The sequence below is a fragment of the Ambystoma mexicanum genome, chromosome 8 (assembly GCF_040938575.1).
Source record: "Ambystoma mexicanum isolate Mex_15411 chromosome 8, UKY_AmexF1_1, whole genome shotgun sequence".
Classification (NCBI taxonomy): domain Eukaryota; kingdom Metazoa; phylum Chordata; class Amphibia; order Caudata; family Ambystomatidae; genus Ambystoma; species Ambystoma mexicanum.
The window spans coordinates 1,133,002,900-1,133,291,257 of record NC_090929.1 but is presented as its reverse complement, the minus strand read 5'-3'; the positions used below and the strand labels follow the sequence as shown (position 1 = coordinate 1,133,291,257).

The 288,358-nt window shown below is 45.2% G+C and overlaps 1 protein-coding gene across 1 annotated transcript; it reads right to left on the bottom strand.

The window, feature by feature from the left end:
* Positions 1–108,903: 108,903 nt before the first annotated feature.
* GDF2 (growth differentiation factor 2) lies at positions 108,904–275,384 on the bottom strand. Its single transcript, XM_069611186.1, has 2 exons — positions 274,518–275,384; positions 108,904–115,103 (listed from the first exon to the last, which is right to left on the bottom strand). Exons 1-2 carry the CDS (start codon positions 274,843–274,845, stop codon positions 114,151–114,153), a joined length of 1,281 nt encoding a protein of 426 aa, XP_069467287.1. The 5' UTR covers positions 274,846–275,384; the 3' UTR covers positions 108,904–114,150.
* Positions 275,385–288,358: the final 12,974 nt, after the last annotated feature.

Here is a 288,358-nt window from a genome sequence, read left to right as displayed (position 1 = left end):
TCACACCTCCATATTGGACCCACTGGGAAAATCAGGGACTTGCCAAGGTTTATATTAAAGCCGGAGAGTCTTCTGTATGTCTGACGTCCCAAAGGGAGACAGGGATGTACTCCCTCGAGTCGGTCACTTACAGCAAGGCATCATCACAAATAACGTCATCATGTAGGACTGTACCTGAGACATTATACCCTTAATGGTCCCATATTTCCTTACACTGTGTGCCCATGGCTCTATCACTAGGGCATATAACAAAGGAGATAAGGGGCAGCTGGGAAGAACCGGATTCCATTCCATTAACTAACACCTTAGCCGAGGAAGATGAATAAAATGGCCCAATCCCCCCCACCCACATCTCCCCATACCAACCTTCTTCAGTACCACCTTCATGAATGACCAGTTAACCCAGTCAATCGCCTTTTTGGCATCCAGAGAAAACACCAATGCCCCGCATTTATTGCATAGTATTTCTGTTGTGTGTAGTACATCTTCCCATGCGTGTCCCCCAAAAATAAGGAGTGCAGCTCTTGTCTTTTTCTGCGAATTGTTTGAAGACTAAATCTGCTGCCCCCTGGCCACTGTTCAAGCTTGCACGCAGCTGACAAACATCACCTTTTAGCCTCGTCTCCAGCAACACTCTCTCCCCCTTTTTCATCACCCCTTCAGCTATGAGAAACCTCCTGAAGGTGGTCTTTGCCACCTCCCACACATGTTGCTGCGAAATTTCTCTTGTATCTTTTGTCTAAAAAAACAACCCGTTTCCCTTTCCATACATTCCCTAAACACAACATTGCTCAGAAGAGAGTCATTACAACGCTATGTGGTCGCTGTTGTATTGCCTGGTTCCAACTGCAATGTCATAATAACTATGTCCTGATCAGAGCATGCAATGGTTTCCAATATCGGAGTGCCTAGATCTCCACCATGCTCCATTGAGATCAAAAGGAGGTCAATTCTGGTGCAGGTATCATGAGCGGAGGGATAAAAAGTGTACACACCCAATTGGCCATGTCGAGATCTCCATACATCCATCCAAACAAAAGTAGTCTGCAATGAGATCCCCTCCTACCATTGTAAACCCCTGAGACCATTGCTCAAATATGGCAAACACAGGTCAAACGAAAGGTAGCTGGTCCTTGTTAGGGGCATAGAAAGAAGCCATTGTGATTCTCTCACCCAGAAAACCCTTAGCCATAAGCATCCCCCCTTCTAGTGCCCTCATAGTCTGTAACTCCTTTAACAACAATGATTTTGCCAAGAGGATACCCATTCCACCCTGTATTTGTTTTGTATAATCATAATGCCTCATGTTAGCTAAAATGGTATTTCGTTTTTATCTTTCTTTTGTTTATTACTAGTTTCCTACTTTTTCATATCTTCATAATTGCTTTACATTTGATAACTTTTAATTTTGTATTAATATTATATTTTTTCTTTATGACTTTTAAAATTAATGGCTTCATTTTTTCTACTGAATGGATGCATTAAAAGTAAACACAAGGGAGGATGGCAGAGGAGAACAGCAGTTAAATATGGCATTTACAATCAAACGTGTGTATGAAAAAAAAATCCTGAGACTGTAATAGATTTAAAAAATGTAAAGTGGTACACACTTTCACAAAATTGGCTGCATCATTAATTAGTCAATTTACTGAATCTTTGGTGTGTTTCAGTCATGTTCAACAGCTCAGTAAGATACACGTGTATGTAAAATACACTTTGAAACACATTTACAATATGAATACATCTTCCTACAAATCTTTTTTGTTTCTCTTCTGTCCTGGTAGACCATACAAACAAGATTACATTTCCTGAGGACCTGATTTTTTTTTTTAAATGTTTATTGTAATTTTTAGTTTAGTTTACAAAAAAACAAACTTTTTATGTCCTTTACTTGACAGTCCATCATGTTGCTGCTTGCTAGGTCTGGCCAAAACCTCATCAGATTTCTGGCAGTATGGAGTCCATATAATTTATCACTGCACACGTCAGCCGTGTATTTATTCCAGAGATTAAATAGCTCCATCACTGTTCTAAGTTGTTGTCTATTGGAGCATAGCTTGCAAGATGTAATGTCCTTTGGACTTTGGTAGCTGGGCATTCAATTATCAGATGTTTGGCCGACTCCGCTGCATTATTGCAGTATCTGCATTAATTGTCAGTGGTGTCAGAGTCGCGCCTCATCATTAAAACTGCTTTGGTCTTGTAGAGGTTGAAGCGCAGTCTCATGAATTGATTACGATGATGTTGTGAAGGGAATTTACATAAGTACTTAGGGGTTTCGTCAAGGCCATGCGACGACGTACCCAGATCTTGAATAGATGTCAACTTTTTTTGCCTTTCATCATTCTGTATCCAATTCCAGCGTCTCAATTTTATTTTGGCATTTTTATGACGAGCTCTTCCGTCAGATCTGCAGATCGCATGATCACAAGCAGTTTTTTTCCCCACACGCTTATTAGATCCGACGTGTTAGTGTTGGAGCTTTTTTGTAGGATTTCGTAAGGGCCAGCTACTGGAACCATTCTCATTTTCCGCCATGCCGAGAAAGACTTCCACAGCACTGTGCCGTATAATGACTCTACGCCGAGTTCGTAGCGGATCACTGTTGTTGAGGTTCTGTGGTAATCGTTGCACTTTCCGCCAAAATTTGCCCTCCAACTTACACCAGATGTCTGTAGGTATGTTCCAACCACCTTCACTGCCAAACGTTATGGCCGGTATGACTTTTTGTAAGTAGAAGGAGAGTAATGGTTTTAACGTGAATTTGCCATATGCAGCCTGAACTGTCAAGTGTCACCAAACCTGCAATTTAGAGCAAGCAAGAACGCACCTACCTCCTAGAAAACCAGTAATGTGGTTCAGTCTCGGATGAAACTGCCCCAATGCTTTGGAAAAAGTATACTGCAGCAGTCAGCAAAAGGTGAAAATGCTTCAGAGGCCAAGGTGTCATCCAACGTAAATCATATGGGAAAGAAGGATGCTCTTCTAAATTGATCTGTTGTCTGGGGAAACAATCTTAAGTAGTGAGGTCCAGCCACAGGAGGAGGGGCAAGCACGTGAAATAAGCAAGAGGGTCCAGCCAGGGTTGCCAACAAGGCAAGTTCTTCAGATGAAGGTGAGCATCATGAAAACGCCAAAGGTGGCCATTCCTCAAATTGCCCCTTTCAGATGATGATAACTGTGACCCTTTATAGACCTCTGGTAAAAGGAGGATGCAAGACTCAACAAGATGCTTTATTGATGATTCCGAAAATGAAAATGCTGCTGTTGTTAGCCTTGCACTTTTGAGTACAAGCGTAACTAAGCACTAGAATCAAACCACAAAACAAACAGCACTTATGTTATCCACCAGTGCCCTATTTACTCAAGAAAACAAAATTATGCCATAACAGGGTATGCGGTACAACATGAAAGCACAGTGGCAGCAACCGATAGCTCTCTAACATCGCTACAGTTCCTTCTGTGCCCACTTCTGAAGCTGCCAGCACCAAAACCAAAATAGGAAGCTCTTTCACTAAATGTGCAAGTATTAAAAAGACCAGTTGGATTTTTCACCATAAATAAGAACAGCAACCACATTTTAATCTGCACACTTGCTACACAAATCCTGTGTGTTGTGGGAAGGCAGGGGCCAGAGGCATAGACAGGATTAGGGCCTGAGCTGGCAAGTCCCACCTAAAATATGTCAATGCCCAGTCATCAGCACTGTGTGGGCTTTTACAGATGATAATGTCACTGTGGTGGGCCCAACTACATTGGCTTTAGGTCCAACTTGTTAGACAATCCCGGCTATGCCTCTGCCAGGCACATATTGTGACAGCACTGGGAGACTGCAGAGTCTCTTAGAAACCAATCATCAAGTGGAATTGCATGGACATTAGAAAAGCAGTAGAAGTGGGTTGGTTGCTGGGACATATTCTGAAGGTCAGGTTACATCAAGACCAAAGCCCCCTTCACTAGCTTCCAGGCGTCACAGAGCTGCCACTCCTGCTTGTTTGTGGTCACCATCACTTAATGAGCCAGGAACTCCTCTAGCCACAACATGTTCATGATCACAGTCGCATAAACAAGCCAGAACCAAGACTCTTTTTACCCAGTCAACAAATTACTTCAAAAACCATACTTTGGTGTGTTGTTTACAGTGGAGTGTGGGCAGAAATGCTGGCAGTTCTTATCCTGCCATATACTTTGATGGACACTGAAGGATTCCACACATTTCTCAGTGCTGTGGGTCCAGAATATCAGGAACACAGCCACACAATATTTGTTACACAGTTTCAATGCCTGTAAATCACTGAACACTTTTGCGATACTTAAAAAGGCACTCAGAGAGTGCACTGTGCACACACTTCTTGTGAAAATTGACACATATTCAGGCAACAGACTATATGTGCATCAATTGAAATTGTGTTTTTAAGGAACTGCAGACAGAGTGGACAACCAGCAATTCATCAAATGCCACAGCTGAATACACTCACCAGCAAGTAACACTTTCAATGCTTGGCATTGGTAGGGTGCACAAAGCAGCAAGAAACCGGACAGTAATCGATGCCAGGCTTAAGGGATATCTCAGACCAAAAGCACTGACACTTGATTTTGCTGTGATTGACATTTGTAGCAACATTGCGCAAGCAATGCTGCCAAATGGCAATTACTACTGTGTGACCTGCTGTTTGCACTGCTTGAAACTCTTAGAACAGTACTCGCTGAAAGAAAACATAGATTGCCAATTTAGTGGTCATATGTCACACATTTTGTAGCCATTTCAGCCAGTCTGTCAAAGCCCAGAAGACACTGAAAAGACTGAAAATGGCCAATGGTCCTACCCAATTCATCCTCAAGCTTAAAGTTTCCAACCAATAGAATTTAACACTGCATATCTTTCAACATCTACTTGAACAGCTACATTCTCTCAACAAGGATGTGATGCAACAGAAAGGTGATGCAGGGTCATTTATTTCTTTGTTTCCAAGGCAATAGGGTATCATAAAATGGCTCTTCCAGCTTCTTGCGCCATTTGAATATGCTGCATGAAATATCAACAATGATAACACTATAATAGGTGCTCTCCATTTTTGCTAAGTGATTTAATCCCTATAGTTTTGGTGTACGAAAATCAAATCATGACAATAAAGTCGGAGATTGGTGAAGAGCATCTTGTGGATGTATGTCTGGCCAACAGCTTTTACGAGCACTTTGAAACAATACACTTAGATCACTACAGATATGGTTGGTTCTGAGGCGTTCATCTGTTCCACAATCCTAAACCCTTGCGTCGTTTTGCAATTGTCTGTTTTTTTGCCTTTCGGAAGATCATATACGAAAATACAAGATGTGGATCCTGGAGTGAATCACGGCACATGGGATAAAAAGGTCTCCCTTGCACCTTCCCTAGAAGAGAACTGGAGAAATGCCTATGCGCCCGTAAAGAGAAATATCAGTGGAAGCACAACCACCCCCACCAGTGCAGCACACTCCCTTCACAGTGGAAGTCACTATCATCGTCACGGTATCACTCTGTTAACAGTTAGCACAGCAGCACACATCCAAGTACGTCTTCTCTTTGCTGGTATGTCCCAAGTTCAGACACAAGCACACACCACAATTTGGAAAGGCTTAGTTAAAGTTGGAGTCAAGACACAGCAAACACAACAGAAGAGGAAATGTCCAAGTAATGTCTCGGAGATGACGTGCAGCTCACAATACGCCTAATGCAGTTGGGCAATCACAGGGGACAGAAGGACAAGTCTGCAAGCCAAAAGTATAGATATCCTAATAGTGTTGAAGTTGAATCAGCACTTTCTACATATTCAGTTACAGATGATAAGGATTTTGAGCAAGCACATCTGGGAGTCTTTGCATATGATCCTTCTGCTACTGAGTAACATGATGATGATGTAGAGGAGAGAACCCTCATCCACTAGTGCTGTCTGGGGCTGTTGCAGCACTCTGTGCTCGAGAGACGGGGGTCTGGATGGACATGGTAGGAAGTTTGTAACCCAAAACTAAAAGATTTTTACAAAGTTTAAAGTTTCTGTCTTTTGGTCTGTTGTGAAAAAACGGAAAATAAGAAAAGAAAACGGCTCTCTAAAAATGTGCCTTTGTTGGCCAGTTTATAGTTTCCAGGATTTTGTAGGTGGCTATTTGCCATAGCGTTTTGTCGCCGCCAATCAGACGCAACCAACATAGTTCTTCGTCCGCGATGGTAAAGTCTGTTAACGTTGATTGTAAGTATCGCTTTCTTATATGTTGGTTTGAGGCACATTTTAGGAGCAAATGGCGGATGGTTTCCTTTTCTTTTGTTGCACAGAATCGGCAAAGGTTGCTCTCCGAATTGCCTCTTATTGACAAAATCTCGTTTGTCGGCAATAAGTTCAGACAAGCCCTCATCAACATATCTCTCCCCTTCCTGGACGAGAACTTCTTTATGTACTCTTGTAGTTCATTGATTTTTTTTCCTGTTTGGTGGCAGGTGTAGAGTTAATTTGTTCTTTCCTGCCGTCTCCAAAGTATTTATCCAATCAAGTTCTTTAATTTTAGTGAAAATTCTTTTTGGGTTCTTTATTAGTTGTTCTTCGTCCCCCTGTACCTGTTCTAGCAAACTAATGTTTTCTTCTTTCCATTTGTTGAGAGTATTACTTGTGTTCCTTTCTATTTCCAGGTTGATGAGGTAGTATATGGACGGAACAGCCTTAAAGACAATTGTGAAACTTAACTTCTAAGAGATGATAGGCTGAGCTCTCGTCGGATTGAGGCAATTGGGGTCGAGTTAGGGAGTGTAAGAACTTTGCGCCAAAACTTTGCCTCAATTTTTGTCCAAATGGGTGGTGGTAGGTTCATCATTGCATCTCCCCCATAAGTTAGAGTCAGTATCACCTTTTTCTTGTAGTGTTCTAACACTGGGATCAGCGAGAATCTCCCGAACTTTTTATCTATGGCTCTAGCTTGGGCTGCCAAGTTGTTGACTTTGGTCAGCAGGGCCAGTTGCATAGCTTTGTCTTGTGAAGAGGAGTCCAGAGTTACTCCTAGGTATTTAAAATCGAACACTCTCTCAATCAATGATCCTTCCAGTTTTAGTCTCAGTTTTTCTGTTTTCCTGGTCGATTTTTCTAATACTAGGAATTTTGTTTTCTTTACATTTATTTCCAGTTTGTTTTCTTGCATGTACCCTTGAAGCTTTGTCAATTGGCGCTGCAGGCCTATTGGTGTATGGTCCAATAGGACCAGGTCATCTGCGTAAAGAAGTCGCGTTATAGGGGTTTTGCAGATTTTCGGAGGAAATGCTCGAATTTCTGTGTCCTCGTCTTGGATGTCTCCGATAAATGCCAGAAATAAGGCCGGAGCCAGTGGGCACCCCTGCTTCACTCCCCGCGCTGTTGGAATGGGTGATGACAAAAGGCCATTTTGGTCAAGTCGAATACGTATAGAGGTGTCGGTATACAGTGCCTTGATCGGGTTTAGTATGGAAGGTGGGCAATCCCAGGCTTCAAGTTTGGACCATAGACTGACCCGGTCTATACGATCAAACGCTTGGGTCAGATCGATGAACGCAACAAAGATTCTCGTTCCCCCTTCCAATACTCTGTTTTTCAGCATGTTTAGCATTAGGATGTTAGCTGTCGTGCCCAAGATTTTTTTTAATCCCGTTTGGAATGGGTCATTGCAAGGTGATTCCTCTGCCCAGATCTTGAAGCGGTCGAGGAGCATTGAGCCAAACACTTTACCTATAACATCCAGGAGAGCAATAGGTCTGTAGTTTGCCGGATCCTTTTTATCTCCTTTCTTGAATATAGGTACCATCGTTGCTGATTTCCATGAGGGTGGTATCGTTTTCAAGTTCGAGCATCTGCCGAAGATTTTGCTTAGCAGACTGGCCCACTCGTTTTGATTCGTTTTTAAATCGACGTTCGTAATCCCATCAGGTCCTGGTGCATGAGAATTTTTTAAGCCCATGATCTTTAGTCGGATTTCCTCTGGGTTGTCTATGCTTTCCCATGGCTCTGAATGCTTTTCGCCTTGTGGCTTTGAGTGGATAGTTGGTGCCAGGTACATGGAAGTGTAATGTTTCGTCCACGTTGTTTCTCCAATCTCGCTTATGATAGTGTTTTCTTGCGTTTCGTTAACCACTCTCAAAGTTCTCCAGAATTCTTTAGTATTTTTGCCGCTTATCAGTTTTAGGATGTTTTCAGCGTCTTGTTGATAGAGGGACAGTCTGTAGCCTTTTACCCAGGCTTTGTAGAGTTTAGTTTCTGATTCCGCTGCTCTCGCAGCCGCTGGAGATCCTGAAGATTTTGCTTTGCGTTGTATTTTACGCAGCGCCCAGCGTTTCTCAACCAGTATTAAATCATACACATGTCTTGGTGGGTTTCCCCGCTTCGTTTTTGTTATGTAACTCTTCTTGAACTTCATCAAAAGTGATGTGTAGTCCGTTTTATTTATGCCCAAGTGGTTTGGCATTGAACAGAATCCATTTTCTATTTCCGCAATGGAGTCGCTTGAAAGGTGTAGGCGATTTCCCTTCGTGTTAGTGACGACGTGGTGCTCATCGTAGTCGTTCCAGGGGCTTGTTGACATCCAGGTTGTTGACAGGGGGTTATGGTCACTTGCTGTTACTCGTGTAATTTCAAAGGCTTTCGTTATTGCCAGTATTGGTTCGGTGACAAAGATGTAGTCTATGGTAGCCTTCGATTCCTTTCTTTCCCACGATGGCGGGCGCTTCACGTCTGGGAACGCTTCGTGCAAGTTGTGAAGGTTTCTTGAATTCATCAATTTGACCCATAGTTTGCCACGTTGTTTGCCTGTTAAGCTTTGACCTTGATTCAACTCCCTTTCATCCAAGCCCATGCACGTGGCGTTCAAGTCACCACAAATGAGGAAGTATTTTACCAAGTGGTCAGCTAGCGCCTCGTCTATTGCGGCCTCGATTTTTACTATATAGGTGGGAGGCTCAATGCTTGCTGGATTCCAGTAGGTGTTTGCAATGATTAGGGTGTCTTTTTCGTAGGCTTTTTTATCGGTTTTCTGACGGGTCCACGACGCCTTGACCATCAGAATCGCTTGGTTACTGATCAATGTTTCAAAGTTTGATTCCGCAGTCTTTTTTAGATGCAATCAATAAACCAGATGAGGGTCTTCCTCGACACCCTTGTTTAGCTGGTGCAAGGATGACTTCGAACCCCCTTATTGCGGGGGATTCGGTCAGCCAGGTCTCCTGGAGGCATATTAAATCGTATGACCCCAGGTCCATGTCGCCAGGAGACAGTAGGTGGATATGTCCTCTCGTATTCCACGAGCACATTTTTAATTCCTGCTTTTGGAGGGTCGAACGATGTCTGGCTTGAAAAATGTGCTCATCGCTCACGGGTTGCTATTTTTGCTTTTTTTCCCTCAGAGTTTTGGGCAACCAGGACCATATACCTTTCATGGGTTCACATCTTTTTTATGAAACTCTTATTATTGAGAGTTCTTTGGCTATTTCCGGAGTTGTCCTGGCACTGTTAGGTTTTTTGTTTCTTTTGTCTTTGTGGAGTTTTCGTGGTTTTTGTTTTCTTTGGGGGCTGATTGATTTTCCCCCAGTTTCTTTTCAGGTTCCAGGTGTCTTACTCTTTCCTTATTGTTTACGGGAGATTTCCCTCGACCAGTAGTTGTTGTGGCACTTTTTAGTTGTTTGATTGTTTGTTTTTCCCTGTGCATATTGCGCCCTTTTTTTCCCGCCTCCTTTTTGTTGTCTTCTGTGCTTATTGCTGATTGCACTTTAACCTCGTAGCCCATTTCATCCAGCTCTTCACTACAGTCGAAGATCCCATTTTTTAACGTTGTTGATGTTAAGTGGAGCACCGTTTTTGCCTTGGAATTTACGTGGCTGGGCTCTACCACAAGCAAGTCTTCTGATTTTATATGTTTCAACTTTTTAATGTATTTAAAAAGTTTAAACACCGAACTTCGATTCAGTGTTATCTCATCTCTATTTTTTTTCACTTGTGTCAGCTTTATGCGCCATTTTGCTTTGTCTACTTTTCTCGGTTTTTGGTTGTATTTCTGCGTTCTGGATCTGTAACGGAAAGTCGTTTCCCCTTTGTCCTGTGGTGAGCTAAGTCGCCTTTCTGCGTTGTTTTTGTTGTAGTTGTTCCTGGATTGAGTACGAGGTCTCCTTGGTGATACACTCCTGTAAGCTTTTCTTTTGTGTTTTTGCTCCACCCGTCTGCCTTCTGATCGCCTTCTTGATTTACCGTGTTCACCATCTTTCTGTTTGAAGGAATTATGTCTTTGTTCTTTTTTCCGATGTCTAGGGGTCTGGTTGTCTCTAGTTCTGGACTTTGACCTTTCTTTTTCTTTTTTTGTTTCTTTCATCGTCCTTTTTGAATTTATTTGTCTTTCTGTATTAGTTAATCTGACGCCCTTGATCTTTATACTTTTCTCATTTTCCCTGGAATCTTTTACTGCTTTTTCTCCAGTCACTTCTTCGTGTCTTCCTACGGTTACTGTTTTTTCTTTTTCTGTATGTAATTGTGAGATTGGAGCTTCACTGGGGCTGTGTGCCTTTGAACTCGTAGGAGAGTTTTCTGGCGGATATTGGCTCAGGTTCATCAGTTCTTCATTGTCAATGCGGTCAATTGTTGTTGGAGATAGACTGGAGTTTCTTTTTTCTGAAGATTCTAGGTTTTTTGTTTGCCACAAATCTGGTTCTCTGGCTTTCCTTTGTGGTGTTTCCTTTTGATTTACTGGGCGTGTGAAAAATTGGAAGATTCCTTCTGCATTTTGGTTTCCAATTGTGGGTTGTCTAGGGGATGGCCTCTTTTTCGACTTTGAGTTTGTAGGAGCTTGGCTTACAGTTGATGTTGATTTCACCCCTTTATTTGCACACTCTTTTGGTAATTTGTTTGTTGTAAAATCAATTGTAGCGATAGTTTGGGTCCCCGTTGTTTTGCCCACCACTCTTTGTTCTTTTTCTCCATGATGCTCTTTTTGTCGAGAGGACGAGCCATCATCGTTTGTTTTGGCTGTGTTTGTTTTTCTGGCTTCCAAAGCCATTACATATGCTTCTAGAAAGATGACTTTGCTGTAGATCATCGCTTGGATGCTTGTATGGTCTTTCAAAGAATCAGCAATGGTTTCGTAAAGCTTCATGAATGGTGTCAATGCAATGTTCACTGATGACATGATTGACAATAAGTCCATTACTTTTTTTGTTTTTTTTGTTTGGGGGGTCCGTCGGGCTAGTCAGTTGGTGTGCAGAAGCTCTTCTTGTGGGTGAGTGAGTTGCATTATAGTCTGATTTGCCCAGTGGCCTCGGGGTGATTTTGCTGTTTCTGATGGGGCTCGTCCTTTTCTGTTTCTATCAATTTGGGGGCTGTGGTTGTCGTTTCCCCCCATGTTCAGGTTTAGATTGATTTGAGATCTCAATGATTTGTGTCGGTTTAGTTTGTCTGTGCCTTCTATGGATGGCCTTTCTGTTATCGTGCTCTCTCTTCGGGGTTTATTAAGCCCTGTTTGATTACGTTTTTCAGGCAACAGCGTTTTGTTTGGAGTTTTTTTAACTTTATCTGTATTTGTTCCTTTGGCAGTTTCTAGATTCAGGGCTGGACCCTCTGGGGGTGAAGGTATTGCAAGGTTTGACTTACAAGAGCCTTCGTCGTTTGCTGTTGCTGATCCATTGGAGCCATCAATTTCGATTATTATAAGGCTCTCGTTTTGGGGGGTGTGGGACTTTCTTTGGCTCTCAGGCGTATCGGCCACCGTTTCAGGCTCTTTGTCCGAGTTTATCTTGTCTTCCTAATTTCCGGAGTCATTTAGCGGGTCCAGATTTAACTGACCGTTTGGTAAATTCATAGTACTTTTTTGGGGAGGCGTCGAAGTCGGTGTCTCCCCCTCCGCCCTCTCTTGATCGCTTGATTTTCCTTGTGCCTTCTTCCTGCCTTCTAGCGCTGATCTTTTGCTAAGTGTCAGATTTTCGCTTACATAGTGCTCAACTCTGCGTAGTTTGGCTACCGGTAAGCAATCATTTAAAGCTTCCAGTATTTCCAAGTCTGTAAGTTCCTTATGATAGGGCTCATTTGCTACTTTTTTCCTTTTGTTTCCCTGGAAGTAGTCTTTTATGGAATTTTTAAATGATCCTCCTTGCCCTCTCTGTGGCCCGTTTTCATTTGTTTTGTCCATCGTTAGCCGAGGTGTTTTTTGTGGTTGTTCGGGCTTCTGGGACATGTTTTTTGTTCTGAGGCTAGTCTTTTATTTCGCTGTTTTGCAGCTCTTGTGTTTCCTAAAAGTCAATGATCTTGTTCTCTGTCTTTTCTTTTTGTGGGAGTTTAATTTCAGTTGTTCATCATTTGTTTCTGAGACCGGGCTGATCTCTGCAGCCTCTTCTGCCATTTCCTCCGCCTCTTTGTGGATGAGTGCCATCGTTTTCACCCAAGCCCACAGAGCCGGCGGTTGTGGTCCAGGGGTATACAGCTCTCTATCGGGCTCCCCCTGCCCGCTCTCCTCAGGTTGGGGGCCCGCCGCTCCCCTAGCTCTGCTTCTCCAGAGGCCGTTGTTGCATCCTCCTCCTTTCCCCTCCCGCCCTCGGCATCGTCCACACCCGGAAGCCCTCCTCCGAGAGCTGCCGTTGTGGGGCCGGGAACGCCCTGCAGCGCTCCGAGGGGGGAGGGAAGAACGGAGGACTGAGTCGGGTCGGCGAGCCTGTCTCCTGCTCCGGGGCTCGCCCTCTCGTGGCTCCTCCGCCGAAGGCTCCAACCTCCTTCACTGTGCCCTCCCGCTCCGTCAGCCCATCTTCGCCGTCCCACGCGGGGGGCGGCCCCCATTCAAGGGCCGTCTCCGCGGGATCCTGCGTTGCCGCAGCGGTTCAGAGTGGCGACAGGGCAGATTTCCGGCGGGCGGGGGCCTCGGCTGGACCGGCTTCCAGGTTCTTCGCCCGCAGCACTTCGACCGCTCCTCCAGGTAAGGATGGTCGACGCTGGGGGACGAGTTGGACTGTGTTGTAGTCTTCCTGGGCCTCTTGCAGCTGGTAGTTTTTGCTTTTGGTGGATTTTATCATTCTGATAGTCGCTTGATCTTGCCGCGTCGACTGCTTAAGGGGGCCCGCTTGTGGCAATCCTGTGTTTGCCACAGGGTGTTCCTTGCAGGTTGTCGCTTGATGTTTCTGTCCCAGCTGTTTCTGGCTATGTTTGGCGCTTCTCAGGCATCTACCTTCTTCTTCCATCTCTTCCTCTCTCGAGGAGTCGTTTTGATCAGTGTCAATGTCAGTTTCACGCATTTCTCGGTTTGCCCTTGCAGCCCTGACAGTCATGACTGCAGGACTGCCACTCTCCGTCCACTCCGCATCTGCTCTGCGGATGTATGGGGGTTATGTAAGGGCCCTCCCCACAGCAGAACAGTAGAAATGGGTGACAGACTCTCCAGACTCTCCTGCAGGACTGCCACTCTCCGTCCACTCCGCGTCCGCTCCGCGGATGTATGGGGGTTATGTAGGGCCCTCCCCACAGCAGAACAGTAGAAATGGGTGTCAGACTCTCCTGCAGGACTGCCACTCTCCGTCCACTCCGCGTCCGCTCCGCGGATGTATGGGGGTTATGTAAGGGTCCTCCCCACAGCAGAACAGTAGAAATGGGTGACAGACTCTCCACACTCTGCTGCAGGACTGCCACTCTCCGTCCACTCCACATCCGCTGCGCGGATGTATGGGGGTTATGTAAGGGCCCTCCCCACAGCAGAACAGTAGAAATGGGTGACAGACTCTCCAGACTCTCCTGCAGGACTGCCACTCTCCGTCCACTCCGCCTAATCACCTTTTTAGGAAATGGGGAATTCATCCACACAAACAGCCACACAGAATGACTTTATACATAACAACACAACAACAAAAGAAGACTACCTACATTAGGTTCATTATATGTCTTCCTCCACTATGCCATTTCCCAGGACTCTCAGACTCTCTTCGAAGACATATTTTCTACATATTAACCTCACTAATTGTTCTTGCTTTCAATGTAAGTATGACGTTTGCTTTGCTTAATATACTCAGTGATGTTGTGTGTAAATGGAAAATGGAAACCCTTTAAGTGACATAGAAGAAGAGACCCACATGTCCAACTACTACACCCCACCTACCTTAGGCCCTCGGGCACCCTTGCATCCTGCTTTCCACTCTCATAGACAGTGTTGCGCTGGCCTAGCTGATCCAGTGAACCAAACAATACTTGCTTGTGGAGATACATTTTATTTTTGTTTTAAAAAACTGTTACCCAACAGCAATACAAAAGTAAAAGCAAATGGAAAAAAGCTTGTCTAGCCACACATAAATATCCTTAGAAAATAAGTGTAAAAGTAAATAAAAGCAGCTATGCAATGATACTCCTTCGGAAGGTCCAGTTTAGTGTCTAATCAGCCAGTCATGGCCTCCATGTTGTCGAGCTGGGCCTGTATTGCTCACTACTTCCCATTTAGGTTGTTTTCATGTAAGTGAATGGGATGTTGTTGGTGGCAGATGGGCTTCTTTTTCTGCTTCTCCTTCTCTTGTGTCACTGAAGGCTGATGTCTTGTCTGGTACAATCCCCGCACCTGTGGATCCTTCCCCTGCTGTTAAGGCATACCCATGCTGCTGGAAGTCACCGACTGCAGCTCTTGCTGATTACCACCTGAAAAAAGCAGCAGGCATAATCTAATATAATACTAAGCAATGTAGGTCTTAGTATAAATAGAGAATATAGCATACTATATCATAATATACCTTAGTAAAGTGCAGTATAGTTTAACGTTTTAAGTTTGTAGGGTATGGTTTAGAATTTAGGGCTTTCAGTTGACAGTTTACATTTTGTATTTAATACTTATGTGTGTCTTTTTAAAGTATGTTAACATTTAAATAATGCAAACAATTGACAATGAACCTCTCTTACCATTTGCTACCTGGGTTGCACAGCCTGCCGTACCGGCACGGCCAGGATTGCAAGCAGGTCTCATGGCACTACACATTGTCCATGCGATGACAAGGCTGGTTTGGGGGTGCATTTTATGCCAGACATCATCTGTCTTTTTGGACCACCTTCTCCCACGTGGCCTTTCTATCTTGGAGAGGCTACACCCTCCCACCCCATTCCAGCATTCTGCTGGGCATGTAATGGGTCCAAATAGCACATCTGGCAAGTTACCTCCAGTACACTAAACATATCCCCCTCAGCCCCCACAAAGACCAACAGCAAAATAAGAAATAGGGCACTCCCAGGGACAGCCACCAAGAGAGTGGAAGCAGGATTACCCAGGTGTATCTCACACTGGCATGTAGTGTGTTTGTGTGTGTGCAGCGACTCTTTTATGGGAGGGCAAAAGGGGCACTTGCCCATAGCCCCCACCTTGGAGGGGGGCCCACAAGGCTAGCTGATCTGAAGAAGTAAGATTCCATTGTTCACCAGTCTTAACTGGCACACGTCAGGATATGCTATGGGGTGCTGCTGAGGCTCCAAACCCATTGCCTTTCTGTTTTGGCAAGTGTATTCTACCTTGATCAATTCATCATGTATTCCTTTCTGTGTTCACTGTGGTATACATAGTTTGGGTGTTCCTTATGGCAAAACTCTGTAGCATTCTTACCTTCCTGTGGGAATTATGTTCATCATGTGCAATAGGCAATGGTGAAATGCATATTGATAAATTGAGTGCAACAATGGTTCAGAAGTTAGCTCAGTGTGTGAAGCACCCCTTGGAGAGTTGTGTTGGTATGCAAAATTAGAATATCACATTCCTGCAAGGCTGGCTGAGCCTTTCCTATGGCTGAAGTTTATAAACCTGCCTGCATATGTACTTGGTTTTGCAGAACAACATCTGCTATTATCAGTAATGTACCCCTACCAGATAGGGGTTGCTATACAAATTAACATATCATCCATATGGTGAAGGTCTAGAAATGGGTTTGTTCAGATGGTGTGTTGTAAAACCTAGGCAATCGCTTCCAACGATGGCATAAACTGTTACTCCAAGAGGTGAATAAGTATCCTAATTCAAGACTATACAACAACAGCGTTCATGTTTGTATCCTGGATTTGCCAGCAGATGAAACAGTGATCCTGGTCAAATCATCTAATATATCTTAAATTACTGTGGTGTGTTCTGTGAGGTTTGCCTTCTTGCAGGCTGCTGGTATCGTTTAGCCCATTACATGATCTTTCTTATTATGTAGGCCATTTGGGTGGAACGGTTGGTATACAGAAGAGAGCGGACCATATGTTGCAGGCCTCAGCCAAGCATATTTTAAGGTCTGCTTGTTTGACACAAAAAACACTTTTTATTGGTAAAAGTCAAAGGTTTTTATGCACGTTTATAAATGAAAATGTCACAAGCCACTGTTTTGGAAGTATTTAAAGCTTAAAATACAAAATGCAAACCCAGATTAAATGTGTCAAATCACATTGATTGGTATGCTGGTTTTAATACACTTCCCTTGATGATGGAGAGAATGAAGCTAGAATCATTCCCATTTTGCATAACACCCTTCTATAATATTTTGTTTAAAAATGGTTGTGTTTGGTAATGTGATTTGTGTACTTTCCAAGTCTGTTTTTTTTTAAATAAATTGAGATTGTTTTAGTTCATGGTAAGAACTGGAAAAGAAAGTGTTTAAATCCAGAAATTGCAGAGTTGGCACAAATCCCAGCTTCCCCCCTTGACCCTTTAACCAATGTGTGATCCTGGCCATGTCATTTAATCTTGTACTGCCTAACATCTCAATATTGCCAGCCCTTAAAGCTTTCAAAATTGTCAGCCCTTCCAAGTGATTTCCTTCTCATGATATGATCTTCATAAAAGCCTTATTCATGGTTTCACTGTGTTAATAGGGTTTATAGTCAAAAAGTCGAATCCAATAATGTCGAAAGTCAAAAGGTCGAAAACAAGTCGAAAATAAAAATTTTGATTTTTTTTTTGGTTGCTTTTTTTTCGAAATGGGGGGTTTCCCACCCCCAACCCCTCTTTTTAATTTTTTTTTTGTTTTACACCTTTTTTTACCCCCAGCGCCCAAAAAAAATATATAAATAAAAAATAAAAAATTCGACATTTTTGTTTTCGACTTTTTTGATTCAACATTTTTGTAATTTGACATTATTGGTTCGACATTATGACTGGACACCTGTTAATAGTGAGCATATTTATGTCACACATCACAGGAATTTGTTCCTTTGATATCTAATGGCAACACTATTTGAAAACCATATCCCACTTCTAACCTCAGTCTGTCTGGATAAAGACACCTTCCTGGTAGTTTCTAATCTGCCTCCACTATCCATGCTATTGTATGTGTAGCTTTCTCCTGCCTTCCAATTGGTGGTCGCTATCCATGCATGAGCACTTTTGCATTCTGTGAGGCAGCTGATGTGAGTTCTCTGTCTATTATGGGTTACATGTACCTTTTATATATGGTCCCGCATTAATACTACATCTACCTTCATGGATGTTATTGATAAAAAGTATCCTGCATGTACTAGAACGGTTTATAGTGACTTTTTCGAATGTCATATCTTTTAAATGCCATTTTTTCGGCACCAAAATGCCTAAAAAAGAAAATTCGAATATACTTTTTGTTTATTGACACTTTTTTTAATAACGAAACAAAAATAAAACATAAAATAAAGAAAAACATTCAGCATTTTTTTCAGAATTTTCTTTTCAACCAAATGGCATTTCGAAAATGTGTTTTCCAAAATTTGACTAGAACAGTAACCCCTTTGTAGACTAATAGTGTTGATTTTCAAAAGCTACTTGTTTATCATTCTGATTAGAGCAAGAATGAAGAGGGCACGGGGACTTAAAGGGAGTAAACGTGCTTTTTATGCTGCGAGACAGCATATCAACCTATAGATTGTGAGCGCGACGGGTCGGCGGAGGCGGTGAGGGGCGTGACCGGTATTCTTGATCCCATAATTCCTTTGATTTGGTGGAGGGGGCGCCAAAGAGGTCCGTGCCCGGGGCCCCAAAATTGCTTAAGATGGCCCTGCGTGTGTGCATGTACATGCACTTCTGTTTTCACCTAAATCATATGAACAAAGCCTAAGTAAACTTTTGTAAATGTTGTTATGCATGTTTTATTTTCAGCAGAATGTACTTTATGAATTGATACATTTCACAAATGGGATTATGCTTCTTAGGTCTTCCTCACACCTGTACTTTTGGGAACAACTTCATGCATATACATGTGTGTGATGATTTTTAGCAGCAACAAGATTTGGCAGGAAATGGCAATAGCAGCAAACGTTGAAACTTACTATACTGCAAAGCTGGGAACCTCGCAAAATCCAGCTTGTGGAAAAAACGTGTGCACATCCCTATCAATAACATAATGTCACTTGAGATGAAGTGCTTTTTAAGGAATATATGCAAAGGCTTTGGTTGAAAAGGCATTAAGGTTATTGGTTAATGCAACAAAACCTCAGAAATGTGCCAGCTAACCTTAACCGTAGAACCCTCGTTGCACAGTCCATTGCCTATTTGATGATGACATTATAAATAATATTACATGTGCCATCAAAAATGATATCCAAAGTGGTAGCAAAGGAAAGAAGGACAATGCAGCGTGCCCATCCGCAGACTGAGAGTTTTTGGTTTGGGTTATTAGGACGCTTGTGCCACCTAGGAGCTGAAACTATTGCATTAGAGGTCAGATAGGGTGAAATGGTATATGAGGAGGGACATGAAGCTTGTAAGTGTTGTTTGGCTATATGCCCACCCTTTTGACTACCCATGGTCATGCTAATCCCTATGGTCATTCTCACCCAGTTCCTGTCCTTTTCCACCCAAAACACCTCTCATGGGAACTCTTTAAGCTTGCTTTATTCAATCCTTACCATCAAACTTTGCGCTCAAAGGGCCTCATCACGAGTTTGGCGGTAACCCTTAAATACGGCAGTAACGCTATTACTGCCAGATTTAAGGGTCCGCCAAATCACGGGCTTGGCAGATTTTCTCCCAGCTCTGAGCTGGGGGCAAATCTGCCGTGATTTTGCCGCTTTTCGGCGCTATTACTGTAATAGCGCCGAACATTCCCCATTGGGCCCAATGGGGAATGGGAATTTCCTGAATGGACCCAATGGGGAATGGGGACTTACCATTCCGCCAAACCCCTGATCCGGCGCTAATAGTGCCGGGGGGTTTGGTGGTAGGTCTAGCCCCGGCGGTATTAGTCCCGGCGGCAGCACCCAACTCGTGATGAGGCCCAAAGTGCCTGCCAGTATTTTTTCAAAGCCGTCTTGTGAGAGTTAATGACTTAATTGGATTTGTAAATGTGCTACTGGTGTAATAAAATTGTCTTAACCAGGTCTGCCTTCAGCCACTTGAGTTATAAGTACTATGGTGTCCTTCACTGAAGTACTGTGAAAAACAAGCATTGGCAAAGACAACAGTTTTGGCTTGGGTAGTCTATAAATATTAGGCATTTGAAAGGCACTGCTATTGGACGCCTAGGTACTCATACCATTTTGCACCTGCTACCATCAATGGGCAGTTAATTCCACTACGTCAGTTCCTAACAAGTGACTTTCCTATGATTACTCAAAAGCCCAAACTTTTGGCATTGCCAATGCTTGTCTATAAAGCATGAGATTCAGTAAGGTGCGCCCGCCTTCAGTCTCACAATTGTCCATGCAAGGGGAGAGCAGCAGAGAGCCCATTGCCACTGAGCAGACACCTCCAATCGGGTGCAGTGCACTGGAGAGGGCCTTGAAATGGGCGTATGGATTGAACAGGGACAAGTGTCAAGTCACATATCTTGACTGCATGCCACGGACCGCCCAAAGGAGGGGGGTGCATTAAAGGGCACTGGGACCGATCTTTAACAATGAGCTCAAATGAAATCAGCAAAGAGGGTGCTCTTTTTTCATTTGTGCTTATTTCTGAAATGCGCAGGTCACTGTCTTCTTAATGGTGATGTTCACATTTCAGGAGCGGTTGAACAGTGCAGCAAGGATGCCTTGCAAATCCCCCCCTCCAAGCAACCACGTGATTTCTGGGCGTACATTTCACAGAGACGGCCCATAAAGTGCCTGTCCTTATCAAATGATCAGTGATCGGAAAAAGAAAAAATAATCCCATTGAAAATGCAGGTGTTACAACACAGTACTTCAAAAAAGATTCATGAAACGGTCAGAAATGACCCTGCCATGAGTTGCGCCTTCTGCTGCGACTGTTCACTACAGGCACAGGGGGAATAACCCTCTTTTCTGTGCATTTCAAAGTGCATCCCATTTGTGAATGTGGGATATGCTTTTAAATGCGCAGACACCAACCCCACCCCCTCTTATTTGTGCAGATGCTCACAGTTTGGAAAGGGACATCTGAATGAGCGAATCAAACGTCCTTTGTGAATTGTCTGCTCCCTTTTTTGGCGCAAGTGAGGTGTTTGGCTCAAGTGAGGAGAAAAGCATCTTCTCACTCGCGCCAGAAAACGTTTTGAGAATGCGGCCCAGCTAGTTTCAGGGTAGGAAAGCACCAGGCTCTTGCCAGGCACTCTTCACATGTGCTGACATGAATTGGACGGTACCTATAGAAGTGTGAGGTGGGTTGCAGAATGACCAGATGCTTGCTGGGTGCTCCTCTCCAAAGAAATGCAGGGCATTACAGAGCCTTTAGCCACAAGGCAGACACTCTCCAAATGGGCGAGATGCCGGTGGTTGCAGGTGTCCTGTTCCACATTATAAGATAAACAACATTCGTCCAGTTTATTCCACTGATGAGATTATTAGGTGATGTAATTAGTGAAATCATTCATGGATTTATTTCTGATGTTATATACAATGTCATTAATGATGTCCTCTGTGTTGTCATTTATGTCATCACTAATGAGGTCATGAGCTACACAATGGGACGCCTGAAGCTGGAGCTGCGCGTTCACCTGCAGTGGTGACGCTCTGGGGGTTTATTCCGTTAACTGGTAAAATGAATGCCATTTCAACTGACGTTTTGTCCAGTGAATTTCCGGGGTTCTGTAAAATGTCCCTTTCCAAACATATTTTTTACTGTATTCCAATTTGTTTTTAATGAGAATGTTTAGCCAAGCTGGGTATTTTTTTTAAAAACTCAAATCTAGGCGACTGACCTTCCCAAAATGTAATCCACCGTATGATTGCAATGCTATTGAAAATGGACTTTTGACAGATCCAGATTGCAAAATAAAATTCGAGTAAAAGGTCAATGGATGCACACATTTGAGATAAACTATGTTATGCACCCACTTTTCTTTTTTAAACAACTACAAATACGTTGCCTTTCTTTCTTAAGGAAACACGAGGTGGGCCTTGAGATGGCCAAGATCCCCCCACCTTCCCCAGAGAGAGCGAGACCCTTGGGATGCACCCGATTCTGGCTATTATCACAGGGCAGCTGCAGGAGCCGGCATCGCTGCTGCTATGATCTCGGATGTCCAAGCCTTCCTGGGAGGTCAACGGATTTTCTATAAAACTGCTTCTGGGCGAATCTTTATGCTAGAATGTAACCCCCTGCCCCACGCCCCCCCCCCCCCCAAATGTTTCAGTCAGGAAAATCCAGCGGAAGACGGAGCAAACCCTGATTCACATCTGGTCTGACACGGCTATATCTTTTAAGCTACCATCGATAATGCGCTGCATTCATTTTTGGCATAATGCCCGCCCTTTTCCGCTTAAGCAAAATTCGATCAGTCAACAGTGGGAGGAAAAAGTGGCATTCGTGTTATTAATGATATATGTCAATTTGATGAAATCCTTTTACTTCTGGGGTTTTGCAGCATGTGTCTTTTTCCTTTCCACAAAGGGCCTTTTTTTAGTTCTTACCATTTAGATTCTGCGTTCAGACCTTAGAGGAAAGAACTCTTCATTCAAGGAATATGACTGGGTTCCTGCATTTCCAGACACTCCTTTCAAATGCATTAGCCAACATTCAAGGGACCCATTGCTGCTGTGTTTGAGGTGGGAAAATGGATGAAAGGTCTAGGCTAGGGGGTGAGGTTATGGGTAACTCCCCGCAAAAGTGAAGAACCCACATGTGCTAAAAACTCCCCATTTTCATAAGATGGATGTTCTTGCAGCCCTTCTGGCAGAGTAAACCAACAAGCAATACTTCTGACCATAGCCCGTGGCCAGCCCCAGTAGCAACTGTGCCCAAGGAAAGGCCTTTACCCATGCCCTAGGCACAATTACCCTATGTGTAGGGTCTGGGACGTGGCCTTCACCCAGACCCCAGGCACAATGCCAGCCGGAAATTACCCGTTTGCATGCCCTTGGCATGGCAACCTTTAGCTACTGGGGTTATGCTCAGCAGTTACAGGGCCCCCTACCCGTAGTTTCTTCTGGGCATGCACTGCGGACATGCAGAGTGGGTACAGACCAGGGCATGGTAACAGCATGACCCTGAGGGAGGTACAGTGATCCTACCTGTATTGACTGCTGGACTTGACCTGCAGCTATGTCCCAGGCACAGCAACCCTACTCATTAAGCATGCCCTGTAACCACTTTCAACAATGGCGCACACAACAGTCAGAGTTTCCCTACCTACACATCTTGCTTGGTTTGACTTATGGCCATGTTCAGCAGACCTTCTGCCTGGGACTCAGCCTTTGTATTCAGTGTTTTGGGCCATGTTCTCATCCATGTTCTTTGTCATTCCCTACAGTGTTCTGTCTTTGTCTGCACTTCATCTAATAATTTGAATGGGAAATGTTTTTAGAGCTCCCTATATAAGGTTTATCACTCCCCCTTGTCATGAAACCTAACTGTGAAGAATGATTTTGGGTGGAGAAATTCCCCCCAATATCTTTTCTCCCGGGAAAAATTTCCGTCCCGGTACAGAGTACCATAAAACCTTTCAAAAACATTTCTATTGTGCTTCTACTTGGAATGGTTCATGCAGTTTTATCCATGGCGGCCCAGGTTACATGGACAATGGGCCTCATTACGAGTCCGGCGGTAACCGAGGCAGTAAAACCACCTGGTTACCGCCGGACTCGTATTACCATTCCGCCTCTGTGATTCCCAGAATTACCGGGGCATTGACCCGGGAATACCGGAGGCAGAATGGTGTAAATCCCCATTCCCATTGAGTCCCGTAGGACTCAGTGGGAATGGGGACCATGGAAATACCGACACCATCTCGTGATAGTGCCGGTGCTTCCACGTCCGCCTGCAGGCGGGCGGTGGTAAACCCGCCAGGTCAGACCTGGCAGGAACGCCACCTCCCGCTTGCAGGACTTGAGATCGGGTGGTCCGGAATTAACAGTGGCGGCGGGTTTACCGCCACTGTTATTTCCGGACAGCCCGACCTGTAATAAGGCCCAATGTGTTTATTTGAGATCCCCAATAACATTCCCCCCGAATTAAACTTTACAAAATTGTCCACAAATGTTCTCAGTGAGATGAAAATTTTGTTTACAGAAAGATTTGTGTGGTTCATTCTACAAGAGCCAAAGTTATAAACTCTATGTAGGACTAAGTTACATTTAATGACATTATATCCCAAGATGCCACTGGCTTTTCCTAGATCTGTGGATCCAAGGTGGTGTACCGAAATCCACTTCAAGCCCCAGGATTCAGACAGGATGAAAACATCCCAGTTTATATGATGAATATCAATCTAGGTTTTTGAAGTAAACGATTAACAGATTTACACCAAGCCTCCAAAAGACACTGCCCGGCTAGTTTATCTTTCAAACACAAGCAGTCTGATGTAAATGTGTTCAGCCCCCCCCCATCCTGTAACAGTCAGCAGAAAATCAACATCAAAACCTGTATGGTAACTATACAACAATATCTCAGGGAAACCCCGTTTAGACTTTATTAAACATGTCTATTATGGTTGTGACCTTAGGTCCTCATGGTGACCTGCAGTGTCAGGGGAAGCCTTGGGGCAGTTTATTGTGAGTTCAGGAGAATGTTGATTGTGGTCTCAGTGGCCTTCTTTCCGCTCGGCCCTGTGTCTCTGTATTTCACAGGTTACCACAGTGGATGGCAAGATTGCTAGATATCGGTTCCCATTCAGAGATGTCTACTGTTTTATGCGTTGCTTCCTTGTATGTGGTGAGATGGTTTTGATGCTTCCCAAGGCATCATGGCTTCCGTGTACTTCTTTCCCACCTGAGGGTTAGATGCATTTAAGAGATGTGGTCATGAAGGAAATGTCATGTATACCGTTCCTTTGACCTCACCTTCATGGCCACTTTGATTTCGCTTCTTTATTGCACCCTGGAAATGCGAACTGAAGAACGTCATCGACTTGATTTTGTTTCTGTGGGGTGATTTTTCATCCACGTAGATAGCTCATTTCTGTGATCACTTATACACCCTGGCGCTTGTTCCAATATTAGCAGAGTGACACTGAGTAACTGCTGAACCCATATGCATGCATACTTATAAAATGCCGATCCCATACCCTCATCCAGAATAATTTGTCTCACACATTGTTTGTCAAGTGTTGGCAATAAAAGGCCGTAGGTTTTATTGTACAGATATGGTTATGCAGATAACACTAATCACATATGATGCTGTAACATACTTTTGGGCACCTGGTTTTGGGGTTACCCCCTCTAGCCCGTGCCCGCCTTCTCATGTCCCACGACTTGTTGTGGGCACCGTGCAGTGCCCTGTACTTCTTTTACTTTGTTCTTCTCTCTTATTTGTAGGGTGGGAGGGTTTTGTGGTAAAGAAGCAACAGTTTTGAAAGGCACTGAGTAAACAGTGCCCCTCCTGTGTGTTTGGGTCCCCGTTCAGGGTCCATAAACTGTTTGTGTTTTCTCAGAGCCTGCTTCTCTGTATTTATAAGACCCAGGGGAGCGCTGGGTCTTTAATATGCATAGTAGTGGGGGCTGTTAGGTTTCAGTCCCCGGCCGGATAGCCGACTATCTGGCCCCCCGGGGGGGGCAGGTCTTTGAACCTGATCCCTGCCTGCCTGTTGGTTTCCTTAGGTGCTTAGCACCTTGCTGCATGAAGGAAGGGTGAGGTGATTGCTCACACTTCACCCTTCCTCAGCATTATGTTGTCCAGACTGCGTGTCTCTTCGACTTGGGGGGAGGAGAGGAGCAGGGAGGGGGAGAGGTTTGGCTGCCCCTCTCTGGGCCTGCTGATGGCCCAGAGAGGGGCAGCAGTTACCCTGCCTCGCTTTGTGCAGCACTGCAGCATTGCCCATAACTGCTGAACCCATATGCATGAATACTTATAAAATGCCGATCCCATACACTGACCCAGAATAATTTGTCTCACACATTGTTTGTCAAGTGTTGGAAATAAAAGGCTGTAGGTTTTATTGTACAGATATGGTTATGCAGATAACAATAATCACATATCATGCTGTAACATACTTTTGGGCACCGGGTCTTGGGGTTACCCCCTCTGGCCCATGCTGCTACACGTGGGCAGGTTGACAGCTGACCGCATTCCCCCAAAAGTATCTCCTATTGACAACCCCTGGATCTAGAGTTGCTGTGATTTCTCGAAAGAAATGTTCCATGCCCTTGATTGATAGGTGGGTGCCGTCTTTGTGAAAAAGGTCTGGGTCACCCAGTGTAATGGCTGGGTGCTTTATGAAGCCCAGTCCTCTTGCTGTACACAATTTTCTACCCCCCTTTTGAGTTTTCATCTAGAAATGTCTCCAGATTTGTAGCAGTTGGCCCCTTGACATTTCTTTCTGGGTAGGATGGCCGAGAAGTATATTTCTGTTCCTTTCCAATTATGTGAGATACCTGCAAGGGAGGAGCACATGTCTTCAAGTAACTTTCTCCTCCCAAAGGATACTAGGTCATTGCCCCCTAGGTGTATGATCAGAAATTCTGGCGGGTCTCTGCATGCGACCAGTTCTGCTAATGTTTCGTGGATTTCTGCACATCGTAGGCCTCTGTAACCCCACCATGAGGAAATGGTGTTCCTGAACGGTGGCCTTTCTTTGGTCTCCTCTGCCCATCGGCCCGTCCTGAAGATAAAAGAGTGGCCGACTATCCTTGCTGATTGAAGCATGGTCCTCCCTTTGCCTGGTGTTTCTGTATGAAGGGGGGGGAGAGAGAAAGGGTGAGGGTGGCTGGCTATATTAGTTGCGGTCTGATGTACCTTTTGTAACAATCTGATTTCCAGCCCCCTATATTTTTTAGTTGTTGGGGAGCTAAACCTCCTTACCATGCTGAGGTGACAGCACTTATCCTGAAGGAATGGGTGCCAAAACCCCTGGAGTCCCACCCCACATTGTAGATTGCTTTCACCAGCACCCCTTTGAATTGGTAGCTGCTTAGTTCGAGGCATCCTTGTGGATCAAAAACCTCCCCCCAACCTTGGGTCTTTGTGCATAGTAGAAGTTGGTAATACATACCGGGCAGTTAACTGCCTCATCGATGCAACAAATGTTGATGGTTCTTTTTGCCCCAGTTTTTGATTGTTGGATTTCTATGGTGACGCTCTCCTGTCTGACCCTCACTTCCATGACTCCCAGCCCGTTGGTGACCTTGGTGCTTGAAGCAATGAGTTCTCCCACTCGGAAAGCCCTGAAATATGCCAGGAAGAAAGCTGTTCTGAACAATAAGATCTCGTATGGATACCACCATATGGCTTCCAGCTGGTTTGCAATTTGTACCAGTTAGCTGAAATCAAGGGGGCGGCGGGTGTCTACCTGAGGGCCTTCTATTCTGCCCCAACCTTTTACTGCATAAGCAATGAGGGCACTTAGTGTGGGGTCTGAAACACCCCGTATTTTTGAGAAATATGAGACTGCAACTAGGTGTCTTTTAGCCCAATCTCTCTTAAAGCCTTGTTCATGTGCCCATTTGAAAAATATTTCTATGTCTTTGTTTGTTATTAACTCTACGTGTTTTATCGCTGTGGCTTTAAAAACTGTTTGCAAGCACTCTGTCCCTAAGCTGCGGCGGTGCTTGGCAGTGCTTTCCCTGCCATCTCCGTGAGGAAGCCTAGGGAATTGTTGGCACCCGTCTTTGAGGTGCCTGGTTCTTGTTGGACATCCCAGCCTTGGCTCTCTGGCACTGGCGTTGATGCCGTTATTTTATTGACACCCGTTTTTGAGGTGCCTGGTGCTTGTTGGGCATCCCGGCCTGGGCTCCCTGGCGCTGGCGTTGATGCCGTTATTTTGTTGGCACCCGTTTTTGAGGTGCCTGGTTCTTGTTGGGCATCCCGGCCTGGGCTCTCTGGCAGTGGCGTTGATGCCGTTATTTTTGATTTCCCATTATTTCCCAGCATTCTGCCGGTATTGGGTTCATCTGTTACTGACCGCGCGGCGCTAGCTCCCGGAATCTTGGCCACTGAAAGCGAGATAAAGCATCTGCAATGTTATTATCCATCCCAGCTGTGTGCTTTGCTTTGACTGCAATGTTTTCTTGTAGTGTGATTGCTGTGATGGCTCGTAGGACTTTTAGCACTAAAGGGCATTTGGTAGACCTTCTGTTTATGGAGCCTACTACTGCCATGTTGTCGAACCAGACCAAGAGTTCCGTGTTAGCTAGCTGCCTGTCCCAGAGGTATAATGTTAGCTAGATGGGAAATATTTCTAGGAGGGTGATGTTTTTGTCCACCCTGTCTGTTACCATGAGTTGGGCCAGTGTCCTGCCACCCATTCTGAGTCTAGTATGGCTCCAAAACCCTTGCTCCCAGCTCCATTGGTGAAAAGGACGCTTTTTGTCCATGTATTCAAAGGCGTTCGCCAAAGTGAGATCCCGTTGACATTTTTGAGGAAATTCTCCAAAATTTCCAGATCTTTTTCACCTCTGCGCCTAGTCGGATGTGTAGGTGGGGTTTGGTGAGTGATTTGGTTTTAATGTCCAGACTTCTGGAAAATACCCTCCCTTGAGGGATTATTCTGGCAGCAAAATTAAGACTGCCTGCTAATGATTGAATTTCTTTAACTGTGCCCTTGTCTTTTATTGTCAGGGCTTGTATTTTCTCCAGGAGTTCTGCAATTTTTGATTTCGTAATCTTGCATATTCCTTGTGCAGAGTCAATCTCAATGCCTACTAAAATTATATTAGTGGCTGGTTTGGTTGTTTTTTCTATTGCTAGGGGTGTGTCCCACTGTGCGGCCATTCTTTCTAGTTTCAGCAGAGCCCCATGGCATTCTTCTAAGTTTGCTGGGCCCATAACCATAAAATCATCTAGGTAGTGTACCACTTTGGTCCCTGGTCTCTCTTTCTGAAAGGCCCATTGGAAAAATGAGCTGAATTGCTCGAATAGGGCGCAGGATACTGCGCACCCCATAGGGAGGCATCTGTCTACATAAAATTTGTTGTTAAAAGTAAAACCTAACCATTGCTGTGAATCTGTATGGACTGGTAAAAGTCTGAAAGCGGATTCGATGTCCAGTTTGGCCATCAGGGCGTTCCTGCCACATTCCTGTATGAGTCTTACCGCCTCCTGGAAGTGTGTGTAGGATACTGCGGATTCCGTGTGTGGAATGCCGTCATTCAGTGATTGAGCTTTGCGGTAGGATAGGTGGTGAATTAGCCTCATTTTACCTGGTTCTTTTTTAGGGACAAAACCTAGAGGTGATATTAAATAATCCTTGAGGGGCATGTGGTCCCAGGGTCCTGCTATCCTGCCTAAAAGCAGTTCTTTCTTGATTTTGTTCTCCACTATTTGGGGGTTGTCCCTGGCCGACTTTAAGTTCAGTGGGATGTTCTGTGACCCTGTAACCTTAAAGGGGATGCTAAAGCCTTTGGTAAAGCCCAGCCAGATTGCCTTGCTGGTTTGCCTGTCTGGGTAGTTGGTGAGTGCTTTTCTAAAATTGTTTGGGTTGATGGGGGTTCTGCCTGGTGCCAGTCTTGGGTTTGTAGAGGAATGGTTGCTGCTAATCTTTTGAATTTTTGGCTGGCAGTCTGGTGCAGTTGCTTGCTGCGTGTTCGCCGATGCTGGCTTTTGCAGAGTGTTTTTTGTTCTGCTTGTGGGTATTAGACCTCGCCACCCATGGCTAGTTCTTCCGAAAAGACTGTTCAACCTTTTTGTGCTTGTCATTATCGTTATTTCTGGGACCTTGAGTATTTTTATCATATTTGGAGGAGTTCTGTGGTGCCTCTTCTTCTGCTGGAGGCTCAGTGTTTAACAGATATAAATCATTTTGGACCTCGTCCCATTCTATGGCTGGCCTCTCTGACATGCTTCTTCTAAATCTGATATCATATGCTAGCCAGGTCTTCCCTTTCGGAGCGATTTTCACTTCTCTTATTTTATCCATGTAAGCCCATAGTTTTCTGCCATCATTGGGGAATTTCTCCTCATATATTGTCGCCAAGATGGCGAAAGCCTGCAGCCAGTTGTGCCAGTTCTGTTCTACCTGGGCATTTCTGGCTATGGCTTTGTCCTCTATCTTTTTAGGATCCCTGAAGGCATCTTTCCCTTTGTGTTGGGCTTCAATCAGTGAAAATATTTCCATGAATTATTTGGCCCATATGGCTTCTTTGATTGTGGTATCAATATTCCATGCTAGGCATCTTTTATATCTATTCAGTATTTCAGTCTAAAAGGATTTCAATTTTAATTCTAATTGGGCATAGCAGATCTTTGCTATGTCTGGGTTGCTGTTAGTTTGCCCAGATTGCCGCACTGTTTCTGTACTGGGGGTTGCCCATGCTTTTAAAACACCTGTTGGGTCTGTCGTGGCTGCTGCTGGAGCAGTTTCGCTAGCTGCTGCTGGCGCTGTTGGCGCTTGTGCCACTGGTATTGCTGAGGCTGTTATTTGGGTTGTTGCTGGTGCAGGGGGGGTCACCAATATGGTAGGTTCAAGGGTTCGATAGTGATTTTTGGGCCCCTGATCCCCTGTTTGGGGAACTTGTTTTTCCCTAATTTCCCACAATATCTGTTGCATTTCTGACATATTATCACACAATTTTTGCCAGTTTTTTGTTACCTTTTCTAGGGCCATCTGTCAATTTCTGTCTCTTTGATGGAGGTATGACGTCATCTTGACTGTGTGGTGAGGGGGTCCCATCCTTTGGTAGGCCGTACATAATTTCCCTTACCCAAGCCCAACCGTAGGTTCTGCTGCCTCGATGGCTGCCGGCAGGTGGGGCAATTTTGGCTTCTGTGCTGGTGTCTTGGGTTCCCGTGATTTTCGTTTGGGACCCATGCTTTCCTTTCAGCCTTTTTTGGTTAAAAAGGGGGGAAAATGTTGAAAAGGCTATGTTTGACCCTGTATGGATTTGCACCTGTGTCAGCACTCTCGGTATAGATGTCAAAATTAGGCCTTCTAATTTCTGTGCAATTGTAACGGCTGTCATGTGCTTGTTTGTGTATAATTCTGCATTTAAATATTGCTAGGAGTCAAAAAAGGCTGAGTTTTTCCCAGCCGGGATTCGAACTTGGGTCAGAAGGTTCTGCACAGGTGTAAAGACGCAAGCTCTGCTCGCTGTGCTATGTGACCCAATGAAATTGGGAATGGCGTTACCCATGTTGGGTAACTGCTTAATGTTGTCCACAAAGGATTTATTCTGTCTTATTTCCCATCAAATGTCATGCCTGTATTCTTGGGAACAGTTAGCTGTAATAATTCGTGCTTGCCCGCTTTTGACCTGGGTTTTCAAGATCACCCAATCGTTGTATGACAGAAACAATTAATTAACACGGGACAAAGTCTATGCTTGTGAATCAAGCAGGAGCCTGTTCCAGGCTTTTGGTATATACTAAAAATAATGTCCCCCGGCCCGGGGTTTCCTCGCAGCTTCTGTGTTTTCAAATTTGCTGCTTTATAGTAAATAAAACACGCTGTGCCTGATCGAGAGCTGCCGGGGAACGCGGCTGTCTCGCGGATGTTTATTTTGTTTGTTCGCGATTGGAAACAGTGTTCCAATCGCGTGTTCTTTGCCCGGCGAGGCAACTTACCTTGGAAATTGACACGCTTTCTTGAAGAGGCCACCTCTGCTGGGCTTCGCTGCAAGTTTCTTCGTTCGCGCTGGTAAGTGGAAACTCCCCGCTTCTTTGTTTGTTTGTTTAAAAAGCACCGCTCATTTCCCGGCCGTGCAAATTCATGAGCAGCACAATGCTCACAGGAAATAAAGACGCTGCGAATACAGCGAACTTCAGAGTTTGTTAAAGAAGCAAAGGTTTTGAAAGGCACTGAGTAAACAGTGCACCTCCTGTGTTTTTGGGTCCCCGTTCAGGGTCCACAAACTGTTTGTGTTTTCTCAGAGCCTGCTGCTCTGTATTTATAAGACCCAGAGGAGCCCTGGGTCTTTGATATGCATAGTAGTGGGGGCTGTTATGTTTCAGCCCCCGGCCGGATAGCCGACTATCTGGCCCCCGGGGGGGGGCAGGTCTTTGAACCTGATCCCTGCTGCCTGTTGGTTTCCTTAGGTGCTTAGCACCTTGCTACATTAAGGAATGGTGAGGTGATTGCTCACACTTCACCCTTCCTCAGCATTGTGTTGTCCAGACTGCGTGTCTCTTCAACTTGGGGGGAGGAGAGGAGCAGGGAGTGGGAGAGGGTTGTCTGCCCCTCTCCGGGCCTGATGATGGTAACAGAAGTTACCCTGCCTCGCTTTGTGTGGCACTGCTGCAATGCCCAGAAGGGTCCCCTATTTCTCCACATTAAAAGGAATCACAGAGCAAGATGGCTCTCATATCCTGAAACCCGGGAATACTGTGTAGAACCCAGAAGCAGAAAGCAGGGTGGACCTGCCAATTAGAGGATCGTTTGACGGCCCATGGAACTTCCTATTTTAATAGAGCTGACACCTATAGACCCACCAATGCCTGACTTATGATGTCTGCCTAAACAAGCACACCTGTTAATGGAATGATGTCAGTTCAAAGGAGAACTTTGCAAAGTACTCCATGATTTTAATGCTCTGGTGTGACCACAGCAGCTTGTCCAGAGTCAGGAGACAGCTAGCACCTCCAAGTCCAATTAAAGCGTATTGGAAAGCTGGGCTTATGTAGAGACAATGAGCCTGGAATCAGCAAGACGCTGGTTGTGTCCCTGAGTTTCAGGTCCTTCCTGCTACAGTATCACACGACTCTGGACCCCTTATGGATACAACTAACCAGTGCGCACAACTACAACCCCACTATAAACTCAGACGAGCCACCCAACACAAACACTATCACATATTGGAGGCACTGAGTCCTACCCATACGGTTACAACAAGCAGGGCCTCTCGAATCGAATCAACTCCCACATGCAAGACAAGGCACACAGATGCCAGTTCCTCCTGGTTCTGAACCTTTCCTATCATCCTTCCCTCACTAACATACCCGACCCTCTTCTCTTGCAGAGCCACGTGAGCACCTGGAAACTGCCCTTGGGTGGTAGTGGTGCACGGTATAAATCAAAATAACATCAGACACTGTGCCTTTGCTGGACACCTCTGTGACCAGAAAGCAGTGTGAAAGCTGTCTTTACTTATTTGAACATGTGAAGGAATAGCAGTGTCACCACCAGCTACCCACCTTCCCACTATGCAGGATGTAGGTAAATCACTCCCCTAGTAATAGTTATGGGCTATCAACCAGCTGTGTGTATAGCCATAGACCAGATATAACATGAAGTATTTTAATTAGTATACATGTGCAAAAAATAACAAATCATTAAAAGACAAAGTCAAATAAAAGCCATTTGTAATAGATCTGGTCAATTGCGTTTTGAAGGATAAAGTGTATTACAACGTGAACAGGTAATACATATGTACCCACTCAATATAACTGTTCATTCAGTCAAGTGTGATGTTAGTAAAAAAAGTGATTATTTTAGATCCATGGTAAAATTTCTATGAAACATGGAGCGCCAACACTTATTCGTGTTTCTAGGTACAGAGGATTACACCGAATTGAAACAGTTCTTGATATTGGTGTATCTTCGCAGTTTACAATTGGTGATGAGGTGTATTTGGCTTTGTGCACAGGGCCCTGTGCGTCGCCATTACAACCTTTAAATGTGACAATAAAATGCATTGTTTTACCATCTGGTCGCCCAACATTTATGCGTGGGTCTATTTTGTTCTACACATGAACACCAAGGGGAGTATTTTTACCCAACTGACCTTTATATCCTGATTGCTATAGGTGTGGGAGGTATCCTGTCTCAAGAATAATTGTACTCCTTAGTTATTTTTCGGCATCGGGCTGAGTCTGTGACTAAAGGGGAGAAAAAAGGGGGGTGGGGATTTGTTTTTATCTATCACTTAGGCGTTTCTCTAAGTACACAACATTCCCTAAGATCGTATTTTTGTGCCCATTCATGGAATTTACGTATTTGAAGGCTGAGGTTGGAAGTCATTGTTAAGGTACACTGCATGGCAGTCTTCATAAACCACTGTACTGGGAAGTCAGGAAAAAGTCCCCTAGAGCTACTGCCAATGATGAGAGTACCTTTCGTAGAAGGTAGAGATGGACACATCATTCCCTTTGCAGTCTCATCTTTAGGTTGTTAGTTTATACCTGTAGTGGTATATACCTGTATGCAATTCAATATCCTAAAGCAGTTCCCCTCAGTGGCATGATTACCCCAAAGGTAGTAAAGTCCATGCTGAGTACTTTTGACCTGGTTAAAACTCCATCGAGAACATTGCGCCTGCAAACCTACCCTCAGAGATAAGGTCTAGCCTGCAGAATTGCCAAACATTTACAATCGCACCTGGAGCAGGGATTCCCTCAAAGTAACTGTAGCCTTAATCATGGTTTTGAGGATCAGGCATGGTAGATGATGTCCTTGTAGTGAATAAAGGCAGTGTCATATTACAGAACCTGTGTAGTGGTGCAAGTGTAATTTTGATTGGTGTTCGCCAGTGGCAGCTAAATATTTCCCCCAAATATGCTAGAGCATCGAGCAGAGGGAGTCAAGTAGGATTCAGGGGTTCTCCTCCGAGTATATATTTTGAATAATGGGAAGAAATGGTGCATTTTACACCACACTTTAAGTGAAAAATTGGGTAAAAGGTCAGACAGTTTGCAATTGGTTTTCTATAGAAATTTATGAAAGAATCCCATAGGTGCAAGTCACCAAGAGTGCACAGGAGCATTTCCAATGCATTTTCATTTTGCCTTTGCCCGCAATATATGACGGTATAAAAACATTTGTCACTCTGGCTGTGCCATCAATATATGCCAGTATTCTGTCATGAGAACACACTCATGTTTGCTTTGTGTATAGTGCCAGCAATGATACAATAATAAAACATGTCCACACTAGTTCTACCAAAATATGGCAGTACCCCTCCTAAAAACATACTCCAGTTGATGCTGCCATTAAAAATGCCATGCGACAATATGAAAACATGGCCAAACTGGCTGCACAAAATTGCCAGTCTAGCCAGATAATAACACTTACCATGCTTGCTTTATCAAAGGTGCCCAATAAAAATGTCATGCCACAGTAAGAAATGGCCAGACTGCCTGAACCAAAATGGCAGACATGTAATAACATGTCATGCTTGCGTTATCATAGATGCTCAGTAAAAATGCCATGCCATAGAAATAGCTAGACTAGCTGCACCAAAATCCCATTCTAGATCAGTGATTACACGTACCATGCTTTCCTTTACAAAGATGCCCAATACAAAAAAGGGTATGCCACAGTAAGAAATGGCCAAACTGGCTGCATCAAAATGTTAGTAGAGCTACGTAATACCACACAGCATGCTTACATTATCATAGATGCCAAGTAAAATATATCTTATCAAAGTGAGAACTAGCTAAATTAGCTGCACCAAAATGGCAGTTTAGCCACATGGTAAAACTTATCATGCTTGCTTTATTAGAGATGCCAAATCCGAACTGCCATGCCAAAGAAATAGCTAGTCTGGCTGCACCAAATGGCCAATGGCTAAATTGACTGAACCAAAAAGGCAGGCAATCCAGGTAATAACACGTATCCTGGCAGCTTTATCAAAGATGCCCATTAAAAAAGAATGCCATCACTGCATCATGTTGTACTGGGTATCACATGAGTATGCCGACATCTCTGTCCCCCCTCCATCTCCCTCAAAATCAGCAACCTATCCTGTACCAAAACACAATATCACACACATCCACACAGCATTCACTCACTCATTCACTCTCACACCCATACACAAACACCTGCTCATTCATATATGCACCCAGCACCCGCCCATTCATCATATATATAATCATTACATCATTCACACATGCATGCATACATTGCACATTTCTCATACCCTTTTCCCCCAGTCCTGACTCCACTCCTCTTGATGCGCTGGCAGCAACACTGACGTCCTCAGGCACCTGTTGAACAAGAACAGAAACCTGGAAGAGTCCTACTTCCTGGGTCCTGCATATGCACGCACAGGAGCCGGAGAGCTGCCATTATGACGGCCCAGAACCTTTAAATATGCAGGGTGGCATGGGAGCTCCCCCACACACATTGAAAGGTGCAGTTCCTAAATGGCCATGGAAGCTGCGGAAGCAAAATGCCCCCGGCCTTTAATGGCTTATTGAGCATGTTTGCTGGGGAACTAAACGGTCAAGGGAAACCATGTTTGCCTTTGACAGTTTAAGCCAGTCCAGGAATGCTACCGCAGCTGCAGAAAGCAACTGGGGGAGTGCTGTGTGTTTACACCGGGCTGACTCGGTTCCTCCATAGTGGGCAAGGGTTCTAGTAGGTTGGCGTCCCTCACCCATTATGGAGAAGCCACCACTTGTGTAAGCAGTAGGAAAAAATATATTTGGCAGTATTACTGACAAGTTGTACCAGCCCAAGTCCATTTAGCAGTAGGGAAAAAGTTACTATATGTTAAAAACATTTACTTTTAATGCTGTGTTTCAATGATGTAAATAAATATTTTTTGCGGCAAACTATGTTTGCAGCAGTGCTAATTGCACTTGCATCAGGGCTCATTCTCTTTAAAATCATCCATTGTTTGAGTGCATTTTTGCAGCAGGGTGATGTTTGCCCTGGTGCTGATATGGGAGTTGATATGATATGATAGGTTATTTATAACGCGCTTAATACCCAGAGGTTTCTAAGTGCAGACCCGAGGATCAAACCTGTGTTGCTCTGTGTCGTCTTGCTTCCAAGGCAAGCACGTTACCCCTGAGCTATCCTCCCGAGACTGCATGAGATATTGCACGAGGGCAGGACCTGACCGTGTGGAATTCTATTAGGATGAGAGGACAGTTGGTAGAAGGTCCCCTTATAGGCTTAGGCTGCCCGCTGCCATTGACTTGTGACTTTAGAAAGGCAGGAGCCAGAATTGAACCTCTGCCTATGTTGCGCCTTACCCCTCCTGAGTCCAAGCCTGGCATCTTCAATGCATATCATACCCACTCTTCCAGATTGGCCACACAAATCCCAAAACTACCCATAGCCCTGGTCCAGAGTGACCTACCCATCGTGCCATCTACTGCCACACCAGTGAGTAGGTTATGTGGGCTATGGGAGGTTTCAGGGGCAAACAGGAGTCTAAAAGAGAAAGAGAGACATGAACTCTTAATTTCATTAAAACTCAGTGGTGTGGTCTCCCATTGTGCAATTGTATAAAGTGGTATCCTTATTAGGGCGCCATATGTTCTAGTTGGGCAATACAAGTGAGGAATCTTTTAGGGTTCTGGGCATTGTGTAATCTTGGATTAAATCTAGGTTGGCGCTACCTGTGTAGTGGCACAGGATAATGGTTATGGGCAAATCCCACCTGAGTGTCAGTAATATCTCACACCACTTTGCAGGTTTAAACATAATTTAAATCGCTACTTGGCAAATTAAGGGGACAAGGGCTCCCAACAAATTGTGCAACGATATAGGCAACTGCCCCTCAGTGTGTAGCAAACCACTATATTAAATATGTAGGTGACTCAATTAAGCTTTCTCTCTCGTTTCCTCTCTGTCTGTCTCTCTCTCGCTCTCTCTCTCTCTCACACACACACACACTCCTTCACTGTGGTAAGAGTGATGGTTATGCATTAGACTAAGCATTATAAGCCTTGCCTCGGGTTTTCTTTTAACTTTGGGCATGAAGCAGCACTCTGAAGGAGAACCATTTTATACAATATGTAATTGCACCATCTGTCCCTTTATTTCCATTTTGCCCTCATGTAATATTCACATGGGGGCAGAGGAGGCAGCAAAACCGCTGTCAATTGATTACCTTCATTGGATAGGATCTAAAGGATAGGACCTAATTTAGGAATTGGGTCAGTAGGCACTTCTTCGGGGACTCATTTCTTCATGTAAGACAGCTATTTTTTAGGGAGATCTGATATAAGTAGGAAATCTAGGATGCCAGGCTGGCAGGAGCTATCACTCTCAGGGCCAAGGCAGCATTATGTAAAAATGAAATACAAAAGAGAACGTTCTTCAGAATCCAGTCTGCATGGAACGAACCAAGTGCTGCAAAGGCTGTGTGGCTTCGGTGTAGATGGTGTGAGGCACTCGCTGTGCTTTAAAAAATGTTGTAATTGTGCCTTGGTGTGCCCACACATGCGCCTTCACAGTGAGTGAGTGAGAGTGAGAAGAACGTTGGTGGTAGGTGCATGTTCATACCACCCACAGGCAATGTAATCGTTTGAATGACAACCAAAAAAGTGACGGGTGGAAAGTTATGAAGAAATCTGTACCACTGGCAATGCTCTGGGCAACCTTCCACACCACCGTTTCTTTGTGTGTGCCATTGCAAAGGGGGTATAGCCATATGCAAATCAGTCAGGTTCTGCCACTGATGTTCACAGCCCAGCCCGAACTGCTAGGCCAGGTCCCCTCTGCATGGAAACACAAGCAACCACAGGCATTTTCTGGCCTTGTTTTGCTTCCTCAGTGAGGTGCAGCTTGGTTCCCTATGTCATCTATGACCCTGAATGGTAGTGTTGGCATTACTGCAGTACTTATAGCAATGGTCTGTTATGATCCTCAGCAGCTTTTCACAGATCCTTGTGGTTGAGGAAGTGTCCACATCCTCAGTTGGTGACTTTGGGGGTCATTAAAGGTGGGCGGTAAGGGATACCGGGCACCGGTAAGGAGACCGGTGCCAGTAATCCCCTACCGCCCTATTCCGAGGTCCCTTGGCGGGGACCGTAAGGTACGTGTGGTCAGAACACATGTCCCTTACGGGTCCCACTAAGGGACCAGCGAGCAAATAACGGGCTTGCACGTCGCAAGCCCGTTATTAGCGCCCTCCCCATTCCCATTGAGCCCTATGGAGGCTCAAATGGGAATGGGGAATGGCATGTTCAATGGGGACTTACCGGGCCAGGGTCGGACTAGACGGTAAGTCCCCATTGAACTACACCGGTGCTGGACCCGTTATTGGTGGCAGTCATGGGGCAAATAGCGCCATGACTACCACCAATCTCGGAATGAGGCCCTTTGTCTTGCAATCCTGCTGCCAATCAAGTATCACGTAGACGGAGGGGATTAGATTTGTTACACCAAAGATCGTACTTTGAAGCACAAAAAGTGAATGCATTCCCATTGATCAGAGTGTATGTTATGTTATGTTATGTTATGTAAGCGAAATTTGTAAAGCGCACGTTCGCCCGAGGGCATCATGGCGCTAGAGAGCCCAGAACAGTTTAATGCCATCATGAGAGTGCTATCTAAAATAATAGAGTTTTCAATTTTCGCCGAAAGGCAAGGTGATCAGTATATTAAAAAGGTGTATATTTTGCTCAATTGTTTATGACTGGTTGTATCCCAATTGTCTCTATTTGTAAATAATGTTTAATTCGTTAGATTTTGTGTGTTTGTGATTTATTTCCACATGTAATTGCTTCATGTTTAACACCCTTCACTTTTGCCATTTTTTGGGAAATGTGTTTCATTAGTTTTGAAAGAAGAATAAGCATTTATCACATGTAAATAACTTTCCGTATATAGGCATATCCTCGGTTTCACCGTGTAAGAATGCTACGCCTGTGTTGTGAATTTCTTGATCACTGGTGAATTCCCTACAAAAAGAGTTTAAAAGCAACTAGAATAACACCTGTGGATATGGTGTATAGTAGTTATACTAATGTCTGTTTGACTTTGGTGCTGCTCTCCTGTGGGTACGGTTTGCAAAAACGCAAAGAAAGATATAACACTGATTTGCGTATTAGTGAACTGCAAAGTGAGTATAAGACCGTTTTTCATGAATCTTTCTAGAACACATTTATGTGACCAACAAAAGACACACATACAAATCAATAGCATATAAATATACACAATTGCATGAACACACTGATAAATCCTTGCACATATACTTTGCACTGTCACAAAGGCACTCAACAAATAACCACAGTCACACAGATCAAAGTACGAACAAACACATTAACATCCTTTTAAACCCAAATAAATATAATAGGTGATGTGAGTCAGGAATAAAACTTAGACACACGTCAGCCACGATTGTGGTTAAAGACTTTTTTTGAAAATAAAAGGGATTTTGAAAATGCTTCTCTGATCCTGTTGTAAGAGGACTCTCCCTACCTAAACCAAAAACGAAGGATAGTATCCGTCTGTGTCAGAATGTCCAAACATAAACTGTCCCGTGGCCACAGTTCTGTTCTGACCCTCACTCTAAAAACTAACTATAAGGTGAAAAGGAAAATGTCTTTAACCTTGGGTGGTTTAGAAAACGGATTCCTAAAAAGGAAAACTAAATGTCTCCAACAAAGGTTCTTCAAGGATAAAGGTCCTGGTCCCAGGTAGTTCCCTTCCCCTTTATTCCTCTTTACTTTGCTTTAGGCCTTTCTTGGCCAATTACAAGATTTATACAGAAAACTGTGTGGCTTAATAATCTTGGTTTTCTTTTGGTTGCTTTCAGGACACATGATATATTTCTCTGAATTGCTCCTTTTCTCCTGTTCAACACAAATTGCTTGGTATACTTCCCTTTCAGGACTTTCAATTCACACGCTTGAATTTGCCTGGTATTCTCCCCTGCCAGGGCTCCTGATTCACACACTTGAATTTGCCTGGTATACTCTCCTGCCAGGGCTTCTGGTATTCACTCACTTGTGACTGCCTGTTATACTCTCCTGCCAGGACTTTTGTTCATACAGGGTCTTTGCCAACTCCCAAAGTTGCTTATATATCATGTTGGATAATAAACTCTCCTGGTATATTATCCTCTCTCTCTTTCTTGTATGGTTGCACTCTGTACATTCACACATTAGAAAAGGGGTTGTTTGTAACTTAATTTCCCCCTTTTCAATATGTCCATTCTTTTCCTTTCTCTTAGTTAAGCTATTCACAATTGTTTGCACTCACCATGCTTGCTGATATGCCCCGGTGTCCCTGCTGCTTCTGGGTGAACTCACCGGCTTTTGTTGGCATGTTTGGATTCTCTCTGAGTCAGCCGATGAAGGATTCCCATCTGCTTCCTTCTCGTGGCCTTCGCCTGTCTCCCACGGCTTCCATTTAACACGTTTGCTTTCCTCATGGCTCTGGTAAGTGAAGCGCTGCCTTGGTTCACCTGTGAATGCTCAGGAGTCCCTCACCAGCTCTTGGCATTCCCGCAGCCTGTCCTGGTGCAGCAGCTTCTTTCTCCTCTGTCGGTGAACCACCTGACTCCAACACACCAGTCCCAGCCTTTCCATTCTCTATTTCTCGCAAAGAGATGCTTCTCTCTCTCGCCATCGCCGCAGCAGCTGTCCCTGATTTGCTGCTCAGGCTACCTAAATTTCCCAGGCACAGGTGTGTGCCAGAATACAATAGAGTGCACGCTGAGCTTGTAGTATCTCTTGTTCTACATTGCTCGGTCTCTCTTCCTCATTCCAGTATATCGAGAATTCTGGGAACAGTAGTCCATTGTTGACAAAAAAGATGAATTTCATCAGATTGCCAAGGCAGACCAATGTTGGAAGGTTGATCCATAGGTTTGGAAAAAAGGGTTTCCCTATTCTTCATAGGAAAGGGAGTAGATGTATGCAATAGGCCTTGAGGGATTCTGATATGGGAATGTCATTTTCAAAGGGATATGGGCGATACCATGTCTCACCTGATGAAGCCATGACATCTCCCTGGAGGCTGTCTTCTCCCGTGTGATCTTCCCTCATGTAGCCGCTCCCAGTGTCAAGATCAGGTAGAGGCTGCTGTCCCCTGACCACATGGGAGGAGGATACTGCTGGAAAATCAGTGATGACTCCACCAGATTCTTCGCAGTCACCATTAAACCCTCCCATCACCAGTTCCTAGGTAGACTCCTCCAGTGTCTCCTGTGCATACATGAATTACACAGCCAACTTTCCAATAAAGAGTAATTTCGGAGCACAATGAATGCCAAGTTACAAGGGTGTCATTTTCTCTACAATGTGTCATAATCAATGCTAAGACCCTGGCAACAGTCTTCTAGTCATGTCTGACAAAAGCTGAACGGTACACCTAGCTGGTCTACCATCTGCATGTTAGCCAGGGCAGCAGACAGTGGTGAGGCGCAACGATGGTGCTTGGTGTGGTGTGCAATTAAAAGCAGATGAGTGGCAAGGAATTGGTGATTGACCAAGATGTGCAATGAGGAGGTGAATGTGGAGTAAAGGAAGGGTATCCAATTTAGGGTTAAGGGATGGAGATAAAGGAAAACAGAGGTCTGAAAGTTAATTGTAAGAGGAGTGGAGGGCATTGAGGATAAGGAACGATAGGAGAGCACCAGAGGGTGATGGGTAAGGAAGTACATTCATCAATAAGTTGTGGTGAGCGAATATTATGGATTGTTAGAGTCATGGACATTATTTGAGATTAACAAGATGTGTTTTAATCAAGAGTGTCTATTTATATTCCCTATGATACCTAGATATTGGAGACACCATTTGTTATGGTATAAACTGTTCCAATCACGAGATCAATGATGTTTTAGGGTGAGTTTATACCATACTGACTATTATATCATACTGAAGAGTACAATATGTAGCAAGAGAACAAGGGGAACGCACAATTTGAAAGTGGACAAACCCAATGAAAAATAGTGAGCATGCAATAGTACTTATCATTCACAAACCACTTGCATGATTCACTTGGAAGTGTGGTTGTTTAGCTGCTCTCACAGTAGTAGCAATAAATATTGCAATGGTCAGCTAATCCAATGTAATTTAAAGTAATACGATTTGTAAAGCAAAAAAAAAAGAAAACACAGCCCAGAGGCATCATGGCACCAGCAGAACCAGTAAGGAGGAGGAAGAATCCTAACAGAAAACAGACCCTACTGAGCAATGATGGGAAATTAATGTGACACTGAAACAGTTATGTCACTCAATACTGTTGGATAACATTATGAAAATAATATATCATTAATTTCTTTTGACTAATCAGACATTTTTATATATCTTTTTATCTCGTTTTTTTCACTTGATGTCTGTCTAACCCTCCAAAAACCTCTCTATCTCCCGTTTATTCATATTTTTTCTTATTTCTTTGTTTGTTAATTTTGTCTATATATGTGCATACTTGATCTTAATTGGTTTGCTTATGGTTACCAATCTATTTAGGAAATTATTGTTTATTATGAATATGTTGCATGCCCATATTAAACCTTGATAAGGACCGGAATGGTCGAAACATGTGTCGGCTGGGGGATTTCTGATATATAATCCATTTCATGTATATTATAAAGGTTTGATCTGATTTCGGCTGGGACATATCTGATAGGAACCACAGAATGTACATTGTAAAGTTTTGATCTGAGTTCAAGGTCAATAGCTGTTTCTTTTCTTTATTAAACCCTATGTTTAGGATCTGTTTACAATTCAGTATCCCAATTCTTATGTTAAAATTGAACAATAGATGTACACATTTCTATGGACAAGTGCAATTTTCTGGTGTACAATACATTATCTCATGTTTGATAAATAGGCTGGGGCAGGGCCTTAGTACACCAGGAACTGCAGCTATCCTATACAAATTCAGTACAGACTCTAATATAATTGAAACACATTCCAACCTAAGCGCACTATTAACCCTGGATAGCCTAATTTCACATATCATTATTTAGTCCACAACAGAACTCCCTTCCAGTGGAGAGTGGTAAAACTACTATATACAAACTGGTAAATCCTACCAGACTCTCGGTAAACTCAAGTGACAACATTTAATGGAAACATTTATAATTAAATTCTGAACAGCGTAATTCTGATGTGGTGAAGACATCCAACTTTACAAAGTTTGTTCTCTTGAAATTATCCTTTAATCATTGACACAGGCATTGATGTAAATCCATTGCATTTCGGAATGACTTCCTTCGTCAGTTAAAATGTTTGAAAATAGCCACACAATACCGTTAGAAACCATAAATTAGAGACTATATCACTTCCATGTACTTAACAATTTTTTACTCATATGTGCCTCAAGCATGTCTTCACTAAAACCATTGGAATGTGATAAATAACCCGACAAATACTGAAACCTGAGGCAGTTGTATAGGTATAGACCTAAATTCATGGCAGACGCTGGGTTGTACCCAGCGGAGGGTCTAACTCCATCTTATGGTTGCGGTTGTTTAATTCAATTCGGATCAAATGGAGCTCTCTTCCATAAACACATTATTTTGCCTTTCCCCTGAGCTAATTGCTGCATTCTTTGAATCACCTGATTTGTCAACACATATGCGTATTGTACACCCACTGCCCTTCTTAGGCACGTCCACAATTGTCTACACTGACAGGGATGGAGCACTGATTCAGACGACATATATCTCCAACTCATTCTATCTTTGTACCTTAAACGGCAAGTTTCTGCAAGGCTTTGTAGCATGTTGCATTGATTCCTCAATGTGCAGTCTAAACTGATAGAATCTCAGCTTCCAAGGACCATGGATCAATCCTGGAAACAGTTTCTCCATGAATGCCTGGCATTCTCCAGCTCTTCAGATGATGAAACATTAGATGTGTAATGGTCCCATTTGAAAGATTGGCTTGAAATTAAGCATGCACTTGCTTCCCACTTCTGTGCTTACAAAAGCAAATCGATATCACCCACAACATCATTATATCTCAAAGAGACAGAGAATGTCCCTTTATATGGGAGTGTCTTGTCTGAACCATACAGACATATACTAGTCTGAGCCAGGTGCAAGGTAGGGCGGTCTGTAAGATTATCATAGTCTATATCTTCTATCGCATTCATAGTATTACCAGTATCAATCAAGAAGTTCATGGATTGGCCCATAACTTGAAGTAACAGAGTTAGGCTGTTCTTCGTTCCAGTCTTTTTTTTCTTATGCAAACACACACCCACTGGAAGCGAAAAAAGAGACACTGAGAGCATGTGATGTTTCATCCAGCCAGCTCACTCCCTGCCATGGCCCTGCAACTCAATTGGGCACAGGGCACCTGACCTGAATATGTCTGTTTGGCTGAGTCATACAACATACAGCCTGAAAATGGTTGCTTTTTCCACGAGGTCTAAATGACTCTGCCACTGGGAGGCACTTGCGCTCATAAGGAGTGTCCAGTCCACTCATGTGACACAATATCTCACAGATATGTGGGGCTTGGCAGTGACACACAGCTTACAAAGGGCCTTAGACTCCACACATACGTGCAGACAATGATTCATGACCTCAGAAAGCATGTCAGACTTTGAAAACGCAGGTGCCATCGCCTCTGAGTGCAGCAGATATGCAGCCAATGTCACACTCAGAAAATATTCTCAATATCTCAGACCGTCAGTCAAAAGCCCACATCTCCCTGCTGCAATAGTGAAGCTGCTGAACTCAGTTCTGCGATGGCTTGTTGCTCCTTCTTTCGCTCCTCCTCATGTCGTTCACATACATCCAGTAGTTCCTCGCAGTAGATTGAAAGATTGTTACAAAATCTTTGTTTCAATAATTTGGTGGGTAACCTTATTACAATGATTCAAGGCCTTGTTCCTCTCTGTTATATATAATGAGAGATTAATATTATTAACAATATTTTTGTGCCATGGAACAAGCTTCCACTGACTCATCAGGACATCGTTTTTCCTAAGCCTCATATATCTGACTGTGTGGCCTGTTCCTGTCAGTCAGAAATCAAAGAATGTGACCTTTCTCTGAAGAACAGTTAACTAATATGGAACAACGTATAACTACTTGTTTTCATTTGGTTGTCAATAAAGACACTTGAAACACGAACGTCAAAATCCTGTATGCCTTAAGGTCACCTAATAAAAGAAGCTCCCAGATTGGTTTCTGCTGAAGATTCAGACCCTAGCTTTCCCCAGGTTCATTGGAAATGCTCTAGAAATTGCAAACATATTCAAAAGTGACCAAGGCTCTCTCTCTGCCAACACTATCTCACAGTCATTCTCTCCCAAAGCATCGTTTGCAATGTGTTGAATCCTTTAGGGTAATATGCACGACTGCCTGTACGTGGGAGCGATGGTTGGGGGACAAAACGTATGCTCGCTAAGCAATGCCCTTCCATCCATATAAAAAGCTATTAGATGTGGGCACCTTGAATAGTCCCAAAAACCTTCAGAACAAGGAGTCTGACAATTTTATTTTAATATATCGACAACCACATCATTTGGGCCTCATTAGAGGTTTCCCGGTATCCTGCCGGTAATTCAGGCAGGCTACAGCGAAACTGCCCTACTCTTACCACCGCCTGATATCCCGGTATTTCTGGGATATTGCAGGTGCCAGCAAATTTGGGAAATCTCCATTCCATGGAGTCCCACAGGACTCCATTGAGGGGATTATCGGAATTCACGGCACCGGTAATTCCGTTGCTGGGGATTCCGGCATGTATTTGCCGGTGGGGGCCTGATTTACCTCCACCTCCTGGATGGAGGTAAAGCAGTGCAACCACCGGAAAACCGTAGTTTTGCAGGTGAAGTAAAAGTGGCGATGCCCGAATTACCAGAGGTTTTAAAGGAACTTTTACTGCACCAGCAAAACTGTAATGACCCCCAATGACTCTTACTTTATTTAGTTTATTGGGCATTCCATATAGCAATCTCCAGCCCTAGATTCTGTGTCATGGGGAATTATAATTATTGGATGGTGATCACGCCAGACACAACAACTGCTGATATGATCAACTCCTTTTCATCCTTCAACCTCTCACAAAAATCATTGGTGTGAACTATACTTTAGGCCATGCCTAAAATACTGCATACCTGCAACTTTGCCATTACTATGGAGCTTCCTACCTATTGATTTGGAATGAGCATCCTTAATTCCAAAAAGAATTCCTATTCCTAAAAAACAGACTGACTTTGGCAATCCTGAATCTGCCACTGATTACTTCTTTAACCATTTGTTAGGTTGGGCCATTGTACTCACTCCCAATACTGAAGAAAATGGGTCTTTCTCAGCAAAGCAGAGGCTACCGTTACTTTCACTAATGCATTGGATGAAATGGTTTGAGGTTGTTTGTTCGTCTGAAAATTGTTTGCGCCAAACTGTTCGAAATAAATCTGCTCGCATTCGAACAATTACCAGACGAAGAAACAACCCCAATCCCTGCTCACATTCAAACAAAACGTGACCGCCCCCACCAACACCCCATCCCCTACTTACCTGTTTGCGCGCACCTCTGCAGCATCAGATCCGTCCCTCTAAAGCGGGTCATTAAAGGGACGGTCGCTGAGAAACAGAAAGTTGAGGCAATGTAGCCCAGCTTTTAATTCATCAGATTTTGGTTGGGCTTTAATGCAATTGCTCAGAGGGACACTGATATTCTGGGTGACAAAATAACAAGAAATGCCCATATTTATGGTGAAGCATTTCTTCTTTGTGATTGTACAAAGGAGGATTTTAGCCTGCATGGTTTTATGACATAAGCTATTTATAGTACACACGTTATGCTTTGTATTTGCAACTTTGGAGAAATCTTGTGTTTTTATAAATGTTTGAGGTTTCATGGCAATTTTTTTTTACATTACGTACTTGCACATCTGGATTTTAAAAATTGCATTGTTTTTAAATTGTGATGATTGTTTTCTTTTTTGCATAAATTGCTCCCTTGGCCTGCAACTGTGGGCTCCCAACTTTACCAGGGACATCAGTTTGCAACCAGGGTGTTACCTTAAATGATCAATTGTTAATTAACAAAGTTTCAAAATTGGCACAATCCTGCTGTGCTCCGATTAAATCTTTACGCAAACTTCTTCCCTTCTTCTGCTGTTCTTACCGGGTTGCTGCGGTGAATGCCTATATTTTGGCTGGAGGTGACGACTGAAACATGTTGTACCTGGGGCTTCCAAGAATGCACTCAAAACTCCCCAAAGGATTAGATCCTTCTGTAACGCTCACTTGACTCCCACGGAGGCGCTGGCCTGGTTTGGACTGCTGTGGCCTCTTCTAGGGTGATGCGCAGGACTCGGAAGATGGAATGGACCGGACCCCCAAATCTGGCTTGTCTGGCTCGTAGAAATATCCTTCTGTGTGTGAAAAGGGAGTATTAACAATCTGCGGGATAATGCGTAGGCCTCCCACTCCCCTTCTCACCCTCCACGAAACCCTTCTGCGATTCCCCGTGAAGTCTCACCTTAGGGTCTGAAAGGACGAGCTCTCCATCCTGCTTCTGATGCAGGGGCGCGTTGTTATCCAGTTACTTCACTGGATCTCGGATTGGTGAGAGTTCAAGTTCGCTTGACTTTTCCGGTAAGGTATCGTAAGAATTCTCTTGCAAGTTCAAGCTTTAAATAACCATTGTCTGTTTTCTCTATTTCAGGTGCTGAATGAAGATTCCGAGTTAGGGAATGGAACCATCGAAGGAAAATTCTGGTGAGTTTTTGATGAGTGGTTCCTATAGTGTTCTTGCATTAATGCACTAATGCTTGTGTCTTTTTCCCCTTAGGGGCCGGGGTTCGGAAATGCCGAAGATACGGCGCCGACCCGAAGTGAGAAGAGATGTCCCAATAAATATCAGGTAAGTCTTAGATGAGCGTTTCGCTAATGTCCATGCATTCACTCACTAATGCTAATGTCTTTTTCCCCTTAGCGGCCGGGGTTCGGAAATGCCGAAGAAACGGCGCCGACCCGAAGTGAAGAGGGATTGACCCAACAGGTAAGTCTTATGGTGGAAATTAAGCCTTTCTTATTCTCTTCCCTAGCTCACCTTTGTTCTTGTCTTTTTCTCCTTTAGGCGCTGAAATGCGGCGGAAGATCCAGATGGTCGCTGATGGGCAAGAAGGCGCCTAGTAAAGGTGAGTGGAATGCTGCGCTGCAGCGAGCTATGCGATGTGCTTTTAAAAATGAATGTCTTCCCTTTAGGATCATCGACGAGATGACTCTGGAATGCGGATTAAGCAGGTTATGTCTCTTCTTTCTCCTGTTATCCTCTCTTCTCCCTTTACAGGTGTTCCAGGATGCTGTCAGGCTTGGCTGGAGTCTGGATGCAGGAGCAGACACGGTGAGCGTCCAGCTGCTAGGTGCAGAACAACGCGAAGTGTGAGTTGCTGCTTGGGCGTGGCTTAAATAGCCTTCAAAGTAGTTCCAGGTATGTATTCTTCCTCTAAGGTATGTATTCTTCCTCCGGCCACACCCGTGTGGTAAAGTAGTCCCATAGGTAAAATAGTCCCATTCAGGCCTCTAGGTGGCCTGGATGTTGCAGCACGGTCTGCATCAGGTAAGTTCACACCAAGCACTTCTTAACACAAAGTCATCCTTTATGAGCGTGGCGCCTATGGCGCCAGGACTGTTGTCCAACATGACCCTGGCGCCAAAGGCGCCAGGACTGAGTCCAAAGGGCCCCTACCTGGGGCCGCTGGGACTTCCCTCGGGAACATGATGTCTGCCTCTGGGGTTGCTGGGCCCGGTCTGGCTCCTTGGGGGTAGGCATCATGACACCTACCCACTCGGATCTTCCTGTGCGTACCTAGAAAAAAGACATCACCCCAGGATTGCACCAATTGCACTGGCTGCCTATGGCTGAGAGGTTTGCTATTAAAAGCCATGTGTAGGGCCCAATGAAATTACCAATAAAAAGGCCAGTTTTGTGGTCAGAGACACATTTCAATAATATGGTCCTCCCAGTAACCTTAGATCGTCCAATCAGCATCTCATTATTATTCCATCATTGTGAAGAGTCGGCAGGAGTATAGGGAAGAGCAGTGGCTAAACTGCCTATCCAGCTCCACACTAATACTAAACCACCAGTGATCCCAAACATAAAGAAGACTCAGACGCAGCCCGACAGGTTCCCCTCCTTGACCTCTTTTGGTAATGTGGAACGAGGGCAGGATACACTCTTCAGGATGGCTACGAGCAACAAAAGCAACGATAGCATGTTGGCACCAAAATATCGGAATTTCAAACCAAGCTTCCACAGAAAAATAGGAAATTTCATTTAACGAACAAAAATGCACCCGACTAACATCAATACTACTGGCCCTCCCTTAAGCAAAAACACAGGGAAAACACAGAGAAAGCAGAAATAAAGGATAAAGGGGCAGTCTGGCTTGTGTGTAGACAGGGCGCTTAGCCAAAGATTTCAGCAGCCAGAATATTGCACAGAAAATGGTATGGAAGGGAGCTTCACAGTCACTAGGCCCTTCCAATAGGACCAGGGGAGCAGGACTACTTTAGATACCTTCAGTTTCTTGCTTTAGGCGACCCATAGAGTCAAGGCAATCTTTTCAGTGTCAACCTGATGTTTGGGCGCTTTCAGCACTGAGCTAAGGGTCGAGTCAGGGAGAGCGTGAATGGGTTCGATGATGCAGTGCTGTTTGGCAGTGGTGGAAGCTTTGGATTGAAGACACTGGCGATAGCACAGTATGTTGGGTTGGCCGCACTGAAAGACTTCGCAGCATTGGCGATGGAGAAGCAGTGACTGGCTTTTGGCAGCGAGGAGTCTCGGCTTGCTGAACACGATGATGGTGTACTGCAGCAATGATGGTTTGGAGCTCGAAGAACCTGGCAACCAGTCGCTGGTGGGCAGGGTAAGCTAGAAGGCTATGCGGTTTGATATGGGGAGATGGCGCAGCTCTGGAATTGGTGTCAATGAAACTCGAGATGTCGAGGCGGTCTAGTGCTGAAATCAAAGATGATTCCCCAGTTCCCTTGCAGCTATTTGGAGGGCATAGAGGGACCCACACCACTGTTAAGGGGGTGCAGAGATGCAGTGAGAGACCAGTGTTGCTTGCTGGATTCATTGGTTGCATGGAGACCCTGTGCAGATTGTCAGGGGAAAGGTGAATCCAGGAAGGATTTTAAAGAGCACTTGCAGGGTTCTGTCACCTTCAGTAAGCAGGGTTCTAGGTGATAGTGTCATAGTTGGAGTCTGTCTTTCCCAGCCAGTGTATCATCCCACAGATGCCTTGTGGAGAGACGGTTTGGGACAAGAGTTTGCCTCATGCCTGTAAATCTCGGATCTTCACCTCTCTGGCAGAGGACTTTGCAGTACACTGTCCTCCCAATCAGGGTCCAGTGACTACTTCATCAAAAGTGGTCCAAAGATCAATCAACTTAGGGGAGGATCCCCCCATTATATAGGCACAATTTTAGAGTGTTTTACTCCACAGCAAGCAGCAAGCCTGTTGTTAAGGGTCCTATCCTGGCTGCTGTAACACATGTCCTTTGCCGGTTGATATCATAGCCAGAGTGAAATGTTTGCAGGAAGTGGGGAGGGAGAGGGGATTTTGAAAAGCCTTAGCAAAATTCCCATCCAAAATGATGAGACCCTTATTCTGTCTGAAAGTCTCCTCTGGGCTGGTCTGACTCTGTCCCCTTCCTCTCTATGCTTACTTTAAAAGGACTCCAGTAATAAGAACCCTGGTGTGAGAGGATCATTGTCATATCGGGACCTGTTCTCGGGGGACCTACCAGGAAGAGTTCTGGTAGAAAGGTGTTGACTCTCCTAAGGAGACTCAAAGAAAGATTCCTGGGCTGTGTCCCATGTTGTTGCTGTGGGTACAGCCATGGCAAACAGCTAATATACACTCAGCCCTGTCATGAATGAGACACTACCCAAAAAGCTGTCAATAATATGGCATTGCAATGACAATAGTTGTATAAGCGTGTAACCTCAGTAGCCACCATGTCATAAACAGACATTGCATATATTTAGATTTTAATAACGCCAGCCATGATGATAGGGCACACAATCATAATATTTTGAATCAGAAGTGTAGGCAGTTAATAGGCAAACTCTGCCTTTTGGAACGTTGTGCTCCAGTAGCTGTGTTCTGGAATGAACATGTCACCTTTGAATCTGGCCTGTTGACACTCCAGGGCATCTGCTGGAGATGTCAGTAGACTGTCATAGATAAGTACATGGTTGAATTATGCTTTTTGGCATGGAGCATTGTGAAGGTGGGATCTGATTAGCAGATCTTACATTCAGAAACAGAATTGCCATCATCTTTTAATTATTGAAAATTAAAAAAGCTCTGGCTATCCTGCCCTCACCAGGTGGCATTCTATCACAATCATTCTGCTATAAAAGACATAACAGGTATAAGTAAAATAAATCAACTTCTTTTACGTAGACATTTAAAACATATCTCTATAAATAGTCCTCTCGATGCTGCCCTCTGTTCTTTGCACCACCCTTTCCTCTCATCTCCGTTTGCAGCATCCTCTAGTAGATGCACTGAACAGCCAGCTCCTAGGTGTCCCATCCGGGCAAATATTCATGCTTTAACAATCATTGTACCGCAACATAACATAATACACAAGACGTTTGTAGGGACTCTCAAGGTGGAAGGTTCTATGTAAGCTGTAAGGCTTGCGGTGCCGGCTGGTGCCGGCTGTAACAGTCCAGGGCCCAAGTTGTAGGCCAGAGTGAAGGGGCCCTTTACAATGGGCCACAGTGCAGTTACCGCCCATCCAGCCCGCAGGTGAGGGTATTATAGCTATAAGCACCCTGGATTTTTAATCCGAGGTGCTGATAGAAGTCTCTGTTGTTTGAACGAATGGGTTACCTCCTCGGTTTATATCCTGATCACATTTGCAGCTCCGGTGTACCTAATTTTGGCAGATGATTTCTGTGATCCTTAGTGGGAGATGGAAAGTCCCCCTAAAATAAAATAGCAGGCGGAAATACCCCAACATAATGCAATACTAGATAATATAGAGCAGTCTTTCGTTTGTCCATTTTATACCATACATCCAAGATCCTCAGAGTGCATTTCTTCTACTACCTGGCGGTCCGGGAACTACGGTACCGGTAAGCATGCTCGTACCGTAGTTCCTAGACCACCATAATATGAGCTGTGCTCGTGGGCACCTGTCAGCCCGCCAGGTCTGACCTGGCGGGTAGAGTGGCACCCTCGAGCACAGCATGTCGAATGCACCGGTGCATCCGACGTCACCATCCCCATTGAGCCCTATGAGGCTCAATGGGAATGGGGACTGACAGGCACCGGCCCCCGGCAATGCATGAATTACTGTGTCTGGCAATGTAGGAATTACACACACACACACACACTCACACCCTCTATTCACTCATGTGCAGTAGGGTAGAAGGAACCAAGCCAAATAAAAGATTTGGTGTGAAGCACAATGGCCCTCATTACGACCCTTGCGGAAAGGGGAAAACGATGGCGGAAATGCAATACCGCCATCGAAAAGCGCTCGGTGCGACTATGACCCGTCACCGCAAAGTACGAAGCCATTAGCGACACCGTAGTGAACGCCAACGCTAACTGCACTAAGCACGCGCGCGCGCACCATGCCAAACCGCAAACACCACCATGGTGCAACGGTACGCCAATTCCGACCCTAGCGGACATGTACCTAACGCCATCAGGCATGGCGGAATGGACCATTCCGCCATGGCGAGAAATACGGCATCGTGAACCAACCGTAAATGGCCCACTGAGTGCCTGTACTCCACTCCCTGGCCACATTGCACAACTCCTGGCAGGCGCAATGTACTCACACCATGCAACCAGTGAAATCTACAATTCACCCATGCATGCCAACGTAGAAATGCATGCAGGTGTTCAAAGCGCCCCGTGAGTGGGCATCCATGTACGGCATGTCACCATAGCCGTACTGATGCAGCACAGGCATGTGAAGGTACAAGACATCAAAATGGAAATCAAGAACACATGACACAAAACAACAGTAGTCCCCCATCGCTTGCCACCAGCGCAAGGCAACATCCAAAACAGCATCCTGAGGGGGATTGCACCAGCCCTGTACTCTTGCCAGTAAACAAACCAACCATCAGCAGAAGCATGTACCACACAAGTTGGCAGGGTGACTGAGCAGCCAGGCACATCCCAAGAGGGGCCGATGGGAGCTGCAGGGCACAGATGGCATGAATACAGAAGCTATTCCAATGGACATGACCCCAGTCCCCCTCCAACAAACGCACGCAAACACAGGCACCTGTGACCAGCCACATTCTGAACATCCCATCATACCATCAATCGACCTGGCTGACAGGCACCAGTCGGCCAAAAGCCAATCCCCCGCCCCTGAACAGCACATCATGTAAACAGTCACAATGGCAGCCCCTATCCGTGACCACACTGTGCTACGTAGGCAAAAGCGGCCAGTACTGTACCACACAACTCAACTCAGAAGGCGGAACACAATGCAGATCATCTCGCAATACATACCGCCACAAATCGAAAATCGCCACATCACCTGCAAAGAATAACGCAACACGCCAAATATCGGAATACAATTTAAATGCACATCCAAATGACAAAGGCCTCACAGCAATTTGTAAAATAACACCAAAACATCCATCATCTCCGAGGGCTGCATCTGCAATAATTGACCAGCTTCCACTTGTGTGACGCCCTGTACCATCATGGCACACAGGGCCAACATCAACGTTCCAAAAGGCAACATGGAAGCGGCAAGAACCGCAGGTCCGTCCCATGAGGCAGGCACTAGTCCAGCTGAAAGGCCGAAATGTTGCACCTAGCCACCAGAACAGCGTAAGGGCATGTGGCCCATTGGCGATCGTCCCATAAGATCGTAATGGTGCTCCACTGATTCACCCGAAGCTGGAGGTGTCGAGAGTAAAATCCATCTGGAGGAGTGGCGTACAGATGGCATCTGCAATAGGGCAGGAGATACCTGTCACCAAAATGAAACACAAATTAACCGATTGCACTACAGGACACATGATGCATCACTATCTTCATTCAACACACCAAATCCACACCCATATGCATGCTAGCCCACTCCAAAGGAATATACACACCCCTAAATCAGTATCGATACATAACGAAACCAATCGAGGTCAATACACCATTGGCAACGTCGGTTACTGTGCATGCGTCCGTCAAGATAGAACCCATGACATGGGATTAGTAACGTGCCTAGACACAAGTGTATGAAGGCGCGTCGAGACAGGGAGGATCCGACAAGGGCAGATAGACGTAAGTCCCACTATGGCAGCCTTGCATCACATAGCGCAGGGGAAGGGGATTGAATCAAAAAACACATGTACATGGCAGACCCTAAATGGAATCATCTGTCCATGCATCCATTCATCATTCCCTCATCCCGCAATGAAAACGCATGAACATTCACTCACATAATATGTGAAACTTCCATCGCGTCTGTGCGTAATGCAGTCTGCAAAAACCACTGTGCTCCTGGCCGGATCTGTAGTGTCGTGAAGCTAGATGGACTTGGGAACGTCCTGCCTTATCGTCCACTACGCTATTGCGCATCCCATTCAATTCATGTCATTCATTGCTTGCTCGTTATGGGCCCTGTCCCAAGGACATTCAACAATAGAACGTTACATTTCCAGCCAGACCTGTGGGCGTCTCCTCACCGCTACTTCGCAACCAAAAATGCTGGCCTTCGAATTCCTCACTTGCAACATTACGTCGAAAAGGCTTCTGTGAACGCTTGCATTCACAATTACATCAATGTAGTGCGGCTGTGTGTCATAATGCTAACTGGCTGCAATCACAAATGGGACGCCACGCCCGTCGGTGAAGTACGATACTGTGCTGCATGAGGGTCGGCCATCGATCGAGCCCTACATACCACTGACTCTTCACAGGTATGTAAGCGGCTGCAATCATAGCATGTGTAACAATGGGAGCATAGCATGAAAATCAGTCAAAGTACATCACACTGCCATCGGGATTCGATACATGATTCCAATCCCAAGATGCCATGCGGCCAAATGCAGCCTTACGTGCGGGACGTGCTCGGCCAGAAGGGATTGCATCTGCCACAGATTCATTCAATCAGCACAGGTGGAGGCCATACAGGCCGACAGCACATATATAGCAGACCCAAACCCCGCCCACAACCACTCCCACTCCAAAATGCTACCGGCAGGACTAGCGATGTTGGGCCTGGGGCACCAGATAGCACTGCAAGTGCTACAACTACAAGAAGACGACGAACAACAACAGGTACAACAACCGGGCGCACAGGGGAGACGGAGGAGAAGGAGGAGGAGGAGGGCAAGGCAGGGTCAGCAAGGCCCACAAGCACTGCCACTACCACCACGCAGGCGGCCCGCAATCCCACGCCTCCGAGCTGATCCGTTCAACCTCACTGCTGAGCAGATCCACACCCTCTACCGTTTGGACCGGGACACCATAATCGCCATTGTGGACATGACACATGCTGACCTCGTGAGCATGATAGATAGCCCAACCGCCATCCCACCCCTACTGAAGGTGGTGTCTGTACTCCACTTCCTGGCCACAGGCACCTACCAGCACACAGTGGGACAGTTGCATGGCATTTCACAGCCACTGTTCTCACGGACACTCTCCCAAGTGCACGATGCCCTCCTGAAGCACGCCGACGACCACATCACACTACCACGCACGTACCAGGAAATTACCAACGCAAAGGTGGGATTCCATGCACTTGGCGGCATCCCGGGTTGCATTGGTGCCATCGACTGCACCCATGTTGAATTGGTTGTCCCACATGCCATGGAGGTCCAGTACCGCAACCGGAAACAATTTCATTCAATCAATGTGCAAATGGTGTGTGACTCCAACAAGATCTTTACGCATTGTTGTGCCAGATTTCCAGGATCTACCCATGATTCTATGGTCCTGAGGAACTCAAGAATACCACGCTACATGGAGCGACACGCAGGGCACAGATCCTGGCTACTCGGTGAGTCTCATTCCATGCATGACATCGTGGCCCATTTGATGCGTCAATGACCTTGCAGGAGGGGGGGGGGCTACTTAGCACTATCATTCCACTGACACCCTTTATTCGTCCCATACAGGTGATGCCGGGTATCCACTGAAGAGATGGCTCCTTACACCAATCCGGAACCCACAGAACCAGCATGAGGAGGACTACAACCATGCCCACTCACGTAGCCGTGTGGTCATTGAACAGGCATTCGGCCTACTGAAGGCTCGTTTCCGCAGCCTCAGCAGGTCTGGCGGGGCACTCATGTACAGCCATGAGAGGGTTTCTAAGATGGTCATGGCATGTGTCATGCTGCACAACATGTGCATACGTAGGAATGTGCCCATGCCCCCTGACGCTGTACTGCATGCACCTGAGGATGATGATGATGAGGGTGGGGATGTGGAGGCACCCCAAGGAGTCCATGAGGCACAGGATGCACGTGCAATCCGACAGAGCATCATAGATGCATGCTTCTAGCAACCACGCATGGTGCCTATTACACGGAAAGGGGACCTGTGGCACTGTGTGTGTGTAGTACAGGCACATAGTGGACTGTACGCCTATGAAGGCCTCGTACGCAAATATCAATGTCCACACATGTCATTGGATGATAATGAAGTGCTGTATTGTTAATGTGATTTGATTCATACACCCTATGGACCCGCCACCCAGTGAAGCCCAACACACCCCCTCCACCCTACTTCCTCCCCCCCCAACACCAGTGTCCAAATATGCATGCTGCCCGTGGGTAGACGCTATTGCAAGCCCCCTCTACGGGTATCAGGGGCACCCCTGCCCGTGGAGCGCAGGTTCCTGCCAGATCTGCGTTGGGGGCTGCCCTGGACGGAACTTGCCACGGATGACGTCTCTGCCTGCTCGCGTCCATGCATGTCTCTGAGGGTTTGTGAGAGCTCCGAGAGCACACGGCGCACAGCAGCAAGTTCAGCACAAACGTCTTTGGACGTCGCATTCAGTTCCCCCCTCAGGCTCTCGGTGCTTTTCTCCATTTGTGCTCTCAGGCTCTCGGTGCTTATCTCCATTTGTGCTCTCAGGCTCTCGGTGCTTCTCTCCATTTCTCCCCTGAGGCTCTCACTACTTTTCTCTATTTGTGCCCTGAGTGTCTCGGTGGATGTTTCCATGGCTGCCCTGGAACCCCCGCATTCATTCGCATGGTCCTTGAGTAGCGTGGACACTTCCTGCTGTTGCTCGATCAGCAGGTCGAGGGACTGTTGCCTCTGCTGGGCCATGGACATTTGCGGTGGTGTGACAGGGGGGCTGCTCAACACATGTTGCCTTGGCACAGGACTTGTGGGGGTTGGCCAGTCGTCGTCTTCTGGGTGCCCCTGCGTGGTTTCGTCATGGTGTAGGGGATGGGACATGCAGGGGGATTGGGAAAGGTCATGGATGGTACCTACGTCGCCAGCACTGTTTTCCGTGTCGGAGCATGCTGGCATGACAGCTGTGTCACCTATGGTGCTGCTACCACCAGAGGCAGTGCCATCAGATACGTTCTTTGGGGGGACCTGTGGTGCTGGGGTTGTGGACTTGCTGGCTGCTGGGGTGCCTGTTGCAGTCCCCTCCAGTGTGCTGGCACTTGATTCCTGCTGCTGCCGTGTCTTGATCCTTGCACCTGAGGTGGAGGCTCTTGGGACGTTGGTCCTGGCCCTCTTTGCAGGCGTGCTGGTAGGGGTGTCCTGCAGCTCGTCGTTGGTATCGGACCCTGTGGTGGAGTAAAGAGGGGCGAGCGTTAGTTATGGGTCTGTGGGATTTGGAATGGCAACGTATCAAATGCATTGGGGTGGTACATGAGGGTGATTTGGGACTGGGCCTTGGAGGTGGTCTCATTTTCGTGTGGGTTGAGGATGCATTCATTTGGCTGCCTGCAGTTAGGGGGTGCATGCTGCACATGTAGGGGTTGTTTATGGCATCTTGATTGATTTGTTTATTCATTCTGACTTTTAGAGGGCGCTGTCAGGGCAAAGTATGTATTGCACTATGGGGTCACATGGTACTGCACATGTTCGTGGTTTGTGGATTTCGCATTGTTTCTCTTGGCCAACCTACCTGATTCTCCGGATGTCGGCACTCCTTTCTCCATCCCTCCGACTCCCTCTATGCTCTCCATTCCTATGGTGGAGGCGCAGATCTCCTCCCAGGGGGTCAACTTGATGGGCGACTCTGATCCCCCCCCGGTAGCTGTGGCGATGTTCCTGTTCGCAGAAAGTATGCTGCGTACGCGGATCCGCAGGTCGTCCCACCGCTTGCGACATTGCTGTGGCGTGCGGGGTGTTGTCCCCACCGCACTTACGCGCTGTGCCACAAGGGCCCATATGGCCTTCTTGTTGGCAAGGGCCGTCCTGGTCATTTGACTGGAGAAGACGACGGCGGCATTTTCCTGCAGGGTCTCGGTCAGCACGGTCAGTTCCTCTCGGGAGAAGTGGACCTGCCGCTTGCGATCACACGCTTTCTTGGCTACCTTTCCCATATTTATTTTTTTAACTGGGGTTGCGAACGGGTTGGGATGTGTGTCAGGGTCGGATTTTTTATGGTTGTGTTGGGATTCGGATTTTATAGTTGTGCGGCGTGCTGTTTCCCGTTCCGGCCACATGCTTTTACTTCCGTTTCCGTATATTTACGGTGCCCGTAATTTGCGGTGGCCGCTCATTACGGTGCCCGCTCATTACGGTGACCGCTAAGATGGGTGGCGGTATTGCACCTGGTGCAGCGTACGGCGGCGGTAAGGGCCGTTTTGGGGTCATTTCCGCCATCGCAGCCTTTCGGATTCCGCCATGGCGTAATGCTCGTGCCCGATGGGTCGTAATTAGCCGCACTTTGCTCCTTCGTGCAATGGCGGAAACGCTATTTACGCTGTTGCGGTCCGGTCAGTCAATTTCCGCAAGGGTCGTAATGAGGGCCAATGTCTGTAACAGCCAATGCAAATTTGTCAATAAAATTCATAAAAAATCATACAATACTAACATAAAACAAAGCAATCAGTGGTATAAAGAAACGTTTAAATCACTAGCTATAAAAAGTTCTAAACTTAAGTGTTGGGAATGCCAATAGTAATGTTTAACGTATTATTAAACACTGAAAGAAAAATAAAACCCACATTGAAACCATAATTTGGTTTTGGATCAATCACTCAATATGAAATCTTATGTGGCCAGTGCTGTATCTTCTGCCACCTATTATATTAAACTTCTTTCCCACCTGCGACCTTTCATCTCTCAATCCAACGCAGAGACCATCGCTAGAGCCATTATTGGCTCTAAATTGGATTACTGTTGTAGCTTATTAGCAGGCTCCAGTAAAAAAAACATAAATCGTCTTCAGGTGGTCCAAAACGGAGAAGTCAGAGTGGTATCCGATCTTACACTCAGGCCACATGTGTCTGAGGCACGGAGAGCGCTACACTGGCTGCCTGTAGACTCAAGAATCTCCTTTAGACACATGGTCATCACATTCAATTGCCTTAAGGGCAAGATGCCCGCCTATCATCAAAGGTAAATTGGAATTAAATCCTCAGTTAGAAATCTTCGGTCTAACAACCAGAACTTGCTCCACCAGCCCAAAGTTAAAAGTAAAAAAGCACAATGTGGTGCCTTCGCCTTTGCAGCACTGGCGCTCTGGAACACTTTGCCAGACCAACTGAGAAACTCAGCAGCTCTGGGCTCCTTTAAGAAGGGCCTTAAAACGTTCCTCTTCAAATAGTCGCACTCAGTCTGCGGTTCCTTTCCTTAGATTTCCCGGCTGACTCTCTCATTATTTTTTTGTATCTTGTCTGCGCCCTCACACCTATGGGTCTATGGTTGTGCTCTACAAATGTAATAAAGTAAAGTAAAGTAAATAATTGTTGGAACCTTAATCTCACAAATGATAAGGGAAAAAGTGACATGACCACAAAGGTAGTCTTTACAAACTACACCAACAGCAACACATACATAGCAAATACACAATACATTATAAAAAACAAACAAACATAACCGTTGTAATTCAAAGGAATAATATACCTCTAACATTAAATAATGCAAAGCATCCACCCACAATAACCTCATTATGTGTTTGGAGGTGTTGTTTGTGTTAATACCGCCAAAATTGTTTCTATTACCACAACAGTCTGGTTGATTACCCCCAAGATTAGGTTAATGTAGGCGTTGACCCCCATTCTTTCAGTCCACATGGCTACATGAGGGATTTAGAAAAAATAGAGCAAGCAGTAATTCAGCCAGTGGAAATTCCTCTATATTTTTGCTGGAAAAGTGGTGTAAGGACCTCCTGAAAACTCTGGATGTATCGCCTACACTTCCCTACAATCAGAATTTAGTGGTGCAGGAAAGTGTCTTCAATGTGGTGGTTAAAGATTTTTTAAATTTGTATAGATGGTAAACTTGCCTGTTCTACATTCTTATACTAATAATAAATATTATTATTATTGATAATAATAATATGATTATTATTATTATTATTATTATTATTATTACATATCATCTTACATGCAGACTTCTCAAAGGATGTCTCTTCATTGTGAGTCAATAAGTGAAGCCCTCCTTATCAGTGCAAATTGTCCACTCAGCATCTCCTTTTCTAAAGGTTTGTGCTGAAGGAGGAAACATTACCTCCAGAAACAAGAATCAATATGTCCATCCGACCCCAATGGAGTGGCAGATACCACAAACATGTTATCCTTGCATGCTTGTCCATGTCATTGTTACAAAATCTTGAATGTTAAAGTGAGTATTGTGAACACTTAAATGAGTGTCAAGGCAAGTGTGCGTAAGCCTCATCATGAGTTGGGCGGTATTTGGGTGGTAAATCCAATGGAATACCACCAAATACAATTAATGTTACCGTCACTTGGTCTGGCGCTATTACTGCTGGATTACAAGTGGCGGGGGGGCAGTGTAAGTCCCCATTTATATTGAGTCCATAGGAGTCAAAGGGGTATTTTTAGTGGAATTACTGCAGCAGTAATTGTTGCGAAAATGGTCAGAAAGTCAGCAGATTTACCTCCATTCATAGCTGGAGGTGAATCCTCCAACTTTATACCTAACTCGTAGTTGGGCGGTGCGCTAATGCAACAGTAACCCTATTACTGCCGCATTTTTACCACACCACCCAACTCGTGATGAGGCGCACTGTACCAAGTGATTCAAGCATACACATTTTCTTTCATCACAGGCATATTTGTCAAGTATAAAAGCCTGTGCACACTCTTATTATGTTCCCAAAAACGCTCTTTCATAATTATTCAGGACTTATCATTGGTACTATTTTCCTCCTTTCTCTTAGGGATATTTTGTAAGAGTACATGTACCAGATTATCCATTTTTGAATGGTAACCTTATATCAGAAAAATTATTCCAATGCATATTCTAGTTTTTGATATTGGGCTTTGCTCAGTAAGAAAAGTATAACATTCTTATATTGATTATAATATGTACTGGAAGCGATCATTAGACATTAACATTATCACATTTTAAAACAATCCAGTTCAAATGTTCATATGAATAAATCACTTCGTATTTTCTGTTGTTATCCTTATCCTATTGACCTTCTTTATTGATATTACCATAATGCTAGTCTTTTACAGGTTTATGGCCAGGTCGTGCTGTTTAGCATAGACTGCAAGTTCGTTCATCATGTTCCTCATGCCTGTAAGGGTGCGGTCCAACAAGACCAGGTCGTCACCATACAGCACTCCTACCATTGGTTGCTCGCCTATCTTTCGGGGGACAATTTGCTTTACTGAGCAGGCGTGAGAGAAAGTCGGCTAGGTATAAGTTAAACAGCAGGGGAGCCAATACACATCCTTGTTTGACTCCCCTGTTTATACGTATAGCTGTTGTAACCGTTCCTTCGTTGTCTAGCCTCATCCTTGCACGATTGTCACTGTGAAGGAGTGTCAAGATGTGCACGAACCAACCAGGGCATCACTCATATCCCTATTCACTTGGTCAAATGCACTTCCTAAGTTCACAAATGCCACCTACAGTGTGGTATCAGTCTTACTACGAGTAGTCTGTGTCAGGGAGTCTAGTATTCTGATGTTATAGGTAGTCCCCGATCCTGGCTAAAAGCCAGTCTGAAATGGGTGGAGAATGTTAGCGTCCACCCATTTCTGTAGCCCTTTGAATACTCGTGTAGCAAAGAGTTTACCTGTAACGTCCAGCATGGACAGCAGTCTATAGTTGTTAATGTGTGTCTGCTCTCCTTTCTTATAAATAGGTGTAAGGACAGACTGCTGCCATGAGATCAGTACCCTTCACACTCAGGAAAACAAAATGAGCAAGACCTGTGCCCAATTTTCAGGGTTGCTTTTAAGAACTGGACACATTTCCGATACTATGAATTATGCTCAGTCTTATCCTTACCTGGGACTAGAAATAAACGCAACGCCTGATTATAGTGACATAATCAGCAATAAAAGCAGAAGAGAAAAACAACTAACTTTTCAGGCATGCAAGTTAGCACAAAACTATGTTGGATATTCAATTGCTGGCATTATCATGCTGTATAAGCAGTGCTTTGTACCGGCAACTCTCGCTCATAAAGAAAGATACAGAGATATAAAGTGGGACAGACTAGACAGAGATAGAGAGACAGCGAGAGAACGCAAGAGAGAGAGACAGCAAGAGAGAGAGAGAGAGAGAGAGGGAGAGAGAGAGAGAGAGCTAGTTTGGTGTATGATACACTAGGTACATCTAGTTATCAATACTATTATACTATTATTATATGTATTAGTATTACTATTATTAATAATAGTAATAGTAATATATTATTTATTATTATTGTTAGTCTCACCTATGAAAGGCTTGAGGGGCTGGGATAGAGTTAGGGTTATTAGGGCTTGGACAGAGCCAGTCGCAGACCATGCTGATGCTCATGGAAAGCCAAACGTGTTTCAAAGGGTCCAGTACAATGGCTGTAAATGGGTTCTGCCTGTGGATCTATGGGAGTCTGTGATGAGGAGTCGGATGAGAGACTAAGAAGAAGAGCCCACATGAGGGGCTAAAAGGAGATGCCTGGATGAGGGGGTGATCAATGTTGGCAGGAGAAGTAGTTGAGCAGATAGCTGTCCTGGAGTTATTTCCACCCCCTGAGCTCACTCAGAGGTGCTTCGGCAGCCTTATTCCAGAGGTTTCACTGAGGCCCCTAATGGTGTTCAGTCTTCCAAAGCATTCTAGAAGTACACGGAAGTACAAAAAGTACAAGGAAGTACTGTTGGCTGTGGAAGGCGACCTCTCTGGACATTTTCTGTCTTCGAAATTAGAAAAGCATTCTAGAAGTACACGGAAGTACAAAAAGTACAAGGAAGTACTGTTGGCTGTGGAAGGCGACCTCTCTGGACATTTTCTGTCTTCGAAATTAGCGGATTTCCTTCTACCGCCCAGCGAGCCGGCAGGAGAGCGGACGTCTTCGCCGAGCCCACGGCGTTTGCCTGACCTTCAATTTTGAATCTACTCTCTGATTGGGTTTCCCCGTTCTACCACGCCCCAGGCTCCGCCCCCTTCCCTCTTTCAAATACACCGTGTGCAGCGCACTCGCGCGCACACGGAAGTACAAAGAAGTACTGTTGGCTGTGGAAGGTGACCTCTCTGGACATTTTCTGTCTTCGAAATTAGCGGATTTCCTTCTACCGCCCAGCGAGCCGGCAGGAGAGCGGACGTCTTCGCTGAGCCCACGGCGTTTGCCTGACCTTCAATTTTGAAGTAATTACTGCTTACTGTGGACTTTTGGGACATTTACGTGTAGCACAGCACTAGCGCGTTTGCGTCTAGCGCGAACGCTTGTAGTTAATCCTAAAACACCTGATAGTAATAGTGTTTCCTTTCATTTTTTTGCAGTCTACTCTCTGATTGGGTTTCCCCGTTCTACCACGCCCCAGGCTCCGCCCCCCTCCCTCTTTCAAATACACCGTGTGCAGCGCACTCGTGCGCGCACACGGAAGTACAAAGAAGTACTGTTGGCTGTTTGCTGTTTTGCTATTTTGCCAAAAATTGACAAAATGAATCTGATTGATGTTCAGTCACTCTGAGCCGGATCTAAATTACGGCACCTGGTAAGATTAAATTTTAACAAGCTTACATATAACATCTGCATTACATAACGCCCGATTAGGACCTTCTTTTTTAATCTTGCCACACCGGTGTTTCAACATAAGTCTAAACGTGGCCCCTAGCTGATTAATTAACAATTGCTTACCACTAATCATTTGTCTCTTAGTGATTTAGCCTTATCATAAAAGTTGCTCTGTGCTTCGACTTGTAGAACCTGATACGACATCCACCCATACTAGTGATGGCTGCAGGTTTACAGAGCAAATGCAATGACTTAGGTTCCACGACACTTACATCTTCTAGCATTGATTTACTGGTTTGTCCTGGCCGCACGGCATATATCGAACCTGCTGCTTTAGATGCATTGCCTTCAGGAGCCATTAGGGTTGTTAAAAATTGCTCAAATTTGTCTCCACTTGCAGTCATGATACACACTAGTGATACGAGTTCTTCACCTATCCTTTGCCCCACTCATATTCACGACATAAGCAATATTAAGAATTCCCAATCTATGACCTCTCAGGAACTCTTAGAGAGGTCTCTTCCTATTCATACTACTAATGCACAACATGGCCTCCTTATCAAAAACATGGCTGCCCTTGATGATCAAGTCTCTCGTGCCATAGGCACATTAACTCCTCTCTTATATGGTCCTCCCAAACTGTCTCAGAGGACCTCCGCACAATTATTCGGTGATCTGGATCCCATACTTTATCCTGAAAGTGGGATTCTTCCTAATAGGAAAGCTGAATTACCACCCCCACGCATGTCATATTCACCTGACATTGCAAATACCCCTATAAGACCTTTTCAACTTGATCCATTGGATGGTCCAACTGATGCTGATGAGAACAAAACGCGCTCTCCACATACCTTTCCTGTAATTATCAAAATACTTGATTTATTAGATAAGGGGCATGATCTCACCCATCTTGAATTGAAAGACATAAAAGGCACTTTACATCACCTATGTTCCAGAATGAACAAGATAGAAGGCTTTATTTTTGCTGCAGACACCTTACGTGCCATTAATAACAACCAACTCCAACCTGCTCGGGACCTCTTTGAAAAAACTACTCAAAGTGGGCATGGGGCAATTAGTGTCCCCCCATTACCTTTAAACAGCTCCTCCCTTCCCCCATCCTGTAATTGTACATCTGAATTAAAAGAACTTAAAATCTTAATTGAAGCAATGAATTTTTCTATCTCTTCCCAACTGACCAAATTAGTCCCGATCGCCGAATGCCCAGACAGTCCCTCTACTTTGTTGAGAGCTCTGGACGAGCAACAGTTGAAAGAACCTGAATCCCCTAGCTCTACAAAGAAATTCATGTTTATGTCTCGCCGTGCAAAAAAATTGCACCTCAGAGCAATGAAAAGGAATGTTAAGAGGAGAAAAGAATTTATGGAGAAAAACGCTGACATAGATTCTGCTAATAATACTATTCAACCGAGATCTGAATCTTCTCAGACTGCTGAACATGAAATGGTGATAGCAATCTCTGATGAAGAGAGTATTGATCTACAACAACTTTCAAAAGAAAGCCAGGAAGCATTCATCCCAACTCCTTCCATTAAGTCCAAACTTCCATCTAAAAAAAGAGCGATCGAACAAATTCTGAAAAAAAGATCTACTCTCAATATGACTGAAGCAACACCACTTTCACATCTGAAATCCAATTTAAACAGCTTCTTCCCAATTTCTGGAAGAAGCTGTACAACCAGAAAGGATATTATAATTGAACAACAGACTCCCAACGATGATTCAATCAGTAATAATACTAGACAATCAGATCTAAGAAAATCCTATAGTGCTGTTTGCTCTGAGCCCCCAAGCCATGCAGAGATCCCGGTTGTGAAAAACACAACTAATATTAATAGGTTTTCAAATATGATCAATGGCAAAGGAAAGGTTTCAGTGTTAGAGTCAGTTCTAACCAACAAAGGGATAAACTGACAGAGCGTATCATTAAGAACGATAAATTGATGGTATCTGACAAGGTGTTGGATATTGTACAACTTATTCCATCAAAAAGTGATACTTTCACCCACAAAGTGGGAGAAAAAAACCATCTTTGCTCCCGCTCGTATATATCCATACATGGTCCCGCTTTGAGCAGAGAAGCTCCTAAAACCCACTCCAATGATCTGATGACTAGTCGTCAGGACTCTCTTGACACCTTTAAAAAAGCTATAGAGGAAGGTACACTTAACATTGAAACACTTATGAAGTTGCTTCAGACAGAGGTGTCGATGAAGCCCCAGGAAGAAGTTGTACTTCCTCCTTGCATCGAACCAAAAAGCTCAGTGAAAGTCCCTCATGAAATCCTAGACATCTTGAGAAAAGCCATACATACCAACGACTTGTACGATGAAACCTCGAGTAAAACAACATCCTCATCTGCATTCCAGACCTTGAATAATGAACCACCTCCTTTTTTCCAAAGCAAATTGAAATACCACGAGAGCTCACCTGAAGTCGTGAATAAACTCCATCTCGTGGGCCTCGAAGGCAATAGGGAGTCGACTGCAGGGAAGAGGATAAATCGATCTTTTATCTTGTCACTCTTCTCTTGCATACCTCAACTCAGAATGGTTAAATCCGAGGACATCCTTAGAGTCTCGATTTCACAGAATGACAACTGTAGAGCAGTATGCTACCTGAGCTCTGAAACAATATTGAAATTTATATGGTTTAATCGGGAAGAGATTAAAAACTATGGGCTAAATCTAACCACCCATGAACTAGAATCGCAAGCCAATGATTTCCTTGCCTATAATGACCCTGCTACCTCTGCAAAAGCAGCAACCGTAATTAGTGCTCAACAAACCAAGGGTAGCATTGATGGCGACTTACACACACTCCTAGCGCACATAGCCACAACAAAGAATATCCCTTGGCTCGAACCAATGCTCACTGCTATTCTAGGATCTAAAATGTCGTCAACCACCTCATAGCTTGCACAACACAGTTCACATAAAATACTTTCATGGAATACCTGTGGTTATGCTAACTTCATTGGATGGAATGCTTCTCTTACTCCCGAAAAACAACCAACTATTCTCATATTACAGGAGACCATGAAACTGACCAAATTTACCATCCCAGGGTTTACCACGTATTGCAAGGTTGCAACGAGACCTCTGTTAGGCCGGCCTAGTGGTGGTTTGGTAATTGCTATAAATAACTCGATCAATCTCCAGTCAAAGTGGGTATGGGAATCTACAAACCTATTGGGTGTACTTGTACAGAATGTTTTGTCAAAAATGATTCCTTCAATTTTAATTATCTCCCTATACTGGAACCCTGCCACATCTTTGATTGAAACGATGCTTGATGAACTAGACAAATGCTTAGAGTACATATCCAGCAAATACCAACCACTAGAAATTATCATTGGCAGTGACTTCAATTGCGATTGTAGAGAACTGAGTGAATGTGGACAAGATAAGCCCTCTTATCTTTCCCGGGGAAGGGGCTCACAATTCAGGGAGCTGCTGGAAAATTGGGATATGGACATAGTTGCAAGTGATGAAGTGAAGTCACAGATTACATGGTCCTGTGGATCTAAATCTTCGACAATTGACTTCATCTTTGTTACTCGAACTCTATCGACTATTACACTATCTACGCATTGTAGCCGTATCCTAACCAGTGACCATGCACGCTTAAATTGCATTTTGAAATGGGAAAGTAGGCCTTGGTTGTAGATCCCACACTCTCCTTAGTAGAGATTGACCGTCCCTTAACTTCCATAAGATGGAATCAAACCCTATGTCAGCAATTTGTTAACTATGTATTCCAACAAATCCAGTCATCTCAACTTTTTGACAAAACGCCTGAATTGGTAAGGAGAAATGGTTATTCTGTAAAAAGTATACAGAGAGTGCTCATCCTCATCCATTTGACTCCACCTGTAAGATCCTGAAACGTGAAAAAAATAAAGCAATAAGACAACTTAAAATATCGGCTTGGGAGTAACCGACTTCAGGTTCATTCAGGCACAAATTCTTAAAAAATACAAGAGGAACCTGAAACAAGCTCGCATATTGAAATACAACAGAGAGAATTGTGATCTAATAAGAGCCATATCTATTCATGACACCAGAACTATATGGCACACGATCAAAAAGGATGATAAAAGAACCCCCCTGATTACCCTCTCTTGTATATCTGAACGGGGATGGTTTGACTACATATCAGCTAAATTTCGCATCCCTGTAAGATTTGAATCTGTGCCTAATGTGCAATTGTGTTATAGCAGGATCCCCCGATTGAAATGGACTCATGATGATTTCAAATGGGCTATCGCGAAAACATCTTACTCTAAATCAGCAGGCCCCGATGGGATTCCTCCCTGCCTCTATAAAGCTGATCCTGAGTTTTGGATAGAAATCTTTAAACCCAAATTTGATTCAATTATCAATACTGGTCAAATTCCTTCCTCATGGACTACAGCGAACATTGTCCCTCTATTCAAAAAGGGCGATCCTGCTCTTCCACAGAACTATAGACCTATCTCATTGATTGTCACAGATGCAAAACTTTTTGCCATTCTTCTCCTACATGACATTGAAAAACATATTGAAGAGAACAACCTTTATTCTAAATACCAAACAGGTTTTAGGAAAGGAATGAGTACCTCGCTTAATGCTGCCGTCATGTCCCATCTTGTCGCGAGCACAAAAGGCAAGAACGCTCAAGCAGTATATATGGCTATGATAGACATGACATCTGCTTTTGATAACTTGGTACGAAACCTATTATGGAATAAATTGAGATCAATGGGAATTCCTACAGTATTGCTATACTGGTTTATTCAATTACATACTAACACCTCGTACAAAATAAAAATTTCGGCAGACGGTAGAACAACTGATCCCATCACCACATCGATTGGTCTGAAACAAGGGTGCAATTTAGCTGCAACTTTCTTTAATCTTTACCTTTCTGATCTTGATAATGAATGGGATCACAGTAATTTATTCTCAGTTAAAGTTGGTGCTCTAAGACTTAAATGGATTGCGTTTGCAGACGACATCATAGTCTTTGATCCTACGCCTGCTGGATTGCAAACTAAGCTTTTGCTTTTTCAAGATTTTGCAGTTGCTCATAATCTCACTCCAAACTCTGCAAAAACGGCTATTTTAAAATTTGGTACCAAACAAAATAGTAAGGGATACAAATGGGAAATTATGAAAACTCAAATTACATGCACCTGTAGTGCGATATACCTCGGCTATAACCTGACAGATCAAACCTCATTAAAAGCTTGGACTGACTTAATCAAAAATAAGTCACGCCCTTTACTATCTCAACTAAAAATGATCTATGCAAAATACTGCAAATTTTCACTAACCCCATTGATTGACTTTCTGACATTAAAAATGGAATCAGTCATCCTATATTCCATTGACATGTGCTTAAAAGATGTTACTGCAATTTTGAACACCACGCAAGGATCACTGATAAAATCTGCCATGCACCTGCCCTTAAATATACCAAACGCAGTGATACGTCACAAGCTCGGGTTGGTTGCAGTATCAACACGCTGGAAATGGCGTCAAATATCAGGCTACTTTAAGATTCATTTTGCACCCAAAAACTCCTTGTACGGTGATTTGAATAGCATGCTGAAATCTTCCTCTTCTGCCTCCTTTAATGAATACAATAGTAACATGCAACATATTTTGAACTCTTTAGGTATAACCATAGAAGACGTATATCAACGTCCCGCTTTTGCCAAAAAGAAACTCTTTGAACAAGATTGGAGGAACACAATTGATAAGATATCAACATATCACATGTACAGGGAGTATGGCGCGTTCTTAAAACGACGTATACCCCGATATGACCACGTGGTTCTATTTCCATGCAACTATACCCGAGAAGCCTATATTAGGTACAGGTTAAATCTATACTACACAAGAGAACGTATTACAAATTGGGCTAAAACTGGGAAACCTACGGTAATGAAGTGTCGCTTTCCATCGTGCAAAGAACCGATTGAGACAATTAAACATCTTATACTAGAATGTCCACATTTTAGTGTAATGCGGACTAATCGGTTCTCGAAATTTGTGAACACAGATTTTGAAGATTGCTTGCAATTTCTATGGACACGCATGATGCAAGGCACCCACAAACCAATCATATTTGAATTAGTCTGTGTAAGCATATCGAAAAAGAATTGCTTAAATTTTAATACTTGGAGGATATATAGTGTATGACACAATACCCTCCATTTTTTTGTGTAATCTGTGTACAATATGACGTAAAGTTTAATGCTGTAATATCAATGTAATTGATAATTGAAATGTAAATATTTTATCCTTTTTTTGTAATTGATTTTGTAAAGGTTCTACAAAGTAACTTTTCTTTGTAATTGAACTAAATACAAATATAAAAAAAAGCACTCTAGGCTGGCCACTTAGGGCTTGTTTTCTGGACTTGTCTTGAGGCCCTGCCTGACACTCAAAATACAACTGATTCTTGACAAGTTTCTTCCTTCCAGAAACAATCTGCCTTCCTTTATTGGGACACAACCGTAGTGCACTCTGGTGTTATATAAGCCAGCCATTAGTGCTGAGTACAGTAAAGGCTCATCTCCCAGGCTCAGTCTGTATCCTCCACTTCATCAATACACCGCCTTGAGGTGGCATCAAAATACACCTTTAGTCACCACTCAAAGAAACATACTTCCCAGCCCAATTCTGCATCTATGGTTGAGGATCGTAACCACTCCTTGGGTGACAGTGCTGAAGCACAGTAGTCTCAAAATCACAGGAGGCCTACAACAGACAAGAAGCTTCACCTGTATCCTTATCCGTGGGATGACTCAGACACAGTTTGTACTCTGCATGTTAAATATATCAAGACATTCCAAGGTATGCAACAGGATGGGCTGTGATTACTGACAAGAGGAATCATCTGGATCTGTGGTCAGAGACCAAAGAGAGACTTCCTGATATAGACAAGCGGGAGGTTCCTCAAAGTACGATCGGCTCACCTGAATTACCTGTTGGCAAGAAGCCAATGCAGAACACTTCAGAGTGGCTGTGCACTGACATAAATGCAGTATAACAATGTATTACGTTGAATAAACTGAATGTCCACACAATCTAGGTAACCTAAATAATGAATCTACTGTTTCAGAGGATAAAAAGGCAAATGCACACATAGTAGGTAGGAAAAGGTACTTTTTAAATTCTCTGGTCGGGAAGGGGAAGCCTGTTAAACTTTAAGGGAATATACGGGAGGGAAAGCCCTAACTGTGCTCAGGACTAAGGGCTATCATTAGCGAGAAAACACAAGGGGGGTTGTCCTGGCTGAAACAGTCAAAGCTGATTGCAAGTTATTGGAATGCAAATAAAATTTAATATGTATCTAATCCTTTGTTATAGTACTTATTCGTATAAATCCAAAGGAAAGATGGGAAGGTACCAGGGAGAAAGGATATATACCACAAACACTTAATTGATATAAGACTGGGAGTCTTTTTTATTTTCTCTCCTCAGTCAAATGTTCATTATTCAACAAACAAAGGTTGCATAGACCTGTAGATGGTACACACATTACATTATATAATATATTTATTACTTCACATATTCAGACATGTAAAAAGCAAAAACACATTGATGCATAGATCAACAGAACATTTTTGTTGCTCTAACGCAGAACCTTGGATGGGTCTGACAAAAGCCAGGCTAGAGGGTGACCAAAATAGATCGACGTCACTGACATAAATCAAAACCAATTGGAGAACAGGGACCGGTTAACCCCAAGGGGGGAAGGGTCCCAGGACGTTTCGGCTAGACAGTGGATCACAGCCTTCTTCATGGAGCCAAGGATTTGGAAACCCCTGTGGAAGAGGAAGAGGTGCTATGGTTAACGCACCTAATGTCATGTCAGGACATGGTATACAAAAGAACTCCACATCCAGAATTTAATAAAATTCATACAAAAAGGACACACTGATTAAAACGGGAAAGCTCTGGTAGACTCATATTGTTGGTCAAGTACTGACCTTAGCCAGGACAAAGTCCTGGGTGGTGGCCAGATGGCTAAAATTGCAAGTTCCAATGGATAACTCTGGTGGAAAAAGTAGAAGCTGCTTCTAACATGGAGGAGCTGGAAAACAAATGTAAGAGAAATTGGGGCTCTTGCATCAGTGGGACCCCTGTGGTATAACTAGGGGCAAGAATGTTGGTAAATGGGGGGTGTACCAGGAAAATTACCTGGAGTTGCAAAGTGATGGCCTCGGCGCCCAAGCAATACAGCTGGCGAGGAGCCCAAATTGCCGGCTTGGGAAACTGGAGAACAACGGTGAGCAGGGACAGCTAAAGTCTGTAAAAAAGAGAGAGGACCGGGATCAGTTTGAGTCTGGCACATGGATTGCAAATGCAGGGCTCAAGGGCTAGGCCTCCCGAGAGTAAGGGGGAGAGCGCTATTCGCCTGGAAAGGTACAGTGACAATAGGGAGGGAACTTAAAGTACCTGAACCGTGTGGGCTGCGGCGTCCGCGTGCGATCGTAAGCTCGGTGGAACACAGAGTGAAGCTGTGTGCACCGTGCTATACGACGCTTGCCCAGAAGTACCAGGTGCTGGTTTCCTGCGCATGCGTGGCAAACGCTGGTTGCCTGCGCATGCGCGTGAAGAGTACGATGCATGCCTAAAAGTAACAGACGCTGGTTTTCTGCGCATCCGCGGCAGACGCTGGTTGCCTGCGCATGCGCGAGGGAAATAGTGTCCCAGGGCCCGAGTGCTCGCAAAGTCGTGAAAGGGCAGAGTGAGCAAAACACGGGGGGGAAACATTTAAACTTTAAGGGTCATGTGATGGTAACCAGTAGGGTTTTACTCAAATTGGAGCTATGTTGGTATATTCTTATACCCTTGTGAGCCTGACCGCCGACTGTTACTGCTGATTGGTCAAGTGGAACACTGGTCCTGATGCAGTAGTCCCACTACTGCTCTTGGAAGCCAGTGGTTTTTCAAGACGAGCCATTCACAGGAATTCTGAAATTGGAAAGGGCTGAGAGTGGAATATGAAGACAGAACCTGCACATTTGGTGTTATTCCATGACTTCATACACTCCAGGTTTTGCACAAACCCCCTGGGATGTCAGGCTCTCCTCCAGGTCCCATGAGAAGTGCATAAAAACTAGAGACTTCTTCACAGGCAGACACCTTCTCCTTATACTGCCTGCATGCATCCTAGCTAGAGAAGGAAGTGCACATATAGCCTTGTGAATGTTAGAATAGGGCTTTGTAGAGAACACATCTGGAACATTATGAAACCCATAGAGATCAATCTGGCAGTAACAACAATTTCTGTCCCAGAATATTCTGTGAGCAATAGTGCTCATATACTACTCTTGTCCCAGATAATGCAACACCAATTTAGGAAGAAAAACACTCTACATGCTGGTAGAGGTTGGTGACAAAAAGTACCCTAACCCAGAAGATGCTTGGAAAGTTTGGAAACGAAACCCCCTTTGCCAAGAGTCTGTTTATCCCAGGTACTCACTAGCTCTGTTTTGCTGCTTACCTGTACCTCTACTTGTACCTTCCTTGTATTGGATTCGCTGATCTTTTACCTCTCCACTCTGAGTACATTTGTTCATTATAGTTGCTAAACTGCACAAGAAATTGAGCATAAGATGCACCTTAATATTTTCATTCTGTTCTTCTTCTTCTGGTTTTTCATTTGCTAATTGGGCTGTTTTGACCCTACTTTCTCCCATCATTTGCTGGTTCAGAAGCAATTTTAAGTCCAATCCACTTCCACTCTCTGTGGGGTATAGGTGTGTTTTGTTTGCAATCTATCAAGGCAAATAATCTCCTGGGATAGACCCACTAGGACAGAACTGATTTCTGGTTCCAGTCTATCCCATAAAACATCTGCTGGGACAGAAGTACTTTTGTTCCCAAAATCTTGCAGCATCTTCTGGATCACAACTGCTTTTTGCTCGCAATCATTCACAGTCAAACCTCTGCTGTGCCAAAAGTGTTTTTTGTTCTCGACATCTCCCAGCATATGCTGGGACAAGGGTACCCTTTGGGCACAAATGACCCTGTATCTGTGGGGACCGTATTCTCAGTCATTGGGTAATGCACATATTGCCCTCTACAAAGAGATTAGAATTGACCATCTGCTTATGAACGTTATCCCAAGATGGGTCGCAGGCTCAGGAAATGCTTTTCATGAAAGGTCCTTAAAGAATCTACTTCCTACATTTGAACCTTCAGTGATATTCATAAAGCCCAGCAAAATATAAGAAAGTTCTTTCAGTCCAAAGTTTTGCTCAATGCTGGATGAGGCTAACGATCGGCCAGCTGTTAGAACCATATTAACTTTCATCCATCAAAATTCTCCATCCCCATGCCAGAGGTCGTCATGTATGTATGAAATTTATAAAGCGCACACCTAGCTTAGAATCTCTTGTCCACAGCAGAGTATTCAAAACAACTTTCCCCCGATAGTGACATATTTTAACAGAAGAGTGGACACACGTAGGGTCAAATAAGACCAAAACAAGAAATTAAACTCCTCCCCGTTGCACATCGTTTGTGCAACAAGTTTTTTTGGGTGGAGCCCGGCAAGGTTTCTGCCAGTTTACCAAACCTTAACCTTAAATCTTAATCTTAAATTTACAGGCTGCCAGCGGTTTAAACTGGCATTTTACTCAATGCCAACAATACTTCACGCTTCTTCTGCATTAGCATTCTCCCTACAAGACAAGTCCATCATAGATTCAGAGGTTCAGATTCATGCCACAAAAAAAGTGCAATTGTTCAATCACTGCTCCATTCTCCAAGTTTCACTCTCAATATATTTCTGACTACAGACAAATGCTTCAGGCATGTGACCCACTTGGAAAAACCTAAACACTTTAATAGTTTATCATTATTTCAAAAAGGTGGACATTCCTTTGATTTTAGATATCATCCTTCCACATAAACAAACAGAAGAAACAGACTGAATAGAGACCTTCATGACAGCCTCTATATGAACTCCTCTCCAATCATAACTTTAATTCAAAATACCAATGTATCATTCTTCCTTTCGGTCTATGTTTGCAACCACAGGGCTTCACCAAGCATCTTAAACCTTTTCTTTGCTTTCGAAAGTCTTGAACAGTAAGAATTATAGCATACTGTGCGGTGCAGGAATGAGACACGGACACAGTGAGCTCATAGTTTCGGCTATACATATCTATTCAAAATAAAAGGGGGTTGGAAAAGGCCTCACTATCCCTACTCTAGGAGGTGCTTCACTACCAGAACAAAAACTAAAGGTCTGTCCAGTGTCAAGATGTCCAAAGCAAAATGTCCTGTGTCCAAAATCCTATCTTCGTCCTCACATTCTAGTAAAAAACTCTAATATGTGAAGGGTAATGTCTTTGGCCTTGTAAGTGCCCAAACATTCAATTTCAAAAGAAATATATGACTCCAACACAAAAGTTCCAAATGGATAAAGGTCACAGTTCCAGGAGACAACTCCCTTGCCCAGATTTCCCTTAAAGATAAAATTCACAGTTCCAGGTGACAAATTCCTTTTCCCCAGGTTTCTTTTCAAGACACCTCAAAACTCCCGAGGGCATATATCCTCGTTCGGGCTCTTTGTCCAACAAAATACTTGTATACAATAACAAACCAACTTGGATGTAAGTCACAACCTCGTAGGATACCGGGTGTACTCTCCTGACAGGTTATTTTCCACAAAGTTTAAATTTGTTTTCAGACTTGACTTTGCCTGGTGTACCTCGTTGCCAGGGTTTTTCATATGATTTACATTGTAGACTTGCAAACTTGACTTTGCCTGATATGTTCCAAGCCAGGACTTTTCGTGTGATTTACTCCAACTTGCTTTTGCCTGGTTTACTCTCCTGCCAGGGCTTTTCATCTGATTTTGACTTTAATTGTTTTCATCTGGTTGTATCTGATTTACTTTATACAATTGCAAACTTGACTTCATACAATTGAAAACTTGCTTTCACCTGGTTTACTTTCTTGCCAGGGCTTTTCATCTGATTTTGACTTTAATTGTTTACACCTGGTTTTATCTGATTTACTTTATACAATTACAAACTTGACTTCATACAATTGAAAACTTGCTTTCACCTGGTTTACTCTGTTGCCTGGGCTTTTCATCTGATTTAATGTATACAATTGCAAACGTGACTTTTTAAAATTGAAAACTTGCTTTCGCCTGGTTTATTCTCTTGCCATGGCTTTTCATCTGATATACTTTATATAATTGCAAACTTGGATATTTGCCTGTTTTACTCTGCTGCCAGGGCCTTTCATCTGATTACCTTTAAACAATTGCAAATTTGATTTTTATAAAGAGAAAACTTTCTTTTCTCTCACATTCATCTGTAAAACCTTTTCGGACAATATTGGATTTGATATTCCTTCTCATTTGCTTCATACATTTTTGTTTATCTTTGACATTGTTACTGAAGCACCTCAGTGTCCATTCTCTCTTGCTAGGACTCACTGGTTTCCTGTGGCGTCCTTCAGTTCCCCGTGGTAGATGACAGGGAGCAATTCGCTGTCCCACCTCCAGCTCGTGGGTTCCACAGCTTCACAAAACAGCTTCCATGTTCTTCTCAGCTCTGAATTTCTGCCTGGCACTCTGCATTGTCCGTGTGGCGTGAGGCTGTCTCCAGTGTCCTGTGGCCACTAGCAGGTTTCTTCTAATCTACCCTCTCACATTTGTGAGCCGGCCTCTGCAGTCCTCTTTCTCCTGCCTTCCTCCTGTGTCTGCCGGTTCCACAGTCTCCTAGACATCCTCTTGGGCCAAAAACGGAGAGGGCTCGGCTTTCCCAGGTAGCGTTCTCCCACATCATGCTGGCTAAAGGTTTTAAATGTCCCTGAAACTATACACACTCACAAGCACTAGAGCGTATCTGATGCTTCTTGTCCTAGGTGATCTGCATTACTCCATTCAGCCTCCTTGTACCAGTGTTTCTAGATGTGTCACAGTTGTAGGCAGTTCTTAGTGTTTTATGTGTAGAGTATTGGAAGGTGTTACCAGTAGGTCTTGTGTTTGGTTGAAGGGAATCAGCACCATATGGCATCAAGGTCTGCAGAATGGAGTGAGCATCCCTAAAAGGGAAAGGGGGATATCATGTCTTATCCAATGAGGTATCACCCCTCTAAGGGCTGCCTCCCCATGTGGTCCTCCCACACGTAACTTTCCCCTTGGTGAAGATCAGGTAGCAGCTATCATCCCCTGGCCACAGGGGGAGAGGCTACCGCCGGGAAAGGAGTGACGACATCATCAGATTCATCACATATCCTTTCCCTAATTGTGCTGGTTCCCGCAGTCTCTATTGGGAAACAGGAAAGGATTTATATGTTCCCTTGTTCTCTTCCTTTTCGGTGTTTCACTGTGAAGCAAAAGGGCTGCATATCTAAGAACCAGCGCATGACTCACACATTGGTATCCTAAAAGAGGCTCATCCATGTTAATGGGGAATGATCGGTGAACAGTCTAAATTTCCTACTGGTGAGATAATATTTCAAGCATGACATAGCCCACTTTATGGCAAGGGTCTCAAGCTCAATTGTGGCATGGTTCTTTTCCCTGGGATATAACTTCCTACTGAGATAAAGAATCAGGGGTTCAATGCTGTCATGATCTTGGGAAAGAACAGCCCCCAACCCAATATGTGAAGCATCCGTCTGCAGGATACATTCCATGTTAAAATCAGCAACTTTTAACATGGGCTCACTCCAGAGAATACTCTTGAGTACATCAAAACGGATTTGGTCTTCAATACTCCACTTTATCTTTTGTGGTTCAGCGTTTTTAAGCTTATCAATGAGGCCATCGATGATTGAAGAATAACTAGGGATGACTCATCTATTGTACCCCACTAATCCAAAACGTCCCACAAGTCTTTCTTAGTTTTATGTAGTGGGATTTCCTGAACAGCTTATACCTTTTCACTTTGGGGTTGGACAAGCCCATTTCCCATGAAAAACCCCAGATACTTGACTGTATACCGTGCCAAGTGAAATTTTCTGGGGTTTGTGGTGAGGCTGGCCTTCCTCACGGCTTTGACAACTAGATATGAGTGATGGAGGTGTTCTTTACATGTCCTACTGTGAATCATTATTTCATCAATATAAGTTCCACAGAAACAGGAGTAAGGTTAGAGGACTTGGTCCATTAACTTTTGAAATGTAGCTGAGGCCTCATGATGTCCAAAAGATAATTCTTTGAAATGCAATAGTCCAGTAGGGGTGGAGAAGGCTGTTTTCTCCTTGTCCTTCGAATTAACAGGTACTTGCCAATATCCTTTCATCAGATCAATCGTGGAGAGGAAAATGGCAGTTCCCAATCGATCATTTAGATCATCTATATGTGGTATAGGATAACTTCCAAATTGGGACACCGCGTTCACCTTTCTGAAATCAATACAGAACCTCCACGATTGATCTGGTTTGGCAATGACTACAATCAGAAAAGACCAAGGACTTAGGGATGGCTAAAAAATATCAGAGTTCAACATCTTCTCCACTTCTTCGATGACTATTCCTTCCCATCTTAAGGGATTCTGTAGTGCTTAATATGGACAACCTTCGCAGGGGTGTTATGGATGTAATAAAAAAAACCTTTTACTCTCTCTGGTTCGGTTTTAAATACATTGGGAAATTGTTCCTGAGTCTGTGCTAGGTGAGAAGGGATCAAGGTGTTTGGTTCTGACTCTTCTGTTAAGAGACTGGTCAGTACCGCTATTATGTTTGTAACAGGATCCTCTCTCCACTCCTTGAGGAGGTTTATACAACAAATGTGGGTCTTTATTCTTCTTCTTGGATGGGAGACGTGATAGTTGTATGGCCTTGTTTGTTCTATTCCCTCAAAGGCACCATGCCATTTAGATAACATCCTGATGTCAGATGTTGGCAAGAGATCAATGACCTTTTGTCCAATGGAAAAAGACCTTAGCAAAGCCTTCCCGTCATGAAGGTATGACACTTGTGTACAGGCACATTATAAATGACTTATCATATCATATCATAGCATATCATGAGAGGTCTTTTGGCCTTCCTGTGCATTAAGCATGTGGGCCTGAACAATTGCCCTCACCGTAGTCATACATTCTTTGAAGCGCTGGCCTGTCTGTGAGAGGGGATAAAAGGGCCTCTTCTCTTTGCTTCCAGGTTTCCCTTATCATGTCAAGGACATCCCATGGTTCCTGGCCATGTAATAACTCAAATGGTGAAACCCTTGTTGAGGACTGCAGTGTTTTCCGGATGGCAAAAAGGGCCCAAGGTATCATAAAATCACAATTTTTAGCATCAGCTTCACCCAATTTCCAGATAACATTTTCCATGGTTTTATTGAAGCGTTCCAGTGACCAAACCGTTTGTGGGAAGTAGACAGAGGTCCTGAGAGTTATAATATGTCAGATCTCCTTCACCTCAGCCATTAAGTGACTCATTAAGGTTGTTTCTTGATCCATGAGGATTACCTTCAGAATACCAACCCATGAAAAAAATGGGATCAGGTGTTTCAGGATTTGTTGAGTTGCGTTATTACATAATGGGAAGGCCTCTGGGTATCAAGTGGCATAGTCCACCACGATTACCAATATATATTGATTCCTCAGCTTGGATGCTCAATGGGTCCAACTAAATCCACCTCAATGATGGGTAAAGATTGGAGTGGGCCTGGAGGAGGTATCTGGGATCTAGTCTTCTGACACAGGGTGCAAGTAAGCACAACATGTCTCACATCAGCATAGCCTCCAGGCCAATGGACGTGACATATTACTTGTGCCTGGGTCTTGTTTGTTCCTAAGTGACCCCTAGTTTAATAAGAGTGTGCTATATCCACTACCATCCGAGTTCTAGTTGAACAATCAGGCCTAAGATCTCCTCTATAAAGCAACCCACACTTTAGAAACAAGAATGATCCCCCTTTCAATCCGCCTTCCTCCTAAGACACCACCTGTTGAAGAGCCTGTGCTAGTGATTGCAAAGGCTAATTGAGTAATGATTTCAGCTTTCTGGCCCAGGGCTGTGGGTGCTACGGTCTCAGATGGTGGTTGGGAATCTCTGTCAGCCTTCCCAAAGCCTTTTCCCCTCTCTCAGTCTTGTTGACTTTATGAACTCCTTTCATTCTGGGAAACACAGCTCCTTCAAGGATTCCCTGAGCTATTTTCTCTCCAATCTTTATCTGGTATGCCTCTTTCCCATTTTTCTAAATTAGGACCTTTACATTGTCTAGGTAGTGGGGGTCTATGACGCCAGTTAGGGCATCTAGGCCATCATGCCAAGCTGGACCTCACGTCGAGGCTAGTCTAATGTAGGTACCTCTGGGAGGTATTAGGACTAGGTCAGTAGGGATTAGCTTTCTGTCTCTGGGTTACACTAATTCTCCCCTGCTAGTACACAAGTCAAAACCAGTAGAGCTTTCTGTAGCAAGCTCGGTTGCTTAGTTTTTCAAACCTGAGGGTTCCCCAGTTTGTGTCAACTGAGCATGATCCCATGGCTGACACCATATGTGAGGAGCCAGGAACGAGACGCGGACACAGTGAGCTCATAGTTTTGGCTATACATTTTATTCAAAATAAAAGGGGTTGGAAAAAGGCCTCACTCTCCCTACTCTAGGAGGTGTTTCTCTACCTCAACCAAAACTAAAGTTCTGTCCAGTGTCAAGATGTCCAAAGCAAAATGTCCTGTGTCCGAAATTCTATCCTCACCCTCACATTCTACAAAACAACGCTAATATGTGAAGGGTAATGTCTTTGGACTTGCAAGTGGCCAAACGTTCAAGTTCAAAAGAAATGTATATCTCAACACAAAAGTTCCGAATGGATAAAGGTCACAGTTCCAGGAGACAACTTCCTTGCCCAGATTTCCCTTAAAGATAAAATTCACAGTTCCAGGTGACAACTCCTTTTCCCCATGTTTCTCTTCAAGGCACCTCAAACCTCTGAAGGGCATGAATCCTCCTTAGGGCTCTTTGTTCAACAAGATACTTGTATACAAAAACAAACCAACCTGGCTGGAAGTCGCAAACTCATAGGATATCTGGTGTACTCTCCTTACAGGCTCTTTTGCACTAAACTTGCAAATTTCACTTTTCCGAGTATGTTTCCCAGCAAGGGCTTTTTGTGTGATTTACTCCACATACTTGTAGACTTGTTTTTCGCCTGGTGTACTCTCCTACTAGGGTTTTTCATCTGGTTTCAGTTCATACAATTACAAACTTGCTTTTGCCTGGTTTACTCTCCTTCCAGGGCTTTTCATCTGATATACTGTATACAATTGAAAACTTGCTTTTGCTTGGTTTACTCTCTTGCCAGGGCATTTCATTTGATTTACTTTATACAATTGCAAACTTGACTTTATACAACATAAAATGTCATTTTGCCTGGTTTAATCTATAAAAATGGAAACTTGCTTGTGCCTTTTTTACTCTACTGCCAGGGCTTTTAATCTGATTACTTTCATACAATTGCAAACTTGATTTTTATCAATAGAAAACTTAATTTTCTCTCACATTCATCTGTAAACCCCTTTTCTGGTAATATTGGATTTCATATTCCTTCTCATTAGTTTCATACACTTTTTTCTTTCTTTGACAGCATTGCCAAAGCGCAGAGTGTCCCATTCGCTCTCGTTTGGACTCACTGGTTTCTTGTCGTGTCCTTCGGTTCCCTCACAGTAGACGGGAGGGAGCACTTCGAAGTCCCTCCTCCAGATCCCACGCTCTGCGCTTTCACTGAACAGCTTCCACGTCATTCTTGGCTCCCGCTTTCCTCTGGTCACTCGCACCATGTTCGGGAGGCAGTGAGGCTTTTTTCAGGGTCCCATGGGCTTTCAGAAGTTCCTTCTTCCTTCTCTTTCATGTTCGCTGCTCAATGACCGAGCCTCTGGAATCCTCTGTCTCCTGCCTTTCTCCCAAGCATGCCCACTCCACAGTCATCTTGACACCCTCACAGTCGCTCGTTCAACACCGAGAGGGCTCGGCTTTCCGAGGTAGCGTTTTCCAACTCCATGCTGGTTGAATTTTTTACATGTCCGAGCACCTATCATACACTCACCACTAGAGCACATCTGGTGCTTCTCGTTCCTGGTGATCTGCATTACTAAATTCAACTTCCTCGTCACAGTATTTCTAGATGCATGGGAGTTGTAGGCAGTACTTAGTGTTTCATGTGTAGAGTATTGAGAGGTTTTACCAGTAGGTCTTGTGCATGGTTGAAGGGAATCAGCAGAATGTGCCATCAAGGTCTGCAGAATTGAAGGGGTATCCCGAAAATGGAAAGGGGGATACCATGTCTCAACCATTGTTGTATCACCCCTCCGAGTGCCGCCTCTCCCATGTGTTCCTCCCTCATGTAACCACCCCCAGGGCTAGGATGAGGTGGTGGCTCTCATCCCCTGGCGACATGGGGAGAGGCTACTGCCTGAAGACGAGTGATGACATCACCAGATTCATCACAATACACTGATTGTAGATTGTTGCTAGCTCATAGCCCTTCTATTATTAATCTATTATTAACTATCCCGTCCACTGGCGCAGCATTTCTGGAGCAGGCAGTCATGCAGGAGGCTGAGCAGAACTTTCAGAGCTGAATCATGCCAAAGACATCAAAGGAGAGAGAGAGAGAGAGAGAGAGAGAGGGAGAGAGAGAGAGAGAAATGGAGGGATCGACACTGTCGGCAGGCAGGAGCACAATGTGCACCAGGAGAGTGTAGCGAGATGTGGCTCATGGCTGACCAGAGCAGCCGAAGAGGCTGAGAAAATGAGAGAGAGCATAAGCAATTCTGCACCCACCGAGCTGTGAGAGCAGGAAAAAGGAGTATTGGATGGCTGATGCAGAGCCCAGATGAAAAGTCGCATAAGCAACTCCGCAACGACAGAGCTGCGGGAACAAGAAGGTAGAGACACTGAAGACAGATGCAAAGCCCAGTGGAAAAATTGCATGTGCGACTTTGTGCCGACTGCGTGGCCACGCAAGCAAGTCGACAGGAGAACCAGCAAGATTTACCAGCCCACCTGAGGAAAACGGCTCAAGACACTCAGTTACGCTGCGGCTCCAGTAAAGAGGAAGGTGGGCGAAGGACAGAGGAAGAGGAAAAAAAGCCTAGATTGAGGAAAGACGAAGAACAACTCTGAGGAGGGGACAGAGAAGGAGAAGAGCCCGGAGCGGGGAGGAAGAAAAAGAACAGCCCCAGTGGAGAGAGAAACTGGGAGAAGCCCAGATTGAGGAGAAAGGGGGAAAAGAACCCAGAGTGGTGAAAGATGAAGCATAATGTTAAATGATGACCGATGTCAATGTAATGTTAAAGAAGTATTTATTTTAAATAAAAGTGACCGCAGGCAGCAGACGCACCTCAAGCTTTCAATGCTCAAATCAACTGCCTGTATTTTCAAACATCACAATGTACGTACACATTCTGAAGGAATCCTGCTGTTCGGGGATTCTCAGAATGTATACGCGTCAATGGAACCCAGTAATACCATAACTTACTAACAATGCAAACTAACAAACCTAACACACCTCTCTCCTTCCATATGGGAAAAAATGTTACTAAACTATTCAAGATAATAATCCTTAAATTGATAAGGCAATTTCTTTGCTCTTTTACAGTGTTCTCCACCATTAGATTCACCATCCTCTTGGTTACCAAAGCTAATTTGTGATTTTGATGTTACTCTTTCTCCCTCCTGTTCTTCGTGGTTTTCATCATTGAGATTGTCTCTCATTATGTTTTCTCTATTAACATTTGATGTGCACTTGACCAGTCTAGACTTCGACCAACACTCGCTCCCTTCAAGAATGACCACACTACCTCTTATAGCTTCCACTCTTAGGGCCTAAAAACTTGCTTTCTGTACACTTTACCCCAAAACGTGGATTCTTTTTTAACACTGAATCCCCTACCAACAACATCAAATATTTAACTTTAAAATTAGAGTTTAATCTTTGTTTGTACACATTCTGAGCATCATGAATAAAGTTCATTATTATTTGTCTGTTTACTTCCACACAACCAGATGCCTCTAGCCATCCTGGACACAGTCTGGTAGCTGGCTGCCTACCTTTTAAAGAAACAAATGGTGACACTTTGGTTATGGAATGTGGAGTGATTTGATAATTCCATACCATTTCCTTCAAGATCTCTGACCATTCGAGACCTGAATTGAGTGCCAGTTGAATACCCCCCTTGATAAATCTATTAGCCCTCTCCACTAATCCATTCGCCCTGGGATGGTACAGAGCAGTTCTCAAGTTTTTGATCCCATATCGGGCCAATAATTCTTTCATCTTTTGCGAGCAGAACTGCACCGGATTGTCTGTTATTATCTCTGTGGGAAAACCTTCTCTATGGAACACTTTCTCATAAAATGTGACCATTTCATTTGTGGTGGCCTCTCTTAGAGTTTTCCACTCTAACCACTTAGTGTGATAATCCCCCCAATCCCTGTATAGGGCCAATTACAGGGTTCACATGGAACCTGAACAGGGCTGAGAGGTACCTCTCTGACAACTTTCCCCTTGTCTGCTCTTTCACATTCATTGCAATCACGGACCTTCTTCTCCACCATACTGTCCATGCATGGCCACCAATATGATTGTCTTAACAATCTTTTGGTAGCATTCATCCCTAGATGACCTTGATGGGCTAGCTCTATCAAACGGGCCCTGATGTTTAAGGGAGGAATACATTTGGACCCCCTTCTGAGTTTCATTCCATCTTCAGACAAACTTAACTCTTGTTTGACCTCATATATATGATCGTAATTTCTATCCAATGCGTTCCATCTAGGCCAGCCATTAATTGTCCACTCTTTCACCCTGGTAAGAGAGGTGTCACACGCATCTGCCTCAAGCCATTCCTCTTTTCCCACTGCAACTGCTGTCATATCTGAAATGGTCATGTCTTCTTCCATGACTAATCCTGATGTGTCCTCATTGTGTTCAATTGGCATTCTAGACAGGCAATCAGCCACCACATTTTCTTTCCCTGGAATTTATATGATTTTAAAATTATAACCTTGCAATCCCACCATCCATCTAGCAATCCTGGGAGAATCCTTTGTCCAGTCACAGCTTCTCAAAAGCTGTACTAACCAGAAACTCTTGCCCCGACAGAAAAAACTTGAAGTGTACAATGGCCCAGTATACCGCCAAAGCTTGCCTATCTATTACTGAGTAATTACATTCAGCTCAGCTTAGGAGCCTGGAAGTGAAAGTGATCACATGATATTCTTTCCCTGAGTCTACTTGATGCAGTGAGGCTCCTATACCAATTAAGCTGGCATCAACAGTGAGAATTGTCTTCCTACCGCCCACAAAACCTCCCAGTGATGGTGCGCCAGAGATGCCTTCTTTTATCGCAGAAAATGCTTCCTGGCACTCAGGAGACCATTTGAAACTTACTCCCTTTTTCAACAAATTCCTTAGGGGTGCTGAGATAGTGGCAAACTTTTCTACAAACTTATGGTAGAACTCTGCCATACCCATAAAGGATCTGAGTTGATCTTTATCGGTAGGCGGTGGTACTCCACAAATACTTTTTACTAGATTGGTTTTAGGTGTTATCCCATGACCTGGCACCTTGTGTCCTAAGTACTCAACTTCTCTGAGGCCAATGCAACACTTCTCTCTTTGCACAGTAAGCCCTGACAATTTCAACCTCTGCAATACATTCCTCAATGCTACATCGTGTTCACACTCTGAGCTTGCATAAATCAAAATATCGTCCTGAAATACAGTGACATTCTTAAGATCCTTGAGTACTTCCTCCATGACTCGCTGAAACACTGAGGCAGCTGATGCCAACCCAAAAGGCATGCGCACATACTTAAAGGTGCCTTCTGGGGTGACAAATGTAGTAACATGTTGACACTCATTCGATAGTGGCACTTGGCGGTAAGCTGCAGAGAGGTCTATTACTGAGAACCAACTGGGTTCCCATAGCCTAGCCAGCATCTCTGAAATTATGGGTAGCGGGTGCCTTTCGATGAAAATGTTCTTATTGAGGTCCCTAAGGTCGACACACAGTCTCAAACTGCCATTGCTTTTTGTGACCAGAACAACAGGGGAGAGCCATTCAGTTCCATCAACGTGCTCAATTACTCCTTTTTGAATTATACTCTCAAGTTCCTCACGTAGCTGTTGGCGAAGTTTAAGTGGAACAGGTCTCACTTTGTACACAACCGGTTGTGCATTCGGCTACAGTTTTATGTTATGCTCAAAACTATTCAACTTCCCCAGATTGGAAGTGAAGACCGCAAGAAACTCCTTAGACCACTTGTCTTCATTGTCTGCAATTGTTACCGTTACAGCCGCAGTGGCTTGAATATGGACACCTAATTCTCTTTGTTCCTCCCAACCCAGGAGTGATGTGCCCCTCTTCGCAACCTATATTTTTGCAGAACATTCTCTTCCTTTGTATGATACTGTGCCATGGAATTCACCAGTCAAGGCAATGGTCGAATCCCCATAGCCACAGGGTTGTACTCCAGAGGGAACAAGCAGATCAGAAGTCTTGCCCAGGACATTTCTGAAGGTGTCTTCCGATATTATAGTCCAAGGTGAACACAAATCAACTTTCATTTTGATCTGACACCCATCAATCATGAAATGATCAATCGGTCCTTTGGACTCACCGGACACAGCATCGATTTGAAAGACATGTCTCACGTTTTTCTCCTGAACAGGCGGCTCATCCGGCATCCTTTGAAAAGGCTGTGTGATAACTTGGTATTCGGTATCCCTCTGTTCCACCGAGTTTACAGACGAGTCTTTACACATATTCGTAAAATGGCCCTTGCGTTTGCATCTGTAACATTCTGCGACTCTTGCGGGGCAGGTGGGAAAGTTTGCTGAGTGCCTGGAGTTCCCACATCTAGAGCACTTCTGATTCCACCACTCCTTTCTGGTCGTCGTCCTCCTTTTTGGCATCACTGCACACACACCCTGTGCTGCGCTGTGCGATGACTGTTTATCAGTCTTCATTGCTTTCATGTACTGAGTAGTTTGCTCAATACTGCGTGTCAATTCTACTGCCTGCTCCAATGTTACATCCTTGGCGAGTAACTTTTCCTGCACCCTGGGACTGTTGGTGCAGCGCACTAACTGATCCCTAATAAGGGAATCAGTGAGATTTCCAAGTCACATGTGTGGCTCAGTGTCCTCAGAGATGCCACATATGATTCTACAGACTCTGCGCTGTCTTGTGCTCGTTGAAAAAACGTGTGCCTCTCAAATGTCACGTTCTTTCTGAGTTCAAAATGATCCTCAATCTTTTTCAAGGCTACCATATATTCATCGGAATCTCCAGATCCTTCCTCCTCATCATGCGTAAGACCGTCGAAGACTATGCGCCCTTCAGATCCCAAATTGTGTAAAAGAAGTGCCTTTTTCCTGGCAGAACTATTCCTGTCGCCCCCAATGGCTATAATGTAGTTCTCAAACATTTTGACCCATCTGTCCCATCTTACACGAGGCCTGCCAGGCTCAGAAAGGAATGGCGCAGGTGGAGGGCTTGAAGCTGCCATAATGTCAAAGTCAGAAGAAGGCTCCTTGTTATGCAGAGTTTCACAGAACTATGGTAATTATGGATAGATTAGAGGGCTTAGTAATGTACCATCAACACAATGTGAGAGCCCTTAAAACTCTCTTGACATCACAAAGAACATGTACTATGACATCATAATGGGTTTCCAGCGCTGAAGACAGTTTCCCTGCAGGTTCTGAATGGAACGTGTTGCTAGAAGTTATTCTGTTGCATCACAATGGCCTGCAGAGCTAGTCTTGGCTTAGTCTTAGTCAAGCCGGCAGCATGCGTTGCTAGGCAACCAATAGCAGCTTTTGAAGCTTGGCTACAATGTTCCAAAGGCAACGGGCGGGGCTTGCCCTTTGTCGCGTCCGAAAAATATTTCCTTGAACTTTCCCAAAACACGTACGTTTCTGCTCAGATAAGCGCAGTACACATGAGCATGGTGTGGCCTCCACCTCCCCCAATATCAGCACACAGTTCTGACCTGAGAGGCGGGGCACAGCGCCTGCTGCCTGGTATGCCGACGGGGCTGGCTGGAACAGCTGAAAGTGCACCGCTCTTAACTCCACAGGCAAGGAGGAGCGGCGCTTGTAAGGCGCAGAGGGATGTCACTAGCCTCGGTGATGAACAGCTGACGGGAAACCGTTCAGTCCTGGCAGCCGGCGATCGTCCTGAGATGAGAGCAGGCACACATATCAGCTGGGCAGACGTGCGGCTCGTCCTCGTCGCCAATGTTAAATGATGTCCGACATCAATGTAATGTTAAAGAAGTATTTATTTTAAATAAAAGTGACCGCAGGCAGCAGACGCACCTCAAGCTTTCAATGCTCAAGTCAACTGCCTGTATTTTCAAACATCGCAATGTACGTGCACATTCTGAAGCAATCCTGCTATTCGGGGATTCTCAGAATGTGTACGCGTCAATGGAACACAGTAATACCGTAGCTTAATAACAATGTAAACTAACAAACCTAACACATAACCCCAAGGGGAGAGGGGCCAGGTAACATAACCGAAGGGTCTTTCACCTGGCCCCGGACCACTTGACATGCTACAGTGGTCACGTGATCTCCACATGGCCACATTTCAGGTAGTGTTCTCCTGTGCTTGGCGCTCATTGATATATAAGTGCATTCATCTGCCAGTGTGCCTGGCGCTGCCTACCTGCCTGCTGGTTTCCATCTGCTGCCTGACGCTGGCGTCCTGGGCCCCTGAGATTAATTCCTCACAGGCCGTGGCTCCACCACAGCCGCAGGCTCTGTTACCTGGCCCACGCCTCTTGATGTGCTACATCGATTACGTGATCTGCACATGACTGTATTTCAGGAAGTGTTCTCCTGAACTTGACGCTCATTGAGACATTAGCGCTTTAATCTACCAGTGTTCATGGCCATGCCTACCTGTCTCCTGGTCTTGTTGCAGAGTTGGACAGACCGCACAGGCAACTCGGTTGTGGGTCGAATGAAAAACAAGTTACAATGGGACCGTCTGAACACCTTAGAAATGGGCAGTTTCTGTCCAGTTTGTTTATTTTAACACTAGAGTTTCCTTCTGTGTGTGCTTAATAAGTGCCAAGGACGAGTATACTCGTCCTTTTTACATAGACTTCAATAATAGCCTGGCACTTAAGGGGTTAATAGAGGTCAGGATGGGGTGACATCTCTGCTCTGTGTAGCCACAGCAAGTTACTGGCAACTGAGCAGAGCAGAAACTCCAGGTCCCAGACATCTCATCTGCACGTGTTTATGTTCACGCCTTACAAACTTTATTCAGGCACTTTTCTCCGAGTCTCTGCCCTTGGAGTTTGACTATGCAAAATGTAAGTTAGAAAAGGAGATGGGCTCTGCCCCCCTCTGTCACCCTGGCTGCTGCTGGCTCGAGATACCCATTCTTAGGGCTGGCACAGGCCATCAAGTGGAAACTAAAGTTGATTTAAAAATAATATAGTGTTTCTATATATGTTTCGAATTAGTGTACAGTTTGAGTGTGAATGATTCTGTGTCAATCCTTTTACAAACTTCGAGCGAGACAACATTATCTAAATAGCCTGCTCTGCACTGAAACTTAGACTCAGTGTGCATTGTGGCGAGCTAAAACTTCCTTCATTGTAGGCTATTTTGCTTTTACTTCCTTGTATTATTATGTGGACTGACTAACACTAAGGACGCTGGTATGACTGGCCCACCTTGTGCGACTTTCCTGTGCTGTCACTGATCAGAGGGGCCTATTCATGCAACACTGTGCACACACACACAAACACACACACACACTAACTTACAGGAGAACACATGATTTGCTCCACGGTTTTTCTTTTTGGGCTGAGGTATATATTAGGAAGAAAAAGTAGTCTGACATCAGCAATAGGAGAGCATGGACGTGTATTTCTGAAAGCCCCTGGACCAGCATAAACATTCCTGCAACATGATCAGCAGCCAACTTTGTCACCGATTTTAATATTTCAGACTAGGTATTTTGTGTTGAGGTAATCAGTCCCACAAATTGATTGCTTGTTTTTCACTGAGCAGTGAGAAGTACATTGTACCTGTGCAGGGCTTTAAGTGGGGTAAGAAATCGAGGGGGGGCCCTCATCTGGGTGCGTGGCTTGTGGGAGGGACGTGGCCTAAAAAGTACGCAAATCGTAGGGTATACACACAAATATATATAAATGTTATATATTTGTGTGCGTACCTTACTATGGTTTGTGTACTATGCAAGCCATCTTTTGTAAACATAGAAATATGTAACATATTTCTACGTTTATAAACGATGGCTTGCAAAGTACACAAACCATAGTAAGGTACGCACACAAATATATAACATTTATCTATATTTGTGTGCATACCCTACGGTTTGCCTAGTTTTCAGGCCATCTTTTTTAAACATTTCAGGTTTATAAAAGATGGCTTTGAAAGTACACAATTCAAGCCATCTTTTATAAAGCTTTGATTACGGACAAAATTGTCCGTTGGCAAAGCTTTATAAAAGATGGCTTGAAATGTGTACTTTTCAAGCCATCTTTTACAAACCTCGAAATATGTCGAGGAATCCCCAGGTTCGCCGAGAGTTAAAGACACCTCGGGGACCTGGGGAAACAAAGGGACAGCAACTGCCTCTGGTGACCTCTCGCGCGAGGGTTCACCAGATGCAGTTACTATGACTGACGGAAGTGGCAGCCAGTCACAGCGTCGCTGTGGCTGGCTGCCACTTCTGTAAGCTAGCCTGACTTCATTGCAGGCGCATCTCCCGTCGCGGCTGCGGCCGCGACGGGTTAATGCATCCCGCCAATGTTGCGTAGGACCGGGGCCCCGGCAGGGCCCCGGCTCAGTCCCACATTTTGGAGACTGCCGGGGCACAGCCCCGGCAGACCCAGGCCCACTTTAAGCACTGTACCTGTGTATGTCATAGCTCAAGAGGGATTAAAGGCTAGTTTTGTACTGCAGGGTTACATGTGGCCATGAGAGTGATTACAGAGCTTAGTAGCAAGTGGTTAACACACTAAGCTATCTCACTGAATGGTATAAAGTAGACATAGGCAAAGAGATGGATACTTGTGTACAGGCGAGTTATAAATGGCATATCATATTTCATCATATCATATGTGCAACACTAATCCACTTTAGTGAACCGTCTATTGGTGGCAAAGTGGTCCACATGTCAAGGCAAGTAGGCTCACTGTTTGGCCTCTATGAAGAATGGGACGTTACTTGACAAACCAGTGGCCTCAAAGGCCTATCAGGGTGTGGAAGAGAGTGTTGCTGGAATTGAGTTGGGTTCTGCCCCTTGTAGCCTATTGAGCGATCCATCAACTTCACTATAGATCAGTCCACATCTCAGTAGAGGGACTGTCGGGTTAGATGGCTGTCTAGCTTACAATCCTAAATATCTCCATGATAATTATCTGTAATGGATTTGTAGGTCATAACACATTGAATCATGTGGTGTTGAAAAACGGTATCCATTCCCCTTGGCTCGTTGAAAGGTAAACAGGTGTATCATATGGACTTAAAAATGCTGTAGAACTTTCTAGGACGCTCTGTTTTGTGTCCACAAAAGCTCGCATTTACTAAACGACCTACTTTAGAAATGTATGTGAAGGACCTGACGTCAAAGTTTCCAATCCCAGCACAGCCTGCATATCCCATTCCTCCTTCAAAGCTTGATAAAATGAGAGGTGATAATTTGGTTAATTTCAACTATTTTAGTACTTAGAAGAGGGAGGAATCTTCCATTTATCTGAAGCCTTCCCACAGTCGCTGGCCTGAGTAATACTGGAAGGCCGAACTGCTGATAACATTAACCTAAGCAGTCTGCAGCTCTGTAGTCATTTGCCCCAGTGTTCTCATTCTTCTAATTTTACACCGAAATGAACATATCGCTGATATGATTAAGTCGTTTTTGTTAATATAACATGTACCAAGCCCTCAAACATTTATGGTAAATCCATGTTTAACCTCCTGATTGTTACATGCACACAGTTGTTTCGCTTGTTTAAGTTTGACATTGAATTTCAGTATGGAGCACACCAGACATGTTTTATCTGTCCCCTTTACTGAACTGCCTTTTATTAATTTTATGTATATATATTTTCTTTTGCGCTCTATCCTCCTTTCAGTGTGCATCATGCGTGTTTTGCACTACATGTTTCTGTAGATATTATGTGTTGTGTGATTGACACTGTTTTGTAAATTAGTTTTAATAAACACTCATTTCTAGACAAGGTCTGAAAAGATAAACAAGTAAAAACCAGTAAATGTTGCTTTAAATGAGAAGATATGCAGCAGGAGTTGTAATCTATAATGAAATTGCAAAGGGTGAAACCAGGAAAGCTGGGCTCAAATCCCAGCTCCACAACTTTCACCAAATGAAATGATCCTGGTGAAATTACGTTACCTCACTGTGGGCCAAGAACGTAATTTGGGATTCACCAGAGGTCGCAACTGCGACCCCTGATGTCTCTCTTGCTAACCCTATATTTGAAAAAAAAGTCATTATTTTTAAACACAAGCTACGGGCAGTGGCGTAGCAGGGCCCAGGGGCCCTCCTACCCCAGTGGATGGCAGACACAGCAACAGCAGTGAGGTGAGGCAAGGCCGTGAGGGTCAGGCAAGGCTGCCTGCCTTCCGCCTGCCTTGCGCATTGCTGCATGAATGCACAGTTTAGGCGGGAAGGCAAGCCCTGCCTGAGAATGATGAGCCTAGCTGCACACCTGACACACACCACCAATGATTTACTCTAGACGTGACGTTTAAGGGCTGCGATTTCCCCAGCAGAGGTCTCTGGGATGGTCCCTGGTTCTGATTGGACTCTTGAATCTATCCCACAAGTTCAAGTGTGTTTTTTGGCGGCCAGCACACCCTGCATGGACTTGCCAAATCGCTGAATCCCAAACAGGATATTCAACTCGTCACATGCAATCGGAAAGGTGAGATTTTGCCATGCCTTTATTAACACTTACTCGATATCAAAATACGGCAACCCTTCCCTGGAAAACCTCCAAGTAGGGGGGCACTCAGCCTACTTTACTGAGTTTCTGTTCGAAATGTCATATATTGTTGTCAGTTAATATGATTAATATTATTTCTCCTTGCTTCAATAGGCATTGCTTAAAAAAGTGTAAATGCCAAACAAGGCTTTTAAATTCGGAAGTCCTACATTAGCATGGGTTTAGTCTAAATTGTGGATGTTGAAAGTTCTGTTTTACAAATTCAGATTGAGCGGTGTGTTGAGTCTCTTTGTGCGTTTGCTGAGAATCACAGCCTTGAAACACAATCATTAGTGTCCTGACCTTGTGGCCTCCTCCAGGGGCCTCCTGAGGAGTCAGTGTTTAGAAGCGATGGACCCGGTGTGTCCCTCACTATGCTCCACCTCCACCCACTCACCTATCAGAAAATGACATGAAAAGTGCTGTTATCCCTTTGGACAACAGGGCTGTAATCAGATGATTATTCCATTTGAAAATTATAATTTAAAATGAAAGTTAATGTCCCAAATATATCAGAAAGATTATCTCGTGACTAGAATTCGCTTAAGAATGAATACAAATGAAACCATCTTGTTATACTTTTTAGAAGAATGGCAAACGTGTCCACTGATGGGAGTGCAAAAAACATTGTACACACAAATTACAATTGCATGGAATATTATTAAGGGTTTCTGGTTAATTATAGGGGTGTGGACAAGGAGGGACATGACAGCCCTGCGTCCCTTTTTATTATATAGGACAGGTTTAAATAGACTTGCAAAATATTAGGAGACCATGGGGGTCATTCCGAGTACGGCGGGAGGGGGTTAACGGCACCGGTAAGGATGCCAGTGCCGTTAACCCCCTACCGCCGCATTCCGAGGTCCCTTAGCGGGTCCCACTAGGGCCGGCTGGTTTTACCAGCTGGCCTTAGCGGGACCCGTTAAGGGACCATGGAGCTAATAACGGGCCCGCTATTTGCCCATGGGGGCTCGAATGGGAGTGGGGAATGGTTTTTGAAATGGGGACTTACCGGGTCCACATAGGTCGGAATGTCCCGGTAAGTCCCCATTCCGACACCACAGACCCGGACACGGGTTTGGAGGCAGCCATGGTGCTATTTGCACCATGGCTGCCTCCAAACTCGTAATGACCCCCCATGTCTGAAAACAGAGAAAGAGAGAGAGAGAGAGAGAGAGAGAGAGAGAAAGAGAGAGAGAGAGAGAGACAGAGAGAGAGAGAGAGAGAGAGAGAGAGAGAGAGAGAGAGAGAGAGAGAAAGTACTGAGGCGAAGTTTATGAACTGTTCTTTATCATCCACAGGGACTTTAAAGGTTTCCACTGGTATTTCTTTCTCGCTGTGCTGGCTGAGCCTTTTCTGCCCAATCCTGGGGAAAGCCAAAAGCCTGATATTTTTTTTTTGTCAGATTGTGAATTTTATCGGGTAAGATTGTCCTATGAGGCACGCCTGCCTGTCATACAGATGTACTTGGGAAGCTGTATAGACCGTCCTGCACCCTGGAGCTGCTGCTGTTTGTTTGACTATGCCTTATCTGGAACCACAAAAGACAGGGACCTGATCCTCAGAGGAGTCAGTTTGGACCCGGAAGTGAATGTGAAATCATGAACTTCAAAGAGAAACCAGTTCTCCCTCTACAGAAGTATGGATGGTTCCCAAACTCCCTCAGTCTCAGCCTATGTGGGTCTGCGAATCAGCAGAACGTTCTGACTCAGAGTTTCTTTAAATTGGTATACTGGCTAATACTAATGAGGCAAACAATTTAAATGAGCAAAAGATACAACCTTGTATTTGATTAAAAAGGTCCATTGGCTAAATTCAATAATGAATAGTCACTTAAACATAACGGGAATCAGAGATTCTCATTGCAAATCTGGGGCCCTTTAACTTTTCTCATTTTCTTTACAATGTTTTTTCTCTTCCTCTGAAAATGGTGGTATGCAACTGTTACTCAAATTATTTGATCTTTGATCTGATAATCCAGGAAAATGTGTCTGTAATTATTTAGAAAAAGAGGGCCTGTGAAAGTCAAGCTGATGGGAGCAAGCCAGACGTATGCAAGTCCTGAGTGGTGGTATGGATCTTTTGCAGTTTGTGGGCAGTGACACTTGTATGAATTATTTACCCGAAGGAGGAGAATCAAGACCTATTACAGGACAGCGCTGGTTCACTGGGAGAGCAGCTGGCATGGCGTGGGCTGGGGTTCCATAGAGATGAGGATGTGCTGGACCGTCAGATAAGACCGGAACTACTCACCCTACTGTATTGTGATGGGCATTGTGGTAGAATGCAGAAACCTGTTTGTGTGTACTTCAAGGATGGGGGTAACATGAGAAATGTGACAGTTGCGAAAAGAAGAAGTGGTTCCGGCTCTGAAGAAGTCCTGTTATTGGATTTTAGGGCTGGACTGAAGCGTTCACGTTACAGTCTGTTGCTGAGCTGAGAGCCAGTGTTTGCATATCATTTGGCATGAGGTGATTTTACTGGACCACAATCCCTTTTATGATGAGTTTTAGATTAGTGATTTTGTCTTATATTTGATATGATATGATATGATAGGGGAGACAGACAACGATCCTACTAGGCCAGGTGTCATTCAGATCGTGCAAGTGCATGGGTAGAGGGGAAGGGACAAGTGCAAGGGTGAAAAGGAGAGGGGAAAGTGCTGTACAGTGTTAGTAAAATACAAGATAAATAATAAGGGCCAGCTGGTGGCAAGTGCAAGATAAGTGCAGACAAGTGCCGCGAAGGGGGGCTGTAGGGATACAGAGACAGTGCCGATGGCCTGTGTTCCTAGCAAAGCTCTCTTGCTTTTTAGTTTTAGCTCATAGAGCTAGCCTCCTGTATGAGAACTCGTGGCATAGAAAGTATATGGGGCTTGGAACTTTTTTCCCCAGGATTATAACTTGGATAGGCTCCCTGGCTTCTTTTTTTAAATGCAGTTGGATGCTTTGAAAGGCATGCTAAAGTGAGGTTATTTCCATAGAGTTGCAGTAAGGGGAGACTTTGAGTCACCCTGCTCATATGGTACTTTTTCTAGGTAACAGTTGCCACTCACTTAAAGACCATTATTTCTTTTTCAAGTTTCTCCCTCCACCCTCACACACCCTCTCAGCCAGGTGTGTGGGAGCTCTAATCTCAGTGAACCCTCTGCATCATCCCCTTTTCCATGGTTATTGTATACACTACATGTTCAAACAGTGCTACAGTTACTCTCCTCCTGCTCCCTTATTGACAGCAGTGCTTCCTCATTGGCAGCTGCCAAAAGCTGCGCTGCAGGTTCGTCTCCAGTTGAACACTGTTTACATTGTGCAGCTGGGTAGTTGCTGAGATGTGTTGGAGGGCATACACCCAATCATATAGTGGCTCCTACCAGAGATACCGACTTTGAGCCAGACTGGTGTGAGAGACTAATGACGTTTAACTGCAGTAGCAAAGTCGACACGTTCTAAGGAAGGGGAACACCATTCACCTGCTCTGAGAGGGAATAATTGCAACAAAAAATATGCTTTCGCTCTAATGCTGGGGAATTAAACACAACGTTTTTTCCGCACCCAATTTACCAATGCAGTGCTTGTATAACCAGATGTTGCTTCCCATCTAAATTGGGGCACCTTTTGTATTTGAAAGGAGCATTGTGTCCCTTCCTTCAAAGTATTACATTCAGAGAAGTACCACTGATGGGAAGCAGCCCTGTGAACTGAAGAGGAAAATTAGGTTGTTATGAGGGGGGCCCTTGCTGCAGTGTTGCAGGCACTGACAAATCTCACCTGAGTAAATTCTGCTGATGGACTAAACCAGGAACTCTGGGAGAGCGGCAGCATCACTAGCACTCGTGGGTCCAGCACCACTGAAGATGTACTCTCCTCCTCTCCCTCATCTCCTTCCTATATTGGCCACAGATCTCCCTCTTTCCCAATTCTCTTTTGCTTCTCCCTCTCCTCTTCCAAACCTCTTATGTCTTCACAGCTTCATTATTCCACCTTCAGGTACATTTTCTTCTCCAGCTCTCCTCCATCAATCCCTCCTCCCCAGGTACCAATGCCTCGCTGTGCACCCATACCCTGGGGTTAGTTAGTCCATGCCCCATCGTAGTCCTTCCTATGTTGTTACACAGTGGCCATTCTCACAAGGGGTACCTTCTCAGTTTAATATGTCCTTGGAGTATGTGAGTAGACTTGTAAGGTGCTAGTCTAACTGCTCCAGCGTTCTGCCTCAGTTTGGTAACGCACTGACCCGCTGTGGTTCTGCGGTGAGATTGTATCAAAGGCTGCACAAAGAATGCAGGTCCACTCCCTCTGCCCCCAGGTCCAAGTGTGAGCCGATACCTCAATGGCTTCCTCCGACTCAGTGCAGCATTTGTCTACAAGGACCTCCTTTGGGATAACCATCTCCCACATTGCCTCGAATTTCCCATTAACCTGGGGCTTGAACATCTGCTTAGATTCACAGTAATTTGGTAATATGGGTCTATAGACACTGATATTAACGCTACATATGTTGATATATTCCTGCATGAAATGTATGTAGCCATATGTTTCTTAGTGTCCTGACGAACAATGCTATGTATTGCCACTTCCTGTTTTGTCAAGGGGTGAAAGGTCATGAGCTATCAATTCCTGTGTTGTCACTCGGGGTGGAGTCAAATTACATCACTTCCTGGGATGTCATCAGAGGTCAAGGGTCATGTGATCTCACTTCTGCTACACTTGACATTTTGGTGAAATGACATGCTTGCTGTGAGCACTGCGCTTTATTATCGATAGCTGCTAAAATTGGTAGCATCTAGCGGTGGTTTTCGTTAGGTGGAGATACACAATTTAAGACCAGGTAACCTGGCTTACAATGATGACTTCCCAACATGAGTAAAGTTGTGTCACCTTGGGCAAATTATCATACACTTCTGTGTTTAGGTCCACTTATCTGGCAAAATTGAGAGTGCCTACAAGAATAAATACAATAGGGCCTCATTATACGTTTGGTGGTACCTCAGTAATAAATCTGCTGAGATACCACCAAATGGATTTAACGTTACCACCACTTGGTCTGGTGGAATTACCGCCGGATTACGAGTGGTCGCAGGCGGTGTTAGTCCCCATTTATTGGAGTCCATATGACTCCATGGGAATTTCGGCAGAATTACCAACGGCGGTGGTTCCGTCGGCAGCTAATTCCACTGATTTGGCCTTTTTTTGGCTGTAAAGTGAAGGAATTACCTCCAGCATTACCACCGTTTTCGGCCACACCACCAAACTCATGCTTTAATAAATACTTTAAAAACAGGACTATTCAACTTTACCTTGTGTTTTAGGTTGATTGAAATATCAGTGCTGAGCTATGGACAAGTCTCCTCATTTAATTGTATGATCGCTGATACAGACCAAGTATTCTAAGTGCAACAGTGGCCTAACTTAATGTTCATTGACAAGGGCCCCAAACGCAAAATAAAAGCAGATAGCAAGCCAGAGAGAGGAGCACTTAAAGATGCTTCCAGTCCAGGATGCCATTTGGTCTAAGACCAGCGCTGATTATAGTCATGGCATATATGCAGTACGCAAATTCACATTTCAAGGGACTCTGATCCACTCTTGAGCACATGATGTACTCAGTTACTGCATAATTCACTCATAACGTGAAAACTCATAATTTTTATTTGGTCTCAGATACACTTTATTCCAGGATAAAATGCTCAGTGATGTACAACCAAAAGTGTTCAAGTGTGTACTGCTTGCAGAGTATCCAAAAATATGAATATGTGACAGATAGCTTTGCCCAAATCAATGCATGATGGATTATTTCACAGAAGGTGAGACATTACACCCATTCTGCAGGTGAGCAACTTGCATGACATCCCTAATCACTATCACACTGTTTGCAATCAGCAGTCAGAGCCTTGGTTGTTCTGCTCATCATACAGATATCATGATAATCAGCATTAACACAGTTTTTGTGTTTTGGTGTTGGAGCTAGTCCTTCGCTTGGTAGCTACCAGTAAATTGGAGGGCTCGACCAAACACATAAATGCACACAATGTATGATTCTGTAGCTGGAAAGTTTGCAAAAAGCATAATAAAGTAAAAACTTAAAGCCCATCACAATCAACACAAAAGTGCAAAAGGCCACAAATCACTGGCATTTGCAGAAATGGGCCACTTTGTATCTGGGGCCCACTTTTTGTTGTTGAAGGCCATTTTTTTGCTGCCCAGGCGTATTTTTTTCCAAGTCTGACCCGATTTCCATCTTCTGCCTGACACGACCGTCCTGGGACCTGAGGTTAATTCCTCACAGGCCTTGTCACCGCCACAGCTGAGGGCTCTGTTACCTGTCCCCACTACATTCGATGTGCTACAGCGGTCACGTGATCTCCACATGAGCACATATCAGCAAGTTTTTCTAGGTTGTCCTGAGCCCTGGCGTCCCCTCAAAGGGCACTGTTGTGGCCTGTTTGCCCCTGTTCGCAGCTGGACCACCTATTATGCTTCTCTGTCTTTGTTCATTTCTGAGGTGATTGATAACCTACCTTCATCATGCTTTGTGTTTCAATACTCGCACTGATTGCATTTTTTCTTTTTCTAGTACTCTCTCCATTCTTAATGGATTTTAATAATCTAGTACATACTGTGACGATCCTTTATATAGCATCACTTTTCCCCAGGGGGGAGACCCTTTCCATAAGGCTAGAGAGGTGCAGCCACTAACCAATGATCTCGCTGGGGTGGTAATCTTCGGGAGGGCCTCATGGAGAGGAACTCTCCTCCTAGGGACAAGGATGCGAATTGGGCACATAGCCCCTTTGATAATCAATCCCTTAAGGTAGTAACATCGCCCAAACCTCTTTTTTCTAGACGCATTTCGGGAACCATGTGTTATTGTACTGGGTCAGACAATCTTAACGTGATAAGTACAGGGATGAGAAAGAATTTCAAAACGCTACCATTAAGCGGGAAAAATGCACAACCAGCTGTTGCCAAGGGAACTGAAGTTACGCTGTGTGGACCCTGCTATGTCAAGATGCCAGAATCAAATGACGAGGAAAGAGAGATGGAGAAAGAGAAAGAGAGAGACAGAGAGGAAGATAGAGTTGGAAACTGAGATCAAGGTCAAGGTGGAGGTAGAAGCAGACGGAAGACTCGAGAGGCTAGATGGAGAGACGTGGAGGATGTGGTTCAAGAGAATGCACATGAACGTCTCGCATGCCTATTGGGTGTTGGCAGTAGTAGATGCAGAAGCAGAAAGTAAAGTCATAGAAGTGAAACATGGTGGACGGTGGGCGAGAGTAAGAGTGAGAAAGAGAAGAATCAGCATAACACCCTGGTGTAACAAACGTATGTTATATGTGAGACGCCTGGGAATCAATGTACCAGCCGGCTGGGAACCAGCCCACCGGAATGACAGAGATTGGGTCGTGGTGGCGTGAACTGTAGTGGGTGAACTGTGCGGTCCGACTACTACACCAAAACTGCTAACTTTGTGAAAGGTCGGTCTTTCACAAAGTTAGCAATCTCGGTGTAGTTGTTGGACCACATGGTCCACCCACTACAGGTCACGCCACCACAACCCAATCTCTGTCATTCCAATGCATAGGCAGACTTGAGAATCATCCAGAGTGGTGGTGGCTGAACGACCCATAAGGAAGGAACGGTAAAGTCCATTACCAACAACAGAATAACCAGTAGCACATGGCCAAGGAAACAAGCACCCAATGAGAGAAAAAATATATATTGTCACAAGATCTCAGGCAGAACCAGTGAAGCATACAGACTCCAAAAGCAGGTAACAGGAGTTGTTAAAAGTCTAGGAGGGAGCCGAGGGAATGCTAAGAGAGCTGTGGAAAACAAGCAACAACACACTAGTATGAAGACCTGTTTACTAAGCAAACAAGTATAAATAACGGTTAACTAACAGAGTGGTAGCACTCACCTAAGCAGTTGTGAATTGTGTCTGTTTTTAATACTCCAACCCCAACTCCCCGAAACTTTATTTGTGAGGTTATTCGAGAGGTTATCTTCTCAAACTCCACTGAAGGAACCAATACCTTTCCAGGGGCATCATTGGCAAGAACAGAGATCGTAAGGGAATTTTGAAGGACAACCATTGGCAATGACATAAAATCCTAAAACACGTGGGAAATAGAAGTCCTCCTGCGCCCCCCCCAGAATCATCTACGGCTGGTCTTCAGAGCAAAAACCAAACACCCTCTATCACAATGCTACTCCAAACTTATGATTGGTCGACACCAGATTCTGTCAAGAGTCTAGTCCTTTCAATCAACGGGGTCAACACTCCCTTTTGAAATAAAAAGAAAACCATTGTCTTTGTCTTTGTTTTTGTCTTCTCTTTTGAAAATCAGAGAGTCAGGCCCTTCATATTAGAAAGTGACCTGGTAACATCTGGAGAATGGAGAATACTTGAGATTGTAAATGTGAAGAAACCAAAAAAGTAGAGAATCACTTTTTACCACAATTCCCAGGCCAGCTCCTCAAAGGAGGGGCACTGGAGAGTCAACAGGAACTCAAGGAGCCTCGTTATCGTCCCAGTGCGGACAAGTTAAAATGTACAAAGAAAGCTGAATGTGTGTAAACCTCTGTAAAGGAATTGCAAGTTTTGCTGAAAACAATAAGGAACCTTGGGAAACTAGCTAGAAGAAGGGAGTCATTCTCCTAGCTCCACAAGGATCCTGCATAGCTGTTTTGTTTTGTTTGTGGGTTACTGAACAGTGCAGGACTTTTATGGAGCTTTTACTTTGAGAAAACTCGGTGTCCTTGGGACACTTTACATCCAGGAGAAGGGAGTCCTTCTCATGGGCCACTAGTAGGGCCCAAACTTTATTATTGTTTATTGTAGTGACAGGGAGAGCGTAGGAGCCTTTTCATTGGGACAGTGTCTTTTGGTATGGACTTCCTCAGACTTCCTGACGAGCACCCAAAGTTTATTTGGTTTAGGCAGGGAAATTCCATTAGAGTTAAGAACAGAAAGGTTTATCTTTCTTTTCAATAAAAGTGTATAGCAATAATCACAGCACCACTTGGTCTGTCTTGTCATTCCGTGCCAAAATATTTCATACTGGTCTCCTTTCACCATCAGTCCTGTTCATGGCATAGATCTAACCTTACCTCTCCTCCTGTCGACCCATACCCATCCGCCCCAATTTCTAGTGATATCTGTAATGCTAGATCTGTGTGCAATAAATCTAATTCTACCCTTGATCTACTCCCACGTCTCAACCTTCAATTCCTATGTCTTACTGAAACCTGGATCTCTTCTACGAACACTGCTACTCCTGCATCTCAATTTTCTACTTCTGCTAACTTCTTATGAACCCCTTGTCCTTTTGGTCATGGAGGGGTGTAGGTACCATCTCTCATTCCTTCCTCTTGGTCCCATCAGTCTCCTTTCTCTCCTATTCCTCTTTTTCCATCCTTTGAATACCAGTTTTCTTCTTTCTCTAAACCCTTCCCTATTTCTTTCCTTATTTATCGTCCCCAGGGCCCGCTCTCATCCTTTATTCCCTATTGTGATGCTCCCATCTCCTCTATATTGGCCTCCGGCTCCCCTCTTTTCAAACATGGTGATTTTAGTTCCATCTTGATTCTACTCATTCTACTTCTGCTTTTCTTCTTCTTATTGATTCTTATCACCTTTTCCATCTTGATTGTCCCCATTACATACCTCGGGATCTTCCCTTGATCTCATATTTTCTCCTTTTCCTATCAAAGCTTTAGTCTCCTCCCTTCCCATCTATTCATCCTATAATTTTCTGCTCTCCTTTACTGCCATCATTACCCCACTTCCTGCCCCCTCTTCAACATCCTTCCTATGTCTTTTCTCTTTTGATACTTCTACTTTTCTGTCTTACCTCACTACTTCTCTTCTCTCTCTCCCCCTGTTCTCTCAACTATCCATTCATTCTGCACTCATTTCCTTTCAATCTTCTCTTACTGATACTCTAGACTCTTTACACCCTGCTCGTCCCTTTGCTCCTTCTCGTAAGCCACCTGGACCATGGCTTACTCCTTCTCTTATTGCCCTTTGCTCCTCTCTCTGGAAACGTGTTACTCCATCCTTCCTTGATCTGTAATAGCTTTCTTCGGCACACTCCTCTTATGATTTTCTTATTCTAGCTTCCAAAAAGCAATATTTGTCTTCACTCACCATGTCTCTATCTCACCACCCACATCATCTCTTCCAACTTCTTAATAATATTCTCTCTCCTCACCCACGCATTCCCTCCCAGTCTTCTTCTCTTTCTGATGCTGACCTTGCTATTTCACCACCAAGGTTTCTATTCTTCCTGCAATCTTTGTCTCTCCACCCTTGTCCCCTCTCCCTCCCTCATCCCTTCCCTCCACTCCCCTTTCTTTCCTGCCTTTTACACCCTTATGAACACTGATACTGCTAATTTTCTTTCTCATGCTCATCCCACTGCTTCTCCAACTAACCCTATTCCCTCTACACTGATCCCTTGCTATCTTACTAGACTCCTCAATCTCACTCTCTCCTCCTTGGTTTGTCCTGCCTCTTTCAAACATGCTACTGTAAACCCATTCTCGAAAAACCTTCTCTCGATCCCTCCCTTCCTGTCAATTTCCAAATTATTTCCCTACTTCCTTTCCTATCTAAGATCCTGGAACGAATCATCCATTCTCAAATCTCTTCCTATCTGCATCTTCACTTCCTTCTCCCCCCACTTGAATTGGTTCCATGTCATTTCATCACAGGATGTTTTTTCGCAGAGTTTTTTGCCGCAATTTTTTTTTACAAAAAAAACATTGAATTTATTTTTAATTCTTTTTGGTGGGGGTACCCCCACCAACCCAACCCATTTTCTTTCATTTGTATTTATTCCCAAACACACACACCCCATATATTTAATTTACTTACCCCCCTAAAAGATTTGATGTGTTTTTTCGAGAAGTAAATTCACAGCAAAAAAACCCATGAAAAAACATCCCACGATGAAAGGACGTTGTACCCTCTAATCCAGCTTTAGGCCATCACACTCTACAGAAACTGGCATTCTGCATGTTTCTGACTTTCTTATTTTTCCGTGTCACAGCAAGCTCTCTTCTATTCTGATTTTACTTAATCATTCAGTGGCTTTTGACACCATGGACCACCCTCTCTTACTTTCCTCTCTCTCTTGTTTAGGCATTTCTGGCTCTCCACTCACTTGGTCTAAATCTTATCTGTCTGGTTGTTCCTACTCTGTATCCTGGGTCAGCCAGCTCTCTCCTCTCCCACTTTTATATGTCGTTCCTCAAGGTTCTGTTCTTGGTCCACTCTTGTCCACTGTACACCATCCCTCTCTCCACGCCTATTTCATCCTTCAATCTTTCCTGTCACTTTATGCTGATGATTCCCAATTCTTCTTTTCTTTTTTCTGGGTTCTCTGATACCGTTCACTCTCAAGTCTCTGCCTGCCTTTCTTCCATCCAATCATGGATGAGCTCCTGTTTTCATCATCTAAACCCCACTAAAATGGAAGTCCTGTTATTCCCTTCTTCTTCTCACTCCCCTTGCCTCTCCTCCTTTTCTTTCTTTCCCCTCTCTCAGCTATCCCTTACTTCCTCTGCTCAGAATCGTAGCGTTCTCTTTGGCTCTCTCCCTGCGACTCAATCTCCTCCTCACTTCAATCTGCTTCTATCTTATCATTTGAATTGCGTCTTCTGTTTCATTTCCTTTCCATCATCTTCAAATGACTTCATGGTCTCGCTCCATCCTATCTTGCATCCGTAGTCTCCTTCTATTGTCCCTTTCGCGCTCTTCACTCTCGGTCTATCTATCGTCTTGCTGTTCCCAAGCTTCCTTGTGCTTCTTCGAGCTTTTGCTCAATTTCTATTCTTGCTCCATTCCACTGGAATCCTCTTCCTCTTACCATCCACTCTTCTTCCACATACCACCTCTTTCGTACCAACTTAAAGGCTCACCTCCTGTCTCTTCTGTCTCTTCCATAAACTCTTGATTTGTACTGCCAATTCCGCATTTGCTGTTTGTACTGTTCGTAGTGCTTGTTAAAGCACTTTGGTGAAAGTGCAGTATAAATTCAAATGAATTAAATTAAATTAAATGAAAACCCAGTGGAGGGGAGTGTGAAGGGGAGAAGCCCTGGGGCACAGAGAGGTTGCAGGAACCCCAGAGTGGGGAGAGACTGTGAACACCCCAGAGTGGAGAGTGAGAAGGAGGAGATCCCCAGAGTGGTTAAAGAATAAGGAAACCCCAAAGATGAGAGGAAGAAAGGCTGAAAAAATCCCAACGTGGGACGAGACCGAGAGAGGCCTGGACTGGAACACCTGGATAGCATTCCAATACACCAGTACACTATCTTGAACTTGAACTGTGGGAAAGGGCCTTTACTAAAAAGAAACATGGTTGGGGTTATAAACCAGTAGCCATCCCTTCCAGAGTAATAATTATACACAGACTTTCTTTGTGTCTGTTGTCAGGTAAGGAAAGTGGTTAAGTTAGAGTATGAATCTGTACAGCGGACTTTGTTAATTTACAGACATCCAGACAAACACCTTTTGTGTTTTCTTTAATAGAATAGGGCTGGAGCTTGTAGATTTAGGGAAATATTAGGTGAACTTGACAAAAATAAAACCTTTCAAATATAACCTGAGTGTCTGAGTCCTGATTCTGACTTACCACTTCCAGATACAGTGATATAATCATGTTTATGTCTTATGGATTGGGAGCAAGACGAAGCCTCTTGTTAACAGGAGGGTAATGGTCTTTATCAAATCTTCACATAAGTAACTAGAACATTAGGGAGGGTCCTTCCCTATGAATAGCTCCACTAATAACAGAATGTACTGCTGTGTTCCCCTGAAAATGCTAAACATATCAGTGGTTTGCTTGATAAACTGCTGGGGAGAAACAAGGTCAATGCAACTGGTGGACCTTGCAGAAGACTTCTGGCACATTTGTCTGGACAAACACTTTGCCATTAAAGAAAATCCTCTTCAGGCTATTTACAAAGTAATAGTGGACTGGACCCCTTCTCACCTCCAAGTCAGTAACAACCGGAGGAATCACAGAAATAGATGTACATCCCTGCTTTCACTGTGGGGTAACTTATATAGAGAGCTATTTTCATCCGGTCTACCTTGCCAACTTCCGCAGTTCATTCTGAGAGGCTCTGCCTTTGTTCATTCCCATGATTCATGTGCCATCATCACTATTGATAATCAAAATGAAGTGCTAGGCCTAGGAACCCCCTTTGGCTCTTTCAAATGGTGTGTTTATTTTAATGTCCTTTAGAATGTCGATAGAATGATTTTCCAGTATTATTCCTCATCATCACAGCCTCTCAATAAACATCCCAGGCAATTCCCAAATGTCCATGAGTGTTTCAACCAAGAACAGCTAGCGTTTATGGCTTGACTGCTTTCTTTCATGACATGTAGTCTCTCTCAGGCATTTAGGCAGACTCCCTCTCTCCTCTCTGATGAAAGATTCAATGGCATCTTCGACCCAATCAACACTAAATGACATGTTGGTTGGTTTGGATCAGCCGGTAAAGTGGTGGGAATAAAAACATGTTACCTACCTCTCCAATTCAAGCAGTCGACCTTCTACTTCATCTTCTGCTGATCAGAAAGAAAGCATATTGAACCATAAATCCTTGCTGAACAGCAATATCTGCCACTCATTGTCTAAGCCAGGGACAATCTATCAGACAACATGTCTTTGTCAGGAGGGCTTCACAAGTAATTTGATGAAAGATCCCACCGGAAAAAACAAATATTCCTCATTATCATATCAATTTCATATCATTCCAGCATTAACATGATACTGAATTTAATGTATTCACTATCAGTTAATGATAGTCAATCTCGCAAGTTCCTTTCTGCCAACCAAGCTATTCCCCTATGACAAGTTTCCTTCAGAAGTGTTTCAGATATCAGAGACCTGGATTATGATAGGGAACAACATTTATTTTTTAATAGCACTCCTAAAAGTATATCATCATATATTTTCTAACCTGCTTTTCTTCTCTATGAAAACTGTTGTGTTGCCCAATGTTTAAAGTGTTATGAGCTGCCGTTTACACCTCTTACACCCTTACAACTGTTTACATATTTTGAAAGCAAAAAATGAAGCAGGATACTGAACTAAAATCTCCAGATGGGTACAGAATGAAGCAGGCATAGATGTTTCTACATAAGGATTCCATTCAGCTAGAGGTGTGGGCCCTAAATCAACACTTTGTGGCAGCATGTGGATGTATGTTATGATAGCAACTGATTGGTCATTTGAATCTAAGTTTAAGATTGTTTACCACAAGCCAATTTAACAATTAGCTTATTGATATGCTTTAAATTTCGATTATAAGAAGGAACAGTGTCGATAATAGAAGGAAGAATCTCCCCCACCAGTTTTCAAAGAGGATAGGATTTTATTTCATTTGTGGTCATGAGTATTATCCCTCCCTGGCATTGTCTTATTCTCTCTCTGTTTCCTCACAGTGCAGTAAGGGGACACATTTCTTCTCAATTTCTTCACGACAAGTGTAAACCGATTGCAGACTGTTGGGTTCAGGCCAGTGGCACTATGTTTAGTTTATATCAGTGTGAGAATTTTTTGAAGAGGATGAGTGATATCACTGCTCACCTTTACATGTGCAGATGCTCATTATGTTATCAAATGGTCATGCACTTCAGTTTGGTAATGGGCTTATTTGGGAAAGGTTTGTCTTATGTGAAAACTGTTGTGGGAGGCTAGCAAGTTCAATAAAGGAGCCAATGCATACAGTAATTCTTACCTGCTTGTCTCTCGCACAAAGATGGTAAGGGATATTCTGCATTGAGGTGCCACAGTAAAGATCATTGGAGACAATATTTGAGGTCATTCCCATGGTCCTTTACTAAGGAGTTCTCAAGTGGTGCCTAAAAACTGCGACCATGTAATGCTACATGATTGATAATGATTAGGGGATTACTGCTTTATTAACTCTGTGGAATTTAACAGGAGTGTGTTCTCACAATATGTAACACATGTGTCTCTGTGATATAGTCTGCATTGTAGGCAAGTCCTCATCTGACAAGAAACCACTGGACAAGGTGTTCCATGTTTTCTTCAGGTAAATACAAAGGCCAAGGCTAGTTTCAATGTTGAATTATTGAGCTGAGTACTTAATACTGTTCTTCTATCACGCTCTCCAAATTGTAATCATTCCATTCCCTCCAATCCCCTCCCTGTTTTATCTGCAGCCAGCACTCCAGTGTATATGCACAGGGCCAGCCAGCTAGTCTATTTAGGAATTGCGGGCCATTCTACCTCTGTTGCAGCAGGCTAGAACTGGCCATCCCTTTAAAGTGAACAGCCTGGAAGAGAATGGGAAAAGTTTCTTATGCGCGCTACAAGAGATGGGGAATTAGAGAGGCCTCTCGCAAGGGCGACAGTGGCGGGTGGGAATGAGAGGCCCCTGGTGAAAGTGTTGAAACTGGATTGAAATAAGAAATGACTCTCATAAAAGTGATAACGTTGAATGGGGGTGACGAGGCCTCTGTAGAGAGGGGTCAGGCTCTCTTGGGATGGCACACATTCATTAGGAGAGTACTAAATGTGGTTTGGTAGCTGAGGGATCTCTCCAGAGAGTATTGAATCTGGGTGGAATGGGGTTGGCCTCTCACTCATATGAGGTTGATAGAGATCTGGAGGTGAGGGAGAGTGGCCTCCGTATGGTAAGAGGAATGCACTTTGATTGTGATGAGAGTGATGGAGCTGTTTAGGTTTGAGAGGGAAATCATTCTGCAGGGGAACAGACAAGACCACTTTTGAGAGTGATGGGCTTGAATGGGAATAAGAGAGAGCCTTCATGCATGCAAACAAGGGAGGATTTATGTGCGACTGATACACCAGCATGGGAATGAAAGTTGACTCACTGGGGCTAATGGAGTTAGGTACATAGGAGGAGAAAAGGCCTGCCAGAGGAAGTAGTGATGTGAAAACAGGTGAGTGACTATGTCCCAGCATAGGCATCCTATGGAGGAGGGGAGGTCAATAAGAGCCAAAAGAACGCACATATTCCTTCTCTAAAATCTATGTTATCCTGTTGCAATATGTGGAATAAATGATATTCAACCCAAAGGAAGTATGCATCGTTAGACCTTGCCACATGTATATAAAAGTAAATATGCAGCTTAATAACTCTTTTGTACAGGGAATATGGGTCTCTTTATTATTTCTTCATATATACTTTGCGAGAAACAGTCATCAAATGAGCAATGAATCAAAAGACCAGGGCTAAAGTGGCATTACACATATGCCTCATGAGTTCAACATTCCCAGCCAACATTGTCCAATCGTGGTACTGGATCTGGAGGCAAACACAGCTGTTCCACACCGAGGATGAGTAGACATTTCGCCCCTTGTGATCTGATGTGTCTTTAAAGGTGCCAATGGCGATGCAGATCTGTGACCTACAATGTTAAATGGCTCTTCCGTTTGGAGGTCGCTGGCATTTTTTAGATTAGGTACCTGTTGTCTGAAGGATGACAGGGCTGAATGACTGCAAGTGCACGACCCCCAAGTTAGCATCCAATACACTGAAGTGGGAGTACTGGGAAACGATGTCGTCTGCGCTCTGAGAAGAAGCCTGCTGTATGGCTAGGCTCGAGCCCCTCCTGGTAATCACAGCTGTTTGATAAAGATGCTTGGTTTGGGAGGACCGCGTAGCCATCAGGTTCAACAGACCTTGCCGGCAGACTGTGGCAGAGTGTGACTCTGTATAGGGGAGAAATCAAATGACAGAACAAGATAATGGCAAATCGGGAATCCTTACATGAGAATAACTGCCCCAGGAATGTTCTAGGGCTGTGTAGGAGAATTTGCTGACGAAGCCACCCTAAATACAGTGCATCATTTCTGGAATGTCATGGTGCACACTGCACAGTAGCTTTAATATCTAGCTGCAGTCATCCGCCCCAAAGCACTGGTGGGTGGAACCAAGGACGCAGCATGATGGTCGTGTTACCTGATGTTATGGTGAGGGTGGCTGCCAGGGCATCATGCAGTGCCCTGGACTTTTGAGTGCTAATGAATTCGTGGACTGTGGGGGCAGCAGGAGAGTGCTGACCATTTCGGTGGACAGAGCAGGCAGGCAGAAGTGCAGGTGCAAACAGTGTGCAGTTTGCGTCAAAGCTGGCCATGGATCCTTAGATTCAGAGTAGATTTTGAGCAAACTGATTGGCTGCTGTGCTGGCCCAGGGTGCTAACGTCAGGGGTACTAAAATATAAAGTGGAGGGAGTCATTAACGTACCAACTGAATGTGGCGTCACCAGAAATCAGCATATCAAGTACCCTCTGAAAAAAAGAGGGGGGACGCCTGAAAAAAGTGGGGGGACTCCGTCCACCTGTATGTGCCCTCGACTTGAGCCTGGGCTAACGTTAGCTATTATCGTGTGCACGGGAAGGTCCCTGCAATACATGCAGAGTACCACATGTTAAGAGGCTGGTGACTATGTGGGGTAAAGGTGGATCCAATCTCTGTATAGAGCACTAATGAGCAGGTTTTCTGCTGCTTTAGCCACCCTCCCCCACCCCCGTCCCGTGCTCAGGGTAATGATATCTGAATGGTCTGGAGCTATATTCTCCTGTAATGGCTGGTTTGGTCAACTTCCCTTAGGTGTAATGTTCTCCTGGACGTTTGGTGATGCAGGTGGCTCCCTGTACTTGTGCAGTGCTAATGTAAGTGGTGATTCTGTTGTATGGAAGAACTGGCTATGTTAGGGCATGGGCTTCTCTTGTATTTAAAGTGGTGTTGTCTGGCTTGACTGCTCTTCGGGCCCCATGTTTTGATGCCATACTGGTGACATTGGTGACAATTTGGGCTTCTGGTTTGCTATGTGTGTCTGTGTGTCCTTGGGTGTCACTGCTGTTGGTGACACCCCTACATTTTTATGGTACAGATGGATAATGAATTCAGGTGATTTCCCCTTCGTGGTCTTTGGGCTGTTGGCTGGTTCCTTTTTCATGGTGAAAATGACTATTAGGGCTGCATGTGTTGCCTGTGTCTGTGTAACTGGTGGCGCTCCATAGTGGGGCGGTGGATGACTGGAGTCTAGGTGGCTTCTACTGTGTGCCTGACTAGCTGTTCTGGGGGCAGTGCCCCCTGTCTTTGTGTCACTAACTGGGCTGAATGTGGGCTGAATGTGGTAGCCTCAACTGCAGTGCTTCTGGCAGCTGCTCCATCTATTTCTTTTTTATTTTGCTCTTTGTAGTGCACAAACCATTCCTTAAGTTAGTTGTAATTGTGCTAATTCTGCTCGATATGGAATGCCGTGTGCTTTAATATAGCATTATTGCCTAGAACCCCAGGCAATGAAGATTGTTAAGAACCTGGAAGCCTAATTCATGGGTCCATGTGAAGCAAGGGCCCATATGGAGGGTTAAGGCCTTTTACGAGTCGGCATTGCCTGGAGCTCAAGGCAACCAGAGGTGTCCTTGAGGGTTTGGTCCAATAATGCTATAGGCACTTGGCCATCAAGCCAGGTGAACGTTGCAGGCTGTGATCACGGATTAAAAAAACAAAAAAAAAACAGGGTGATTCAAAACAAAACAGGACGGAGTAGCCATTGTGACATGGTCGCCAACCAAAAGACACTAATCAGTCTGGCTGCAGGAGTCCTTTGTTTGTTTTGTTGATATGGGACAGGCAACGAGAAAAGAGACACAGATAAATTATTCTGGACAGAACTGTAGTACATGCCCAGGAGGAGAGCACTGAAGAAAGGCAGGGGACATGAAGTGAAGGACACAGGTAACAGGGGAGTGTGGAAAGCACAGCATGGGAGCACAGCAGACCGCCGCAGGATCTGGCGTAGTACCTTGTAGGCCATCCATGGCCATCTCTACACCACTGAATATTGCTCAGAAAACTGAATCCTCATTGGCTCTAGGGATTCCATGATTCCACCCAGGTTGCCAAGACTGGTTGCAAACCAGGCTGGTTAAAACACTTGACAGGTGGAATTAGCTATGGATGAACTGATGGCAGTGGGCTCTGTTTTACAAGGTTGGCTTCTTGCTTGTCATGTGTGTGTTCACCAAGACATATGTATTCTGATTGGTCTCCTTTTGCTTCATGTTAAGAGCTAGTTGAATGAGGGGTGAGTTGATGTATAGTCCTCCCTGTATATTTGAGATAGATAAAAGGCGATACATGGAGATTCTACAATGCAAAGATGGGAAACGCAAACCCTTTTGGAAGGCTCTTTATTTTATAGTTAGCAGCAGGATGAATTGTTCGGGGTCTCGCTGTTGCTGTCCTGTTAGCCGGAGGATGGCCTTTTGGCCTAGATCCTATGTTGCAAAGCTGCTTGACAGATGAAACATGTGCAATCTCTCTATGGTGTGGTAAAACCAGATGATTACTTTCTTTTCCGCATGGTATAGGCCTAGCTTAGGGCTGAACAAATCAATAGACACAAACTCCCCACCTTATAGAGATTGGTGAAGACTTTGGTCATGGGAGGTTTTGACTGTAGTACAAAGACACCTTAAAAACAAGATGGCAGGGGTTCTCTGTGTATTAGAGCTCTTGTGGAAGGATTTTTGAATGGGAGGTAAGCCATGTATCAATGACCTCGCTGTATATGAGTTAGTGTGAGGTGATCATTATGGTATATAGATGGCTGATGAGCTGGAAGGAGTTCCATCAGTGATGCAGGTGTACTCAATGGATACGACGGCGGATGGCAGTGATATGTTTATACAGGCAGCTTAGTGATATGCTCCAGTGATGCGCTGTCCATGTTTTCTAGGTAGCAAAGGATTTACAGGTGACTTTCTCCCCTTGTGATAGTCGCCCCCAAATGATGAGTTGCGAGTCGGGGTTCCCTATAAGACAGTGATCAAGGAGGAGCCAGCAGAGCACTTCTTATGGGAGGAAGCTCGCACGTGGATGTGAGCATTGTCCCTTGGCTCATGGCACATGGAGGCACCGATAATGGGACAGCAGTTGATTTGCTTTGGAGAAGGACAGACACGCTGGGTTGCTATGAGGGGTGCTTGCTATGGTAAACATCTAGCTGGGGGATGTGGCCTCGGAGAGTGGTCCTGAGCTCTTATAATTGACTGGAGGATGGGCACAACAGAAGGATACATGGCCGAAAAAGTAGCTCCCTCTGGTATAGGTATGAGTTGGTGTTAGACAGAATTAGAGGAAGAGTTGATGGGGGAGTGCTTTGAATGCCACTCAGCTGAGGGATGTGTGTGTTTGGGGGGGCTCAATTTGCTTAAGAAATAGCTGAAGGATGGCTTGCTAGGAGGGTTGCTCTCTATAGTACCCAGATCGCTTATGGATGTATTTGTGAAGGGTGCAATTGATGTTTTAAAGGTACACCCTCCTAGATCTTTCATGTAACACTGAGGTAGCCTACGGATGTGTTAGTGGGCATGATACATCTGCTCTCCATTCTGTTACATTTACCATCGTGGCATACTCCCTGTGTCGGGGTGCTAGCTGGAAAAGTATATGTTTAAGTAGTCATTATATCACAGAGCAACCTGAATAAGGGAGTGTTTGGGTGTTCTCTCTTTGACAGGAGCAGCTGTCTCGCGTATTGCTGTGTTTGCTCCTCTTGGGTTTTCACAGCTCCTGGACTGTCTGGTGAGGGTTTCTATTACTCCACTATGCCGGCACCGGATGTTACTTCTGGTGTTCAGGTTCTTGAACCTTGGAGTGCTTATTCCCAAATTAGTTTAAAAAAAGATTTCCAAAGTTCCTATCGGCAAATTCCAGTGACAGATGTTGTTATCAACAGATATAATACTCTCCTGCTTGCCAACTCACATACTACAACTAGACATTGAAACCCTAGGGGTAGATGTACTTTTGTTGATGGTATTGGTTGTGTGACATCGCCTAAAGAGTAGAGCCTTGATTTCTCTCCTGCTGGCCTCATTTTCTATCAAGTATCCTCACACCGGCCACGCGGAGGTAGTGCCTGTTGCTTGGTAAATACTCAGGCATATAAATATAGATTCACATAAATATGGGCAAGGTGGATGTTTTTAACACAACATGTCATCATGACTCTGATGTCTTTCAGGAAAAATTTCTATTTCTTCTGTCTTCAACAGGGTTTAGCTTTCAATGATTTATTCTGCGAAAATCAAGTTGTATGCACGTCAATAATGCTTTGCAGTTTACAAGTTGGCAGGACATCCTTGAAGTTGGTAGGGTGGTGCCCTTTTGCTGCACTGACACTACCTGCAGCCGCACTCTGCCACCCTCATTCCGTCATAGTGGTATTTTAAAGTAGCAACGCCAGCATCGTCCTTGTACATGATGGATATAGATTCCAGCTTGGTTGGGACACAGCAAGCCTTGGAGGCTTTCTTGGGATTTTTGAGGTGCATTAGAGTCTGAACGATGGCATGTTTTGTTGGTGTGACATCATCGGTCAGAGGGAAGTAGCACATTCCCTTACATTCAAATGCATCGTAATCCTTTGGAAAGATGATCCACGAATCCCAACCTATGTCTTTAAAGTTCACACGCAGGGATGTCTTCCTACATATGTTGCTCGCAGTGCTTCGTTTGCTTCGGGATGAAGCCGGTTGGGGTCCAACTGCAGAGAAGGCTTTATCTTCTATCCCATCATCATCATCCTCTTCTTCTTCATCCCCTGTGTTATTTCTAGATGCTTTCTTCATGACGCTCTCCTGCTCATGGCCTATCATCTCCTTGATCTCCAGTTTCGTCTCTTTCACCCCATTGCTATGGTCATCAGAAAACACTGCCAAAATCGGCACATTTTTTGAGTCAGTGCTTAGGTGGAACATGCGACGTCTATGGCTGCCCTGCTCGCCATCATCATTGCCCTCCAGCACCACTTCAAGTCTATTCTTTAGTTTATCAGTTCTCACCCATCTCTTGACTGCAGCTGTGACTTCAAACATCTCCCACCCAGTTGTTCGGATTTCCTTCAAGGCCAAGAAGGATTTGGAAGCTTTGGAGGTTTCCATCGACTCTCCATCCAGAACATCGTAAATTGACATGTGTCCTTTGAAGCCAAGAAACACTCCTGCATTTAGGTGAGATGAAATATGGAGCCTGAGCTCGGCTCGGGTCACCTCCTCGTGTCTTGGGACAGAAACATTGAAGAACAGCAGCTGTCGCTCTATTGGATCTTCTGGTAAAGTCACATGAGCAGCATCTGGAATTAGAAAAAAAACAACAGTATCATCTCTCCTACCAATTGTTTCTGTTTTCACATAATTAATTGGATACAAAGAAGCTGTATGTGCAGAATGTGTGAAGGTGGAATAGTTAAGCAAGTTGGGCCATATACATGACAATGACCGACTGGCAATAGACAGAGTTTCTCTGTCCCAATTGGGAATGGGCAGACCAGGTAAGCAGACTGTGAAAGGGCCCAATAGATGGTGAGACTGTGCCCGAGCAGACAACAGAACGACTGGGAATTTTGTAAAATTAGAAATTTCGTACCATATAAGCAGACAAGGAAACGGTAAACAGAGAATCTTTAAGATGGGTTAGTAGACTGAATATGCCGGCGGTATGAGCAGAACCATAATGGTAGAGGCAGACTGAAATATCATGTTGGCAATGGTTGAATTGGATGAGCAAACTTGAATTAAAAGAGCAGAGTGGATAAGCACAATTGGATTGCCAGGTAAGAACTAGGCAGATATAAAGAACAGGATATGAATATCAGACTCAAAGGGCAGACTGCAAAATGACTGACTGTTGTGGTGAAATTGGACAAAGACACTTTGAAAAGTCAGATTGAGGCAGAGTAACATGCAGACTGGGCAGTTTTAGAATAGGCAGCTTCGATGAGCAGGCTGCAAATGGTAGTATTAGAATAGGTAGACTTGATGAGCAGACTGTAAATGGTAGTCTGGTTGAAGGTTCAGGGGAGGGCTATTATGTACATTTAGGAGTTGCTTTGGTATAATTCAGGGAAGGGGTTGTCCGAAAATGAGTGAACTATGATGGGTTCCTGGTCCATGAATGGTGTGGTGTGCAGTTTACCGACGACAATGTTGGAGTTGATCTTTATCATGCAATCATATTTAAGCCTGCAGCTCTATAAGAGGTGGGTGGCAGGGCACCAGACAAAATGTGACACTGTACACAAACACACAATATTGCACAATACAGCAAAAGAGAATTGAAATATTAATACTATTTACATGTTATGATATTAAACCATTACATTCTTAAAATGAACATTGACATTCTCAATCAAAACAAGTACATCACCATTGAATGCTTGCAGGGACCCAAGAACAAAGTCATTCTCTGGAGTAAGGGTCAAGCAGTCCCAAAATACACTGAGAAATATTTTCCTTCCATTATTTTGAATAAGAAAAAAACATCTTTTTCTTTCTGATATTTTTCTACTCCAGTCTTAGAAGTATCCAGATATTTATTTTGTCTACTAACATTTTACTCCTTATGAGAAGAATGTTTCTTGAATGTCTTGTGTAGGACAATTCTTTTTCCCGCAAACTGTCTGTCATGCTCTAGTACATAGGTGTTATGTGTGGGTTGACATTTTCCTTGTTGCCTGGGAAACCCCACAGATCCAGGGGTTTTCTCAGCATGTGCACCTTAGCGAATTAAAAGTCTCATTGAATTAATTACCAAGATAAACATTTAGTTTGCCCTAAAAGAAGTGTGCTAGGGACTAGATCCAATTGTCTGTCACCCAACTCTGGAGGAGGTCTAAGTTGATAAGTCTTGAACTGGCAAATGCATCTGGAGAAATTGGATGATCCAGTGCTGCTGCTAGACACAGGAGTGAGAATGCACCAGGTAGCTCCATTATTGGTCTACCTTTCTAAACATTAGGCAACCTCTGGCTGAAAGAATGTGGTTTTCTTATCCATGCATGTGCCTAGGGAGTGGCTGAAGGGAATTTGGGTTGTTTAACCGTGACGGATATGTTCGCAGCTGAAAAGATCGTCAGCATTTTGACCAAAAATATGCATTTTTTAACTGTAATTTCTGCCGCAAACATATCCGTCACGATACCCCCCAAACCACATCGCCCGCCTCACCCTCCTGCCACTTACACTGTTTAATGCGCAACACTTGCGCAAGTCGCCCTCTGTCTCCTTTCCTGCAACACCGGTTCTCCGATGTGAACCGGCAATGCAGGGTCAATTTTTTTCTTTTTTAAATTTTTTTTAACTTTATTAATGGGTATGTGGGGGACACTCCCACAAACCACAATGCCATTGTAGTGAATAATGGTGCAGGGGACACCCCCCCAACCACTGCTGCCCTTATTTGTTACAATGGCACCATATGGTGAATATGTTCGTATTTGCTGGCTGTACGTGATTTTCGTACAGCCGAAATTCGAACATATTTACCATAAGGGATTTTTTATACAGTCTTTTTGGCCAAACCAGCTAAAGGTGCACATGTTGCCTACTCTTTGAGATCATACATGACATTTCATTATAAGGAGTCCCTCAAGGGAAGGATACTTCAAACATATTCTACTCCACTCATTCTCAGCTCTCATATGTACTCAAAGGGCTGAGTGACTCTGAACTCTGGGTGAAGTGATGGCACATGACAACTAAGGGGGCAGGGTACAACAGGATTGTATGCCCTGTGATTGCTGGCATAGAAGCTGAACTGACCAGTGTGCAGTCAAAAAGTCGAAAACATTATGTCGAAAGACATAATGTCAAAAAAAAAAAGTCTACAAAAAAAATCGAATGTTTTATTTTTTTAATTGTATGTTTATTTTGGGTTCCGGGAGTTAAAAAAAAGGGTAAAACACAAAAAAAAATAAAAAAGGGGGTTTGGGGGAAGCCCCCCATTTCGAACAAAAATCAATTAAAAAAAAAAAATGCACATTTTTTTTTTCCGACTTTTTTTTCTTCGACATTATGACTTTCGACATAATGTCATTCGATTTTATGACTATAAACGGAACTGACCTACTATCTTGGGAATCTGCAGTTCCTGTTCCATGCATCGACTGTTCAGACCTTATCTCGGTCCGGTTTCAATTCAGATGCCATTAGCTTCGGAGCGATCAACACTTGTCATATGTTCTTCCATCATGGCCACACTTTGGTGCTATGTGTTCCACCTGAAATGTTAGGACTTCTCTCCTTTCATAAATAAACATGAGACGTTTATCCAGAAATGGGGACTGAGAAGCATAGGGTGGGGATGGTTGTGTTTGTGTGTGGGAGTGTGTGGCAGTAGGGGAATGTGTGTGTGTGTGTGCTTATGAACTTAGGGCGCCTGGCGGGTAGCGTGTCATGCAGTTGGATGGGAAGCAGAGTAACACTTTACACCAAATAATCAAACCAACTCAGGAACATGGCAAAGTCCTTTTACTGTTTTATTATCAATTGTCTAAAACAGGCAGTTACAACGGAAATCAACGTCGCACAGCATTCTCTCGAAGCATTTCATAAAAAACAACACTTTCATGGTAAAAACTCATCATACATGATGTCATACTATGTAAGAGGCGGGACTTCCTGCAGTGGCAGTTGGCTGCTCCTCTACACTTAGTATGGAATATTGACTTTGCGCGACTGTTTCTGCTGAGTTGCATCATTATTTGTTTGGGATGCGTCACTATGACAGGTTTTGCTATGTTCTGTACTATGCTATATTAAATATGCTCTGCCTTGCTGTGAAATTCAGTTTTGGCTCAGGTTTGGTATGCTGCACTGTGTTTTGCTTTGCTATGCCATGTCATGTTTTTAAGTTTTTATGTTTTTATGTTGGGTAATGTTTTGTAATGCCAGGATGAACTTGGTTTTGTCCCCACGGCTAAATGCAAGTTGACTGGGATTACCTGAGTGTTGCTTGTTCTTCCCTTACTTTTTTATGTACTTATTCACCCTTTTTTGCAGAGGAGGGTTCCGGCTTCCTTTTGCACTAGCTGGTTAGATCACGTCAGGTCAGGAATATATTAGGTGATGTTTCATTATGTTGTTTCACTTTAAATGTTCAATTTGTTTTGCTCACTTTTGGGAAATTTGCAAACATGGCACGTTTGCATTTCTGACATACAACCTCTCTCAAATGTTGTTCAGGGCCTGAGGGGAGTAAATAGAAGAGCTTTGCACATGCCTGACCTTTGCTTACATGCTGCAAGCATGGATAGTGATGCACTTTGAGAGATCTGGTGCTATCCCAACACTGTATTTGCACTGTATTTCTGCTCCTGGATCCTATAGCCAAGGGCAGAAAGCCTAGGCGATGTAAGGCCAGTTTGGTGGAAACTGGTGCAGACAAAACATAAATATATGTATATGTGTATTATTTGTATGTTTGTGTGTGTATGTTTGTGTGTGTTTGTGTGTGTATGTACATGTGTGCACGCACATGTTTGTGTGTGTATATATACTTGCATATGTTAATACACTGGGCAGAGTAGATCAAAGGAGCTCTTACAAGAAGCATTCTGCAAGCCTAGAACAAGCTTTCACAGTAGCTCAGGCATTTAGAAAATGGCTGATCCTAGCCATATGTCACTTTGCTCAATTTTCAGGGTGTTACAAGGTTCCTCTTTGTATTGCAATTCCCCTGTTTTAATAGCATGAGACAAGAGGCAGGGCAAAGTGGCATTGCTTTTTGGTCACAGAGGGTGCACAGACCAACTTCAGAGTTTAGGGCGAGCATGGGGTATCTGTGCTGCCTTCTCTGACATTTTCTTCAGATATCAGATATATATATATATATATATATTTTCAGTGAAAAAACTTTGTTAAAGGGACGTTATGGTTAAGTTGCTCTACTAAAAACCTATGAAATTCAGTGAAAAAACGTTGTCAAAGGGACATTATGGTTCCAAGTAAAACCGAAAAACCCTTGAAATTCACCAGTTATGGTAAGCTAAGCAACCATAACTCGCGCCACCACCGTGCACTGCTAACACTAACACCCAGGACACCAAAGATGACATCACAAATGTTATTGATGACATCACTGATGACATCACATGTGTATGTATTTTTCATGAAATATGTGTACAAGGGATTCTTATTATATTGTTGCGAAACAAGTGTCAAGGATCATTGCAATAAATATCATACCCTAATTAGTGCATTGAATGATGCATTGATATAAATAGCATTCTATTATGGGGTTTTATCTAGTATACTAAGCTACTCATACAGAAACATAACATTGTGTGCAGTGTACAAGATGAAGGTATAATATTCGTAATGTTAATATGTTGAATAATGAAATGATAATTGTTTTCTTAATAGATTTTTTGTGTACTGTGAAATATGTAATAAGTAGCTAATAAAACACATGTATTAAATAATTGCATTACTATAGACAAAACCCAAAGACACAAGAACACATACCAATATGGGTATATACAGGGAAAGTGAAGTTAGCAAAAAAGCACAAGTAGTAGCAGAAACAATTCATAATTTAACTGATTATTTTCATGCAAATAAATGATTGCTCTGTTTCAAAGCAGCTATTTACCCTAGGTATATGTATCACTTGATGTGATTGGACCCTAAGGGAAGTGGTGTGAGTACAATGTATACAAATATGACCATATACAGGGAAAGTACAGCAATAAAAAAAACAATAGAACTATCAGAAAGTGCTCATAAGTCTATTGATTATCTTAATGCACAAAAAGGATTGCTGTCTTTCAAGCTTGTGTCTTCCCGTATGTATATGTTTCATATGATGTGACTGGACTCTAAGGGAATTACTGTAAGAACCTACTTGAAGGATACGTATACAAATAAACATTTTTTTTTAGTTTCTGTTACTGAAGAAAACCATGTGGCCTCGATATGTCAGCAAAAGAAAAAAGAGTGAGCCAGACATGTGATGTCATCAGTGATGTCATCAATGACATTTGTGATGTCATCTTTGATGTCCTGGGTGTTAGTCTTAGCAGTGCACAGTGGTGGCGCGAGTAATGGTTGCTTAGCTTACCATAACTGGTGAATTTCAAGGGTTTTTCGGTTTTACTTGGAACCATAACGTCCCTTTGACAACGTTTTTTCACTGAATTTCATAGGTTTTTAGTAGTGCAACTTAACCATAACGTCCCTTTAAAAAAGGGAGGGGGTGAAAGGAGAGAGACAAGGGGCATGAGCGGGGGGTGGGGGGAACACGAGGGAGACACGGGGCATGAGCGGGTGGGTGGGGGTAACACGAGGGAAACACGGGCATGAGCGCGGAGTGGGGGGGTACAGGAGACAGACACGGGGCATGAGCGGGGGTGGGGGGCAACAGGAGACAGACACGGGGCATGAGCGGGGAGGTGGGGGCAACAGGAGAGAGACACGGGGCATGAGCGCAGAGTGGGGGGTACAGGAGACAGACACGGGGCATGAGCGGGGGGTGGGGGGAACAGGAAACAGACACGGGGCATGAGCGAGGGGTGGGGGGAACAGACACGGGTCATGAGCGGGGGGTGGGGGGCAACAAGAGACAGACACGGGGCATGAGCGGGTGGTGGGAACAGGAGACAGACACGGGGCATGAGCGGGTGGGGGGAACAGGAGACAGACACGGGGCATGAGCGGGGGGCTGGGGGGCAACAGGAGATAGACACGGGACATGAGCGGGGGGTGGGGAGAACAGGAGACAGACACGGGGCATGAGCGGGGGGTGTGGGGGGCAACAGTAGACAGACACGGCACATGAGGGGAACAGGAGACAGATACGGGGCATGAGCGGGGGGTGGGGAAAACAGGAGACAGACACGGGGCATGAGCGGGGGGAAGGGGAGAGAGACACACGGGGCATGAGCGGGGGTGGGGGGAGGGAGAGAGACACACAGGGCATGAGCGGGGGGTGGCGGGAGGGAGAGAGACACACGGGGCATGAGCGGGGGGTGGGCGTTAGGGAGAGAGACACACGGGGCATGAGCGGGGGGGTGGGCGGGAGGGAGAGAGACACACGGGGCATGAGCGGGGGGTGGCCGGGAGGGAGAGAGACACACGGGGCATGAGCGGGGGGTGGGCGGGAGGGAGAGAGACACACGGGGCGTGAGCGGGGGGTGGGCGGGAGGGAGAGAGACACACGAGGCAGGAGCGGGGGTGGGCGGGAGGGGAAGAGACACATGGGGCAGGAGCAGGGGTGGGGGGAAGGGGAGAGACACGGGGCATGAGCGGGGGTGGAGGGGGAGGGAGAGAGACACACGGGGCATGAGCGGGGGTGGGCGGGAGGGGGAGAGACACACGGGGCGTGAGCGGGGGGTGGGCAGGAGGGGGAGAGACACACGGGGCATGAGCGGGGGTGGGAGGGGGAAACACACACGGGGCAAGAGTGGGGGTGGGTGGGTGGGAGGGGGAGAGACACACGGGGCATGAGCGGCGGTGGGAGGGAGGGAGAGAGACACACGAGGCATGAGCGGGGGGTGGGGGGAAGGGGAGAGAGACACAGAGCATGAGCAGGGGTGGAGGGGAGGGAGAGAGACACGGGGCATGAGAGGGGGTGGGGGGAGGGAGAGAGACACACGGTGCATGAGCGGGGGGTGGGCGGGAGGGAAAGAAACACATGGGGCATGAGCGGGGGGTGGGCGGGAGGGGGAGAGAGACACGGGGCATGAGCGGGGGTGGGGGGAGGGAGAGTGAGACATGGGGCAACAGGAGAGGGACACGGGGCATGAGCGGGTGGGGGGAACAGGAGACAGACACGGGGCATGAGTGGGGGGTGGGGGCAACATGAGAGACACGGGGCATGAGCAGGGGGTGGGGGGAACAGGAAACAGACACGGGGCATGAGCGAGGGGTGGGGGGAACAGACACGGGTCATGAGCGGGGGGTGGGGGGCAACAAGAGACAGACACAGGGAATGAGCGGGGGGTGGGAGGAACAGGAGACAGACACGGGGCATGAGCAGGGGGTGGGGAGAACAGGAGACAGACACGGGGCATGAGCGGGGGGTGAGGGGCAACAAGAGAGAGACACAGGGCATGAGCGGGTGGGGGGAACAGGAGACAGACACGGGGCATGAGCGGGTGGGGGGAACAGGAGACAGACACGGGGCATGAGTGGGGGGCTGGGGCGCAACAGGAGATAAACACGGGACATGAGCGGGGGTGGGGAGAACAGGAGACAGACACAGGGCATGAGCGGGGGTGTGGGGGGCAACAGTAGACAGACACGGCACATGAGGAGAACAGGAGACAGACACGGGGCATGAGCGGGGGAAGGGGAGAGAGACACACAGGGCATGAGCGGGGGTGGGGGGATGGAGAGAGACACACAGGGCATGAGCGGGGGTTGGGGGGAGGGAGAGAGACACACGGGGCATGAGCGGGGGGTGGGCGTTAGGGAGAGAGACACACGGGGCATGAGCGGGGGGTGGGCGGGAGGGAGAGAGACACACGGGGCATGAGCGGGGGGTGGGCTGGAGGGAGAGAGACACAAGGGGCATGAGCGGGGGGTGGGCGGGAGGGAGAGAGACACATGGGGCATGAGCGGGGGGTGGGCGGGAGGGAGAGAGACACACGGGGCATGAGCAGAGGTGGGCGGGATGGGGAGAGACACACGGGCATGAGCGGGGGGTGGGGGGAGGGAGAGAGACACACGGGGCATGAGCGGGGGGGGAAGGGGAGAGAGACACACGGGACATGAGCAGGGGGTGGGGGGAGGGAGAGAGACACATGGGGCATGAGCGGGGGGTGGGGGGAGGGAGAGAGACACACGGGGCATGAGCAGGGGGTGGGGGAGGGAGAGAGACACACAGGGCATGAGCGGGGGGTGGGCGGGAGGGGGAGAGACACACGGGGCATGAGCAGGGGGTGGGCGGGAGGGGGAGAGACACACGGGGCATGAGCGGGGGTGGGCGGGAGGGGGAGAGACACACGGGGCATGAGCGGGGGGTGGGCGGGAGGGGTAGAGACCCACGGGGCATGAGCGGGGGGTGGGCGGGAGGGAGAGAGACACACGGGGCAGGAGCGGGGTTGGGCGGGAGGGGGAGAGACAAACGGGGCAGAAGCGGGGGTGGGCGGGAGGGGGAGAGACACACGAGGCAGGAGCGGGGGTGGGCGGGAGGGGAAGAGACACACGGGGCATGAGCGGGGGTGGGGGGAGGGAGAGAGACACACAGGGCATGAGCGGGGGGTGGCGGGAGGGAGAGAGACACACGGGGCATGAGCCTGGGGTGGGCGTTAGGGAGAGAGACACACGGGGCATGAGCGGGGGGTGGGCAAGAGGGAGAGAGACACACGGGGCATGAGCGGGGGGTGGCCGGGAGGTTGAGAGACACACGGGGCATGAGCGGGGGGTTGGTGGGAGGGAGAGAGACACACGGGGCATGAGCGGGGGGTGGGCGGGAGGGAGAGAGACACACGAGGCAGGAGCGGGGGTGGGCGGGAGGGGAAGAGACACATGGGGCAGGAGCAGGGGTGGGGGGAAGGGGAGAGACACGGGGCATGAGCGGGGGTGGAGGGGGAGGGAGAGAGACACACGGGGCATGAGCGGGGGGTGGGCGGGAGGGAAAGAAACACATGGGGCATGAGCGGGGGGTGGGTGGGAGGGGGAGAGAGACACGGGGCATGAGCGGGGGTGGGGGGAGGGAGAGTGAGACATGGGGCAACAGGAGAGAGACACGGGGCATGAGCGGGTGGGGGGAACAGGAGACAGACACGGGGCATGAGTGGGGGTGGGGGCAACATGAGAGACACGGGGCATGAGCAGGGGGTGGGGGGAACAGGAAACAGACACGGGGCATGAGCGAGGGGTGGGGGGAACAGACACGGGTCATGAGCGGGGGGTGGGGGGCAACAAGAGACAGACACAGGGAATGAGCGGGGGGTGGGAGGAACAGGAGACAGACACGGGGCATGAGCAGGGGGTGGGGAGAACAGGAGACAGACACGGGGCATGAGCGGGGGGTGAGGGGCAACAAGAGAGAGACACAGGGCATGAGCGGGTGGGGGGAACAGGAGACAGACACGGGGCATGAGCGGGTGGGGGGAACAGGAGACAGACACGGGGCATGAGTGGGGGGCTGGGGCGCAACAGGAGATAGACACGGGACATGAGCGCGGGTGGGGAGAACAGGAGACAGACACAGGGCATGAGCGGGGGTGTGGGGGGTAACAGTAGACAGACACGGCACATGAGGAGAACAGGAGACAGACACGGGGCATGAGCGGGGGAAGGGGAGAGAGACACACGGGGCATGAGCGGGGGTGGGGGGATGGAGAGAGACACACAGGGCATGAGCGGGGGTTGGGCGAGGGAGAGAGACACACGGGGCATGAGCGGGGGGTGGGCGTTAGGGAGAGAGACACACGGGGCATGAGCGGGGGGTGGGCGGGAGGGAGAGAGACACACGGGGCATGAGCGGGGGGTGGGCTGGAGGGAGAGAGACACAAGGGGCTTGAGCGGGGGGTGGGCGGGAGGGAGAGAGACACATGGGGCATGAGCGGGGGGTGGGCGGGAGGGAGAGAGACACACGGGGCATGAGCGGAGGTGGGCGGGATGGGGAGAGACACACGGGCATGAGCGGGGGGTGGGGGGAGGGAGAGAGACACACGGGGCATGAGCGGGGGGTGGGGGAAGGGGAGAGAGACACACGGGACATGAGCAGGGGGTGGGGGGAGGGAGAGAGACACATGGGGCATGAGCGGGGGGTGGGGGGAGGGAGAGAGACACACGGGGCATGAGCAGGGGGTGGGGGGAGGGAGAGAGACACACAGGGCATGAGCGGGGGGTGGGCGGGAGGGGGAGAGACACACGGGGCATGAGCAGGGGGTGGGCGGGAGGGGGAGAGACACACGGGGCATGAGCGGGGCTGGGCGGGAGGGGGAGAGACACACGGGGCATGAGCGGGGGGTGGGCGGGAGGGGTAGAGACCCACGGGGCATGAGCGGGGGGTGGGCGGGAGGGAGAGAGACACACGGGGCAGGAGCGGGGTTGGGCGGGAGGGGGAGAGACAAACGGGGCAGAAGCGGGGGTGGGCGGGAGGGGGAGAGAGAGACGAGGCAGGAGCGGGGGTGGGCGGGAGTGGAAGAGACACACGGGGCATGAGCGGGGGTGGGGGGAGGGAGAGAGACACACAGGGCATGAGCGGGGGGTGGCGGGAGGGAGAGAGACACACGGGGCATGAGCGGGGGGTGGGCGTTAGGGAGAGAGACACACGGGGCATGAGCGGGGGGTGGGCAAGAGGGAGAGAGACACACGGGGCATGAGCGGGGGGTGGCCGGGAGGTTGAGAGACACACGGGGCATGAGCGGGGGGTTGGTGGGAGGGAGAGAGACACACGGGGCATGAGCGGGGGGTGGGCGGGAGGGAGAGAGACACACGAGGCAGGAGCGGGGGTGGGCGGGAGGGGAAGAGACACATGGGGCAGGAGCAGGGGTGGGGGGAAGGGGAGAGACACGGGGCATGAGCGGGGGTGGAGGGGGAGGGAGAGAGACACACGGGGCATGAGCGGGGGGTGGGCGGGAGGGGGAGAGACACACGGGGCGTGATGAGCGGGGGGTGGGCGGGAGGGGGAGAGACACACGGGGCATGAGCGGGGGGTGGGCAGGAAGGGGAGAGACACACGGGGCATGAGCGGGGGTGGGAGGGGGAAAGACACACGGGGCAAGAGTGGGGGTGGGCGGGAGGGGGAGAGACACACGGGGCATGATCAGGGGTGGGAGGGAGGGTGAGAGACACACGGGGCATGAGCGGCGGTGGGGGGGAGGGAGAGAGACACACGAGGCATGAGCGGGGGGTGGGGGGAAGGGGAGAGAGACACGGGGCATGAGCGGGGGTGGAGGGGAGGGAGAGAGACACAGGGCATGAGAGGGGGTGGGGGGAGGGAGAGAGACACACGGTGCATGAGCGGGGGTGGGCGGGAGGGTTAAGAAACACATGGGGCATGAGCGGGGGGTGGGCGGGAGGGGGAGAGACACACGGGGCGTGAGCGGGGGTGGGGGGGAGGGAGAGAGACACACGTGGCATGAGCGGGGGTGGGCGGGAGGGGGAGAGAGACACGGGGCATGAGTAGGGGTGGGGGGAGGGAGAGTGAGACACGGGGCAACAGGAGAGAGACACGGGGCATGAGCGGGTGGGGGGAACAGGAGACAGACACGGACACGGGGCATGAGTGGGGGGTGGGGGCAACAGGAGAGACACGGGGCATGAGCGGGGGGTGGGGGGAACAGGAAACAGACACGGGGCATGAGCGGGGGGTGAGGGGCAACAAGAGAGAGACACGGGGCATGAGCGGGTGGGGGGAACAGGAGACAGACACGGGGCATGAGCGGGGGGTGGGCGGGAGGGAGAGAGACACACGGGGCATGAGCGGGGGGTGGGCGGGAGGGAGAGAGACACACGTGGCATGAGCGGGGGCGGGCGGGAGGGAGAGAGACACATGGGGCATGAGCGGGGGGTGGGTGGGAGGGAGAGAGACACACACGGGGTGTGAGCGGGGGGCGGGCGGGAGGGAGAGATACACACGGGGCAAGAGCGGGGGTGGGGGAAGGGGAGAGAGACACACGGGACATGAGCAGGGGGTGGGGGGAGGGAGAGAGACACATGGGGCATGAGCAGGGGGTGGGGGGAGGGAGAGAGACACACGGGGCATGAGCAGGGGGTGGGGGGAGGGAGAGAGACACACAGGGCATGAGCGGGGGGTGGGCGGGAGGGGGAGAGACACACGGGGCATGAGCAGGGGGTGGGCGGGAGGGGGAGAGACACACGGGGCATGAGCGGGGGTGGGCGGGAGGGGGAGAGACACACGGGGCATGAGCGGGGGGTGGGCGGGAGGGGTAGAGACCCACGGGGCATGAGCGGGGGGTGGGCGGGAGGGAGAAAGACACACGGGGCAGGAGCGGGGTTGGGCGGGAGGGGGAGAGACAAACGGGGCAGAAGCGGGGGTGGGCGGGAGGGGGAGAGACACACGAGGCAGGAGCGGGGGTGGGCGGGAGGGGAAGAGACACACGGGGCATGAGCGGGGGTGGGGGGAGGGAGAGAGACACACAGGGCATGAGCGGGGGGTGGCGGGAGGGAGAGAGACACACGGGGCATGAGCGGGGGGTGGGCGTTAGGGAGAGAGACACACGGGGCATGAGCGGGGGGTGGGCAAGAGGGAGAGAGACACACGAGGCATGAGCGGGGGGTGGCCGGGAGGTTGAGAGACACACGGGGCATGAGCGGGGGGTTGGTGGGAGGGAGAGAGACACACGAGGCAGGAGCGGGGGTGGGCGGGAGGGGAAGAGACACATGGGGCAGGAGCAGGGGTGGGGGGAAGGGGAGAGACACGGGGCATGAGCGGGGGTGGAGGGGGAGGGAGAGAGACACACGGGGCATGAGCGGGGGTGGGCGGGAGGGGGAGAGACACACGGGGCGTGATGAGCGGGGGGTGGGCGGGAGGGGGAGAGACACACGGGGCATGAGCGGGGGGTGGGCAGGAGGGGGAGAGACACACGGGGCATGAGCGGGGGTGGGAGGGGGAAAGACACACGGGGCAAGAGTGGGGGTGGGCGGGAGGGGAAGAGACACACGGGGCATGATCAGGGGTGGGAGGGAGGGTGAGAGACACACGGGGCATGAGCGGCGGTGGGGGGAGGGAGAGAGACACACGAGGCATGAGTGGGGGGTGGGGGGAAGGGGAGAGAGACACGGGGCATGAGCGGGGGTGGAGGGGAGGGAGAGAGACACGGGGCATGAGAGGGGGTGGGGGGAGGGAGAGAGACACACGGTGCATGAGCGGGGGTGGGCGGGAGGGTTAAGAGACACATGGGGCATGAGCGGGGGGTGGGCGGGAGGGGGAGAGACACACGGGGCATGAGCGGGGGTGGGGGGAGGGAGAGAGACACACGGGGCATGAGCGGGGGTGGGCGGGAGGGGGAGAGAGACACGGGGCATGAGTAGGGGTGGGGGGAGGGAGAGTGAGACACGGGGCAACAGGAGAGAGACACGGGGCATGAGCGGGTGGGGGGAACAGGAGACAGACACGGACACGGGGCATGAGTGGGGGGTGGGGGGCAACAGGCGAGACACGGGGCATGAGCGGGGGGTGGGGGGAACAGGAAACAGACACGGGGCATGAGCGGGGGGTGAGGGGCTACAAGAGAGAGACACGGGGCATGAGCGGGTGGGGGGAACAGGAGACAGACACGGGGCATGAGCGGGTGGGGGGAACAGGAGACAGACACGGGGCATGAGCGGGGGGTGGGCGGGAGGGAGAGAGACACACGGGGCATGAGCGGGGGGTGGGCGGGAGGGAGAGAGACACACGTGGCATGAGCGGGGGTGGGCGGGAGGGAGAGAGACACATGGGGCATGAGCGGGGGGTGGGTGGGAGGGTGAGAGACACACACGGGGTGTGAGCGGGGGGCGGGTGGGAGGGAGAGATACACACGGGGCAAGAGCGGGGGTGGGCGGGAGGGGGAGAGACACACGAGGCATGAGCGGGGGGTGAGGGGAGGGAGAGAGACATACGGGGCATGAGCGGGGGTTGGCGGGAAGTGGAGAGAGACACACGGGACATGAGCAGGGGGTGGGGGGAGGGAGAGAGACACACGGGGCATGAGCGGGGGGTGGGGGGAGGGAGAGAGACACACGGCGGGGCATGAGCAGGGGGTGGGGAGAGGGAGAGAGACACACAGGGCATGAGCGGGGGGTGGGCGGGAGGGGGAGAGACACACGGGGCATGAGCAGGGGGTGGGCGGGAGGGGGAGAGACACACGGGGCATGAGCGGGGGTGGGGGGGAGGGAGAGAGACACACGGGGCATGAGCGGGGGTGGGCGGGAGGGGGAGAGAGACACGGGGCATGAGCGGGGGTGGGGGGAGGGAGAGTGAGACACGGGGCAACAGGAGAGAGACACGGGGCATGAGCGGGTGGGGGAACAGGAGACAGACACGGGGCATGAGTGGGGGGTGGGGGGCAACAGGAGAGACACGGGGCATGAGCAGGGGGTGGGGGGAACAGGAAACAGACACGGGGCATGAGCGAGGGGTGGGGGGAACAGACACGGGTCATGAGCGGGGGGTGGGGGGCAACAAGAGACAGACACAGGGAATGAGCGGGGGGTGGGAGGAACAGGAGACAGACACGGGGCATGAGCAGGGGGTGGGGAGAACAGGAGACAGACACGGGGCATGAGCGGGGGGTGAGGGGCAACAAGAGAGAGACACGGGGCATGAGCGGGTGGGGGGGACAGGAGACAGACACGGAGCATGAGCGGGTGGGGGGAACAGGAGACAGACACAGGGCATGAGTGGGGGGCTGGGGCGCAACAGGAGATAGACACGGGACATGAGCGGGGGGTGGGGAGAACAGGAGACAGACACAGGGCATGAGCGGGGGGCGTGGGGGGCAACAGTAGACAGACAAGAGCGGGGGTGGGCGGGATGGGGAGAGACACACGGGCATGAGCGGGGGGTGGGGGGAGGGAGAGAGACACACGGGGCAGGAGCGGGGGTGGGCGGGAGGGGGAGAGACAAACGGGGCAGGGGTGGGGGGAAGGGGAGAGACACGGGGCATGAGCGGGGGTGGAGGGGGAGGGAGAGAGACACACGGGGCATGAGCGAGGGGTGGGTGGGAGGGGGAGAGACACACGGGGCATGAGCGGGGGGTGGGCGGGAGGGGGAGAGACACACAGGGCATGAGCGGGGGGTGGGCGGGAGAGGGAGAGACACACGGGGCATGAGCAGGGGTGGGAGGGGGAAAGACACATGGGGCAAGAGTGGGGGTGGGCGGGAGGGGGAGAGACACTCGGGGCATGAGCAGGGGTGGGGGGAGAGAGACACACGGGGCATGAGCAGCGGTGGGGGGAGGGAGAGAGACACACGAGGCATGAGCGGGGGGTGGGGGAAGGGGAGAGAGACACGGGGCATGAGCGGGGGTGGAGGGGAGGGAGAGAGACACGGGGCATGAGAGGGGGTGGGGGGAGGGAGAGAGACACACGGGGCATGAGCGGGGGGTGGGGGAGGGAAAGAAACACATGGGGCATGAGCGGGGGGTGGGCGGGAGGGGGAGAGACACACGGGGCATGAGCGGGGGTGGGGGGGAGGGAGAGAGACACACGGGGCATGAGCGGGGGTGGACGGGAGGGGGAGAGACACACGGGGCATGAGCGGGGGTGGGGGGAGGGAGAGTGACACACGGGGCATGAGCGGGGGTTGGGGGGAAGGGGAGAGAGACAAACGGGGCATGAGCGGGGGGTGGGCGGGAGGGGGAGAGGCACACAGGGCTTGAGCGGTGGGTGGGCGGGAGGGGGAGAGACACACGGGGCGTGAGCGGGGGTGGAGGGAGGTCGAGAGACACACGGGGCATGAGCGGGGGTGGGGGGAGGGAGAGAGACACGCGGGGCATGAGCGGGGGTGGGGGGGAGGGAGAGAGACACACGGGGCATGAGCAGGGGGTGGGCGGGAGGGCGAGAGACACATGGGGCATGAGCGGGGGTGGGGGGGATGCAGAGACACACACAGGGCATGAGCGGGGGTGGGGGGGAGGGAGAGAGACACGGGGCATGAGCGGGGGGTGGGCGGGAGGGGGAGAGACACACGGGGCATGAACGGGGGGTGGGTGGGAGGGGGAGAGACACATGGGGCATGAGCGGGGGTGGGGGGGAGGGTGGAGAGACACACGGGAAATGAGCGGGGGGTGGGCGGGAGGGGGAGAGACAACCGGGGCATGAGCGGGGGTGGGGGGAGGGAGAGAGACACACTAGGCATGAGCGGGGGTGGGGGGGAGGGAGAGAGACACACGGGGCATGAGCGGGGGTGGAGGGGAGGGAGAGAGACACACGGGGCATGAGAGGAGGTGGGGGGAGGGAGAGATACACACGGGGCATGAGCGGGGGGTGGGGGGAAGGGGAGAGAGACACAGGGCATGTGCGGGGGGTGGGCGGGGGGTAGAGACACACGGGGCATGAGCGGGGGTGGGGGGGAGGGAGAGAGACACACGGGTCATGAGCGGGGGTGGGGGAGAGGGAGAGAGACACACGGGGCATGAGCGGGGGGTGGGGGGGAGGGGGAGAGACACACGGGGCATGAGCGGGGGTGGGGGGGAGGGAGAGAGACACACGGGTCATGAGCGGGGGTGGGGGAGAGGGAGAGAGACACACGGGGCATGAGCGGGGGGTGAGGGAGAGAGACACACGGGTCATGAGCGGGGGTGGAGGGGAGGGAGAGACACACACGGGGCATGAGCGGGGGTGGGGGGGAGGGAGAGAGACACACGGGGCATGAGCGGGGGTGGGGGGGATGGAGAGAGACACACAGGGCATGAGCGGGGGTGGGGGGAGGGAGAGAGACACACGGGGCATGAGCGGGGGGTGGGGGGAAGGGGAGAGAGACACGGGGCATGAGCGGGGGGTGGGCGGGAGGTCGAGAGACACACGGGGCATGAGCTGCGGTAGGAGGGAGGAAGAGAGACACACGGGGCATGAGCGGGGGTGGTGGGGAGAGAGACACACGGGGCATGAGCGGGGGTGGAGGGGAGGGAGAGAGGCACACGGGGCATGAGCGGGGGTGAGGGGAGGGAGAGAGACACACAGGGCATGAGCGGGGGTGGGTGGAAGGGGAGAGAGACACGCGGGGCATGAGCGGGGGGTGGGGGGAGGGAGAGAGACACACAGGGCATGAGCGGGGGGTGGGGGGGAGGGAGAGAGACACACGGCGTTCGTGTGCAGGCAGCAGATCCCGCTCCTCGGCCCTCCGCTGGCCACCGTGTGCCGATGGCATGAGCGGGGGGCTGGAGGAACAGGGGAGACACGGAGCATGAGTGGGGGTGGGGGGACAAGAAGGACACACGGGGCATGAGTGGGGGTGGGAGGAACAGGAGACAGACACAAGACTTACTGTGCAGGTGGCGAGGACAAAGATGGTGGGCGTCTCTGAAGCCAGACGCACTGCACGTTTTCACCGCATCCAATGAGAGAGCACGTCAGATGTCCGCGGATATCACGCAAGCTGCTTGCCCAATCACCGTCCTGTCCGCGGAGCGAACAGGGAAGTGTGTCCGCGAAGCGAACACAGATATCACTAATTTTTTTCACTTACATTTTTGTCATTTTTTAAACAACTACTGGACGGATTTACACCAAATAAAGCAAAGCACACTTTCGGGACCAAGCCGCTGCTCCTGCCGCAAATTTTGTGTAAATCCGTCCAGCGGTTTGGGCTGTAGGCGTGAGCAAAGTTTTTTCCCATTATGTCTATGGGAAAAAAAACAGTTTTGGGACCCCCCTATAACTTTGCCCCCCTAGACAAATCCTCACCAAACTTTGCAGAACAATTTAGAGTGACCCAAATACATTTTTTGCAAAGTTTGGTGAGGATTCGTCCAGGGAGAGCGAAGTTATAAGCCGCCCAAAAAGTGCTCTTCCTATGGCAACACCAACTTAACCATAACTACATGGCCACTACCATGGCCAAGTAATATATATATATATATATATATATATATATATATATATATATATATATATATATATATATATATATATATATGTATATATATATATATATATATATATATATATATATATATATTCTAAATTATTTGTTTAGATATGTTACCAATGTTTGCTAAAGTTGTAAATGCAATAGCACAATTCAGTTAAAACCCTTCCAGGCGTGGCCTCTCTATTCCTTCCTCTCCTCTGTATTGGAAACAGCTGTTAATGGGGGTGGTGGTACTCCCCCACCCAGCTTCAGGATACTGGGTAACAGCTTACCTCTTGTGCATATGCTATGACAGTCCCTCCCTGACTTTGGAAGGACAGCACTAAAATTCTGGATGAATAAAGCATGGTTGTTTTGCCCTGGATCCATCATTAGGTGTTACACACAGCTTTATTAGGCTATCCCCTGAGGTCATTACCTAGCAAGACCTCAGAGAGACTGCAAACCTGAGCTTGCCTTGTTATTTAAGCAATATGCCCCGAGCCGCGCGGGCATTTCCGAGTCAGGTAATGCCTCGGGGCCCATAGTTAAAGGCCTGAGAGTAGCGAGCGTAGTGGTACTAATTGCTATTAGTACCCTAGCCCACAAGACCGGGATGGTAATAGCATAATAATAGTATGTTTTCTGTTCCGAAATGCTAAAGCGCTTCGGGAAAAAAAAAAAAGATGTCAAGAAAAAATTGCTGCGGGAAAGGGAAAACTGAGCCCGTTTTCCCTTTCCATGCCAGCCATCGGGAGCGGACACGCTGGGGACAAAGGTGTTCCCAGCGCATTCGCTCCCGAAAAAGGAGAAAAAAGAAGGTAAGTGGGGTTGGGAGGGCAGGGAGGGGATAGTTTGTAGGGGATGGGAGTGGAAGTAAGAAAATACTTAGCTGAATCCCCGGCGCGGGACGATGGGAGCCTCCAGCCGTGTGGAGACTCAGACCGGGGATTGCCCCGTTTCAAGCCTCTTCATTGGCTGAGGGGCTGCCACGGCCACTGCCAGGAACAATGGATGGGAATCCCGGCCAAAGGATTCCCAGTCGGGTAAAGCTCCTGAACTGGATATACCCCAGCCCTTTAAGGTGAGTAGCAATTACCCTGGAGATGAACGGGGATGCAGATTTTATTCATACATCAATAATAGAGACAACTCAGGAAGTTGGCAAAAGGAAGAGTGTTTTAATATCAAGTACCTAAAACAGAGAGCATAAGGAACATCAACAAACTCGCTCAATCTTCTTACTCACATTCTTAGTAAAAACTGAGATTTTATAAGGAAAACTCATCAAATGACATTCACCTACATATGTACTAACGTCATCCTATGCGGCAAACTCCAAAAACCTACGAGTATGGATGATTGGCTCTGAGTGAACATCTGAGTTTACGATCCATACTAGTCTAAAAAAGTGTGAATATGTGATTGGCTACTTAACATCAAGTGGGGCAACTAAGCCCTGCCCTAAAAATGACCACTATGAACGTCACTAAACACACAAAGTCCCATTGGTTTACACAAATATAGGACCCCTAATTACACGGTCCTCTACAATTGGTTGGCACTCTAACCTCCATCAGTACTTTTCCACCTACGTCTAGCACCATGCAGGCAGGCCATGCAGGTGCTGGTGAGGTCGCCTTAACCATTGCTTCCCACCAATTAGCATATCAATCTATCATCACCTCAGTGGTCTACTGTCTATTAGGCCTTTGATGCTCGGCCTTGAGAGTGTTCTTAGCTCTGAGAAATTTAGGAAGTGAGAAGCACGGTCTGCCTTCGTGCGTAGGTGTGACCATCTCGTTCATCCAACTTCATGCTTCCATGTGACTGGAGACCATGGAATCTAGCCTTTTTGTGCATTTAATATTATTTTTTAATAAACCTATGATGTCTTCCTTGTTATGTTCATGCCTTCTGAACAGGAGTTTTGTTCTTTCACACGATTTGTATCCAATGTCAGTTCACTCCAGTTTGGCTTCTTGGCTCACCCAGCCTCGTCTGCTGAGATTCACTTTGTAATTCAATCTGCTTTTTAACTGTGACACACAAGAAATGAGGCCTTCTTGCTTCTGTCCAGCAGTGGAAACATCCATCCTTCACTTGTCCATATGCATATATATATATATATATATATATATATATATATATATATATATATATATATATATATATATATGTATTGGTGCTTGCCGCAATCTATTCACTATAAACTAGCCTCAAGATGACTTCATCTGCTTGCGTTTCTTTTGCATCTGTACACGTGTAAAATGACTTGATATCTTCATCTGTTTCTGTGGCATAAGCTTCTTCACCTTGATCCCAAGATGTCACTTATCCTTGATACTTTCTTGAAGCCATATAGAATATCTATATTCTCTGGCCTCTGCATCTCTTCTAGGTATGTCATCTCAGCTCTGCATGGCGTATACTGGCAATGGTTGGTGTCTATACCATTCAGTAAAGGTAGGGGTACTTCGCTCCTCCTCTACACCCCGGCGAGGACCAATCAGAATGTTTGTTACATTCTGATTGACCCTCGCCGGGTACTAATGTAAAGTACATCCTATCCTCTGACCCAAAATTCCTTTCTTCAGTTTGATACATTTTATTGAGATTATAAGAAGTAATAACAGTACAAATTAGTAACAATGCAGAAATTAATGAAAGCAAGAACAAAAAAAACATTAATCTGAATATAGTCCCGGGCAATTTGAATATATCATCACCAAATGTATAGTTAAATGGGTAGGGCAACAAGAATTATTAATGAGGGAGCTTCCACAAAATCAAGGAGATCTGCAATGAAATTAAAGATCATGTGCTAAGTCTTACATGGGGGAACAGACGAGGGGACAGACAGAACACAAACATGAGAACATAGGGAAGGAGGGGGGTATGAGAGGCAGTATAGTATTTGATACAATTCATATGTAGCAATGAAAAAAAATCTGATAAACAAATAGACTGAATCAGGTATTTCTCAGGATTCAAATAAAAAACACAGTAGCTCAGGTGCCATGTGAAGATACATTGAAACAGTCTAAATAACGAATAAAAAAAGACCATTTGGTATTATATATGGGAATAGTGTCCAGAAAGGAAGCCATACATAGCTCGATTCTTTGTATGTGACCTATGTTGTTCCACCAGCCCCTAGTAGAAAGGTTGCACGAGTCCTTCGAATTGGCAGTGATTAGCTTCAGAGCAAGGGCAATAAATAGATCATACAACCTGGCTGAGGTACACAAGTCAATGTTCGTGACTGCTAGGCTACCCAAAAAGATATTCAAAAACGATAGTGGGACATCTACTGTAAAGATGAATTTGAGGTATTTCCAAATATCATGCCAAAACCTTAGTACAAAAGGCAATCAAAAAACATGTGTTTGTATGAGGCAGGGGAACCACCACATGTTCAACATTTATCATCAGCATCATTCTTGGATTTGGATAATTTTAAGGGAGTAATAAACACTCTATGAGTGAAGAAAAACAGATGCTGTGTTGTGTTGGCTGACGCAGATATGCCCCTCATCCTAGAGTATAGTTGAGACCACGTGTGGTCATTAGTAGCGCAGCCAAAGTCATTTTCCCATAATTAGCGTACAGGCCATACACCAATCACAGAGGTCAGATCATTGTAAAATTTAGAGGCCTTGACATCGGAAACCATGGTTAACTGTAATAGTCTAGAAGCATCAGACAAGAAGATGATATTTGAGAAATGATGCAGTTCATCCAGGCAAGAATTAACCAACTTATTATAAAAAATGAAGTGTGAAATAGGGGTGGAAAAAAGATGTACCAATTGTTGGAAGGAGAGAATAGAGGGGCCATTGACAATTTGCTGAATAAATCTGATGCCACTTTTTAACCAAGATTTGCGATAAAAGGCTCTGTTTTTAATAATAATATTTTTATTATGCCAAAGCAACGGGGAGAGGTTTGTGGAAGGGGTTTTGGTATGAGGGAAACCAAAATCCCTTTCTGTCACGGCAAACATACTGCTCTTCGCCATCCTGCCGCCGCTTTACACCCACTCCCTTTTTTTGGCGAAGGTGCTGCACATTGTTTATGCATCCACATTCCCAACTTTTAGCTTTTCTGCTTCTCGTTTTCATCGTGAAGAACCCCCGGCATATTTGCAGCATCACTGTCATACCGAAGTCCTTGTGCCACAAAACATGGTAAGTTGGGACCATTGGGTGCAACGGGAGCTTTCATTTTGGACTGCGTGAAAAGACTTTGTGGTTTGTAGAAGACACCAGGGTAGACCTCTGGGATAAACAAGCAGGGATTCTGGTACCCACCCATACCAATGCCTGGCGAATGACTGACAAACGCCTGCCTTAATTGACCCAGCCCTTGATGGGAAAAAGTCTCAAAAGCCCACTGAGCACAGCACCTGCGTAGGTTAGGGTGAGGTTTAAGGCATTGCTCAGCTTTCTAATACACACACTAATGAAGGGGACATGGGAGACTGCAGCCCTCAAATTTCATGCAGCCCCTCCTAAAAACCAAAGGATCTTACCATCCATAACCTTAGCAGATAGCTCATAGTAATGTCTGGAGTTTCCAGGCTGCCTCTTTACCTCACCTGCCAACACCCAGATTCCTGTCTTTGTTCCTCAAGGGCTGCAATGTATGTATTTGAGACAGACACTGAGAGCGAGAGCAGGGATTGACAGCTGGCATTGTTAGCTAGAGAAATTGGACCTGCCTGCAAATGGAACCAACTGACAGAGAGTCGAGGCTACCCCTCTCTTTGACGCACAGGAGGTGCAGGAAACCTACAGAAGGCTAGGAATGATTATAACCCAGCCATTTGGTCACGCAATTCGAGTGAGAATAATACTGATCAAACAAAATGTATCCACATAGAGGCAACATATTGGAAACACATTGAAAAAACATATTAAAAGGCATTCGCCATTCACTGAGCATAAAACATACAATTCTGTCCACAGTGTGGTAAGTAGCACAGTGGGTGATAATTCATGCACTGTCAGACATTAGCAGTACATTTCTTCTGTCGACACATAATAGGTGTTTCTGGTTCGGAAGGAGTTTGGCATCATGTTCTATGAGTGACAAAAATAAACAATGCTCCAAACTGTCTTCAGGACACTGTGGAGTACTATTAGCAAGAGACTTGTAGAGGCAGGTGTGTCTATTTATCTAAAAAGGTGAAAATAAAATGTTGTTTAAAAAGAGAGTGGAGTGGGGTGATCAAAACAAACTATTCAATAGGATTAGCAGAGGACTGTAGGTTAGCACCTACCTACACAAGTTGGGTGGCATCTTGAGATAGGATTACTGGACAGCTGTCTCATGTACAGGTGAAATTTTATTTTTGAGGGCTCTAGTGGTTACTCTAGAGAAAAAGAGGCTATAATTAGACCTGCTTGTAAAACTCTCTGGGCAACAGACATCAGCTAACGAAGGCCATTGCTTGGTTTTACACAAAATCAATAATCTTGCAGAACACTAATCCTGTTCTCTAATTGGACACACCCGTATAAACTATACATTTCTGACTTAAGTTGGAGTTCTTAGGGTAGGAGGTGTGTGGATGGCTTTCATAATGGTGTAAACATATGTCCAGAACTCTGCAACTTGTGGCTCTCCAGATGTTTCGGACTACGATTCCCATGACTGACTGACCATCATTAACTATGCTGACTAGGGTTGATGGGAATTGTGTTTTCTGGGGAGATCAATGTAATAAAATGTACTCTAATTTTAGTTCACAATTTGCAGCCCATTTAATTAAAGACCCATTGGAGGTATATCAATCTGTGGCCATACCTGCAGCTACTTATCAGTCAAAAATTGCTCATTCGCAAAAGCTTGTCCTACAGACCAAAACGTTTTGAGGCACTCCTTGGCTTACAATGTTTTTACTCGGCTATATCCAGACTCTCTAAGTGGTAGCGTGGCTTAGCAGTCAAAGCAAGCTCTTTGGAAGGAAAATGATAATTACATGTTAAACATGTTCATAATACCATTAAGGAAATCGCCACATAATATATTTGTTTCATTTATACGGGTGTGTTTCATATCTGGGTGTCCCAGAGAGAGTGTATTGGTACTTACTGTGCTCTGCACTGTGCACACCTAGATATCCTGAACATAGGCCTTTCATTGTTTTACAGACTGTGATAATTATCATCTGGAGGGTCTGCTGCATTTCTTCCAGTTGGTGCTCTGCTGTGTTTACATATGCATTCATGGGTGGTGCACTGCATAGCTCTATATTTTTGGTCAATGTGTTTGAATTGTTTCATTTAATGTACTATTATATTGCATATCCGAGTGTCCTAGTGAAAGTGTATTGGGCCTCATTACGACCCGGGCGGTAAGTGAACAACGATGGCGGTAAAGGATTACCGGCATCGCTTACCGCTCCGGCCGATCATGACACGAGTATCCGCTATTAGCGGCACCGTAATTAACAGTGTTGTAAATAGCGCCCGGAGCGCGGGCACGCAACCATCCATGCAGCTAATTCCGGCATGGCGCAAACAGGGGAACATCACAAGTCTGGCAGACATGCAAACAACACCCTACTGAAGCCCGAAAAGTACCTTACCGGCATGGAGCTAATTCCGGCATCGCGGACCAGCCATAAACGGCCATGTGCAATGTTACCAACTGCCACAGGTGCACACAATCAGCACAGGTGGAGGCAATACAGACTGGGCCAGCACAAAAGGAGCACACCCCACCCCTTCCCACACCCAGTCACACTCCACAATGATTCTAATACTACTAGCAACAACTACTGGCAGCACAGAGGAGACGCAGAAGGAGAAGGAGGGCGAGGCAGGGCCAGCATGCCCCACCAGTGCAGCCAGTGCCACCACGCAGGCAGCCCCCAATCCCTCGCATCCGAGCCAGTCCATTCAACCTAACCCCTGAGCAGATCTACACCCTGTAACGTCTGGACCGGGACACCATCACCACCATTGTGGATATGATACATGACAACATTGTCAGCCTGATTGAATCACGCACTGCCATCCCACCCCAACTGAAGGTAGTGTCTGTGCTCCACTTCCTGGCCACAGGCACCTACCAGCACACAGTGGGGCACATTCATGGCATATCACAACCATTATTCTCACATACGCTGAACCAAGTGCTTGATGCCCTCCTGAAGCACACAGGCGACCACATTTACTTACTACGGTCTGCCGAGGAGATCTCAAACACAAAAGTTGGTTTCCATTCACTGGCTGGCATCCCTGGTTGCATTGGCACCATCGACTGCACCCATATGGAATTGGTGGTCCCACATGCCATGGAGGTAGCGTACCGCAACCATAAGCTATACCACTCAATCAACGTGCAAATGGTATGTGACTCAAACAAGATCATCACACATTGCTGTGCCCGATACCCTGGATCAACCCATGATTCAATGGTCTTGCGGAACTCCACGATACCACGCTACATGGAGCGACATGCAGGGCAGAGATCCTGGCTTCTTGGTGAGTCGCATGTTAGGCCCATGGAAATGTGATGTGGGTAGGTGATTGGGGTAGAGATGCACACTTCACCTGGCTGAGATGGGGGGGTAGAGATGCATACTTCACCTGGCTGAGATGGGTGGTAGAGATGCATACTCCACCTGGCTGAGATGGGGGGGTAGAGATGCATATTTCAACTGGCTGAGATGGGGGGGTAGAGATGCATCCTTCACCTGGCTGAGATGGGGGGGTAGAGATGCATACTTCACCTGGCTGCAAGTGCCTGAGAGGATGGACCATGCTCATACCCCAAAGCAGCCAAGACTGGACCTGACACCTGACCACATAATGAAAGATGAAAGCTGCCCTAACATGTAAATGATGCAGTGTCACAACCATTCCATAGCCACCTACATGTGCACTGTACCTAATCAGACCGTAACCCCCTCAACACAATGCAGCTACAAGCAACTACTGTGGCCAATACACAGCACCAAATAACATCAACTGAAAGGACAGTCCCCCATTACTGCGTACATAGGAGTCAAATGAGGCCCAAATACATTCATGCACCACTACACTGACACAGAGGTCCAACAAAAGTGCATTACACCATTTGTTTTGCATAGTGACATCATCATGAGGCTGACATCAACGGTGCCAGGATGAAAGCATACAAATTACTGCACATCAGCCAGATCATGGAAACAACAGGCGGGGACTAACACAGTGCATGAGCACTTAAAATGAACTGGACCCCCCAGCGCCCACTAGTCAATGGCACGCCCACCAGTCCATAAGAGGAATACACACAAAGCAGTCACATCGTGTGTCTCCATTCATGCATGGGAATGTGGTTGCAATCAGGAAATCAATGCATGCTATGGTTTCATTGATCAAGGTCACATATGATGTGATGACTTAGGGCCTCATTTCACGGAAGGCGGTAAACCATGGTGCAATTAGCACCATGGTTGCCGCCGGTACCTTACCGGTACCACCATGGAGAAAAGGGGAATTACCACCCCATTCCAAGGTTGGCGGGGCGGTAAGTCCCCCTTTTTCCATGTTAACCCTTACCGCCTTCCGTGTAATGAGGCCCTTACACTTATGCATTGTTGCCCACATGCAGGTGATGCAGGCTATCCCTTGAGGAGGTGGCTCCTTACCCCAGTCCGGAACTCACAGAACAGGCACGAGGAGGACTACAATTCGTGCACATACACGTACCCATGTGGTGATTGAGCAGACATTTGGCCTCTTGAAGGCACGGTTTCGCTGCCTCAGCAGGTCTGGTGGGGCACTCCTGTACCGCCATGAGAAGGTGGCCAAGATCGTCATGGCATGTGTCATGCTACACAATATATGCATCAGATGGAATGTGCCCCTGCCCCCTGATGCAGAACTGCAACCACCTTATGATGAGGATGAGGAGGGTGGGGTTGGGGCAGCACCTTAGGGAGGCAGCGATGCACAGGAGGGACGTGACATGCGTCAGACACTGATCAACCAATGTTTCTAGCACACATGGACGTGGAGTGTGACATGGATGTGGCACTCGGGGCACTGGGTGCGTCAGGGACATGGACACTGTAGACTGTTCACCAATAAAGGACACATACGCAATAAGCATATGTCCACACATGAAATCATGAGTCACCAAAATGTATATTAAACAACCATAACAAAGTGAACAAGCCCTCCACCCCACATACCCTCTCCCCCCTGCCCCCTCAACTCCCCCACACACCCTCTCCCCCCTGCCCCCTCAATTCCCCCACACACCCTCTCCCCCTCTCCCCTCAACTCCCCCACACACCCTGTCCTCCCTCCCCCTCAACTCCTCCACACACCCTCTTCCCCCTGCCCCCTCAACTCTCCCACACACCCTCTCCCCCTTCAACTCCCCCACGCACCCTCTCCCCCCTGCCCCCTCAACTCCCCCACACACCCTCTCCCCCCTCCCCCTTGACTTCCCAACACATGGTGTGCAGTAGCGCGCACCAGTAGTCCACATGGCACCAGTATGCATGGCTGTGCCTACTGCACTCCCCCTCCTCCAGCACCAGGTGCCCCTTTGTCCAATCTGCGCAGGTTCCTGCTAGACTGACGCACAGGGCTGGTCCTAGTAGAGCTGGCATTTGATGATGGTCCAGATTGTCCTGGGAAGTGTGGTGGATGCATTTCCCGCATTGCTGCCACCATTTCCGAGAGGACCTGGCGCACTGCTGCAAGTTCCGCACCAATGTCCTTTGAGGTGGACTCGATGGCTGTTTTTAGGGATGCAGCACAATCCCTGATGTCATCCCTTGCACGGGTGCATTCGGTAATATGCTGCGTCAACAGCCCTGTGAGTTCCTCCTGGCGCCTCTGTATGGTCATGATCCCCTCTTGGGTGGTTGTCACTGGGGTGGAAGTGTGAGGCGTTTCCGCCATGATTTGGTCATCAGGGACAGTTGGCGTGGGGCTGAAACTTGCTGGCCATGAATCTCCAGGTGACGGCCCGTGCATGCAGCCTTCCACCACGCTGTATGGGGATAGGTGTGGAGAGTGGAGGGGGCCTGTGGCGGGTGTTGCACCATGCAGCTGTACCTCGCCCTCGTCGTCTGATATGGCTGCTGTGGCAGCTGTCTCACCAACTGTGCTGCCAGCCGATGGTGTGCCCTCTGCCAATGCCTCCTGGGTGATGGTGGCTGGTGTGGGTGTTGTTGTGGGGGCCGTGGTGCACATTGGTGCTGTGGCCTCTGTGGTTTTCAAGGCCTTCCGAGGTGGTGCATGTTGGCCTCTGCCCCTTGAGGTTGAGGGGCGGTGTTCACCCTCCTCTGCCCTGGCCAGGTGTGGCACTGGTGTCCTCATCACCGCTGTCAGTATGTGTGCCTGTGGGGGACCAAAGGAGGGAGAGGGTTAGTGATGGGTCTGTCATCGGGCATGCATTGCGGTGGCTGCATTGATATGGAATGGTAGACGATTTACATTGGGGGGAGTGACATACGGGTTGCCCCACTCTTGGGTGGGTGATACATGGAGGCGTCTGGGTTGCAACACATATGGGGTGCAATATGCATGTGTACAAGGTGATGCTCTGCACTCCCTGTAGGCAGTCTTGTACTTATGTGTCTGGTGGACCCTGCTCTACATCATTGCACTGTCAGTTCAGGTGGACATCATCGTGTTGGTATTAGCATTGTTTCATTTGAGACATCTACCTGCATCGGCTGATGGCGGGGCTCCTCGCTCCATGTCCCCGACTCCCTCTATTGCCTCGGTGCCTATGGTGGAGGCGCATATCTCCTCCCAAGGTTGCAGTTTTATTGGGGAATCCGCACCTCCGCCTGTCGCCATCCCAAGGTTGTGGTTGGCAGACAGTATGCTCCGCACAGGTAGACGTGGGTCATCCCAGCGCTTACGGCATTGTTTGGGTGTGCACGGTGTGGTGCCAACGGCACTGACTCTCTGGGCAACCTCTACCCAAATCTGCTTTTTGCGCTGCAGTGCTGGACGGGACATGTCATTTGAGAACACCACATCTGCATGTTCTTGCAGTGTCTCAGCTAACATGGTGAGCTCCTCTCTGGAGAAGCGCTCCTTGCACAGGCGATCTCCCATTTTTTTCACTGCTTTTGGCATTTTAAATTGCAACAGATAGTGGTGGAGGTGTGTTGAAGTTCTGGGGGTCAGATGACTCCTGGTTGTGGTGGATGGCAATGGATTGTGTTTTTAAAGATGGCCGCCGTGCTCTTTCCCGTTCCTGTGCGATGACGCAACTTCCGGTTTCACGTATTTACAGTCACCGCTAATAGCGGTTACCGCTATTAGAGGTGACCGCTAATGCCGATGGCTTGGATGCCGGAGGTGCTATTTCCACTACAGACGGTGGCGCAAAGGGGGATTTTTTGGACTTTAGCGCCATGGCGGTGAGGTCATTACCGGTATGGCGCAAAGCTCGTGCCCGCAAACTCGAAATGGCCCGCTTTTAGCGGTCTATTGCCAGCATGGACACGGTAATTGCGCCATGCCAGTAATGACCAGTACTTAGCGCCCGGGTCGTAATGAGGCCCATTGTGTTCTACTCACATCTAGGTTTCCCTAAAATGGCACATTGAGTTGTTTCACCTTGTATATTTTTGTGTATTGCATTGCAGCCTATTGTGCCCCAGGTTGTTCACATCTAGGTAGCCCTAACAAAAAAAACCTAGCCCTTTTTTACATACTATCTCACACCTATCTATCCCTAAGAAGGTGTACTGCATTGTTTTTAAATAGTTTATTTATTTATTTACATATAAGATAGCCTATTAGGCTTTTTATACATTGCAATCCAAATGCAACAATATACAAAACAATAGCAAACAAGAACTATCTATTTACAATGTGCTAGATCCAACAAAACACAACACTCCATCATTAATTATTGAACATTGTAAGATCAGAAGAATATCGTCCAAGCAGTTCCAAAACGTAGTAATATGATAAATAAGACAATAGTTGTCTCCATCAAAGTAGGTCTGCCACACCACATCAGGAGCCACCTCAAGTGGATTTAACCCAGCTGCCAAGAGTACCGTATTGTGGATACTTCACAAAGCCTCGCATTCCAACAATAAGTGCCTCAGGTTTACCACCATAATGTCCCCACAGAAGCAGCAATTGGTATAGCTTGAACAAATACCCTTATACCATAAAAAACATGTTTCAGATTAAACTTTAATCGCACGCAGGTACATATGCTTTGGTTATACGGATAAGCTACCAAGTAACTAGAACTGCCAGAGCAGGACAGATGATGAGTAACATATTCGGCTGAGCTGGCCTTCGTAGCAAGGTCAGTAAGAATTTGGTTAGAGTCAGTAGCAATTAAATCCTTCTTAGTGGCCCAGTTTATTTTGCCCATCTCCAAGCCGGCAGTATGACATAACTTACTAGCCATCGAAGTGGTCAGCTCCTCAGATGTTTGACAAAAGGGTAACCTCTTACATTCCAGGAGATCCCACGGTTCAATCAGTCTGTTATAATAAAGGAGAGATCCTTCAACAGCATCAACAATCTTGCAGTGTAAATTAGCACTAGCTATCCTGCATGCACAAGTCTGTGAGAATGATTTTGTTTCCATCAGTATGTACTCAATTGGAGTAGAATTAGGCAGCATAAGCAGAGAACGTATACTGGTACGATCCAGCAAATTAAGTGTTGCCATAATCAGTGGAGCCCAAATAACAGTGCCGTACAATAGCATAGGGCGAAGCTTCGCTTTGTATAGTCAGATTAAATTTATCAGGGAATACCTGGCATTCTGAAAAAAGCTTTAGCCCTGTAATCACAGATTTAACTCTGACCTGCAACCCCTCCAAATGAGAATCCCACCTCAACAGATTATCAATTGTTAGACCAAGGTATTCGAATGTGCTCATTTGTTGTACTGGGCTAGAACCCAATTTAATATAAGAGCGCAACTGGAGCACTGATTTTTTTGTGACAAAAGGTCATAGATTTGGTTTGCGTCAGATTGATCCTCAGCACGTTGATTACACAATACTGGACAAAATAATCAAAGGTGCTCTGTATACCCCACTGAGTCACGTCAAGAAGAGTAAGGTCATCTGTGTAACCCAGTCAGGGGATTTTGTGCATCCTCAGTCTGGGTGGCATGGCCGACCGACTATTTTGAGCATCCAAAAGGACACTGAGATATAAATTAAATAACAGGGATGCTAGAATGCACTCCTGCTTAAGCCCAAAATAGGTATTGACTGGATTGCTTACATTCCTAAGGCTGTCCAGTCTTACCCAAACAGTAGTATTCGAGTAAAGAGCCACCAGCATTCCTAAAAGGCCCTGTGGGATTCGCCAGTCAAATAATTTCCTCCATAGCCTTGCTCCTGGGACCATGTCAAAAACGGCACTTAAATCCATGTAAACCACAAAAATTTGGCATTTCCGCACTTCCCACGTGTAACGTACCACATTCGTCAAGGTCAACAGATTGGTAAGTGTTCCAGTTCCACGTGTGAACCCTGTCTGAAATGTAGGGACAATATTGTTTTCTGTGGCCTGTCAAGTTCCAAGAGCAGGACCCGCACAAATAGCTTAAATGTAATGTCCAACATAGCTAGTAGACGATAGTTTCCAGGATCAGATCTACTGTCCTTTTTGTGGATTGGTGCTTTGATGCTAGCCCTGCCATGTACTGGGAAGGGTGTTACTGTCAGAGATGTGCTTAACGAGTTTATGAATTAAGTGACCCCACCAGTTTGGATTTAACCTCTGCACAGCATTGCTGAGGCCATCTGGTCTGGGTGCTCGAGAAGGCTTGTTACTAAGTGAAACGATAGCTTTTTTTTTATTCGATAAAAAAGATCGATTTAGAAAAGCCACTCTGTGACCACGCAGAGCCGTCTTTCTAAATCGAACTGTCATGCCCCTGCCACACACAAGTGCATGCCGGAGCTGTCGGGCCCCGGAAGAGCCGTAGCAGGAGAAGAGATAAGTGTTTCTGTATGTGTGCCTGTGTTTGTACGTGTGTGTGTGTGTGTTTTGCCTGTTTGTGTGATTATGGGTTCGGGAATTTATGGGGTGGGGAGGGAGGCGGCAGCAGCTGAGAATAGGGGTTTTGGGTGGGGGGGTAAAACCCCTTGATTTTGAAGATATCACGCCAGAGAAGGTGGGGGGCAAGTCAATTGGATATTTTCACTTTTGCAGGCCGAGTAAAATCGGTTGAAAAAAATCAGTCTTTTTGTAAGGCGACCTGCAAAAAGCAAACATATGACACAGAACTGAAGGCTTAAGGGAGGAAATAATGTTACTAATCCTATAAGATGGCAAATTAAACTCCCAGGTAGCAGATTCCAAGATAACCCTATCAAGGTGATTTGATATCTTTCCAATGTTAGTGCACAGAAAACCCTGCCAATCTTTCTTACTAACATCAGAAATGATACACTTGGTTTGTGTTTTGTCACAGGCAAGATCCCAAAGAGTTTGTTATTGTTCATAAGAATGACACTGTTTAAATGTCCCCAAAGTTTCTGCCTAATTTGTTGCTGGTATGCCCTTAGCCAAATACGGTTGACGCTTTTCCGAGAGTGCAGCATTTCTGCCAACCCCATGGAATCGCTTACCTTGTTGCCAATGGATCTCAGATCTTGACGCAGAAGTCTTTCAGTGTTTCTAATAGTAACATCAAACCGTTTAGGTAAGTTATTCACCCCAAGCCTATGAGAGCTAGCATTAGTGACCGATTTTATAATCTCTGCCACTAACAGGGGATATGCTGTGGTGACAATGTGAGTTGCAAAAGCAGACCTCATCCCTTGCAGAAACTCACTATCAGTAATCAATAAACTATTTACAGGACAAGATAGGGAACAGCTATTTGCTTTGATCAATTTCCTATCATTCCAGATGAGCCAGTTGTTAGCATGGCTCAACTGCAGACGAGGAGCGTCTTAAGTGACATGCAGTAGGCAGGGAGAATTGATGTTTAGCATTCCCAGCAGTGGAAAGTGAACGCTCTCATCGTGGGGAATGATCCAAAGATCAACCTCCTTAGCTAGTAGTGTTAGATTCATGAAAATATAGTCTATGGTACTTGCAGCATTAGTTGTGACCTGTTCCTGGGCAGTCAGACGATCACCTGCCATTTAACATGTGAATATTTAGACCAGTAAGGCACTATGACCAGTTCCTACCCTTCTTGTCATGGTTAGTTTGCCTCAGTATCGCCAGAGGCAGTGCATCAGTGTCAAATTCATTGGGTGGTATCCTAGGGTTACAGTCGCCTAAAAGGAACATTTGGGCTCAAGCCATCAAAACTAGTTAAAATATTTGCCAAAAATGTGTTTGTTGTGCATCGAGCCCGGAGGGTTGACAATGTTTATAATCAACCACCTCACACTCGTCAACTCTTGCGAGTCCCACCCCAGCACTCAGGCCAGAATGAATTCGGAGTCCACGCTTAGGTTGATCAAAGTGCAAGCCGAAGTGCAGCTAATTAACCATCCCCTTTTCGGGTGTCCAATCGGTCCCTTAGTGATCCGTGTTTGTATCGTAACCCTACCCTCTAAAATAATCTAATCAGTACTCCAAGTCTCCTGTAGTGCTATTATTGTAAAGGGAGTGATATTATTGAATAGGCCATTCTCCATGCCGAGGTGAGAGTGGCCTCTGGTGTTCCATGATAGGATCTTGCCGGGATAATTAGGGATACCTATTGGACTTGCTGTAGAGGAAAGAGGACAAACAAGACCAATCCTCCACCAAGCTGGTCTGCCCTATGCTAGAATGATTACAGAAGGTGACAGTCCTATATCCCTTGCTATTGGTGGCTATCCTTGTGGCCTGAGAGCATGTTAGGTCTTTATGTGTCATGGCTCCCTTTTCGCCAGGCCGCGGAAAGTTGGTTTGAGAGAACAGAGGGTGCTCCTTTATACTTCCAGCTAGGCAAGTACCCAGACTAACCCAAAGATTGAGAGAAGGAGGGATTAAAGGAGCAAGCCCCCTTTTTCTAGGAGGCGAGTTGATACAGCAAGAGTATCCAGTACCAAAGAAGTCTTCTTCGTGGGCGGTGACAAAATCAACCAGTGTGTCCCTATAAAATTGTACACAAATTGTAGCTGGATCAAACAATCCGTGATCTCAACCAGTTTCACATCTGCAGAACAGATGTCCCTTAGCTGAGGCACATAGTTGCAAAGTTCCAAAGATGTGGAGCGGTTCAAAGTGAGTACATCAAAGTTATGAAACAAGCTTTGAATCTTAATTGTACAAATAATATTCCCACCGTCATACTCATTGAAGAAGTGTTTCGTACCATTCAGATTAGGGAAATCAATCATGGAAGAGTTACATTGCTCAGCACCAAGATGGCCAAGAATGGAAGATAAATTAGGTGCAGTCGCAAGTACAACCAGGGGCGGGATAGTTATAAACTTATGGCAACAACATTTCACAATTTTAGTGCCAGAAGGCAAGGCCTCCAGGGTTAGATGTATGCCCTCCAAGAGCATCTCAGGGAGATCAAAAGGCGATTCAAACAAAGTACATGTGTCTTCAATAATAAAAGTTATTGGCAGCCACTCTGCAAAGCTTTTTTTTACGCTTATGTGACCGATACAAGACCTTGGGGTTATTCACTGTAGACATTTGCTTCCTTGGTTATAAACAGGCCCTCCCCTTTTCTTGTTTTTAGTATTAGTATTGGCTGATGCAATAACAAATTCTTTACTGACCGTCCAGCTACTCTTAGTTTTACGGGATGTCAGGCCATCACCAATTAGGCAACCCTTTCAATTAAATCTGGCCTTAGGGTTGTGTTTGACACTCCCTCCCGGCGGATTAGCACTTGACCCTAAACCATTGTGTTGAGACTCATTAACATTGACAAAATTAGCCAACATAGGTTCAGTGTCATGTACAATAGCAAGGCTGCAATTCAAAACGTCCCCCCTCTTACTCCTCAGGTCAAGAGTCACAGGCTGATTGTTAACAATCATATTTTCAGGAGCTGACTCTTCAATTTGCATATCCAAATGAAGAGCGACATTCGTAACAGGTCTGCTAGTATATCACAGATCCGACAACTTAGATAATGTAGCCATATGCGCGTTCACAATAGTGCCTATTGTGCTACATTTATCTAAAATGTCACTGATCACATATTCAAAAGATTGTATATGTTCAAAGTTGTCAAGCACCATACTGAGCAACCAATCCAGCACTAAAAACTGTCTAGAAGAAGAGGAGGTGGAGATGTAATTGTTTCCAGCCAAAGTTAGTACAGTTAGTTAATTCTAAATTGTACTAGATTGTTTTTTTATTGTTTTACATACTATCTCACATCTGTAAATTTGTAGGAAAGCATGTTGCAATGTTTCTAAATTGTATTCTGCTGTGTTCACATATATGCATCCGTGGGGGGGGGGTGCGGGGTGCATTACATTGCTGTATATTGTGCATGCTCGTGTGTTTGGCATTCCTAAGTACCCAGACTAAACATACTACCTGTACCATTTCATATTGCACAACTAGACAGCCTTAGAGGAAACCAAGTTGTGGGCTACTATCATGTTCCATGAACCCAGACACCCAAAGATAAGAGATACCCCACAATAGCAGAATATGCCAGCACCTATGAGTTCCCAGCCCTAATTGGGCAACACCGTGCAATGACAATGGGGCACCTAAGGTAGCACAGCCAAGCAAGGAGGGAACTTACCAACAGGTGTCAGAAAGGAACCTACCAACAAGCACACCATCAGCACTAAGAATACCATCAAACTGTCCACTGACTAGCTCGCTCACACAACAGTCAGAAATAAGGGCCCATGTGCCCATGGGGGAGACAGGCAACAATCCAGATCCAAAACCTGATTTGTCTCATGCTACATCTCCACCTACCAACATGCCCCAATCCCCTGGTGGATCACACTTCAAGAAACAACAGAGGAAAGCAAACACATGAGGACAAGAACCAGAACCCTGGAAACCCCACACAGGCAAATGCCCAAGAGACCAATGGAAGAATACAATTATAGAAGACCAATTGCAGCATCTTGCCCAACTCATCATGTCACAGATGCTCGAGTGTGCATGGCCCTTTAGAAAAACCTCCAACCTTTACCTCCTTTCATCACCCATGACCATCCAAAGTCCAGATTCCTACTGGAAACCAATGACATAATCAACCCCAATGCACAACCTACTGGACCCGTATAACAATGAAACATCAGAGTTGATGTAGATGCCCACCCCCACAACCAACTACCCATGCAACCTTTAGGACCCTGTCTCACACACAGAACATGGAGCCATAACAGAGCATCCAATGACAATGACCCGACATCCAGAGGCTGCCGACATGATACACTGCAGCCTGATCAATGCTCACTCCACCTCTAAGCACCGAGGGTGGAGACATGATACACTGAAGCCTAACCAACACCTGCTCTAAAAACAGAAATGAGAATCACAAAATCCATAGCAATGCAATAGCACACAAATCGTTCCCCAAAAACATCAAACTCAGCCAGGTCAAACAGACTGACAAAAGTGGAGGAGGTATCACTGTGCCACACATGGACTACCTCAGAATCTCAACCTCGCACCACACGACTTCCCGGACTGTGAAAGACTGTTGATCCACCTCACATTCAATCACCAAGGCAACCTCTCCTTCCTACCTATTTACAGACCACCATTATACAATCCAGCCTGGGCAGGAAACTTAACAGATGTAATTATCAACCCAGCGATGCAACACAAACATCTAATGTTCCTCAGAGATTTCAACATTTGGTTTGAGGCACAAACACATTAGCACACAAGAGCTTAAGATTGTACATGGCCAGCTTTCACCTCAGGCTAATGGTGAAAGGAGAGACACATACTGCCAGCCACACCCTCAACACAATCTTTCATGTTGAAAACCTCATAACGACAATTCATGTACTATGGAGAGACCACTTGATGGTTATATTTACTACCAACACCCCAATGCACCAAACTATGACTCACAAAGGACAAACAACTACCAGAGAAGCCGGAACACTCTAAACTTGCAAGAACTCCATCTTATGGAAGAGGCCAAACCCTCACCACAATGACATGAGTCACCCTCGCAGAAAGAAAGGTTTCAGGAAGATGGTTGATACCCCAGTTACGATCCTTCAAAAAATAAATAAATACAAAAAAATATGAAGGATACACAACCCTCAAGACAAGCTCACCTACCAATTACAGATCTTCTACCTAATTCAAAGAAGAAATTCTTAGAGCAAAGAAAACCCCCTATTACAAATGAATTCATAATTTGTCTCTTCCAAAGAATTAGGTTGGAACCCCAGATTTGTGCAGCAAAGCATCCCCAAACCCAAACACTCTGCAATAATATCATCAAACCATTTGGAAGTGTAAGTATAAAAGACACAGGCCCTCATTACGGCCCTGGCGGAATCCGCGGTGCTAAATGCACCGCGGAGCATGGCGGAAAGCCGCCGATAGCGCCATGGGGGTTGGCGGATTTACCACCCCATGCCGACCTTGGCGGAGCGGTAAATCCCCAATCCCCATTTTACCCTTCCCCATTCCCATTCTTGCCCCATAGGGTATAATGGGAGTGGGGAAGGAGTTAATTACGCCGCCGTAAAGTACGGCGGCGTAATTAACAACGAGGTCCCTTAGCGCCATGGTTTTCTCCGCCCGGTAAAACCAGGCGGAGAAAACCTCCATGGCGCTAAGGGAACTCGTAGTACGGCGGACGGGTCCGCCGCGATTAGCGCTGGCGGAAACCCACTCCGCCAGGGTCCTAATGAGGCCCACAGTAAGCCATCAAAGCAGCAAATAGGATCAGAAGTGGAAACAACAATGAAATTCTGCCAATGACATCCAGCCCACACCCCCACCAATGAATGGTTTTTATCCAATGTCCAAACCAAACTTTAAAAAAATGGTGAAATATAGCAACAAAGCCATCTCTCCAATAGGTCCATGTCCTCAAACATCTACAAAGAGATCCCCAACATGGAAACAACAGTATTCTATTTTCACAAATTAATGAATGGTTCACTCAAAACAGGAATTGTACCAAATGTTTGCAAGAATGCCTATATCAAACCACTTCTATAAAACATAGCTGGGGACCTGGAACACCCTTTTAATGTTCATAGCTTTTACATATTGAATTGTGACTAAATTCAAGCCAGCAAAGTATACAGCCAAGTCTAATATCTAACTAGGTTGCACACAGGTTGGTTTTAGACCTACAAGGAGCACCGAAGTACCACTAGTTTCCAACTGAGAATATCTCAAAATCGCATCTGATGAAAAAATCACCTCGGCTCTCATACTCCTTGACATCTCAGCACAGTAAACCTGTTGCCACAGTTAACCAAAGTACACTAATTAGAAGGCTTGAAGAAACCAGACTCCATAACACAACACTTCAATGGATGAAATAATTCCTAATGGACAGAACAGAAATCACCTGGCTCCCCACTTTCAGTTCAAACCTATAATCTAATATTACTGGTGGAGTTCCTCAGGGATCAAGCCTAACTGGCCATTACTTTTCAACACCTACATGACGCCAGTGATGAAGATCATAACATATTATGGACTCCCATGTTACAACTATGCAGACAACACACAAATCCTTTACAAAATGACCAACGATGGAAACTCCAGCACAACCCTCAGCAAATGCCTCATGTGAATACGCAAATGATAGATGGCCAACTACCAAAAACTCAATGCAAACAAAATGAAAATGATAATAGTCTTACCTCATGCCTCACCTGAACAACTCCTACCATGGACTTTCACAATTGACGACTGCCCAAACCATCCAAAATGGTCAAAAACATAGGCATTTTAATGGACAACAGACTAACCCTGGAATCCCACTTCAACGCTCTAATCAAGAAGTGCTTCTACCATGTCTGTGCCATTCATCAGATTATGCCCCACATGTCCTTCACACACAGAGTGCTGGCTGTCATATCTTTGATTCTTTCAAGAACTGACTGTAGCAGCATCTACCTAGGTATGCTGGACTACCCGTCAAAGAATTTGCATAAATCAAAAACACAGCAACTAGATTCAGCAGGAGGGAACACATAACACCAGTTCTCAGAGCACTCCACTGGCTACCAAAAAACACAAAATCCACTTCAAGGTCAAGGTGCAGAATTTCTTTAAAATAAAATCTCATTTAGCAAACCAACCAGATTTAAGATTTAGAAACAACATACTATTAGAAACAGGATTCTTAAAAGCAAGACACTTTAGTAGCCGAACACTGGAACGCCATACTGATGAAACTATGCACCCTGCAGGGCCACCTGAAATTCAGGAAAAATCTAAAAACCTGTCTGTTCAATGCATAAACGACAGACATTTCAACCTACACCCATTAAACAGCATAAACAACAATTCTCAATAGATCCACTCCATGTGCAGACATTGTCTATGGCAATGCAATTATGCACCCAAACCCTTCACCCAGAACACAACACACAACATTCAGAGAACTATAATGAGTAGAAGATGAGACATTAAGACAACACTAAAAAATCTTTAAGAGAATGTGTTCCCTGCTTTCCGCAATATCTAAACCACAGCACAGGGCATCTTCATGCATCAACCACAAAAATACCAAACACCTCTTACAACCACACAGCCGACAGCAAAGCTAATAATTTGAAAGCACAATGGAAGTTCACATGAACACCCCTTACCTTTTGACTAACCCTCAATTTCTCTCTTTCTTGCTCACCAGAAACAAATGCAAACCATCTAATTGCATATGGATCATGTATTTAGAAACAAACCTCCCCAGATTTCAAATAACACAACATCTACAACTCTAAATCCAACTTGACATATTCAGCCTTTGGATTACACACACCCCTACAAGAACAAGGCCACCTCTGTGGACACAAAACCCTCAATGCCTCCTACACTTCACATCTAGAAGGCTTACACGCATGCAGAGCTCAGGGTATTTATGATATGCAACTTCAACTCAAACCTTTGCACGCTCGCCTTCCCCTCTCCTCCTAGGTATCCAAACCCCATGCCCTCATTTTTAGATCCACCAGACCGCCTGGAGACCATGCACATGGCAGAGGTGCACAGTACAAATCCTAATATCATAACATAGCATTGCATATACAACGAGTGTCTTATTAATATTTATCAATTGTATGGAGAGATAACCATTTTCGGAACACATTCCAATATGTATTTTTGATTGGGCATTTTCTGACAAATCAGAATCTTTGCATCATTAGTCTCTAGCAAACTGGGATGGTGTGAAGGCGTTTCACCTAAATTGAATTGGGCCTTAAGGCCTTGGGTGACCCTAATGACCTGCTCCAAGTTGGCAGTATCATGACACAGAAACATAGTCATTTGATTTGGGACATTAAACATGCAGCAGCATGCACATTACAGGCAGCCTTTGCTGATGTGCTCAGGCTGTCACCTACCTCTTAGCGAATCCATCAACCGTTTTATAACCTCATTGCCTTTTGACTCAGTTGCCCCCTACATTAGCACTGTGCTGTCAAACAGTAACTGATAGCTTATCAGAAGACATTTGGGGCCTCATTACGACCCAGGCGGTAAGGGGTTTACGGCAGCGTAAACAGCGCCGACCCTTACCGCCTGAGTACGAGGTCCCTTAGCGCCATGGCGGATTTAACACCTGCTTTTAGCAGGTGTTAAAATCCATGGGGCTAAGGGACCATGGAGTTAATTACGCCACCGTAATTTACGGTGGCGTAATTAACGCCTTCCCCACTCCCATTATGCCCTATGGGGCGAAAATGGGAATGGGGAAGGGTAAATGGGGATTGGGGACTTACCGCCCCGCCAAGGTCGGAATGGGGCGGTAAGTCCGCCAACCACCATGGCGTAAACGTAGTAACTTACCGCCTGGGTCGTAATGAGGCCCTTGGTGTCTTTGTGCCCTCCTGGCAGCCTGTCCTGTAATAATCTTCCGCTATTTGTGTCCTCGCTGCTTTCTTTTTCCTGCCTGCTTTCCGTAGCTATAAGTCCAGGGGAGCCCCCAAACATCATGTTGGAATGAATCCCCACCAGCCCTGACAGGTCTTCAGCCAGCATGCTTGCACACAAGGAATTGAAGTTATAAATAGTTATTCTAATTAAATGATAATTTAAAATGCAACCACCCCTCACCTGCCCCTCCTGCCTTTTCCAGCACTACCCCAATTGCCATCAGGCATAGTAATCGTAGTTGCCTGTCTTTCGCAGCCACCCTCCCTCTCCCTTCCCCTCTCTTTCCCCCTCCCTCTGTCTGTTTAGCCATTTGGCGCTTACTTCTATCACTTGTCTCTTGAACTTTGATAGCAGCTTGTCTGTTCCCGCCTGCCCACCTTGTCTTCTCCCCCATCTCCCCTCCTTGATACGCTTGTCATCGGACCATACAGGATAGTCATTTGTTTGTCCCTTCCCTTTCCCCTCACATCAATACTCATGCACTACATCAATTGTCGTCAGACATAGTAATGTTACTGCTTGTTTGTTCCCATTTTCTTTCCCACCCCCTCCTTAATTGTTTCAGCACTTGCACTATCAGAAATGTCGCCAGGGTTTTATGATAGTTATTTTCACATTGTGAATTGTATCAAGGACTTGTAAGAATGTAATTTGTTTTCTCCCATGTTCCCTCCCTCCTTGAAGCACTTTGAAACACATTGTGTATAGGCGCTATACAAATAATCAATTCAAACAATCAATTCAACTAATCCTGTGCATTTTATTTTTGAGTTGTTTTTGAAAATGTTCGTTTTGAGATATTAATTCTAGAAATCATGTGTAATGAGCCATCTGACAGCGCAGATCCATTACTTGTTATGGAGTTTCACATCATGGATAGCAAAGTACTTGATTGATATTTTTTCTTTCGTTTGTACCAAGCGTTGGATGGTTTTCGAGCTCACTTGAAATCTCCAATTGTAACTAATGATTTTTAAGGGAGAGGTCAAATTGAATACTTGAGCCATCAACTTGTTAAAGGGCATTTCTTGGTCATCAGGTCATCATACTTCGACTTAAGTGTGCACTTTAGAGATCACAATCATTTCTGGAACTATTTTTTAAAATGATTCCACCATTTTCTGTATTTTCTCAGTAAGCTAAATTAATGGTATTCCTTATAAAAACACAGCTTCTCTTGTTTTCTTTTGAAATTCTTCAGCAGTTTAGAAAGGTCAAATGAAGTCCACTGATATCAAACTTAAGGTTATATAATAAACATTTCCCTATAACATTTAAGGACTGAATAATATTCAGCTTTCCTTTGTATTTCCGAGTAACAAAGTAAGCATCTTTTGAATGATTCAAATGGATCATGAACAACAATTAGATAATGCTGCATGATATTGTGTCGTTTATTATGTCCTTATAGGCAATGCAGTTGGATTCATAATGCCACCGTTCTTACGATGTCTGTTTCACCTATGCAGTGCCAAAATGTGTGCATTCTTTTATTTAGTAAACACCCTATAGATATTGTATTTAAACATACTACAACTGCCAATGTAGGGCTTTAACCGTGAGCAGAAAAGTCTTCCTGTTTGATAAAGTGGTTAGACATGTTGCAGCAACAACCTAAGGCAACACTAAAACCAACCTGCACCTGGATTCCATTCAGGTGTAAGGCTTCTTGCCCAGGGAGGCCAAATGGCACCATCATTGTAGCATACACAGTAGGGTCCTTAAGGGTCTCTAAGACACACACAGAGCACACAATTGCACATCCTGTGACATCAGGATAGGGACACAATGGTCACAAATGGTTAGGACACCACAGGAGACAAGAAATAACAATAAGAGCACTGGTTTATAGTGATAATGTAGAAAGACAAAATGTAGAAAGTCAAAATGTAGAAAAATAAATGTAGAAAAAAAAATGTCAAATTTTATTTTATGATGTTTTTTATTCGAAATGGGGGGCTTCCCCACCCCCCCCAAACCCCAAACCCCCTTTTTTTTCTTTTTTTTTTTTGTTTTACCTATTTTTTTTATTCCCGGACCCCAAAATAAATATATAATTAAAAAAAGGGAATTCGACATTTTTTTTTTCTACATTTATTTTTCGACATTATTGTCATTCGACATTTTATTTTCGACATTTTGACTGACCACCAAGAGCAGTCATAATGTAGGCAAAAGACAACATTTACTCTTATAACCCTGCTTACCTACCCTACACAATACGTGGTTGACAAGCTTAATGACTGTAGTCAGGTCATTTATTTTGTAATGACCCTTAGAAATTTAGAAGGCTGTTTGCATTTGGGCATCTGGTGTTAAGGCAATTTGCCAGTAACCAGCTGTCACATTGAAGGCTCTCTGATAGTGAACTACCACAAGCATGTCAATGTGCTCATCCGCTCTGGGCATAGAGTGGCTATGCCATGCAAAACATGAGCTACATGGTGCCCAGTTCAGGGAACACAATGGCATGCAATTTGCAAGTCATCTATCACCCTTCGAACCAAAATTCTGATAACTTTGCTCTTGACGCTGTCCCTGAGCTTGTCTGACATCAGGTAGGCAGCCTGTGGCACACATAGGGCCTGACTAGATAGAGCTACATGCTTGTTCCCTAAGAGAAATCTAGAAATAAAGACACAGACACCATGGTGGCTAAATGACATTATTTACTTAGTGTAGTGTTTGTGTAGTATTTATTGTGCTTTGGACTTCCTTGAACTGATCCATGCAGCACACCATGGGGCTGGATGGAACAATGGAGAAGAAACAAAAACAGATCTCCTCTCCCCAAGAATGCGAGAAAACGATTCTAAAAAAGGTAAGTTGGAGGAGAACTGTTGGGAAGAGAAAGTGAGAGGTGGCAGAAAAGAGAGCTTCCTTGGGAGCTGTGGCCTCGAACGGCCCCCCAGAGTCTGATGAATATTGCCAGTCGGACCGCATATGGGGATGACCCTGCATCTTTACTGTGGTCCCAGGGTGCGTGAGGGGGCCCAGAACAGATGGAATCAAACTTTTAAAAACCCTGAGCCGCGTGAATGGGTGCCCAGGGGGAGAAAACGCTACCCTGTCCGGATAGCATGGACTGTGTTGCCCGAACCGAGAAATGTGGCCATGCCCTAGGTCGGCTTCTCCCGGGGCCAGTTGGGACAGGCCCAGAAAAGAAAAGCTCTCAAAGTTGTGTTTGCCAGTCAACCTGGGAGGTGAAGAGGGAGACATAGGAAGTCCGCCCGCCCGCAGTGGGCTGAGCAGTGATTAAAGCCCTGGGCTGCTGGAGCGGCCCAGGTGAAGGAAAGTATGAGGATGCTCCGTCCTCATGGTCTAAGTGAAGGCAAGTCCCGGTCTCTCAGTCATCATAGCCCGTGTGAAGAGTAGGGCTTCAGCATGCCGCCCAAAGCCCAGTGAGTATGCGATCCATCCCCTGCATCACTCCAACGCAAGGCCTCTATGCCGGAATCAGTATTGCAGCATGGTGGTCATGAAGGCAGCATCCACATAGCAACAGGGACGCTGCATGAAGAAAAAATGGCGCCGGGGATTATGGCGGTGATTGCATGCGGCACACCTGGGCATGGGGCCACTAAGAAAGACAATAAGAACACGGCCACAGGAGCGACGAAGATCAAAGCGGACCTCGACCCCGGCATGGGGCCACCTATGAACTGATTTGTTTTTTTGGGGCCAGCACGTGGTGAGATTGGGTAGCCCCATGCAGTGAACAGGGCCACCCAGAAGAACAGAGTGGAGGGGACACTGACCCTAGTGTCATCAGGAGACAGGCTCCAACCACCGGACAGCACCACACAGAGGTCCTAAAAAGGGGTGACTGACTGAAGCAGTCAGCCCTTTGTAAAATGTCTGTTTATACGTTTATTTGTTATATGTCCACATGTATATTACCTGTATGTTTATAGTTGTATAGATTGTAAGAATAGGGGGCTGAGGTTATTTGTAAATAGCGAATGTTAATAATTAAATTGGGAATGTGTGTAGTGAGCAGTGATAAGTATAATGAGAGGTAGTGTTTGGGTTGGGAATTCAGTATGGTATGAATGAAGTGGCAGCCTCTCAAAGGCAGCCGAAAGGTGGGACCACCCACCGAGGCCATCCTGCGGCCTCCTCCTCCAGTGGGTGGTGCCAGGTGTAGAGCAGGGTTCTGTTCCATCATTTCCACCCTATGGCTCTCCAAGTGACCCCTCTAAGTACGGGTAGGCTAAATGAGCAGATCCCTTTAGAAAGAACTCATGCCACGGGAAACTTAGAAGGGGATTGACGGTAATAAAGTTACTAGAAGTGTGTATGTTTTTGGTATAAATAAAGAGGGGTCCCCGTTAGGAGCCCTAAAAAAATCTACCTTGTTGTCTGTGTCTCAAAGGAGTAAGAAGAAGTAAGCTAAGGACTCAGAGTGTAGTTCATCCCCTTTAAACAGCGATTTTATTTGCAGGTGTAGTGCCCCTGTCTGTTCAGCTGGCCTGGGGGAAGGGGGTGAACCATTGCCGCCTTTTCAGCCCTACTTTGCAATGGAGAGTGGACCCCCTCAAAGGGTGTTTTAGCAGTGGTTGATGGGCTAAACCTTTTGGGCAACTGCTCAAAATAGTCCGTTTTTGCCCAGTGGGGGTTTCCTTATGAGGGTCCCTGGAACCTTGAGCCTGAAAGGTGATCAGTGAGCATTGAGATTAACAGGGAACCCGGCCTGCTTTCTCCTCGCTGACTCTCTCTGTTCCCCCCGTATGTGCGTTGTCTGTCTGTTGTCTTTTTGTGTTACATTATAAAAATGTAAATAAATACATAAAGTAAATACATAAACCGTGTGTGTGTTTTTGTGTGTGTGTGTCTGTGTGTGTGTATGTGTGTGTGTGCGTGTTCACACGTTGGATTTATAGAGTGGAAAACTAGCTAGAAAGCAAAACCTTCCCTACCATCGCCATACTAAAAATGTCACCCACTTACTCTGCTCCAAAGACAATATTCTCTCATCTCCCTCCAACCATTATTGTCTTACCATTAAAAGACTTGCCTCTAATCGAGCTACCCAATCGCAAACTCTGAATAACGTCCATCTTTGAAACAGTAACTACACACTCCTGAAAATGATTTCAGACTTGGGCATCGCTCCCTATGATTGGGACAACCTCCAAACTAGGAGTAGGTCAAACGGCCACATTTTGCATTGTAGAAACATTTCTAATTATGGGCAAAATCAACCGAATTTGCCATATCACCCATCGCATGAAATGGGTAATTATGGCAATTATTCAAGTTGCTATTGATTTTCTTGCTCCATCAAGGGCAGTGTGGCTCATGAGAATACACGGCTGGGCATTTAACTGTTCTCTGGTATTGTTAATGGGCTTGCCATTTCTTCCACTCTGGTCTTCTTATATCTACCTTCTAGGTGCATTGTTATATATTATCTGTTCAGGAGTCTTTAGGTGTTCGCCCCACCAGCCCGACAACTCTCGGCCCTGGTTACATAGGCATCCAGTGTCTTCAGCCCCACCACTTTAGCACTGTAGTACTCTCTGACTCAACCTGCCACGTCCTGTCTCCCACTCTTCAATTTAGCCATACTGGCTTCACCAATTCTGCAATCCCATCACTTAGCACTCTCTGACTGCCACTGAAATTCACCTGCCTTCTCCTGCTGTTGCTCTCCATACTATCTCTTCTTTCCCTCCTCGTGCTCTTGCCTCTCGATGTCTCACTGCTCTGTCTCTCTCCTGCCATCCGGTTCCAAATGACCACACCTTTCCCTGCACTGAGTGCCTTTTTATAGAGGAGTCCTGGTTTATTGTTCATTTTATGCAGCTGTGCGCATGCACCTCAGTGGACCTATGAGCTGGACGCTTTTGTTGGTTTATTTTAATCTGGCGTCCACTGCCCCCACTCCTGTGCAACAGATTAATTATGAATGGCCAAGAAAAAAAAAGACCACGGCCACCATCTTGGAAACAAATAGCCCTACCGTGGCGGCCATCTGTTTTCAGACTGGTTCCTTCTTGGGCCTGTGTCTTTCCTCATCCTTCACTGGAATGAGCAGTGCCCGTGCCTAAAACCACAGTAGTAATGTCTTACAGTCTGGGGTGAGCAGTGGTTTGCAATCTGCTGTGAGCATGTAGCGATCAGACTTATGGGCCTAAAATCTCCTGGATGCGATTGTGACCTGACAGCGCATGCTGACGTGAACATGCAACCAATGGAGCGGCTCTGGATTTTTCTACAGTATTCCCTTTCGTTCGGATGTAGGCCTGCAAGAAAAAGGAAGTCCTGTGGATCCCACAAATATAACCTCCTGGTCCTCATCATGTAGCGGGTGGCCTTACCTGGACTCAGGATCTCTCAGCCCCCTCGCTTTCTGGTCCTAACCATATGACTTTAGCACATCCCACCAAAATGTGTGCAGCATTTGAGGCAAGCATAGATTCCATTACAGTAGTCAAGCCACAAGAGAACTATTGCCATGGCCATTTGTTGCCTTTGAGGAAGCAAAAGCCACGTTTGGATATCTTTTTTGCACTAACTAAAGGTATTATCATCGGTCAATATTCACATGTTGAAATAAGTGACAAAAACAACACAGTGCTGGGCAGTTCTTTCTCCTAGAGTGAAAAAAAGTATCATCTGAAAATTGATTGATGTCTATCCATTAGTGGTTACCTTGAGAAAACCAAGTGCTAAAGATTGCAATGTGCAGGATTATGCTGTGCTGCGTGTGGACTATGTCAGACGCTAGAGCAGGATGCATCACTGGGCGAATTGCTGTGTACCCAGGTGTGGGGGCTATGATACATTTAAAAACAAGTATTGGCAATGCCAACAATTGGGCTTTAATGTTGGCTTGTGAAAGGCACTTGCTAGGCACTGCTGTAGTGGTATTAATTGGCTATTGATGGTAGCAGATGGAAAATGGTCTGAGTACATGGGCATCTAATAGCAGTGCCTGGCAAATGCTTACTACCTTTGCACAAGCCAAAACTGCTGGCTTTCCCAATGCTTGTTTTTAAGAGGACTTCAGTAAAGGACATGCATTGTGCTTATAAATTGAGTGGCTGAAGGCAGAACTTTAAGACATTTGTACTACACCAGTAGCGGGTTTACAGCTCCAATTAAGTAATTAGGTCTCAGAAGACTGCTTTTAAAAACCACTGGCAGGCACTTCAAACGCTAGGTTTGATGCTAAGGCTTGACTAATGTGAGCTCATGAGTTCCCATGAGAAGGAGATTTGGGCAGAGAGGAGCAGAACCTGGTTGGGAATGGCCATAGGGATTAACATTGTCATGGGCAGTCAATGGTTGGGCAAATAACCAAACAACACCTACAGCTGTGTGTTCCTCGTCATATGCCATTTCTCCCTATCTGTAATCTAATGCAATAGTTTTGGTTTATAGGTGGTCCAGGTGCCAACTAATAGCGCAAACTAAAAAGCAACAGATTACTCATAGCAGCAATTTTCAGCAAAATGACATACAAACGTTCAGTTTAAAATATATATGGGGTAATAAACTATAACATACGGGTGAAGTTGCCAATATACACATTATTTAACGCTGCTTAAACAATACAGTAGCAAGAGATTTAAAACCACAGTATAAACATTCAACAAACCTTCTTTTAAAGGTATCCCTCATTCAGCAGATAATGCAAACACCAAGGCTAAAATAACCAACATGAAAACAAAGCATACACAATCATACCTCAACAGCACATGACGGCTACCATCGAAAACGCACCACCGCTCAGTGACGGATTTCTCCGAACTGAAGCTGTCAATGGCACATCACAAGCTCTCTTTCTCTTCTCTCTCTGAATCCCACTAACAAACCCCCCAACTCTCCTTCCTTTGCAGACCCGCCAGAGCGAGAAGAGACCACGCAAGTGGAACAGTGCATGGTACAAGACCCATTAACATTAACATTAATAGACGTTTACTTATTGATAAAAGGTGGGGTTTTTTTTATCGCAGGATTTGTTTTTCCATATCAACCCCTTGCTGTCAAATATTGGGAGAAGTGATCAATTTGAAAACATTGTTTATAACTTTTGGTGTCTGTGACAACGCTGATGCAGCTACGAGTTAAACATAAATGCATTTTTTATTTTTATTTTCATAAAGCCCTTGCTACAGTAGTGCTGTAAATATCTGCTATTGCTAGGACATAATGAATGGTATTCATGGTACTCATTTTATCAACCTCAAATGGATAAGTTTGCTCTGACAGTCATTTGAACCTGTGAACCACATGGAGTGTAGTTTCGCAGATGCAGTATTACATGTGCTAATTAATACTCCAGGGGCACATGATTGCTTATTAACTTGAATGGGGAGCCTTTATCGGGTGATGTCGGAAGCGGCGGTCACGGCCGTGCGGCTTGACGTCCACTCCCAACTCTAGGTCCTTTCCTCTAATCAACGTGACCCTGCAGGCGTGTCGGCTGCAATTTCGTGCAGCTCCTTCGTGGAGGTTGGGGTCTCTAGAGCCTACAGCAGCGAGAAATTGTGTCCAGTGCTGGGATCTGCACGTGTACCTCGCAACTGCTGCCGTAACAGACGTAACAGACCTAAACCGGTAGCCGGTGAGTATCGGAAAGGCATGTAAGGCACGATACTCAGACTGCCGGGGGAAAAAAAAGACACAGAGCGCCATTTGCATTTTTGCCGTGTTCTGTTTCTTGCCTTTCCCTCTTTCTGGCCGCTCAGCATGGGAAGTACGGGTCAGATAGAAGAGAAGGTATGCGGTCGCTCATATGGACTTAGTTTTCCTTGGAGAGAGGGGCTGCACACACGCTTAGCTGGCCCTTACCCTTCTGGCGCATTGTTTAATTACAACTTGTAAGGAATATTTTTCTTTATGGCTACCAGTAAAAAAGGCAGTGTCCACAATCTACGCCCAAGGATTCAGGAGCTGTCCTTTCATTCCCCTGTATGTGGTGATAAAGTCCTCACAAATCAGACCGAAATGGAAATGGGACAGGCAGACCCTGCGACCGCTCTCTCTTCGCCTACTAGAGATCGGGTACTGGAGGTCATGACTCTTAGTACCCGGAGAAGACGAAGATTGCAGAATATGCGATCTGAATACAAACTGCCTATAGTCCCCGCAGCACCAGGGAGTTTCCTAAATACAGAAAATAGTATCACCATGGAGTATATTAGTAATCCTGCTGTCTCCCCTGTCCAAGAGGGAAATAACATGGAGCACCCTAAGTCGTCTATTGGTGTCCCGCAAAAGGAGACTGGATTTCTTCCCACCCCCCTAGATCAATCTGTACTCGATCACTGGCCGGATTTCATGGCCAGTATTGCTAAGGAGCTTCTGCTATGCACAAGCCCTTTCGATCTGGGACTCTTAGTGAACTCACTAAGCAAACTGGTCATGGATCCAAGCTCACTTGGCAAGAATATGGCCTCACAAACTAATGAATCGTTCTGTCTTAGTGTTGGGACTCGGACAGGTAACCTGGATAAGGCCTGTCAAATCAACGTTCAAAAAGAGCTTCTAGACAAGGCCTCACAATTGGACCACTGTAGTAAGGAAGTTCTGGCATCGCACAGACTCCCGAATAATAAAAGTAGCATAACCACAAAGCCCAACACTGTCAACTCCATTTTGGAACCACCTGCTGCCATTATAGCATCCGAGCAGTAATCAGGCCAAGAGGCCTATAAACCTCCTCTACAGATTAATGCCCTTTCAAAGTTCGGCTCCCCCCAGAACTTGTGTATTAGAAAATGTCAGATGCCCAAAATAGAAGACACGAGCACTCAGGATTTTGTTTCAGACCAGAGAAACTTTATCATTACTAACATCAGCAAGGTTAATGGTCATGAACCCAAAGAAGCCCTGCGGTTTAAAGTCCTAGCCTGGCTTAGACAGAGAACTGGGCCGGGTGTGGTCAGACTATCGGATCTCAAAATCCTCCGTAGGATGGACGTGAAAGACTGGAGCATGCATGGTAATAAGGATTGTGTCCTAGTAGGGTGTGGGCCTAGACTGTGCAGATACATTCCTAGGGGATCCTCCAGCTGTAATCTGATCATTTGATTATTTATTCAGTTCAAGGAGGTCTCTTACCTCTTTGTCTTTTGCAGTCGTATGTTTTGCACATTGGTGTTGATACATAATCTGCCTGCTTTTTTGTTTCACGTAAGATTTGTTTGTATTGTTTGTTTTTTGTTGTCTGCGCCCTTAAGCCTTTGGGTACCCGAAGCGCAATATAAATCATAAACATAAACATTTACTAACAGAGAAACTGTCTGAAATTACAAGTGACTGATCTGTTAGGAGTCAGTCATCTGTCTAACCATAAGTGGGCACAGATTCCCAAAGAAATATGTGTGTGCATGCAAAGTGTGCTAGGTGTAATTTGCACACACACACACACTGCATATGCATGAGCAAATTACCTTGTTTTCTAACAACACCAAATCCAAGCAAACCCACGGAAATTCTCTTTAACACGGGAACGCGAAAAGAAGAGAAACACACATGTGTACCTTTCTTGCCTGAAAGTGGTGTCACAGCTGTGAAGTTAATCACTTTTGGGAGGAAGCGATAAAAAGGTGGCATTTATTCCACCCCCTAAAACATACATCTGGCAGATTGGAATTGTGGCAAAAAAAGTATACAGGGGCAAGTACCTTGCTATTTTTTGTGACTCTGGATGATTCTCCTCTGTTTGTAGGGGCGGCCCTCACTATCCCGTCAAAGCCCTCTTCGAGATGCAGCAATTGTGTGCATGCAAACGCGCTGTTTGTTAATGGAGGTGCACCCTTCGCCCATTGTTTTTTAAAATGTTATATTATGTTATTGGTAATTTCTTAAAAGCGCACTTTACAGAACAGAAGCTCGCCAGTCAAGTAACATCTGACCCTGCCTCTGTGGGCTTACGTCAGCACTGCGCATGAGCCATTTCGGGGGAAAGAAGGCCCTGCCTGCGGGCCCTGTACAAGCGTGTGCCAGCACCCCTAGCCCCCATAACAACTAGTGACAAAGGTGGGATGCGGTGCCCCACCGAACCCGACCAGAAAGGGGCTCGACTTGCCCCTTCCATGCTGCCAGCATGCCCAGGCTCGCTCCACGCAGGGGAGTTTGCACGCAGTCAAGGGGACAGGGCCTGGCCCGTGCCAGGATGCTTGTCTACCCGGCCCAGGCCAAGCTTGCTTCTGGAGGAGTTCAAGCGGCAATGAGGGCTACCAAGGCCTCCCTGACATTGGCCTCCCCGACGCCTAGCTGTTGGTCTGCTGGTCTCCCCAGCAAGAAAAGGACTAGCCGGTCTCCCCACCATGGCACACAGCACAGGTGCCACCTGCCGGTGTCAAGGGCTCTGCATGAGCTGTCAAGTTCAGTGGCGGCCGTTGTGTCTCAGTCAAGGACAGTTAGTTAGCAATCAGACTGGGGAGCCCAAAGTGGCATGGCCCATGACCGCAGTCTGCAGGTCTTCCCAACCCTTCCTTCTTCGTAAGGATGCCATCTGATGAACTCCTGACTAGTGGAGAGAAGAGGCGGTTTCCACTATCCACCACATCAAGTGTTATACTTCCCACCTGGGGGAGTGTGACCTGGCGGTGCAGCGGCTACCAGCTGCAATAAGAACTCGTCTCCCGCCTGGGGGAAGGAAGCAGTACAGCCTCTGCCACCGCCGTCGGGTGGCCATAAGAACTCTCGGGTTGAAAATGAAATCTCCAGCCTGGGGGAGTGTGAGGTGGAGGAGCCCATCGCAGTAAGTAAACTACTGCTCCTGCCTGGGGGCACAGAGAGTGAGCCGCCGCTACAGCCGTACTAACGGCCAAACCACAGCTACCAATCATCTCAGCCCCTGCCAGGCAAGGTCACACCTGGCTGCGGCTTTTCCAGAGCCCATGCCCTCATGCGGCCGGGTGGCTCTTCCTCACATGTGGCATGCTGCTGCAGCCTTCAAGTGGTCTACCACCACAGCTGTGGTGTGAAAGAGAAGCATCAGGAGGTGAGAAGGAATGGTGTGGCCTCTTCCACTGCAACATCAATGAAGGGTACTCCCGCCAAACCAAATTGATGTACCCTGCCTGGAGGAGGGTGGATTGGCGGTGTGACCCCTGCCACTGCCACAGTACTTCCTGCCTCGGGGAGCGAGGGAGAAGACAGACTCTACCGCTGCCACGCGACAAAAGCTCACTGCCAGCACCCCATGCAGCAGAAGTGGCCCCCGGTGCACCCGGGTCCGCCTTAGCCTGAACGTGGAGGTGTCAGACCTCCACAACCTAATGACAACGGATGTATACCACGGACCCAGGAGAAATGGGTGTATTGTCCGTTGTGTTAGCAAAAGTGTGGGTTCCCTAATGTGTCCCATTGGCCCACTCCTGATGGATATGTTTTCCCTGACATCCTTGAGCTGTGATGTGCATCCAAACTTGGGGCCCCACCTAGTTGCTAGGCTTAAAGCAGACTCAGCAAGGAAACGTTTGACGCTGTGATCCTGCTAATTTCCCAGCAGAGGCTCCACCAAGGGGTGGCCAAGCGTGGCCACGGTCACCATTATAAAAAACGCTGGCTCCCCCACCGGACCGCCTGCCACTTAGGTGTTTGTTTTGCTGTGCCAACCCAAGATTTCCAGTGACCTCATCAGGCCACACCTATGAAAAATGTCTGAGGGTGCCACTGTGTGCCAGGATTAACATGTATCGAGTAAAGGCGCATATCATGGCTACCCCACCCATCCTGGAGTAATAAAGTGTGCCTATATCTGCATCTGCCCCAATGCCCCAACAGACAGTGAGGTGCTTTTGGTGCTGTGCTCCTGCCCGCATAGTGGGCTTAATTTGGACTCGGTCAAAATGAAAGTCGCTGTCCACATCCATGTAAATATCTTATGGACTGTGAGTAAAGTTGCATTTTGTCGTTGTTTTGTTTATACCCCTGGCATGCGATGTTGTGACGTAAGCCCCTCCAGGGCTCGTGCACCACCACGTGTTATGTACACATAGCACACACCACGTGTGCATACTAATAAAGAGGCGAGTGGTGCTTCCGGTCGCCCGTCAAGTACCATCTGACCCTGCCTCTGTGTGCTTACTGCAACAGTGCACCAGCGCCATGCCGTGGGCAGAGGGCCTGCCTGCCGGGCCCTATACAAGGTCAGGCCTCACACCAGCCCCCATAACAATGACGTCTTTAGGTTTCAAATCTGCTTGTGTGTAAATTGCACACATGCCTCATTACAACCCAGGCGGTAAGTTCCCTACTTTACCACCATGGTGTAAACTCTGTTAAACCCTTAACGCCTGGGTTGTATAGCCACATACTTCTGTGCAGCAGGTCACGAATGCCCCGATATTTTCACCTGCAGATTAACTAAGTACATACTAACAAAAGAACATGATTCCTTAGTTGAGAATTGGTAGAAGTCCACTGCCTGAAAAAAACGACCATCTTTCAGAATGGGCATGTGCGATTTCATTTTTCTTTATGTCCTTCTTTGCTGTTCAGGAGTCATTGTTTTATGCGACGGCTCTGTCTATCTATCTATAGTAGTTGATATATAGTGCTAAATCGGCCATAGGCCTCAGAGCACTCAGAGAGCTCGCCTCCATGTGCAGCCTACTTGGGCAATTCTATTGTTCTGATCTGCTTTAAAGACCGTGGCAGATTATGAGGGAAGACAAATAGTCACTGTGCGTAGGACGGCATTAAACCTTTGCCAGGCCCTGAGTTTCCGTCACTCTCTACCTCACCTCCCATGAATGCAACCAAGGCACTTTTCACCTGACCTCAGGCCATCATGGCTACTACAACAACCTCCCCACTGGCCCTCCTCCAGCTAATCCTTTCTTCCCGATGATAAAGCTTCAGTTTCCCACATGCCCTGTTCAGCCTTATCTATTTCTTGTACATCGCTGAGTGTCCAGCACGGTGGGTTACTATACTCCTTTTGCCTGTATTCTTTTTCTTTCTTTCCTTCTTTCTTTGTTTCTTTGCTTCTTTCTTTCTGTCTTTCTTTCTTTCTTTCTTTCTTTCTTTCTTTCTTTCTTTCTTTCTTTCTTTCTTTCTTTCTTTCTTTCTTTCTTTCATTCCTCATATTTTCATATTTGTCTTTTTTCGTTTTCTTTCTTTCTTTCTTTCTTTCTTTCTTTCTTTCTTTCTTTCTTTCTTTCTTTCTTCTTTCTTTCTTTCTTTCCTCATATTTTCATATTTGTCTTTTTTCGTTTTCTTTCTTTCTTTGTTTCTTCCATTCCTTCCTTCTTTCTTTCTTCCTGAGGCTTTTATTTGTTGCTGCAATTGCATCTTGCCCCTTCCCGCATGTACCAATGACTTTGTGATTTTGTTTGCGACTCTCCTTGTTCGGTGCATATGAAGGAACTTCTTAGCACTGGTCTATTAGAAGACCTATTTCTATTTTTGTTTCTCCTTCATTCCCTCAGGATTCTGCTTTGTATATGAGGTTGGCCCCACAGTTTGCACAGTGATTAGTCGTACGATTTAGAGAAGGTTGTTCCTGGGTTTTCCGAGAAGCCACCTGATTGCACTGCTATTTCTGACTTCATTACCTGGTTAATGTGTGATTTCCAGTTTAGCTTTTTATTCATGGCTAATCCAGGGGACGTGTATTTGTTCACTATTAAGGGTTTGGCTGCATTCATGAAGGGTGTTTTGCATCTTTTTTGTTGTGATGATAATTTTTCCTGATTTTATTACTGTAGGTTTTGGGATAACCATGTATTGCATGTAACTTTCTTGCTGGGAATGTTCTACCTTGTCAATCAGGATGAAATCCTCCTCATACAATGCAATAGGTTTTACTATATTGTCAGATTTGTGTTCAACATTAGCGATGTCCCTCATGAAAGGTAGTATTTACCTGCAGGCGGTAGCAAATTGAGGCAAGACTGCATCAATGTTTCACTCCAATGCCTTCAAACAAAATAACATAGTGTCATGCAAAATATAGTCAGCGCCCAATCAGTTTGCACTGCCCATGGACATTGCGACGGGCAAGAAGCCACTAAATAATGGTACAATGTATGCCATTACCCTGCAGGGATGGAACTGACCATGTTATCTATTTCCACAATTCCTATTTCAATTGCTATGTTGAGCATGATTTTTGTTGTCAACAGAAATTCGACATTGTTTCAACCTGGGCCACAGTTATGATCTATTAACCATATGATGTTATTGGGTTTGTAGCACTGTCTTGTTGAATGATTGGAAACAATCCAGAAATGTCATATGCTTGTGTCGATGAAAGAAGATGTAGTTTGTTCACAGTACTCTGACTATCTGATTTATGACGTGGGCCCGCTTTAGCCACACCTGCAGACTAAGATGATGATTTTCAGCTCCCCTCAAGCTAGAGCTGAGCTAAGTCAAGAGTACAAGACTATTAACATCAAAGACTCCGCTATCCCTGTGGCGGAGACGGTGAAGATGCTGGGAATATACCTGGACGCATCAATGGGTGCAGATGCACAGGTTACATACCTCACCAAAAACTGCCAATATTATCTATGGTTACTCAAATCCATCAGACCATATCTGAGTGAGGGCAAAGTGCAACCATAGCAAGGGCCACAATTCTATCTAGGCTCGACTATGGCGATGCACTTCTGATCAGGGCAAGTAAAGGAGGCATAGCAAGGTGTCAGACCTTGCAAAACATTGCTGTAAGAATAATAAGGAAAAAAGCAAGGACGGACCAAATCGCAGGGGACAGAAAATCTCTACATTGGTTGACAATTGAAGACAGGATTCAGTTCAAGGCCGTGATTATGGTACACAGATGTTTATTCGGGCAGGCTCCAGTATACCTCAAAGAAAAAATCACACTCTATGTACCAAGACGACCACTAAGATCCGAGGCCCTGGGTCAGATCGACTGCCCTCCATCGAAAAGGTCCAACGGTCTAAGCCGGGCTGTTCCAGTGAAAGCCGTCCAGAAATGGAATAGCCTATAAATGTAGCTTAGACTAGAGAAGAACTACCGAACATTTAGGAAAGTGCTGAAAACAATCTGTTTAGATGAAAAACAGGACCCAGGGATTAGGTCGCATTGGCTCTGTGGGAAAGTCGATGCCTGCGGGCTTTCGGCGCAATACAAATACACAAATAAATAAGCAGTGTTTGAGTACATCATATTTTCTGTTTGAGTAAAGCCTGTCAGTTAACTGAGTGAAGGGAAAAGGGTCCAAAGTCCAACAAGAACTGAAGAATTGAATGCAAAATGCTGATGTCTTACTACTGTTCCCGAGCCCATTTACAGCAAAACGGTCCCCAAATGAGGTGTTGATGTGTTCAGTGGCTTTTTTTAGTTTGTGCTAAATATTTCCACGAATGAATTAAACCATAGGTGCGCTCTATGGCTTTGGCTTTTATGTATGCCTTATGTTTCCCAGTGCTTTTGGCAGTTCTGTTTCGCAGACTTTTAAAAATTATTTCTCAAAATAAATATAAAATAATATAATAATAATAAGAAGAAGAAGAAGCAGAAGAAGAAAACGTTTATTCGTAAACAAGAACATTGCATTAAACGCATAATCACATCAAAACAAGAATCGCAAAGAGAAAGCAAATAATATTAAAAGGTTTAACACAGTCTAAAAACTTGTTGGAAGGATAAAATCAGCTCATACAAATTGAATAGATGTTTTACAAAGTTAATTCCTTAACATATTTACGCCTGGACAGCCAAGCTGATAATAAAAGATCAGCAACAGCTATCACCCTTGGCAGAGAGTCCATGTTTTTTAAGAATTTGAGAGCCTCAAAGTTGGCTCTTATAACCACGAATCTTACGGCAGAAGAATCTGCTTCGGCCAGGCTCGGCCATAAGCAGGGCAAAGTAATATGAATGTGCTTCAGATTCAACTGCAGTCAAATATAATGGTCAGTTAGAGTTACAGCCCAAATTCCATTTACGTGTACACAAAGCCATGGGTAATAGGTTTAGTCTGAATTTTTTTAAAAAGTGAGCGCTTATATGTGTGACTGATCCAGTTCAAATACTGTTCAAATGTACTGTGATCCTTCAGCAAAAGATAATCTACCGTTCAATGCGTAAAAGGTGTTTTTGACATGAAAATGGCAGTGACCAAACTGTATATATACATTTTTTCAGTTAATAGTTTTTCTCCAAAGCACCTAATATGATACCTGAGTTTGGTTTCTAAGCACAGTTCCTGGATTCAAACCTCTGCTGCTCTGTGTGGTCTTGCTTCCAAAACCAGCGCGTTGCCCCTGTGCTATCCTCTGTTCATATGAGTATCTAATGTTAGAAATATCACTACTGGATGTGTGTCCATCAATGTGCCATAGAAGTTCGTACCCCGGTGTTCTGAGAATACATTTTATATGCTTTAGCCAATCCCGCACACGACCATCGTTGTTTGTTGTCATATACCGAATGACGTTCCTGAATACCTTCAATTTGTTCCCACTATGGATCCACAGCTGGAAACCAAGTTAGTCGTAGCTGTGCTTCATAGTGTAACGGGCAAAGCCCTAGTCCCAGAGCTCAGCCCCATATAAGGCGGTACCTCATGCCTGAGACCTGTATCTAATACAAGTGAAACTGCTCTGTTTTTAAATCTTGTTGACAATGCGGTGAATGCTCCTCTTCTTTGTGTTATTTTTATTGTTATTTTGCATTTATATAGCGTCTTATATACCATTGGTATGGTCTGAAGGCGCTGGTAGGTTGAACGCCCTTGGGAACCGAAGTTCGGGTCAGTAGAGAGAGTCGAGAGAGTCCAAAGGTGTGAGTGCGCACCAGGTATGTGTGCAGCTGGTGCGGAATTCGAGTGGTAGCTGCTTCTTAGCGGTAGGTGTGGTGGTTGAGAGATCAGGAGTATGTGTTCGCTCTGGCCGGGTTTATCCAGACCGAGTGTGGCTGCGTTAGGCCTGAGGAGAACGCCTGGCTGGGGGGTGTGAAACCAGCAGTGTTTTGTTAGAGTGATGGGGAGTAAGTGGGAGATGTTGATATGAGAACAGTTATACCGAATGGTGTTATAGTATCTCTGTGTTCTAGTTGAGTGGTGGTGTAAAGGAGAGAGTAAGCGTGGGGTGTGGTATGATGTAAGCTCTTTTAAATATTCCCTGTATTCCAAAGCATATTATGTACGTCACACAATTCTGTGCGATAATGTCCGTTCTATGCATTTTTGTTCATTTCAGGCGTTCAAGATTGCCCTACACACTCCTGTCTGCTCGACACACTCATGCACTCTAGTTCACCTTGCATGCTCTAGTCTATCCTTCATTCTCCAGTGTGCCCCACTCATGCTCTCATGTATTCCATACGCATGCACTCCTGTCCTCCCCGCGCATGCACTCCAGTCTACCCCTCGCTTTTACTCCTGACTGCCTACGCACTCATCCGCTCTGTATACTCGTACGCTCTGTATACACATCCGTTCTGTACGCTCATCCGCTCAGTACGCTCATCTGATCTACACACTGATCTGGTCCACACACTCATCAGGTCCACACACTCATCCGCTCAGCATACTCATCCGCTCAACGTACTACTCGTCCGCTCGATGTACTATTCATCCGCTCTACGTACTCATCCGTTCAGCATACTCATTCGTTCAGCATACTCATCCACTCTACATACCCATCCGCTCCATACACTCATTCGTTCTATGCGTTCATCCGCTCCACACACTCGTCCGCTCCACACACTCATACGCACCACATACACTCATCCGCTCCACATACACTCATTCGCTCCACATACACTCATCCATTCCACACACTCGTCCGCTCCACAGATACTCGTCCGCTCCACACACTCGTCCACTCCACACTCTCGTCCGCTCCACACACTCGTCCGCTCCACACATTCGTCCAATCCACACACTCGTTCAATACGCACACTCGTCCAATCTACACACTCGTCCAATCTACACACTCATCCAGTCTACACACTCATCCAATCTGCACGCTCATCCGGTCCACAACACTCATCCGGTCCACCCACTCATCGGCACAACATACTACTCGTCCGCTTGACAACAACTCGTCTGCTCTACGTATTCATCGTTCCACACACTCATCCGCTCTGTGTATTTACCCGCTCCACACACTCATCTGTTCCACACACTCATCCGCACCACACATTCATCCACTTCACACACTCATCCGCTCCACACATTCACCCGCACCACAGACTCATCCTTTCCGCACAATCATCTGCTCCACCTACTCATCCGCTCCACACATTCGTCTGCTTCACATACTTATCCGTTCTACGTACTCGTTCGCTCTACGTACTCGTCCGCTCTACGTACTCTTCCGTTCCACACACTCATCTGCTCCACACACTCATCTGCTCCACACACTCATCCGCTCTCCACACTCAGTCGCTCTCCACACTCAGTGGCTCTCCACACTCAGCTGCTCCCCACACTCACCCATTCTCCACGCTCATCCGCTCCCTACGCTTCTCTGCTCTCCACGCTCCTCCACTCTCCACGCTCCTCCACTCTCCACGCTCATCCACTCCCCACACTCCTCCGTTCCCCACACTCAGTCGCTCTCCACCCTCAGTTGCTCTCTACACTCAGCTGCTCCCCACACTCACCCACTCTCCATACTCAGTCGCTCCACACACTCATCCGCTCCCCACAGTCATCTGCTCTACACATTCATCCGTTCTCCGCACTCGTCCGGTCTCCACGCTCGTCCGCTCTCCACACTCGTCCACTCTCCACACTCGTCCGCACTCCACACTCGTCCGCACTCCACACTCAACCGCTCTCCACACTCATCCGCTCTCCACACTCATCCGCTCTCCACCCCCATCCCCTCTCCACATTCATCCGTTCTCCACACTCATCCTCTCTCCACACTCATCCGCTCTCCACTCTCATCCGCTCGCCACACTCTTCCGCTCTCCACACTCATCCGCTCTCCACACTCCTCCGCTCTCCACACTCCTCCGCTCTCCACACTCATCTGCTCTCCACAGTCATCCGCTCTACACGCTCGTTCGCTCTTAAATGGTTGTCTGGTCAAACGTTCATCCAGTCTGTTAGTTCAGTATAGTCATCAGTTCTACGCCCTCCTGCGTTCTATTCGCTTCTCTGTATTTGCGTACTCGTCAACTCCACACGTACTCATCAACTCTACACGCTCGTCCGCTCTACACACCCAACCACTCTACACACTCATTGGCTTTAGTATGTTCATCTATTTCATCCGATCTCCATACTCATTTGATATTTCTAGTCGTCTGTCCTTCCACATATGCACTATTCCACTTAGTGTATTCATCTGTTCTATGCGCTTCATCCATTCTAACTATTTCATCTATGTCATTCACTACATTCCCTCCTCATTCATAATGTCCATTTCATCAGTTTAGATCTCCTTACTTTCCCAATGATTTATTCCTATTATCCCCTTCACTGTTTTGATCTACATTACTCGTTTAGTTCTGTTTGTCTTTCTAGTTTACATTCGAGTTTATTAGCTGTCCATTTCTTGATTCAGGTAGTTTGTTGAGTCGGTGTTATGGTGATGATGCTAGTTTGGAAAATGATAAATGTAAATGATACTAACATTGCTCCATATGCTGGTGCCAGGACCCGTTTTGATGTATTCTGATTCCCAGGCAAAATAAGCCTAGAGTAAGGCTTTAACGCCTTTCAATCATACCACTTCACATTTTCAATAATTTGTATGGCAGAGAGGAGGGGCGGGACACAACTTTTGTGTTCACCGCTCCCTTCCTCTCCAGCATACAAATGCTCTAGCATCTGTGCCGGCGTGCATTTTCACCCCACGCAAATGCTGGAGATCCTTTTGCCTAAAGCAGGTATACCTCGTAGGGATACATTGTACATGCCCCCTGCCATGCACGTATGGCAGGGAGAATGTAGTTACAATAAAACCCTCCCCGACATGCTTGCTTGTCGGGGATGGTTTAATTTCAATTGGGAACACTGCTTATCATGTCCGCATAGTAAGCAGTATTCCCAGTTGAAATGAAAGCATAGCAAGTAGCACTCACAAACAAAAGTAAATGCTGCCTGGTATGTGTGCATGCCACAATTGTACACTTTTTCCCTAACATATTTCTATAAGGATTTACATATTTGTGTGAGTACCTTACTATTGTATGTGTACTTTTCATGTTATCTTTATAAAGCAGAGTATTGCTGAAAGCCAGACATGGGGATGAGGAGGGAAAATAATGAGAGGGCAAGTGAGTCATGAGTATTTTCCCTAGATGTGGGTGGAGAGAGTAGCTTTTTTCTGAGGGCGGATGCAACCCCTTGTATTTTTTGAGGTTGGTAAGCATGCTCAAGTATTTGGCTACTAGGATTTTACCCAGGTTGTCATGTTCCCAGTGCATATGCTTACCCACAAGAAAACAAGCACTTCTCTCGTCTTGGAATTTTGTTTTCCAGGGACTATTTAAATACAGATTGCTGGGTTTAAAAGTCAAGCACCTTTTATACTTTGCCAGGCATTTGTATTGGAACATTTCCTCTCTCAGGTTATTTTTCTGGTGTTCATTACTTTTTTTAAAAGACCAATGCTCTTTTGTCTTGCACACTTTCTTCTAAGGGGAAAGTCAATTGAACTACATTTGTATATTTCACTTTAAGATATGTTCACTTACTGTGCGTGTATTCATGGGTTCCAGCGTTTGATTTACGCTATGGGGACAAAGGCTCCCACCTACAGTGAAGCGAGGGATCTGTGCTCATCCCCAGTCAAAACAACACATTTAAAGCACATGTTGCAGCAGGAATAGGCAAAAAGCCATATGATTTACAAAAAGGTATAAACATATAACATCTCAGAAACAATCACTTAACATGCTGAGTTGCTGTTGCAACATTCTACTATAGGATCCCCTGATATTCCCAAACTGGCAAACAGTTATGGCCTGCTCACCTCCTCCAAACAAGCCTCAGAAAGTATATTAATTACACTCTCTTCTCATTTTGTAGTGAGCAGCACTTGACAAACAGCTATTATCTGCTTGGAGTTTATTTCTTTTTACAGTCATAATAATCCTTATTGCCACCAAATTGAATGCACCCGGGCAAATCCGTTTATCACATATGCTTTATCTGTTAAAATTAGAAGTCTCTACAATGTGGAAAGGCCATATTCACAAATCAAAGTCTTCATGGGAAGAAATGAAAGTGCAAGGATGGGCAAAGGGTACCAGAAAAAGTATTTCATGATTTGCTACAATATTTTTGACTTGTAGAAATGTTAGATATTACTGGATTAACACATTCATCATATTCTCCAGAAAGTGTTCATAACATCTTGCTCTGAGAGATATTACCCTACTTAGGCATGCAATGAAACAACAAAAGAATGGTTGTGCATTTACACTGGATAAAACAGTTATCTGTGATTCTTTGAAGGGGTCAAATGGGAACACTGATAAACACAGATTCTGGAAATGTTTAAGAAAACACTGGAAAAACACCCCCAGAAGTAAAAAAGAAATAAACCCCTAAAACAGTAAACCCTAAATACACACATCAATTTCACCTTTTATCTTTAGTTAAGATGCGCCCCGTCGCAGCTTGCAAACAGTGGCCTGCCCAAAACCTTTTCCTATGCTCAAATGAGTGACCACTATTCCCGTTCACCATGCAGAACCAGAGGCACATATAATTCCCTGCCATTGCCACCACAGGATTAAAAACTCGATGCGTAGCTCCGCAAACATCCGGTCATCTGATCGCAGCCAAATAATCAGCAAAGAGTGCTGCCTCTGCAACGCTACAGGTCTCGAGCCAGAGCAAAAGATAGGGAGAGCACCTTTCGCTCCCTCTCTTTATACACTGCCAGAGACCCCTAGTTCCATGCTTCTGGAACACCCTTTCTTAGGCCACTCACTCCTCAGCTGGCCGCCATGCCTCCCAAGCCACCACCCTGGCAAGGTGCCAGGGCTGCTATTGTTTTGATTTTCTTGCATTCCCATCGTACCATGTTTTACTCTGTCTACAGTGCGATTGTGGGGCTTTATGGTAATGCAATGTATGAGTGAAAATAGCTTCACACAAGGTGTTATATTTAAGGTCTATATCGCGTTTCATTCTAGATCTGTCTGCAGGGATTCAACGATAGGTATCAGGGACCTGTAGATATGGTTAATGTAGTCTCCTGTCTTAGAAAGGCATACCAGAGTGAGACTTAGGATGACTGGATCGTGGTCACGTTCCACTCTTCTGACCACATTTAAGTGTGAGGCATCGCACCAGTGGGCAACATCTACGAGAAAGTAATCAATGAGTGTACAGCTAAATCCTTGTCTGAAGGTAGGAATGGCCGGACATTCACCTGGCAGCTGACCATTGCCTGGTCTCAGGCCTAGCTCAGTGAATTTGGTAGCCAATTTATTGGCATCTGGGTGTTTGCCCTTGGGCCGGCTTTTCAAAGGAGGTGAAAAACTTGCCAAAATGACATCTTGTTTGGGTACCTCATAGTGAAAAATAAGGGTTTCATATTGCACATCCATTTCCCTGGCTCGAATATATAAACTGTCACTGTTTAAAAGCTGTTAACTCTGTGAAAAGATCAGGCAATAGGTCTATTACACTAAAATTAATTCTCCCACCCACTGACATCACATTAATATTAAACAACACTAAAATTAATACATTAGAGTGATACAACTGTAGGCACATTAGGTCAGGGTTAGAGGTTTCTACTGGGCTAACTCTCATTTCCAAATTTTACTTAATCAATTATGTCAGACTCCCACTTGGTCGCCCTCTAGGACATTTAACTGCCCCACATAAAGGTATATGAACTCACTCTTGGGGATCTGAGTTGTTGACCATCTGCTTCTTATGTATGAAGGAAAGTCAGTCCTCATCTTCAATTTAAGAGGCAAACCTGCTACATCCCAGGACACAATATTTTCAAGATCTTTATGTGCGGGGCGGTCGCATTATTAGCACTCCGATTTCCATCTCCCTCGGCCTGTAAGCTATGAATGTTACTGGGACTAATCAAATTCCGGGGCACAAGTGGTCTGTTTCTAAACCATCAATCAGCGCCACACTGCTAGTACACCAGAAGGGATCCGAACAGATTGGAACACAAGTCAATTATAAACCTCTCGTCCAATTTTGGTAATGTGGACGGAACGGCAGGCTATTCTCCGCAAGGTCATGGATCGTTGGTTAGTTGCAACCCAGCAAAAATACAATTATTACTGAATGATAAAAGGGGGTGTCCAGTCCAGGTTGTATTAAAAATATCTACTTTAATATTATTACAACAAACAGTCCTATCACACTACAAAATACAACTCACACTGTAAAGGAACCCAGAGGACAGACAGTTTCACGAAGGAAAATGAAGCGCTCTGGATACTGACAGGAGGGTAGTTGGTAAAGTAATCAGTCTTACTGTTCAATGTTATTTGGTTTCAGCACCAAGTGGCAAAGGGTCATAACTGTCTCTAGGGGCCTTTGGAGAAGGACCAGAAAGGCAGAACAACAATGTACCTGGTGCTTAATAAGTTCTTGATGCTCGACAGCATCGAGGCAGTTCCAGGGCACTTGGAAGCTCCCGAGACAGAGTTTGAGGTGGGAGACAGCTGCGGGTATCAGGCGGCAATCAGTTCGGCAAGTGAGGCTGGAAGGATGGCTGCAAGCTGGCCTACACGGCAGCTCGGGGCCAAGAATTGGTGTCTCTGTGCTGGTTAGTGGATCTGGAATGCTGGTCGAGGCGTCTCGGACAGCCCTGACAACTGCGGGGTGACAACAGTCAGCAGGACAGCTGGTTGCAGTTAGAGGACTCGACTGTCTCAAAAAAATGTCCTTAAAAGATGGACGCTGGTTGATGCTTGTGTGGCATTCCACCTAGCATCTTCGCAGAGTTTGTGTCGTCCTTTCAAGGTGGATGGCCCAAAGCTTAGGAGAGTGTTGGCAGGCTATGTCCTTGTCCTTAGTTCAGATACTCTCTGGCCCTTCCCACCTATGAAGCTTGCTGGCACAACCTAGCGAGGCACGCTGTATAATGTGTAATGTAATGGGTTATTTGTAACACGCTTAATACCCAGAGTTTTCTAAGCGTGGACCTGGGGATCGAACCTGTGTTGCTCAGCTTCGTCTTGCTTCCAAGGTGAGCGCATTGCCCCTGAGCTATCCTGCCCGAGAAAAATGCTGGTTGGGTACTGGTTCTGGAGCTGCTGGACGGGTCCTCGTATCTCCCTCTGTTCCCTGGGAGATGTTTAGGGGAGGGATATTGCTTCCTTTTTGGAAGTCCTGGCCTTTCTTCACTGGCGGAAGAGGTAAGGTAGACTGTACTTTCAGCCCGGGTCTAAATGAGTCCATCCACTTACTCCTTTCAAAGTCATCAGATGATCTTCTAAGAGAGGGGTTCAGCCCTCTCTTAAAGCCAAATGGGCCCCAGTAATTGGTGCAGACTAAGCCTACCTTAATGAACCAATCCTGGGTCCTCACTAACAATCTTCTGTTATTCATGCTGTCAGGACCAGCGTGCTCTGCAACAGGAAAGGTAAGGGGTAATTACATATACATAAGTACCACCCATCTTCCCATTTGTTGTAGATCAAAGTGTCTCTCTGGGTAACTGAGCCCTCTGTGACTCTTGATTAAAGCACAGGTCTCCCTTGAAGTTTGTGCAGAGAGAAGCCATCCTGTCTCCACAAATCACATACTTCTCCCCTCTGAAAGGGGTCTGCACTGCAGGGGTCCCTACGGTAACTGATAGACCCAGACATGCCATTCCCTGCCTTTCATACAGTGGGGTGGGAACAGGCTTTAAGTTGACACATTGCATAGCAAAGGGGTGTTAGCCCCACTTTCCTGTTGGCTGTCCGGCAAACAAGCCCCTTACACACTTGCCCTAATTATCTCTCATTAGTATGCAGTGCCACCAGCTGAACTAAACAATAGGAAAGCAGATCCATGGAGCCTTTGATATTTTAACCAGGCTGCCCATGGCCGGAGGAAGGTGTGCCTTCCCCCTTCTTGAGATGCTTTGATGTACTTGTGGCTGTCACATTCTAGCTGAACATGACAGGAGAGGACGTCGCCTGTAGGCTGTGTCCTCTCGGAGTGCACGTGACTATGCGTTTCGTGCGGTGAGCAGTGAAAATGTGTGTAGAATGGCCTCACACACTTTTGGAGGTTGATCTCCCATCATTCATTCTCCTTATCAAATTTCTTTTTAAAAAGCGCAGGCAAGCGTACACTCCCCGGATGGATGGTCGAATTCCTCACAGTTATATTTTTAAAGGGTTTAGAGAAACCCACAACTCTCGATGTGCCCAAGTCTGTTGAGGGATTTAATAGTAGGACATCCTGGGCTGGCCCCGGTGAAAGTGATCTCAGGTGGATGAAATCTCGGGACAGTAGGCATCAGAGACTTCTTATTGTGATTGTTTAATGTATCTCCCTTAGTGAGATCTATTGCCCTACTATATGGGTCACAAGGTATTTGTAACAGGAGAGTAGCTTTGCCCGAAAGGGCATAGGCAGTTTTAGTTTTAGCCACTTTGGGGGCATCAGCCTTGTAACGCTCATTCGAGGGTGGACAGGGAAATTATGGTCAATCAACTTCTTCCAGGTTGGTCAGGGGGTCAGACAGATTTCTGACCTCCATCAAATTATTGTATGAAAATTCCACTCCTTTCTTGGCCATTGCCTGCATCTGGCCTTCTGCAATAGGCATAGGACTGCCCCACCAATTGGTGTTCTCGAGAAATCGGTTGGAAGAGCTACCATGGGCTATGTTGTTGCTACTCGTGGCTGAAGGGTTGAACAGAGGCATAGACTCAGAGGATTCATAAAAATAACTCACTGGTAATGGCACAATAGTGTCAAACTTCTTTTCCAATTTAGCATCCTGTTTAGGATGTTGTGGGCTATTGAAGGATTGCCGACATGTTATTACCACGCAGCCCAAAGTGCATGTAGCATGGTCATTTTTTTATTTTTTGTGGGAGGGGACCACTTTTTTCACGTTTATGTCCTTACTTTGTGTTCTGTCCAAGGGTTTACTTCCTCTTCCGGGATTATTTGGTTCTCTTATCAGGGATTGTGGCCTTAGTGGCCCTAGGTTACCCAGTGATTGGATGTCGGTATCAGGCATGACCTTTCAATCACCTGACATGCTTTGCTGCACCATCTTCCATGGGCTGTCTTTCGGAAGGAGAGGGTCGATCTTATTTTCTAGCTTTTGTATCCTTGAGTTAGCGACAGCTAGGGATTCTTTCAATAGATCAATGATTAACCTCCTTAGAGAGTTGGTTTGCACATATTCTCCAGCTTTCAAAGCTGATTTTGTGGGCAGTGATGGTGCAGCTATTTCTCCCTGTTAACCCCAGGAACTGCATTGGATTTGGGGCTAAGTGAGCCGCAGCGCCCATCTCTTGCCCATGCCCACCTTCCAACATATATTTTCAGAAGGATTATGGGCATTAGCTGGTACACCTGCTGTTACAGGCTTTGTCATTGCTTCCATTGCTACCGGTAGTGATGGCTCAGATGCCCCTCTAACACTGTGGTGGTCTGGTCTGAACATGAAGGTCTTCTGTTCGGCTTTTCCCAAACCAAAAGCATGCAGTGTTTCTCAAAAAACAGTAGTTCGGAGACCCGGAGCAGGGCAATGGTGCGAATATAGTTCAGCCATAACTATATAGTTAAACCCTATCTCCTGATCCTGTTCTCTTGGGTTTTCATGTGTAGGTTGTTTGGCAGCTTCCTCATTGTTCGGCGCTCTCATGACACCATTTCCAACCTCCCCATCTTTTTCCGGTGCCGACGTCATCAGTAGACCTCGACTTCCAGCACTTGGGACCTCTATTGATCGTGGTACCAGAGCCATTTCTCCAGTGCCACTGGCCTCAACTGCCACATTGTCCACAGGGCAAGTATGCCAACTAGGTCCAACTATATTCAATGAAAACTGGGTCGCGGATCCCCCGCTATCTTTACGTTCCATTGCGACAATTTCATTTTTAGCGATACTACAACTACTGCTGTTACGCTCAACCAATTTCAAAATCTTGATTCTAGCGAGTTTCTCAATGGACATAGTGTGATTCTGGAGAGTTTAAGCTGCTACCCACTGGGCTCCTTTAACCACATGGCCTTCCTTCTTTAGACAAAATGAATGCCAAAAACATAATCGAGGATAAAAAGGTTGGAGGAAGGGGCCTAGGGCCACACCTTAGCCATCAAGCTGAACTGCCTCACGGGGGAAACAGCCACTTCCAACAGACTAGGCGTGTGAAATTCAAAAGTAGTCCGCTCAAAGTCACAGCCACCCCAAATACCCGTCCTTGTCAATACCTCCCCAAACAAACAGAGAGTTAAGTGTAAAAAGAAAATACACAGATACATAAAAGGAAGTGCTGTGAGAGTTTGTGGGGCACTGGAAAATGTTAGAATGAGCATATGATATGATATGATATGATATGATATGATAGTTTATTTATATAGTGCCTATACACAATGTGTTTCAAAGCGCTTCAAGGCAAGGGAGGGAATAAGGGAAAATACAATGACATTCTTACAGGCCATGAACAGTAAAGACGTGAAATTAACTATCGTACTCGACCTGACGACATTTCAGATAGTGCAAGAGCTAAGACATAGATACGGAAGGGAGGGGGAGAGTGGGAAGGAAATGGAAACAGACAGGCGACTACCATACTAGGCCTGACGACATTTCTGGTAGAGCCGGAGAAAAAGAGGTGAGGGAGAGGGATGCAGAAAGGTAGGGGAGGAACAAAACAAGCGACTATCATACTAGGCCTGACAACATTTCAGATAGTGCTGGAAGGGAGTGGGGAGGAAAAAAACAGTAAAGGGAGAGGAGAGGAGACGGACGAGTATGCAATTATACTAGGTCCGGGGACAATTCTGATAGAGTAAGTGCATAGAAGAAAGTAAGGGGAGGAGATAGGGAAAAGGAGAAGGGAGAGGAGGAGGAGAGAACAGAGAATAAGCAGTCAAAAGACTGGACAAGCAAGAGGGGAGAGAGAATACAATTGCAGAAGTCAGTAGTAACACATAATGTTGCAAGCCAGGATACAAGATGGGAACAGCATGATTCAGGGCCACCATGAGTACAAGATGCAAAGGAAGTCCAGCATGAGGGTTGAGAAAGGGTGACACACCGTGAATGAATGATGTCCATAAAAGTCAAATCCAGCATTGGCCACAAGACGGTGATGGTGAAACCAGAATTCATCAGGACAGACTCCTGCAGAAGTAGGCTTGAGGAGGATGAGGGGGGAGCAGGGTAGAAGAATCAAGCAAAACAGGCAATACCTGTGAGCAAGAATGGTGGGGGCACAAGGGAACATCATGGGGGGACCAGAAGGGGTGGGGATGACCTGTGGGGACAGAGGGAGTAAACACATGTTGGTGCATGCCTACAGCTTCGCCTGCCTGAGAAGCCAATTACCAGTTGCCTGCAAGCAAGCAACTTAAACAACATACGCCCCCCGCTCCCTTGTTCACACATGTTGCCTCACCTCACTCCTAACCAACAAAAAGAGCTCAGAATCATGGGCCCTCAGAATCCCAGGGGCTCGGAAAGCAGCTCAGAGCACCAACCGGCAACAATGGCATCATCAGTATCACCGGCATCAACAGCACAGGACAACTCGATCGACCAGGATCGAGCAGAGGAAAGGACCTATCGGCATCAAGCTACACTGCTCTCCCCTCATAGAGCAGCCAGTTCCGACAAAGTAAATATATTTTCTTGCCTCATAGTGATTTTTTTCATTAATCTTGTACATCTTCCTTGAATTACTTGTGTACTTCCCTCATCCCAGACTTTATATCTTAGCAATCACTAGCAAACCATGAAGAGGCGTATCCTCCACTTGCTCACTTTATATAATCATTTTAGGAATAACTGAGATAATTACGAATATTTTAGCATAAATCCCTTTTATCACTTTAATAAGCCACAGATTATTTACTTTAGTTCTCAAAAACAGATGTGTTCATTTTGTATTTTTTCTAGTCAATCAAGCAAGCAGTCAACCACTTGGCCCTGACTTCATTGAGGTTCTAGCTACTTTCCATTTCTGAGTGGAGGTGGGCACTAGATTCCATGGCTACATGGTTATGATCATTTATGGGGTACTTTAATAGTAAATGTTAATTACATGCACGGGACCATCACTGCCTGTACTTACATGCTCTTTGGCCGCATTCTTTCAATTTCAACATTCAAAGAAGAAGGAGAAAACTGAACAGTAAAACTCAGTGTATTCCTGTTTACTCTTCAGTTCTCCCCGCCCTCCACCTTGTGAAAAAACAAATACGACAATAGTGGTAACTTGCGTTTGGCACTTCCGCGCTTAGTCAACACATGATGTTAAATATAAACAGAACACAAACTATTCTCCAATACTATATGAAGTATTGTAATGTATAGTTTTGGTAAAACATTTCCTTAGACCGCAGCCAACACTAGTTTCGACCACCCTGGGTCTTTTTCAATGGCGATTCAAATTGCAATACCAACAATCATATATAATATTAATAAAAAATGAAAGTGAGCAATATAACACCCGAAGTGTGAGCCCCAAGGGGAAAGCAAATTGAAGTACCAACATTTGGAGTGAGTGAAATGTACACAATTTCAAAGCATGAAATATCATATATGTTACAGAACACCTTCTAACAAAGTGCAAGCGGCTTGTAGCACAACGGACACAGCACCTAAGTGAATGTATGCCTGCTGCAGAAGGAAATCGAGATTGGTGGTCCTATGCTAGTGCTGGTCACTGCATTAAATTGAGTTGTGCTGTAGTTGACTTTTTAGACTCACTAAGGCTCGACAAATTGTGATTGTCTAGCGACATATATACCAACGTTGGTGTATAACACCCTTTTCTCTTTATATATATGGATTTTTGTGAATACTGATGAACAACACTTGTAACAAAAGCTTGGGGCCTCAATGTTTACATTGAGTCTTATCAGGCTGACGTTTAAAAAAAAAATACAAAAAAATATATATGTTACATTTGTAACAATAGAAGATGACAGTAATGTACATCATATCACTGTAAGATAAGGAACATAATTTAGCAACCCTTTTGGGACCCATCATCGTATGGAATGCAAGGAAAGAGAAAATATAAAAGAGAAACCAAAAATCAGTACAAATGATTCCTGGACATGATAAGTGTTACAATACAATTAGAGTCACCTGCTAGTTTGAAATGTAACTCACCCACAACAAACCTTATCTGTTGCTTAAAGTGTAGCCGATGAAGGTAGATATACATGATTCTAGGGTGCCTATTGATAAGTAAAGGCATAAGCCAATTCACATAAGAACTGATTGTGATGATTCTAGTCAGTGTATTCTGCAGTATGACTAAGTGATACTATTGAGTTACCTTTATCAAGGCTCGGATGCCACGTGAATGATAATACTTCCTTGTTAATTCAATTCAGGGTTTCCCATATTAATCTGAAACATACAATTGTGAGCTCTTAAAAGTTCTCCTTCTAATATGGGTTTTAATGAATGAAGGTAAGAGGTAGGGTAGTCCTTACCTAATATAATATGGAAGGGTTATAGGTCAAAGTATCGAATCAAAAGGTTCGAATGACAAGGGTCGAGTTAAAAGGACCGAAAACAAAAGGTTTGAATTATTTATTTTTTTCCATTTTTTTTGGTGGGGGGTCCCAAAAAAAAAAAGTTTGAACCTTTTGTTTTCGATCCTATTGACTCTCACCTTTTGCATCCGAACCTTATGTATTCGATCCTTTAACTGGACACCATATGGAAGAGTTACAATAGTTGCAATTTAGTAGAATCCATCATTGTGGAATAAATGAGCATTCATGTGGTCCATTCATTTCTCTAAAAGAGCATACCTCTAATTATGAACGGCCCTGTACCAGGACAGATTAACACTAAACAGGCAAAGGCCTGTGAATTCCTTAGTTTCTGTATTTCCATGATGTCGATACATCAGGCTGCGTTCAGCCTTATCGAAACCGGTCCGATATTCTGCATTTCCCACAGTAGTGGTGGGAGCCCTTTTGTGAACATGTAATATGTATTCAGTGACCTCACATGTACAATGTGTGACATCACAGTGTCTGAATGTCCCGTGTATGGGACAGGCACAGAAACCGAGAGCCAGAATGGTCCGTTTTAGTAAAAAAGAACAAAGGACAACCAAAGTTCATCAGCTCGTTACAGACCAGGTGCTGTCACCACGGATGTTATGAAAATCTCACATGATATATTGAATCATGTTACCAGTAAGAAAACGAACATAAACAACAAACGTGTATCAAGATCATTGCAAAATGGATATTTCCAACACACATGTGATGGATAGATCGCAGTGTGAATCAAATCTACACATGCACCGCAAATATTTGGACAGGTATGTGACATGTCCGGTTAAGCATGGGGTCCAAAGTGATTAAGGGCAGTCTTAATCACTATTAAAAGTAATGATATATCACTAATTATGAAAGGACAATTACTTGATTAAACAATGGTTATTCATTGTTAGTACTGAGTTGAATTGTGCCAAGACCAACTGTATAATGATCATTACAATGTGGGTGTTTCCAACACACATGTGATAGATGGATCAGCGTGCAATTCTCATGCATGCATGCACTGCACATAATAGGACATGTATGTGACATGTCGGGTTACAGATGGAGTCCAGGGTGAATTTGTGAACTAAATCAATGTTAAAACTCAAATTGTTGGAGTTGAGTGGAAGGTGCCTAGTCCAACTGTATAGATTGATCTAAAGTTTACTGAACAATCTCTAAGCGGAAAATCACTCACCTCCTGTGGTGTGAGAGGTGGTGACAGAGAACAGAAACTTCGCCAACGGGAATCAACACTATTTGCTAATTTCAAACTGTTATGCAATTTTGAATTGTGATGCAAGGGTTAAACTCCGATTATGAGTTCAATGTTTTCTTTTATGCTAAATAAGATCTGTAAGTTTAGAAGGAAGCATTCAGAGTGACTTGCCACTTGGAGATTGTTCAGTAAACTTTAGATTGCTCAATTATATTTTTAAAACAAACCTAAAAAGGAAAAGGAAAAATCATGCCATTGTCACAAACAACAAACATGTTAAACCCAATAACTAATCCCTTAAAGCTGGTGGATACAAGGGTATACACACCTGGGTACAAATATATCCTTGGAGCTAAATGGAGCGATAAACCAGCTCATCGGGAGAAGTAGTCTTTACATGTCATGCCCTACAATTTGGAAGTGAAGAATAGGTCATTTCCGTTAACAAGCCACGCATGTCACAGTTACTATTAGTAACAATCCCTGGAAGTTCACCACCAGTTCAAGGCCATGGAGCAAATCAATGTGGGTATGCAAATTATCTGAAAAGGTAGGATATTTCTAAATGTGGGGTAATTGTCATTGTCCTAAAGAGCTGCAATGTTTTATACATATATACATAGCTTTATGAACCGTAGACTGACAGATAGCTAGCTGAAATGGCCAATTCTACTCTTACATTAAAGGCAGCCATTTTTATTTTTATGTTTGCATTTTGTTAAACCCACAATTATAATGAGGGTGCTTTGTTAAGATTTGTAATGAATTCATGTAGTGACTTTACATAAGCTGAAATATGTCAACAATGCTTAAGGTATTTCCAATCAGATCCCACTAGATGCCGAGTGTGGCACCTAGCTATGTATGCTCTCCTTTATCCACTGTCTCCTACAGAACATTCAAATGATGTCACTTGGAATGCCACAGATCTCCCACCTTTATGCATTATGCTATACACACATTATGGAATTCCACATGGCTCCTGCTCATTAGCTATTGCATGGGGAAAGATACCGAAGGACGGGGAAGCATAGGTCATATGTTTGTGACTACTTGAAGAATGGAGATGAAGCCTTGTATCAGAGGGTTGATATGCATTTATTTATAACATAAAGTCCCAGGTAAGTTGTAACAGGCCACACACAACAGATGCTACCCTTCTCTCTCCAACCCTCTACAACCCTCTCCTGTAGAACCGTTCCACCACCAGTTAGATTCCACATTCTACATTCCCTCATTCCATCCCACAGTTATAACCTAATGCAATACCTAGATACTACACATCCCCCTTCCCCTAAATTAAACAACTAAACATGTACAAACAAAAAGCGAAAACAATATTTACTCTTGTTAATAACAACACACATCAATACAATGACAATTGACTTGCACCCAATATAGTAGAAAACGTCTCAGAAATTAAATAACACAGAACATAATCACAGTAAAACATGTTGCAACACAGCGACACAAGTATCATTACAACAATATACAGTACTTATCTATACATCAAGAATTCCTTGAATTTGGTGGCCACTTTGTGCACCCTTGAACTCCTTTTACTTGCCTGGACATAAAAATCAAACAACTCCTCATTTTGATCCACTTCCATATTACTATCACCACACCCATTGCTCACAGCATAATTTCTTTGTCCATTGCCACTCACCTACTTGTCATGACCCCCGCCTTGTGCACTTACAGGATAATCCCAGTGATCCCACTCTCTCATCACAACATTTTCATCCTTCTTGACCCTTTTTCTCGACACCTTGACTACCCTGTTGAAGTTCTACACCTTACCACCTTCTACCCTGACCGCACCCTTAAAAAACTCAATCACACTCAGAGGTTTAGAAAACTTGGATTCTCCCTTTTTACTCATCCTCCCCTTCTTCACTCTCACCAAATCTCCTACACAAAAATCCTCCCTTTTCCAGGAAATACTGCTCTTAATCTTTTTGTCATGATATTCTTTATATTTTCTCTGACTCAGTCCTATCTTGTTGGCCACCAAATCACTATCATTAACTGGTAACCTAACTTGTCATTCAGCCAAGATGGGCACAATTTACTGTTTGTTTCTCTGTCCCTCATCAACCTGAAAGGAGAAACACCTGTGGTACTATGTAGTGTTGTCCTTATACACCATAATTAATCCCCAAGATTGTCCTTCTAGTCCAAGCCATTGACTAACACCAACTGTATACACTCACCAATCACCCTGTTTAACCTTTCCACCATACCATTACTCTCGGGATAATATACTGAGGAATATATCCATTGAAAACCCATTTTGTCACCAAATTCATTCATCTCTTTACTACGAAATTGAGAACCATTATCACTCATGATAACACTTGGAACTACTTCTTTTCTGAACACATTTTCCAAAAATCCAATAACCCTTTTGGCTGTAAGGCAATCCATAATAGCAAGTTCAGGCCATTTAGTGTATCTGTCCACTAAAACAAACAAAAATGGATTATTACTTCCCAAACTATAATAAGGACCCATCACCTCAGCGGCCAACTCCAGCCATGGTCCACCCAGAACAGGAATAGGAGTTAAAGGCGATCTCCTGGTGACCATACTTTTGTCGCAATTATTACAAGCTGCATACTAGCGTAAACATCTCTCCACTTGCGTGTCCATACCTGCCCACCAATACTTTTCTCTTATCTTTCTCTTAGTTATTGACAACACCGGATGACCTTCATGGGCCAACTTTAAGATCTCCTCCTTCAATACCTCTGGTGGAATAACTTTACTGCCTCTTATAATCAAATCACCTTCAACAGTTAACTCATCCCTAATCACAGAATAACCCTTAAAGTCATCATCAATTTTGTCTGGCCAACCAATGATTATCCATTCAGTCACTTGATTAAGTATCATGTCCTCGGTATATTCTTCTCTCCACCTCTCCGTACTCACAGCCTTGTGCAGACCACATACCTGCACCTTCAAATCCTCATCCACCTCTTCTGTAATTCTTTCCATTTCACTTCCTTCACAAGGCAATCTAGATTAAAAAAATCTGCAATACAATTTTGCAATTATATTCTAATAATTTGAGGCTTAACCGGGCAATCCTTGGTGTAGCTTTCGACATACCTCTTACAGTTAACACCTCCTCTAACGGTTTGTGGTGCATTTTAATTTTGAATTTCTCTCCCCACACATATTGCCTATAATGCTCTACTCCCAAACAACATACAAATAATTCTCACTCAACCAGAGAATATCTCGCTTCTGTGTCATTCATAGCTATAGAGACAAACATTATGATCTTCACTCTATCTCCATCATTTTGAGATAAGACAGCGCCCAATCCCTTGCCACTAGCATCTACTGTAATTGTAGATTTACTACCCAGTACGAAACCTCCTAACACTGACGTATCAATAATACATCTTTTAATAGGGTCTACACACTTTTCATGTTCACTGTTCCAAACAAATTTCACATATTTTTTATCATCTCTCACAAAGGTTGGGTTGTTTCAGCGAAATGTTCTACACATTTATTATAGTACTCTGCTAATCCTAAAAAAAGAACGTAAATCACCCTTGCTGCTAGGATGTGGTACTTTCTCAATGGCTTCCATAGCTTTAGATTTGGGCTTAAAACCACCTTTTGACAGAGTGTGCCCCAAATAATCCACCTCTTCAATTCAAAACTTACACTTGGTGTATTCTACAGTTAAACCTTTTTCTTCTGTTTTTAAAACTTTACACAATCTTTGGTTGTGTTCTTCTGCACCCAATCCACACACTAATATGTCATCCTGGAAAACCTGAACTCCAGAAATGCCTTCCAATAAATGTGACATTAATCTCTGAAATACAGCCGTGGCCGAAGCCAAACCAAATGGCATCCTGGCATATCTATACATTCCAAATTGAGTAATAAAGGTAGTACATTTCTTAGACTCATGATTTAACTGTATTTGGTGATAAGCCGCTGATAAATCAATAATGGAAAATGTGTCCTGCGATCAAGTTCAGCATTTCAGAGATAACAGGTAAAGGATACTTCTCTACTATTATAGCTTTATTAAGTTCCCTAAGATCCATGCATATCCTAACCTGGCTGTTTGGTTTCTTGGCACTAATTAGGATGTTAGATTGTTGATGTTTGAACAGTCGCACAATAGACACATGGACACTGATCCTATTGTCTCCTCTATTGCAGGTGACACGCCAAGCTACCAGTTGTCGCATCGTGGACGCTGCCTCAACCTTGCATTCTCTTTTGCAGTTGATGCAGTGCTGTTCTTGTTGAGCACTTAACAAGTGTTTTCTTTGCATTTCTAGTCTGTGTATCCATTTACGGATACCTTCTGGTTATCATCCACTTTGTGTACTTTGCATACTTCAGTGCTTAGTTTTTATCCCCGACAGTCCCGGACGAATATCCTTGCACCCTTGCACTTTTTCGGAAAGAAACATGTTGGATGTATTTTGTTGATAGTATGTGATGAATGAATGATGGTGAAAATGACTGGAGTGTTGGTTGTAGTTCAAATTGCGTATTTGCACAGCACAAGACACTTCTTTGGCACCACAGGACTTTATAGGGCCTAGTTCCTGCTCATAAAATGTATTATATTACTGTCTGTTACCACTTTGCACTGTCTCTTTAGCATTGAGTAGATGATCTAGTCGGACATTTTCATATCGTGAACTTATTATATCAGCACTGAGAAGCCAAAACCTACTTCAACCTACTTTTAACATTTGTAACTATCAGGTGATTTTGTTTTGTATATGAATAACATTTTGTATTTCTTGATTGATATGAATCTGCTTCATAAATTTAATTGACTAAGAAGCATCTGCTGTTGTGGAACACTGGTACAGTTTAGGCAACCAACTGGCAGCAATAGAGTGTATTGCCCTTCTAACCCTTTTTGTTTGTTACTGAAGGTGATGTACCATAATGAGTGTCGGTTAGAAGTGGGCCTCCCACTCCCTCAACTTCTTGTTGTTTTTGTTGGTTTCTTGGCAAATACAATAGGAAATCCCCATTCAGATGCAGCTACTTCTTCAATCACTCCTTCATTTTTCAACCTATCTAGTTCTGCCTTAACCTTATCCCTCAAAGCAATGGGAATGTATCTCACAGTATGCAACAAAGGTTGGAAACAGGATTCACTAATATTGTGTGTTTATACCCTTGTTATTTTCCCATTTCTCTCACTAAACACATTGGGAAATAATTATTTCTCTTTTCCTCTAACATATTTTGATTCAGGATTTTAGAAATCCACACTTTAACTGTTGGCTACCACCATGGAGATAGGCTCCAGACCTCCAGCATTCAATTTGATTGGTAGTGTGGCCTGATCTTCCCATCCCAACACCTTCACACCTTTTGATGCCACATAAACCTTAACTTCAGCTAACCTTCCCCTAAATTCAAGTAACACAAGTCTGTATCCTAATATCTGAATTATTGAACCTTCAAAAGCACAAGGATTTTTAATGTCAGAAATCTTCAAGACAGGATTAAAACCTTTAGACCATAGTTCCTGCTATCTATTCTTCGTTATAATAGTATACGGGGAACCAGAATCCACTGTAACTTCAGACATTATGCTGTCAATCTTGAACATGGTTTTAGGAGTACCCTTTTTATTACTACTCCTAACCATCATGACCTCTACTCCTCTTCTCTCTTCTTCTTCATATTCTAATTCTTGTACACATTTAATCCTTGGATTACCTTTCTTATTCTTTCACATTACACTGAAATTACTTTTCATTCCGAAATTCGAACATTTTTTATTCAAAGCCGGACAATGCTGGGAGTTGGCATAGTGCCCCTTTTTTCCACATCGGCAATATCTTCCTATATATTTTCTGTTAGCAGACTCTTCTTTCCTTTCTGTCAGATACTTGCCATCTTTGTTCTTAAATTCTTTGTTTCTCACAGAATTAATCTCCTTGGATACTTCATCTTGTTTTACTGCATTTACTTTAGTCACTTTGGTACCCAAATCACAATTCCAATCTTTGATAGCCTTACTGCATGCCCCTGTGTGTTCTACCCTCTTAGCAATTGCCATTGCCTCCTCTAAAGACGGATCACCACACATCCACTGGCACTCCTGGACAACCGTACTGTTGGTATGAATAATAATCTGATCACGAATCAACTCATCTTGAGGTACACCTCTTCTGAAATTACAGCTTGTAGCTAACTTTTTTAGCACACTGACATATTCATCCACACTTTCGCTTGTATCTTGTTTCCTTGTGTAGAAATAATACCTGTTCACAGCTACATTAGTTTTGTGTTGAAGGTAATTTCCAAAGCTTGTAAAGCCAGCTCATATTCATCAGCACCATCATCCTCTCCATCATTGCCTTCACAGACACATGAGGAGGTAGTTCTCAATAAACTCTGTGTCCTTCTGGGCCTAAAGAATGCAGAAGCAACGTCTTCTTTTTTATTGTGGTGAATGTTCCATTATCATTGGTGTCAATATCATTCTTGCAGTATTCCTTCCATTCTCCGCATGGAACTACGGAGGCTAAAAATGGTTGAGCGGGGTGGATAGTGACCCCTTGCATAACTCACACTTATGCTGGCTAGATTACTAGACTGTGATTAGACTTTTATTTTCTCAATCTTGTTCAAAATTTGACTGCAGTGTACACAAGGGATTATGTTGGTTTTACTGCTTAGATATGCAAATACATGACTTTCAGATCAGTTATGTTGAATCTGATAGTTCAATCACTCTTGATAATTCACACTCCTGGTAATAGTGACTTCTCAGAGAGAAAGAAAAAAAAAATCAAATGTAATGCTCAACAGGAATTGCACCACTAGAACTTGCGCTTTTAATGTTGCTGCCTTTACTGTAACATCTATTGTGGGTTGTACTGTTGAATTCACTTGCACAGTTGAATTTGCACCTTTAATTGTGCGGCTGCATACTTCAATGTTGCTGCTATACTGTGATGTAAACATTGACTACACCGTTGAACTCGAAGTTTCAATTGAGCTGCCACGTACATACTTTGTCCCCAAAAGTCAATGCCTGAACCAAATATGGCCGCCGCACGCAGGATCACGCCGTAAGATTCTTTACTCGAACCACCAGAAGATCGTATTGCGGCTAATGAGTTTTAATGCACCTGGCGCTCACATCCTACACTGCTCTGCTTCGGCTTTCATGCACATCTACGCCTTGGCAATTACCGAACAATGTTATGTCTATGCCAGCGCCCTTTAAACAGAAGCGCATCTATGTACCGGCAAAACTGTGGGGCCTTGATAACTTCGGTATAAACTTCCTCATTGAGGGACATGATTCGCCCCCAGTCGAAATATATCTGGTAAATGCTGCTCATTGGTCCATTTGCTTTCTCGTGGCCGTCAGCTGCCTTTCATCTCTCCTCCTATGTTGCTGAATATGACTTCCTGGTTACCATAGCCTACCTCTAGGTGTCCCACACATCAGCTGTTCTTGCGGCCATGTGCACCTTCACTAATACAAGCAGCTATGACCCATCCCACCCTGTAACTTTTGCACCGGATTGACACTCTCAGCCCTGCACTGCACTACCTATCTGTACCTGCCTATTTGATGTAGCCCCCATAACCTTGAGGTGCGGCAGTCCAATGATGCATTTTACCTATTTGTTCCTGTATACTTGATGAAGCCCCCTACACCATGAGGTGAGGATTTCCAAAATTGTGCACCCAGTCCAATTGTTTCTTCTTTTCCAGCCTTGTGCTGTGTTTGAATCTGTTCACTCTGTACTTAATGTACCATGCTCCTCCCTCCTTAGCATTGTAAGTACAATAATATATAATTGGTTATTTATAACGCGCTTAATACCCAGAGGTTTCTAAGCGCGGACCCGGGGATCGAACCTGTGTTGCTCCACGTCGTCTTGCTTCCAGGCCGAGAGACTTGCCGCTGAGCTATCCTCCCGAGACAATTTGCTCCCTCTTCCCCGATCTGCACTTCCCCTCCTCCCTCCCCTGCATTTCATGTTACAGCACTTTCATGATCGAATGTCTCATGGCTTAGCACAAACGATTTGTTTTGTTCTTCTTCACCCATGTACCTCCCCTCCTCCCTCTCTACTATGCATTTCATGTATAGCACTTGTGTGACCCGAATGTCTTAAGGCCTAGTAGTAACGTTTTGTTTTGTTTTTCTTCACCCCTGTTGCTCGCCGAACTGAAGTCCCCTCCTCCCTCTCTCCTCTGCATTTCATGTATAGCACTTCACGACCCAAATGTCTCAAGGCCTAGAAGGAACGTTTTTGTTTTGTTTATCTTCATCCCTGTTCTTCCCCGTTTGTCTTGAGGCGCCTTGAAACACCATTTTCTGTAAAGGCCCATTATAAATACCCAATAAATAAAAAATAAAAACAATTATCATTTAGCCTATGTTCTACTGTGTTAAAACTAAAATCTTTATGATTTGTGCTTTGAAACATTAGACATGCAAGGTTATAATGTAAGGCTCAACTATTATTTGATCTATTATGAACACTCCGATGATCATTTTTTAATTTTTGTGCTCTCAGGGATTGTACTGGTTTTGGCAAGGGGAGCTGGGGCACCAACCAACACGTGTACGTTCACCTGCACCATATGCACTGTCTGCCTAAAAGTAACGCAGCAATGCTAGCATCTGATGTTGATTCTGGCATAAGATTCCTACAGAATCCGTCAGCTTTTGGCCGGTGCTAAAAGCTTGCAGATTGCATAGACATCTAGATTACCCACATACATGGGTATAATACATGAATACACGGACTGTGCCATTTACTCTTCTTTGTGATATGAAGTGCAAAGAATGCATGTAAGCCTTGGTCTACCCGAGCATGCATGTATGTGTGCACTTCATTGAAAATAAGCTGCACAATGTAGTTTTTCTATAGTCATACAGTATGATGTAATGTTCTAAATGGTAGTTGGCAAACATCTCTGTATTTTGTAATGGCCAACCAATCTCAAATCATCATTTCCTGCTCGGTGTGCCCCTATTCTGAGGTTCCAGGTGTATTTGATTACATATGCCACTTTGAAAAATCGTGTGTGAGATTGCGTCCTGCTTCTGTGATTGAAATCCTTCATGGGGTGAGTGAAAGGACACATTTCACAATTCCCACACTGATAATTACCAATCATGGATGAAATACCAAATGGTAGATGTAACTTCTTGTGTAAGAAGGGTTATTTTCACTGGCATAAGAGATATCTGCACAGTCTTCTCCGTGTATCAGGTGACAGGTTTTGCAAGTCATTTCCTCAATTTACTTTTGAGAGGGAAACTGGTCACACATAGCAATACAGACTGTCAGACTACCACCCTCTCATTTTAACTTCTTGAATGCATTTTTGGGAATAAGATCTTCCGAGACGCTCTGATAAAGTTCAAAACACAGAATTAAAAGTTGATTTCCAGAAACAATTCTGCCGTACAAAAGTACACGTTCTTATGAGAGCACTTTGACGTTTTTCAAAGGGATGGCAATTCGATCATTGCAAGGGCCTGTTCTTATTTGTCCATTTTGCACATGTTATGTTAATGGACATGTATCAATTTATAGAGTGTTGACCGGTTCCTCTATGATGTGATGAAAGATGAAAATGGTTACACTTGACTGATTTTGGACGAACCATTTTTTAAAAAATCTTCAAAGTTGTCTAATAGTCCAAAACCTAGAGAGTTCTTCAATAAAATATTTCCAGATTCTAATGCACCTGAGAAAGCAATGACTCATACATGTATTCTGTCTCATGTACAGATTTGATTATCTAGTTAATGAATTATTTGATTTCATTTTTATGAGTAAAGTCATCTGTTTTGTTGTTTTGCTAGAACTGGATATTTTTATCCAAAAGTCTTTCCAATTGGAAATCTTTCCTATCGTCCCACTTTAAAACACTGGCCTAACAGACTTATTTTCCATGAAAGTAATAAAATCATGATCTTCACGTTCAGTATTCTGTTGTATCCCGTGACGCTTTGCAGCAAAGAGGACATTTATATAATGAATTTAGATTTGGGACGGAATTTGGGTTCTAACTATCATTAGGTCTGTATTTTCCTTCAGGTTTATGTATATCAGTAGATGCCAACTGTTGTTTATAGAATTTTCTGCACTAAAGAACTAGTATGCTCCACATACGATCTGCAACCTGCTCGACTTCTGCCCTGCTCTGTTATGTTAGCTGTAATTCTTGAGTCTTCTTGCATTGCTGTGAGGTATTCGAACATCCGCCCAGGGAGTGTGCGCTCACATGGGCTTTTTGAAGTTTTGTAATTAAAATGAATGATGGGAGATCAACCTCAGAAAATATGTGGGGCTAATTTGCACACATTTTCCTATGCTCGCCGCACAACAAACACATAGGGCCTCATTACACAGAAGGCAGTAAACCATGGTGCTATTAGCATCATGGTTGCCGCTGGTACCATACCGGTACCACCATGAAGAAAAGGGGAATTACCACCCCATTCCAGGGGCGGTAATTCCCCTTTTCTCCATGGCCCCTCCCCATTCACATTTTTGCCCCATAGGGCATAATGGGAATGGGGAAGGCGGTATTTACGGTACCGCAAATTGCGGTACCGTAATTAGCACCAAAGTCCCTTTGCGGGTCCCAACTTTAACGGCTGGTCTACACAAGCCGTTCAGGTCGGGTCCCGCAAAGGGTCCTCATAGTAAGGCGGTAAGGGTTAGCGATCACCGGTACCCTTACCGGTGACCGTTAACCCTTATCGTCTCCGGTGTAATGAGCCCCACAGTCAAGTGTACTCCTGGGGGACAGAGCCTACAGGCGCAGTCCTCCCTGTCACATTTAGCTGTAATGTGACAGCCAGGGTTACATCAAAGCATGTATGAAGGAGGAAGGCAACACCTTCCTCCGGCCATGGCAAGCCTAATTAAAATATCAAAGGCTCCAGGGATCCGCCCTCTCTATTGTCTAAGTTCTGCTGGTGGCAGCGCATACTGATGAGAGTTAATTGAAACAGGCTTGCTATAGGCCTGATAGCAGAACCGACAAAAGGGCATAAGAAAACCCAAAACCTCTTTGATATGCAATGTGTCAACTTGAAGGGCAGTGATTGGCATGTCTAGGACAACTGTTTACAGTACGCAAACCCTGCAGGGAGACCCCCATTCAGAGGGAAGAATTATGTGAATTGATGGAGACAGAAAGTCTGTTCTCTCCATAAACTTCAAGGGAGACCTGCACTTTGATCAGGAGTCACAGAGACCTCAATTAACCAGAGAGACACGTTGATCCACAGCAGACTGGAAGATGGGTGGGACTTAGTACATGTTGTTACCACCTACCTTTCCTGTTGCAAAGCCCTCTGGTTATGGCCTCACACATAACAGAAAATTGTTGGTGGGGAGCCATGATTGATTCATTAAGGTAGGCTTAGCCTGCACCAATCACTGGGGTCCATTTGGTTTTAGGCTGGATGAAGGTATAGTCTGCCTTACAGTTTCCTCCAGTGAAGGAAGGCCAGGATTTCCAAGCGGGAAGCAAGATCCCGCCCCTAAACATCTCCCAGGGAACAGAGGGAGATATCAGCCTCAGAGGACCTGTCCAGCAGCTCCAGAACCTGTAGCCAGCCAGCAGACAGCATGCTCTGCTAGGTTCTGCCAGCAGGCTTCCTAGGTGGGAAGTGCCAGAGAGTCTCTGACCAAAGGACAAGGCTGTTGCCTGCAAACATTCTCCTCAGCTTTGGGCCATCTGTCTTAAAGGATGACATGAGCACTGCGAAGAAGGTAGGAGTGCCACAACAAGCATCAACCATTGTTCATCTTTTAAAGACATTTTTGAGGCAATCGAGCCCTTCGTACAACAACCGGCTGCACCACGGACTGTTGTCATGCTGCAGTCACTAAAGCTGCCCGAAACGCCTCCACCAGCGTTCCAGATCCGCCAACCAGGATAGAGACGATTCTTGACCCTGAGCCGCCGTGTAGGCCAGCCTGCAGCCGTCCATCCAGCCTTGCTTCCCAAACTACCTGGCACCTGATACCCACAGCTGTCTCCCATCATCTTGAACTCTGTTGCAGGAGCTGCAAAGCATCCTGGAACCGACTCAACGCTATTGAGCATCGAGATCATCACAAGCACCAGGTACATTGTGGTTCTGTTACCCTGGTACTTCTCTGAAGGCCCCCCGTGACATGTACGACCTCTTGCTCCTTTGGTGCTGAAACCAAATACCCTTGAACAGTTAAGACCGATTGCTTTACCGACTACCCTCCTGTCAGTATCCAGAGTGCATCCCTTTCCTTCGTGAAACTGTCTGTCCTCTGTGTTCCTCTACAGCATGGGTGCACAACATACGGCCCGCGGGCCAGTTGCGGCCCGCCATGCCATTTTGTCCGGCCCGCGAGGCACAAAGACTTTCCTAATGGAGGGCGGCCCTCAAGCAGCATCAGCCGCCCTTAATTAGGAAAGTCTTTGTTGTTTTCTGGGCCGGACAAACCACTGGCCCTCATTGGCTCACCAAACACACACCACGTCGCTCCTATGAGCCACGTAGTGTGTGTGTGCTGCACCAATGGAGTGCCAGCACTACGGCTGGTGTGGTCCATAAGGCTTGATGCTGGAAGGCATTTCAGCCTTGGACAACGCCAGCCGTAGTACGATTCCAGTTACCTCGCCAGCGTTCCAGTTTACCTGCCTTCCAGCACGTCTCCGGTAAGTGGTCTGTTTTTGTTTGTGTGTCGGGTCTGTTTTGCTGTATGTTTGTGTTGTGTATGTTGAGATGGGGGAGTGGGGGGGTGTCGGGTGTGCATGAATGTTTGTTTTTGTATGTTTGTGTTGTGTATATTGAGATGCGGAGGTGGGGGGTGTCGGATGTGCATGAATGTTTGTTTTTGAATGTTTGTGTTGTGTATGTTGAGATGCGGAGGTGGGGGGTGTCGGATGTGCATGAATGTTTGGTTTTGAATGTTTGTGTTGTGTATGTTGAGATGTGGGGGTTGGGGGGATGTCGGATGTGCATGAATGTTTGTTTTTGAATGTTTGTTTTGTGTATGTTGAGATGCAGCGGTGGGGGGGGTGTCGGATGTGCATGAATGTTTGTTTTTGAATGTTTGTTTTGTGTATGTTGAGATGCGGGGGTGGAGGGGTGTCGGATATGCATGAATGTTTGTTTTTGAATGTTTGTGTTGTGTATGTTGAGATGCGGGGGTGGAGGGGCGTGGGATGTGCATGAATGTTTGTTTGTATTTGAATGTTTGTGTTGTGTATGTTGAGATGCGGGGGGTGTCGGGTGTGCTTGAATGTTTGTTTTTGAATGTTTGTGTTGTGTATGATGAGATGCGGGGGTGGGAGGGGTGTCGGATGTGCATGAATGTTTGTTTTTGAATGTTTGTGTTGTGTATGTTGAGATGCGGGCGTGGGGGGTGTCGGGTGTGCATGAATGTTTGTTTTTGAATGTTTGTGTTGTGTATGTTGAGATGCGGTTGCGGGAGGGGTTTCGGGTGTGCATGAATGTTTGGTTTGGAGTGTAAGTACGGTGTATGTTGAGATGCAGGGTCTGTATGTGTGCATGCTTGCTAGTTTGTAAGCTGATTTGGGGGTGGGGGTTCTGGTCAGTATGGGTGCATGCTTGAGAGTGTGTGTGCTGAGTTGGGGGGTGGGGGGTTTGGGTCTGTATGGGTGCATGCTTGAGAGTTTGTGTGCTGAGTTGGGGGGTGGGGGGTTCGGGTCTGTATGGGTGCATGCTTGAGAGTTTGTATGCTGAGTTGGGGGGTGGGGGTTCGGGTCTGTATGGATGCATGTTTGAGAGTGTGCTGATTTGGGGGGGTGGTGGGTTCGGGTCTGTATGGGTGCTTGTTTGAGAGTGTGCTGATTTGGGGGGTGGGGGTTCGGGTCTGTATGGGTACATGCTTGAGAGTGTGTGTGCTGAGTTGGGGGGTGGGGGTTTGGGTCTGTATGGGTGCATGCTTGAGAGTTTGTGTGCTGAGTTGGGGGTGGGGGATTTCGGGTCTGTATGGGTGCATGCTTGAGAGTTTGTGTGCTGAGTTGGGGGTGGGGGGTTCGGGTCTGTAGGTGTGCATGCTTGAGAGTTTATGTGCTGAGTTGGGGGGTGGGCGTTCGGAGTTGGGGGGTGGGGGTTCGGGTCTGTATGGGTGCATGCTTGAGAGTTTGTGTGCTGAGTTGGGGGGTGGGGGGTTTGGGTTTGTATGGGTGCATGTTTGAGTGTGTAGAGGCCATGGGACATAGTGTTTGGTTGGGGGTGAGGGGGCCATGGGGCATAGTGTTTGGTTGGGGGTTGAGGGAGCCATGGGGCATAGTGTTTGGTTGGAGGTGAGGGGGGCATGGGGCATAGTGTTTGGTTGGGGGTTGAGGGAGCCATGGGGCATAGTGTTTGTTTGGGGGTGAGGGGGCCATGGGGCATAGTGTTTGGTTGGGTGTGGGAGCCATGGGGCATAGTGTTTGGCTGGGGTGAGGGCCATGGGGCATAGTGTTTGCTTGAGGGGTAGGGGCCATGGGGCATAGTGTTTGGTTGGTGTGAGGGGGCCATGGGGCATAGTGTTTGGTTGGGGGTTGAGGGAGCCTTGGGGCATAGTGTTTGGTTGGGGGTGAGGGGGCCATGGGGCATAGTGTTTGGTTGGGGGTGGGAGCCATGCGGCATAGTGTTTGGTTGGGGTGAGGGCCATGGGGCATAGTGTTTGCTTGAGGGGTAGGGGTCATGGGGCATAGTGTTTGGTTGGGGGAGAGGGGGCCATGGGGCATAGTGCTTGGTTGGGGGTTCAGGGAGCCATGGGGAATAGTGTTTGGTTGGGGGTGAGGGGGCCATGGGGCATAGTGTTTGGTTGGGGGTGGGAGCCATGGGGCATAGTGTTTGGCTGGGGGTGATGGGGCCATGGGGCATAGTGTTTAGTTGGGTGTTGAGGGAGCCATGGGGCATAGTGTTTGGTTGGGGGTGGTGAGGGGGCCATGGGGCATAGTGTTTGGTTGGGGGTAGGAGCCATGGGGCATAGTGTTTGGTTGGGGGTGGGAGCCTTGGGGCATAGTGTTGCACTCCAAGAGTGAACCCAATAATAAAGCTAAAACAGGCACAGTTACAAGATGTACATCCTTTGCTTTTTAAGGAAACCTGACTCAACGAAGTCCATACTCCTCTTGGGCAACCCAAACAGCAAACTACAGCAGTCCAAAATAATGGAATGTCCAATGAAGGGTCAATAAAATATATATAATTTAATTAAACAGACTATATACAATAACTAAATAGAAAGAAATGATAACAATGGAAAATGTGCAGTACAAAATGTAAGTTTGAAATGCAAATAAAAATCGTTACCCCTCAAAAACATTATTTTTACATGTGTTTAATACAAATTGGGGGTTGAAAAAGCCTCCTGCCACGCCCCGCCTGCCACCCCGCCCACATTTACTTTTTGGCCCACTATAGCCCTCATGTAGGGTACTTTCGGCCCTCTGTCAAAATCAGTTGTGCAACCCTGCTCTACAGGGTGGGTTGTATTGTGTAGTGTGCTAGAATTGTCTATTGTAATATTAATAAAGTAGATATTTTGTATACAACCTTGACTGGACAGTTCCTTTTATCATTGGGAAATGATTGCATTTTTTGCGATATTGAAACTAACCAATGAACCACGACCTTGCGGACATAAGCCTGGCATTCCATCCGAGGTTTATAATTTACTTGAGTTTCCAATCTGTTTGGATCCCTTCTGGTGTACTAGTGGTGTGGGGCTGATTGATGGTTTAGAAACCGATATTCAGCCCTGGACCACTGGTGCCCCGGAAGGTGATTCGTCACACTTGCAGTCCCAATGATCTACCTCACGCTTTCTTACATTGTTAAGATGAAATTGGATGTCTGGTATCCTTGCACGTCAGAGTCTGTTTTTGTAATATTTACTTTGACTAGTTTCCAGGAAATTATCTTTATTTGTGAGTATCAAAAAGGAGGAGATATTCTAGTCTTGCAATCCATTGGATACTCTCTTCACATGCTGGAGGCTTAACATTGACTTTGTTCTCATCATATCTTTTATTCCATGGCTATCCATAGGTCTTGATCCGTCTTTGCCATGTTTCGTTTCATACAAAACTTGTGCCGTGAGTTATTGCTGTTGTGAGTGGTTTTCTTGCAAGCAGGGGGAGATGTGACATATTATATTGTGTACACTTTGTGTTTGAATAATTTCATTGCATACTCTCCACTATGAGTGAATTTCTTATTCGCACCTAAGGAAGGGTGCTCAACCACTCAGGTGGCTGGAAACACATACGAGAAAACACAGTGTACTGCCTGTGCTTTCCAGCCACCCAAGGCTCTTCCCTGTGTACCACCATCTTGATTGTGGGGAGGCAGCAAGATGCCTCTCCCTGCTGCCTTCCCACGGCCTTATATGTCTCCACCGCTCCAAGACATCCCATACCATTCCTCTACTCCTCTCCCTCCTTCCCCACTTACTTCCTGGACAAAGTCTGGTGAGCCTTCCCGACTGCGGCCTCTGCAATAGAAATAGAAAAGGCACTAAGTCCCTTTTCTATTCACTATGGTGGTGGCCATCTGTTTTTTCTACGGGAGATTGGCCTTGTGCAATGTGCGTGGAGCCCTCACCTCAGGGTGAGCATACCAATCACCCGTACTTGGGGAGTGTACAGAGGAGACTAGCCTATTACACAGCAACCTGTGTCTAACAGATTGGTATTATAAGGTTGCATTTAACAGTTTTGTCATCTCTGGCACAAATTGTCATTTGCATGCAGTAGTAAATGTATAGTAAAATCTAATATCCTTTTGCTGCAATGCAATGCAAAGGACTGTTTATCACGAATGTCCATGCTATGGTCTGATGAACTCCCATACAACCTAAATCATTTTAAGGCCATGCCAACGGAAGTCAGACACTATACAAATAGCAAATAACTGAACATATCATAACATTGTCTGATCTGTGAAATAATTAATTGCAGACAGCAAACGTCCTTGCGCCACATAGTACACTGCAGGCTTGTGGGATATATTGACCCACTCAACAGCATTTCCCCACATCACCAAGCTGCATTCGTGCAGAAACAGCCAAATGGCGGCACTGGCTCCTGTGAGCGCCATGGCTCAAAACTGCGTATTGCAACAACAACAAAAATGGATGCACCATCCAGCCAAGCAGACATCGAAAAGGATGGAACAAAGGGGGCCCATTGAAGGAGATTGCCAGTGGTTTCTAACCTAAACAAAAGGAACAACGTGGAAAAAGCAGTGTTGCTTGCTGAAAAAGCCAAAATCCCCATTGAAAAGAAACCCTTTTCACCGTTAATAAAATGCGTTTTTGACGCTAATTCCCCTTGTTCATTAAAGTCACTGTGATTAATAAACCCTGTGTGTCTCACTGTGCCTCAGCAAAACCAGGCATGAATTTGTATTGACAAGCCCAGTCAAACCAACTCTAAAAGAAATCAACCAGGAACTTGACTTTTACTTACACAGGAAACACGTTCATTTCTTTAGAAAAGTATCCAAAACTCAGCTGTTCACAGAGAGACTCTAACTAGCTGAGCCATGTTTGTTTCAATGTATCTGTTCTGCAGACCAACTTCAGCATTCAAGAGAATAACGATAGCTGCAAGACAGTGTGTGAATCTGCTGGAGATGAAAAGTTGAATTTAAGAAGGAAAGGCCAGCTCCACCACGTGTAAAAAAAAAGGGCTCTTGCAAATCAAAGAAAAACAAATGCCTGTGTTTTGGAACAGTACACTGATGAATGAAAGCCTGCCAGGCTTTAGCAATATGAAGGGGTTTGTTGCTGGTGAGACTGTATAACATGGAAGTAATGCAACCGGCTTGCTTTAATTCTGGATCTAAGATCAGAAATTAAAGATTAAACAATGGTGGCTGGAACTGCAAGTTGAAAAACAGCTTTTCTGATGGGAGCGGTGGCATCAAAAGGAGGGCTCTCTCTCAGCAGATACTGACAACCACCTGATAATTACAGGGTTGAACAGACTTTTGTCTCTGCTGGGACCCTGACAATGAAGCTCCCAGGGAAGGAAGCCTGAAGTGTGAAGGGGCAGTATAACTTCAATGAAGGGAGAGGACCCCACCATGCTCTAAATGAAATGACAGTGGCAGCAGTGGAAGGACAGGAAAAAAATTGACCCTGGAACAAAGAGTCTGACTTTTGTTCCCAAAGACTATTTCAGGAATAAACTTTAAAGACTTCTATCTTTGCAGCAAGACTTGGCACAGTTTAGAAGTGATTTTTCGTGCTTTCTTTAGAGACATGGTAGAACTCACTGACACATTGGGGGCAGAAAGGTCAAACTATTGAGGATAAATCGAAAAGTATCAATGTTGCAAATATACATGTTTGTACATACATCTTTTGGGATAATTCAAATCTGTGTATAAAATTATGGAATTTTAGGCTGAATCTTTCATGTGTAAAATTAACAAAATGTATCAGAAGGGCGAAATAAGGTCCCACAGACTGGAGGATTGGATGTATATGTGCTGCACATAATATGTAACCTGTGTGTATAATTTGCCAAGAGATTGCAATGGTGTAAATGTATGTTTTTGGCAAAATCAGATTTTCAGTAAAGTAAATGTGGGAGTTTTTGGACATTGTAACACTCCCATCATAAATCTGACATCATTCCCTTGGAAATCCAACCAGTTGAGAGCAAGGCTGAGACTAGCACCACTGACCATTTTAAGTAGTTTAGAGGCATGCTTAGTTAACCCTGCCTAACCTATACTTTGATGATGCCATTACGCACTATAAATAAGGGTACTTGACAAGACTCTAGACACACTGGCTTCCTGATTTCCTGTGCGGCGTCCTGTTCCTGTTTCCTTCATCTTGCACTGATCCAGATTCCAGATCCAACTACCAGGCCAAGCATTGCTGACCCTTCCAGCACGGCCTCAATTATAAAATCCCAATACCCAAAGGGAGAAGCGGTGGTATTTTTGTAGGAAGCCTCCTGACACCAGCCTGGCTTGCGGCCCACCAATTGCTGCCCAATCACTGCATCCACAGGTACCTGTTCCATCCGGTGATCAGAACTATCCTTTGGTATCCAGTCCCTGCCCAGCTGATCCTGTCCCGCTGATTTTGTCCCGCTGTCCTTTGTTAGACCAGATTTGTGTGGTGACCAGAACGCTGACTGTCCCAAAATCCTAAACTAAAGGAGACTGTGAGTATCAATAGGAACCCATAGAAATCCATAGTATACCTTGCCTTGCCTTGTCCTTAGTTCCCCTCTCTAAGCCATCCTATTCTGACCCCGATATCCTGTTAAAATTGTTGTAATTATCTGTGAAACCCTGCCTTTGATTCCTAGTGTTAGCTCCGATTTTCTCTTCATTTTTGTTTTGCACAGAACATAAGCCATTAGCATTTTTGATTAAATAAATTAATTTTCCCTGAAGGAAACGGGGTACACTACGTGAAGGGTTACAACTGCAGTGTAACTGTAGAGATTCACAAGTGGCTTCCTCTTTTTCTTAGCCAAATTTGCAATCCATTTTACAGCCACTTTTCTGTTTTCATTGCCCGATTTTTCCAAAAACGCATCTCATTCTATCTTGCCTATCTCATTCAGTTTAACAGCTGGAGACCTAATTTCACCTCCATAATATACCTGAGATATATATCTATCTCCCTACCTTGCAATATTTCACCCGTTTTTCAAAGAAACCGTTTTAGTAAAGTTACACAGAAAACGGAAAGTTTCCAACGGGTCATTTTGATGGCCAACTGTTTTAAATCTTCAACTCACTTTTTTCGAACTGTAAGCTCTTGCTAATCCATTGCTTGTGATTGTTTGTACCTTTACATTGTTGCTTTAGTGAAGAATTGTATCTGCTTCAAGGTTTTTACACACATTCATTATTTTATTCATCCATTTCCGAGTGTTATTTTTAGCATTGCCATGGTTTCAAATCTGTTTTTCACTCTTATTTGGGGAGGGAAGGTCGGATTTTAATTCCGTTTTCAGCTTCTTATTCGTGATGACCTGCTGTTTCTTCATATCCATTTAAAATGGATTATTTGTGGGTTGAGGGAACATTGCGGGGGAAATTCTAAGTTGAGTGCTATCTTTCCTAAAATCAAAAAGTGCTCCTATTCCCTAGTATTTTGTAGATGTGTCAATAGAAGGTTAAACTAAGTGCATTGCTTTCATTCCTATTGTTATTATACCCCCATTGGTGATTGCTGCCCCATATTAAAATGGTATGATTCCTTTTGAATGTTCAAATAAATAAATAAATATTGTATTTTACCAACCAGCCTGGTTCATGGTCCATTGTGACCTGGGGTATTTGAAAAGGGGGTGTGATATGAGTGGTGTACCATCTCCATATTGAATCTAACATAAAAAAGATAAGCATTTCAGTCGTGTGCTCCATACTAGGCCGAGACCAAGGTATGTGTCGCCTGATTGAAATCCTTAACAGGATCTATGCCAAATATTTTGCATAACACCCTGCCACGCACGTTCTCTGAGTAATTAACTTCAACAATAACTAAATAAACTTGAGACAAGCGTCTTGGATTGCAGAATCTTGCTCAGAAATCATCCACATTGGTATTAACATTCGCACACAATCTTTAATTTATGGAGGACATTGGTTTGAAATAAATTGATATCAAATCAAACTCAATAGAGAAAGTTGTGCTTCTGGACACAATCAGGTCTCATACCTAAAACAAGACACAATGAAACAATACCTCCATATCACATATGAATATTGTATCCTATAACCACTCCCAGAATGCATGGATCAACAGACAGCTGCCTGCAGGCTGTAAAAAGGCTTAAGGCTCACCCAGTCAGATCGAGCAGATGCTTATTTTGAATAGTGTGCAATGAAATTGAAGAAGAACCTTACATTGCAAAGATGATTGCTTATTATATTATTCCTGGTACTGTCTTGATACATGCCGCTGATTATGCTACAGCATATTCCACATCAGTCTCATGCTATTACCTCGCAGCAGCCCCTGCGCTCTGCTCCAGCAAAATGATTGGCATGAATAACATGGAGAAAGGTCTATTACAGCCAGAATTACCAGATCACATACATACAAAACATGCACTGGCAATGCCAACAGCTTGGGTTTTTGTGTAGGCATGAGAAAGGCACTTGCCAGGCACTGCCACAGTGGTATTAGCTGGCCATTGATGGCAGCAGGTGCAAAATGGTGGGAGTACCTGGACATCTAATAGCAATGCCTGGCAAATGCCCAAAACCGTTGGCTTTGCCACTGCTTGTTTTTAACAAGACCAGTGAAGGACATGCATAGTGCTCATAAATGGAGTGGCTCAAGGCATACCTGGTTAAGACATTTTTATTACACCCGCCGGGGTTGTACAGCTCCAATTAAGTCATTCACTCTCCGTAGACTGCTTTGAAATAAACACTGTCAAGCAATTCAAGTGCAAAGTTTGATGGCAAAGGTTGATTAAAGCGAAATCAATGAGTTCTCAGGCGGAGATTTGTTGGGCAGGGAGGGGCAGGAACTGGGTGGGAATGGCCATAGGGATTACCATGGCCATGGGCAGGCAATGGGTGGGTAAATAACCGAACAACACCTGCAAACGGTGTGTCGCTCCTCGTATGCCATTTCTCCTTATCTGTACGCTAAAGCAATAGTTTTGGCTTAAGGCAGCGTTCTTAATAGCGCAAACTAATGACTACCAAAGAGTGTAAACATTTCATTTGTGATGACCACCCCATTTAAGAATACATTTTCAAACTTGATCAGTTTAAAACTTTACACTCTCTTAGTTAATTAATTAATTAGCTAATTAATTAATTCTCAAACATGTTCTGTTTCCCGTTATGCTCTTAATAAGAAGCTTTGAGGGCTAATATGGGTTTAATCTCAACTAGCAGGGATGCCTCTTGAAGCTCAGATGTGGAGTCCGCAATGTCATTCTCTGGACAATTTACACTTTTCGACACTATTGTGATGTTGGGACTGTATTCTCGACCACCAATGCCTTTGAGTGCACCTGTAAAGCTGTAAAGTGAACTTCCGCCTAGCCTTTCTCTCAGCTACAACAAAATACACACATTACTATTCAGAGTTCTTGCATGATTCGCCGGCAGCCAATAATCTCTCTCAAACCCATCCTGTGGGTTCGGGTGAATGTGATTCTGTTTGGATAGCCAATCAGAGGCACAGAATATCCCAATGAAATTGAGTATTCTCTGCCAAGTTTCGAAGCCCTATAACAAGAGCTAATGGCTCACTTTTTCTTCAGGGGTTTTGTTAGGCTTTAACAGCACCAGTTTACAGGGCAAGCAGAAGCTTTGCTTTCGAGATGATGTGCAAGGTTTTGGGATATGTTGATGCTTCTTGTTTCGTAAAGTGATGTTCATTCCAATCAGCCCCTTTTCGTCTCATGGTGCAAGCGGGCCACCTTTATCATTCATTTTTTACCCTCCCTTTCCCTCACTCCAAAAGGTTTTCCTTATTCTTTCTCCTGTCATTTTTCACTGTTGTGTCAAAGCAAAACCTTTTGTTTAAAAAAAAAAGCCCCTTTCCCTTTTGTATTCCTAATCCCATTTGTCGGTGGGCTGTGCCGTGTTCTATTTGTTTCCCTTACCGTCAGTCTTACCCTAAAAAAAGAAAAAACATTTCAAATCCTGTTTTCTTTTGTGTTCCCGCTTGTCTGTGAAAGCTATTAAATCTTGCAATTTCTATCTTAGCTTGAACATCTTTCCAGTTTTACTAACTTTCCTTTTTGTATCAGAGACCCCGTTGTTAATCCATTTGTTTGCTCTGTAGTCAATCATTTTTCTCTGTTTAGTCTTTCCTAAGAAGTAGGCCATTGATATGATAAAGCAGGACAGGGATGAGAAGGAGAATGAAGAGGTTGAGTGTTTTTTTTAACCCTGTCACCTGCAACTTTGTGAAGGGCCACCCATTTGTCTATGTGATCCATGTGTCATGGGCATTTTGCTGATGGAGGCTCATCCTGAACCCACAAAGACACCTTCTCTTTGAGTTTAAATTGGAATAAACTAGTTATGTTAATTCTCAAGTTTATTTCGGATTATTACATCCATGAAACATCACAACAACCACAATCCACATAGTAAAAACAAGTTAAACATTACAAGATTGACTTTGAAACAACAATATGTGCGAATTGACAAATGCTGACATTTAAAACCAAGTTTATAAAAAACATAAAGTCCTCAACACATATCCTCTGAGAAGGATTCAATCACCAATGAAACAGCAACCAATATAGTAAAGACAGCATAGTAACGATGACAACAGATAATCATGAAGGGCGATTGGCTCTCTGTAGCTTTGATTGCCCTTGTTCTACACAATCGAACGCAGTTAAGGTAAGAGCGAAGGGCAAATGCGACTTTCACCTCAGTGCACATCAATACAAATATAAAAGCAGGCCTATGATGCCTAAAACCGCTTCTCAGCCAGATATTCTTGAGATCCGCATAGGAAGGGTAGAACATGATAAAGTGAATGAGATCCTCTGTCGTTCCACAAAAACACATAGGGCTGCCTGCCCCCCTCCATCTGCTGGTCTGTGCTGCTAGGGGCACACGTCCATCCTTGCTCTAGTGAGCATAGACGTTTGGGGTTGCAGACTCACAAGTGTGAGGGAACTGGGCAGGGCCTCAGAGGGGCTTAACAGTAAATAGTTTCTGACCGGTGTGCTAGTTAGCATGCTGGTTTCCCTATCATCTGCTGTGTGTTGTTCAATACTAGTTTTCAAATTTCTTTTGGTAACATCTAACAGGTGAACCAGATCTTTAAAAAGTGCCTCCAACACCAACACAGCAAGTGTGGACTTAATTTGCACCAACCAGTCAATTTGGCCCAAGCTGCTATGCATCAGGAGGTTGTGAATCAAAGCTCTTGTTAAGTAATTCCCCTTTTCAGTCCATATAGTGTGCCAAAATAAAATCGGTCTAGCATGTATCAGGTTTGATATATAAGGCTACCACGTGTGAAATATAACTTGACATCGACCAGGGGACGGATAGAGGCTTCCTTAAAAATAGGTTTCTGCAATGTACAGAGTTATCGGGTTATTATAGCCCTATATCTCATGACCATATGACCCCACGGCAACAGCCTTCCCTATATAGTTAGCATCTGGCTGATAGAGAATGCCCCAGGTTCTTGGTAAACCTGACATTTCCACCTGTTTTATGCTTCATTTGTGTCCCCAGTTTATATAAATGGCAACTCCAGTTTAATGTGTCATTACATCTCAGTCCAAGGTAGTCAAAACGTTTATATACCTGAATCTTCTGTCTCTCCAATTAGACCCTGAGTGCAAACTTTCATCTCACAGAGAGGCACATTATTTGGCATGTATTCACATTTGCCTTTAAACCTATGTCTGTCATATAGACCCAATGCCCATCAACCAGCGTCTGCAGAGATCTGGACGTAGTTGCTATTAAAACCAAATCATTTGCATAGCTGAGCACAGGGAGTCTTCTCCCACTACATTTTGTCAGGGGAATTAGTGAACATATTAAATAAAATGGGAGTCTGGACACACCTTGGATGCACCCCCTTTGCCACCTATATTTCCTCACTTAGCTCTCCTCTCATACTGAAGCGAACCCTCACCCCAGACCTTTCATAGAGGGCCACAATTGCCTGCAGGAGAGATGTTGGTATGCCCATTTCCTGCAATGTCAGCCATAGGAGGATCCTGTCCACTTGGTCCAAGGCTGAACTCAGATCCATGAAGGCCATGTAGACAGGACCCTCCAGAAGCTTGACGTACTTGGCAAGAATCAGGAAAAAATGTAAGCCTTGTAAAATAGTAACGGTGCCTTGCCTAAAAGCAAGTTGCGTGTCTGATAGGACCTTATTTTACATAACCCAGGCCTCGAGTGTTTTGAGAAGCAGGCCAGCAAAAAGTGTTGATGTTCCATCTAAGAGCAGCACCATCCGATAGGCACTGGGGTCACACAAATTCTCTTTTTTTAAAAAAATAGGAGCTATAATACCTGTATGCCAACTTAAATGTAGGTAATCTCTAACTATCAGGGCATTCACAAATTGTGCTGGCTTAAATAAATATCATTGGGTACCCAGTCCATCCCTGGGGACTTAAGAGATCTTTGTATCGACAGAACCAGGTATACCTTCTCAAGGTCGAACAGTTCCAATAATATAAAGCTCCCCAAAATACACTGATCATGTCCACCACACCTATCTTCCCCGGTGAAGTATAGGGAATGGAAATGGTCCAGCCAGGTGACTTATAAGATGGGTTGTTCCAGGAGATCATGAGTTCCCAGATCAAGCTCCTTATTATTCAAAGATAGCAGGGTCAGAACTCTCTGGAGTTATTTTGTCCTGCTGGCACCATGAGCCGTTCCCAGCTCTCCTCCACAATCTCCCGTCTCCTACGTGCCAGCTCTGCCTTATTCTCTCGTTTTCTTGTTCTGATTAGATTCATATCAGGGGCTCTGCAGTTAAAAGCAATCATTAAATCCCATCTCCTTTCTTTACACTTTAGGGAAAGCCAAGATTGCCTATGTACAGTGGTCCTTTCCCTCTCTACTGTTGGAATTCTAAACACCTTACCACAGTTTAGGAGGATCTTCCAGAAAGCTTTAACAATCACCACAGGGTCGCATTCAGGATGTTAACACACCCAAAGTCCTTCTTTGCAATCAATAAGTATTCTCCTTTGTAGAGTGGTCTCCCCTTTGCCACGTTTTATGTTAAAATCTCCACCCACCATTACTGGGGCACCGGGTCCCTTACCTTGCTCATAGTCCATGACCTCCTGAAGTAAATGGAAAACTGCTGCATTGCTTTACCTACTTTGCGGCTTTGCTGTTAAAAAAAAAAATGCACAAACCTGAGTTCTTGTCCTGCTTTCCACTTCATACAGACTGAGAGAAGATTCGGGTCTGTCCTAATAACTCTGCCTTCAGAGAGATTATGTTTAATTGATATACTGGCTGCTAAGCCACCTGAGGGTCTCCCTCTTTTTGGCTGCCTAACAGCCAGAGTGAAATACAGCATAAAGCCCTGTATCTGTATCAGCATCATAGTCCAGGTTTCCTGAAACTTCAATACATGGTTTTCTCTGAGAAAGGACGCCCAATCCGGGCTATCAACCCTCCCATAAACCCAGCGATATTCAACACCAGAATTTTGAGCACCTCCTGGCCTTCTGTGGTGTACAGAGATCCTGGCATTTGGTACTTTGAGGGGTCAGAAATGCGAGACAGACACATAGACATAGTTTTCTCACAAGCTGCCATTTTATTAACAAGGATGTCCCTGCCTAACAAACTAAGGCTAAAAAAAAATGACCTAATATCCAAAACGTTTCTGACCCTCACACTAATACAGACTAATACATAAAACAAAAGTATGCAGGAATTGTTTGGCTGTTTTAAACTCCAAAAAAGATCATATAAATTCAAACTCAAAAGTTATAAACATTAATCCTTTTGACCAGGGTTATATTCCCTCCCCCTAGTCCAATTCAGGATTATATAGAACAAAGTTCAGTTTCAAGAAAGTTCTGTTCAATAACAAAGTTCCACTCAGTGTAAGATACACAGAATCTCATTCCGAGCATGCCGGTATCCTGGTGGTAGAGCCGCCATTATCGGCACTCGGTCCAGTGGCATTGCTCCAGGATTATGAGTGCTGGCGGGATGGTGTTCATCCCCATTCATGGAGTTCCATAGGACTCCATGAGGGGATTTGCCGTTATTACCACCACTGGCAATGCCAGTGGTGGTAATGATGACTTTTACTGCTGGTAAAGAGCCTGGCTAACCTCCAGCTAGCTGCAGGTTACCCAGGTGCCCCACTGGCAAATCCATAGTCGGGCAGTCCGGTAAAGTGGCAGTATTCACGGATACCATCACTTTTTTACCAGACAGCCCAACTTGGAATGTGGCACAAAGTATTTTACATTCAATGTATCCTTTCACTTGACAAAGTGACTTTCTTGCTTATAAAGATTTGTTCACAATTCAAAGCAATTGTTAACGCTTCCACAACCTCCTGTTTGGTAAACCAAAAGCCTTTTCCTCCAAACATAAATTCAGAAATTGAATGTAAGTATTCTTTTTTCCAAAGGCCTAACACTTATTAGCACATCATACCTCTTCTTTATAAGAAAAAATCTAGTCTGGATGGCTTATTCAGAAGAAGCATGTTAGTCAGGATGGCTCATTCAAAAGAAATTCTTTGGTAAGGATGGTTCAACAAACACTTTCGGTTATGCAACAGTTCATCAAAACAAGGTGATGGAATTTCCACTTCTTTTCCATCACAACCCTTTACTACAAACACAGTACATTAAATCATTTCCTTCTTCCTGGTATACTCGCCTGCCAGGACTAACTACAATTAGTCCCTTAACTGGTCTACTCACCTGCCAGGATAATACTTCTACTACTACAATTTTTACTCTGTGGTAAGGCTTGTTCCCAGCTCTACACATTAGAATGATTGATGGGGGGATTTTAACCAACAACTGCTTCTATGGTTAGTCTTTTGACTTGTGACACGATTGGCTCACAGCTTTTCCCAAATGGATATTTCACAAAAGAATGATGGTTCTTGTCCATTTTCCTTAGGCAGTGCAGGTTACAGTTCTCTCCCCGTTGATTCTTTTTACAAGGAGGGCATTGCTCGTACGGCCTTTGATTTTTGCCTGGGCAACCTTTTTGCTGCTGGCAATGCGTGTTACAATGCTCTCCACCTTGACATATCTTTCTGAGAGCGTTACACCTGATTTGTCTGCATTTATCTTTTCTTTGGCTTTGACAATGCAGGTTACAATGTTCCCCTAGTTGGAATCCCTTGTTAGGAGAGTTGCAACCAATTTGCCTTATTATCATTTTTCTTTGTCTTTGCCAATGCAGGTTACAATGTTCGCCTATTTGGAAGCCCTCAGTAGGAGAGCTGTTTCAAGTTTGCCTTAATTCAATTGTTTGGTATTCAAAATATGTATTATTACCTAACCGTCCCCTTCGGCGTACCCGGGGTCACCTGCTTCAGGCCAACTCACCCAAAAGCCTTGGCACCACCTTCTGACACGTCAGTATTGCTGATTCATTCTTCGGGTCCTCTTGCTCTTCTGACAGCTCCTGGTGGTTTGCTGCCACGTCCGCTGACCTTCAACTGAGCTTTTGCAGCTCTGTGCACCCTCTGGTGTAAATTCAAGAGCGGAGCAGTGCACAGACTGTAGAGAGCTTCTCTTACGGTGTGGCTTGCTTCAATGCCACTTCTAGTATGCACATCCTCTGCATAGCCAAGAAGTCCTGACCTCTGCAACGTTTTCTTAACAGCATCCTGCTGCTGCCATAATGGCAACTTCAGCTTCTGCTTCTCCGTGCTTGCCCCCACCTGAAAAGCCTTTAAATGTTTAAAGTTCCCGCTCAGGTGTTGGTCATTACAACAACTAGACTGCTCACAAGTTTACCAACTCTGAGCCCCTCTTCCTTATCTCAGTACTAAGAGCATGATGGGACTTGAAGTCCATAATGTTCTTGTTTGTTCTTTTATTCATTAATCCAATCAATCTGATGGGATGATTGAGAAGATTTACACTTAGGGGAGGTTTTTAAAGGAGTTGATGTTTTTCCCTCGGATCTGAGATCTAGACATAAGGTAGAATCATAACTACTAAGTTTGTAAAATTAACTTCCTGATCCCCCTTTGTACTATTTTCATGTTTGTAAAAAAGTTCTTCATACTTGGCACTTTGGGTAATTCAAGGAGAGGGAGTCGTACAGTGACAACATGCCGTTAGATATTTAGGTATTATGGTAATCTCATCCTCAGAAGAGGATGAATACTATGTCTCTCCTAACAGGGTCAACACTTCCCCTTGACAGCCATCTCCTCCTATATGATCCTCCCTTCTGATACCATCCCCAGGGTTGGGATCATGCCATCCCCACGCCACATGGGAGGAGACTTTAGGCCGGGGTTTCGTAATGACTCTGCAGGATTTATCACAGTACCCTCTTACCGTGTGGTATCTGTCACTCTTTTCCTCTGTCATTTGTTCAGACAACTGCCTCTTTGGTGGAGACAAATATGAAGCACTGACAAGTATCCCCAGGCGCTCTGGTAGATAGTTCACAGGGGGCATCAGTGGAAAATGTCAGTCCACCTTCTCAAAGGATTCAAGACAAGCAACTCTATGTATGTGCTTTAAATTGGAAACAGTATCCTGTGCACGGGTCAGTTTAGACTGTCCTACACCCTCGCTAAAGATTGGTGAATGCCTATCTTTCAGACAGTCATTTATCCCAAATGGTCTGTAGAAGAAGCCCAATGGCATGAAGTCAATGTCCAAGCCTCCCCTCTACCTGGTATTGCCCGTCCACAAATTCTTTTGGACCTGGGCAGTATGCTTAAAAGTCATAGTAATACAGTCCCAGAAGATTAGCTTCCTGCCCTTACCCACCCAGTGTGATCTCTTTGGCATCAATAACTCTGACCCTAGTTGAATACTGATTCCACAGTTAGTCCTGATGAAGTGGATCACCTTGTTCATCAATGAGGCTGTACTTTCTGTGTTCTGATTTGTTAGCTTGTGTTCATTGGTGAGCACTAACACCAACAGTGTTGCTTGGTTTGTAAGGTCAAGGCTAAAATAGGTTTGTCTCTCCCATAGTGGAATGAGTTCATCACGGGCCCCCCACTTTGCTGGGCTTGATTTCCTTTAGCCTCTACAAGAAGGTATTTGAAGTGGCTGTTCCGTTGTTGTACAGGAACCGTGAAGTCAATTAAATCTTTATCAACATATGGGCCACTCTCTGGTATATGCAAGTCTGCCATTACCTGCTTCCCACGTGAACCTCATCATTCAATGTTATCCTCCCCTATCTCCCCTAAGCTTTTGACCTTATTGCCCATATGTTCACTGGGCACAGCATTAGCCGTTGGTCTCAGCTGTACATACCCCCACAAGCTTGTCCACCTCATTTCAATTCTCCTTAGGGTCTCACAGATATTGAGAATCTGGCTCTCCATAAGTTTCAGTCTTTTTGCATATGATACTCAGGAGAAGTTTCTTTTAGTTGCAATGTGATAGTCATATTGCTGGGAGGGCCATCCGGACTCCCTGTCCCTTAGGTGCTCGTTCCCCCCTCCTACCACCTAACATCATCATTCTTACCATTTGTGGTCTTGTTATTGCTGATTCTCGGTACGGCATCAGCCACTGATACCTCTACTAAAGAGTATTACCCAATTTGACCGTAGCTGATTTGATCGTGGTGGATTTGATCGAATTTTTGGGTGACTGTTTTTGCTGCAAATATATGTGGGGGTGGGTTTAGGGTAATAAGTAATATGGGGATGCTGCAGGGGTCTCCCCCGTATATATTTATGGCAAAAACTACCAAAAAAGATCAATTCCACCACGATCAAATTACTCGAACAAATCACACAGACCCCTACTAAAGCGTGTCCACTTTCCCCCCCATGAGCAAACCCTAATGGTATCCTGGGCGGGAGTCGTTTCAGGCTGAGTTTGTCACGTGACCACCTCTAGCTCCCTAGCCAAACAATACTTGGCCTGTGATATTTGTTCCTCTAGGGCACTCACTGCCCTTCTGAGGAAGAATTCAAGAGAGCCACTCCCCTTTTCCATCATTGGTTGCTGTCCCCTCCCAGATTCCCCATTTGCTATCATCTTAAGTTTAACTGCTAAACCCCCTGCACCTTCCCCCAACTTGGGTTTCTCCCGCCCCCTCCACTATGTTGGTCAGTCGCCTTCCGTTTAGCCATGTTGCCACCCCTACTGCAACTGGGTGGGAGAACCACATCAAGCCCCCTAAAAGTGCTCAGTGCAAAACTACAAAATTTAGAATGTAATAAATAAAACAGAGATGCTTAATGCAAGGCCACACATATCAGAATTTCATATATAAAACAGTCTGCGAAATGTACAACTAATAAAATACCACAGAGTAAAACATGTTTATAACAGATTTAAAAGCACATTGAGGCTTGCAGATTAAGTCGCCTTAATTAAGCCAAACAGAATAGTTTAAAGTCCTCTATTCTTCCAATTGTGGTGGTCGGTGTGTTTTGCAACACATTTCTAGGGCCAGCCTGATTGGGTTGGCCACAAAAACCTTTGTGTGCTGCCCTGTATTGTGATTGGATGGCTGTTTTAGGCAAAACCCAAGTGAAGCTGTTATCATTGGGGAGACCTTGTGCACTCCACAGAGAGATCTGTAGTAGGAGGTCCAAACCATGACTAGCATGACCTAAATGTGGGACATAGGGCCTCATCCTGACCCGGGCGGTAACGGTAACGCTATTAGCGCGGGTCGTATTAGCCCTACCGCCGAACTCCCCGGCGCTAATAGCGCCGGATCACGAGTTCGGCGGTAATGTAAGTCCCCATTCCCCACTGAGCCCATTCGGGAATGCCCCATTCCCCATTGGGCTCCATGGGGAATCTTCGCGCTAATACCGCCGGCGGATTTCCCGCCGGCGGTAATAGCACGAATTTTTGGCGGATTTCCCCCCAGCTCAGAGCTGGGGCGAAATCCGCCAAAGCCCTGATTCGGCGGACCCTTAAATCCGGCGGTAATAGCACTACCGCCGGATTTAAGGGTTACCGCCGAAGTCGTGATGAGGCCCATAATCTCAACATTCTGCCACCATTCCTGGGCCAAATCATCTTCACCTAGTAATGTGAGTACTTGTTTCCGGGCTCTGGGGTACTGATATAGACTTTGGATTCTTCATCCGGGTTCCTCTGTGTCTGGGTGTAGTGGAGTTAAAAGGCCACTTTTTCACCACATGTTGTATTGGCTACTGTGGGCTTGTTCTCCCTCTGCCACCAGCTCTTCCTGGCCTTATGGTTCACAAACCCCAAACTGGAACCTTTCTTGGGCGTCTCCTCTGGTGTTCTCTTAAGATGGTTGCCCCTTCTGTAGCATCTGGGGGATAGAAGGAAAAATGACCTCACTTTTTAAAATATCCTTGGGAAGACTACTGGGTTTGTTCCATTGTTCTGTATGGAAAAACATTCCCGAACATTGGATACTCATCTAAAGTGACTCCAGGCCAGTGATTTTTTTTCTAGATTCCCCTCAAGGTGCTTTAATTAACAGGGCAGTTTGGTACTGGATACGTCACTGGTATCTTTCAAGAAAATCCTGAAAACATTTTATTTTACACTGGCAAAAAGTACCCGTTCTCTGAACAGGTTCAGTGGACAGACATGACAACACTCTCATAAATTGGTGTGGCTGGCTGATGTACCCCAGAGCAGACGTTGAGAGGAGGTGAGATTTGGTGTGCTGCTGAATACTGGGATCTACTGTGCTCCCTCCCCACCTGTTCCTTCACCTTGTCGTGGTAAAGTTTGTTGCTGTGTGTTGTAATGTGTATCTAGGGTGAGGTGATGACATCACTGTACATGGAATGTGGTGATGTCAGAGTGAGTGGAGTGTTGCGATGTTTTGCTCTGAAGCTGGGTTCTATGTTTTACAGTTGAGAGATATGCTGGCTTGAGGGGACATGCCAATGTTGTTCCTGGCAATTGAACTACAATAAACCTACTTGTAACTTACCTGCTGGTCCGGGTGTTACTTCAGTACCTAGTTACTACACCATGCATTGCGGTGCAAATGTCTCCGAAACTGTGCATTATAGGGTTGAGGACCGGTCCTTCTACGACCACATTGATGTTTTGCCGATTTCAGGCAACTGTCTGATGTGTGAAGATACTGAAATCCAGGAAACAGGGTGGGGTGTCCAAATGTCATGTAGCCAGTATTGTCCGAAGTTTTCTAACAGGTAACCAAGCCACAAACTGACAAACAAATTTAGAGTTTTGCTGAAATCCAGGAAAAGGGGTCGGGTGTCCAAATGTCATCTAACCAGTAATGTTTTAAGGGTCCTAACAGGTAACTATGCAAAATGTGGTGCATATTGGTGAAACAGTATGGAATTGTATAAGGAAAAACTCTTCGCCAAGCAACAAACTCACACATTTTGACTTTTGCTGAAATCCAAGAAATGGGGTGGGGTGTCCCAATGTCACGGACTATTGTCTGGAGGGTTCTGACAGGTAACTAAGCAACATTTGGTGCAGATTGGTGAAACTGTGGAATTGTATAAGGAACAACGCTTTGCCATGCCACAAACAAACCCACACATTTTCACTTTTATAAATGTAGGTGATTCGGCCCTAGAGCTTCTTTTACCACTGGGTCTTGATGTTTTTATTTGTATCTGTTTTAACTGCCAGGTTTTAGTTGAGTGTTTTTATTCTCTCTCCTTTTTCTGTTTTTATTCTCTGTATTTATCTGATCTAGATGTCTTTCTTTATTTTTTTGTCTGGTAGTATGGTGTTTATTTTGGCTAGTGTGCGCTGTTTTCCTTGTCCATCTTTCTTTTGTTTGCACCCTTTGGCCTATGGGCCTAAGGCACATTATAAATGAATGCATACATTCATAAATAAAAGGTACAAGTGAGTGTTTATTCATTTCTCAATAATACATCACTGCAGTTCACTTGTTTCCATGGAGTAAAAGTGTCACAAAATGTCATATCTACATACTGCCTTCTGGTGTAAAGGCGGAACAACAGGGAGAGGTGTCCCTTATATCTATGGCTTGTGAGCATGTTAGCTTGCCATAGGAGAAGACAGTAACCAGACAGGAATATACTTCCAAATGCAACCTAAACAATGACATTAGATACCCCAAAGAAGAGATGCTGCTTGGCGACACTGCAATGCAAATAAACGTGCAAAGAAAGCATGATTTTAGAAGTCCTGAACGCAGGCCAGCTTACAGTGTCCCCTCTCCTACCTCACCCTTAAACGTCCGGGAAAGCTGGGAAGATACATCTGCCCGTCTTTAGTCCCCGATGTACTGTCATATCCAGCCCTTAGTACTCCACCCCAAAGCCTACCCTGCATGCATTGTGCACCAGTGTCACCATCAAGGCCAGGGCGTAATGACCACTGTCAGCACCACTACCACGACCACCATCAGAGCTTGTTGTTGTTGGTAGCCCTGTGAGAGTGCTGCTATTGGGCAGTCATGCAGGTATCAAATGATGAGATATGCTGCTATGCACTGATTGTTTTTGCAGATAACCATCAGTTGGGGTTTTTTTGGTTAAAGTAGGACACTTTTTTGGTCTAAATGGGCCAGTTTGATGAGTTACTTCACTGTGCAGCTAGACGTTTTCACCATTGTTGCTGTATACTTATTTTTTAAAATGCACAATTTGCATCACATTTTATCAAAAAACATCCTCATTGGGTACTATTCAAACAGTCTGTCACAAAAGGAATGAATTAACATTTGAACTGTGGGCCACTTTTTCATTAGTGCCCAAGAAAATGTTATGGCCCAGTCCGACCCTGAGCAGAAGTACAAGGCAGTGGTGGATGTAATGGAGAGGCACATGATTTGAGGCGTCCCTAGCTTCTTGCAGGTGACTGAATGGGCAAGGTAGGGAAGTCAAAGTGGATTGACTTCCCTCAAAGACAGAAGGATGTGGGAGTGGAGCTCCAAGTATGCAAGCGAGATGCAAAGGATTGCATAGGTCACCTAATTGTACCATCGTTGAAAAGGGAGTGAACATATTTGAGAAAGAATTTAAAGAGTTAAATCACATAGAAATAGCTAGTCCAGACCAGAATTAAATTAAATTAATGAGCCAAATATTGGTACACATGGTTGCAATCACCAAACCTACATTGATTAGGCAATGCCCTAAAAATCTTCAAATGGCAGAAATCCAATCACTGTTACACCTGTTTTCAATGCATATATTTTTTTTAACGTGATTCCTGCAAAAGTCTGCTAACAAGCAATGGCCCCTTGCGCTATTTAATCTTCTGTCATGGTTGGGAGGATAGCCAATACGTATTCGAAATGTAGAAAGGTATTAAAATCACCAAGCTACCACTGAATTCAATGTTAATATTAAAAGGGCAGAATTAGGTAGAAGCCAACAATGTAAGACTTTGATGAGAATGTGAGGTTTTTAGGCTATTTATTGTACATGCAGAGCACACAACACACTAGTTAGACAAGCTTTGGAAACATCATAGATGGTTAATGCTGCATGTTTACAGCCACTGATTATATATTTTTTAAAGTAAACATGGTATTTGAATGGGCCACGAAACATCAACATGTTCACCAACAGACTTTGAATTTAATTGCCTCCTGCCTTCCAAAAGTTCTGACTTTTTTTTCTCTCCAACACATTATTGTCAAGTAAAAGACAATACAGTCAGGTACAGGCATGAATACAATTAACTTCAGCCTACCAAGAAATGTAAGACCTTTTCACTGTGACTAGCATTTTGGATGGCCACTAAATGAAAATGCATTCATTTGGCCACTTATATAAGGCTCACTCACTTGCCTCCCTTGAATGTGATCTCATAATGTCTAGCAAGAATGATAGGACATTTTACCTGCAACTAGTGTTTGGTATGGCCACTAAAAAATGACAAACTCAATTACAGACACAATATATGATCATCCTCTAAAAACTAGAAAATGGTTTCTCTGCAACTGCTAACTAGGACGTCCACTAAAATGTGGTGAGGTCAGTTATAGCCCCTGGATGTAACTTAATCTCCTGCCTGCCTCCAAATAATGTAATGGTAAGATTTACACACTGGCAAGAAATGTCACACATGCATGTCATACACAGTTGTAGTTAAGGGTGAGCTGTAGTATAATCACTAGCATTTACACGTGTTTTCCTATCTGATTTCAATTTCCTACCCTACCCTCAACTAAATCATATTTAAATGTTCTATCTGAACATTTTAGCTACATCCTTCTAACCTTAATCCTTTCTTACTATGTATAAAATAGTCATACAAATTGATCACATTCCATTTACTCATGGGCCCATGATTGTACATCCACAAAATAAATTATGGATGATATAAACATTGGCCCTCATTACAAGTCAGGCGTTAAGGGTTTAACGGCGCCGTCGGCGCCGTTAACCCTTAACGCCTGATTCCCACTTTAACGCCTGCTCTTTGCAGGCGTTAAAGTCCAAGGCGCTAAGCGACCTTGGTGCTAATTACGGCACCGTAATTTAAGGTGCCGTAATTAGCGCCTTCCCCATCTCCATTATGCACTATGGGGCAAAAATGGGAATGGGGAAGGGCAACTGGTGAATAGGGAATTACCGCCCCACTCACCTTGGAATGGGGCGGTAATTCCGCCATCCACCATGCCGGACTCCGACATGGACCATGGTGCTAATAGCACCATGGTCCAGCGCTGGAGTCGTAATGACCTCCATTGTGTCAAAATGCTTTTCTGAATCTTCATCTGCAGTTTTGTTCTAGTTCAACATGTTTCAGTCCTGACATGGTGATGGATCTTCATTAGTTAGGTTGTAGTAACAGGTTCAGTGATAGAGGTGGGAGTGCAAAGGATAGATCGGACAGAAAAAGAAACACTGGATGTATTTGTTTCGTTTATATACTTGAGACAGAAAATTACTAATTGCAGAATACTTTTATATTTTAATTTACATTTTTAATTTCACCGTCTTAGTGGCTGTTGGCTCTTCTATCTTAGTTGTAATATTTCTCTTAAGAACCCTTCTTTCGAATGAACTTGACCTGTGTAAGTGTAGACAACTGAAGACTTTACACTTGTGTAAAGTTTAACAAAAAGATGACTATTCCATACAAAACATACGATTGATAGGAATAATGTTACCAAATTAACATACTTTTCCTTAATAATGTTTGAGGGTTCCGGAGTGATAAGAAAACGTGGCAAGAATTTCCAGTCCTGGGCTAGCATTTTCAGAGGACCATGGTGTTGAGTCACAAAATAATTCTACTGTGTCACAGTTTGATGAATAGACCGGGCTCTTCTGACCAATGAATCAATGATATGGGAGAAACAAGCAAACCTCACTCACAATTCTCGGAAATGTGGTTTCTGAGATGTGTGATACACTTAGCTCTTCAGTGGTGGCCTTCCGAGGATATGGTCACCCTTCTGGGTAAGCAGCTGTAGTCTGTTTGAGCCAGTTATTATAGCCATCCAGCGCCAGTCGCTTTGGCTCTCCAGAGCTAGATACTGGCCATTGCCAATGTCTGTACTCCTTGGTGGCGGTAGCTGTGCACTGTCGAACATCAGTTCCATGAGCCTACTCACAGGCTCAAGCTTCCTACTCTAACTTTCAAACTTAAGTTCTTACTCAACCATCTAGGGCAATCCTGGCTTTGGTGCTCAGTGACAGACGTTATTTGTTACCTTTGTGGGTTTTACAGTTCTACCAGATGGCAGGCTGATGCTCCTGGCAAGCTTCTCCCCCTGTCTTTCCGTTGGGGTCTTTAGGGAGTTGCCCTACTGCTTTCTCTGCCCCAGTTAAAAAAGGCTCACAAACTCCCATGCCCCTGTACCTTGGCTGAACCACATCTCAGTGCCACTAGTTGTTGCCACTTGCTTCCCCGTGCTCTTCCAGCCTTTTGACTTCTTGATCTGAACAAGGAGTGTTGTTCACTGGGGATGTATTTGTCCCTCTTCTACTTCTATTCTCTAAGCATCTGTGTCTTAACTCTTCCGCTGCTTCAGGTGTTTTCGATCCTCCTCTCCTCACTTCTCTTCTCCAAACTTTTCTGATAACTTTCCTTTTTTTCCTCCTCATCTGTCCCTCCTAACATGTCAAACTCTCCCTTAGAAATCTGTTTCCCTCCTCTTCCTTGTTCTTTCTCTCTCACCCTCTACCGCCCCCAGCAGCACTGTTTTTCTCTCTCCACCTTCCTTCACTTTACATTTCTTTCCCTGCTACTCTAACACACTCTCTCTTGCAAACTGTCCTCCCTCTGCCCCAAGACTACAGACACAGTCCAACTCCTGCTTCTCCTCAGCCTGAATGAAGAAACGCTCACTGTCTCTTTTATGCTGGGTGTAATATTGTGATTGAGGTGATAAAATGGTTCTATGTGATATTACCGCATTTTGAAGGTCAAACACCAAAAGGACCTATTTATTTTGGTCATTTTGTTATCACTTCCAAAATCATGTAATATCACGTTGGGCCCCTACCCTGCTGTTCCCTCGGTTTTTAAAGTATTTGGGATGTTTTCACCGCCTGACCCCCTCCTGTCCTGTACCAGACTTTCGTTTCACAACACTCATTACATTTTAACGCGCACCCCCGCCCCCACCTCCCCTTCTCACTACGTGTCTCCAAACACCTCTCTCTCACATACATGTTCACACACATGCACACATCCAACCAAACACTTACTTTACTTCCACCACGTCCCTCGCCCAACCCCACCTATCAGCCCCTGCATGCTCTCGTGTGGGTCTCAGGGAGCAGCTCTCATTCCCAAAATGGCAGCGCGCACCATCGACGCAGCATGGTTAGTGCGGGTGGTTGGTTGAAGGGGGTGACAGAGTTGGGTGAGAGGGGTTTTAGGATCGATTTAGAAAGACCGAATTATCGATTTTTTTCGGAATTTCTAAATCGATCTTTTTTTGTTTGGTCTGAATAAAACTATTTTTTTCACCTAAATCCGATCAGATCCATGGTTGGGTGGCCTGTTTTTACCTGGCGTTCCCTTGCCCTTATTGGCAATCAGTCCTTCTGTCCAACTCCTGTTTTAGTAAGCCCGACCTTTTCAAGTCCAGGTGTGAAACGTTCTAATGTTGCTGATCAATATTCGTCCCTTTTAAGGTCACACGCACTCATGTTGTAGCTGTTTCATTACCTGTTGGTGTATATTTATTGAAGCTTCCCTTTTTTGCAGTTAAAAGAGCGTGCACATCTGGAACCATGCATCACAATGCACATGCATCAGAACATGCCTCTGCGCTCAGGGAGAGTTCTTGGGTTTCCTCTTCAGGCATCACCTCTCAGGAAATTGAATTCCCTTAATGTTGTGGGGTTCTCCTTTGCCTTTCCTCCCTGCAATTTCGTTTTGTAAAATCCTCTATCCCTTCAGTCTTTGGAAAAAGGGAATTATTTGGAGTGTAGTACTGAATTCCTCCCTTTCGATGCCACATATTTCGGGGTCTTTCTTGTGAATGTTTGGCTTCCTGGCCTTCTGCCAGTGGGTTCCTTGTCCCTTGTAACCAGAATCTCAAAATGTTGTTTTATGTCTAAGCAATGTAGTGGATTTTGATGGGGTCTTGCGAGAGTCGGGAAATTACTCCTCTACCTTTCTGTGGAATGGTGGGAGTTGGGGGATGTCTCTGATGGACCCCCCACCCTCAATGGGTCGGTCCTATATGAATGTTTCATAAATAGTAGACATCAAACGAATCCTCTGACATTGGTGCCTATGGGCATGTTAACACCAACCTTCTTTCTTTTTGTCTGTATAGCTTGTCATATCATATCAAAAGGTAGTCTCTCTATGGTTCCTCATATGAATAGCTGCAATTAATAGAATCAAGATTCATTCTTCAGTAAGTCCTGAAAGGATCTCCATATTCAAATTGTCTCTATTAGAGGGTTGCAAAATGTACTTGCACCATATTTTGAAAAAACCAAGAAACATATTGCAAAACTATTAATACATTCTGTATTGTCTATCTGTGTAAGGTATAAGATTAACATCATGATTCTTGCTTTACTGTTATAATGGGGGTCATTCCGAGATTGGAGGTAGTCATGGCGCTATTTGCGCCATGACTGCCTCCAATAACGGGACCGAGTCCGGTGTGGTGCAATGTGGCCTTACCGGTCTAGTCCGACCCTGGCGGGACCGGTAAATCCCCATTGCACCAACCATTCCCCATTCCCATTTGAGCCACCATAGGGCTCAATGGGAATGGGGAGGGCACAAATAATGGGCTCGCGAATGGCAAGCCTGTTATTTTGCCCTGGTCCCTTACGGTTCCCGCTAAGGGACCTCAGAATTGGGCGGTAGGGGATTACCGGCACCAGTCTCCTTTCCGGTCCCCCGTATCCCCTACTGCCCACCTCGGAATGACCCCCAATGACTCATGCTATCTTTAGATCTTTGCATAAAAGATCTCTCAGTTAAGTATCCAATAATTGTGGCTCTTTGCAAGCTGAGATTAGAAATGCGAGAAAGTGTAAACATCATCACCCATTTTGAAAATGATCTACTCACCAAGTCCATTCGTGATGTTCAAAATACATCTTGAATCTACAAGCTTATTGCTCATCTCAGTCTGCTGAGTGCTGAGAAGGCCTACAGAGCGGTCTGCTGTGGATAAACCTACTGCCATCTACTGCCATCTTATACACACGAGCACTTAGAACATTTGGAGGACTTGAAGCACTTGGAGGACTCTTAAGTACCTGCATAATCCTTCCATGCTTTCCTTAAAGATATTAATTCACTCAAATGGCATTGAGCACTCTGTGTTGTGGAGTAAGTAGTGCCTGTATGTTAACAATTACATGAAAGATGGTATATGCAAATGTAAGATATTCATATGGGGATGCTATCGCAAATATAAAAATTTAATTTAAGAAGCAGTGTGAAATCTGTGAGCAAGATACTGTTGCCTTTGTTTTGAGCTCTTACAGTGTGTACTAACAGAAATATATTTCATAATTGGAAGGGTCCAATCACCTATTCATTCCTTTTATTATTTCATGGCTCTGACTCTTCCGATAGGATGTCTTGCAATGCAACACAATATTAGCTGTTATTTTCGATATACTTGATGTAAGTGTTACGATCAACATCATAAAAAGGTTCATGCTCATCGGGCGAACTCCCCAGGAAAATCAAGGCAGGGCCCCATCACGACCGCAATGTGTTAAATCTTTTTTTGTTTTTTTGTTTTGTTTTTTGTTTCCTTCTCCTTTTCTTTTTTCTCTCTTCCTTTTCTCCTCTACTCCTTTTTCATATTCTCATTTTGATGATTAAATGGCTGTGTTAAGCATTGCTGTTACACATTTACAAAATGGAAATTTCAATGTCATGCTGTTTCTGGTCATTGCTGTTCATTAAGTGTTATTTTTGTATTGTGTTCATCGAAATGTCAATAAAAAAGTGCATGTTTAAAAAAAATGTTTCACGCTCTAATGGTCAACAAGTTTTTAATATGGTTGCATGAAGTCTTCAATATATGTTAACTACAAACTGTTATATGAAGTTATATGATAAGTGATACAATCCATACAGTACAACATTCAACAGCTGCAAACTGTTACATGTAGTTGTATGCTACAATATTGGCCCTCATTACGAGTTGGGCGGTGTGGGTTAAATGCGTGATATTACTGGATACCACAACATTACCACACAGCCCAACTATTAGTTGGGCTATCAGCTGGAGGTGAATCTGCCAACTTCCTCCCTAATTTTTGAGGAATTACCACTGGCGGAATGACCGCTTCAGTAATTCCACCCAAATGCCCCCTGAGACTCCATATAAATGGAGACTAACGCTGCCACCTGCCACTTGTAATCTGGCGGTAATATCGCCAGACCTAGTGGCGGTAATGGTTATTCCACTTGGTGGTATATCCGCAGATTTACTACCAAGATACCACCAAACTTGTAATGAGGCTCAATATATGTTCGCTGCAAACTATTACATGCATAACATGCCATTTATTTCAACTGGCACCACCCACCACATTCAGATAACATCTTGGAAAACACATGCCTGGAGAACTTGTGACGTTATTTTATAATTCAACAGTCTGTGTCTCTCGTCAATAACGTAAAAAACAAATATAAATACGTGAAACAGTCTTCAGGCTTTTCATTGTGCCCATCACCCTTGTAATGTGATACAAATGGATTGCTTTGTGCCCTGCCCTAATGCAAATTCTATTCCTGTGGTCAATGTCTTAAATGATTGAGCTGTTTTACAAATGAACTATTTGCTGCAGGGGCAGGTCATAAAGATATCTTGTATTTAGTGTGAAGATGCTGAAGCCACAGTGTTGCTAATTCATTGTTGACTTCCTACATTTGTTTTATGAAATGCACACCACTCATTGTCCGCAAGGAAAATGATCTCTAACTTTGGGTAGTTCCTAAAGGTCTTTCATTCATTCACACTCAAAGGTCCTTTTCTCTCATTATTCAATTGCTGTGTGTCTTTGTGTACTGCATTATTGCACACAAATCTACTCTTCTTGTAGACAAACATTGGGCTTCATCAGGAGTTGGGCGGTAGTCCTTAAATGCAGCGGTAACTGTGTAACTGCCTCATTTACCGCCCCACTCAATCTCAAGTCTGGCGTGTTAACCCCCAGCTCAGACCAGGGGGTAAGCACGCCTGAAAAATACCAATATTTGGCACAATTACCACCAGTGGTATTACTGCACAGTAATTGTGCCAAAGGACCCAATGGGGAATGGGGAGTAACGGTTAGCACCCAACCCATGATCCGGCAGTAATACCGCCGGACGGGTGGACGCTAATGCAAATAAAGTTGTGCGGTATCCCAGTTGGGATACTACCCAACTCGTGATGAGGCCCATTGGCTTTAGCTACTTTCAGGGTCTCTTTTATTGCAGGTGCCAATGTCTTAAATTAGACTTTTATCTGAAATGACACGCAAGGGAAGGTATGTACAACACCAACCAGTCCTCTTCTGAATTCTCTTGTGGCTCTTCTGCAGTTCTGTACACACACACACACACACACACACACACACACACACACACACACACACACACACAAGGAAGCAGTTAATGCCCTGGAACATGACAATTAACTACATCACAGTATTGCACTTGAAACTCATGTCACATGTGTCCTTCCAGGTGTCTTGCTCTCAATGTTGTATAGACTGGAGTACCCAGAGATACCTATCTTTGCAGCTCTTGTTTCACTAGGAGAACTGACTTAATTGCCAGAGGTACTAATGTGTGCCCCGTTGAAGATAGCCTCCTGTGAATTACTGTAGTTCTAAAATAGGAGGAGGACTAAAACACACAACAGTAGCAACAGAAACAGAGAAACACTAATTGCATCTATAACGTTTACAGTTGATGTGCTGTATTTACTAAGAAGAGGTATGTCAGAACAGCAGCCATTTCTGGGGTAACACTATGGACTATGGTGGTATAGTACCAGTCCAGTAGTGAGAGGGCGGCAGTACAGTTTCTCTGTGTTCATCCGCATTGTGTGCATTATAAGGGCCCACAATGAAGCAGAACCCAGCCTTTTCCTTGCACGCGGTTTTCTTGCATGTAATGCAGATAACGAGATGCTGCATCCTTTGTCCAGTAATAGGAAGAGCTTCCACACTTTGGACTTTGTATCTGAACCAAAGTAATGTGTCATCCTATGCTTATCTGGCCACAGAAGGTGGTGTAAAGGGTGGTTCAGTGGCTGCTACACGCTGATGTTTTGCACTTTAGTATCTGACATGCTGTCTTTGAAATATCTTGTACAAAGTTGAAAGAGTAGCTTTGTCATTCCCTCCAGTCTCTATAACTGTTGCATTATTGTCCCCCTCCTTCACCTTCTCTGTGTACTTGGTTCCAAAATCATGTGTTTTGGCCTTGACGCAGATGTTTCTCTATTATCATTACCCTCATACTCATAATGAGTGAATGTGGGTGGTTCTGGTGGGGAGGGACATTAGCACCCTCCTATATCCAGAATCTCTGCTCTTTGTGCTGTTTGTCCCCATTCATCAATAGATGGAATCATGAGAAGTTTGCTGGCATCCCACTGGTAATTCGAATGGGATACCGGCAAACTGACCATTTCTGCCGCCTGATATCCCAGTATTACCAGGATATTATAGGTGGTGGAAAGGGCAGTACATCTCCATTCCATGGAGTCCCATAAGACTCCACAGAGGAGATTGCTGGTATTACCGGCAACCGAGATACCGGTGCCAGTAATACCAGCATTTTGTTGCCTGTGATTTGGCAGTGCAGTAAAAGGGATGGTAACTGAATGAACAGCACTTTTCTTGGCACATTTCCTGCACCACCAAACCTATAATGATGCCCATACTCTTCAACTGCTGAACCCCCTTTGCCCCAGTGTCTATATGCTGAACATCATCTGCATGCCTCTCGCATCCCTTGCACTCTCAGGTTTTTGGGACATATTGTCCCTCAAAATTGCTATTTGTCCATAGCCAGAAGAAAATGGCACATGCCTTGTAGACTGAGGCACATAACTTCAAGTATTGTTACACAACTTCACAAGAAACAAGTATTTTGTTTGGTCATGAAATAACGGCACACTGAGTAACACTCCCTTAATATAGTCTTCTACTGCCACCAAATAATTATAAGACTTTTTCCATGCACTAGTTTATTGTTTCACCACAAAAAGATGAAACACTCAGTTACAGTCACCTAATGCAGTCTCCTATAGCTACACAAGCAACATGCGCTTTCTCTGGCCACAAAAAAGCTGGTGCACCCAATTACAGAAATAAAATGTACTCCAGTAGTAGTTAGTGAATTGTTTTAATTGGAGGTATGTAAATATTTTACACAAATGTGCAAGAGAAGCTGAGCATAGTGAAGGAGCCTGAACCAACCAAGAGTGATTTGAGGGGGTTCCCACCTGAATATTTCTTGAATATTGGGTTAAAAGTGTGCATTATACAAAACGCATTCTGTTTAAAACTGTAAAAAAAGGAGTGTAATTGATTTTGTAGGGTAACTCATGAACAAATCAAATAAATGCAATTCATCACCAGTGCACAGGAGCATTTCCCCCAATGCATTTTCATGTTGCATTTCCCCAAGCTATATGCAAGTATATAAACTATTTTCCCACTGCCTTTGCTCATACATGTCCATGCTGGCTGTGCCAAAATATGCCGGTATAGAAATGTAATAACACTTATGCATGCTTTATCATAGATACCCAGCAAAAAATGCCTTTCCACAGTAAATATTATAGCCAGACTGTTGGCACAGAAATGCCACTCTAGCCATGCAATAACACTTATCATGCTTGCTTTATTATAGAGGTCCACATAAAACTAACTTGCCATAAAATATATATCATAGCTAGAATGGCAGCACCAAAATGCCAGTTTAGCCACATAATAACACTTATCATGCTTGCTTTATAATAGAGGCCCAGTAGAAAAGGCCATGCCACAGTGAGACATCATAGTTAGACTGTCCATTCACAAATATACCAGAATGGCAGTTTAGCCACAGAATAATAATTATCATGCTTTATGTATCAGAGATTCCCAGTAGAAATAAAAAAACATCCCCAGTAAGATATTACAGCTAGACTGTCTGCACCAAAATATACCACTCTATCCACTTCATAAACCTTATTATGCATGCTTTTTCATAGATGTCCAGTGAAAAATGCCATGCAACTGTAAGGCACTATGGCTAGACTGGCTGCACCAAAAGGGCAGTCTGGACATGTAATGACATGTATCATGCTTGCTTTATCAGGGAGTCGCAGTATTAAATGCCATGCCCCAGTAAGATAGTACAGCTAGACTAGCAGTGTCAAAATGCCAAACTCGCCACATAATAAGACTTATCATGCTTTCTTTATAAGTGTTTCCCAGTAAAGAAATATGCAATGTGCCTGTAAGATTGTATACCTAGAATGCCAGCACCAAAATGCCAGCCCGGCCATGATATAGCACCTATCATGCTTGCTTTATCATAAAAGCACAGTAAAAATGCAGTGCCACAAAACGATATTATAGCTAGACAGACTTCACAATTATTTAATTCTAGCCACAAAATAACAGTTCACATGATTGCATTATCATAGAGAGTGTAGGAAATGCCATGCCAAAGAAGGAAATGATAGCAAAACTGACTGAACCAACATATACCAGCCTAGCCTTGTAATAACACAGAAAATACTGGCTTTATCATAGGTGCACAGTAAAACATGCAGTGACACAGTACAATATTATGGCTAGACTGGCTGCACCAAAATGTCAGTCTAGCCAAATAATAACACTTATTAATTAAGCTTGCTTTATCAGATATGCCCAGTAAAAAATGACATGGCCCAGTGAGATATCATAGCTAGACTGGCAGCCCTAAAATGCCACTCTAGTCACATAATAAAATATATCATGCTTACTTTAGCATAGATGCCCAGTGAAAAATGTCTTGCCACAGTTAGGTACTATCGTTAGACTGGCTGCACCACAAAAATGCCAGTCTAGACATGAAATAACACTTCTCATGGTTGCTCTATCAAATATAGCCAGTAAAAAATGGCTTGCCCCGTAAAATATTATAATGAGATTGATTGCCCCAAAATATACCAGTTTAGCCTTGCAATAACACTGATCGTGCTAGCTTTTTCATAGGTGCTCAGTAAAAGATGCCATGCCACAGTAAGATATTATAGCTAGACTGGCTGCAGCAAAATACCAGTCTAGCCACGTAATACATCTTAATATACTTGCTTTATCAGAGATGCCCAGGGAAAAATGCCATTGCCTAGGTAGATGTTATAGCTACACCGGCTGTATTAAAAGCCCACATATTACAATATGCAATACTTGATTTAGCCTTGAGGCCAAGTAAAATATGCTATGCCATTAAAATCAACTGCCCCCACCCTCCAACCACACCAAAATCAGAACCGTGTTCCTGGCACAAACACAAGTGCACACACATTTACTTCACATGTGCAAAGCATTCACTTGTTCATTAACACACTCACTCACACACCAAACACTCACTCATTCACATGTGCAACCAGACACATATGCATCATGAATCACTCATTCACACACACATACATGCACACATAACAACATACAGACAAAATTCGTAATCTGTTCTTACCTTCAGCCCGGGTCTGAATTCCACTCATTGCCGCCACTCATGATGAAGGCTCTCTGGCTTCTGTGCCCAGGAACAGGAATTAGGAAGCACAAAGCACATATTGGTTCCTGCACATGCACGGAGGAGCTGGAACACTCTGTCTGCAATGCACCAGTCAATTTGAATGTGCTGGGAGGTGCAGAAGGGACCCCTCTGCACATTCAGATGCACATATACCCAGTTTGAAAATGCAATGTTCTTTGCCAGGCTGGGGAAGCATACAATTCCTGGTCTTGCATGATCCATTGGACATACAAGATAAGGAAAGGCAGCACAGGAGCACTTCCTCAGCACAGGCAGGTCAGCATCCTGTGGTCCATTATACACGAGCCATCCCTGGTGAAATGTCTTGCCTGCCCCCAACCAATTCTCTGATATGTTTCTGCTCACTGACAAGAAATGCCATATATGTGTATGTCCTGCAAGGTGGTCAGTTCGAACATTTTCTCTGTAGTACTAATAGACACTAGATGATGGCATGTGTATAGCACAATGATTTACAACATTTGAATGTAATATCCAAACTCCAAGATTCTTTTACTTTTTCTGCAAGAAGCATGTGTTTTTATCAGGAGACAGAAATATGATACACTCAGTTAAAGACAGAAAATGAACTGTAACATTCCCCCCAAAATTAGGAGACATATCCTAGACAAGCCAAACGCATTTTTCCTCAAACTGATGGTGCAGATATTTACAGTTACTGAATATAATTTCCTTCTAGCTGCCATTAAGTATAAGACTTTTTCCATAAAATCAACAAGTATTTTGTCTGACCCCATAAATACAGAGCACTGATTTACAGACACTCAATGCACACTTTTGACTAAAAAGTATTCTATGATTTTCTGGATTTGCAACTTTGCACGCAAGAAGTATTTCTGCACACAAAAAGATTGCAATAGGAGTTTCAACTGTAGAGTATATTCTCCTTGTGAACCTAAATAATTATACCATTTTTCTATGCAACTAGCATTTCATCTCACCGTGAAAAGATGACACTATGAATGCACTTTTCTACTTCCAAAGACTCAAATGCTTTTTTTCTATTGACAAAAGAAGAGGGGTTTGTTCTCTATCAAACTCGAACATTTTTTCGAGACAAACACCAAGTATTTTCTGTGGCCACCAAAACAGGGCACCCCCATTTACCTGCATTAAGTGCTCACTCCTTTTTCCAAAGAATCAGAAGATGTGTTCTACACACGCGACCAGTATTTCCTACCACCTTGCAAACAATTCACTGATGTTGTTCTCCTCATTCTGATAAACAATATCACTTGTATGCATTTCATGTAAGGTGGTCATTGGGATCAATAGTCACAAAAGATGCCCTATTTTATTTTAATGTTCTACCTTGCCCTCAACTAAAGCCTATTCTAACGTTTGACCTTTTCATCAACTAAATTCTATGCATTGTCCACCTCTTTCTCAACTGAATCCTCTTCTCTCTTCTGCCTCTGACCTTCCCTAGCAAGTCTGATGAACAAATACAACCAAACATATCCAATGTATACCACTTTAGCCCAAACAACCTGACATATTTTGCCTGAACAACTACTAGCTTTGGAAATGTTTGATTTGACAATCCCCACCCCATAGTTGCACTGGGTTTCATAGTTACACATATTAATGGCACACCAATATACGTACAACAAGCAAGGTAAGGCATAGGGGTTTGGTAGACTTTGTCAATCTTTTCTCAGTGTCAACAGTTTGACAACAGGATTCATCACAAGGCTGAGTTGGGGTGAACGTGTGAAAGGACGTTGCTTCACTGAAGGTGTATCTCAAGCTTCCAACTCTTGAACAAGAAGTCACATGTTCCCTAAACATTGGGAATGTAGAGAGGTAATACTCGTCTGATACTCTCACATTTGGAGGCTGCCAATAGTTGCCATTGTTCTTTTTGCTTCTGCTTCCTGCACCAGTGAATTACTCTCTGGATGTGCTCCATACAGTTTAATATTTTATCAGAATCGGCTTATGACCTTCTTATTGCGAGCAAAGTCCTGAGTCCACAGAATTTGATTTCAGTGGGAGAACAGTCCATGGCTAACTGAATACACGGTGCAAAATACATGGATTAAGCAGGATACAAGTGGAAACATGTTACCTATATGTGGAGATACACCACGTAGATGTAAACTCATCTGCCAGACCCATTGTAATATCAAATGTAAAATAATATATGTCAACCATTTACACCAGTTGGCTCTGGTTTCCACAATGCAGGAGAGCCTTATTAACCCAAGCTTAATAGAGAAGCCTTCTTTTAAACCACAACTGTTACCTTAACTAACCCTATAATGTTTTTTTTTATAACTAAACCAATCCCCTAACTCTCAGGGGCAACATTTAACGTCAACTGCAGTAGGAGGAACTAGGAACAATTGTCAGTCCTTAGTGGATAAGTTGAATGAAACATTGCATAAGTATATTCAAATTCCTGAATTTTGAAACAATTTTGAAAATGTTTTGTTGTGGACATAGTGTGTTGGGGAAATAATGTGGGTGGTTTATGCTAAAATGTATAAGTCAGACAGGTGTGCTTCAATTTCAGGATCAATCTCTTTGGCAGAGGATGACATAAGATGTTGTCAGGGTTAAGCTAATAGGATATGGATGAGGTAAATGTAGCAAGGGGATAGGATTGAGTTATAGTACAAGATAAAATAGGCATTTGTTGGGGCGATAAGGAGAACATTTAAATATAATTAAGTTATGTACATAAGTACAATGGCCCTCATTACAAGTCAGGTCGAGGACCATGGTGCTATTAGCACCATGATCCATGCTGGATTCTGCCATGGTGGATGGCGGAATTACCGCCCCATTCCAAGGTGAGTGGGGCGGTAATTCCCCATTCACCATTTGCCCTTCCCCATTCCCATTTTTGCCCCATAGGGCATAATGGGGATGGGGAAGGCGCTAATTACGGCACCGTAAATTACGGTGCCGTAATTAGCAACAAGGTCGCTTAGCACCTTGGACTTTAACGCCTGCAAAAAGCAGGTGTTAAAGTGTGAATCAGGCGTTAAGTGTGAATCAGCCATTAAACCCTTAACGCCTGACTTGTAATGAGGGCCAATGTGTCTAGCACCTGTTGACTTTTTTGCATTGTTTTATTGTTATGAGAGGTTAGAGAATACTCTGACAAGGGGGCCACATTATTATGATTGTGTAATGTTATGGATTGTGCCGTGTCATAAAATACCCTACCTATGAGCCATGTTTTTAAAATTGCATCTAAACAGTTGCTTTACGAAAAAACACCATCAAGCTCAAGCCTTCAATGTTTGTTTGTTTGTTTGTTTGTTTGTTTATTTGGTAATGCTCACCAAACCCTTAGATAGCTGGGCGCAAGGGCCAGTTTGCTAACTCTCCGAACTAACTAAGAATGATGTCTAAGCAGTCATATTTCTGCTTATTCATTGGGAAATATCATACATACTCAAGTATTACACGTTTTCCTTCTGTGTTGGTCAACCCAATTAATAATGACATTGAATTCAGTGGTGCCTCAATTCATTTCCGTATATCTACACCATGTCAAATACACATTGTCCTTTTTCAATCCGTGGCAGAAGATTTCTAAACGCAAGAGGTCCATGCTGCGCATTAGAGAAATGTTCAAACAGGTGGAATACAATTAATTGGATTATTTCCTTTAGAGGATTTTGTGACATTGTCACAAATGTTAGCCCTGTGCTACCACAGGTCAACATTCGGTCCAGTCATTTGATTCTTCTCTGGATTAGCGTCTTTTGACTATTGACTACTTTTCTCAACTTTTTTCATTCCCTTTTCAACTCTATAGACAGCAGCACAGCTAAGCAACTTCTGCAACGCGTTTTGATCGCTCTCACAAAATGAGGGCACTATCCCTCTGCTTCAGAGTAAGAGTAGGCTGAATTCTGTTTTCCGAATCCCGAATCACCCATATGGTTACCATATTGGTATCCACCGAAATTCCTAAACTTTTAAGAGATTCGGGTATACGACTGTGTGTAGACAGATTCACCTGGCTATGTATAGGCTAGCTGCTGGAGCTCTTCACAGCAGTGACTGGGAATCTCTCAGAGAGGTTGGATGGTGCCGTTGGCTGGTGTCTGTGCAGGAGCATTTAACTTTCTTTTCAGGGTAGGGCTTTTTGGGCTTGTATTTTGAATATATTTATAGGGAGAGACAGAAAGAAGGATAATATAAAAGGAAAGGAAGTTTTAGGTGCCTGAGAGCTTGAGCACTGTGCTTTCATTTTTGAGTAGGGCTTTTTGGAGATTGAAAAAAACATCTTTCTATATTGTGCATTTAATATTTTAGGAGAGTACTTGAGTAGGGTGATATTAGGCAGTGCTCAACAGAATATTATTTTATTTTATTGCAAACACCACGTAAAAGCAACCTGTATTTCAGAGAAAGGAAAGGTTAACCTTTGGGACTTTTTGGGGATATGTCTCATTTTCTGCTAGGAAATCAGTCAACAATTCGCTTCTGCTTCATTGAACTTTTGCTCACACACAAATAGTTGAACTTTATTTATTTGCCACTACCTTAGGGGACAGAAAAGAATATTTGGATAATGTTAAGAAGTTGTGATCAAAGGCACAAAGCAATAGTGTCAGTTGGATTTGCTGTGGAATTTCTGGAGAGATTTCACTTTCTCTGCAAGCACGTCAGCAACTTACATTGCACACATAGTCTGTGCCTGCATCATTGAACACGCATTCACAGACAAGCTCTTGAATTGAATTTATTTGCCGCAACCTTTAGGGGAACATAACAAAATTGGGGTGAAAGAAAACATTTTGGTGGTAGGGGTGGGAAATTAGTGGTAGGTTGATTGGCTGTGTGACACAACACACCACCTGCTTGAGCACAATGTGAGTAATAGGCTAGAGGTTGAATTTGTGCTGGGCCAGCTTGGTTAATTGAGCGCACTAACACAATGTAAACATGTGAAATGTTTTGGGAAATAGAACATTTTGGGTGTGGTGGAATTGTTTTTGGAGTTGATGGTGGGCAATTTGTGGCAGGTTGCTTGCTGTGTGATACAACACACCACTTACTTGAGCACACCATGAGCATAGTCAGTAGGATGAAGTAGCGCTTGCCAGCGCTTGGCCAGCTTGCTCAAACGTACACACTCACATGCAAAACAAGCAGTTGAATTGCTTTGATGGAAGAGAACATTTTGGGGGTGCTGAAAGAATTGTTAGAAGTGGTGGTAGGAACCTATTGGCAGCTTAATTGGCTCTATGACACAGCACATCACCTGGTTGAGCACACTGTGAGCAGTAGGCCAGAGGAGAAATGGGTGTTGGTCCAGATTGTTTGAATGGACACACTCACACAAAACAAGCAGTTGAATAGTTTTATGGGGAGAGACACATTTGAGGGTGTCTGTTAATTTGTTGGAGGCAGTGGTGGGCAATTAGTGGCAGTTTATCTGTGGGACACAACACAATATCCGCTTGAGCACTCTGTGAGCCACAGGCTGGAGGGTTTTACAATGGGTCATTGTGTTAATACCAGCACACTCACACACAGAACAATCAGTTGAATTGTTTTGGGGTAAGTGAACATTTTGCGGGAGACAGAAAGTTGGTTGAGGTTGTGCTGGAAATTCTGTGGCTGGTTGTGAGAGATTGCCACCTTCATGAGTGCACTTTGACCAGTGGGCCGGAGCAGGATGTTGTGCTGAGCCTGTTTGTTTGAATGAGTACACTCACACAGAAAACAAGCAGTTTCATTGTTATGGGAGAAGAGAACATCTTGGGGGTGCCAAGAAAATTGTAAGAGACAGTGGTGGTGGAGTGTGATCGCAGGTGATGAGCATACTACCCTGCCTTATTTTTAAATAAGGGGCTACCAATGTCTGTGATGTTTGAGGCAAAAAGCACCACTAATTAAGATGTACTCTGAGCCAAAGACCAAATGTGGCGGGAGAGAGGAAGGTGCCATGGAAATGTTGTGTGGTTCACCATTGCAAGTCAGTAAGAACAAGTTCTACATCCAAAATTACTATAACAAGTACTGCAAACATATAACCTCCATTTGTGGGAGAAGCAACTAATACTTCCAACGTTATCTCTAGCTTAGCTGTTTCTGTCACTTCAATGCAGCCAGCTCAATCCCCAAATCCCCTAAAATAAGAGTTTGGCACAAGTGGGTATGTATCCCTTGCTCTCCCCATACTCCCTTGTTGCAACATACCACTGTACATGTTCATGGTATGAGGTGCCAGCAAAATACCACTGTACACGTTTAAGTTCTGAGGTGCCAGCAACATACCACTGTACACGTTCAAGTTCTGAGGTGCCAGCTGAAGAGACGGCCACTGAATCTGTGGAAGAAGGAGAAGATTTTCTTGAAGTGGGGTAGATTTGCATCTCTCAGCAGTAGATCAGGGAAGGAAGAACCATGGTGTTTTGCCCAGGTCAGAGGAGCAGGATGTTTCTAAGTTTAGAACACCCACTGCATATCCCACCAATTTCACCACTTTGGCCTGTGATTTTGATGTTGGCAATAGTGACAGTGATGATGATGAAGGTTTTTGTATGATGATGATGAGACATTGACTTCCCCCCTTATCATACTAGTAGACCAAGAGAATGTTTTTTTACTACACTCACTGATACTGAGTCTAACCACAGCAGTGGCCAAGAGGCAGTTTTGGCGGCACAAACAAGACCTGAAAGGACTCCTGCTACCACCACAACCCAAAACAGACTAAGAGCGTAGAAACACCACCACATAGCACTAGTTCTGTCTGCACACTCTTTGCGGCACCTCAGAAATCCTGAGGTGGCAGTGGTGTACATCAATCAACGTATGCACCTACCAGACCCTCACAGACTAGTAGCACCTCTTGTAACTGTGTGTCTTGCAGAGTGTCATGTTCCCTCTTCCGACTCTGCTCAACATCCAATGACACCTACTGCAAGTCCCGAGTGCATATCTACAGTGGGGAGTTTATTGGTACATGGTCAAGAGCAGCTTCTTGCCGCCTGCACTATCTTCAGAAAAGTTGTGTTGCCTGGGAAGGATGTGACAAATCTGGTCACATTAACATTGCTTGGGCAAATTCATTGACATCATGCATGCAATAGAATGAGACCAACGTATTACACAGCAATCCCAAAGGGGCCAAAGAACCCTCAGAAACAGGTCAGCACTGTCCTGCATGCCCGAAACTATAAAATCTGTCAGTACCCAAGTAAAGTAGTGTGCCTGCCACATTTGTCAGAAGCATCCAGACGCAAAGTAACAGTAGAGAACAATGTCTATGCACCAGCCCAGCCTCAGTGAGTGGTTTGAACACAGTCAAAAATAAAATTGTAACCATCCACGAGTATAACTGGTCAATCCCAAATAGGCGGTAATGCTGGCAGTAGACCTTCTGCCATATACCTTTGTTGAAAACAAATATTTCAGAAAGCTGATGGCAAGTGCTTATGCCCACTGTGAAATTCCTGGTCGAATGTACTTTTCATGCAAGGCTGTACCTGAATTGAATGGTGGAATAATTCTTTACGTCAAAAGGCCTTAGAGAGGTCAGAAGATGAGAAAGTTCATGTTATTATGGATATATGGACAAATGGGCTAAGCACAGATGTTATGGTTGTAACAGTGTAATGAGCCACCTTTGACTCTAGTGGGGAGCAAGAAACGTCATCCAAGAGGTTGCATGCTGTCCACCAGCAACCCACTTTGTGTATGCAAAGTTTTGATGTAAGGAGTCACAGTGGAGCGGACACCTGTGATAAAATACAGGAAGTGGTGGCAACTAGTATTGGTCTTTGTGGCAGCAGACAATGGCACAAATCTCATTGCTGCACTAAGGCTCGGGACCACAAAACATGTACCGTGCTTTGGACGTGTTCTCCATCTTGTGCTTACATGTTTTGTCACTGGTACCAATGATATGCTTGTCACTGATTGCTCCCCGATCCATAATATGCTTGCTGTGGCACACAAGATCTGCTCCCATTTAAGCTGGTCATACTGTGCCAGAAATGCTTTGAATGCATTGTATGTACCGCACAAACTCCCACACCAACAGCTAAATATGTCAGTTCCAAACAGATGGAATTCAAAGTGTCTAATCCTGAGAGAACAACAGGTAGCAGCAGTGGACTTGCAGTTACAGAGATGGTGGTTGCATATCTGAGTGCCAAATGGCAACTTGGCAAGGATTATGACTGACTGTAGTATTGGCTTTCCAAGCAGTCTGTGTGTCCAGCAGCCCCTGTCTAAGCAACCACTGACATCCTTAGCTGCCCCACACAGAGTGGACAGTTGGAGTGCATTAAAGGGATGTGGTCACTATTGTCTACGACCACAGGAGAAGCCCCTCTGTAGCTCAAATGTGGAACAACTGTAAACAACCTGACATTTTTTAAAAGGAAAGAGCACCATACTTCATTTGACTATGGGAAGATATCATTTCTTTTGCAAGCATGCCCACAGGATCCCCAAAGTCAGCTGCAGATCACATTTGATGCAAAGGATGACCTGCAGTGTCTCGGTGCAGCCAGCCTGCGCAGTGGAGGGGTAGTGCCTATTTTGGCTTTTATTGCTACTACTAGCTCAGGCTCTGGAGATTCAATTATTTTGTGGCGGATGGTATTGACCGAGGTAATGGTGAACAATGTTGATATGTTGATGACGTGGCAACCCAGAGTGTGAAGCACCAAGTGTGCTGAATTATGTGTAACTCCGATCAGAGCATAACACAGATCTGTGTGATCAATTTACCATAGAGTTTCCAATAAACGAACAGAGTCATTCACATGCTGATCTTTTACATCCCTCCAGTCTCGCATGGATCAGAGCAGAGCCTGCATTTTTATGTCCCTCTGATCTCACAGGCACCTGGTGAATTTCATGTCCCTCCTGTTTTGCAGTGATGGGAGCACAGCCTAAATACGCACACCTTTCCTGTTTCCTGTTGCTGCGGTGGAGCAAACCCTGATTATTTACATCTCTCATGTCTCGCATTGATGGGGGCACAGTGTGAATTTGTTTATCTCTGTCTCGCACACACTAAATTAGTATATTTCGCCTGTCTCGCCAGCATGTGGACAGAGTCTGAACAATTAGGTCTCGCCCGTCTTGCATGAATGAGGATATATGCTCCATTTTACATCTCTCCTGTCTCAGGGGGTAGAGCATTTCATAAATAATTACATCTCGCTTGTCTCACATTAGAGGAGGCACATTGTGAATCAATATTTCTGTTCTGCCCTGCAGGGTTGAGGGCACACACTCAATATGTACATTTTCTCCAGTCATTTAGGGGTGTGGGCACAGCCTGATTTTTAAGGTATCTCCTGTCTCGTGGGGATGGGGGCAAAGTCTGAATTTGTTCACCACACATGTCTCACAGGAATGTGGACATGCACTCAGGGCCAGATTCTCAAAACATTTTGGGCCGCAATTGAGGGGATGTGGGACTACAGAGGCACTGTTTCTTCTCCTGACCCCGCTGGTACTGCCTCTCCTCCTGACCCATGTGCCACTGGCTCAGGCTCCTCCCTACCTCTGGGTCATTGCCATCAACATTCCCACCATTACCCGCCTCACTGTTATTAGCATACACATCACCACCAATTCCACCAATTACTTCTGCAGCAGCAACATCTGCTAGAGGTGGCAGATGGTGGGCCTAATCCTGAGAATGTTCATAAACTGTGCCTCCACCACTTCTGATTTCAGTAGGAGGATAGAAGATCCGTGTCCACTGGATCGACATTGCTGTACTCATCTGGCAAAGACAGAACCACATCTGAGTCCTGCCCTGCATCACTGCATTTTATCCAACAAAAAGATAGAGGTTTTCGAGAAAAAAAATACAAATCTGTTGCTTAAGAAAATAATATTTTTCAACTAAAATATCAAAGGCTTCCCTAACAAAAAAAATGACTTCACAAATAATCTGGCTTCCAAAATAGGAAAATGATAGAGGTTTTTCTAGCTTGCTAAAAATAAATTATTCCCAAACAAACTGCCTAAGTGGTAGCAACATAAAGTAAGAAAACAAGAATAAAGGTTTCACATCTAAAAAGAAAAGGTTTTCAAATCACACCTAAAAAGAAAATGTTTTCAAATCACAAATAACATACACAGTTCACAAAGAAAAATTCAATCCTGCCTAAACCCTCAAATAGCTCTCACATTCTCCTACTCCTGCTGTGAATCAGACCTGCCTTAACTTTCAGCAGCCAAACAAACCCACAATGGTTCTTTATATAGGCTCCCAAACTCGTTTTCTAGATAAGATCTTACTGAATTCCAAGCAAGAATACCCAAATCCAGTGTTGCTATGAGGATCTTCGGACCACATTCTCATACAGACTTCACAATCTTATCGAACTTGCGAGAGAGATTCGGACATAGCAATTCCTTGGCTTGCTCTCAAAGATTCACCCAAATCCAGTGATTGAGTCAACAGGGTTTCACAGGGGGGGCGGGGGTGTTTGAGGATATTTTGCAAGGCTTAGTTCTTGGGGAGGTCACTCTACCTGCCATTTTCTAACCCTCTTGACCAATGCACAGTTTTTCATCTATAAGGGGTAGGGGTAATGCGCTAGCCCATTATTCTCCATCGAATTGGTGCTTGCAATGGTTCGGGTGGTGGGAAGAAGGCCAAACTCTTGAATGGTACTACTGACACCCTATGCATGCAGGTGTTAAGATGGATTTCTAGAATCTGGCCTGGTGCACAGATATTAGAATGTCTTGCTTGTAATAGTGGCAGGGAACTCTGAGAGGCTTTCCAAAATCCATTCAAGGTACGTGGATGAGCAGTCAAGGCTTATTCTCAGGAGAGTGTGAGTCGTGTCAAGGGCCCTCAATGAGTCCACACAGTATGGTACACAATAATTTAATTTAGACAGGATGTATAAAAATACAGTTATTTATTATAGGCCTTCTGCACACATGGAAAAATGAATATGACAGGTAGTATTATCCGCACAGCACTCTGTATACAAATATAAACAATCACCACAGTTCAACTATGCATTAAAATAACTTATTCAGCAAAGCAGGTAAGTAGAGAAAATAGAATAGATGATGGAACCGGGTCACAAGTAACTTAAGCCATCCAAACCCTAAGAAGGATGGGGTCTTGTGCCCAAATGTACCCCTGAATGCAGTCTATGTAGGTAAGTTGTAACTTACTTGTGTTGGTGATAGATCAAAAATCTCTTCAATAATTGTACTAAATGTAAGTAAATGTCTTATATTTCAGGTTATTCTACTCAGGATTGATGACCAAAAGGTGAGTGGAATTGAATGCAGGAGACTAAGGGATGTATTCCCAATGTTATCCTAAGGGGGACAGGGGAGAACAGATACATTTACATTCCTCCTTGATTCTGATTTTCCCAGATGACTTTGTGGATTGTTTGAGGGGCGCCGGAGGCTCAATCTTCCACCATTGGTTTCGGGGAGCAATGCTCAGGAGTTGTGGGCTTGAGGATTCTTCCGGTTGGGTGCAGCTGCAAGATGCAACCTCTGGCATTGAAAAAATGCAAGAAACAATGATGCAGACCTCGTCAGGACACTTCACAGGTTGGTGAAAGGCGAGTTCCAGTGACAGTCTCCACACACAAGCGACTACAGGCATCCTCCCAGTCACTGTCACAGATGCTGCTCCAGGGCAGTATGCCTTGATGCTGGGATGCTGAAATTGAGAGAGAAGGTGATGTGTGACAGAAGCTGGTGACTGCCAATGTTCCAGACTCAAACGCAGAACGGCGATGCTTCTGGTGAGGTAGCCAAAAAGAGAGCTGGTCAGTCCAGCAGGCAGTCCAGGACACTTCCGAAAGCTCAGTAGGGCAGGATCCTCTAGAAGGCATTGAGACTGCATGGTCCCAACAGTTCAAGGTCTTAAGCACCGCTCAGGGTCTTCGGAGATCAGGTAGTCAAACAGGGCTTCACTGGGCCATAAAAAGGAAGGGATGCTAGGCCGTCTTCAGCTCTTCCACTGGTTGTTTTTCTTTGAAGGAATCTTGGCTTAAACGTAGATCTTAAAAAATGGTTGCAGAGGTCCTCTTCTTATTTAAAATCTGAGCTGGAAGCAAGACCAAGCCCACCAAGCTAAGGATCTGCACCATTCAAATAGCCAATAGTTATCCAATCAGGGACAACTACCGGTTTCAGATTTACCCCACACATAGGCCCTCATTACAACCCCGGCGCTAAACCATGGCGCTATTAGCACCATGGTTGGTGCCGGTGTTGTAACGAGTCCGCCATGGTGGAATGGGGAAATGCCGCCCCATTCCAAGGTTGGCAGGGCGGTATTTCCCCATTTCACCATGGCCCTTCCCCATTCCCATTTTCGCCCCATAGGGCTCAATGGGACTGGGGAAGGCGCTAAGTACGGAACCGCAAATTGCGGTACCGTAATTAGCACCGAGGTCCCTTTGCGGCACCCTACTTTAACAGCTGATAAAACCAGCCGTTAAGGTTGGGTCCCGCAAAGGGACCTCGTAATCAGGCGTTAAGGGTTTCACGGCACTGACACCTTTTACGGCGCCGTTAAACCCTTAACGCCAGGGTCGTAATGACCCCCATAGTCTTTCTGGTGCCAAGGATGTCCCATCCCCTTCCTGGGCCACACACACACACATAAAGGCATCAGTAGCCCATAAAAGCAGCAGCTTTCCTGGGCAAGTGCATGACTTCATCAGTTATTGCCTGACCTGGGAAGGCAGGAAGAAGGACAAATACGTCCACAGAAGCATGTGAAATTCTTGTGGCAGGGCCATTTTAGGGCCCTGGCCACATTTCATAGATATACACAGTAAACGTAAATGTGTATACTAAAAATAATGCAAACATGGTAAAAATGTATCTGCTATCCCCAGCTTGTCTTTAGGTACATATAAAAGTAACCACAAATCCCAGGTGTAAAAATATGGGGTGATACAATCCCTATTTCTGAGCATAGTAAGGTGCTGTGTGCAATGTTAAAAAGTGCAAGAATTAAAAAGGCAAACAGTTTCCCAGTACTGATAGTCTGAAGGACTGATCAATGTCCCCATAACAATGAGCAAAAGGCAAGAGGAGTGAAGCTGAAGGCTTTACTTCCCTCCAAAAAGTCAGAACAAGTTTCAAAACAGAGCCAAAATATTGGAGGCCCATAGAAAATATGGCAGAAAAGTTGCAAAAGAGAAATCTTTCCTAACACTCACTGTGTATTATGCCACCAGACATGGGACAGAAGGATCTAACCCACCCCTGGATGGGTTTCCTGTTCCAGTCACCAAGCATCTAAACCAGTCAGGATATGGTTGACCAGCATCTGGAAAGTGGTAGGTGTATTCTTGAGACCGAACAGCATTACCCTGACCTGGTCAAGTCTTTCGGGCATAGAGATTTCTGTCTTCTCCTTGGCATTTTGTGTCAGGAATATTTGCCAATACCCTGCAGTGAGATCAAATGTGCTAAAGTTCTTGGTAACACCTAGCTTGTCCACCAACACACCAGTTTGTGATAGTGTATGAGCATTTGTCTTGGTGACAGAATGTATAGCTCTGTATTCCATACAGAATCTTAAATCTGAGGTTGCTGCGGTTGGTACCAAAACCACTGCCCTCGACCCAGGACTACTAGAAGTCTCTATCACCCCCAAAAACCAACATCTTATTGACCTCAAACTTGATTTGGTCTGACAGTCCACAAATCCTGCTTGCAGCAGGCCCCCTTTTTCCAGTGTGAAAGAGAAGCTTACACCTAATGGTTATGGCTGGGGTTATGGGGAACACGAGGGGGGAGATGCCTCAGAAATCTTTTCACCTGAGCCTGTTGTTGTAGAGTCAGTTGGGAAGACCCAAGGTCATCCTCAAAGAAAACTGAGCAGATTATTAGAAGTTCTCACCTCCTTCTGGCTGACTTCCAAGTGCTCCAACCATGTTCTTGATAGTTCCAATTAATCTCTCAGTTAGACCATACAACCGTGGAGGATATATGAATGACAGGTGATATGCCACCTCATCTTCCATCCAATTTTTCTCGCTATTCTTAGATATGAGGTTGTTTCCCTCTTTAGGCACAACCTCTTCAGGGAAGCCAACCCGTATAAAGATGTCTAGTAAAGCTGAAGTAACTGGCATGGCAGTTACTATCACATGTGGGATAGCATTCGGATACTTTGCAGGATGTTCAACTATCACTAAGAAAATTCTTTTGCCTGCAGATGTAAGAGGTGTAAGGGACTGTGGTTATTAATCCCTACCTCCTGGAAAGGTGTATCCACTAATGGTGCTGGAAAAAGAGGCGTTTGAGTTCCTGTTCCACTTCTGTCAGAGTGCTGACAGGAAGTGTAACTCCTGTAGTGTTTGTCCTCTGTGACCCCCATCTTGGCTCAGGAGGATTGCATGGGTGACCTCTCTTGAGTTATCTTGATATCAAGATGAACTGCAAAGGGAACTTCATGCACCAATTGCTGGAGAAAGTGCCTCACATAAGGAGGGACCACCAAACTCCTAAAGTCTTCCTCAGTGGGCTCTGTGGGCTTAGTAACTAGTAACCCACCTTCCTTTTCAATTCTTTGCTTCACAGGGGGCTCACTGTCCAAATGGAAGCACATTTTTCTACATTGGCCTTTAAGTGATGGACAATTTTGTTGACCCTTACTCACCTCATACTCCATGGACCCCCCTCCTTCAAGCAAACCTGATAGTACAGGATACTCATGGGATGAGTGATTTTCTGGAAACCATTCTTCCTTGTTGGATTCAATGGTTTGGCAAACTACCTCAAGCTCAGGTCGTAGATATGGCAGGGGGAATGTTTTCCTTCCCTCTTCATGTATGTTTTCTTTCTCCTTTAGCCTTAGGTTTCTCCTTTGGCTTAAGCTTGCCCTTAGACTTGGCTAAGGCAGCCTGGTTTTGAGACCTAGTGCTTGGAAAGTCTGCAGTGTTCTCCCCAAGACCTACGTCTTGGAACATTATCTCTGACAGAAGTTTCCATGGGAGTTTCCCCCTCACACTGACAGGTGTCCTGACCACTTCTCTTCTGACAGCTAAAGTGACAGGTATTTATGGGAAGTTAGTGAACTCGGTTGTCACCAGGAGAGCTCTGGCCAGAGCCTGTGGGTTCACCAATATGGAATCCACCACAATTGATATGGACCTAGTGTTCCTAATAGTAGATGGAGGCATGTTCACCACCTACCAGTACACTATCCTGATCATAAATCATGACTCTGATTTTACCAGTTGACTTTTTGGATCATCTGAGGCTCACCAACCAACAGCGTAAAATTGAGCCTCCAGCGACCCCTAGACGATCCACAAAGCCATCTGGGAAAGACAGGTGGGTAAGTAAACACAGTATATTTGTCCCCCCTGCATTCCATTCCACTCACCTTCTGTTTGAACCTGGGTAGAGTATCCAGAAATATAAGAAAACATTTACTTACCTTCAGTAAAATAGCTGAAGAGCTTTTTGAACTATTACCAGCACAATTAAATTATGACTTACTTGCAGAGGCTACATTCAGGGGGTGAGCATTGTGGCCCTTGTGACCCATTCTTCTTAGGGTTTGGACTGCTTAAGTTAGGGAATTAACTTGTGACCTTGTTCCATAATCCTTTGCATGTGCCTGCTTTGCTGAATACGTTATTTTAATGCATAGTTAAACTGGTTATTGTATATATTTGTATTACAGGCTGCTGTGCGATAATACTCCCTGTTATATTCATTGTTCAGTATGCGCAAAAGACGTATGATAAATAACTGTATTTTTATCAGCCTGTCGAAATTGAATGTTGGTGTGCCAAACTGTGTGGACTCATTGAGGGCCCCTGACTCCATTCACACTCTCCTGAGAATAAGCCTTGACTGCTCATCCACGTACCATGATTGGGTTTTGGCAAACCTCTCAGAGTTCCCTGTTCACTATAACGAGGGTGACCTCCTAATATCTGTCCACCAGGTAAACCCAGAGCGGGAGACAATGTGGTATGAAGAGTATGATATCAAAAGGGGAATGCAGGAAACTGAGGGGTGCCTAAAGCGCTCTTAAGGCAGATTGCATAGTGCGGTGAAGTCAATCCATACGTGAAGAGGCTGGGAGCGTAACCAGGATGAAGGAGAACCAGCATGACTGGAGCATTTACTGTCATGGAAGACATAGGGAGATATGACAAGGATGTGGGGGTAACACAGTTCCCAATGTTAGAGAAGGGTGGCAGGTGACCACAATATATACCATGACAACAGATGAACAAGGATAATTTAAGTTGTAAGATACCATTGTTGACTACAGGAGCACAGAAATTGATTTATGAACTAGAAATCCATCTTAACAGCAGTGCAGAAATGTTTGGGCAGTCAGTGAGTTCTTTGGGGCTGAGGGCGGCATGTACTAAAATGCTGGGGACCTTTGGTGAGCAGGTGTATCCTTCTATGTCCTTCAAAGCTTGACAGCAGGGACGACATTAGCAGTAGGTGACATGAATAGCTTGCTCTACACCATTCTCCAGGATGTAGCTGAAGATGTTTGCAAATGGGCAGGATATCCCAGAGTAACGGCACAAAACAGCACACAATGGAGCACCATTGAACAACTGAAGAGCAGCCGTATGGCAGGCCCTGATGGTGCAGTATCCAGATGCATTTGACATAAGCACAACTATAGCAAGCAAAATGCATGAGGACGAAGACCCACTTCAATATATTCAGGAGCTACAAGAACGTTGGTGTCTTGAGACACGTGATTCGTGGGACAAAACTGTGGGTATTTTACCACTTATTAAGCCAGGGATTGCTGGAGCAAGTGCAGAGGCAATTGAGAAAATTTGTGGGGATGGAGGCAAAGTTCAGCTGACCATAGTACCTTATTGTTGACTAATGCAGGAGAAAATGAGAAAGAAATGTGAGGAAAGAAAACAGGAAGAAGCAAAGTCAGTGCAGAAAAAGATGTGAAAATATGCACTGTAAGGGGCGATGCTGACAAGCGGAGAGGGAGTGGTTACGCAGAACACACAGTATCAACAGCAACCGGCACAGGGAAGCTTTGCAGGAAGGGGAGGCACTAACCATTGGCCTCAGGAAGGGAGGTGTGCCCAGGGGAAGAGGAGCAGGGTACTCAGTGCAGCAGGGTGGAGATGGGTTTAACGGGGGACAGCCCGGTACCATGGGAGTTCCACCACCATGTTGGTTATGTGGAAAGATCAGACACATATCACGAGTATGTAGAAGCAGAGGGCAAATGCCACGGAATGGGGGGCAACATACGCGCCAACATACAACACCAAGCAACCCGACTATTATGCCTAAAATCACATGCAGATGCAGACATATGCACTGCAAATGGAGCAAGCACAACATGCACTGGGTCAATCACAACAGCCCATGAAGTATGCAATGCAAACACAGGTGTACACACAGCCATTGCAAAGAGTGTCCCAAGCACCGGCACAGCAGATCGCTGTAGCCACAAGACCCATGAACACCATGATGCAGACTCCCACACAGCGAATTCGGGGTGTGACCGTAATGGGAGGGAATCCTTTTACAGGGACAGGGATGACTTTATACCCACAACAGGCAGCCCACAGACTGATGTGTTCAATCCTATCTGTTACACCCAACCCGAATGTGGAACCACATGTAGTGGTATTTATAGGTGACAACACATTCTCTTTTCTCGTGGACATGGGGGCGAGATACCCCATGTCAGGCATTGCCATGAATGCTGAATGGTTTTCTGGGGCTACAGATTTGGTTCCATTTAGTGCCGAACTGCCAATTTCCATTGGAGAACATGACCTTATCAAGCCATTGTGATATTTCTGCCAGACACCAGTTAACATAATGGGAAGGGATATAATGAGTGCATTTAAAATGACCATTTTGTTCACTGACCAAGGGATTCCATCCCAGGAATCCACTAAGTGACTGCACAGGAAATCATTCATGTATTCTGCGGTCAGACTATACAGAGGGACCCCGAGCTATTTCAGCATGGGGTGGAAGTGCTGCTTGCATGGCTTCTAGGGGTACAAGACAAGATACTTGGCGTGCCAAAAAAGGTTTTTTTTCAGACCAGAAATGCCTTTGGATGCAGAGGAATGACAGGTGTTTCCACTAGAATTGGAGACAGTTATAGTGAAGTACGAGAGAGTAGTTATACACCGGATGTTTTGGGACTATTCAGATATTGAGACAGTGTTCTTTATGAGCATTACCTACTGGGAAAGAATCCATTACAGGGAAGTCCCACAGAGACTGACCCTAATGATAAAGGTGCCACCTCAAATCCTTGACGAAGACCTGGCACAAGTACTGAGCATATTATGGACTGACAGCCCATATGCCATTGGCCTGTTGAAGCGGGTAGGAGCTGTGAAAATCAAGCACATGCCAGGGGCGATCTTGCCAAGAGCAAAGCAATACCCTTCAGGTATACCCTCCAGGGAGGCAGACAAAGGCATTTTTGAGACAATATCTATGCTAGTGCAGCAAGGAATTCTAGTACCATCAGAATCTCAATGTAACATAGCTGTGTATCTGGTGAAGAAGACAAAAGGGCGAACATGGAGTTTTATTCAGGGTTTGCGCCCTTTGAACAATATTGTTGAAGAAGAGTTTCTTTAAGTTCCCAATCTAGCGACAATATTATGAGGTATTCGGCCAGAAGCCACTCACTTCACGGTGATAGATTTGAAGAACGCTTTCTTCTCTTTTTCACTTCATGAAGAGTCACAGGATTTGACATTGTTTCTATATGGAAATGAAAAGTGGAAACATACAAGACCTCCACAAGGGTACAGTGAATCAACTTCTATATTCAATATGGTCCTGAAAATGGACCTGGGGATGGTCTATTTAGATAGCACGGTTATTCAATACGTGGACGACATCTTAATATGCAGCAGGACACTAGAGCAGTGCTGAAAGGACTGAGTACAGCTATTGACAGTTTTGGCAGACAAGGGTTATAAGGTGGACAGGGCAAAATTACAGTATTTGCAGAAAGAGGTCCTATACATTGGACAGCTAATATCCCAGGAGGGTAGAAATGTGATTCCCGAGAGAGCAGAGGCGATTGTCAGGACACTGGCGCCAAAGATGGTGAAGAAGATGCAGCAATTCTCCATTCTTTGCATTCTTTGCAGGGCCTGGGTATTTGACTACAGCATGTACACTAAAACTCTTTCAAATGGGTTCACGGCGGCTCAGAGGGGAACTAATATGGACAGGGGAGATAACAGAAGCATTCAGTGAACTAAAAGGGGCAGTCTGCACAGCCCCAGTCTTAGGTATTCCTGATAACAGTGCACAATTGTCTTTGTTCTCACACACAAATGGAGTAGTAATGACTGCAGTGCTCACACAGAAGACAACCTTAGTGCACAAACTGATAGCTGACTACAGTGTACACTGAGATCCAATAATGAGAGGCCATTATCCTTGCAAACAAGCTTTGGCTGCTGCAACCTTTGCAGTAGAAAAATCAGTGAGTGTCAATGGGCTGAAGCACTACTCTGTACGTGCAGCCCGCCCTTTTTGCCATTTTTGAGAAGTTCATAAGTATGTTGACCACACAGAGAGCATCCGGATATGAGGGGATTATCTTGAATCCAGCGATAAAGGTAGTGAGGTGTAGAGTTTTAAACCCGGCGAAATTCATAGCAGAGCCAATAGAGGAGGGAGACTACTTACACGACTTTAACACATACATAGAATATTATGATGACATCCCTAGAGCACGGGAGAATGCCCTTGGGGAGGGGAGGTACTCTTTATTGACGGGACCTCAATGATTGACCAGGCGACAGGAAAAATTTCAACTGGGACGGCAGTAGAAAAGTTAAAAAATACCGGGACATTCGAAGTGGTGAAGAGCGCAAGATTACCCTCAAGTTCTTTCAGCACAAGCAGCAGAATTAGTAGCACTCATAACAGCGCTCGAGAAACATGAGGATGAGGAGATCACAGTGTAATCTGACTCTGAATATGTGACTTCAATTACATGCAAGACTGTCACATTTCAAAAGGAGGGGCTTTCGATGTGCTGACGGCATGCCAGTACAGCACACACCCGTATTGGACAGTATCATAAAAGCACATCAGCCGTTGGGGTAGTGAAAAGCCAAGCCCACACAAGGGCGGAGGACGTAGTTTCCCGTGGCAGTGAAGCAGCAGATGCAGAAGCAAAGCGAGCAGCTTAATGTTTAGAAATAAATTAGTTTGAGACTCCACCAAACAAACGCATGCAAGCTCTCAGAATGATTGTGTGAGAAGGGTATAGTTCATTGCCCATTACCCAAATAATAGAACTACAGTGGTGGGCACAGACAGAGGAGAAGGAGCTATGGATAAGGAGGGGGTGTTCAATATCTCCCACGGATGCAATATGGCAACAGGAGAGCACCGGAAAGCTGGGTATTCCTCTTACATTATTGCAAGTAGTGCTCAGGCAGCTCCATTACCCGACCCACAGTAGTATAGATGCTCTTGATGCACAGATAGCAGAAGACTGGTTCTGTCCCAACTTGGCAGAGCACGTTGCCACCTTTATGAATAATTGCATTATTTGTCAGAAGTTCACTGCAGGACACATGTTGCGTGTAGTGAGAGGAGCAATACTAATGGGCCCTTCCAACACCTCCATATCGATTATGTGGATCAGATTCAAAATTGAAATGGATACAGGTGTATGCTTGTAGTTGTGTGCCCATTTTCTCGCTGGATCAAAGTTGGTCCATGCTCACACCCCAAAGCCCTCTGTGTGGCAAAATTCCTCATCAGAGAGGTTTTGCCTTGGTGGGGGGGTGCAAGGACCTATGATCCGATAACAGACCTCACTTTGAAAATGAATTGTTTGAGCATATCACAGTCCTGCTGGGGATAAAGCATAGGTTTTCCTGTGCTTATCACCCGCAAGCGAACTGTATTTGTGAACGCCTCAATGGCTTGCTGAAAGAGAAAGTTGCAAAAATAAAAACAACACTGAAGAAGGGGTGGCGTCATTGCCTGCCCATAGAATTATTCACATTAAGCAATCAACCTGCATCTGACCACCATTTAACTCCTCATAAGGTGGTGACAGGATGACATATGCGCCTCCCACTTGCTCCTCCCACTAGAGTGCTGAGGAACACCCATAATGTTGCTACTGTTCTTGATAACGGTGCCGGCACAATTACTAGTTATGCTCAAGGGTGCCGCACAGACCGCCAGGTAAGACCTGTCAGGATCTCAGGAACCCGCAAGCAGAACTCGTAATGCGGCGGGACGGTATCGACGGTGCCAATGCCTTACTGGCACCGTTCATACCGTCACCACCAGGGTCATAATGAGGCCCAATGTCTTTTTTTCACACTAGGTGACCATCAGAAACGTGTGAGCTGATTTTCGAGGAGTAATTCTACACTTGCACGATCATTGAAAAATACTTTCTGAACTCATAGTAACCTCAGAACAAATTATACCAGTAAAGGGTTTTGTTTATGCTTTCATTCTTTACGTTGCACATGCTTACCCAAGTCTGACAAGATGTCACGTGCCCATTATTGCTTTGCTCAGTATTCCCAAGACCCAATTTATTTTTGAATGACTCTTAATTGCCGCATTAACACGGTATTATCACAGACGAGCCTGACTGCTCCAACAATGGTAATGTTAAACCTTATGAGTTTTGGTAAGCATTTATCTCGAATTCGTGAACACCAGGAGTGCATAGCTGTACACGACATGAATCTGCAGCCAAAGCCGTTGTGTTGACATTATTTGCATTCTGCTGTCTCTATCCTTTACCCTCTTTGCATTGCAGAAAGCTGTATCGTATTACACACACACTGAAGTATATGCTAACACAACCCCAATTCCCATTGTCAATAAGAAGTACACAGGCTCAGGCAAAGTTCATAGACTGATTTTGAACAGGTAAATGCTTAGCTAGCTAATTTGGCCCACAATTCTAATAACATGTGGTATCAGCACATGACCAAGGTGGGGAGAGAAACCACAAAAGAGAGCTGATATGTGTGCTCTCTCATCCTCTATGTCATGAGTGCTTCTAGAACCTTCATAACCACAGAGATTCCAGCAGCCTGAGCACAATGCCTTATGCATCTAGTACTCTGCACTACAAAACGGCAAATTCCAAGAAAGATGGGCCACATTAAAGACGTTCCTGTATGAAGACAGCAATATCAAGTCTCAAGCATTAATAGATGATGATTAGAGAACAGACAAGACAACAGAATATATGTTGGTAGGCCCAAAAAAAGGAGAAGCCAGACTAGTAACACAAAAGGAGTTGCAATGTCAAAAACAGGGAGAAAAGAGGCAGCAGGTCTGCCAGGCTGCTGGGAGAGGCCTCAACTGCTGGTGTATTGACAAGTGTTCACAGGAGAAGGAGGGATGGAGCACAAGCACTCTTGATGGTTCCAGTAGAAGTGGTGCAGAAGGGAAATTATTCCTGTCTCAAGGAATGGGCAGCAAGTGAAGAATGAAGCAGGTCCTATGTCGATCATACCACTGGAAAATGCTTCCCTGTTTTTCCAGAATGACGGTCCATTGAAGGTTGAGGTGAGCAAGGGATGCAAACGCACATCAAAGATACTGGGTGTGAAGGTTGCTATTGCAGTGATAATGGACCACTATTGGGCCTGTGGTTCCAAGGCATGCATGCAACTACCACTGAACTGGGGATGGATACGTTCCCTGGTACAGCTGAATACATCAGCATTAGCGGTGCCCCAAAAGGACATACAAGTAGATGGGTTCCCCAAAATTGAAGCACCACAGAGGAAGAAAAGGTCTGTAGAGCTGACAAAAGTAAAGAGAGAAAACTAAATCTCGACAAAGATGGAAGATGCACTCAATGCAATACTACCAGATCACAGACTGTTCAGCAGAACTGATTTTTTTTTTAGTCAGTTGTTCCAGGAGTTCAGGCCACCTTGAATGCCAAATGGCTCTAATGTACAAGATGGGAACTGTTGCAGACAATACATTTGACAGTCAAGGAGTTCAACGCTATCAAAGAAGAACTGAGAGCTGTACGACGGATGACACTACAGAACAGATATGTTATAGACCTTTTCACAGCCATGGAAGAAGGCATGTGCACAAAGATAGGGCCATCTTGCTGCACATACATGCCCTTCCACGATGGAGGGAATGGAACCCTCACAGAAGCAATCATGCAATTATCAGACATGCATGCCAAGATGGAAGAGCCAAGCTGGGATCCAGCAGGGGAAGATAAAGATTGACTAACATATATATTTTCCTGGATACCATCATGGATGGCCAACGGGCTAAAAGTACTTGTAGCTGCCTGAGTGCTAGTAATGCTAGCATTCTGTGAACACCACTGGGAAGAGAATAGGGATGAACATATTATTGGACATGGAGACAAAGGCAGATAGAGAAACGCAGAGTTCCAAAGTGCTACGGTCACACTTGAAGTCATGTCCCCTTTTTCCTTCACGTACAAGGTTCTAATTTCCCCCAGATCCACGCAATTATATGGGACGATGGGTATGGTGCAAACCCGATGGGGACTGTTGCTATATGACGGGGAGTTTAGACAAATAAGTGAAGTATCGTGGTCAGCTGGGAGGAGTGTCAAAAGTATGGATCCCGAAGCCACACATGAACAGAGAGAATATCCAAGGTAGTGTGGTCGATATATATATATATCAATCAGAGGGGGGATTGAAAAGGGAGACCTACATTTGGCCCTTGTTGCACCTATCCCACCCTCATCAAGACGGCAGATAAATTAAAGCTGTGCATCGTTCCTGGCCCCCTCCTCCCCATCTTTGATGTACCACAGGTTTGAGAAAAGCTATTCACTCAGACATCCCTTTAGACCCTATCCTGACGACATCACTTAAGAAATAGGTTTGCATTCGATGGAGCACGTAGACTTACTGCGACCATGCAGAAGCTAATGATGTCATGGCTGATACTATGACATAGATGTGTTAGACATGAAGCACGTATGAATTTCTGCATGAATCTACACAGACACCTAAATTAAATTGCTTGCAGAAACGAAGAACATGTGCTTATGACCCACTTATATAGAGAACGAAAACACTTTTGCTTTGGAGTATTTGCATGTTGTACAAGAATACATATGAACTGCACGCTGACGCTAAATGCAACTAACATGAGCGGCCATGTAGATCAAAATGGAAGCCACAGCCGCATTGAAATTAATGGAAGGTACTGAAAGGGCAGAAGAATACAGAGGGAGACCTGACAGACATGCTGATTTTACAGAGACACACAGACTAGACTGTCAGTGCAGCCAATGTGAACATTCTTGCCAAGGACACCGAACGAGAGAAGGTTTCATATTAGCAGACGTGATAGGAAACCTGCGTGTGTAAAAGCTGAAAATCCTCATAATTGCAAGCAGAGAAAATCAAGTTTGAAGTCCATGGACACATGATCTGAACCTGGGAGACAACACCTATTCATTTGAGCCAGACAAAGACAGTTGTTCCCATCCAACTGAAGGCAGGATGATACAAAAGTAATACCAGGATGATCTAAACCCAATGTTCTGTCTCAATGCCTAGAGGATCGGAGATGGTAACGTCTTCTTAAGTACAAGCAGTACCTTTGGGGCCATTCTCACCACCTTGGATAGTTGCACTTGGGCTGGTAACTTTCAAAAGCGCAAAGGCCCTCTCTGACCAATCCCTACTCCCCTTCCATGCTAGCTCACACTTTCTTGCATGGCCCAATCACAGCACACTAACCTGACATACCTGTAGTTGAAACATTTGGGAGGTGGTCACAAGAGGAGCCACCAGATATGTTTTAACCAATAATGGTACTAACCCTATATATACTCTATATGTAGCCTACCTCACCAACCAATACCATTCCACCTTAGGTTTATGGCAATGTATCTTTTATTTGTGACGTCACCTTGCCTAAAAACACGCTGACAATCCTGTAAGCGATGGAAAAGTATTGGAGAATGCTACGTTGTCCATAACTTGATCCCTGTTATGAAAGCTTTCAATAAACAGTAAGAGTTGAGTGCAGGGGATTTCCTTGGCCCAGTTCTGGCCCAGTTCCTCTTGGTTGTAATTAGGGAGATTAACAAATCCCTCGTCTTACTTCAAGCACATGAAATGAACAGCTTGTTTTTTTGTTGATAACATAAAAATTCAAAAAAACAACATATGCTCTTGCAGTGATTGTAATTTCTGTTTAGGCTAACTCATTACCTTGGCCTAGATGATCTACGTGGTAAGGCAACCAAGCAGACACATATATGTGTAGCCTAATACAGATACCATCAGTGTAAATTCTCATTTTGTTTTAGTTTTGTTTGTTTTAAACATTAGGATGTACATCTCGTATGGTTAAAACAGTATTGTGCCACCTTGTAGAGTGAGACAGATCTCTGCTCGTGTTCATCTAGACCATGGGTGCACAACATACGGCCCGTGGGCCAGTTGCGGCCCGTCATGCTCTTTTGTCCGGCCACGAGGCATAAAGACTTTCCTAATGGAGGGCGGCCCGCGACCGCCCTCCATTAGGTAAACCTTTGTTGTCTTCCGGGCCAGACAAAACACTAGCCCTCATTGGCTCATCACACACACGCACCACGTCGCTCCTACGAGCCACGTAATGCGTGTGTGCTGCACCAATGGAGGGCCAGCACTACGGCTGGCGTGGTCCATGAGGCTTGATGCTGGAAGGCATTTCAGCCTTGGACCACACCAGCCATAGTACGATTCCAGCTTACCTGCCGCTTACCTGCCTTCCAGCACGTCTCTGGTAAGTGGTCTGTTTGTGTTTGTGTGTCGGGTCTGTTTTGCTTTATGTTTGTGTGTGTATGTTGCGATGGGGGTGTGTGTCAGATGTGTATGAATGTTTGGATTTGAATGTATTTTGTGTGTATGTTGAGATGCGGGGTGGGGGAGGTGTCGGATGTGTATGAATGTTTGGATTTGAATGTTTTTTGTGTGTATGTTGAGATGCGGGGGTGGGGTGGTGTCGGATGTGTGTCGGATGTGTATGAATGTTTGGATTTGAATGTTTTTTGTGTGTATGTTGAGATGTGGGGGTGGGGGGTGTCGGATGTGTGTGAATGTTTGGATTTGAATGTATTTTGTGTGTATGTTGAGATGCGGGGGTGGGGGGGTGTTGGATATGTATGAATGTTTGGATTTGAATGTTTTTTGTGTGTATGTTGAGATGCAGGGGTGGGGGGAGTGTCGGATGTGTATGAATGTTTGTATTTGAATGTTTTTTGTGTGTATGTTGAGATGCGGGGGTGGGGTGTTGTCGGATGTGTATGAATGTTTTGATTTGAATGTTTTTTGTGTGCTGAGTTGGGGGGTGGGGGTTCGGGTCTGTATGGGTGCATGTTTGTGTGTGTGCTGAGTTGGGGGGTGGGGGTTCGGGTCTGTTTGGGTGCATGCATGAGAGTGTGTGTGCTGAGTTGGGGGGTGGGGGGTTCGGGTCTGTATGTTTGCATGTTTGAGAGTGTGCTGAGTTGGGGGATGGGGGGTTCGGGTCTGTATGGGTGCTGGTTTGTGTGTGTGCTGATTTGGGGGGGGTTTGGAGTTGGGGGGTGGGGGTTCTGGTCTGTATGGGTGCATGTTTGTGTGTGTGCTGAGTTGGGGGGTGGGGGGTTCGGGTCTGTATGGGTGCATGCTTGAGAGTGTGTGTGCTGAGTTGGGGGGTGGGGGTTTGGAGTTGGGGGGATGGGGGGTTCGGGTCTGTATGGGTGCATGTTTGTGTGTGTGCTGAGTTTGGGGGTGGGGGGTTCGGGTCTGTATGGGTGCATGTTTGTGTGTGTGCTGAGTTGGGGGGTGGGGTGTTCGGGTCTGTATGGGTGCATGATTGAGAGTGTGTGTGCTGAGTTGGGGGTGGGGGGTTTGGAGTTGGGGGGGTGGGGGGTTCGGGTCTGTATGGGTGCTGGTTTGTGTGTGTGCTGATTTGGGGGGTGGGGGGTTTGGAGTTGGGGTGTGGGGGGGTTCGGGTCTGTATGGGTGCATGTTTGTGTGTGCTGAGTTGGGGGGTGGGGGGTTCGGGTCTGTATGGGTGCTGGGTTGTGTGTGTGCTGATTTGGGGGGTGGGGTTTTGGAGTTGGGGGGGTGGGGGGTTCTGGTCTGTATGGGTGCATGTTTGTGTGTGTGCTGAGTTGGGGGTGAGGGGTTCGAGTCTGTATGGGTGCATGCTTGAGAGTGTGTGTGCTGAGTTGGGGGGTGGGGGGTTTGGAGTTGTGGGGGGGGTGGGGGGTTCGGGTCTGTATGGGTGCATGTTTGCGTGTGTGCTGAGTTGGGGGGTGGGGGGTTCGGGTCTGTATGGGTGCATGCTTGAGAGTGTGTGTGCTGAGTTGGGGGGTGGGGGGTTTGGAGTTGGGGGGGTGGGGTGTTCGGGTCTCTATGGGTGCATGTTTGTGTGTGTGCTGAGTTGGGGGTGGGGGTTCGGGTCTGTATGGGTGCATGTTTGTGTGTGTGCTGAGTTGGGGGGTGGGGGGTTCGGGTCTGTATGGGTGCATGCTTGAGAGTGTGTGTGCTGAGTTGGGGGGTGGGGGGTTTGGAGTTGGGGGGGTGGGGTGTTCGGGTCTGTATGGGTGCATGTTTGTGTGTGTGCTGAGTTGGGGGGTGGGAGTTCGGGTCTGTATGGGTGCTGGTTTGTGTGTGTGCTGATTTGGGGGGTGGGGGGTTTGGAGTTGGGTGGGGAGGTGGGGGGTTCGGGTCTGTATGGGTGCATGTTTGTGTGTGTGCTGAGTTGGGGGGTGGGGGTTCGGGTCTTTATGAGTGCTGGTTTGTGTGTGTGCTGATTTGGGGGGTAGGGGGTTTGGAGTTGGGGGGAGTGGGGGATTCAGGTCTGTATGGGTGCATGTTTGTGTGTGTGCTGAGTTGGGGGGTGAGGGGTTTGGAGTCGGGTGGGGGCATGGGGGGTTCGGGTCTGTATGGGTGCTGGTTTGTGTGTGTGCTATTTGGGGGGTGGGGGTTTGGAGTTGGGGAGGTGGGGGGTTCGGGTCAGTATGGTTGCTTGTTTGAGAGTGTGCTGATTTGGGGGGTGGGGGGTTCGGGTCTGTATGGGTGCATGTTTGTGTGTGTGTGCTGAGTTGGGGGGTGGGGGGTTTGGGTCTGTATGGGTGCTTGTTTGAGAGTGTGTGTGCTGAGTTGGGGGGTGGGGGGTGCAGGATGAATAACATCAGAGACAACGGGCAGCCTTGCCTGGTGCCCCGTAGGATCTCCCAGGCAGGTGAAATGTGTTTGCCAGTGCGAACCCTGGCCACTGGCCTGATGTATAGCAACTGCACCCAGTGTATAAATCCTGGGCCAAACCAAAATCGGCATCACCACGTAGATCTGTTCCCATTTAGTGATGCTCTTTGGCATTAGCTGCAGTCCCCTAAAGATCATACTCCTAGGTCCAGAATTGTCCCTGGACATAGTATGATAGTAACAAATGTTTGCCCACCACCCCCACTTACTATCCCCTCTCCCTCTCCAGCACTATCTGAAATGTCGTCAGGCCTAGTACGATAAAAGCTTGTTTTGTTCCTCTCCCTCCTTTCTCCTCCCCTCTCCCTCACCTTGTGTAATTCTCCGGCTCTACCAGAAATGTTGTCAGGCCTAGGACGGTAGTCGCCTGTCTGTTCCCATTTCCTTCCTATCTGTGTCGCTAGGCCGAGTACGATAGTTAATTTTGCATTCTTGTTGTTCATGGCCTGTAAGAATGTTTTGTATTTCCCTTGTTCCCTCCCTTGTCGGGAAGCGCTTTGAAACACATTGTGTATAGGCGCTATATAAATAAACTATCATAGCATATCATTAGAGATGTTGGGCCAGAGTGTCAAGGGTCAGCAGTGGGTGTGGTTTATTTGTACATTCCTAAAGCTTTCCAAATCGGCTGCAGCCTTTTCTAGTATGGTCCTGGATGATGTCTGCTCCTGTAATTGTGCAACTAAACCTCGATCAAGCGTTTGAGACCCATTGAGTGTGGGTAATTGTTACCTTTCTACAACCCCATCAAGCATTGTTCAGGGGGATAGAAGCACAAGCAGAAACTATTTCTCTGGCGCAATATGGTAGAGCTCCTGTCAGTTTTGCCCTGCCCAGGAAGAAACTGAGATTGTATGTTCACTAAAGTAATTGGACATCCTGTGATAATTCCTTTCAAAAACTCATAATTTGGCAACAGCTTGTGCTTTGAAATGTTTTTTTTTTTTAAAGTATGTCCTCAATTTCCACCTTAATCTCAAACATAGCAGGTTGATATGCTATGCAGCCTGCTATTCCTGAAAGTATCCATCAATAAGTGCATGAAAAGGTATGCTGGCAAGGCTATGTTCTTTATCTGATCTTGTTCTTTTGTCGCGTCTAGGATTCTCAAAAAAGTATATCATTTGTATATACTCTAGACTTGGACTGTCGTAGTGGGAGCGTAACAGTGGAGTTTGTATCTTTATCCAAAGATGTCCCTGCCAATGTTCAGTGTAGTAAAAAAAAGAAAGATTGACCAGGAGCACCGTCAATTTAAGGATGAGTGGACTAAGAAGTTTTTTTTCATCGAGTCCAAAGCTGATGTGTACTCGTGTCTCATTTGTGTCGAACGCATAGCACTCCCCAAGGAATATAATATCTGCCGCCATTGTGAATCAAAACATTCAAAATATAAGGATTTGCAGGGGGAAGCGAGAATTAAGAAAGCTGGGGAGCTAAAAACACAGCTGTCTAAGCAACAGGATGTTTTTGCCCAGAAAAAAAAAGAATCTGAATGTGCCACCTTTACGACTTATAAGGTTGCACAGCTTATTGCAAGGTCAGCACATCCTTTCACAGATGGGGATTTCGTTAAAGACTGCCTGATGGAGATTTGTGAGGCAGTGTGTAAAGAAAAAAAAATATGCTTTTACAAATGTTCCCCTTTCACGTATGAGTATCCAGCGGCGTATTGTAGATATGGCTGACAATTGTTACAGCCATCTGAAAATGCGGTGTAAGGATGTTAAGTTCTTTTCAGCTGCCCTTGATGAGAGCACAGATGCAAGTGACACAGCCCAACTCTTAATTTTCATTCGGGGGGTCGATAATCAATGCAAAGTATTTCAGGAACTGGCTTCCCTGGTATCTTTGCATGGCAGGACTACTGGTGCTGACATTTTTAATGCCTTTCAAAAAGTCATCGATGATTTAAATTTGCCATGGGATGCGTTGGTAGGCGTGACGACTGATGGAGCGCCAGCCATGGTTGGGGAGCACAATGGGTTTTTTTGGCTGCTTGAAAAGGCACTTGGGCGAGAAGGCTGTCCATTAAAAAAATTATCACTGCATCATCCACCAGGAGGCATTATGTGCAAAACATTTGAAATTCACTCAAGTGATGGACTTTGTTGTGAAAACGTTCAATTTTGTCCGTGCACGCTCTTTAAATCACCGATTGTTTCAGGCGTTTTAGAAGAGGTAAAGGCGGATTATGGTGATGTCCTATATCACACCGATGTTTGATGGCTTAGTCGTGGCAAAGTGCTGAAGTGATTCTTTGCTTTACGGCACGAAATAAAAGCATTCCTTGATGAAAAGGGAATGGACACTTTGTCATGCAAGATATTGACGGGGTAGCTGACTTTGCTTTTCTGACTGACCTGACAGGCCATTTCAATGATTTAAATTTAAAGTTGCAAGGAAGCCAAAATCTCATATCGGATCTGTTTGAGGCAGTTTGTGCCTTTGAAATAAAGTTAAGGCTTCTGACAGCCCAACTGGAGAAAGGGATGCTGGCACACTACCCCGCATGTGCAGAGATTTTCCCCCATGACAAGTATGTAGGGTGGTATCAGCATGTGAAGGTCCTGAAGAAACTGCAAAATGTTTTTGAGAATCGTTTCTCACAATTCAAATCCCAGCGAGCCTCTTTTAAACTTTTTGCAGACCCTTTCTCAGCTGATGTTGACAGTGTGCAACCTGAACTGCAACTGGAACTGATTGAACTTCAGTGCTGTAGTGCCCTCAAAAATAAGCACAGAGAGATGCCTTTATTAGTCTTCTATCAGTCTCTGGACACTGCTCAATTCCCCAATCTGTCACGGGAAGCATTAAAGATGGTATCTATGTTTGGCAGTACTTACATTTGTGAGCAAGTTTTTTCACAAATCCAGCCTAAGGACAAGACTAACTGACCAACATCTCCATGCTATCCTGAGAGTAGGAACAACCTCACTGGAGCCCGAGATCCAGAAACTGACAGCTGAGAAACACTGCAATGTTTCTCACTGATCAACTATGTCTGGTTCACTGTTTCATCCTGTATGATTTGGGGAAATGTATAGTACAAAATGTAAGTTTTAAATACAAATAAAATAGTACACCTCCAAAAAGGTGTTTTTCCAACTGTCACTGTGTTTGGTTGGGGGTGAGGGGGCCATGGGTCATAGTGTTTGGTTGGGTGTGAGGGGGCCATGGGGCATAGTGTTTGGTTGGGGGTAAGGGGGCCCTGGGGCATAGTGTTTGGTTGGGGGTGAGGGACATGGGGCATAGTGTTTGGTTGGGGGTAAGGGGACTCTGAGGCATAGTGTTTGGTTGGGGGTGAGGGACATAGGGCATAGTGTTTGGTTGGGGGTGAGGGGGCCATGGGGCATAGTGTTTGGTTGGGGGTGAGGGTGCCATGGGGCATAATGTTTGGTTGGGTGTGAGGGAGCCATGGGGCATAGTGTTTGGTTGGGGGTGAGGGACATGGGGCATAGTGTTTGGTTGGGGTGAGGGAGCCATGGGGCATAGTGTTTGGTAGGGGGTAAGGGGGACCTGGGGCATAGTGTTTGGTTGGGGGTGAGGGGCATGGGGCATAGTGTTTGGTTGGGGGTTAGGGGGCCATGGGGCATAGTGTTTGGTTGGGGGTGTGGGGGCCATGGGGCATAGTGTTTGGTTGGGGGTGAGGGACATGGGGCATAGTGTTTGGTTGGGGGTGAGAGGGCCATGGGGCATAGTGTTTGGTTGGGGGTAAGGGGGACCTGGGGCATAGTGTTTGGTTGGAGGTGAGGGTGCCATGGGGAATAGTGTTTGGTTGGAGGTGAGGGGGCCATGGGGCATAGTGTTGCACTCCAAGAGTGAACCCAATAATAAAGCTAAAACAGGCAGTTAGGAGATGTTCATCTTTGGCTTTTTGAGGAAACCTGACTCAACGAAGGCCATACTCCTCTTAGGCAACCCAAACAGCAAACTGTAGCAGCCCAAAATAACGGCATGTCCAATCTAGGGTCAATAAAATATATATGTTAATTAAACAGGCGAGATACAATAACTAAATAGCAATAAATTATAACAAATGAAAATGTGTAGTACAAAATGTAAGTTTGAAATGCAAATAAAAATCGTTACCCCTCAAAAACATTCTTTTTCCATGTGTTTAGTACAAATTGGGGGTTTAAAAAGCCTCCTGCCGCGCCCCACCTACCGCCCCACCCACATTTACTTTTCGGCCCACTATAGCCCTCATGTAAGGTACTTTCGGCCCTCTGTCAAAATCAGTTGTGCACCCCTGATCTAGACTAAGGCAATCACCTTTTTTTAGCCACCCTTCAAAGAGCCTGTTTACATTTTCTTAGGGCATATTATTAATCCTCCAAATGGAAGTTCAAATTAAATGAGTGTGAAACAACAGGCTGTCACAAAGTCTAGACACTACTTCCTGGTCAAACTGAAAACCAAGATCACTGCCCTCGTCCATATAAAGGTGTGCTGACGCCACATTGAACTGCTATAGAGTCAGGCGAACTGCCACCCACCCTAACAATGGAACGAAGAAAGCGAGAGTAAGGGTCCCAGTGCTGGCATCTACTGTGTTACATACACACGAAGACCCATCTTTTCAAAGAGCCATCTGAAGCATCCCACTAGAATGAGTGTACAATGGACAACGTCTTGGCACTTTCCATTTCGAATTCAACAGGTGGCCAGCAAGAAAAGGCCCTTGGCGCAGTCACTAATAACCTGTTTCAGCTGTTCTTTATTGTTGCTTGGTCTGTAAAGCCGCAGAGTACCCTAGAATGGCCAGACTACACGATTGCGGTATTGGAAGGTTAGTATTTACAATAATAGATGAATACATAAATATTGCTCATTTATCAAAAAATGTGTGTACCAGTGTGTGATTATTTATTTTATATATATATATATATATATATATATATATATATATATATATATATATATATATATATATATATATATATATATATATATATATATATATAGCGCCTTATGCCCATAGGCCTCAAATCGCTTACAAAAAGAACACAAACAATCCAAAGAATACACACAGGAATAATACAGCAGGAAAGGGAAACAACCATTTGAAGAGAGATACACAGTATAAAGAAAAAAAGAACAAAGCAGACAGACCAGTTATGGCCCATAAAAACACATTTCCAAGTGGCCTAACAAGGATTAAACTACTAGTCTACTAGTCCAAGGTCCGAAGAGCCCATGGGCAGATATTTACATAGGGGGTCATTACGAGGTAGGAGGTAACCATGCCACTATTAGCGCCATGGCTACCCCTTACCGGGTACCTGATCCGGTTTCCTTGAATGAGGAATTACTGGGCCATTTTGACCTTGGAGGGCCCGGCAATTCCTCATTCAAGGAACCCGGACCCGGTACATCCCCAATCCCATTCCAGCCCCCATAGGGCTCAATGGGAATGGGGAGCATGCTAACAACGGGCCTGTTAATAACGGGCCCGTTGTTAGCATGCTGGGCTGCTCGCAGGACCCGCTAAGGCTGCCTTGTAAAACCAGGCGTTCTTAGCGGGTCCCGCCAGCAGAACTCGTAATGAGGCGGTAAGGGGTTGACAGCTCCAGCACCTTTACCGGTGCCTTTAACCCCTTACCCCCAGGGTCGGAATGACCCCCATAGTCTCAAAAAGAGGGGCAAGGTACCCGGTTCCACACCCTACCAAAATACAGTTTCGTTCCCATGGGCACACCAATCGTCCAATTCAGTCCTGCGCAGGAACTTCAGATCAGCACATCTGACGACCCCAGGCTCGGATCTTGCACGTAGCCAGGCAAGGATTTTATTGTGAAGGGCCTATCTAGGTTCTTTCTGCAGGGTTTTGTAACGTTAGTGATAAAAAAAAAGTTTCTGTTTTCCATAACCAAGGCTCTGGTGGCAACATCTTTGGGCATCGTTATATTAGATTTCCTGAAGCGCTCATTGCTTAAATGAGCCGTCAAGACTTCATAGACTTACGAAAGCCCTCTGCACATCCTTCCACAGGCGCAATCGTGCGCACTGGAGAGGTGAGGTCAAGGTTCAGTGATTGTACACCTCCTAATTGAGAGGGAGGTGAGGGGGACACTTCCTTCATCAGGGATGTGACCCCAGATCCGAAGCCATCTACGGAGACCCCAGGGTAGGTACCAGATGTTCGGCTCCCGTTAAGGGCAAGTCTGTTTGTGATGCACAGTTCACTTTGCCGAATGGCTGACAATTCGTGGTACCTGACGGTTGTGCCAGGTGAACAACATCTCTTACAGGCGGCCCAGTTTGTGATGAAAAGCTCACTTTACACGACGGCTGATGATTTACAGGTGGAATATGGGCTACTTGCGGATTTTTTTCAACGATGCATGGTAACCCTCCGCGGAAATATCCAGGGACACTAGCCAGGCATCGAAGTTCTGAGAGGTATGACAGCTATTCAGTTCTTTAATTGCGCACGCGTGTGAGTGTCTGTATGTGTGTGTGCGTGTGTGTACAGATAATTCCCTAGAGGCGGTGTTGTTCCCATGCAATAAACGTAGCACCTTCGTAGTACCCACATAATTAAGACCGGTGTTTCAGAAAGATCCACGATGTAACAACATGTCCTTCATCATACAAAGCGCTGCTACACAACATGACTTTCTTCAAAATGTGTTTGCCTACAGGAGCATTTATTCCAGACAATAGGACTTCATCCACATTGTGCTACTATCCCATGTCCTTACCTGCATAGTGTGCTTCCTAAAATACGGGCTGTACTACACAAATTAGTCTTCTGTGCATTTTATCTTATACACAATGTACGGTTCTATACAATGTTTAATATAACATGCCTTCTTACACACTAAGCTAGTTTGCACAATGCCATCATTTTCACGGAATGCTTTCCTACGCATCGTGCGTGCTAGTAGCAGAAACTACCCTTGGGCGAAAAAATGCTCCTACTCAAGGCCCTCTCCAACACAGCGTGCCTGCCTGTACAATGTGTTCTCCTGCACATCTCTCCTATACAATATGGCGCTCTGCGCAATGTTTTCTCCTATACAATATGATCTATTAGACCGTGTTCTCTCCCATGCAATATGCTTGCCTATACATGCTCTCTCCTATGCATGTGCTGTTCTGCACAGAATGTGCTCTCTGCAATCCAGCCTGTGCCACAAACTGACCTGTGTGCACAGCCCCTATTGAACCGGAAGTGAAGCAGTGTTTGATGGAAGGAGGATGTATTTTCAAAATATTCTGTAGCAAACAGCCTGCGCTCCACCGCCCCAGCCTCCCTATTAATCATTTTCATGCACACAAACAAAACTTCCTCTCATCCCAGGCCCAATCTTCTGAACCTGTCAGAAGATCCAGGCCTCTCCTTCCAGCTGCTCTTCGATGAGACCCTACACTACAGGATGAGGTAAGCCATATTCAGTATCCTTGCTAATACCCAGTGCTTAATGTGTAAAAGAAAATAAGTGCCAGGGCTTAATTATTATCTAAAACGGCCATGACACGTCAGAATGGGCAGCTCCCTGCCCACTGTTGCCACCGCGCACGGCTGCTCGCCATGCAGCCAACATATATGGGGTTAAAGCTGCAGCTTCCAACGGCTTATTGTGGTTGACGGATGTACTCATTACAGCAGATGTGTGATTTACTAGCGCCATTCAACATACACATAAAATAACATACTTGTTGCGTCTTGTCATTAGACACATGTTTAAGTGTGTCTTTAAACACAATAATCGTTTACATTTTGCTGGTTGTAGGTCAAATGATCGAATCTAAATGGTCGACAGGACAAATGGTCGACACCAAAAGGTCGACAGGTCAAATCATCGAATTTTTTTTTTTTGTTTTTTCACATTTTTTTTGCTAAAAATCACTTTTTTTCCCTAAACGAAAACCTAAAAAAATATATATTACTAAAAAAAAATGTGATCATTTGACCTGTCGACCAAATTGTGTCGACCATTTGTCTGTCGACCATTTGTCTGTCGACCATTTAACTAGACACCCATTTTGCTCTGATTCTATAGGTGTTTGTTATGTGAGTGGCAGATAAAATAATAAAGTTGCCAAAACACCACATCATAATCAAACTGTGTCTGAGACAATAAGTGTTGGGGCTCAGAAATAAGTGCCTGGGCTGAGACCTGGCAAACACCCCCACAAATGAAGAACTTGTAATTCCCTGTAATTAATTTAGTGCTATAAGGGAAGAAAGGTTAGAGATCACAATTAGCAAACAGTTCCTTGAGTATCAAATGCAATGCCACATAACTAGCTTGCAGCGAACCCTAACTTCTCATTGGTCACACGCTCCATTTCCTACCTTTAAGGGACTAACAATAGCCACAGACTTAGCTTCACACGGTACACCACAAACTCACACATTGCTTCTGCCATGGACGCCTGATACAATTACTGGACAGCTATAACACAGTCTCTTAATGTTGTAATTACTCTGCCATTGTGAAGGTATTTCATGCTGTATTTCAGGCTATGGTCTGCAGGAAACCCACTGAGATGCAATAATGCACAACAGGACAGTCCCTTAGCGCTATGAGGCCACACACGTGGATGTTTAGTGCTTCACAAATACCAAAGAACATAGCATAACATAAAAGTGTGCTCTCATGCAAAAAGTGTCCTTTATAATGTGCCCTCATTCACACTGTAGTTCTTACACACAATATTTTCCTACACAATGCCTATTTCAACAGGGTGTGCTTTCCTGCACAAAGTGTTTCTTACCATCCAGCACAATGTGCTCTCCTAACAACTTATGCTTCAACGCATCACACTCACACGCAAAATGTGCTGTTCAGCACAGTGCCCAGTTCCACACCATATGTTCTCCAGCACGACATACTCTTCTTCACAATATATTTTACGTATTGTGCTCTCTAGTACAAGATAAATGCTTGTCCTCCAGGTCCTGTTCTACACACTGTGCTGTCCAATAGAATAGGTTCTCCTAAATGATGTAATCTTTATGTACAATATGCTCTCCTGCACAGTGTCTCTCGTATTCAATAAACTCTCATACACAAAGTGTGCATCTTCACATTGTGCACGCATACAAAATGTGTTGTCCAGGGTATCCTTCTTGGACTCTTATTAATCGACATAGTGAGAGGTTCTATGCAATGCACAAATCCGTGCAACATGCTTCCCTACACAACATGCTCTTCTGCACGATGTGGCCTCCAACACAAAAAGCATACTTACACAGTGTGCTTTGATTTCATACACAATGTGCTCTCTTACACTTTGTGTCTTCCTAGACAAGATGTGTTCAAGCATAAGGTTCTCCTACACCAGGTGTTCCTACTCCGTGTGTCATTTGGTGTGTATGACCTTACATGGACTAAACAGTGATATGTTCTAATTTAAAACTCCATTGAAGACAATTCAAAAACGAGCTCAAGAAGTATTTCCTCTCGGACCTTTCCCTCCACTCACTTCCCGCATTCCCCTCCGTCACCTCTTTTTCAAAAACTCCTTACAGTGTATCTATTTCCAGTGTGGCGCCCATATGTCAAGATAAGGTAGGTGTCCCTTATTGCGAGTCAGGTGCCTCTCTCTGGCCACACACGGGCCTTTATTAACTAGAGTAGCAGATGAAGAGGAGGCGAGAGGAAGCTTCCTAAGAACGCAATCCTACTCACTTCTAAGAGAGGGCGGCCCTCTACAACCACCAGGGAAACATACACAGGTTGACAATAGGTGGGGAGCCCCTCCCTGACCATCCAAACATGAATGCTCAAAGAGGTGCCTTTTACTGACCATACTGTAGAAACATGCCATGATGGCTTGAGCAACATCAACCACTAGCCCGGCACATGCACAAGAGAGCCCTTGCTGACCATGGAAAAGTAATAATATTAGTCAACATCGTCATCACAATTATAATAATAACAGTAATGATAATACATAGCAAGTGCCTTACAGTGCTGGATTCCTAGAGCGCCTAATAACAGGGCTTAGTATTACCCAATGTAATTCTACTCACTCTTTACAGTCTGAGACGGGTCTCTTTCTTACCTGGTAAGGGAAGAAACTTTAACCAACAAATAAACATACGTGGAGAGATGTCTTTCTATTTAAACGTGTATGCTATGTGAGAGGGATCTCTTACCCTAGACGCATGCGCACTCTGACACGAGAGAATCTGTTCGTCGCCAAATAAATACATGCACTCTGCCCAGAGAGGGACATTTTAAGTAACCTGTGCCTTATGTGCGAGGTTTCTTAATTTCCTAGACATATGTTGTTCGCTTACGAATTGTATATAATACTTGGGTATTGACCATGCACACTTATGCCACACCGGCAAGGTGTGAATCGCGCGATATTTCAGACACGTGTGCCGTGCCCACATTCACAGCACGAGACGTTGCGTACCTTCCAAGTTGAAGCTCCTGACGATGTTGGAGGCCGGGATGGACGACTTGTCCGAGGCGTAGCGGTTATAGAGGTCAATCATGAACTGAGGCGGTTCCTGCCTAACACGCTCATGGGAGGGGACATTGGATAAGTTCAGGCTCCTCAGAAAATCCTCCTTCATGTTATCGAGAAATGCGCTGAGGTCCACGTGCCCGTCACCTTCTGGACTGCTGCCGGAGGTTTGGGGAGGCTCCCTCCTGCTCTGGTCCTCTAGGGGTGCGCCTCTCCCTGAGCCAGGGGTGATGTTAAGAACAGACAAGGCAGCCAGCAGACCCCAAGGGTTCATTTTTGTCCGTCAAAGATGGTGGAGATTCTGAGAGGTAAATGAGGGAGAGAATCGGGTGTTGCGGGATAGAAAAGCGAGGGCACGGGGGAAGGCCGTCCCAGACCTGTTTCGTCCATGGGTTGTCCGTGGCCTCTGCCTCCGGCGAGGTCTGGCTCAGCTGTCAGCCCGCGCGGTTGTCCACCGCTTCTTATCTGCGTCATGGCTGCCTTGCATCTTCTCCCGGTTATCTTGCGAGACTCTCGCTTAATGAAGATTCTGTAAACAGTGGAGGCTCGCACATGGCGGGTGTGGAGGACACTGTATGCTTGCATCTCACACAGGGGTCAGCGCTTAATTGTGACTCTATCATTTCCTCTACAACACCAACGAGGAATGGAGGGATCAGCAGGGCCTTCAGAGATCAAAAGTCTCCAGGCTGCGCTTTTTTCCCACAGACTCTTACGAGCAAATTAATGAACAATCGAAAAACGCCCACACGCTTTCTTCATAAGTGACTGAGCGCCCTCACGTGACGGGGCATCGCTCATGCGGAAAATCCAAGCGGCAAGTCACCTACCGAGCACCGGCATTTTTTTTTAAAGAGGCAAAGCACAGATGTCCAGCCCTGTTTATCAACTACACGCGGCTATTTATGGAATAGGCCGTGAAGTGTCTGGTTTGTGTCACTTTAGCCACTAGACTTTTTTGCATCCTGCGTTTAGTATGCAGTGTCTTTGATGGCTTGTTGTGTCTTGTCTGTTGTGTCATCCATTTCATCAGCACTGATAGCACGTTGTGACACCACAGTGTTTAAAAATAGTGTGCCTGGATCATTGTCTTGAGTCCTGAACTTGAAGTCGTTGACCAAGACTGTGACCTCGAACTTCTTGGTGGGGGAGCATGATTCTTCGAATTTGTGCAGTTTCTTGGATACTCCTGAATGAATAGTTATGCCGTGGTACACAGCCAAGTAGTCAACAACTTAGGATGAGCTTCTTAAATGACGGTGGGCGGGTCCAAGCGCAGAGTTCCCTCAGCTTGAGAAAAAAGTTTCTTATAAGCTAATTTATCACTGCGTCCCAAAACATGTTGTTGCTGGCAATTTCAAAACTGAAGGTTATTGGCTGGAACTGTGTTACTTAATCATAACCACTGGTTTTGTTCTGGGCTATCCTCCAAACCATAATTTTTCAGCCTGCCATGCTATTACAGAAAAGAAAAGTCTGCCTGTAAATTACACCTGGTGCCACAGAAAAAGGGCAAATCCAGGACAAACTACTAGGCCACATCCCTTCTGCACAAGACCAGAAGCAACCCCAGACAGGTTTCAGGCTCCTTGTGCGTCATCAGTGAGGTGTAGCTTCAGGGCATTTTTTTAGTCCATTTCACCAGCCACTGGACGCGCAGTCTTTGTCGAGAAGTGATGACCACTATGAAAGTGGTAGTCTTCCTTACATCTTTGTCAAATCGTAAATGGCTGGACCCGCATTTTGCAATTAAGTTGTTCATGCCTCAATCTAACCATAGAGGCAGCATACGGACTGCCTTGCAGTCGCTCTACAATGTTAGAGAGTTACACACTTTTGGACTCATCCCACATTTTATACCTCAGTCTCTTTGCCACAAACCTAATAAACTGCAGGCTGCAGTGCAATGATTTGCTTCATGCTTCTTTGAAGAATGACTATTTTCTGTGGACATGCCTTTAACTGTTGAATGCCTGCCTTTTTTTGTGCGATACATGAGTGTTTTCTTCCTCCTTGGCCTGCGCTCACCACTTTTCTTGTCTACGGTAACTAGATGGCATAGACAGCAGGAGGTTCAATGGTTGGTGGTCTCATCATATCCTATGACCCCTATGTCCTTTACCTTTGATGCCACTGATTGCCCCTTTCATTGACCATCTGAAGATTTCTCAAAGCACATTTCCGCTTCAAGTCACCTCACTGAGCACCACGTCATAACTGCACAGACCCCTGATCACCATCTAGTAGCTTTGCCAAACAGAAATTGCCAAACACAAACATCACAAACTGTAAGGGAAAATCTGTATTGTCCTTATTTGTTATGCTAGGCGGCATGAAATGTGCTAATGCCCGTTTGCAAAGAGTTAACGTGTCAAATGTTTATCATATTGTAATGTCTTACTAATTGCAATATAATTACAGTGGTGGGAAAATAGTTGGAAGGCACCAGTGGCAGGCACCAGTGGCATCACTGTGATGCAGTGGTGTGTCCAAAGCCAACGCTAACCAGCAACCAATGCTTTCAACCTCCCACCCTAACTGGCAGAAACTCTTCTGCCTCACTTCATTTTGGGCCCTCAACTTGGGGCGGCAGCCGTTACCGACCGGGTCAGCCTGCTGCCTCGGAGTATATCACCCCAGAACATGTATGCATGAACCCGACTGAGTCACCACACAAGTCCAATTGATACTGAACATGCTGACCCTAAGGAAGGTCAAGTCTGGGTCTCAGGCAACACGCTACCCTTTATTCCTCTGATCTTCACACATCACTTCACACATCAAGACTGCACCAGCGGCTTCCTTGCTCTGCTCTACTCTTGTTACTTTCCAGCACTAGCCAACCCCAATCCAACCGATAATGTTCTGGTCTTAAGCACCAACAGGCCATGAACATGGAAAACGTCACCCTTCATTGAAGCCAGTAACTTAACATGAATTAGTACCTGCTGCTGCTTGTAGATCCACGTACTGCACCTACACCTCTTCTGTGAAATACCTCTTTTGGGCTTACTGCACAAAACACCCAGACTCGCTTGTAGTGGAAAAGGTCGCTTTAATGTGACAGGCCAAAGCTCACAAATCAACGCTAACCTGGCCCCTGGCCTTACAGACTAACAAATCTGTTTTTAACAACTTGACAAACAAATTAATAATCCGAAGTGCATCTCAAGTGGACTGTTGGGCTGGAGAGGCTGCTCAACTTGCTTGAAATCCTGCCGTGTCCGTGTTCGCATTCAGCAGGGAGAAGCTTTTGAACTCTGCCGCAACATGCCGGATGCCGGTCACAGAGCAGCAACTTGCCAAGTAATTGACTTTTGTAACTTGGACTTTGAACGTGGCTGACTCTACTGTGGTGCCGCGGCTTTGCCGCGGCCTGTGTCTTGTTTCCTAATATCCTCAGAAGTCTTACCAATTTCCCTGTGCTTTTGCTTCCTTTGCAGTCCCTGCCTTCGACCCGCCTGCAAGCCCGCCTCCCCTGCTCCCGCCCCCCTTCCAACACATCCACTTCCTATAATTGCACTGGTGCGCGCGCATCGCGCGCGCATCCGAAGTGCATCTCAAGTGGACTGTTGGGCTGTTAGGCGGTGAGGCGACTGGGGCGTTGGTAATTTGGTGTTGCTTGTTACCGTTTGGTTTTTTTGGGCTCACCCCCTTTGCAAATATGGATTGTTGGTCCTGGCCTGACCGCATCCCCACTGTTGTAGGGTGAGCATTCTGTGTGCCCAGACAACTCCACTAATTATGGCCGAAGGGTTGCGTAGTGGTAAAAAATCAAACATGTATAATATAAAAAAAGCTGAGGCGGAACAAATTGAGGTTATCTCACATTTAGACATTCCTTCTATCCCGCCCATTCTGGAAGAGGAAACTGAAAGAAACGCTCTTACTGACCAATCGCCTGTAAATTTAGTTTCCTTAGAAAATTCAAATGGTCCACTTGTGACAGGTAACGAGGGGAACCCGTTGGCAGAAAAAGATCTAGCAATGAAAGGCACAATTGTACCGGCCTCCCTTGAGCACGCAGAAGAAAAGGGTACACTCACCCCTCACTTACCGAAAGGAATATCTCTCTTAACGTCCTCTACCTTGGCTGCTGTAAGTGAAAAATGTGATTTCATTGCACCTAAACTAGAGGTACATGCAGAAATAGCAATTGAGCCTTTTAAGGATAAGTCTTCACCGAAGAAATTGATCCCCAATACTGCTTGAGAGTCCACCACCCCAACTTGGACAAAGAAACTACAGAGTTTAAAAAAGCGATGGGGTCACTTACCATCAAAGAAGCCAACAAAATCTCCCTGAGAGATTGGGTTAATGAGGACTCAAACCTAGATATCAGTCTAGATAGAGATGCGATCAGGACAAAAATGGGAATTGAGAAGTCTGGCTCTCACACTGCTGACTTCTCTATGCTAGCACCTGCTATAGAGTTGTAATTGGGGAAGCGTATTAGACTATCACACAAACCCTCCACTCCAGTTAACAAAAGCAAATATGGGATCGAAAATGTTTTTTTATTTAACAATCCCCCATCTTATTCATACTCTGTGCCTCCTCATTTCAGCGCTCAAAAAGAGGCACGAATGTTAGGGGGCAATCTTCTTCCCAGAATGTCTAGCTCGGGTAGGACCAACAGCGCTCCCATTTCAGAAAAATCACTGATTCAAGGTACCCAACCCTCACCTAGTCCTGAAAGTTTTGGTGTTTCACACTTCGATTTCAATGAGTCCCCAAACCATGAAAATGTACCACGGCCGAATCTTGTCCCTGAAGAGCAGCAAAAATGTGCAGATGAACAACAACAATGCCTTGAAACCTTCCTCGTTTTGACTCGGATCCTAAACCTATTAGACAAGGGTCACGAGCAAACACATGAGGAAATAAAAATCCTACAGATGCAAATGTCTGACCTCATAAGCAAGCTTAGCAAAATGGAGGGCATGCTGTTCTCATGTAATATTTTTTCAGCCCTGATCCACAAGAATGACGTGATGCCAAATACTCACCATATTGCCACACAAACCAAGTCTTTCGCTGAGGCAGTGACCGGGGGTCTTTCACCCAAACCTGCCACAGAGAAGGACAGCACTTTACCACCAGTACATTTAGAGGACGTAAATGCATTAAATATCGCAGCACTGACCGTCCTAGTAACAGAGATGGCAACTACCCGTGGCACCATTTCTACCCCAGCTGTTATTGAAGGCAATATGCCCTTGAAGGATAAAGATGATGCCCGGCTGGATAGTCCCTCAGCGCTTACTGACCTTATCGATCTAAGCAGAGAGGGCTTTGCATCGAAGGATACAGGAGGAAAGACAACAGTCGATCAACAGGACGACGTGCCTCCTTTAATTCCCCATACCAAAAAACAAAGAAGAGCTTTGGCTCACGCAGAAAAGCGTAACATTTTCAACAAAAGCATGAAAGGAAAAGTAGAAAAAAAACAAAAAAAACAAGCATGCGACAAAATAGACAAGCGCAATACACATATAAGAGATATCTGCAATTTATCTGGGGGTGATACCATTATTGATTTAAATCAATTGAATGAAGAATCCAAAGCATTGCTGAATCTTCCGGAATCCAATCAGACGGCCCAACCAATCAAAAAAAATCTTAATGAAAAGAAAAAAGCTTTGGAAACGAAAGTGATGGATGATTCCAAAGAAGGTCCATTGTATAAGGACATAAAGAAGCTTCATACGAAAGCTAAGAAAGGGGCAGTCTGCTTGAATGACGGAATTGCAACCTCAAACTTGGAATCAGATCCCCAAATTGAATTTCCAAACCAAAAACAATCTGTACTTTCCAACTTGTATCCCATGTTGAATACAAAAAAGACCGAAAAAGTGATTCTTGGCATAGATAATGGGCAAAGGGCTATCAAACAAGCCAACTGTGCAAAGAAGATAGGAAAGGCTCAAATACCCATGACTAACGGTCACAGGTCACACTTGCCCGATTGTAAAGTATCTGCAACACATGCTGTATTGGATGATAACACTGCCCATGAAGGGGCACAAGATTCGGAGCAGACGATACCAATATCAAACTCTCCGAACTTGATGCCACAAAGCACACTAGCAAATGCTAACTCTACTGATATAAAATCTGCCTCAGTTACGGGGCCGCAAGGCACCTCAGTAAATGATAATTCTATTGACATAAAATCCCCCACAGTAATGGGGTGGGAAAGCGAGCCAGCTCGCTACGGAAAGGCTCGCCTGAATCGTACTTTTATGATGACTGCCATTCAAGATATCCCTGCGCTGTGTATTATACGCTCAAATGATATTGACTGGGTGAAACTGGCAGCCGTGAATAATAACAGAATGATTTGTACATTTATGTCTCCTTTTATTCTGAAGTTGCTATGGGAACATAGAGAAGATTTAGCATCTATTGGCTTAACCACCAGCATTTTTCCCTCGCTCGATGAAGCAAAGAGCTTTTTGGAAACTATGCCTCCCCCTGTTGAAAGTACGCCCTCCTGTTCTACACAAGGCGATCCATCTAACTTTGATGCTAACACCATGAAACAGTTTATGGCATTTGTGTCAGTGGTAAAGGAGATGTCATGGAGGGATTCCAATATCGATCAACCCCCAAATCAATCTAATGGGATGAGAGACTCTTAGCTTGGCTACACTCCATATCATCTCGTGGAACCCGTGCGGCTTAAATAATTTCAAAAAATGGTATAGCCTAAATTATCTTCAAAGACCCAACATCGTTTTTATGCAAGAATCTATTAATCAAACCAACTTTAACATAGAGGGCTATTTTGCATTCATCCAGGTCGCAAGTCGGGGCCTTTGGGGAAGACCTTCGGGGGGCCTTGTGATCTTAATTAATACCACATACAAGTGTTCCACAGAAATGATCAGTAGTTCTGAATCTATATTAGCTATTGTATTAAAAGACGATGAGGATTCCTCCATTATTCTCCTATTGATCTGCATTTATTGGACTAACTAATTATTCCAATCGAGGCCATATTAGAAGAATTGAATGATGTGATAGAAAAGGGTCTGATTTCATATCCGTCAGCTAGAATAATCGCTGGAGGCGACTTGAATTGTTACTGTTACAAAAAAAGCACTTATTCTAGTGCTATGTGGAACAATCATTCGACATCCTCCAAGAAATATGGACAAATGTGGAGTACAATTTTTCTTGATTGGGACATGCAGACGCCTCTCTACCATTTGGAACCTTATAACTATACTTGGGCAAGAGCAGGTTGCAATTCCCCAATTGATTATTTTTTTGTTTTGTCCAGGTTATATTCGAATGTTGATGCTCTGATGATAATTGATCTGACTTTAGGAGATCACATGATTGTTTCACTGACCCTGAATATTCCTATTGCTCGTTTTGCTGATGAGCTATTTCTTTCCTTGATAGAACCTGATCGTTATTCCCTATCATTGAGATGGAATTCTAGAGTGTATACCACCTTTATCCAGCACCTCGAATGGGACCCTGACATCACCCTACACGTTGTTCCCTATTGTTTCTTCCCTATTACACATGGATAATAAAAATTCCTCTAGAATAAAATTTCATTTGCAAAAATTAAAAGATGAACGTAAAAAGAATGAGCAAGTTTTAGTTACTCATGCTCACAAATGTAATCTCGAAGTTGTATATTTGAAAGCGCAGAAAAACTTAGAGGTTAGAAATCTTATCAAAGCAAGTATACCTTCTGACACCCGTAAAGAACAAATAAAAACTGTTAGAAAATGCTATAGAAACAAGTTAAAATGGTTGAAGGGAAAACTGCACTACAAAGACAACCAAAAAGTTATTTACCACCTGCTGAAACATGACTCTAGGCAAATCTGCGTATTATTACCTCAGATCCTGCTAGTGCAATAGAATCAGTGATTACTGCAGAACAGTGAGTTTCTTATTTCAAGGCCAAATATCATATGCCTGATGTAACGCTCACCTGATTCCCGTAGAGGCGCCGGTCTTGACTGGGCGTATACCGTATCTTCAAAGGTGATGTGTAACACACGGCTGGCTCTTTGGGCTGGACCTCTGTGCACTGTATGTCTGGCTTGAAGGGTAAGATGTCTGCAGATAGAAAATGTGGGATTAATGAACTGGGTTATTGAATGTCTCTCTCTTCTTCCCTTTCTCTTCTCCGGTAGAACCCCAAAGGTTAACGCTCTCACCTTAGGTAAGTGAACGCCGTGCTCTCCATCTGCCTCGAGGCAGGGTGCTGTAACCAGTTTCTTCACTGGATAAGGGGAGCAGGCCTCTTGACTTCAGAGGACTGCTGTCCATCGTTTACTGCACGAACGGTAAGTTTCGAGTAATCCTAATGTCTTTAAAGTCTTTAGTAATGATGTCTCTTGTTTTGCAGGGTCCGGCGATGGCGGATGGCGGGCTGAAGTGAGTTGAAGATGGAGTCCGTGTGATGAATAGAAGCGCCTGGAAGCACGTAAGTAAGCGCTTGTTGCCTGCTTCACGATTTGCTCTAACTGTCTTTTTATTTTGCAGGTACAAGTTCGGGGCGGCTGCAGGGTGCCGGAATACCCACTGGGTTAGATGTGGAAAGGAGTAATGGCACGTGAGTATTAAAGTTCCCCAATGTCTTTAAACGCACCTTGTTTTGTCTTTCAGATGCGGGATGCAGCGCCGAAGGCCTCCGGAGCGTGCGAAGAGTTGGTAAGCCTTTGTCTTTCAGATGCCGGAATGCAGTGTGAAGACCTCCGGAGCGCACGAAGAGTAGGTAAGCCTTTGTCTTTCAGATGCCGGAATGCAGCGCGAGGCGTTGGTGACAGCAGATGGACCAGGTAAGTGAAGAGCTGTCACTGAAGACCGTAATGCTAACCTGTTCTTTCTTGTCTTTATAGGTGTTGCTGAAGACTGGATTCAGAATGGTAAGCCTTTTTCCTTAGGCCCAGGATCAGATGCAGAAGACACGATGAGCGTTCTGCTGCTGAGAATGCAGAATAACGCAAAGCAAGATTCATCCATCGGGTGTGGTTTAAATAGCCTCCTGTAGTGCTTAGGTGCCTCCTTCCACAGCCACGCCTAGGTAAGAAAAGAGTTCCTGCTTTCCAGAAGAGTTCCAGTGTTCTGAATCTAGGGAGTGGCTCCTGCCCCACCCAACAGGAAAAGTAGTTCCAAACAGAAGAGGATCAGAGACTCAACTGGCAGGCAAGTAAGCAGCATGGTCTGCTGCAGGTAAGTCCACCCAAGCATTATGAGCCCGGCGCTTCCAGCGCTGGGACTGGGCATATTTATGAGCCTGGTGCCACTGGCGCCAGGACTGGGTCCAAAAGGTCCCAATTGGGACTGGTTGGCACTCGGAACCTGGGTTATGGATCTGCTTCCAAGGGAGTTGGGAAAACCCTGACCTTTTGGAAGCAGAGATCATGACAGTACCCCCCCTCAAGGCCCCTCCCAAACCGGGCTTCTCCGGGGGTTTTGGCTTGTCAGGAAATGTTCGGTGAAATCTTTTGATTAGGCGAGGAGCGTGGACATATTCAGCAGGTTCCCAGGATCTCTCTTGGGGGCCGTAGCCTTTCCAGTCAATTAGGTAGAATAGTTTAGATTTGGAGATCTTGGAGTCCAGAATGCTTTTGACTTCAAACTCGAGTTCTCCATCAACTAGGATAGGTTTTGGAGATTTGGTTAGTCGGGTTTGAGGTTGCACGGGTTTTAATAGAGAGACGTGGAAGCCCGGATGTATCTTCATGTGCGGGGGCAAGTCCAATTTGACCGCTACTGGGTTTACTATGGTAGTGATGGAATAGGGACCAAGGTATCTTGGGTTGAATGTGCGTGGCCCTTTTAGAGGTAGATATTTGGTGGATAACCAGACTTGATCCCCTACTTGATATTGAGGGGCTTCCTTCCGATGTTGATCTGCTCCTTTCTTGTATTGTTCTTTAGCCCTTTGAAGGTGAGAAACAGCTTCCTTAAAGGCTTGGGTGATTGTAGAATGCAGGTAGTCTACTGCTGGTGTTTCAAGATCTTGGAGGGGATCCAACTCCGAGGTTCGAGGGTGACTGCCGTACAAAAGAAAAAACGGGGTTTTCCCAGTTCCCGAATGGACAGAGTTATTGTAGGCATATTCGGCTATCCAAAGGAAGTCTTTCCAAGTTTTTTCAGTTTGTTGCAGCATGCAGCGTAAATACTGTTCCAGAGTTTGATTGGTCCTCTCTGTTTGTCCGTCGGTCTGAGGGTGGTGACTGGTCGATAGTCTCACATCAATTTGAGCCGACCGACAGCAACTTCGCCAAAAATGAGAAATAAATTGACTACCTCGATCCGAAATTAGAACCGAAGGAAAACCGTGCAGTCGGACGATGTTTTCGAGGAATTCTCGGGCCAGAGTTGCTGCTGTTGGCAAGCCTTTGAGTGGAATGAAATGCGCCATCTTGGAGAATAAGTCCACGATTACTAGAATCGTATTGTATCCGGAGCATGGAGGTAGATCAGTGATGAAGTCCATAGAAAGCGTATGCCAAGGGCAAGGTGGGATGTCAATAGGGCGTAAGAGGCCTGCTGGTCTTTCCTTTTGACTCTTGTTTTGGGCGCATACTCCACAGGACATTATAAAGTCTCTGATATCTTTTTTCCAAGACGGCCACCAGAAGTAGCGCTTGATCTTTTCTGAGGTCTTGGCCATACCGGGATGTCCTTCCATTAAAGAATCGTGATAACAAGAGATTACTTTTTTCTGTAAATCTGTGCTGGGTAGGTATAATCGTTCTTGGAAATACAATAAGTTGTCCTTTACTGCAAAGTCCTTTCCCTGCAGATGCCAATTCTGTATGTCTGCTGGAGTTACAAGTTGCCTGGCTTTATCCTTAACTTCCTCTATGGATTCTGTGGCGATTACACCCAGAATTCTTTGTTCGGGAATGATTGGTACAGGTTTAGGGTTGATCAAGTGTTCTTCCACTCCCATCCGAGAAAGGGCATCAGCTTTACCGTTTTTTGTACCAGGTCGATAGGTAATTATGAAGTCAAACTCGGCAAAGAATAATGCCCAACGGAGTTGTCTAGAGGATTGGGCTTTTGCGGTTTTCAAATATTGCAGGTTTCGGTGATCCGTAATCACAGTAACGGTGTGTCGGGCCCCCAGCAGATAATGCCGCCAAGCCTTAAAGGCAGACTTGATAGCCAGAAGTTCCTTGTCAGTAATCGAGTAATTGATTTCAGGAGGCGAGAATTTGCGGGACCAAAATGCCACGGGATGCAACTGATTGGTTACCGGGTCCTTTTGTGATAGAACTGCCCCCATGGCAAGGCTTGAAGCATCAGTTTCCACGATGTAGGGGAGTTCGGGGCGAGGGTGTTTTAAGATTGGTGCAGAGATAAATTTAGTCTTCAAATCCTGGAAAGCTTGTTCCGCCTCGGTAGACCATTCAAAACGTTTGTTTTTCTTTAACAAGGCAGTGATGGGCTGGACTATTCTAGAGAATTCGGGGATAAACCTGCGGTAAAAGTTAGCGAAGCCTAACATGCTTTGCACACCTTTTACGGAGGATGGTGATGGCCATTTGAGAACTGCATCGACCTTCTTTGAATCCATACGCACTCCGCCAGGTGATAATATGAATCCCAAGAATTCAACTTCAGTCACGTTGAAAACACATTTTTCCAACTTAGCGAAAAGTTTGTGTTGACGCAATCTTTCGAGGAACATTTTCACGTGTTTCCGATGTTCAGATTCCGATGAAGAATAAACGAGGATGTCGTCAATGTAAACAACAACACACACATCTATGAGCTCTCTGAGGACATCGTTCATAAAATATTGAAAGGCGGCCGGGGCATTACAAAGTCCGAAGGGCATGACCTGATATTCAAATAGCCCATACTTGGTGCGGAAGGCCGTCTTCCATTCATCGCCCTCTTTTACTCGTACCAAGTGGTAAGCTCCTCTAAGATCCAGATTTGTATATATGCATGCTTTTCTGACTTGGTCCAGGAGTTCAGGGATCAAAGGTAACGGATATCTATTCTTAACGGTGATCTGGTTCAGGGAGCGATAATCTATACAAGTTCTAAGGTCTCCTTCCTTTTTTGGAACGAAGAACAAAGCTGAAGAAGCAGGGGACTTGGAAGGACGAATAAACCCATTTGCCAGGTATTGATCCAGGTATTGTCGAAGGTGAAGGTTCTCAGGCTCGGTGAGGGCATAAATTCTACTACAAGGAGGAGTAGATCCAGGTATCAGGTCGATCTGGCAGTCATAAGACCTATGAGGAGGTAGAGAGTTAGCCTGATCCTTCCGGAAAACATCTTGGTATTCTAGGTATTCGGGAGGTAACTGGGGAGTCTCTGAAGAAATTGCTGCCAGTGCAACACCAGGTGGAGGGTGACAAGTAGAGACACATTCTGGAAACTGGACCATTCTTGCTCGCCAATCGATCAGAGGATTGTGTTTCTCTAACCAAGGTATTCCTAGAATAATCTGAAACTGAGGGGCCTTGATCACATCAAACACGATCTTCTCATGGTGTCCATCTTGACTTACTAGCGTCACTTCTTGAGTGGTATGCGTTACTGGCCCGGAGGCTATCTCCGAACCATCCACCGTAGTAATGACGTCCTTTACAGCCTTTGGACAAAGAGTCAGATTCATCCTCAAAACCATTTCATGATCCACATAATTGCCGATGGCACCGCTGTCGACGTAAGCTTCAATTGCATGTAATCGATCCGGATTATCAGGGCTGATGAGGACCATAGGTATCACGAAATGCGAGGTCACGGAACTGGTTTTCAAGCTCGGCAAGAGGACCTCTATTCTTGTCGGGCGAGGTCGTTTCCCTGCTCAGAGTTTGTAACTTTAGTAACTGCAGCTCCTACTGCCTTCTTGGCAGGTTTCACCGGACAGTCTCGAAGAAAGTGCCCTGAGTTTCCGCAATAGAGGCATAATTGCAACTGTTTTCTCCTTTCCCGCTCCTTTTGTGTTAGAGGACCTTTCAGACCCCCTATTTGCATGGGTTCCCCGGAGTCTACTCCTTTGGAAGGAGTTGGCGGTTTGGAAAATACTCGAGCATCAAACTTGGAACGATCGGCCTTCCTGTTCTGCAGTCTGTGATCTATTTGAACGACTAAGTCTATATAGTCCGAACAATCTTGTGGGGGATTCACTACTTGGGCTAACACATCTTTGAGCTCTCCGCGTAGACCTCTATAAAACAGCGTAATCCTTTTGTCCTCAGGCCAGTGAGTTTCCACTATCAGTCTGTTGAAAGACGCAATATAAGCCAAAAGGTCTTGATTACCTTGTCGCAACGAAAGAAGCTCATTGTCCAAGGCCTGCCCCTGTGAATGTCTTGCGAACAGTTTTTCCATACTGAGCTGAAAAGCTTGAAAATCATGGAGGACCGGATCATCTTGATTTACTAGAGGGATCGACCAGTCTGCCGCATTGCCACTAAGGTACGAAAGCACGAAAGCTACTTTAGCTTGATCAGTTGGAAAGGCTGCTGGCCGGCATAAGAAATGCAACCGGCACTGATTGATAAATACTGCAAACCTCTTTGGGTCACCAGAAAATAGTTTGGGCGGAGCCAGAGGTACATTCCCAGGTAGGTTGATCTGCACTGGATTCATAGAGGATGTAGAAGGAAGATTTCCCCCAGATGCGGGTAACGAGGTCTGTCCGGCTTGTGACTGTAGCAATTGTCTAGCGAGATCATCTGTTCGCTCCTTGGAAATAATCAGTCCCCTTCTTAGAGCGTTCGTTTCCTGACAGGCTGCATGCACTTCTGCCCTTAGTTCCCCAAGTAACTGGGCTA

What these genes read in the sequence shown, in the direction of transcription:
- GDF2 (XM_069611186.1), bottom strand. Translation starts at nt 274,845, where the DNA reads ATGAACCCTTGGGGTCTGCTGGCTGCCTTGTCTGTTCTTAACATCACC. An exon ending in CAGGAGCTTCAACTTGGAAG is followed by an intron (nt 115,104 to 274,517) that starts GTACGCAACGTC and finishes TTCTAATTCCAG; the next exon opens with ATGCTGCTCATGTGACTTTA.